Source organism: Artemia franciscana, chromosome 10, assembly GCF_032884065.1.
Source record: "Artemia franciscana chromosome 10, ASM3288406v1, whole genome shotgun sequence".
Classification (NCBI taxonomy): domain Eukaryota; kingdom Metazoa; phylum Arthropoda; class Branchiopoda; order Anostraca; family Artemiidae; genus Artemia; species Artemia franciscana.
In genome coordinates this window covers 13,542,917-13,831,274 of record NC_088872.1, presented here as the reverse complement: position 1 = coordinate 13,831,274, position 288,358 = coordinate 13,542,917, and the positions used below count along the sequence as shown (strand labels likewise).

The window sequence follows — 288,358 nt, the reverse complement described above, 5'->3', positions numbered from 1 at the left end:
CTAAGTGCCCTCCAATTTTTTTGGTCACTTAAAAAGGGCACTAGAACTTTTCATTTCCGTTAGAATGAGCCCTCTTGCAACATTCTAGGACCACTTGGTCGATACAATCACCCCTGGGGAAAAAAACAAAAAAAAAACAAATAAACACTCACCCGTGATTTGTCTTCTGGCAAAAAAAATACGAAATTCCACATTTTTGTAGATAGGAGCTTGAAAATTTTGCTATAGGGTTCTCTTATACGCTGAATGCGATGGTGTGATTTTCGTTAAGATTATGTGACTTTTAGGGGGTGTTTTCCCTTATTTTATAAAATAGGACAAATTTTCTCAGGCTCGTAACTTTTGATGACAAAGACCAAATTTGATGAAACTTATATATTTAAAATCAGCATGAAAAGCCGATTCTTTTGATGTATATTTTAGCATCAAAATTCCGTTATTTAGAGTTTCGTTTACTATTGAGCCGAGTCGCTCCTTACTACAGTTCGTTACCACGAACTGTTTGACTACCAAGGTAACTGAAGCTCCCAACCTGATCAATCTTTTCGTTACCTAATGTCACCGGTTCATATTCACTTATTCCTAGCCTTAGTGACTTAGTCTTCTTAACATTAATTTTCGAGCCTATTTTAGCACCCTGAACTCGTAAAACCTCTAAAACTTCATTCATTTTGCTCACACTTTCATCTAATATGCTTAAATCACCAGCATAATCTAAGTCCAGGAGCGTTCTTCCTCCCCATTTGATTCCATGGCCTCCAATCGCCTTTCCTGTGCTCCTTAAGACGAAGTCCATCAAAATGATCCATATAAAGGGGGATAGAACACAACCCTGCTTAACTCCTGATTTAATACAAAACCAGTTGCTAACCTCATTTTCTACCTTGACGGCAGCAGCATTATTCTCGTACATAGCGCAAATCACTTTAATGTATTCTTCAGGTATATACCGAAAGCGAAAGCTTATACCGAAAGCTTGCTCATAATCGATAAAATTGAGGACCAAAGGTGTTAGACAACGAAGGGACTTCTCAATTATTAACCTAAGAGTGAAAACATGGTCGACACATCCTCTACCTTTTCTAAAACCGCATTGTTCTTCCCTTAAAACTTTGTCTACAGCATGTCTCAGTCTAAAAAGTATCATATTACTCAGTAATTTGCTACCTACAGAGACCAGACTAATACCTCGTTAATTACGACACTCACTCGTGTCACCTTTCTTATACAGTGGTTTAATTAAGGTTTTCCTAAAATCATTGGGTACTTCCCCTTTTTCAAAAATCATGTTCATAATCTTCAGTAGCTTATTCCTAACCACAGAGCCACCATATTTAAGAAACTCATTAATCATACTATCAGCACCTGGGGCCTTGTTATTTTTTAATCCTTTTAGTACTGTCGCTAATTCATCCTCACTAAACAAATCTTCCTTCACATCCAAGATATCACAAACTTTTTCATTTTCATCTATATTTTTTCCTGTAACTGTATCTCGGTTTAGCACATTCTCAAAATGTTCCACCCATCTTTCTTTAAATTTTTCCTTATCACTAATTGTGGCCCCATTTCTATCTTTAACTGGAACCAGTCCGGATTGGCTACTCCCTTTCAATTTATTAACATGCCAATATAATATTTTACTATTATGCCGTCTAGCCGCATCTTCCAGATCCTCAGCAATTTTATCCATCGCCTCCACTTCACATCTCCTTAGTTCATATTTTAACGCTTTCTCCACTTTCTTTACATTCCTTTTGTTTTCATGCAACCTATCACTCAGATAATTCTTATACAAACCCCTTCTACTCTCTATTAAACCTAAAGCTTTTTAACTAATATTCCTAGTTGCAGTCTTAGCACTCTTTCCTAGGACACCATCAGCAACTTCACAAATTGTTTTTCTGAAATTATTCCATCCATCTTCCACATTGTCAAATTTTAAACTCTCAAGTTTGGTACTCAACCTTTCCTGGAATTTTTTTTCTCAAATTCTCATCCTGAAGTCTACCAACATCATAACTTTCCGGGAGGGAGTTACCCTTCCGAAATTTCGGCTTTAAATTAACCTTAGACACTACTAGATGGTGATATTTACTTTTAACATCAATAACGGCACTCCTATACACCCTAGTATCTTTAATTGATCCTGCTAGTCTTCTGTTTACAATAACATAATCAATAAGGTTTGCTGTCTTACCATCACGTGAATACCATGCCAACTTATGGGCCATTCTGTGACCAAACACCGTATTGGTTATAACTAGGTTGTTATACCTACAAAATTGCAAAAGCCTATAGCCATTACTGTTTTCTTTTCCTACACCAAATTTACCTAGGCCAGGATACCATCTATCCCTATTTCTACCAACCTGGGCATTAAAATCTCCTAGCAAAAACACCATATTTCTACCTGGTACCCTGTCTATTTGCTCCTGTAACTGTAAGTAAAATTAATCTGAGTCACTAGTATCTCCATCAGGTGGTTCAATGGGGGTATATACTACTATAACTGATACCCTAAACTTTTTAGTCATAAAATGAGCAATTAGTATTCTATTGTTAATACCTTCCCAGCCTAAACAAGACTTAGCAGCCTCCTTATTCATCATGAGCCCTACTCCCTGTCTATGTACCCCATCCTTCCTGCCTGAGTAAACAGATTCTATGTCACCTAATTTCATGCTTCCTACCCCTGGGATATGAGTTTCTGAAACTCCTAATAAATCCAGTTCAAACCGTCTGAATTCGTCAGTCAAAAAAACAAGTTAACAAAAAAAAAAATAACAAAACAAGTTAACAAGCAAACATTGGTAAAAAAAAAGAAACAGTTATGAAATGGCGTTAAATTGCGTAAAGAGCAAAAAACTAGTAGTTGCAAAAATATTTATATACATTTTAACAAGGGATTACAACAACTCAAAAACCTTAAAAAAGAAAACTAACAGTTTGAAGCTTAAATGATATCATTGTTGGAAATCGGACCTGCTTTCATATTCAAATATCTTTGAAAAGATTTAGTATGAAAAAACAGCAAATTGTCTGCGGTTAGAAGACAAGCGACAGTGAGAATCAATATGTAGAAGACTACCGCGTACTCAGTGCCAGGGCCCGGTGGCTAGTAACTACAAATATATTTCAAAAACTTAAGTATGAAAAGATATTAAATTGCATAAAGAGCAAAAAACTGTTAGTTGAAAAATATTTATATATATTTTAACAAGGAATTACAACAATTCAATAATCTTAAAAAAGAAACCTAAAAGTCTGAATCGTAGTAGATATCGTTTTTATAGATCACAAGATGCTTTAATAATCCAATATCTTTGAGAAGACTTTAGTATGAAATGACAGTAAACAATCTGCGGTTAGAAGACAAGCGACATTGAGATCCATACATTCAGCCTGCTGCGTGCCAAGTGGCGGGGAATGGCGGCTGGTAATTGCAAATACCTGTGAAAAGAGACAGTATGAAGAGAACTTAAATTGCGTAAAGAGCAAAAAGCTAGTAGTTGCAAGAATTTTTTTTTGTATTTTAACAAGGGATTACAACAAATTCAGAAACTATAAAAAAGAAAATTAAAAGTTTGAAGCTTAGTAAATATTGTTGTTATAAATCGGACTTGCTTTAATACTCAAATATCTTTGAAAAGGCTTTAGTATGAAAAGACAGCAAATTGTCTAAGGTTAGAAGGCAAGTGACAATGAGAATCCATATATAGAAGCCTGCCGCATGCCAAGTGCTGGGGCACGGCGGTTGGTAATAACCAAAATATATGTATATATATTAACAAGGGATTACAACAATTCAAAAACTTTAAAAAGGAAAACCAAAAGTTTGAAGGTTAGTAGATATCGTTGTTAGAAATAAGACTTGCTTTATTAATCAAATATCTTTGAAAAGACATCATTACGAAAAGACATCAAATTGTCTGCGGTTAGAATACAAGCGACAATGAGAATCCTACCTTTTTGGTAGATAGCGCTGTTGCGCTAGCAAAGCTGCAGAGCCCATCTACCAAGTTTAGCTCAATAGTGCCCAATATATGTGTGCTGGTTCGTCAATGGTGTCACCAGTTAAAGCAGTGACTATCCTGACAGTTTTCTGTGCCATCAATATGCAAATTAAGTACAGGAAAGATACTTTATTTGACCTTTCTTCACCCCTGTATACGGTGGCGCCATCTACTTTTTCGAACTTAGTGACTTTTAATCTTCTGACGAAGCCACCAGATGCTGCTACCGTCCCTTTTTTTAGATGTCAGCACTGTTCACAGTAGAGCTACTTCTACGCACGAACCGCCACGCAAGCCGAGTGATATTTTCTTCTGTTTTTTTGTGGTAGTTTGTTATTTAGCATAGTGAAGCAACGCAAATTAGCTGTTAGCTACGATGTTGTTTAAATAAACCTACCTCTCTCTCTCTCTCTCTCTCTCTCTCTCTCTCTCTCTCTCTCTCTCTCTCTCTCTCTCTCTCTCTCTCTCTCTCTCTCTCATCCATATATGGAAGCCTGCCACGTTCCGAGTGCAATGGCCCAACAGTAAAGCTGCTGGGCTCCCGTTACTATATATATATATATATATATATATATATATATATATATATATATATATATATATATATATATATATATATATATATAATGAAAAGAGAAATCATCAATGCAACAGCACAGACACATTATTAAAAAAAGAAAGGAGATACAAGGAGAAAGGGAAAACTGTTTTCCTAAATTAGTGATTAATACAGACCAGCACTTGAATGAGGCCTTAACCCTACTCATTCATACAACCACATAGGTCAAACAACATAGCAATACATAATCAACCATAAAGAATAATCCATGGACAGGCTGTCATGTCATCAATAAGTATAAGTCGTCATTTACCAAACAATAGAAACAATAAAGACAAATAATTCAGAGGTAACAACTCAACACAAGGGCTCATCAGGAGAATACACTTGCCTATAGGGTTTCGTCACTTTAAATTCTCTACCCAGTCAAGTGTTTTGCCTACCACAGAATATCCATGGCATCCCCGTGTAAGGTATCACCCCCAAAACACATGCCTATGAAAAAAAAACAGCAAATATAGAACAACCTAGCAACACCAAAACAAACTTATCCTGTTAATATATTCCTCTTTTTAGCAACAATAGGTAAACTAATATGATAAATTTTACCAAATCACAAATATTAACACTTTGCAAAAATCCTGAATGAACTGAACAATTAACCTTGTGACTATTATATATATATACATATATATATATATATATATATATATATATATATATATATATATATATATATATATATATATATATATATATATATATATATATATATATATATATATATATATATATATACATATATTAATAAGTTGTCTGTGTGTGTGTGTGTCTGTCGAGTGACGTCATGTCTGTGTGTTGACTGACGTCATGTTTTCGACTGACGAAATTACAGACCGGGACATCGGGACACAAATGACGACCGGGACACCGGCACATCTATATATATAAAAATAAGTTGTCTGTGTGTGTGTGTCTGTCGAGTGACGTCATGTTTGTGTGTCGACTGACGTCATTTTTTCGACTGACGAAATTACAGAAGGGGACATCGGGACACAAATGACGACCGGGACACCGGCACATCTATCTATCTATATATATATATATATAAGTTGTCTGTGTGTTTGTGTGTGTGTCTGTTAGTGACGTCATGTTTGTGTGTCGACTGACGTCATGTTTTCGACTGACGAAATTACAGACCGGGACATCGGGACACAAATGACGACCGGGACACCGGCACATCTATATATATAAAAATAAGTTGTCTGTATGTGTGTGGGTCTGTCGGGTGACGTCATGTTTGTGTGTTGACTGACGTGCCCGTGTCTTCCGGCAAAAGTTGAAATCACTGATAAACTACATAGTAAAACTTGAAGTGTTTGGGTCAGTGCGATGCTGGATGTACTCAGTGGAATGGCAAAAACGAGGTTTGCCACACGCACATATACTAATCTGGCTACATAAAAAAATTACTTCGAACGAAATTGATGATGTGATTTCCGCTGAAATACCTGATGAAAATGTCGATAAGGGGTTACATGATATTATTGTAAAAAATATGATACATGGACCTTGCGGTGCACTGAACGAAAATTCACCATGCATGGCCAAAGGAAGGTGCACAAAGCAATATCCTCGACTTTTAGTATCCAACACAATTACTGGCAATGATGGTTACCCACAATATAGAAGAAGATCTACTGAAGATGGCGGTAAAACAGCAATAATAAAGAAGCGTAACGGTACCACCATCGAAGTAGATAACCAGTGGGTTGTTCCATATTCCCCATTATTGTCAAAAACATTTAATGCACACATAAACGTTGAATACTGTAACTCCGTAAAGGCAATCAAATACATATGTAAATACGTCAACAAAGGCAGTGACATGGCAGTTTTTGGCTTGCAGCCCGAAATCAAAGATATCGACGAAATCGTACAATATCAGGCTGGAAGATACATAAGCAGTAATGAAGCTGTTTGGCGAATTCTTTCATTTCCGATACATAAACGTAGTCCAGCTGTTGTTCACTTAGCGGTACATTTACAGAATGGTCAACGTGTTTATTTCTCGGAAACCAACGTGCAACAAAGAGCCCTGAATCCACCGGATACAAAGTTAACCGCTTTCTTTTCGCTATGCAAAAGTGATTCTTTTGCAAAAAAAACTGCTGTATACTGAAGTGCCTTCGTATTACAAGTGGAATACTAAATTAAAGTATTTGAACGTCGAAAACAGGGTAAGTCAGTCGACGGCCAACCTACCATCTTCAAAGATACCACAATGGGAAGACTCTACACCGTTCACCCCAATCAACATGAATGCTTCTTTCTACGCCTGCTTTTGGTGAATGTACTCGGTCCGACATCCTTTGAGTATTTGAGAACTGTAAACGGTACTATACATGACACTTACCGTAGTGCATGCCAAGCTCTGAATTTATTGGAGAATGACCAACACTGGGATAACTGCATCAATGACGCGTGCGAAACGTTAACTCCAAGTCAAATTCGTGCATTGTGTGGCATCATTTTAACAACTTGCTCTCCATCAGCTCCTACAGAGTTATGGGAAAAATATAAGTCAAAAATGTCCGAAGATATACTCCATCGAAAACAGTTAGAGACGTCAGATATAACTTTTGATTTTACATCAGAAATTTATAACTACACTTTACTCTGGTCAAACATTTTCAGATCAATTGCTGGCAATTGGAAACGGGAAGCTCCCAGTAGACTCAATTTCAGGACGTATACAACTACCTGCTGATTTCTGTAATTTAGTGACGTCCAAAAATGAATTGATTGAAAAAGTATTTCCGAATATTCTAAACAATTATAAAAATAATAAATGGCTAAGTGAAAGAGCGATTCTTGCACCCAAAAATATAGACGTTCACAAAATCAACAATATTGTTTTGACCAAGATTCGAGACCAGGCAGTCCTTTACAAGTCAGTCGACACAGTTTTGGAACCAAATGAAGCGGTTAATTATCCACCTGAATTTTTAAATACCGTGGATCTTTCAGGGTTTCCACCACACGTGCTACAACTAAAAATAGGCGTACCAATAATACTTTTAAGAAATATCAACCCACTAAAGCTTTGCAATGGCACGCGACTTGCCGTAAAAAAAAAAAACAATGGAAAACCTAATAGAGGCCACAATCTTGACAGGGCCTTTTGAGGGTGAGGCTGCTCTTATTCCTCGCATTCCCATGATTCCAACGGATCTGCCTTTTCAATTTAAAGATTGCAATTCCCAATTCGATTAGCATTTGCAATCACCATTAACAAAGCTCAAGGTCAATCATTAGAAAAATGTGGTATAGATCTTAATACTGATTGTTTTTCCCATGGACAATTGTACGTTGCATGTTCGAGGGTCGGTAAACCTGACAATCTATTTATATGCAGCGACAATTGGACAGCGAAGAATGTTGTCTATTCGCAAGTTTTACGCAGTTAATTTGTATTGTATCTATCTATCTATCTATCTATATAAAAACGAGTTGTGTGTATGCATGTTTGTTTGTTTGTAAAAAGAGCGTTTGCATATGACGTCATTATTAGTACATAAGGCTTTGTATATGCACAGACAATGGGAAAGCCAAGAATGTTGTATATTCGCAAGTTTTACGTAGTTTAAAACACATATATAAATCTATCTATATTCATAGGTGGTACACAGGGACACAACTACAATGGCGCGTAACTAATATGGCGCGTAACGACTTACGCGCGCGGGGGGAGCTTGGGGGGGGGGGGGGGTGAAGCGCCCCCACCAACTAGGTCTTGGGGTGGCGCGAAGCGCCACCCCAACAGCTAGTATATATATATATATATATATATATATATATATATATATATATATATATATATATATATATATATATATATATATATATGCACCGAGCATGTGAGCAAGTCAAAACTAAAAATGAAGAGCAAGACAGACGTGGCTAGAAGACATGTGACACCGAGCATTTGAGGGAACCCGTAGATATTCCGATTGAACTTATAAAAGCATTTCCTGACAAATTGACTAAGCCACTAACACAAATTTTTAATTACATTTCAGCTTCTTCAGTTCACCCATAGACATGGAAAACGGGGTATGTTACTCCAATCCGTAAAATAATTACTGAACTCTATATCGATGGCGTGAGACCAATCACTTTGACCCCCTTGTTCAGCAAAATGTATGAAAGCTTTGTAGCAAATTGGCTAAAAGCTGATGTTGAACCCCCTCCTTGATCCTCATCAGTACGGTAACAGAAAGATTACATCAACGTCCCATTATCTAGTCAGTCTTTTACATTTTATCTTTAAGCATGTTGATGAGCCTGGTAAATGGCTAAACTTAATAACAATTGATTTTAAAAGAGGTTTCGATCTGATGGATCATAATATTTCAATTTCTAAGTTCTTAATTGATTTTAGAGTGAACCCTGCTGTTGTGAAAAATCATTCAGAGTTTCTGAAGAAATAGGTTCCAAATTACAAAATATAAAGAGTCTTTCTCTTAACCTGAGCCAGTTTCCTTTGATGTACCTCAAGGACCATCCTGGGTCCTGTTCTTATTCTAATTATGATTAATGATATTGCTAATGATTCTGAAGACCGTTGGAAATATCTTGATAACATTACCCTTGAAGAAATCTGTGAAGCAAATGAATGTACCCAAGCTCAAATTTTAGTTTAAAACATGAAACCTATGGCTTATGTTTCAAATATGACAGTAAATCTTCTATTTTAACTATTTCATTTTTAAATTCTTCTGAACCAAATTTCCTACCAACTACCTCTGATTCTCTTAAAGTGAGGAAGATTAAACTCTTAGGAGTTATTATTACCAGTGATTTAAAATGGGAAGTAAACACAACTAGTCTAGTAAAAAGGGATAATGCTGGGCTGCAGATGCTCAAGCTTATATTGAAGCTAAGCTGTCCCCCCAGGTCACCTCTTCCGTATATTTATATCTTTTATTCACCCAATTCTGGAATATGCAGCTCCTGTATGTCATTTTGGAATGACGGCTAAGCAAAGCACCAGGCTCGAAAGAGTCTAGAGTAAAGCTCTAATGATAGTTTCGAAACAGACAGAAATACTTATGAATAGCTGCTGACAAAATTTAAAATGCAAACTCTGGAAAAAAGAAAAGAGAAACTCTGCATGGATTTCACAAGAAAATCTCCGATCCACCCAATCTACAAAACCCTTTTCCCCCCTCAATCCACAACAAAACGACTCCCACGCAGGGTTGCAATGTCTGTTGAGAAACTTCAGCCGGTACGCTGTGCCCACCAGCGGTTAGCGAAGAGTTTTATACCGATTTTTGTAAGAATGTATAAGAAAAATCAGGATGATTAATTAGTGTTTTGTTTTCTTTGTTCTTTTTTTGCGTCGCTTATTAATGTGATTATACCAAAGAAATTTGGAAGTGCCTTGAAAACGATGGTAAAAATAAAAGTTTATCTATCTATATATCATCTATCTAATTCTCTCCTTGTCTTGCATAATTCTTGAAGCTTGCATAAGTCTTGAAGCTGAATAGACTGAAATAAACCAAATTGGTTAATGGGCTCTATAGATAGATAATAGCGTATTCTTGTTTAAATGTATTGGTTGTTAAAGACAAGCTCTGTGTCTGATCAATTTTAATTATCTTTTAGAAAAATCGCTTCGACGCCAATAAGGTAAAATTATTGTGTGAATAAGAGAAACTTAATACCGCTGTGAGAACCCGGCATAATCGGGCAAAAGGCTCTATAAATCATTTATAGATGGCCTAAACTATTTTATATCGCCTTTTGTCAATGTATGAAGAAAACTATAACTTTGGGACTTCAAATTGACAAATATACAGAAGTAAGTTTTTCATCGCATTACATCAGATTTTAGATATACAAAATTCGGATATACTGTTATGAAGATTATTATGTGTATGTTGCTCTAATTCTCAGCAATTCCTGAAACCAAATAATATGTTTCTTAATGCAACAAAGTGAAATACTTTCACTAACCAGCATCAATATTGTTCCATCAGTCACTAGTAATAGGATATTCTTCACTGTATTTAAAGGCAGAAATCCACTTCAATTGGGATAAATTTTCTCATTAATGGAATGCTAAGGTAGCTAAGAAATGAATTTTTCCTAAGAATCATAGGGTCTAAGGTGTTTTCTCAAACCCAATGCCTTGTTACATGATCTTGAGGCTACTTTGAATAAATTGGTCATTCCAAAGTTTCTATTGGATGCATTTGGGCAAAAGGGGACACAGGAAGAGGCCTAGCTCACATCCAATCACTCTTTACTTATAAATACCATTAGAACTTCTGATTTTCAATCCAGTGAGACCCCTCCAAAATTTAAATGACCACCCTTTCAATAAAAACTATATGGTACCAGGGCACAAGTCACAACCCTTGCCTTCAGGGCTGTTGAGGGAGGTTTCATCCTCAAAGACATAATTATTATACTGTTCAACTATCCTGAACAAATTGCAGAACTGCTGACAAGAGATCAGATCTGGTCTGGTTATGTCAATCATGCATCTGGAACTTGTGCTTATTCTCAAGCTTGCCAAACCACTGGAATTCCTCCCAACTCCCTCAGATCTGGACCAGTTATGTCAATCATGTATCTAGAACTTGTGCTTATTCTTCTCATCAAGTTTCATCTCAATCTCTCCACTCCAAGTATTTTCTTTCCCCCTCCACTGCCTAATGTCCCTGGATCTGATCCAATTTGAAAATGAAGCATCTGAGACATGATATCTTTCTATATATCAAGTTTCATTAAACCCATTCATGAGATAAACATATTTCAATTTTAACAGTTTCTCATCCCTCCAGCCCTCCCCCAGATGGTCAAATCAGAAAATGATTGTTATCAAGTCAATTTGTTCAGGTCCCAGACTTGCCTACCAATTTTCATTGTCCTAGCACATCTAGAAGCACTGAACTTGTCAAAGCACTATAAATCCCCCTCCCCCTAAACTCACCCAAAGAGGGGATCTGATCCACCTAAGTCAATTGTGTATTTAGGACTTCTGCTTATTAGGCCCACCAAGTTTCATCCTAATCTCCACTCTAAGCATTTCTCAAATTTCCAGTTCCCCCCTACAACTCCCCAATGTCACCAGATCCAATCAGGATTTGAAATGAGAGCTCTGAGACACAAAGTCCATCTAAATATCAAATTTCATTAAGATCCAATCCCATTTGTAAGTTAAAAATACCAAGTTTTTTCCTGAATTAACTGTCCTTCTGCTCCCCCCTCCCTAGATGGTTGAATAAGGGAAGCAACTATTTCTAATTTGATCTGGTCTGGTCCCTGATATGCCTGCCAACTTTCAGCAATTGCTATACTGATCATGTATCTAGTTTTTGATTTTATTCATGTAAAAATTGGGGTGGTCCAGGATTTGAACCTAAGACCTCTCACATCCTAAGCAAGAATTATGCCACTAAACAAACAAGCCACACTTAAGAACAATATTATTTGTTTATTGGTAAATAAAATTCTTCTCAACTATTTCATTCACTGGCTACCCCCCCCCCCCCAGATGGTTGAATTGGTGAAGCAACTATTTCTATTTTAATCTGGTCTGGTCCCTGATATGCCTGCCAACTTTCATTGTCCTAGCTTATCTGGAAGTGCCTAAACTAGCAAAACCAGGACTGACAGACAGACAGAAATTACAACTGGTGTATGTCACTTGGTAAATACCATGTTCCATAAAAAACAAGAAGAATATGTGCACCAGTGATAAAAACACCAACTGCCACTTTGTTTCCAGAGACTGTTTCTGAGGTGTACATATTGTTAATTTTAGGTTTATAAAAAGTGCAATCTTTATGAAGTTCATATTTTTGTGGTCTAAAGTTTTATATTTTTCATACAAAAATTTAGCAGGAGGCCTGAAAATGGCTCGAAAATATTGATTGGATTGGTGTGGGGGAGAGGGTTAGTTGCTATCAAATCATTCCTGACTATAAAAAGGGCATTCCAATTTACAATTAAATGAGCCCCTTTCAAAGAGTATATGCCCCCAGGGTATAACTTTCAATTTCCAATGAAAAGATCCTCATCTAAAGTTTATCCAACCACACTTCCATAAAAACCTTATATGCTCAATGACACTAAAAGTTTATATGACCACTCTTTCTATAAAAACCTTACATGCCCCAGAACTAGAACCTCCTCTAAATTTTATATAACCACCATTCTAAAAAAAAACTTTATTTTCCCCTGGGGTACAACTTTCTTTACTATTAATTAAAAATGGCACTAGTACCTCCAATGTCCAATTGAATGAGCCACTTTAAAGTTCACATGACCAGCATTTCTCTAAAGACCTTATATGCCCCCAGAACTAGAACTTTCATTTTTCAATTAAAAGAGCCTCTTCTATTCTTTCATAAAAGCCTAAGTAAAGCAATCTGGGGGCAATACCTCTTCTAAAGTATATATTTTTTTTAGACCAGGGCACTTCATACAGAAGGAGTTCTATAATCATATCTGTAAATTCCATTTTGAGCCCTTATTAGTGTCTTAAAAGGCAAAACAGTTCATAGTAACCCAAAAGTTCAGAATTATGTTCAAAAAAAAACTAGTGAGAATGGGAAAGCACATATTTAGAAATTTTTTTTAAAAAGATCCTGAAACCCTTAAAGAATGATCTTACAGCAAAACTAGTCATTTTTGAGGGGTTCATGACTTTTAAAATTGCTGCAATCCTGTTCTTAGAGTAACGTACAACTATTAAGACTATTGTAAAATAGTAATTGCCACTCCTTTGTCATCTGTAAATGACAATTTCTTCTCTTTTTTTTACTTGTCATTCTTCTTACGAAATTTGTCTCTAAACTCTTATTTATTATGTGCTGTTATTGCCCTTTAAGGGGCCATGGCATAATTTACCCTTGTAGCAAACATTGAATTATGAAAGAGCATAAAAAGACATCAAGCAATATATTCAATTTCATGCTTGCTAAATTATGTAATTATCTTTATTATAAATAAAGGTAATTAATTATAAAGGTAATAATCAAAATTTACCTTTGACTTGATGTATTCCTCAGTGATAAATATCACAAGTTTTATTGTTACTTTGCAGACTATGCTCTCCTCTGGTGCAATGATTGTTCTATGTTCTGGTGCAATGATTGGTTTTTTCTCTTGATTGCACCAAAAACCCTAGCTTGCAATGAAACCTTTGTTTCATCTTAAGATGAAACCTTTGTTCATCATCAAAGTTTCATCAACTTCAAAACTCTGGCCCCCTATTGGTCTTTAGCTTCCTAGCTAAGCAATTATATCTTCAGAGCAGAAATACCTCGATACCATAATTGCTTGGCTTCCTAATTGGAGCTCCTCAACCACATGTTTAAGACCTCAAAGCTCTGACACAAAATGGTTAATGAAAAGTAGAATTTTTAAGATGTAATTCTTTCCTCGTGCTAAAACTCCCCTTCCTGTCCAACTCTTTGCAGAAATAAAATCTTCTTTTCTTTATAAAATCTTCTCTGTGTTGGGATGATATAGCTCTTTGTACATTTTCAGTAACCTTCAGCTGAACAGAAAATTCATAGGGCACATGATTGATGATGATATCACCCCTTGAGTCCTGTAAAAGTTATTGCTGGTTTCAACGTAGCTTAGGATTTTGCTGATTTCTATAAAGTATGCAATTTCACACAGCTAGCATGTAGACATCATTCAATAAGTAGTACAGAAAGTTGGTCAGTAGAAAACAGATGTCTATAAGCTCACATGTAAATTTAAATTTTGTGCAGTCAGTGTGCCTTGAGTACCATTCTATTTTAAAGTATACCAATTAGCTAATTAATAACACAAAAACGGCATTTAAAAAAAATTATATTTTTTTTAATATCATCACTCAGCAACCTATTTTTTGCTAATTTTTTACCCTTTATTTTTAATATTGTGTTTGTGACAATTTCCCCCCCCCCCCATTGATGGTTCTATGGTTCCTTATTATATAGAGGCAATCAAACTAAAGAACAACTACACAAAAACAATCAAATTCTACTTTAAAATATACAGTATATTTATATTAATCAGATTGTCAAGTTTCCTTCTACCATTGAAAATTCTTTTGATTCTTTGAAATTCTTAAGCGTAATATTTTCAACAGTGGAAAGAAAAAAAACATACCATTAGGCTATATATATATATATATATATATATATATATATATATATATATATATATATATATATATATATATATATATATATATATATATATATAAAAAGCAAGTTTTTTAACGAAAAGTAAGGAGCGACATTAAAACTTAAAACGAACAGAAATTACTTTGTATATGAAAGGGGCTGCTTCCTCATCAACGCCCTGCTCTTTACGCTAAAGTTTGACTCTTTCTCTTACCTCTACTTTTTAAAACAGTAAAAAACTTTAGCGTAAAGAGCGGGGTGTTGATGAGGAAATTTAAGTTATAAAATTCCTTTTATAACTATGCTGAACAACTATGCCTTTCAACTATGCTGAACAAAATAGCTGTTTCAAAATTTTGATTGGACGATTTTGGGAAATAAGTGGTGTGGGAGGGGGCCTAGTTGCCTCCCAATTTTTTTGGTCACTTAAAAAGCACACTGTAACTTTTTCTTTCCATTATAATAAACCCTCTCCCGACGTTGCAGGCCCACTGGGTCGATACAATCACCCCTGTGGAAAAAAAAAACAAGCATCTGTTATTTTTCTTCCAGCAAAAATTACAAAATTTCACCTTTTTGTAGATATGAGCTTGAAACCTCTACACTAGGGTTGTTTGATATGCTGAATCTGATGGTGTGATTTTCATTAAAATTCTGTGACTTCTAGACTTCTAACTAAAATATAGTTATTGATACTTTTAATTAATTAGCTTCTCAGACTTTTAAATTTATTGAAAATTCGTCTGCATTATTCTGATGGGTCACGGGCAGAACAATCATCCTTAGACTGACTATACTTTAGAGCATTAATTTAGAAAAAAAAAAAAAAACATTTTTCATATGGATGACACTATATTCAAAAGCATTTAAAGTGCAAAAAAGATACTTCGTAGTGTTGCAATCACATTATAGGCCTACATTGTATAAAAGGTGCTTGCTTGTCCAAAGTTGAAGTACTGAAATTAAGTTTACAAAAGCGTGTTTATCTGATAAACAGGGCTAAGGACCCCTTTATATGTATCTATGTGTATGTATATATATTTACAAAGTATCTGTGGGTATACATCATTCATATTTTTTAACAGATATTTTCTTTTTATGCAGATTATGCTTGACCTATAACAACCAGATGCAAGGATGTGCTGCCATTTTAACATTATAAAGACTTGAAGCACATCTTCAGGAATGCAATTTCAATCCTAAGAGACTTGTTTCTTTCAATTCAGGATGTGAAATTAAAATACATTTGGAAGAGTTCCAAAATCATATTTGTGTGCAAAGCATAAAGACTGAAATGGAATTGAAACATGAATACTGTCAGGTCAGAATCAGATCTGCTCAAAGCAGAAAATACCGCATTTAAAAGTGCATATTGTTGATCAGGGATGCAGATTAAACAAACGAAAAATGTCAAAGATGTAGTCAGAATTAGCTCTGCTTAAAGTGAAAGTTGCATAAAAAGAGCAAACTCAGAGGAGGAGTCTCTGAAGACAAGACTCAAAAGACCAAAAATCCAGGATTAATGACAAAAATTTCTTGGTCCATGTGAGCGTTATCTGATGCCATTATAATATATATACAAATACAGTCATTCATTAAACAACGATGCCAACAGCAATAGGCCCTTAATCGATCCTGGTTTGCTATTCAAGCTTCTCTGGAACGTAGGCCATCCATTTTCGTTTGAATTCTCAATTAGAGTGTTAACCATCTCCAAAGGACATCCAGACTTTGGATGCAGTCAGAATTAGTATTGCTTAAAGCGGATGTTGCTTCATTAAAAAGGACAAACTCAGAGCAGTCAACACTTCTGATTCACAACAAGCATCAGCAGCTGAACAGAATCAGAAGGTAAACCCAATAATTCTTTATATCTCAGTTTTGCAAATAAGTGAAAATTAGGGTGGGAGAGGAGGAGGGTCTAAATGCATTTTCATTTCTCATTTTAATTATTTTAATTTTTATACGAAAAATTTAAGAAATAATCAAAAGTTTATTTTCAAAATTTTAGGGGTGGCAGAATATAGAATTGCAAAAATCCTCCCCTCCTTCTCTTCAATTGGTGCCACTTATACTGTTTGCCCTTGGATACTAAATAACTCATTACTATGCCACAAGAATATTTTTAAGTAATTTTGTCCATATTTATTGTAAGAAATTGAAGAAAGTAATACATAAACGAAAATTTCAACTTGGTGTTGGAATTATCCATCATTGAATATATATGATTCAAGAATTACTTTTGTTGCTTTATTATTAAATAAAGTAATAATATGTTACTATCTTATTAAATAAATATATTGCTAAAGTGAAGCCAAGACGCTGGTGTGGGGACACATCCGAAGGCCTCACCTAGCTGACTAGCTATTTTCAAAATAAAACTTTGAAACAACACAAAGAAAATAGCCTCAATTTGTCATTCAAAAGAGGTTAAACACAAAAAAAGAGCAGAAGAAAGTTTTAAATGTGCAATGAATGTGTTTTTGTTTGTAGTAGTTTCTGTTGGTTATAAATTTTTATGAGTTATTCACCTTATTTCTCGTAACCTTATGTTTAATACATTTTCTAATATTTATTAAGATTCATTTGTTTATCCATTTTACTTTCTGTTTTTTTTTAAGTTGTTTTTTTTTTCATTTCTAACAATTTCTATTCCTTTTAACTTTGACTTATTGTATGGCTTTATTTCTGCTTGTAAAGTTAACAAGAAACTATGAGAGTGAAGTCATCCTTAAACGAAAAATTTTAACAATTACTATTATTTGAAATAAAAAAAATGTGAAAATAAATACTACATTATTTTTCAATATCTATTAAGTTGCATGTGTTTATCTATTTTACTTTTTGTTTGTTTTAAGTTTTATTTTTTCATTTATAGCCAGTTCTATTTCATTTGACTTCGTAGTTATAGACTTTAATACAGATATATACATTTATTAAGAAAAGAAAACTAACACTATTCGCCATTCGCCTGCCAAGAAAGGCAATAAGCTTGTAAGGGCAAGCGAGGTTATCACCCTCAGCTAATTAAAAACACATTCATATCATGCTACTCAATACAAAAGAAACTCAACTGATGAAGGAAGAAAGGAAAAAAAGAGAAAGAGGAAAAAGACAAGAAGAAGACAGAGAAAAAAAAATTAACAGAAAAAAATTAACAGCAAGTAAATCAGGGAAATGCCTTGAATAGAATGACGACCTGGAACGGGGCTTACATCAAAATTATTCACGAGATAAAAGAAACTTCTTTACCCGTGACTTGAAAGCCGGAAGACTAGGCACATTTTTCACACCCTCGGGTAAAATATTCCAAACATGGGGACCATAATGGCGAATCACAAAAGATGCCCGAGTAGTACTCCTAAACTCATGAGTTAAGTTATCAGCTTTTCTTTTATTATGATCATGATGGTCTCTATTAAAAGTAAAAAGATTTTCAAAAGCAGGGGTGAGCAGGCGATTCAAATATTTATACGAGAAAATCGCAACTTGGTAATCATGAATTTGGGATACATCCATTAACTTATTCTTTTTAAAATGCTCATGAGCAGGAACATCATCAGAATCATAAAATTCCGATAATAATTTTACATTTTAATACGGCCCTCCATAAAGAGATGTTTATTTTCAAAATATTCATTATCAGCTTCATGGTCCAGTTTTGGGTACCATATATAAATTCATTTCCATTCTGGCTATGCATAATGGTCAACTTGGTTCGGGAGAGATTGTAGACATAATTTTTAATACAATTATAGACATAAAATGTATCTTTCAGTTTTTGGGTGTCACAATTCTTTTAGTCTGAAATTTTAAGGAAAGTCAAAGAGTCCAGGAACCTCTTTGGTCTGGGTATGAGTTCTGGTAAACCAGGGACAAGCTATGGATGATATAGAACTATTGAAAATTGAATTGAATTTTTGATAGATGAAAATTGAGAAATTACAGTTATGAGTTCGACTGAACAGAAAAAAAGTTTTGGCCAAAACAAAATTGTTTTTCAAGTCGCTTTTGTGCATTTGGGTCTCCAGTATATATATTCAACATTATATATATAATAAACACAGTGTATATATAGCATTATTTATTATTACATTCCATATGAAAGTTGGCAGGCTATACAAATAATTTTTTGTTGATTGATTTAAAAAGAACTAATAAGGTATATAGGAATTAATGTGAGATTGGAGGTAAGATTATTAAGATAGAAGCAATGATTTTTTGCGAAGAAGCAATGGAGCAAAATTGCAAAATGTTTGTAGAGGAAAACGATAGTGGGGATGTGAACACAAACGGGTTAAATATTTAATGCACCAATGTCTTGTTTCTTTTATTATCTTTGAACAATAGTAATCTTTTAATAGTTTTATTTCCTAGTATATTGCTAGCTATGTACGTGGATCAGCTGTCTATCAGCAAATGAGTAAATATCAGCTGACATCTAAAGTGTTGTTTTATTAGCATAGTATTATGCTTTTTTCTCCTTAATTTTTGTCCCAAAATAATTGATTAAGAGGAAAATGACTAAATAAAAAAATCTACTTTCTAAGCTGAGTTGGGAATGATGTAACATGGTAGTACTTTCCTCCCTTTTTTGAAATGTGAGTCTAAAGTAAATTCAATTGATAATTAAAGAATTTATTCATTTATTTAGACTCAGTCCACTTCTCAATGGTAAAAAAGTTTTAAATAATTTTTGAGACCACTCTGGCTAATCATGACAAAACGTAAAGAAGAGAGAAACGAGGATAATAACAACCAATGAAAAACGTAGATTACAATGAAAATATTTTGGTCAAGACCTCCGCTTGACCGTTCTCAGTGCAAGATTATAAAATAAAAATACCGACAAAAATCCAAATGATAATATAAAAACCAAACCTTAAAACAAAACTAAAATTCATTTTCATCAGTATTTTATTTTATTATTTTGATCTGAGGACAGTCAAGCGGAGGTCTTGACCAAAATATCACTGGCTGCTATTATCCTCGTTTCTCTCTTCTTCACGATTTTTTTTTTGTTTTGTTAAAAAAAAATTTAATGGAAAAAGGATCAGCCTTTGTAAAAGGCATCTTTATCATTTTATTTTGTAGCAGCTGAGGTCAAAATGACACAATCTCGTATCTGTTTCAAATATAATCTGATATCATGATAATATTGGCGTGTCGCCCAGCTCTATAATGCAATTGCTTTATTTGTATTGTCAGTAGTTAGCACCATTTCAAGAAAATAGTTGGAACCCAAAATAGGGAAAGTGGGAAAGCAACTAGGGAAATATAGGAAAAGCAAATAGGGAAAGTGGGAAAGCGAAATAGTTGCAGTGGGAAAGCAACTTTGTTGATAGTAGGCCTCCATTTGTCTTGCTGTATGCCAATTTTGATAGATCAAACTGCAGTTCGGACTTATAGATGAATTAAAGCCTATTAATATTCTAGGCTGACCAAATACGTTTACGTTTTGCTGAAAGTAAATTCTTGCTGCAAACATACGCGCGCTTGTGAACGCATGTTAGTGAATAAAAAAAAAATGAATATCTATCATTTCGAGACGCAGTTTTTAAAGATGATAGATTAGATTTTTAGTGCATTAAATTTCATAACTGTTGTGTGACCCGTTTAAAAGCATCAATTTTTGGTTTTACCAAGTAAGGGAACAAAAAACAAAATAATTTTATGGAGGTTGTAAGAAACAGCTGTAGGAAAGCTAGTTTATTGGTTGCAGCCCTCCATCAAACTGTATCCCAATTTGTATTGGCATAAACTGCAGTTTGGCCTTATAGATATTTTTTAACCTGTAAACATACTAGATTGATCAAATACATATAAGTTTGATGAAGACTAAGTTCTTCCTAAAAAGATTCATGAACTCGAAAACAAATGCAACTAATTAATTAACTCATGAACGAATGTTACCAAATAAGCAGCTAACGGATCTTTTTATATTTTCAGGGTACAGTATTTACAGATAGTAGATGGTTAGCAAACCTTGAAGTCTATCCTTTGTGAATTGTCCTCGATCAACAGTTGGTTTCCCTTGATCAGTCATGCGAAAACCTGCTTTTATGTTCTTAGAGGTAATTTTGTTCCTTGAATATATCATGTTCTAAATTTTCTATCATTTCTTTCTCAGAAACCTCACATGCAATACACACACATTCATTCCTGGCAGCAAACACAAACCAAGTTTTTATTAACTGAAAGTAAGGAGCTAAAATAAAACTCAAAACGGACAGAGATTATTCCATATATGAAGGGTTGCCCCCTCCTCAATACCTTGTTCTTTACGCTAAAGCTGTCCGCACTTTCAAAAAAGTCCCTTTTTCTAATTAAATGGTCCCTGTGTTTCAGCAGCCGTTCTTAAAAATTTGGGACAAACAGTCAAACTTTAGCGTAAAGAGCAATGTATTGAGGTGGGACAACCCTTCATATACGGAATAATTTCTGTTCATTTTAAGGTTTGGTGCGGCTCTTTACTTTCAGTTCAAAAAAAACTTTTAAAATTTAATTTCTGTTCGTTTTTCAAACAATGCTGGTAAATCTGGCTCGCCCTCCATGAAATATACCTCCCTCACGGGAAACTCCTTTGTGAAAATTTTATTCAGCTTATAGTACACCCCCCTCCCCTGTAAAATTTATTATGGACGATTCAGCCTGAAAATTACCTTTAGTTTACTTTGAAACTGAAAAAGACTTCAATCTCTTATCGGTTTCTTGATCGCTTCGGAAATGCCCCCTTAATTTAATTAAATTAGTATAACCTGTATTAATCAGAGGAAAAAAATAGATTTTCTTTTGGTATATAATTCAATTGTTTTCAGTTGAATTAATGTACTAGTAATAATTATGGTTTTCAATTATGAGCTGGAAAAATTGTGACAATTGGAGATTGAACAAAATATTAAAAGAGAAGAAAAATCGACCACTCGCCGTACCAAACCTTACAAGCCGTATTTTATGGTCGTATATATTTCGCTGTTGTGTAATTGTTTCTGTCATTATTGATAACATATGTTGACTTTAATTTTCTGTTCAGGTACTAGGAATAGGAAAATAAAAAATGATGGTACCAAATAGCTCACCAACGTGCAACTTCCCTTCGAAGTATAGATGTCTTTGGGAAATGTTTTATTCACTTTAAACTGCAAAAAAATACTAACCCCCAATAGAGAGTAGATGTCATAAAGCTAAATAGTAGAACATCATAGGTAGCGAAAGAGTGCTGCCTAAGTAAAGTATTATTTTTGTTGTTGCTTTTTTTTTTTTTTAGAGGGCACATCGTATAGCAGGAGTTGTTGTAGAAACTTTGAAAGGGGCTCATTTGATAGGGAATTTAAAGGACTAGTGCTCTTTTTAACAGTCAAAAGTGATTGAGGGGCAACCAGTCCCCTCCCACGCCCATCCTTTCCCCGAATATATTCAATCAAAATTTTGAGATAGCCATCTTGTTCAGCGTAGTTGAAAATTCCCGAAATTATATCTTTGACGAAGACAACCCCCTCCCCCCACAGCCTTCAGGGCAAGAGTTATAAGTACAAGTACAAGAGTCTGCTACGAGCAGAAATTACATCTAAAAAACTTTCCAAAGGTTTTCCAAAAAAATAAAGTAGAGCTCCAATAAGCCAAGAATGAGCAAATAGTGAGTCAAATAATCATCCAAGCATAAAATTACCACAAATCATGTGCACGCTATTACCAATACAACCATCACTACCTTTACTATCACTATATTTACTACCACTGGTTCTTTTGAAACTATTTGTAAGAGTAAGAGCATTGAGATGAAAATTTCAAGAAACATATGAACATACAGGTTATCAAAAGGATATATCAGTACTATTATTACTACTACTAGTGATAATAACACATCTACTGTGACTACTATTACAACTATGGTTGTAGGTGAAATTTCCTAGGGATTTTGATTGGGGATTGTGAACTGAATCACAATACGCCATCTGATACAGGTTGTCAAAAGGGCGTAGCAGCAATATTTTAGGAGTAGTTTTGTGTGTGAAGTTGGAAACTAACAGGGCTTGTTCTCGGAGATGTTGCACAGACCAAAAAGAAATATTTTCATCCTAACGCTTCTGCTTCCACTCGTACTGCTTCTATTATTACTACTTCTTCTGCTACTACTGACACTAAAGCTGAGGCTGCTATTTAAAATTCTGCTGCTATCATGCTAAAGGTATTAATGCGAAAAATTTTGAATGTATTGAAACTGTATGGAACTAAATCGAAATACACTATGCCCACACAGGTTGTCAAGAAGACATACAAATGCTTCAGGAACGGTTGATGGTATTAAGTTGAAAATTTTAGCGTTTGTTGAAGGGAATGTTTAGGAAATCAAAGGCGCTATGCGTATAATTCTAGTATTGCTTCTACATTTATTGCTTCTATGCAAGCTAAAATTGTTAAGGTGAAGCTTTAATGGGTTGTTTAGGCGGATGTCGGACAAAATCAAAACAAACTATGAGTAAGTGGACTTTTAAAAAGGTGACAAAGTAATATCGTAAGAAAGGCTTATATCATTGAGTTGGACCTTTAAGTGTAACTTGTGGTGGGTTTTGAACTAGCCAGAAGGCACTATGTGTATACTGTTTATACTACCACCACAGTTATTGTAACTCATGAAGCTAAAGGTATTAAGTCGAAACTTTTAGGAAGAGCTTAAATTAAACAAAAAAATTACATGCATGTAGGTTTTTGAAAGGGCATATAAGCAACATCATAAGCAGCGCCGCTCTATAATAGCTAGAAATGTCATTGAAACTTTTAAAGGAGCCACTTTGATTCAAAACTAAGAGTTCTAGTGCTTCTTTTAAGAGTGAAAGGGGAGTGGAGGACAAGCAGCGCTTCTTCCGATCCCATTCACTTTCCAAACACATCCAGTTTAAATTTTGAGACATTTTATTCAGGATAGTAGAACGGTTTAGCAACTATGTGCCTAGGGATATTGGGTGTCTTAATCCCCAACATTTATGTAATTGGCTCATTATGCTTTAAAACTAAATGTTGCTTTAAAGCTAATTCAAAAGGTACTGTGTATGGTTGCTATTAAGACACCTCATCAATATTTATAGAACGGCTGGGGGTAATACTATTTGTGTCAGTATTAAAGAGTTGTTGAAAAAGTTTCTCCAACATACAAATAGCAAGCAAAACTATAGATTCTTATAAAAAAGATATAAAATATTATATTTTTTCTAAGAAAAAGACTATGTCAGCAAAAAACGAACAAAAATTAATCTAAAAAGTGTTTCCCACTAAGAAGTTTTTCAAAGAAAATCAGCGAGCTCCGTTAAGCCAAAAAAAGACCAGGAATAAATTACTATTATCTTCTAATCGTAAAACTGCCACAAATTAACATCAATAAATAGATGAAACCCAAAACGAAGAAAGCATTTTAAATGTTTTTACTTTTTTACTTTTATAATTAAAAAATTATCAAAACTTTAAGGAATAAATATGAGTTTATGCATATTAAACTAACATTGCACAGTCTCTTTTCAGTGAAATGCAAATTTTATTCTAGTCTTGAAGGCACTGGGGCTGTCAGCCCTACTCATGTTAATTTCTGGTCGTTTTGGGTTTCATTTGTTTATTGATGGTAATTTGTGGTAGTTCATACGCTAGGAAGAATATTTGAATTTGTTGCTGCTCATTTTTAGCTTAATGGAGCTCTACTTTTCTTTAAATAACTTGTTTTATGGAAAAAGTCTTTTTTAATTAATATAAATAAAAAAAAAACAAGTTTTTTCAACTGAAAGTAAGGAGCGACATTAAAACTTAAAACGAACAGAAATTACTTCGTATATAAAAGGGGCTGCTTCCTCATCAACGCCCCGCTCTTTACGCTAAAGTTTGACTCTTTCTCTCAACTCTTCTTTTTAAAACAGTAAAAAACTTTAGCGTAAAGAGCGGGGCGTTGATGAGGAAGCAGCCCCTTTTATATACGAAGTAATTTCTGTTCGTTTTAAGTTTTAATGTCGCTCCTTACTTTCAGTTGAAAAAACTTGTTTTTTTAATTAATTTCTGAACGTTTTTGAATCAATGCATGTTTTGATTTTGGCTCTCCGCAGAGAAATAATTGAAACGAAATTTGCAATTTTTTTTTTTTTTTTGGCTAAATGGCTTTCTCATAATTTTGATCGAATGATTTTGAGAAAAAAGAGCGGGGGAGGAAGCCTAGTTGCCCTCCAATTTTTTGGTTAATAAAAAAGGCAACTAGAACTTTTAATTTTTTACGAATCTTTTTATTAGTTAAAGATATACGTAACTTATAAACTAGCTTACGTAAAGAATTTTTTATTCTCATGTTTTTATTACACATATGAGAGGGTTCGCCCCCTCGTCAGAACCTCTCTCTTTACACTAAATCTTAAATTTTGGCCCAATTCATTAAGAATGACCCCTGAATCACAAAAGCCGTAGAATAAATAGTTGACATTACTAAAAATACTTTAGCGTAAAGAGCGAGGTATTAGGAGGAGGTGAGCCCCTCATATGGGTAATAATTTCTGTTCGTTTTAAGTTTTAATGCTGCTCCTTACTTCCAGCTGAAAAAAAACTTTTTCATATTTATTTTTTCATTGTTTTGTTTTTAATAATGCTAGTAAATCCTACGCTCCCTTCATGGAAATTTTCTTCCCCCATGACAAATTCCTCGATGGAAAGTTCCCGCAGTATATCCACCTCTTTTCAACCCCTCCCCCCAACCAAAAAATCCTCCTGAAAACACCTGTACACTTCCCAATAACCATTACTATATGTAAGCACTGGTCAAAGTTTGTAACTTGTAGCCCCTCCCACGGGGACCGTGGAGGAGTAAGTCGTCCCCAAAGACATAGTTATAAGGTTTTTCGACTACGCTGAATAAAATGGCTATCTCAGAATTTTGATCTGTGGACGTTGGGAAAATAATTAGCGTGGGAGGGGGCCTAGGTGCCCTCCAATTTTTTTGGTCACTTAAAAAGGGCACTAGAACTTTTCATTTCCGTTAGAATGAGCCCTCTCGCAACGTTCTAGGACAACTGGGTCGATACGATCACCCCTGGGGAAAAAAAAAACAAATAAACACGCATCCGTGATCTGCCTTCTGGCAAAAAAAAATACAAAATTCCACATTTTTTTAGATAGGAGCTTGAAACTTCTACAGTAGGGTTCCCTGATACGCTGAATCTGATGGTGTGATTTTCGTTAAGATTCTATGACTTTTAGGGGGTGTTTCCCCCTATACTTCTACATCAAGGTTCTCTGATACGCTCAATCTGATGGTGTGATTTTCGTTAAGATCACATGACTTTTAGGGGGTGTTTCCCCCTATTTTCTAAAATGAGGAAAAAAAATTCAGGCTCTTAACTTTTGATGCGTAAGACTAAACTTGATGAAACTTATATATTTAAAATCAGCATTAAAATGCGATTCTTTTGATGTAGCTATTGGTATCAAAATTCCATTTTTTAGAGTTTTGGTTTCTATTGAGCCGGGTCGCTCCTTACTACAGTTCGTTACCATGAACTGTTTGATAAAAGATATAGTAATATGTCTCGTTATTGTTAAATAAGTGTGAGAAATCGATAATTCATTTGTTACGGAAGAAGCTCCCCAGTTTACATACTGTATTCTATCAGTCGATTCTGTGGTCAATTTTAAAAATTAAGAACGTGTTTATAAACAGTGAAAAAAAATGAGCAAAAAAAAATCAGCATATAACCTTAGAAATTGCTGTTTTCTTGATTGTTCTGGTAAAAAAGAAATCGGAACCTAGTTCAATAACAAAGCTCTTTTTTTGAAAATAATTTTAAGCAATGCTTTTTGAAAAGAGCTTGGCTAGGCCTAGTCTTGATGTTACTAGAATTTTTGGCATCCAGGATCTGTTAACCATGAAGTAGTTAAAGGTAAACATTAATGGCTCTAAAAGAAAGTATCAAGATGTACCCTATTGGTACTTTTGCAGACTCATTGACTTCTAATGATATATTATGTAGGCTAAAGTAAGAAAGACTACCTCTTAGGTTGTGTGATTTTCTTAAATATTTTAATATAAATATACCTCATAGTTGTTGTATAATAGTAGCATACCTTTTGTGCTTTTTTATATTAGAAATACAAATTACTTTGACAAACAGCATCAATTACTGTCTTGCCGTAACATAACAAATTACGTTCAGAGCTGTTCAGTGGGGACAGTGCAACCAGATCCACTGCTTTGGGTGATAAGGCAGAGGGGCTACCTGTTTAGGTGGCAAGGCAGAAGGGCTGTCTGTTTTGATCCAATTTTTCACTTTGATTTGGCGTTCGTTGCTTATGTTTGAGTCAGGAGGGGTGTAATATAATTATATTTTTCCCCAGCACTACTAACCCTAGGTCATTCTGGGCCATTTCAGAAGAGATGTCTACTTGTTTGAATAATGAACAGGTTTGACTCACAATAAAGCAAGAAGACAGTAATTCCAGTTCCAGCAATTCCTGACAAGAAATATTTCAAAAGTATAATAGTTCAGTATCCAAACTTACTCTTGTACTATGAGGTAGTTTAAATTAGCATAAGAATTCTAGGTTGATGCTATGTAAATATTATTTTACATCAAGTAGTTCTTAGTAGAAAACTGCGAGTAAGGAGTTAGAAACTTTTAAAACACTAAAAAAGGATTTTGAATAGAAACTAATGCATAAAAAATTGCCTTTCGATGCTGATTCAAAAATATATCGGGCATTCAAAATTCATCAAGTTTAATGGTGCCCATAAAAAGCTGTAAGCTTGAGAAAATTTGACTGATTTTCAAAGAAGAACAGATACCCACATGAAATCTAGCAATCTTAATGAAAATCATACCATCAGATTCAGCATATAATCTTTTTTTTTCTTCTTTTTTTAGCAGAAAAATTATGGATGCGTTTTTTTTTATATTTGGGTTTTTCTTGTGTTTTCTCCATAAATGATTGCATCAGACTAGCGGTTCTTGAATATTGTGCTAGGTTTCATTTAAATGGAAACTGAATTTTTAGTGATTAAAAAGATTGTGGAATCACCCAACTGGTTGTTTCCCAAAGAGAGGCCATGTTTGCCATTAATTGTCAACTCAAAGAAAGCACAACAATTTATGAGCTTTGATAAATACATATTGATCTTCTCAGTTGTAAAAAATGTACAGCTGCTCTGTGAGGCATTTGTGCTTGAAAAGTAATGTAGTTTAGTCCATATAAGAGAAACACTAAACATTGGCAATTATTACCTTAACTAAGTTGATTTACAAAACTTTTCATGAAATTCTGTGCAGTGACAGATGATTATGCATCAGCTATTATAAAAGATGGTTGATAGGCATTTTGTAGGGGGGAAGGTTATCACAAGCCTGAAAGAATATGTTTCAATGCCTAAATTGTCCAACTCTCCATGGGCCATCACCAAAGTATAGGCAAGAGTATGTGTGCATGGGGGGGGGTGAGAATCATTCTTTCATCTCCCTTCATTTGAAATAAGCCTGAATAAGGTTGTCTTGCTAATAGAAGTCAGTTTCTACCTCTATGGGAATGCTGATATTTGGTTTGATAGACAAAATAGGTTGTCTAATATGTATGCTTAAACTCGGAAGACCCACTGAAATCTTTCTCTGAACTCTGGTTAAACAAGCATTGACTAAACTCAAGTTAAATCATAAATCATCCTTTAGTATATCAATGCTCTTTATCAGGAAGTAATATTTGGTAAATTTGCAGTTTACAGCACAATTCAGCTTGGTAGGATGAAGGGGAATATTCACTTGATGTTTTTTATGGTCTTTTTAATCCAATAATCACTAATAACTTTACCAAATTTGCCATTGATTGTCAATTCTAAGATAGCAGATCAATTTATAAGCATTGTAATACATATTATCTTCCCAGTTCCAAAGATTCAGCACAAGTGGGTTATATTTGTTTAGTGAGGAGCCTGAATAAAACACTCTTACTTAGTTACTTCACAATCAATAGAATTATTGTAGTTAATAGACTTTGAAGTTGATTCCATAATAATATACCCCCCTCATCCTCAATATGGGAATATATAGCCCAAGTCAGCTTAAATTAATAACCAGCTACAAATGAGAAATTTTTCTCACTAGCCAGCTATTTAAAAAACCATATTTTTAAGCTTTGGGTTACTAGTTTACTATGTGTTGTATTTAGTACTTTTAGCCCGTTTAAGGGCTCAAAATGAATAGTTCTCATCAAGTGATTATTGAATTATGGAAGAGCATGAAAAATACTTATCATTTAATTGTGCTGAATAGCTAAGTTTTGCTGAAAACATAGGCTATGTACCAAAAATCTAGTGTAGATTCATCATTCAGGCTTTATGTTGGACATTATGGAGGGAGGGGGTCTTGATAAACTTAGCTATATTTGGATTCGCAATGGAATTCTGACCAAATGTGTGTCTATTTCTTAGCCATGCCCATCTTAATAATAAGTTAGGCTCATCAGGAAATCTACCTCTTTTGAAGTAGTCTTAAGAATTTTATAGTGTTTCTTTATGGAGGGTGATGGCACCGAACTAACACAAAGGCGTCCCAACTGTAGTCCTTCCGTTGTAAGCTAATGAACACAATTGTGAAATAGGCTACCTGCTTTTCTATATTCTATGCCTAATTTACCTGAAATAAGCATTATTTATTTTATTGCTTATCATGATGATGAATCTTCAAATGAACTTCTAGGTTCCTCGGGAATCTTGTTATCATCTTGGATAGCAACAGATGCTACTTGGGTGTGACAAAGAGTCTGGAGCAAGTATCCTGAAATGGTGTCTTGCATACCATCTAGTGCTTGGTCACCATCACCTACATTTTCTGACAAATCAGAAAAGTCACTTTTGGTACTTGATGATGTCATATTTATTCATAGAACGTAATTTCACTAGTTTAGCAATCAACAGATTTTGTAAATTTGAATTTTCATGAATGAAAAGAAAAACAGGAAATAGTTTCTACTAAATTTTTTTACTTCCATGGTTTATCATCGGCAACATTGTACTGCTGATTCTAACTAAAAAACACTTATAGTAACTAAAAGAAAACTCGCCGCATACCAGGATTTTTAGGTATGAACAGAACTAAGATAGCTAATTATGTTTTCATTTCGGTATCCTTGGTACTTTAATTTTCCATAAATTTAAAGAAAAATAGTTGAAAATTGGGGATTTCAATTGTGAATAGATTGAAGGTATGGGGTTCTAAGATATTTTTAGTTGCCTGTCCTTCGTACTTTTATACTTGCCTTAGTGTTCAAATTTTTATTATGACTGAATTCTACGGTGCTGAAATTTATTTTCGATATATTATTCCATAGGAGCAATAAACAGGCAAATGTAGGACTACAGAATTGGCTATTTAGATATTTCAGCTAACACCAGGAGAAACTTAAGGTTATAATTTGCAACATTGTTTTTACAAGATGTGAGAAAGAGCTATAATATAGTGTGCCGCGAAAGTTTAGAAGAAAAAATCGATGTGAATTTTGTTGCTGTCGTACCTTTCGTGTTTTAACTGGCCATACATTTTTTTCAAGGAACGTGGGTTCCAATTTTTCGCTATCCACAAGGATTAACACCTCCAACGACCTTTTCATATATACGGTTTTATAACGAATTGTGTCTAGGATTTGCTTCAAACAAACTTTATTTTATTAAATATTGTTCTCGCTGTCTTAACAGATTTTTCTTTTTACAGGGAGCAAAACATTGCTATGAGTCTGGATGTTCATTGGAGATGGTTAACACTCTTATTGAGAACTCAAATGAAAATGGATTGCCTGCGTTCTAGAGAAGCTAGAATAGCAAACCAGGATCAATTAAGAGCCTATTGCTGTCGTCGTCGTTGTTTAATGAATGACTAATTTTATATATGTTATAGTGGCATCAGACAACACTCACATAAACCAAGAAATTTATGTTATTAATTCTGGATTTTTTGTCTTTCGAGTCTTCGGAGACCCCTCCTCTGAGTTTGCTCTTTTTAGTGAAGCAATTTCCGCTTTAAGCAGAGCTAATTTTGACTGCATCTTTGACTGTTATCGTCTTTTTTGTTTAATATACATCTCTGATCTACAAGATGCCCTTTTTAAACGGAGGGTTTCTGCTTTAAGCAGATTTAGTTCTGCCTTAAGAATAGGAATTTTTAACTCTGTTTCAGCCCTTAAACTTTGCACACAATTATGATTTTGGAACTCTTCACAAATGTATTGTAATTCCACATCCTGAATTGCAAGCAACAAGTCTCTTAGGGTTGAAATTGCATTCTAGAACATGTGTCGCAAGTCTTTCCAATGTTAAAATGGCAACACATGGTTGTTACAGGTCAAGCAAAATCCACAAAAAAAAAATTATATGTTAAAAATTTGAATGATTCACACCAGAAGATATTTTGCATATATATTTATTAAATATGCAAATATCCTTTTATATCCTCCTAAATTAGTGATTATTTGTTTCCAAAATTTACTATTTTCCTAAATTTAAATGTTTTCTCCTCTAAAAATTATTAAATTTCCTTAATATTTATTATTGTTTTCCATTTTTCATTATTCCTGAATTTAAATATATGTAAAGAAACTTTTTTGGGTATGCTCAATAGAGATTTTGAAATCGCCCTTTCCACTATGGAGTTGACTCCACTGTCCTACTATTTGTACAAATTCCTTGAAAATTTTCTCTGTGAAGCAATGTACTAGTATTCTATATTGTTGTAGTTAAATAGTAATAACCATTTTGTGTTGGTGTCGTTCCATATTTCTATTGGATAATGTTTCATATATGGATAATAAAATTGATCTGTTCAAGTGCTTACTTTTGATTTTAAAGTATAGAAACAGACTTTAGAGCATGTTTTAATTTCAGTGCATTTTAGTGCCTGGACTAGTAAAAACATAAGTAAAAACCTGGCGCAAATGCTTTTGTGTTTCTCTAATTAGTTTCATTAAATATTAATTTTTATTTCTATAGTATATAAAAACTTCATGCAGAAAGGTATATGCACCCCCTCCCGCTGGATATTTGTTAGTTGGGTGCCCTAGCTCTAACGTTACTAACACCCACATTAATGTGCAGCAACAAAAATGAAAGGAAAGTCAATTCCCAAAAACGAAAAACGGTAGGAGCACTGGAATAAAAAAATTAATTGACTCAAAATATTATTACCCGTCCCTCAATCTGTCTTCCACCGGAATTCATTATACCTATTGACAATTTGAATAAAAGAAACATAAAATGAGCTAAAATATTAATTTCAAAAGATTAACAGTTGGGAAAACTTCAAGACTTCAGCAACGCTTTTTCAAAGTAGGTACTTGCGTATTATACGCCACTTACTCAAGTCTACGCTGGCAAAAACTCAAGAACAAACCGGTTTCTTCATTAGTTTCTTAAAGTTTAGCATCAGACAAGACAAGTGAAAGAATAGATGGGAAATATATAATTTGAGTCATATTTGCACAATTCTTACTTCATAATATGCAGAACAATTGTACCTAACAAATCTTGCATGTGGACCCACTATACTTTACCTCCACCCCCTAATGTGCAAATATGCACGCCAAATTCATTTCTTAAGTATTATATTTTTGTGATTGAGATTGAGCGTGATTTGGCTTGAGCGTCAAAGAAACGGATTCTAATGAAGCACTTGAGTAAGTGTGTATAATGCATAAGTACTCAAAGTATCCTTCAGATTGCAGTAATTCAATTGTTGTAGGAAGAGTATCAGTGGGGGGACAAGAAAAGCAATATGGTAAACACTTCAATAACAGAACTGGGCCCATATTATGAATAAAATAAAGGAAAGAAACCTGAGCAATGCTGTCATTCTTCAAGGACCATTTGTTGTAAACAATTCTAGGGTCAAGGTTACTTGATTCCTGCCAAAATTTTGATTTTCTTTTGGTTAACGAATGAAGTTTACATTGGACGCTTATTTTCATTGATAATCAGGGCAGGAGTTACTTTTTTTCTTTTCTTTTTTTTGCCGTTTACGGGGTGAAGACAAATATTAGGGCAAATTTGGAAACATTTTACGTAATGAACGCTCCAGTTTTAAACTTTTGCAGCTTAAATTAAAAAAAAAACAAGAAAGTGGTTTTAATTATTTTTAGCTTGATAGATTTGGAGTTTGAAGATCCACTCTACAATCTATGCTTAAATTACAGAGACGAAGAAAATTTAATTGACAATTTGGAAGATGACAAAAGTAGCAAAACAATGTGAGCCCTAAATGAATCAGCATGTTTTGCAAGAGCCAAGCTTTTTACCATATCAATCAATTTGTTTAAAGAAAACAGAAAAAATTACCAAAGCATTAGACCCTCCCCCCCCCTTAAAGGCTCTTCAGTCTGTGAGAGGGAAACATGAGCTGTCGAGTTCAAATATCTTGCCAGAAACTCTTTTTAGATATCTAACAACGAAGAATTCTGAATAGTAGTTTCGCAGTCAACTTTTTAGTTAACTAGAAATCCGATATTCGAAAAGAACGTTCAATGTTAACTAAGAGTTAGAAAAAAAAACCGGCAAAATCTACTTAATAGCTAACTAATAAAGTAAATCGAACGAGGCTCAGATCTTTCGGATTCTAATTCATCATAGTCAGGAGAGGCAGTGAATTGTATCGGATGTAATACAAATAAAAACGATTGGCTTCATAAGGCGGAATATACATTTGTGAAATAAATATAAAATTTAAGTTAAGTAATTCGAACTTTTAATGAAGTGTTTGAATTTTGAGTTTGATATTTGATTAGATTCTTTATATTATAATAATTAGTTTCAAGGTTTGTTTAGTATTTTTATGTTTATATATTAGGTAAGATTTGAATGTAATCGAATATTTTGAAAGTATGGGGTTTAAGATTGAATATATTTTTACAGAATGTAGAAATAGTACAGGATTTTGCATGAATTCTTAGGTTATACAGTTTAGATTTGAAGTCACCTTTTGATGACTGTTAGGAATTTAATCTAAATTAGTGGAATTTATTTTATATGTTGAGGGGGATGCGATTTGCCTGAATTGTGAAATATTTTTTTTTTTGGATTTTTTTTTATGATTGTGGTAGCTACCCCATAACGCAAAGCCCAGCGACAGTAGAATGTGTTGAAATGTGATGTATTAAAAAATAGTGTTATATTTTTTTATTCATGTAAATGTAGTTAAAAGTGTTTTAAAGTACTTTAAGAAAAGTGAAAGTATTTTAAAGTACAAAATGTATATGTGTTCTTTATTTCCATTTTAATGTTATATGTTACAGGCCTAATGAACGGGAGCAGCCCCTTGCCGCCATGGGTAGCTAGAATGATAATTTTGAAATTGTTGCATGGTAAATTAATAGATGGACAATCGTATGAATGGGGAAATTGTTAAAAAAAGAAGTGTTTTTAAGAAAAAGGTAGATAAAATGTATTAGAAGAAAAAAAAATTATGTATGGGAAGAATTAGAAAAGTGAAAAGCTATGGAATGTCGAGTGAGTGGTAAGATAGATAGTAAAGTGAAGGAAATGATAGGGAAATAGGGATAAATTAGATTACAAGTTAGCTGGGAGTCTTAGAGAAAAAAAAAGAAGAAAGAAACAGGATTGTTTTTTTTTTCAGGAGCACGAAAAAAAAATAATAACCAAATTTGATTCTATCCATTACAGGAAGTATCACCAACCCATCATCAAGAAACAGAAAAAGAAGAGGAAACGAGGAAAGAAGGACCAAATACCGCTGGATAAAAGAAAGAAAAGAAGAAAAAATTTTAAATATGCATTAGGAAAGAATTTTGTCTATTTTTGAATAAAAAAAAAGAAAAAAAGATTCTTCCGTAATTTAAAACCGACCCAGAGGGAAAATTAAACTGTCTAATTTGTGAAATATTCTAGTTTTTGAAAGAGATATACTCAACAGCCATGTGAATAATCGTCAATTATACTTTTCCAAATGACAAATAATAGGTGACTTGAATCTAGTGAAAAAACTGAGTCAGGTAAAATAGTTGAATTTGAGTAAAAAAAAAAACATTAATAGTTATGCATACCTTATAAAATCTATACATAGTATTGCAAATTTGGCCCTGAATTAAAATTTGCAGAAATACATAGGGCTAATTTTGGATTATCTGCCATTTCATCTGTCCATGCTCCGGGTGTACATGTAAACTTGAAAAATTTTAGTTTTAAAACTTTTCTACCTAAAGAAAAATTTGACAAAAAAAAATGCTGATCAGAGGGATGTTTCGAATGTTAACTGTTGTAAATGTTTTGTATGTCTAAAATGCAAGAATAAACAAAATATTCCTTTTTAAGTAAATTGGATGGTTTTGGGATTTTTTTTTTCAGGGAAAAGATGGCATTTTTTGCATCAGTAAAAACAGAGTCTTAGAAAAACTATACTTTAGAAACTATAAATTAGCAAAAATTCACTAGTTAGAGCATATTAAGAGATTTTAGTCAACTAAAAAAGCAAGGGAGCATTAGAAGCTACTTTGTTTTTTGTTTATGAGGTTTATTTATTTGATTTATATTTGATATGTTTCATAGTTTCGCCCTAAAAGAGGGTAAATACTAAATAATCGGTTATATCTCATCATAAAAAAATTAATTTAAGGGGGGGGGGGGAAACAAAGTTTATGACGCTCTAAAGTCTTGAAATAAGTAATATTTTATTGGTTGTTAAACTTGAAAATAAGCTGGTTAAATAAGAAGCCCCATCTACTAATCTGCTAGAAGCTGGTCTATCTTCATTTTTTGTGGTTTATGTTCCTCGTTTATGTACTTTTTTTTCAAACAAGCTGATTAACTTGACAATTATTCGCAAATTTTATTATCCCGAAGTAAAATAAAAACCACAGTTTTTACACAATTGAAGAACACGACAAAATTTGAAATGAGTGAACATTCATTGTCTTGTAAAACGTTTGAAGTTGCTCTAATTTTCCTTTTTTATCATTGCTTTGTTAAAGTAGTTCTTTATTTTACTTTTATCTTAGTTTAGCCGAAAAATCGGATAAACTTAGCAAATATTGTTTTATCTTCTTATCACAAAATAAAAAGACGAAATTTTAGGAAAAATCAAATTGAAACAGAACTATAAATCGAAAAAAAATCTTAAATTTTCTAACAATTCCCTCAAAATCATATATCAAGAAGTTGCTCACACAGAAAGCTCAACTGGCAAATTTGTTTCACAGTTTTCTCTGTTTCTGTTTATTTAACTTCATTTGATTTATTGATGAGCTCCAGAAATGTTCCATAATAATGACAATTGAAAGTGGATGTTGAAGACTGTAAGTTTAAGGCCACTAGGCCGGCCGGTAACAATACGGCTCTTCCTACTCATTCCCGCTCTCTTCTGCACAATCAAAAACTATGGATAAATCACGTCCTTTCGAAAATTAACTTCTTCAAGCATTAATCATTATTAAACAATATTTCTCTTCGTTAAGATAAGTTCCGTGTCTGTTTAATTTAAATTATTTGCTAGAAAAACCGCTTTGATGTCAGAAATGCAAGATTATTGTGTGGACAGAAGAAACTTAATGGCACTGTGGGAACCCTGCATAATTGAGCAAAAGGCCTTGTATAATTTATCTATGGTCTACGTTTTATATCGCCGTTGACCATGCAACAAGAAATCCATTCTCTTGTAAACTTCAGATGGGTAATATCTAGTGGTAAGTTATTTATCGTTTTACATCAGGTCCTAGGTAATAACAAATTGAACTAATTGTTATGGAGACTATTAAATGTATTTTGCTTCAACCCTTAGCAAGTTGCTGTTACTAAGAAACAAAACTAATTTTCTCAATGCAGTTAAGAGTAATGTCCTTGCTAACCAGCCTAAGTATTGTCTGATCAATCACCAGTAATGGTCTTTGTGTATGAAGAAAGAATTTCCACTCAAAATCTACTTCAATTAACTCCATAAAATTTCTTATGAATGGAGTAGGCCATTAAGAAAGCCAAGATGTAAGCTCACCCTTGGATCAGAATTTCATTCTTAACTCAAACATAACATTTCCATCACATATTCTTTTAATCAGGTATGAAAACTCATGTCTTGGTGTTGTTTCTTAAGCTGTCATTATATTTGTTGATTGGGAAATTCATAGGCCCGGAGATTGAAGTCTTAAAAGTGCCTCTAGACCTTGAAATCTCCAGTGAAAAGAGCATAAATTTTTTATTTCAGGTAATAGCCTAGGCTAGTTCCTGTTAGTTACAGCTTATGTAAGTTAATAGTACTGTACCTGTTTTGTAGTCATTGTTGCTCTTCATAAAACTTGTGTGTTTGGACTCTAGGGGCTGGCGTGGCCTATAGCCTATTCAGCCCAGGGGATGGCCTATAGTTTAAAGCATGAAGGGATGAAGCCTTCAGAAATGCAGAACTTTAAATGTACTACTTCATGCAGGCTAGACTACAAGGGCTTTATATCTGTTACTTTGGAGTACTTGTAAGAACTTTTGTTAAGGGCCTAATGCTACAGGAAATCTAGGGGTAAAACTACAGACAAGCTACATGCTAGTCATTTTGAGTCATTCCAGTAATTTTGCTTTCTAAATAATATTTTACTATTACAATTGAAGAAAAGTAATAATTATAATTCCTATATCAGCTGAAAATGGCAATTTTTCACCAGCCTCTTTGTTTAAAAACATATTTTTGAACTTTAGTTTACCATGGGCTGTCTTGGCCCTTTAAGGGCTCAGCATGTAACTTACAATAACATTCTAGTTTAGCTGCTTTTTGTTATATTAGAATGGAGTTTGTTTAGGAAAATGAAACTTTCAGGGATAGGTCTACAGACTAAAGTATGTCATGGGAAGCTATTTGAAGTACCAAGCATCACCCCCTTCTCCCTCCAGAGAACCCTGGCCTTTGATGACCTTCAAAACTCTGTGTTACAAAAGTGCAACCTTTCCTTTCTTCACCATCAAAGTTTCATCTGCTCAAACACCTTGGCCTCCTATAGATTTTTTGGCTTCCTAGCCAAGCAATCAAAACTTCAGAGCAGAAAGACCTCCAAACCATATTTGCCTGGCTTTCTAATTAGAACTCCTCAATAATAGTTTTAAGAACTCAAAAATCTGACAATGGTTTATGAAAATTTTATAAGATACAATTCCTGCCTACTCCCTTTCCTGTTGGATACCTTACAGTAGCAAAATCTTCTCTTCTCTTTATAATAGGCCTATCTTCTCAGCTTTGGGATAATATAGATGTTTTTACTCTTCCAATAACCTTCAGCCAAACAGAAAATTCATGGGTCTTGTATCTAGGGCACATGGTTGATGATTGTATGACCCCATGAGTACTGAAAAAGATATTGCTGGTTTCATCATTGCCTAGGAATTTGCTGATTTCTTTGTAATATGAGACTCCACAGAACTAGCATTTAGATGTATTCCAATAAATGGCAGTACACTAAGCAGGTGAGTAGAAAATGAAAGTATAAGCTCACTAAAATATTTAGTCTAGTAAATGTTTAGTTTCATCACAATCTGTCTAAACCAGAAACTAAGCTGCAAAGCAGCCTAGTTTCTATACTATAGTACTTAGAAATGGTAATTATAGGAATGCATCCATTTCTGGTTGACCCTCCTCCTCCATGAGGAAAACTAAAAATGCATAAAGTGGGCTTGCTCACAGGTAACATTACCTACAGAATTCAAGTGTATTAGTCCATGAGCCCTGTGGGCAGCAGAATAAGGTCTGTATTCTATATTTATTTAATAAACCTTGTTTGATTTTTCTTTTATTGCTCTTTGTTGAATACATATGTATACAATACAGACCTCGCCCCACTGCCTGCAGGGCTCATGGACTAATACACTTAACTCTATAGGAAATGTTACCTGTAAACAAGTCCACTTATGGATTTTTAGTCTCATTGGAGGGGGATTTTAGAAAGCTAAAAAATCGATGCGCTTCTCTAATAATGACAAAGAAACAATATGCAATCATCAGAATCTTGCTATATGCAGTAATATGCACTTTAGAGACAGCTTGTGAAAAAACTAAAATTTTACCAAATATTTGAAGGAATTGCAGTCAGCATGCCTTATGTAAGTTACTATTCTACTTTGTGGCGTACCAATTTGCTAATAAATAACAACAAAATGGCATTTATAGAAGAAATTTCTTGTAAATTGATCAAGAATTTGCTGCAGAAATAACGATTTCATTCAAATTCTTATTAGAAGTCTATCTGAACCCAGGATGAAATTTTTATGAGAAGGGGAAGTTTATTTACCATCACTTAATAACCTATTTGTTGCTAATTCTATATTCTTTTTATTTTTAATGTTGTGCTGTTGACAATTCCCCATCCCCCCTAATTGTAAAAAAATGAACAGACCAAGGTCATTGACTTCTGAATTAAAATCAACTTGGTGAAAGTAATGAAAAACTTGAGTCATGGCCAATTAGAGTAAAGCCAAGACAGATAGTTGTAGTGAAAGGGTGGCATAACCTTTTGTCAGAATTGAAAAAAAAAATTAATTTCACTTGTTTTTAGTCTATCATCCATTCTAGGGCAGAAACCTTTCATGTTTCTAGTCAATATTCATTTTAAATTTTGAGTATATACCAGCAAACCAGTTTTATAACAGATCAAACAATGGGAAGAACAACGTACTGTTAAGTTATATGTACATCTATAATTGGGTTAAAGTGTATTTTTAGGGTAGCAACTATTATGTTGAAAAGGAGCATAAAATAATGAATCTGGTGGTGCCATTTCTATTGTGCTTAGTGTGTACATATGCTAGGGCTATTTATAGGACATACATAGGGGGCAGTGTGAGTTGTCAAAAATGCAACTCAACCATGAAATGAGTCATTTCTCCATCTTGTTCTATTCTTGTCTCAAGGAAGGGTTGAATTAGAGCTCAAATGAGAGGATAGAAGGAAAAACATACATTCATTGAGCAAATCCAGCACCAGAACACTAGCTCGTGTGGATATAGCATTTTCATCCAGCTCTCATCCTTGTGAAATTGGGCCTTATGTTTTTGATTTCATTTTCCTCTCATCCATCTGTTCTTGAACTTGATAGTATATCTTTAAACCATTATAGAATTGGAGGGAGAAATCCATCCTTTGGCTTAACAAAATAGTTATTGTTACAAGGATGGGAGGTGAACCAATGTCCAAATCAGATCCTCATGCCTATACCAGATCCCATTACTCATATAGGGAATAAGGAACACACCCATTCAGGTGTTTTTTTTTGTTTTTTTTTTTGTTCATTGGATGTGGAGATAGCCAAAATAAAATGAGAGATATACACAGACAGAGATGCACATAAAGAGATAAGAGAGGGAAACTCATAGAGATACATAGAAAGATACAGAGAGAGAGAGAGAAGCAGAGATTTAAATTTGCAGCATATAACTTCAGAGTTCAGCTTCTGGTTTTAAGGCCTATTATTAATCAATACAATTAAATTATTGGATGTTGCTTCTTGTTCTATTTTTGGGAAAACAAAGTTTGGTGAAAAATAATCAAACTATGTAAGTGTGAATATTTTCATTATTCAAAAATTGATATGCTAACCCACTACTTTGCTGCATAAACCCCTTTGGCTTATGTAGTTATACACATGGGTAAAAGTGAAATTTCAACAGACATAGATCATGGAACATAATTTGTGATCCATGGGTTTGCTGAAATACATTCAGAAATTGATAAAAACTTGTGGCAATTGAGTTCTTTTTTACTTTCATAGGAGGAAGGAATTTTGGTACTTCTGTATTATGCATCACTCACTTAAGTTTACACTGTCTAAAACTCGAGAACAAACTGATTTTTTCTTTATTTTCTTTGTTACTTAAACAAATTTGGGCTGTAGATTCGCACATAAGGGGGGGGGGTAAAGTATAGTGGGTTTGCATGCAATATGTTTTAGGTACAATTATTCTGCATATTAGAGAGATAGATAAGTGTATGTTAAAGCCAAATATATGTCCGTGAACACAGTAAAATAACATAGGCATAAATAACATAAACTTTGATCAATGATCATCATGGAACATTTCCAAAATACTAAAATGAAACATTACATTTTCTTTATATTGAGGGCTTTTTTTGGTTAACATAATTTCCACATACCTTGCTATTCTACAAATAAACTGAGGCAATGTACTATTTAAGAAACCTAGAAGCATCAACTCATTTTCTTCCAAATATACCTTACCTTATCATAGAGAGCTCTCCTCACTCCATTTTGGATCATTTAATTCTTTAGTACTGTCTTAATTTCATTCTCCCAATTTGCATTTATATCCATTGGTCCTCTACCTTCATTCAAAGCAAACAAAAACTCTGTTTTCTTCAAAATTTACTTCATTTTCCTTCTATCCTCTCATTTGAGCTCTAATTCAACCCTTCCTTGAGACAAGAATAGAACTGGATGGAGAAATTCACCTATTTAATGGACAAATGGTTGTTTCAAAGAGCATTGGAGGTGGACTTGAGTTGAAGAAAAAGAGCCCAAAGTGACAATGAAAAAAATCAATGCAAAATATAGATTCACATAGATGCATATCAAGCTCTTCATTTCATCAAGAGTAAATCTTTATAAGCTGCCTTAAGCAGCCTCTCACTTGGTAACTGGACAACTCTCAACCAAAACTTAATCATTGAGACTAGTCTGTAATTTTTTAGTGGCCATATACCTAGAAAGAATGGTTTTCTGACTTCAAACTGACCAAATACTTCCCCCCCCCCTTATGTGCAAATATATAGCCAAAATTAAATATTTCCGATATATTCTGTCACTTGTCTTATTCTTGTCTCGTGCTAAGCTGAAAAAAACTAACAAAGAAACCATTTCGTTCTCGAATTTTACACAGCGCAAACTTAAGTGGGTGTTCCATAATATAAAAGTGCCGAAATTCCTTCCCCCTACGGAAATAAAAAACAAAACACAATAAAATTCTCAAATTTGGAAAGCCTTATTTTCCATGGAGGGGTAAATGCCTAGAACCTTTTTATACAGATGTTTTTTCTGAAGTAATACTGTCTACTAAACATGATTACCTTAATGTATTTATTATGACAAAAAGTTGCTACAAATGTAGTATGCCACCTCACTCCTCGAATAAAAAAAAGTGCTAATGTCCAAATATCCCGCTTTGCCCAAGGTGTGTATCATTTTTGCACAATCTTCTAAAAAAGTGGGTAGAATAAAATTAGCCAAGCTAGCTTGCCAGAACTTATGTGTCTGTCAACGTTGGATAGACTAATTACATAAATACTTGCAAATGGTCTAAATTTCTTCAATACTTTTCTAAGAAGCATGGATATAGTTATACCATATGATAGATCTTCTACACAATCATATCTGTGGTGATTGCATAGTGAATTGGGTTGCCAAAGCTTGTGTTGTTTATTGATTGAAGTGTAGATAAAAGCTTTTGGACTTCTACAAGCTTTTATTTTATTCTGTCTGTTGAAAGGATTTTGCTTCTTATTTCCTACCTGGGATGCAATCCCATCAAGCTTTTAAGATTACTATTTAAACATTATTTCTTTATGAAAACTCTGACAGAGTGCAGAATTGAGTGACGAACTCCCGTGTTTGCAATACATTTTTGAAAGTTGTTCTGATTTGCTTCTAGTGCCATGTATCTGTACAACCTAACTCTGCAGCGTCCAACTGCCATTACTCATGCAGTACATGGAGCATTTAGTGGAACACGGCAGCAGGAGATAGTCATATCAAGAGGTAATGTCCTGGAACTGCTCAAACCTGATGTCAATACTGGAAAAGTGCATGTGGCTATCAGTGTTGAGATTTTTGGAGTTGTTCGCTCTCTTATGGCATTTAGACTGACAGGTGGCAATAAAGGTATGTTCTGCACCTCCTTATCAAAAAGAATGAACAGCCTCCTTTTGCCTTCAATAAAATTTTTAATCATTATAATTATTTTTATTTTGTGGTTAAAGATCTGGTTTTGTAGGGTTTTGGAATTTAAGAACAAAATTAACAATTCGGATCTCTTTTCAACCATGCTCCTTTCTGAGTAGCAATGACTTGCTTTGAATTCTAAGCTAGATTACGTTTTTTTCAACTGATAGAAAAATGAGTACCAGATTTGGTTAATTCTTGTTGTGAATTCTTCTCTGAATTGTCGTGAGAGTTTTTGGTTTTGCTATGGGGTCAACATAGGTATCTACTGTTTCATTATACATACCATCTGGCAACATGTCGTTTTATTAGTATTTCCATGATTGCAGTCATTTTGAGTAAACTTTAAACCAGTAAGTGTTTACACCAAGTACTGCAAGTAATCCAAAGAAAAAAGGAAATAAACAAGAAAAATTATCGACAATACCTATACTAAGATCTTTTCACTGTATGTCCACCTTCTTTGTAAACTTGTACGTTGATCTGAAACTAAATCGGGAGTTGAGAAGAAGAGTGACGATTCTTCATTAAATTTGTTTTGAATTAACTGCATTTAAAAATTATCAAGATTTATTATTATTTTTAATTAACACACAGAAAAGGTTTTTTTCAAAATTAAGGGTGATGGGGCTGTTTTTGTTCTTTTTTTTATTTTTCTAATGGTAGTGTCAAAAAAAGCTGTTTTTGAAAGTCTAGGGGGCAGTAAAAACAAGGAAGGAAATTCTGATTCAAATTCAACAGCCCTTGTGTTTCAAGAGTCATTCTCAAAGAATTGGGATAAAAATTCAAACTTCATTATAAAGATTGGTGGGTGGATAAGGGTAGCCCCACCCATAGATGGAATTATTTCTGTTCTTTTTTAGTTTTAACGTTGGTCCTTACTTTCAGTTGAAAAATTGTTTAATTAATTTTCGACCGTTTTTCAAATGATCCCAAGAAATCCTCCTCCCCTGTTTCAAATTTTCCCAGGAGAATCCTCCTTACCCTGGAAATTTCTTCCCATAGAAAATTAATCTCATTGCTGACCCCCCCCCCCCCCCCCCCCCCTCCAAGAAAAAAATGTGCACTCTATAATAGCAAATACTTTTTGTAAAAACCTTGCAGAATATATTTAGAATTAGCACACAAAGCTAATTGTATTGATGCATTAATTCTTCTCAAATTCCTTTTCATAGTTTTGGTTGCTATTGGCCTGAGGCACTCTTTACCACTTTCGACACCACAAATTGTCTAACTAGCTTGCCGATGATTTGTGTCTCTTAGTATAGGTCTTAAATCCGTGTCATCTGTCTTATGATCTACTAATACTGTAGACAAATATAAGAGAATTGATATGTATGAAAGTTAAAACCTTGTTTTCCTCAGTTTCATTTTTGATTTTTGAATACTTAGGCAATTGCCGCATTAGGAATTATTTGCGCTTTCCTCTCCCTTCCTCCAATATATGGTTCGGATTTTTGTAAAGCCTTTTCAATTATAATTTTAAAGGTATTGTGGTTCCATACACTGGGAAAAAGGGGTAAAAGTTTTCCCTTGATTAACTACCTTTTCATGTATTAGTTTAGGTAAGAGATGAAGCTCATAATAATTAACTACCTTTATGACAAAGTTAATGACAATAGCTTAAATAGCTTATGACAATTGCTTAGATTTAACCAAGATGTTTGACCAACAACGATTTCAGTTTTGGATCATTTTCACCCACAATGTTGATTATTAAAAGCTTTGCTGGTCGCTTGAACACGATTGTTGATAAAGAAAAAAAGTCTCGTTAAATCAGATCATTGACCAACAATGTCTTAAGAAAAGGCCTATAGCTTAAGTGATTCAGTGGAGATTAAATGCATATTAGAAACCTGTTTAAAATAGTAATTTTAGCTAAGTGTCCATCATGTTTTCAAGATTGTATTATCATTTGAAACTCATTAATTTGGAAGTATTCTTATTTTGCTGCTTCGATATCACATATTATATCAAAGAACATGGCACCGTCCATGGACAGAAAATTTTCACCTAATAGCTTGATTATCTCGTAATTTTTACTATGCTAAATGTTTTGGTAGATTGCATGTATAAATGCAACATTTAACTGCAATTAGACTCAAATTATTTTCAGTGGGTACTGTGAGTCTTGAATCTTAAGAAGTTATTTTTATTTTAAAGCTTTCAATGATGTTTCACACAAGTTAGACTTTCGATCCTTTTGGAAATGAAAACAAGTTTGACCTGAGAATATTGAATTATATCCTAATGGTCTTTGTATTGCTAGGAGTATCGTATTGAGTTAATTTTTATGTTTCAGATTTTGTTGTTGTTGGTTCTGACTCGGGGAGGATTGTTATCCTGGAATACAACCCACAGAAGAATGTATTTGAAAAAGTGCATCAAGAGACGTTTGGCAAAAGTGGGTGCAGAAGGATTGTTCCTGGCCAGTATTTAGCAATTGATCCCAAAGGCAGGGCAGTCATGATTGGTAAGATTTATATGTTATAAGATATTCAACTACGCCAGATTATTGACAAATAAAATGGTTTTAAGATTTTATCCATGGATAATAAGGCAAACTTGGGGTTGAACTATCTTAACATTTGCATCTGGAACCATTTGAGAATTTGAAGAACAATCTGTTGCTTAGCTTTTATTTATTAATAAATAACCTTTTAATCTCCCAAGAAGGTCCGAATCCTATTATGTGAATTTATTGGACATTATTTTTCTAATTTTCTGGTGGGAGATATCTATCCAGTAAATTTTTTGGGCCTCTTATTAGCATGCCCGCTTACAATCATTAGGGACTGAGGCTGATACTACTACTAACAATTCACTGTAGCACTAAGCTGCCTGAAGCCAACACAGCTACGCGTGCTCCTCCTCCATACCAATCTATTCAAAGCAACTGAAAAAAACACCTTGAGCCTATTCTACTTTTAACATCTTCACTGCTCACTAATAATACTACCAAGGTAAGTGAAGTTGCCCACCTTCTTTTCGTTACCCAACGTTCCCTTTTCATCTTTACCTATTCCTAGCCTTAGCTGAAGCTGATGTTATTTTTACTACTATTGCTGCGTTAATCTAGTTCATAGTCCTTGGTTCGAGACCAATCAAACATTGAGACCCATTCACAATGACATTTTACTAATACTGAGATTTAACTGGTTTTGATCTGAACCAATCACAATTTTTCATAGTAGATATCAATAAGAAACTATCTGGGAAGACCATATTAGCTTAAGTTACTGCTAACTTAATCTCAGCAATAGTAAAATCTGATTTTGAATGTCCCATCAAGAATTGCTTAAATAGTGATCCTCGATTGAAACGAAGTCACACATTGTGTAGAATATCTTAAGTAATTGCTTTGTTTTTATATTGTTTAGAAAATTTAAAAATCATTCTAGTGAAAGTCACTGCATATGTTCTTGGTTGATGAATTAAGTGTAAAATTGTAGATTTAGGAATAGCTGCAGTAATTTTTCCAATTAAACTGTTTTAAATAAACATAAAAGGCCATCTGAATATCTGTGTGAGATTTCTGCTATTCTAAGTTTCAAGGAGGCAATGGAAACAATCAAAAGATATTCAAGGGACTTGAATGAGATTAAATTATATGAAATGTTGTAAAATAATGTCTCATTTTGCAGTGAAAATCAAGTTGACGGTAAAAATTCAATTCTATTTGAGGCTATTGGTTGCCTGAGATGGTGCAAATTTTATAAATGAAAATTTTTAGATTTATAAATGAGCCTTTAAATTATTTGTTTTTCTTAGTGTCATAGTAAGAATTTTTATTACAACATAAACTGCGATTTGTGATAACCATATTTCAAACGTTTACCATGAAACAGTTCAGCACCGCTGGTAGATGCTGGATTCTCTATCTTTCTTTACCTTTACTTTGTTACTGAAGAGTATTGACCCAATATGCGTTTTCTTAATTTTCAGCATAAATGCCAGAATTCAACAATCAAGGGGCATGACCAGGTATGAAGTCTGAAAATGTAAATAGTAACTTTCTTCTATTAAAGGCGTTCTAGTCGCGAATAAAAATAATCTGATCATCCTTGACGATGACTGGTAAAGATCAAACTATACCTCGGCTCTAAGAGCAAATTCTTCTTCTTAGCATCTGAAGGGTTTCCGATTTCCAGAAAGCACATACTCCAGGGGGTGCGTGCCAAGTATGGTGAAAGTTTTCTAAAAGATGCAGGGACTGCCGTGGGCGACGGAACTGTTGTACATGGGGCCCTTCAAAATGCACCCAATGTGACGGAGAAGGATGATCTCTCGGTAACACCTCCATTAGTTTGCTGTTTTTATGATTTGAAGGAATTCAACGTTGTGTTTCTTTAAATAGTTTTGCTTATTGCATTTTCTTTTAGTTTTAACTTCTCCCTATAAACTAAATTTCAATTCGATTTTCTTTCGGAGATGTTCTTAGTTTTGAATGGAAAGTAATTCATGATTTTCTTTACATTTCATAATTTTACATTACATTTACATGATTCACATTTCAATGATTTCTTCATTGTGTCAAATGTCATTTTTTCATTATGTCAATATGTCTTGGGAATGTGGATGCAGCGAACGTGTTGTTTATTTACTTTATTTTTAAATGAGGAAAATTCAAATATCTGAATCAAACTGATGTTTAACTCTCTCACTGATATTTATTATTAACTGAGGGCTAGTTTCTCGCTATTCACCATGTCCTAAGCTCTATTTCTTTTTCCAGGTGCTGTTGAGAAGCAGAAGCTGGTTTATATTTTGAATCGTGATGCACAGGCTCGTCTAACCATTTCGTCCCCATTAGAAGCACACAAGTCAAATACGCTTGTTTACCATATGGTTGGTGTTGACATTGGCTTCGAAAATCCATTATTTGCCTGTTTGGAAATTGATTATGAGGTAACGTTGTTATTATAGATTGATTCACCGTAAATTATTTAAAAGAATTATGGGTGGGAGACTTAATAGGTCTCTGAGGTGTGAATGGGTGATCTGTTTAAGGAATTTGTGGGGTAAAAGTTTTCAAGCGTTGATAACTTAAATTCACTTTTTTTCTATAAAACACATTGAATTAGCAGGTTGCAGTTGACCAGCCTGTTTAACTTGCCTAACATTCAAGGCAGACGAGCCCTTTGAGGCTTTTGACACTTATTCCCCCTGCAATTACGGTCAATTTTTTGGTCAACTAACGTTAAATTAACTTTTTATTAGTGCAAATGATTAAGTTTATAAATTGAATCAGTCGCTTTGCCTGACAATCATTGCAGAATGGCCCAATTTTGACTTTAGACGCTTGTTTGCTTGTCATTGCCCGCAAATTAAAGATCCTGTTTATTCTAAATTCTTAGTTCAACCTGCCTTAGATCATAGGTAGGCGTGTCTTGTTTACCTCTCATTCGAGGCAATCTAACGGTCCTATATCAATTTTAAATTCTTGGTCAACCTGCCTGAGACTAGGCGAGGGTGCCTTGCTAAAAGATAACAAAGAAGTATTGGTCCAGTAAGAGAGGCATACTTACTCCCGCCCTTTACCCGTGCCATTTTACCAAACACTTGGAAAACTATAGATTCTATGACTATCTTAGCTCTACGACTATCTTAGCTCTACGACTAACTACCTTAGTTCTTCAGCCCTAGGAATGACGCATGGACAGATCATAAATAGACTTATCTATTAACAGATGAACTAACATCATTTTCATACAATCCTAATAAGGGGGATTAATGCCAGATTTGCCTCTCACTCAATCGGACGATCTGTCTTGGCTTTTTCTACAATTAACCACGACTTGATGCCCACTTCTATTTGATTTTAATTCAATGCTTGCTATGGAAATAAAATCATGTGTGTTGTTTATTTAGAGGTTTGAGTTTCAGATCGGTTAGAGATTGAGAGAATAGTGCTATTTAATATTTAATAGCAGCGCTTTATTATAAAGGCACCTGTTGTTTGTAAAGGATCAGCCTTTTCCATGTTGCATGAAGTATCTTCGGAGGGCAGTGGGGGGGGGGTATCGATCATTCTGGGTTCCAGAAAGCAGCAGTTAAGTCATTTTTTTTCTTATTTTTTGCTTTTATTCAGTCTAATCTTGAGGTGAACCTGAGAAAGAACTTAAAACTTAAAGAGGATTCCTCCTCTCCTTTGCTTTCCGCGCCTGTATCCTTCTGAGAACAGGAGAAGCCTCATACGATCTTGGAAAAAAAACTTTTTCCCTTGTGTCCCCTCCACTTTGTGTCGGAACTATTCTTTTAATTGCGAACAAATACGACTTGTCTCTAAAATAAGCCACCTGAACCCCATGTTTCATAGTTTTTTACAATTATGCAGTTGAAGTTTTTAATGAAATACCTACATGTTGTCCCATTCTTATGCTATGTTTCAATCAGAACCTCTTAGTTTCCATGAGTTATTTGTACCCATATACAGGGTATTCATTTGTAAGATAATTAACTTTTTTAGGAAGCTGATAACGACCCTAGTGGCGAAGCAGCTATGGCAACAAAGCCAAGTTTAACTTATTACGAGCTTGACTTAGGACTGAATCATGTGGTTCGTAAATATACCGAACCTCTTGAAGAGCATGCCAATTTCTTAATCACTGTACCAGGTGGTAATGATGGCCCATCTGGTGTGCTCATTTGCTCTGAAAATTATATTACTTACAAAAACGTTGGTGATCAACCGGATATTAGATGCCCTATCCCTCGTCGAAGGGTAAGTTGCCTGTTCAGCTATTTGTTAAATCTAACGTCCATCTGATTTTATTAAAAATCTTGTTTTATTCTATTCTTAATGTTATTCTATTCTTAATTAGGGCTTAGTATTACTTATTAAATTGTCTCTGAAGATACGGGTACGTTCGGTCGCGCAAGGACAAGGTAGTCACGTGCGTAAACGATTTTTAGATATTAACTGAAGTCTGTTCAATCCAGAACTTATCTGCAGGTCACGTGTTTCCTATTCACAGATACCGTAACACATTGGAAATTTATTTATATATGGGTAGCAAGGGAGTAGGTTATATGTATTTATGACTGGCACTCTGTTTATCACGTATTTAAATCTGAATTCCTAGTTTTAGAAATTGGATTTTGTTTTAACCTTTGCATTCACGGTGTTATCATAATACCAAAAGCTGTCACAACCTCATTAAGATAAGTGTATATTGAAGGATCTGTACTCATTATAATAATATGATAGCCATTGATTTTATTAGAGCTAACAGCGGACAAATCTTAGTTAATGCCTCTAAAGAGTGCTTCTCAGCTGTCTCTTGAATTTTATTTATTGAGTATTATTTTATGGAAAATATTTAAAACGTAGGACAGGTTTGCTTGTATCTCTCAAGCATACTTTCTGGCGCATGTATCTCTGGTCCGATTCCAATTATCCGATCGGTCGAAATGTTGCCTATATAAACGCCAGCTCTTGCATCGTTGGTCAATACTCAGTCATTCACTATTGACCTGGTATTAAACTGGTACATTATTCATAGTGGTACAAATTATTTCTAGTTAAAATTTAGTCCCACTTCAATGATATGTAATTCAGATTTACAGTCCCACTTCAATGATATGTAATTCAGATTTACAGTCCCACTTCAATGAGTATAGGTTGATTATAAGAGTTGAAAGGAGGGGGCGATGCCCAAAATATTTAGTGCCATCTATCATTTGGCATTTCTTTTTTCACATTGTGTTGTTTTGTTGTTGTTTTTTTGAAACTTGTATCCGATTTACTTCTACACTAATTTTACCTTAATATCAGAATAAAGAAATACCAAGAAGCTGCAAATACTACAGCGTCAGTAATTTGTTTGCCACTAGTGGCAGTTTCTCCTCTTACAAGTAACCCAAATTCTTTGTTCCAGTCGTTTTCCAAATTTCCACCCTTTTGGGTTTCGTAACAGAACCTTGTGTATATGGGTCACACACCGATAAAAATATATTATGGTGTAATTTTCAGTTATATTTCGGGGTTGGGGTCTTGGAGATATCTTGGGAATTGTCTGTCCCCTATGTTTCGGTGTTGTACAAGAATTTCACAAACAACGTTTAAATACACACACTCGCCAATATTAGAAACTAACAGAATTTCACAAACGACGGATGTATAAAATACTTGTAAAAGCACTCCCAAAATTACATCGATGTTTCTGAACTACTTTTTTTTTAACAAAACTTGTTGCTCTAAGTTGCTTAGTATCAAATGCGAATGTAATTTTCTTTGTGCGATTTGTTACTTGTAGATACATCCAAGTAAAATCAATTTGAAAATTGGACATACGTTAAGAATATAATTAATGAGAAATAAAGAATATAGATTTGGTATTTGATTTAAGCTATTTAATAGCAATTAAAACCGCACAAGCTATTGTTCATGTGCATATAATTTTTCGTTGCTTTTATGATTAAAGGTTAATTTCAGTTAAAAATGGTTTTGGAACTAATCGTAATAGTCTTGCATCCGTGTTTGGAATGGTTACAGGTTTATCCCTGCCAAACTACTAGATAAATTTACCATATGAAGTAGCTACAATTTTAGCTGTTTTGTTTAATTTACTTAAAGCTACCAAATATATTAACCCTCAACACAGAGCAGGCTCGTAGATCTGGGTATAATCATTACAGAAAATATACCAGTATATTTTGTCATAATAATAATAATAACAAAAAATAATTTAGCTACACCAAAACTATAAAAAAAACAACAACAAAGAAACGCTGAGAAAGTGGGTTGGGGAAGTCGATTCTACGCGAGTACAATAAAATCTACAAAAAACTAATATATTTAATATTCCATCATGTGAGATCAATAGACAATCTATGGTATTTTCCTTCTTTAAGTTTAGCTGAGATATCTTAATTTTATGCAAAAATCCATTTACCTTTGTGTTGTAGGTTCAACTCAAGAATAGGACTTTGCCCCCTTCTTGTCTTTTTGAACAAACAAAAAGTGAGTGTTATTGATAATTTCCTTTTTAAGCTATAAATCATATCCGATTAAAAATGCTGCTATGATAATGCCGCCTTTCTGTACCTATTAGCTGACTATTTCTTAAAATGGTATGGATTTATGTCTAATATCAATGTTGTTCTTGCTTTGTTCATGTCTCGATGTTTTTCAAGGACTTTTTGGTTGTGAAAACATTATAATTATTGTTTCAAAAATTTATCAAAGTTTCTTTTAAAAAGGAGATTCTTGTATGCCCCCCCTCCTTTCGCCTCAAAAGCAAGCATAAAAAATGTTATTTGTCCACAAGAGTTATTTAATTTTGAAAATGCATCCTTTTAATCGTCGGACAAAAAGGTGGAAAATATGTCGTAGCATTTTTTTCTACCGTTATTTTTTCTGGGCTGATAACTTCAAACTTTTGCATCTAAGTTTTCAGTCTCTTCCGGTTTGAGACTGATTCTCCATGCCATCCTCTTTCCCGTCTGTATGTATAGTTCTTGTGAAAAGATGTTCTCCCGCTTTGTTGATTACATTTAATATGTTTTTATGTTTTTTCTGTGGTTGGAAGAGGGGACACACCTGAGAAGTTTTAAGGCTAGGGTTTTTTCTTGGTTTCAGCGTGAGATCCTTTCGATTACTATGTTTTTTTCCTTTTATTATACATTGACTGTGCCTTTTTGCATTTCTAATTCAACAACAAATTTTTCATCTTCTAGAATGATTTGGATGACCCAGAAAGAGGGATGATCCTTGTATGCTCAGCCTCTCATAGAACCAAGTCTATGTTTTTCTTTTTGGTTCAAACGGAGCAAGGGGATATTTTCAAAGTGACGCTGGAAACTGAAGAAGATATGGTCACAGAAATAAAAATGAAATATTTCGACACAGTTCCTGTTGCTATTTCTATGTGTGTCCTCAAAACTGGCTTCCTATTTGTTGCCTCCGAGTTTGGGAATCAGTAAGTCACCTATTCAATCTTTTGTTTTCTTTTTTATCCGGATTCCAATCAAAAGCTTTAGGTAACTCCTAGTGAGAGCTGTTTTCGATGTTGCCAACAAGGTGTTAACCGTTTTAGTTTTATAAAGAGTACTAAAAGTCCCGATCACAGTTAAAGTCGCAGACGACAGTCCAATCTTGGAATGTTAAACTACTTCAATGGTAGAACTAAATACATTGTAAGTTAAGAGTTTATTTGACTATAAATTTACAACGAAAACAGATTTAACGTTGTCTTCCCCGTAACGAATAGGGGACATAGCATACGAATACAACTGAATCACATCTTCCCCCTATAAAAAGATCCATGATTCACTTTTTATTCTAAATGTTGGACTTGATGAATTTGACTGCTGAAAAAGAATGGGAAGGTCTCTTATGTGTTACCCTTCAACCGTTCAGTCTAACAACCTACATCTCTTCAGTTTTCCATCTATTTACATTGCTTTCGACTATCAATTATTTACATTTGTATTTATCTAGAATTCCTATTTTGTGCCATAGCCAAAAACCCTAGAATTACAAGGAAGGTTTCTATCTGGTGAAAAAAAAGACAGCTATAATTTTGTCAAATACATGTTAAAATTTCAACAGTTTGTTCATTTGAGAAAGGTTTTTTTTACCTTATTTCTTAGAAAAATTTAACGTAATTCCTTTAACGAGTCTATTTTTGTCTGAACTTGTAGAAATTATTTCTTGTTAAACAGTAGTTCTGGACGTGGTGCGTTTAAGTCAGTCAGCACGTCCATTGCTGGCCACCGTAACAGTCTTAATTATATGAAATCTTTTAACCAGGAGCACCATCTGTCGGACAAGAAGCATAAGAAAAATTATATCGTATATGCAAGCCTGAGTTTAAGATAAAAATTGCTCTGCCTCCAACAAAAATCCTTCCCTGTTTAACAACGAATACAACTTTAACTCAAAATCACGTGTATTAGCAAGGTTTTCTTTTATGGACGACGTAAAGTCCCAAGATCGCACGGTATAATTTCATATCGTACCTAATGAAATTGCCGAGCTTGTATGGGTTTGTTAACCTAACGGGTTTTCTCTAAAGATAAAGAAATTTACCATTGTAATGGGCAGAAAGGATCTCTGGAAAATACTCCCCAGACACATTAATAAAATAAATTTAATATTTTTCTTAAAAGAAGGTAGGCAAATTATCTTTTAGGGCATTAGAGTATTACAGTATCTTTTAGAGTTACTGTAATAGCAATGCTGTAACAGCAGAGTTTAGCAATGCTGAAACTGAAAATATTTGGATTTTTTTCCAATGCGGGGGGTAGCCTCGGCCTAATTTCTGTTTTCTTCTCTCTCTAAGGATTTATCCCAACATTAAAAATGGTAAATATTTTAGAAGAGGATCGACAATTTTAACTCGTGATTTTATAAAATTATAAGCTAATAATGTAACAGTAATTGGGTTTAAATTGTAAGTTTCAAGCTAAAATTTTGCCTGAAAATTTTAGTTATAATTTATAAATGTAACGTTCTTGACTACAACTGAAATGATGTACTGTCCGTCCGTGTTTCACCTGATTGTATGATTATATTTTTTGGACCTGATCGAGCACCAATTTTTAAGACACAAATGCAACAACGCTATAAAAAAACTTCTTTTATACAATATTCTTTTTTTCAGTTTTCTTTACCAAATTGCTCATCTTGGTGATGATGATGACGAACCTGAATTCAGCTCAGCTATGCCTTTGGAAGAAGGAGAGACGTTTTTCTTCGCCCCTAGAGCCCTTAAGAACTTAGTCCTGGTGGATGAAATTGAATCGTTGTCACCCATATTATCTTGTCATATATCTGATTTGGGTAATTTTTTTTTTTTTTATTTTGTAGTTTCTTGCTGAGTCTGCGAGTAACTGAATCACCAAGTCACCTTGGGGAATCTTTGCTAACCCTATTGAAAAACATAATTTCTGCTAAATATAAGTTAGCTATTAAAGTTAAAGAATTTTCTTTAAGAAAGAAAATTAGGTTTAGTATAGTTTGGTTTGCTAGCTGTCTAGTGATGATACGTTATATTTCTACCTGGCTTTGGAAATTATAGGTTTCATCGTTCGCATGCGAGTCCAGGGGACTTGCTGGTTATGTGTGAATCCTGTGACACGGTATTCTACCTTTAGACTACAAGCAGTCAGCCCTATCAGGTTTAGGTTTAGTTTATTGACTATCTACCTTAGTTCTGCCCTATAAATGACTTAATGGATGATAGATAGACTTACTTGTCAACAAATGAAATGACATAATTTTTATACAATACTAAAAAGGGCTTATCCCAGGTTTGCCCCTCACTTGCTTGGACTATGTGTCTTGGCTTTTCTACAATTAAAGTCATGGCTTGATGCATGCCCACAACTGCTTAATTTTAATTCATTTTTTAATTTTGGTAAATATAAGCTTTTAATTAGTTTTAGTATAGTTCGATTTGTTAGCTGTCTAGTGATGATACGTCATATTTCTACCTGGCTTTAGCGAATAGTGGGCTGTATTTCTTTCTAACCTTCTGGGCATGAATATTTTTTTAGTCCTCCTTTTAATGATGTTGTACGTGTCCTTATTTTTCCTTTTTATAGAAAAAAATGTTAAAGCAGTAACGAGCATTTTTAACGAAAATGTATATAATCAATGGTTTTGACATTTTTTTTCTCTAACCCTTCGTAAGATTGAAGAATTTCTTAAACTATTCATAAAGGAGGATTAACACTCCGTACATAGGCATGGAGTAGGGCTTATGATAAATAAAGAAGCTTTTAAGTCTTTCTGATCACAGGTAGAAATATGGTATTTCTATGCCTAAGTAGAAATATGATGGTATTCCTCCCAGATGCACCAGCATTGGCGGTTAATTTGCATTTAAAAGGAGAAATGAATTTCAAATTGATCTGAAACATAAAACTCGAAACTTGAGAGTAGAAAGCAAAGTATATTTTAGTGATTTGTCCATTAAAAGTGATATGAAGAGATTGCATTATTAACGTGGCTTGATGTTCATATTTCTAGTAAAAGATTGCATCTAATGATATCCGTACCGAGTAGGCAATCAGGATTTAGCATGATCCATGACGGAGATAGCGTTCTTAGAAGAAGGCTTTTGATACAACGGTATAGGTTTTTCCCATTATTTCCTGCTGTTTAGTATTGTGGATAATTTCTTTGCAAAACACAGTGAAAATCATGTCAAAAGTTACCCTTGTGAGTTTTTTGTAGAGAAGGCCCGTTTCTTTGAACAAAAACTAGACCTCCCATTTTGAAAGGCGCACATTAGAACCATAAAAACATATTTTCCTGTTTTGTAGGAGAGTAAAGAGACTAGAAAAAATAGAGATCAAAGTCAATGTCTTCGGAAGTGAAAAGGGAATAAGTACTTAAAAAGATTTTAATTTTGGTTATATTTTGTGTATGCGTTCTTGTATCAGATATGCGTCAAGTAGCTTCGATATTTTGGAAACGAGGATTTCGGACCCCTTAAATAATATCTAACCCTACTTATCACTTATGAAACGAAAAGTTTGCTTTAAATGTATATTGTAAAATTGTTATTATAGCGAAAGTAAATTTAAAATATTTTTGTAATTCTTATGTCAGGTTCATAAGATAGGTTTAAAATTGTTCCGCATTGGAATCTCATGATGACTATTAAAAATATGTCTTCTTTTCCCGACTGAAATCCTATGAATTTGACAACATCTTTTTCTGAAGTTTTAAAAAGTATCTCTTCCAATCAATTGTATTATTCTAGTTTTAAAAATATTTGTCCTTTCTAGCCAACGAAGACACCCCCCAGTTATACACCTTGTGCGGAAGGGGACCCCGTTCCTCACTAAGGGTTTTGCGTCATGGTTTAGAAGTGTCTGAGATGGCTGTGTCTGAATTGCCTGGTAATCCTAATGCTGTTTGGACAGTTAAAAGACGTGCTGATGGTAAATATAAATAATACTGTGAATTTGTTGTAGAAAATATTTACATGTCTGTTGGCTTTTTTTATCTGTTAATTTAGTTTTTTGAATGATGGGTTTCTATTCTTTTTTGTAGAGAAGGGAAATTTAAAAGGATGAAATATTTTATAAGTTGTTGTGTAGGCACTGACTATCCAGATATATTTCTAGTTGTTCGATAGAGATACTCCTAGTTTCGATCTTACTATCAAAATAAGCCCCAAACCTTCTTATAGCGCTTGGAACCATTTTCTGACTTCTCTTAGCGTATTGCCATTACACTTTGGTAGGTTTTTTTTCGGAAATAGGCTGTGTGCATCTTTGGTAATGGTGATGCATAAACACCATGTTCAGATTTGCCTAAGGGAAGTGTTTCCCCTTGAATTAAAGGTAGAAAATATTCTTCGTGTTCTATCTTGGCCGTGTGCACCTAGTAATGGTGATAATAATTTTGTGGGATTTAGAATTAAGATGCAATATAATACAATCAAATTTTAAGGGGATAATATGCAAATATTTTTAAATTTTTATTCGTGTGAAGTCAGAATATTGTTTATCTCGTGGGTAATGTTTTCTCAGTAATTTTCATATGGGAATGAGTTGACAATTATATATCAGTCAATAACTTGATCCATTATAATGAATGTGATCTATTAATTCTTGCCTGATCTCCCATTGTACATGGTCGTGCTGTGTTCTCTTCGTAATATCGAAGAAAATTCGATATTTTACGATTTGAGGAGTATCTCTGGGGTTTTGATGCTTTTAGTTTTTTCCCTAGTTGTCTTAAACAAACTGTGCTAAACGGTTTTTCAATTGAGTTCCATTTCTACAGTTCATTCAGAGTATAGGCTGCTTACACGAGGAGGCCAGTGTTGACAGAAAAAAAAATCACCAATGCTATCTAACGATTGACGCTCAAGCGTAGTAATTTTTTTCCTTAGAAACTGAACTTTTTTTTTCCTGTGGTGGCGCAGTGGGTTTAACCTTAGCTTGGTAATGCGGGAACAGAGATCGAGTCAGGCTGTAGCAACATTACAGAGCGGACACAGGGACCTTATTAGTCAAGAAGTGTGTTTAATCCGATTACTTTTTTCTTAGAAACTTGAGATCTGGCGCGCATTACCATACTAATTTTGGCAATTACTACATGGAAGAAACGTAAAGGGCAAGATGACGTTGGTAGTTCTTTTCGTAAACACTGTTGCCTGTTACCCTCTTTTAAGTTATGCTAACTCTTAACAGTGTTTTTTTCTTGACAAAGCTAAGTTATTTAACAAAGCCAATAAGAATTAAACAATTGTTGGAGACTACAGTCCAGCTCCTAGACTATGAAGTTCATTTTCGTTTCAAAGCCAAATTTACTTCTAAGATTGAATACTTTTAAAAGAAGTACTTGAACAAAAACAAAATGAAATCGAATTCTTTTTCATGGGTAAATACAAATTGCTATTTGTAATGTCTTAAAAATACAAGACATCATTAATAATTAAGGAAGTGCCCCAAACCCCTCCTACTACCCTTCTAGCTATGCTCATTAGAAATAACCATTTTAGAGACTATTTAATTTTTGTTTTTCATTTGTTATGTAACGGTCTGATAAAAAAAAAACAATACAAGTACATGAAGGCATTTTTCTGGAAGAAAATTCGTTGATTGTTGTTATTATGGAAAAAAAAAATTCTGTTGTAATAGATTGTAATTCTTCTAAGCTTTACCTTTTATGACTTGTTTTAGTTCGTTGATAGTAATACCATCATGTCCTATTTAAAATAAAGTGTTCGAAAGTGATTCCCGAGAACCTTCTCGTTTTTCTCTGCTCAAAAAAATATTCATAAGATGTGTGTTCCCTGTTTAAGTATTATTATGTTATTTTTTCCGCTCCTGTACTTTTAATTTATCAATAAATGACGAACACTTCGCTATCATTTGATAGTTGAAATTTGTTCTTCCATCGAATTTGAATCGTCCATTCGACCTTACAATCGGATTCTTAATATTTGGTATACAAGGTTTTTTGAGCTGAGGATACGTTGAATTTTGGTTGAAAGTCGTGAGAAAAAGACTATTTTCATAAAGCAAAATATCAGTTCTGACGCGGCGAGTGGATAGATCAGAGGCTAAAAAATAGAATATTATTTCTTTTGATGCGAGTTGCATTTGTATGCTTGTCGGAAAATTATTTGTTTCAGGATTTCCTATTTAAAGTCGTTTATTTTTGAATTCTCAAAAATGCCTTTGTTTTCTTTTAATTAACTCGGGCAACAAAGCTTGATGGGTATATTTTCCTAGGCTATTTATTTCGATGTATTTAATAAAATTTAAATCAAAACATAGCTTGTGACCTTATGCCTAGATAGATTTCTTTAAAAACAAATAGTAATAGGCTGGTTGTTTGATGGATTTACAAACACCAGTCTTTTCCCTTTCAGATATCAGTGAAGTCAAATTGGGTAGGCATCCATGAAGGCCTATCCCTCAGTCAACTGGACAGACTCAGGTAAAATTACTTTCTTTCTGTTTGTTTTCAATAACCATTGGCAAGTATTCTTCCTTTTATCAATTTTTAGTGATTTTAACCCTCTATAGGCTTCAAATTTTTGATGTTGGAGATTGTTCAAAATAAGGTTATAAAGAAAATATTAAAACAATTTATTGTTGAAATAAAAAGGAATCAAGTAATAAAATGAACACTGGAACAATTATTTTTGGAAAAACTATATAGCTAAATACACATGTCTTAACTAGCCGTTAAATTTGACAATGCAATTCTAAACTCGTTCTTTTTCTAGTGATTCTAACTGGGACTATATGGACGAAGGTCTTTTTTTCGTTTCTTTTTTAAATAAGATCAAAATACAGTTTCAAGTTTCTTTTGAAATGTTTATCTAATAACTTTTCTCGTCTTATAAATTCGGGGTCTGGCGATGATTTGCCTTAACCTATGACGATTGTTTTTTTCTAGACGAATTTGATGCTTACATTATTGTATCTTTTGTGAATGCCACTCTTGTACTTTCAATTGGAGAGACAGTTGAAGAAGTTACAGATTCTGGATTTCTTGGCACAACTCCAACTCTTTCATGTTCATCACTTGGCGATGATGCTCTTGTTCAGGTAGGAGCCTTCTTCCACAGTCTTAATAATATGGTCTAAGGTGGGAGCAGAACTCTGTTCGATAGATACACGTTAAAATAAGTGAAATTGAAGCCTAAGTAACGGTTTAATCCTCTGGCTCCGTGACTGGGAAGGAGCCTTTGAATGAGTTTTCTTAGCCAAGGTCCTGAAGTGGGAGCATTAATTCAAATATTTTAGTTGCGTTTTAACTTAGAGTTGTTTGAACGGCACTATGTGTCATTTTCTAGTTGTTCCTGCTCCTTGGAAATGAAAGGGACAAGAGAAGAAACAAATTAGGTATTTAATGGCACTTTGCCAATACTAATTATTTGAGTTTGAGTTAGTTCTTTCCCGTTTTTCTTCTTTTAGCAGGTATTGAAAAATATGTCTACCTTTCCAGCGAATTTCCAGCTAATTAGAATGAAAAATAAACTTAAAGTCGGAATAAAACTACTAATAACAAGATTAATCAAATCAAACATTATTTGTCCATTTTGCGAATTTAGTTTTTATGGTCAGATATTTTTGACCTAATTTTGACAGCGGAGTTTTTGAGCATTTATGGTCTCCTCTTTTTCCTGCAGTATCGAAATTCAGTTACTAGGTTAGTTGATTCTTCAATCAACCACTTGGTATTTTGTCATAGCTGGTTGTCTTATTTGATCATAATGTTTCTAAATTTTAGTTTTGTATTTACATAATACGAATTTTTATGCTCTGAATCATAATTTTAAGAACCATGTAGAGCCATGGATAAGAATATTGTAGTGGGAATTTTATTTCTTTTTCTGGTTTCTAAAAAAAAATCCAGACTGGTAAGCCCTTGATTAAAAAAGCCAATTGATCGATTTATTATTAATGAATCCATGCCTTTTTACTTGTTTTAATGAATAGTTTTTTTTCCATCAGGCAAAGCATTTTGTCCTTTTTTATATTTATCTTTGTTTCGCTTCGTTAGGTTCATTTATTCGGATAAGAATGATTGATATGGCAGTGTTCATTTTATTTTCTTCAGGATGTATTTTTTTTTATTATTATTTTTTTGGCTCGATTTTTAATTAAACAATTTGACAAATTGTCCATTTGAGGGTTTTTGCGCATTATCTGCATTTAAAATTTAAAGAGTTCGCTATTTTTGCAGTTTATTTGACACAAAGATGAGATTCTGCTTGTTATAAAGTTGTGTTTCTAAGTTCATGAAATATTCGTATTCAAATTAGGTTTATCCCGACGGAATTCGTCACATTCGGGCCGATAAGCGTGTGAATGAATGGAAAGCTCCTGGGAAACGAACAATTATCAAATGTGCTGTCAATCAACGCCAGGTTGTTGTCGCCTTAGCTGGTGGCGAGCTTGTCTACTTTGAAATGGATCCTACTGGTCAGCTAAACGAATATACAGAAAGGAAAGAAATGTCTGCTGACGTCATTTGCATGGCTTTGGCAACCGTGCCTAGTGGAGAGCAAAGATCACGTTTTTTAGCTGTTGGATTGTCTGACAGCACTGTCAGGATTATTTCTTTGGACCCCTCCGTAAGTTTTCTTTTGCTCTCACGTCATTTTCATTTCATCTCCTTTTTTGTCTCTTGTTAAAGGAAAAGGAAACTGTTTATTGCGACACTTGCATAAAATTCAGAAGCGTACAATGTTTCCATTATTTTCGATATGGCTTTTGACGTGATGGCTGTAGAACATGTTAGGTAGGTAGGCAAAGGGGTCGAAAAATTCAGTATAATTTCTGGTTTGGAAAAATACACACAGGTGATTGCCAGTCTTTACATCTGATAATATCCTCATCTTTAGAAGAAGTATCACATTGAGACATTATGAATCGTGTTAACAAAAAAGTTTTAAAATGTGTTTTTAAGTTTCGGTTGCTATGGGCTGTTGTTTGTTCGAACATAATTTTGGACGGTTTGCAGCTGTTCGCTACAACCATTGTTGATTCATTACAACAATGTTATAACGTAAATTTCTTAATGATATATCACAAAGGAAAAATCCTTCGGCTTTTTTTTAGTTGGAATACAGTAAATAACAAACCAAAGATAGTTAGGGAGCGGAATCATTCAAACATGACACAATACCCCAGAATAGTAATTTTCGGAAGATGCGTGTGTTCTATTGTCAAAACATACATCTTGTATACGAAAATGTAGTATTTTGTCAAAAATTTATTATATTTTAAAATTATGTCCTGTTAGTTACAAAAGGCACTAGATATAGTAATTTGCTTTTAAATGAGCTCTTAAATGGCTCTATGATGTTCCTGTGATTTGCTAGCAGCGGAGAAAAAAAGAGGACACACAGTGCTATCCATACCAAAAAAAAAAAATTTTCCTTTTTGATCAAAGCCAGAGGACCAAGTCATCTGTATAGGGTTCTCGTTAAAGGTGATACCATTGATGCACTTTTTTGTTTTTTCCCTTTTTTAGGGGTTTCGGGCTATTTTGTGAAATTCCTATAAATTTGTTTTTGTAACAAACTTACTATTAAGACTAACCGAGATAGAAGATGCTATTCTTGAATCAGCTACAATTTATTTTTTTTTCACCACAGTCTTCATTTTTATGTTTTGGTTAGGCTGCTATGAATTGTGGTTTGTTTGCTTAATTGCAGCTACTGCTGCAACCATGATAGTGTTAGGCTGGTACATAATTATTAATATATTGCTTGAAGATGGCATCGTAGGTCACACTTATTCCGGATATGGTTCTGCCGTTTTTTGCTCAGGGTTGAACTTTATTTTGGTTATTTATATCTAATGGTAATAAATGTATGTTATTATAAATGGAATTGGTATAATGAAGAACAGTGATTCCATAATTAGGACTATAAATTACCATTTTCAGACTTGGTCCTTAAAATAGTTGGGAGTTAAGGACTCGAATTAAAAAGGTTATTTTGTGAATTGAGGGTCATTGGAATTAAAACCAAGTTGCTATCAAGTCATTGGCCAATTGGAGACAAAGCTAAGACAGATAGTCTGAGTGAGAGGCGAAGCTGGCATAAGCCTTTTTTCAGGATTGTTTAAAAATGATGTCACTTTCACTTGTTGATAGGTAGTCTAGCTTCCATCCATCTTAGGGTATAACTAAGGTAGGTAGTCATAGAACTAAGGAGTGATCCAGGATTTCGGTTTGAGTCACGACGTACAAAGTCGACTGGACTTGTATGCAAGGGGGGGGGCTGAGTTTGCTTGGACTCGCAGGGAAACAAGTGACCTAAGTCTAATACGCTTGTCCGGTTAGGATTGTCTCAGGCGGACTAATGTGTTTTAGGATTGTCAGGGATGAACGAGGGGTTGGGTGCAAGATTGTTGGTAGCATTTTATAGTCTAAATGGGCTAAATTTTACCGTTACAATTATAATGGGAACAGGTTTATGCAGATTATAGACAGAACCGACTCTTACATCCTTAGAACTCAGCGAAAGTTTGCCTGTGTTTCAATACAAAAAATACCTTTAATTATCTTAGGAGTTAGATGTAAACAGTGTGAAACGTGTTTCAGATGTTCTATAAGTGCGGATTTGCTCAGTTCCTTAGGATGTTTTTGTCCTTGCTCAAATTGTAGAATCGAAAGCATTGTTACATTTATGGCAGTCTCTTCTACTAAAAGATATATTTTGTTGTTTAAAATCAGCATTTAAACTTCACCAGTAGCTGTTCATAGAACAACTTGCTTTGTATTACACCATCACTGAATTGACTTCTATTAACCAGTTGAGGTTTTTTCTCTGCATGTAGAGCATACATGTAAATTCATAGTAGATCTGAGTGGGTAAAGGTCTGCTCATGGGGAGGTTTGACTAATGTCGAAATTTAGCTTCCGGCAATTGGAAACAGAAGAATTTTTCATTATTTTATTTTGCTGGCATCAGCACATCTGATTGGCTCCAATTTAGCACTAGGTATATCTTGTAATTTAACTACTTCGTAAATCTCGATATCAGTAAAATCCCTTTATGAATATGCCTTAAATAATCGCATATTGGTTGACAAAAATCGAGCTTCGGAACTACTAAGTATTGAATTGCAGTGTCCAGGAAATATCGACTTTCAAATAAAGGTACATGGACAGTCCCATAGCCTCTCGTATCGCGCATACAAACGGTAAAATTCTCAAAAGAGTAACTGCAAATAGGGATGGGAATCAAATTGCGAAATACATTGGAATAACCTGTTACTGTAGGCTGGAAGAACTACCTTTCTTTAATGCCTTGATATGTCTGTTAATGGGGATTCACTTGCTAATTCAGTTAGATTGACAAATTTTGCTTGGTAAATGGATACCCAGCAAGGACCTGGATGTTCTTATTAAAAAAGGCCAAATGTCCGTGATTTAGATATCATTGGTTGTGTTTTCAGGCACCGGGTTTGAAGCGTGTTTTTAGCGGGTTAGACAAAAATCGTTTTTTAGATTCTACGTGTTCAATCCAGCAAAAAGTTTATTGCGTTTTCATCTTACGGGTTCTAAGCCTGTCAGGGCTCAGGTTCGTCAAAATTTTAACGTGCCAGAATAGCGTGGTTGAGCACAGTTTCTGAGAAGACATTCGCCCGTGTTGTACACGGCACTCAAAACAATAATCTGCGCAACCTGTGTAGAACCCGTCTTGCATGTGAGTGGCCTGAAAATAAGGCTCTTGTTGCCCTGAAACGTGTTTCCGAACTCTTCATACAGAAAATAAAGCGCATTGTAGAAAACAAATGTAATTTTTACTCAAAGGCGTATGCTGGATTTTTGTTCGGGTTGTTAACAAAAAAAACAAACTTATCATCAAACATTTCTTTAAGTGTTTTATGTTACGGTTTCAAGAGTCGGGATTTTTTTCTCTTTTTTGGGTGGGTGGGGGGCGTCAAACCCCGTATCCCCTTTTCCTGGATAAGAGCTTGCCTTGACTTGTCAGTTCCAAACTAGCTGGTGCTACTTTATGCCAACACAAGAGAGAAAGAAGTGTCAGGCAATAAAATAACTAGTAAAAGTCTTGGCAAAAATTAGATATTAATTTTTCATTGACTAAGTGGAATTTTGTTCAAGTCGGCATAAAGCGTATGTGTCTACTTTTATCACCAGTGCTGCAAGTATTGGAGAAAGAGCAGACTATTTTTAAAGTAGGTTTTTGAGTATTTTCATTATGATGTTTACAGTGTCTTCTTTTCCCGACAGATTTATATCCTGTTGATAATTTTTCTACCTGATAATTGGTCAATTTTAGTATGAATGATTTTATTCTTTTACATTAAGTACATTTATTTTCTTTACTTTTTAGGATTGTCTCTCACCGCTGAGTATGCAAGCTCTTCCAGCCCTCCCAGAGTCGCTTTGTATTGTAGAAATGGGCGGGGCCGAGAGTGAAGAGGGTGTTGGAGTTGCAATGGGCTCACTTTACTTGAGTATTGGCTTACAGAATGGTGTCCTTTTGAGAACTGTACTGGACAACGTAAGCGGTGATTTGTCTGATACACGTACGAGATATCTTGGTTCGAGACCGGTGAAGCTGTTCAGTGTCAAAATGCAAGGAGCCGAGTCAGTAAGTAATTAACATAGTAAGTAGTAATAAACATAGTAATTATAACATAGTAATTATATAGTAAGACATTAGTAATTACATAGTAATTATTACTAAACATAGTAATTAAGTCAGTAAAAAACATAGAATTGATAGGTTTGAAAGTTGATCGCATATATATTATTCATATAGTGTATTGCTTTATACTATATAGTATTACGTTATTGTGCGTAGCCGAAAGTTGTATCGTTGCGCCAAGTGAAAATACCGAAATTTATTTGAAAATTCGAAACAAGTTCATCAATAAACATAGTTGACTTAAGTATTCAAAATTGTGTTTAAAATTCTTATTTCTAAGTATTTTTCAAGTGATCTTTCTTTTTCTATAGTCTCAAAAAAAAATAGAATACTTGTCTTCTAATGAAATTATCAAAGTAAGATACAAATACAATACTTTAGAAACAAATTTGGGCTATATATTTTCACATTAGGGGGGGGGGATAGGGTATAGCGGGTCTGCATGCCTAATGCCTTAGGTACAAATATTTTGCATGTTTTGTAGTAAGAATTATTTCTAACTTCACACTGTCCAAATACTTTACAACCCCTCCCACCCCCCTAATGTGCGAATATATTGCTCAAATTAAATATTTTCCATCTATTCTGTAACTTATCATTGCCTTGTCTCATGCTAAGCTGAAAGAAAGTACCAAAAAAATACGGTTCTATAATGCGTCAAAGAATTAACAACTTGAGCGTTAGGGAGTTTATCATACGAGTACCAAAAATAGATATAACGTTGGAATTTAGGGATTGTCATTCTTGGAACTCCAATGCAAAGAATACCGGATAATTTTTATCTCTGATTCTGAAGACCTGCATACCAAGAGAAACATACAAATGAAAATGATCCAAGTAAAACACAATCAGTCGGTAGAGAATAATTTTACCATATTGGAGCGTTTTTCTTTTTAGATATAGCTATTATAGCCTTAAAATGCCACTTCAAACCTTGTAGGTTACGATTATTCACTCACATAATAAAAATAATATGCTCATATTTGTTTCCGTTTATACCATTTCTAAAGACTGACCCCTATACAGAAATGATCAAATGATCTACTTTGCGAAGATAGTGAATTTAGATTTTATTTTTTTTTTATTGATTGCTTTTACCTGATGATCTTGAAACATCCAAGCTTTCATTCGAAGCACTTCGATTCCCTCGAAACAATTGGGAATAAAGTTCAAGGAAAACTCAAATATATCTTATTTATTAATTGAATATTCAATATTTTAAGATTCATTTATATTCAGTCTTCACAATAATTTATTAACATGATAAAAACTCCTTAAATTTTCTACATTATAATTTTATGTCCTTATAAAACAATCCTTAAATATATTCACCTATCAACAAATCAGCTGTTCTTTAAAGTTTTATTTTGTAACACTTTATTAGGGTGGAGTATGAATGAAAACATTGTATTTGGTTGACCTTTATAGAAAAAACAGCGCAGGATTGTGAGTCATTTGCTTCGAATTTTCCATAAGTGCTCTTTGAAGAGATTATTACCTAGTTGTTACTTAATTTCAAGCATGTGAGTCATGTAAAGTGATTTTTAGTGCGTTGTTTGCAGAATTTTAATATTTCTTACAGATACAATGTCAGTATTTTTGTTTCTATGATAGGCTAGATTTTATTAAATATTTGAATTATGTGGAAATATTTGAAATTGCAGGAAAGATCGTAAAAATCTAGAGATCCTCACACCTCGCCTCCGTATTGTTACATAAGTGGTTTTGTACATTTCATGGCTACGTACTTAATTCTTCTGGAAAGTGCTGTTTTTAAATAGTTCTTTATATATGCCGAACAAGCGACCAGGATCATGCATTTCCGTCTGTATTTCATGAAACTTAAGTATTGTAATGAGCCAATTTATTACAATGTGCTCATAAAGTTTCCCCATTCCTACAAATTGGACAAAGTCAGGGTAAACCCATTATCCAAATACACCTTGTTCACTTTTTTGATTTCGTCTCCCATTAAGTGAAACTCTTAGCCCAAACAACCGCTAGCAGCGCTTGTTAAGAAATTTTGTATTATGGGTAAAATGATCAATTGATGATCAATTATCCTCTAATCACTGAAAGTTACAATTTTCATTTATTTTGAATTATTGGCTCCACTGATGGACATTATCCACCGCTAGTGTCTTAATTGGAGCGTTTTAACGAAAATTTGTGTAATAGCCTTTTTGAATCTTCTGTATATGAGATCATTATATAGGATAATGATTACAGTGGCTATTTAAGTAATTATACGGTTGTTAATGAATAGTCGTTTATATCCTCTGAGTTAGAGTAATTATTATATCGAGTAAATATCAAACTGAGAAACCGTTCTCTGTAAGTAATTAAGAGCTATTTGCTTCAATGATGAACAAATATCCAACGCTGATGTCTTTGATGTCTTAATTAGAGCTTTTTAACCCTGAGAACCTCTTTTTAAATTTACCCCAATCTCTCCTTTTTACAATTTTCTGAATTTGAGTGTTTCAATTCCAGGTTTTGGCAGTTTCAAGTCGGTCGTGGCTCAACTACTATCATCAGAATCGTTTTCACTTGACACCTTTGTCTTACGAGATGCTTGAATACGCCTCCGGTTTTGCCTCGGAACAATGTCCAGAAGGTATTGTTGCAATTGCAGCGAACACGCTGAGGATTCTGGCACTTGAGAAACTTGGTGCTGTATTTAATCAGGTACTTTTGGCAACTAAATACCATACTAGGGTATTTTTGGCAACTAAATACCATACTAGGGTACTTTTGGCAACTAAATACCATACTAGTCTAACTAGAAAGAACAAGAGTACGGTTTAGTTCAAAAACTATTTCATTTTGGTAATAGAAGTTTTTGTAGATCCTTGGTGCAATATTTTATTCGTCAGTTCAACTAATAGTTTTATTAGATATAACAATAGTAAAAGTAGTTTATAATTCCAATTGAACCCATGCTAAGCGTCAAATCCTCTTTAACTGGTTTCCTAGTGAGGCAGTGTTTGATATCTACATCAATGCAATAAGGATATTAACTGTTTTTAGAGGATCCTCAACTTATTAACAACCTACTGATAAAAAAAACATCAGTGATGGAAATTGTTCCGAATACAGATTCAGTTGAGAACCTTGGTGCCGTATTATCAAGTTACTTAGATTATATTTAATTATACAATTTTAAAGTATAATTGTATTAAATTATATAATTTTAAGTTACTAACAATTTCAAAAATACGTAGGAAAACGTTCCATTATAGAGCTTTTAATTCTTGTAAATGCTTGATTAGATTTACAATTAAACTCGGTTATGATCGACTCTTAGTTTTTTCCTACGTTTCGTACTTCTCTCTTTCTCTCTTTTGAATTCCTTTTCTCTTCAATCGATCTGTGTTTCCTCGTGTTCTCCTTTCCGTTCTTATTCTTTTTAATTTCATAGAATGGATGGTTTATTAATGGTGCTCAAGGGGTTCCCCTATGTGATAAAATAGAAACATTTAAAAGTATTTACTTTGCTTATTAAACTTCAATCTTGGATTTGAGACAATTAATTATCCATTTTGATTTTGGGGGTTTGATTCGATTTGATGCATGCAATGATGATATAATTTATCTGTCAATCCACTGATATTAAGTGATTATACCTTTAAACTGATGATCAATGAATTTAATAGCGTTTAGAGCTGCTTAGTTTATTTCCCATTTTTAATTGAGATTTTCTGGTAGGTTTCTCACCCGTTGGAATTGACACCAAGGCGGTCGGTGATTCATGATTCTGGCCGAATAATAATTCTAGAAACGGACCATAACGCATACACTGATGATATCAAGAGGGAGAGAAAGAAGGCCATGGCTGAAGAAATGCGTGAAGCTGCCGGTATGCCACTATTTTATTCCTTTCTTGATTTTTTTGAAGAATAGGAATTTTTGTCGTGGACTCTTGCTTTGGTGAATAATGATAATTTATGACTAAATGGAAAAAAAAAATTAGGATCTTGCTACGAAAGAATAAAAAATATGAAACTAAGTCTGATGTCACTTGTTTCCTCCTTTTTCTTTATTTATAAATTTTTGTAATACTCAAAATGAGATAGAACTAAAATCACTAAGGAAAAAATGGAAGTATTTGCTTGTTCAGAAACTTATGGGTTTACATTACGATTTTTCCTCCAAGTTCTGTGAGTCCAAGAATTCGGTTTGTCTTGGCACTAAGGTATTCTTTTTTTTTAGTTTTCAGTACAAAGGAGAAGTATTTTTAGTTCTCCTGCATGGTCTATTCTCTCGTATCTTAATTTGTAACTTTTATCGCCAACTAACGGTACGTATCACTGATTTGGGCGCAATAGACAAAAACTAATAAATGGTAAGTATCATGAGTCATATTTATTTGAGTTAAAACAAAAAGATGCAAGAGTGGAATTCGCGCAACGCACCTAATTTTCTGTGCTAAATGGTTATTTATGTGGCTAAGTGTGATAAGTGGTATAGTTACGTTCATTTACAATCGTTCACATTTCAAGTCTCCGCCGCGAAAACCATCATTATCAGCTTAAGCAAAATTAATTTGAAAATGGAGATGGATATTTAAGGTCTGATTAGGTGATAAAACCTTTCTAGGGAAAGTTCATCCTATAGTTGCATTTCGTTGCTGTTATGTTTACTGCTACATAATGAAGCACTTATGTGGAGCTCGAGTCTACTTAAAATTATACTAGTGTAGGAGGCTTTGGTAGTGTAGAAGCACTTGAAGTAGAATTATCTACTGTTACGTTCATTGTACGTTCTGGATAACCCTGGAAAGTTCTTGATGTAGGATTGATCAAGCTCTATGTCATTGATTGATCTTTTTTTTTTCGGTGTTTCATGGTTTTCGTAAGTAAGGGCCTCATGTTAGTTTTATTTTTCAGGTGAAGGAGAAGTAGAAATTGCGACACAGATGGCGGAAGCCTTTTTAAATGAAAACCTACCTGAAGATGTATTTGGCGCCCCAAAAGCGGGCACCGGTATGTGGGCTTCCATCATCAGAATAATTGACCCCGTGAACGGCACAACGCTTGAGACTCTTAGGCTACCTCAAAATGAAGCAGCTGTCAGGTAAAAACACAAAATCTTACATGTTCTTTATAATTTGTCTTCTTTTTTCTGATGGAATTCATCGCCACAGATAAAATGGAATATTCTTTCATGTATGATATACGAAAAGAAAAGGTTGACCAACATTAATGTCGATTTATGCCTGAATAATTTATTAATAGATTTCCAAGTTATTCTCAACACGAATGATCTGTCGAACGTTGAAGGTGTGTAACGAGGATTGTTTAAACTTCTTTAGTATTTTCACTTGGTAACCTGGATTTCTTCGGAAGTAGAAATAGCTGACAGTGGTTTTGCAAAGAAAATAAAACTGCTTTTTTTGTTATTGGGCAAGTAATGAAATTCTAGCAAAAATCGATTTTTTTTTTTTTTTTTTTTTTTTTTTTTTTTTTTTTTTTTTTTTTTTTTTTTTTTTTTTATTTTTTTGTACTGGCTCGAATTTAATTTAGAAGCACATAAACAAGCCAAAAGAGAGGTTGTTTGGCTTTTCTTAGGTATATGCTTAAAGAATGACGTGGTTTGTTAAAAAAAAACGATTGCCGTCACCAAAGTAAATCCGTTCCACTAAAGTATGCTGATTAACAAGGAAGTTTAAGATCGTAATTTTTTCACATTTACGCTATGCTCGTGCACAGTAGTAAAGAGCAGCATTAAATTTTAAAGACGAAAACGGATTATCCTTATTGATATAATGTGATGAATGTACTTGTCTTCTCATGTTAAATAACAGTGTATAATATATTCAACTTGGTTCCTTTCAATAGTTCTGAGAAATCAAAAACCGAATGTGGGTAACGAATACGGTAATCTTTCTTTCTTCTGTTTAGTAACGGACATTAGTCAGAGACACTTCAGAGGAATCGCATGTAGTATTCGGGTAAAAGATAAATTATCCGAATAAATTTCAAATATCATTCTGCCTTCGAAAAATTGCCTTCTTGGCAAATGCACCACTTTATTGATGGGATAGACCTATTGATCTGCATTTATATGATACACTCAGCGTGATATATGTCGTTGTGAATTACAAATATGGCCTTTCATTTCAGTTTAGCAATAGTGAAATTTGCTAGTGTCACCTCAGAGGAATCCCATCTCGTTGTCGGCGTTGTCAAGGACTACAAATTGTCACCAAAATCTATAGGTGGTGCATTTTTGGATGCATACAAGTAAGTTTTTTTGGCAAATGATCAATACAACAATATTCTTTAACTACCAGTGACTATATTGGTCTGTTCATTCCTGAAAATCGGGAGTCAATGATTTTTTGGCTTTTCTAGCAACGAGGAATGTTACAATTTCTAGAGCTACATTTTTTTTCTTAGAGTTAACTATAATCAAAGTTATCATAAAAAAAGATAGGAATATATTTTTTAAACGCTTAAGTAAGACCCCCCCCCCCCCACCCCCCGATATGTCTACATGTGGAAAATTACCCCTAATGCATATTATCCGCCGGAAAATTATCATCTCCTATGGAAAAATTTCTTCCCCCCTCCCTAATAATTCGCCTCCATTGGTGAATCGAGTCCATCAAAACACGTTGATACACAGAATCAATAAACGCTAACATCGGTTTTTTCTTCAAATTTCATGCTTTCCACATTATCGTTAGGCTCAGACTGAAAAAAAAAATTTTCCTTATCCTACAATTTATACAAGTTACCTAATGAATTTATTCTGATTACATATACAAAGAGTCGTAAAAAGATTTACAAACAAAATTCATTTTAATATGCAAAACTCTCCTCTCCTCCCTTCCAACATTTACCTATCGTGCATTGCTGCAATTTTAGAAAAAAGTAAGTCAAGGAAAAAATTCTTAATTACAACTAAAATTTGGGAGCATTCTGATAATCGCTTGTTTCAGAGGTTGGTGAGAAACTATCTGAAAGATAAATATCTAGGGAATAGCTACAACTTGTTTTTAATAAGTTAGTTAAAGTTGCTTTCGTTTTCGTTTGTAGCACTCGTGTATGCCATTAGATATGTGGACTGTTTGAAGATTATATATTGGCTTTTCTAGCAACGAAGAATGTTACAATTTCTAGAGCTACATTTTATATATATATATATATACACATATATATATATATATATATATATGTGTGTGTGTGTGGTTAAATAAAAATTCCCCCCAAAAATGAAAGTTTCATCAGTTTTTCCAATATCTTTCCCTAGTATGCTTAAGACAGGTTTACTGCTTTTTTAAGCATATTATTCTTAGAAATAGTTATCAATGAAATATTCAATTCATAGTAATTGTGTTTATTGATAAAAATTACATTAGTAAAAAAATGATCAAAGCTAAAGCTTTTGTCTAAAAAGGATTAAAAAAAAACATGAACAAAGAAATATTTTATTTAAATGTGGACAAAGAAGAGAAAAAAAGACCAAAGTAGTTTGACTTACTGAGCGTTGAACACCCTAATTAAAAAACAGAAATACAAACAAATCCATTGGACGCCCCCTAAAAAAACAACAAAATAATTAACAACTGAGTCGGAAGAGTGGTTTGTTATTTTATATAATTTTTTTTTTTTTATGTCAAAGCTCTTCGTTACTATAATGATGAAAATTTGCACATCCTGAATTCTGATGCTCCAAAATGTGTTCTGCAGTACTGATATTTCTTTGTAGAAATTCAAAAGAAGCCCTGTATGTTGCACTCGTATCCTCACATTTCATTATTTTCTTTTAGGATCTCGAAAGACGGTTCTTCAATTCAATTGCTCCATCGGACAGCTGTTGAGGAAATTCCTGGGGCAATAGCGTCGTTTAGTGGACGTGCTCTAATTGGTGTTGGACGCCTTCTTAGACTATATGACCTTGGCAAAAAGAAAATGCTAAGGAAGTGTGAAAATAAGGTACTTTTTTAACTGTAGAAATTCAATCAACTTAAAACTAAATTTGCCACACTTAAATGCTTACCATTAAAATTTATGGGGAAAGCAGTGGCGTTTAGGTGCCGGGCTCTAGTTTTTTTTTATGGTTATCTTCTCAGGCTCTTTGATTCAGGTAATAAGTACTGATAAGTAACTTCTGCTTATATATATATATATATATATATATATATATATATATATATATATATATATATATATATATATATATATATATATATATATAAATATATATATATATATAAATATATATATATATATAAATATATATATATAGATATATATATAGTGGCGCAGGCTAATGAAGAGGGTTGTCTTCCCAGTTGACAGTAGCATGGTCTTAAAAGTAAAGAATTATGGATTAAGTTTCTGAAATTGTCTGACGAAAACAAAGAGAGAGAAATTTTACGATGAAATAAAACGAATATGTAATTAATTGTCCTGTTGCGAAATAATCCTTTTGCTTGATTATATTGTTTTGTTGTCTCATTTTAGTTTGTTTGCAAAGATGATGTCTGTAGCATAGCTTGTTCTATGAGGAAGAATTCATACAGATTACATCTTTAACAGTACTTGAAATCGGTGTACCTTTTTTAAATACATCGTAGATACATTCGTAGATTGTATTTAATGAGGCTCGTATCCAAAGCCAAAGAAGGGAAAGAGTGAAGATGTGCCTTCCGTTCAATAGTATACTTCCTCCGTTGCTCCGTACCTTCCGTTTAAAGTCCTTAATATTTGCTAAATATCCTAATTTTATATCCTGCTCTTTTAACCACTGTTTAATTTACGACTACTATGCAAATAATTTAGTCCCTATTTGGAGTTAAATGACCGTAATACGTACTTTCATTGAAATCAGGTTGTCATTTTACCAATGTCACCAAAAAAGCAATTCTTACATTATTCCTAGTTGGTGACTTTTGCTGGTAAAATGAGGTCTTATCTGAAATCGTAGATTCGTCGGGTTCGAATAGATAAAAAAAAGGAAAAAAATATTGGCCATAGTTATGAACTACTTAACTTTCTATGTGGCAGCCAGGTTGATGAACAGTGTTTGCTAGATTCTATTACTTTATTTTTTACATCTTGTTATGTGTTTTATCGTTTCTTTTTAGCATCTTCCAAATTTTATAAATTATATTCACACAATTGGCTCTCGGATTTACGTTGGAGATGTGGAAGAGAGTGTTCACTTCGTTAAGTACAAAAGGAGAGAGAATCAGTTGGTAATTTTTGCGGATGATACGTATCCAAGATGGGTGACCTGTATCTGCGTTTTGGATTACAATACTGTGGCAGTTGCTGATAAATTCTGTAATATTTCAATTGTAAGTTTCCTTTTGCACTTCTAATTTCCCCCTTTTTTTGAAATTTTTCTTCTTGTTTTTCATCTCCTGGGAAAATAATCAATAATCTATCCACTTTTTCTATTGTTTGGTTCCTATGAATGTCCCTAGTCTATTAGCTCCTTGGGAATTTTGTATTCTCCTATGACCATTTTGTCGAGTAGTGGTAAATCTTCGATTTTTGTTTCAGTGGGTATTTCCGTATTGATATTGAAACCCGTAATTGTTGATTACTCTATTCCAATTCGATTCGTTGTATCTATTTGATTGTTTTTCAATGGTTACTAAAATGATTGTAATAAAAAAAAACAAAAAAACAAGGGAAATGAACGAATCACAGAAAATAAATGAATCTTCGAGATTCATGGAGGATACCAACTAGAGCTGGCTTTACGTACGTAAAAGTATTTGACTTGATATTTTTTTTATTAGTGATACCTTGATTCATTACTTGACGCGATATTTATCGATATTAATGTCTGTGTCACAGATGTGTCCTTTGAATAGACATTTTCAAAGGAAGGGGTTGTAAGATATTTAAAAAAAATAAAGGCTTAAATTAAAATTTAATTGAATTCATACTAATCTAATCATAAAATTCTGATTAGACGTACTAAGAGAAAGGACATGTATGCGTGGATTTGGGTGACTTCGATCCCGTGATTTGATATAATTATCTTGATACGATTGAAAAGAATTCTGATATGAAAATCGTTGATATTAGGGTTTTTCCAACCCGGTCTTCCCTTTTCCCAACAAAAAACTTCTTATATATGGTGATAATAAAAAATAGTTATACACAGATAGATACAAAAACAGTGTAATTTAAGACAATGCAAAACCTGGATTTTTTAGGTATATTGTACTGCATGCTTCTCACTTACTGAGTCGGCTACTGCCATAAGATGTGGCATTTTGTATTGCTGGCACGATCTTTGCTCATATAAAATTCAGTATTACCTTTTCATTAAATAGTTACTGTAGATTAGCTTGAACTTACATCTTAAATTTCTGAAGCAGAGTATCTTCGCCACTGTTCTGTTGTAACTCTTAACTGGAGATGTTTCTTTCTATTTCTCCATTTTCAGTTACGTTTGCCGCCAGGTACAACAGACGATATTGAAGAAGATCCATCAGGAACAAAGGCTTTTTGGGACAGAGGACTTCTGAATGGAGCTTCGCAAAAGTGTGACACCATCTCTCATTTTCATATCGGGGAAATGATCCTTTCACTTCAGGTAATATCCTACTTCTTTGAAACAGCGCTATAACGTAAAGATTGCGTCCCGGGCCTGTTATTTTAAATGTAATTTTAAATTCTGCCCAATTGCCTGTAAGTTCTGTGGACATGCTCAGTTACAAATTTAAGAAAACGCTTGACTTGGGGTCGGTTTTAAATTGGCTTCAGATGACTCAGAAGCCATGACTTAGAACTGATTGACTGAATTACCCTTCATTCGTACCTATCAACCTTAGTTCTGCCCTAGGATGGATGGATGATAGACTATCTATCGACAAGTGAAATGATATCATTTTTTACAATTCTGAAAAGGCTTATGCCACCTTTGCCTCTCACTCAGACTCTCTGCCTTCGCTTTTCTTCTTTTTTTACAATTACCCATGACTCAACTTTTTCATCACAGTCCACCAACTTGCTTTTAATTCCAGACAGTGATTTTAGCTTCTTTTTTTTTTGATTTATTACTGATATATCAGGACGTAACTTGAGTATTCTTTTAATGCAATATGTTGCGTATGGTTATTAATATGTCCTTTAAAAGCCCTTTGAACTTTTGTAAACAGTTGATTTTATTTTCCCTCCTATTTGAGTAAAAACTTTTTTTCGGTAAAGCATAGTATAAAATTGTCAATAAACTTAAGATATATTGTAATTGAGTTGGAAAGGGAGAGTATGCGTGTTAAAGGACGAGTGGGCCTTAAGAGGCTAAGACAAAACAACAGCAATCAAAGTACTAATATTCAAAATAAGCTGCTCTCGCTTAGTATAATTTTAAACTTTCGTGGAAATGAGACCCTATAGCTTCCTTAGCTATAGTAGTTTTAAACGGCTCTTTTTTCTTTCTTTTTTTAAAGCACAAGTCCTATAAAGTTAAAGCATATAGCCTAAATTTTGGGCTATCTTCCATCTTCTATAGTATTTTAAGTAAAAATCGTGTATATTTTATAATGTTAATTATAAGGGGTCTCGGCTAGTAAAGTGATTTGGTATGTTTGGAATGATTTCAAACCAGATATTTTTCTGGCAAATCTTATAAAAATTAAAACCAGTCATTAAGCAGCTTTATTTGCCTTATAATTTTGTTATGTTTTAATTAGTGATTTAAACATGTTGCTTTTTGTATGTTTTCACAAATAACCCTCTAATAAAAACATTTGATTTGTGCCACTACTAACGACTCGCTGCAGCGACAAGCCTTCTTCAGCCAGTGGAGTTACCCACAGTCCTACCACCTAATATGTTGAAAGCTTCGCTATTTATCCCCTACCACTAGGTCCACATTGCTTTCAATCCTGTCTTATGGTCTCTTTTCACTCCAGCTCAGATCGACCTATTCCTTATTTGGTCTCAGGCAGATGACCAAAAAGCATTATCTTTCGCAATCTGCCATCTTTCGACCATTTAAGGTCTTGATCAGTCTTTCATTAAAACCCTTTGATAATGTGGGTAATACTAACCTTAAACATTCTGTTGGAAAACATTTAACAAATCCTCCCTAGTCTTTAAAGACACCCACGAACCAGAGAAATAGTTGACTGATCTCATTGCCGTGGCTGAGCTATGGAGAGAATTTAGTCAGAAAGATATGTATTTTAAAACAAAATTTTTAAGCTCTTAGTCAAGATATTTAATGAGTAATTGAACATAATGAAAAAAGAACCGTTAAATTAATAAACAATGAGAAAAAAGATGATATTCAAGAGAAAAAAAGTTAATGATATAGACAAAACTCGACCAGAAAATGTTCGCTATACTGTATCGAATTGAAATCCAGGTCTTCTTACTAAATTTAGTGGCAAGTTTATTGGATTTATTTAAGCAAACATAAACTTAAAGCTCTAATCCAAGGTAGTGAATTATCACTTCAAAAAAACAGGTATTTTGTAAATTAATTAATCATATTTAAGAAGGTAACTGAGTAATTGGCAAAACTTGAGAAGCTCAATAAGACATCCAGAGTAGACTATTTTCAAAGCAGGACATCCTAGGCCGATTTTAAATTTGTATCAGATGTCTTGTGAATTTTAATATTTATATGATGACTAGTTAATCAAGGCAGACGCTGATACCTATTGATGTGATTTGATTCCTGAACGTATCTTCTGTATTAATTTAATAATAGTTGGGTTTTCATCAGAGCTAATAGTTGGGTTTTTTTCTTTTCAGAAATCCACGTTAATTCCAGGGGGTAGTGAGTCTCTAGTCTATACAACTGTGGCAGGAAGGATTGGAGTGCTTGTACCTTTCACTTCGAGAGAGGACTATGAATTTTTTCAGCACCTGGAGATGCATATGAGGTCAGAAAACCCGCCTCTCTGTGGACGAGATCATCTTTCGTATAGGTCTTATTATACCCCAGTGAAGGTATGTTCTTTTTTTTCTGTCAATGTGCATTCAAGTTCTCATTTATGTAAGGATGAGTATTGGTTCCTAGTGGACTTTAAGCCATGCCTTGCCTAGGAATTTCTAAAATCCTGACACTCTCCCTCATGATTCTTAAATTTTGTTTTTCGAAATTATCCATGTATTCGCCCGAAAGAAGTTCTAAAGGCCAATAACTTCTTTTTTTTCAGATTATCCTCTAGGCATGTTTTGTACTAATGATAAGTTTAGTATAAAAGACTTGTCATTTAATGCGACACTATCATGTTTCTTGCTCTTAAAACGCATATGTATGGGATGTCATTTACATGAAAAATGTTTTTTTTTTCAAAATTAAGGCGCTAAATTATAGTTAGCTGCAGGCCACACATCCTGTCTTTAACCCACCGAAATATTGCCATACTCCATTGGTGTTGTCTGCACCCGACCTAAGGAATCCTGAGTGCAGATATACCTTCGGAAATGCGACGGATAGGATAAAACTTATATATTGTAGCAATTATCTCAAGTCTTGGAACGTCCTCAAGGGGACTGGGATCCCTCTCGAAAACATTTTTGGAATTGCTAGGCATTTCTTATTCAAAAATAAAAAAAATTGTCATTATGCCCATCTCGCCCTCCCCACCAAGAAAAAAAAAAAAATCTCTGTGTTTGTCCCTGCCAAAGTCTATTTTATAGTAAGAATTAAAAAAAAAAGTCGGCCAATTTTTTCAAAAATGTTTCTAATATAAAGGGAGTTTGCTGTAGTCCGCCCAAGATTGACATTGCAGGACGCCGACTTGCTGGAGCGAGTTCATTATTGATTACTGAACAATACGCATTGGACCAGGTATGTGCAGGTTTGTACAACCTTGAATTGTATGGAATACCAAGAGGCGATTGACTCCTTGGTGGAAAAGCTTTAGTGAGTCTAGTTCTTGTATCGGGTAAAAAGTGATTGGTGAAATCCATAGGAGCGCAGTGTAAAGTATAGGAGAAAATGGTGATAAATTAAAACGTAAAACTAACCTAGGCTTAAATGATGTCGGTGATTTGCGTGTTCTAGATGAAAATATAACGACATGACTGAATTTCTAGGAGCTTCGAAGGATCAGTGTGCGATGTATTGTCTGAAAATGTTTTTTAAGATGATTAAATGCTGAAACTAAGAATAAATGAGGAGTAGAAGAAAATGTCAGCTAACGAGAAAGTAGATTAAATGGATGCATTTACTTATGTAGCAGTATTATTGAGAATTGTTGATGCCGTGAGGATATAGAGCGTAGAAAAGCAAAGGCTCAGAGTATAGTTTCTACAGTTGAAGTCCTGAATTGTAGGAAGTATTAGAACCCTTAAGATGACAAAGAAACGACAAGTATGGCTCGAACTGCTTGTGCTTCGAAATCTGACAAAAAAGATTTTTTTGGAAGAATTAAGCTAAGATAATGTTTTTTTTCAAAATGGCTATTGAAAGCGTTGAGAAAGCCAAACTAGCCTAATGATTATTTATAAAACTTGTATGTGCATCAAAGAATAAGCTGGAAATTTTGGTTTGGCAACATTTTCCTAGGCTGTAATGGAGGAATGACTGATTGTGGTGGTTAGACTTGACTGATGAAAAATGATATTTTGGCAGAACGTTGTTTTTGATAACCCATATAGGCAAAATGAAAATTAGGTATACATGAATGGGTTTAAAAGAGATGAAAGGTAATCAAATAAATTAGGGAATTAACATCAAGCTCTGAACAATGGGGTGGAACAAAAGTGTGAGCAGCTGCGTTCTAGTCAAGTTGTTTGGTACCGCGGGTAATTTTTCGGTTAATTATTGGCTTGTATGTAAATATAAAGGATGATAAACAGCAATATTGATGTCATTCGAAATAGTGACAGTGGAACAGTCAGAACGCATTCTCGTGATATATTCAACTGAACATCATACCAGTCCATTCTTTTTTGATGTGCTGTTCGGGTTTTTTTGGCTAGCAAAATTTTTTGGGTTAAAACCTGCTTATTGATTTCGTTCGTAAAAGGTAATATCCATCGCATTAAACGCTTATCTATGATATTTATTTGTTTGGCCTTTGTTGAACTAATCCCTGTCAACATTTTCACGTTTACAAACTAGTGTTTAAAGTAAGTTCTTCCGTGTTCAAAATTGTAGACAAAAATTTCGATAATAAAATCTGATATAAGCTTGTAATATGATAGATTCTGCTCAGTCATATTTGACCCGAAGAGGCAGATACAACAATTTCGCTGTGGGACAAGTTCAGAAAAAAAAATGCTCTTATAAAATGAATACTTGATGTGTAAACACAGTAGCGAACACGGCTTAAACATTCACGATGATAAATGACTACAAATTTTACATAAGAATTAAAAAATCTGAATACAGTATTTTTTATATGGATAATAACTTGTATTTAAAATAAAATCTGTCTGAACTAAAAGGTGTTCTCACGTCTCATAAAGAACTGCAAAAATTCTGTAGCAGCGTGTTTTTCAGATAAGGATCCAGATGACTTGCCTTCCGCTTTCTTAAAATCATCTGTGAATTCCAAGGAATTGCGCTTCAAATCAAACCCACCTATTGTAATTCAAGTAGCGACATCGAATTTTCGTTTTTACATGTAATTTTTTATTTTGTGCAAACTAAACCCATTTACTAAACATTGTTGTTTGTAAATTGAAACGATTTGATCCTTTTTTATGTTGCAGAATATGCTTGATGGTGACTTGTGTGAACAGTTTAATATGCTTGAACGAGCGAGGCAAAAAGGAATTGCCGAAGAGATGGACAGAACTCCCAATGAAGTGTCGAAAAAACTTGAAGATATCCGAACAAGATACGCATTTTAATTTTTCTTTTTGTTTTTTATTTCGTGATCTTTTTCTATATTTTATTTAACAGAGCTTCAGTAAATCGTTTTTGTAAATTTGTTTCTATAATTTACGTGTTTTTTTTTCAAAATCTTATGAAGGCAATTGGAGTAATTGCTTTTTGACAATTTCAAACAGATGTTTTCATTTTGCAACATTCTGATTAGGACCGTCGTGCAGGTTAATACTTCGTAGTTGCCCATTTTTCACAATCATCAACGCTTTAAAGTACGAGACAATAAACGTTCAGATGGGGATAAGTCTATTTATTAGACAGTGAAAACAGATATAAAGATAGAAAACAGAATAAAGGTCTAGATATTTCGACCACATATACAGCGGTCATCATCAGCAGAAACACTAGAGTATTAATATTAAAAACTAGCATATTTATACATCACAAAATAATAACTTCCGGTTCGTTCACTAGATTTGTCTGACCAAGTCTTGGGTTGTAAATTTCTTCTTTGGTATTGCCTAAATATAATTTGAATTTCTATTGAAGGGGGCAAATCATCTGTCTCCTAATTGTAAAAGAAAATATTTTTGAATTTAAAGTTTTATACTTGATTGGTCACATCTCCCCATGTATACAACATTCCTAATTGAAGGTATTTATTAATTGAAACAGTCATAACTACTTTCAGCATAACTGCGAGTCTCTTGAAGAGTTGGCTTAAATAAGAAGTTGGAGATAAGGCCTGTAAAAAGTCTGCTCTGTTCGATTGGTTTGATACAGCAACCAACTCGAATAGTAGGCTTGTACTTAGGAATTTTTTTGTGGTGGTGGGGCTTAACTTCGAAAAGGCTCAGAAAGGTTGAAAAAGGACAATTTCACGAACCATTGCGCACGTGTCCGTCTACATCTAAATGCTTAAATCTTCTGATAAAACCCCGAATAAGCTCTGCTAGAATTTTGGCTACAAAAGTATCTCGTTGGAGTCTTCATCATGCTGAGTCCTTGTCAAAGGGCTCCATTCGACTATCAGTTGAGACGTAGATTAACTCAAACTATAAGTAATTCATTAGAAGCCATCTTCCAGCTGCTTAAAGAGGACCTCCAATCGTCTTAAACATAGTAGTGGAGCAAATTGGTGATTCTTAAGGTTAGTCATTGGCATACGTAGAAAAATTTTTTAGTCTGTTGCTAGATTCAGCCATTTCAGCAGCTTTCAAATTAATATTTCGTCACTCATTCCTTTTAAGTTGTAATGAAATTTCATCACATCAAACAATTTGACTCATGGCCAAAAAAGGCGACATACTTAGATTTCAGTCTATAATTTTAGTGTCAAGAAGATCATGGAGTAGGAATCCTGCAAACGTAATACGCATTTGCTATATCTACGTCAGAATTTTGTTTTTACTCTTATAAATATATAAACAGCAAGACATTACCCACAGCCCTGTACTCTACGTGGCAATACAGACGTCTATGTGATACCGTCATAAAAACTTCATAATGTTGAAATAACCAAAAGGAAAATTATGTAAAATCTTGATTTTCAGGTATTAATAGTCCCAAGATGGATCCTTGGAGAAAAAAAATTATTTGATCTCCTTTGTATTTAGAGGATGAAGCATAAAAGAAAGTAAAATTGACCAGTAAAGCTGTCACTAACCGTTTACCAATAATAAGAAATTATTATTTCAAGAGTTGAACAGTCACAGGTAAGCTTGTAATAAATGTGTTTACTCAGAATAAATGTGTCGCAAGCTAACATCTAAGAATTTAAAATGATCTACCCTAAGTTGGTATTCCTGAAATTTAATCTGGGATAATATTCCTATTACCTTGTATCAATAAATCACTGGATGAAGCATGACAGGTTGTCAAAGATTGTCCTGTCCGGCCATCCATTGAGGGCCAAAAAAGACAGGACGTCCCTGTATGGGTGGAAAGAAAGCATTATTTAAAGAAATCGGAACTTCCCGGGAGGGGGTATAGAGAGGGATGCTTTGGGTAAATTGGGATGGAGAAGCTTGTGTAGGCTTCAGGTGGCTCGACGTCCCAGGGAGTTCTTAGTAGCAGAATTGATGATAAATCGTTAAGTTTTTTCCTAGTTCTACAGTCATTTATTTACTCAGAGTTGTAAGTGCTACAAATTCTGAGCAGCGAGTCAATTCAGGAATTACAGCTGAGGCTTAGTTATAGTTTCTACAATGTCTTTTGCGTTATTTTGTTGGTGGAAAAACTACTTCGTGAGATCCATGCAGTATAGGCTTAGGTTCAACCAGGGCCGGATTTAAAGGCTTGACGCTTCTATTCTCAAGAGTTTTTGCAAGATTTTTGGGGAAATCCCCGAAAATTCTTGAATAGTGGAAGCACTGAACAGAACGCAACTGATGAGCCAAAAGTAATGAAAGAGAGAGGGGGTACCGAACTTCAACTGCCATTCTTAGGAGACATATGACAGATTTTAAGTGGTCATGGAATTCCTGTGTTGTCTTAAAATCACTTCTGTGAATAGGCAGCGCAGCGGCGGAGTGCACCTGGCACTTTGACGATAAATCACGTCAGTCCAGTTTTTGTTAAGAAAAAAATCACAGTGATAATTTATTGCGCCCCTATGCCCGGGCCCATTAGTACATCCTGTCCTGGGTTTAGCCTTGCTGAAGTCAGTAGCTTAGGCACAGTTTCTACAATGCCCTTTGTGTTGTTATGTTGGTAAAAAAAATTACTTTGTGAGATCCATTCAGCTTCTTGTGAGCCACGTAATACGAATATAAACCAATTCAGAGCTTTTCCACTAATACTTGCAACCAAGATAAATTTTAGGATTACCTAACGAATTCGGGGGTGAATCAAGCACAAGGACATCTGAAGCCAGAATATCCGGCCAAGAAAACAACCAAGGCAAGATACCCGTTGCCAGACAGTGATGCTGCAAAATCGTTCTTCCAGATATTGCCCATTTGCTTGTCCGACATTTTTGGAGTCCGGCCAAAGCTTTTAAGGCTACCAACTGCATTATGCAATCTAACTAAAATTATTTGTATGGCGTAAACTCTCCAAGTGACTTCTGTAACGAACTGAAGATTGTCAAGCAGTATGAAGCATGAAAAACAAAGGCACAGTCTGTACTGACAAGTAGTCATTTTGTCGAGCCTTGCAAAAAAGAGTAAGTATCTCAAGGAAACCGATTATAAGTAGCATTTTGCCACACGATATACCCGGCGGTATCTTGTTGTTCAATTTGTTGCTGCTTTCAAATTAATGTCTAACCAAGGTCATACCCAGGGGGGAGGATATCTGGTTTGACCCCACCCTCCCCGAAATTTTTGTCAGAATAGTACAGAAGTAACATAAATGAATTTAAAAAAATTGTAAACAGTAACCTTGATAATCACTAATCTATTGCAGTCAATGGGCCATACATTGTGGAACTTGTAATTGTGATAAAAGAAACACAAAGGGATCGCATGACAGTTTGTTTCGTCATTTTTTTTTTCAGACTCTGAAAATAATTGAAGAGCCATTTGAAAAATGAAAAGGAAATGTGATATAACATCGTTTGTACCCAAGCGAACAAGGTTAGTTATTTCTAATAGTTACGTTGGCGGGTCGTCTACGAATTGTTCATCTGTCCCCTTAGGCTTAAATACCACGGAAGCGACAGCTGATGCTCAGGCTAAAGTTTGAGGACGTTAAACTATAATCACATTCCAGTCTACTCGATACAATCACTTGGCAGCACGCTATTACCCAATCTTATTTGGTTCCCAATAACATGGGACGGTTTGTTCACAAATCGTCGTCACTCAACACAGCGTTCAAATTTCGTCCACTAAAGAGTCCTTGGACTCCAGATATTGCATATAGTTTTTCATTACCTGGGAATAGAAAGTTGAAGTTTCAGTTGGGTTGGCTAATCCGTTTCAGCTGGTTGTCCTATTCGCCATCTGTGGACGGTGCTTTTTGTCGATTCTGTCTTCTTTTTTGTCCAAAACAGCTGGCAAAGGCAGCCACCAGCGCTTAGGTAACCCTGTCACAAAACTCTTCAGGAATTGGAAAGATGCAATTTAATACCACACAAGTCACCAACAAACAGAGTAGTTTTACAAAAAAAATATACTTTAACTTCAGACAACCCTGTTTCTGTTGCGGAGAAAAGGCAGGGTAACATCATCAGCCAAATAGACTAAGCAAAGGCAGCACAGGTTCAGAAAAATCGTCAGAAACTGAGACCAATTGTTGAAACTGTAATATATTGCGGAAGGCAACAGCTTGCCCTTCGGAGTATGGACGGTTCCCGTCCCATTTCACTCACGAATCCAGAACTATATCAAAATGGTGGCAATTTCCGAGCTCTTTTGCGACTAAGGGAAAGGGTTGGTGAAGAAAGTGGAGAAACATCTTCTTTACTCAGTAGCAAATGACATGTATGTTCCTCCAAATGTTCAGAATGGTCTGATTGCCGCTTGGTGAGAAATTCTTCGACAGTCCATTGTCGAAAAAGTAAACGTAAGTCCTTGCTTATCGGTGCTTGCCGACAAAACGGCGGACGTTCCTAATATAGAGCAGCAATGTGTTTGCGTCCGCTATACATTTGCTGGAAATCTTCATGAGGATTTTCTTGGTTTTGTCCCAGTTACGGATCTATCTGGACAAGGTCTCACTTCGGCAATTCTGCATTTTTTTTTTTGGAAAGCCTTGGGCTTGACCTAAACAAGATGGTTGGCCAGGGGTATGATGGTGCAGCAGCGATGAGCGGCCATCTAAGGGTGGTTCAGGCCGTTACACGACAACAGTATCCAAAGGCATTTTACGTCTACTGTAGCGCACAGAGTCTCAACCTTGTCGTTTCACCTGTCCGCTCTATTCCAGCTTTTAAGCATTTCCTTGGAACCTTGTCGTAAATTTGCAATTTTTATAGTGCTTCGCCACTCAAAACCCAAAATCTGAAAGAAAAGATCAACGAACTCTTGCCGGATTCGTGAAAACAGAGCCTGACCGAACTCTGCGAAACAAGATGGGTCGAGCGCCATGATTCAGTTATGCGTTTTCTTTAGCTCTACCAATCGATTCTGTGTTCTCTTGAAGCTCTCGAGGAGAACAGCAACGCAGAAACGTCTGTGAAAGTGTCGCAAATGCTGGACGTCATAAACCTGTCACAGTTCGTTACGTGTCTCCATGTCGTAAAGGAACTTTTCTGTTTGACGCTGCCTTTGTGCAAGACTTTTCAGTCGGCTGACTGCGACTTGGCTGCCGCTTGCAGACACGTAAAAACTGTTCTTTCTAGAACAATGACAATGCGACAAGATTCTGTCGCTACCTTTGCTCTTCTTTTCGACAAAGCTCTGTATTTCGCAACTACTTTAGGGCTTGAGATGACTTACCCAAGAACAAGAGGTGGAAGGAAATCTCATCTTGACGATCCTGATCTTCTCACTCACTATAGAACCTCACTGTTTATTTCTTTCACTGTTAGATCTGAATACGGATTGTTTTCCCATGGACCATTATATGTTGCATGTTCAAGAGTCGGCAAGTTTTACGTAGTTAAAAACATATATATATATATATATATATATATATATATATATATATATATATATATATATATATATATATATATATATATATATATATATATATATATATATATATATATATATATATATATATATATATATATATATATATATATATATATATATATATATATATATATATATATATATATATATATATATATCTATATTCACAGGTGGGACATAGGGACACAACTACAATGGCGCGAAGCGCCGCCACCAACTAGGTGTTGGGGGGGCGCGAAGCGCCGCCCCAACAGCTAGTTTTTATATATATATAGATTAACGGATTAGGGGAACCATATTATTCTAAGTGATTGAAAATGTCCATAAGATTTTGCTTTTTGTATGGCTTAAGCTATCCTGGCCTCCCTCCTGTTACAACTTTGAATATAAACGAATAAGAATCGACTGTTTTATTATAAGAACCTTATTGAATTATATTTTGTTTTAAATTCACGTCTAATATAACAATACATATTGACCTCATTTATTAAAACCAGTCCTGTTTTGTTGTTCGAAAATAACCATAAAATAGGATATCAATAATCGATACAAATAGATTTATTTTTTTTCTGATTGAGGTTGCCTTGGTTCTTCATATATATGCTTCATATATAGAAGCATATATGATATGCTTCCGTAGATAGCCAATTAATTAGTATTGGGATAATTTTAGACTTAGAGATGCTCTACACAAAGTTTTAAGAGGAGAACAGTGTGGTCTTAAAAATATTAGAGGATATATCGGTGAAATTTTCACTCTTATGTTAATATTTGAGAAGTGCCTGAGTCATCGAACACCTTTAGTCCTCAATATTATAGGAGCAAGCGTTCGATTCAGCTGATAGAAGAGCATTAGCGAAGATCTTATCCTTGTATGGTATTAAAAAAAAAAAACAAGTTTTTTTGAGTGAAAGTAAGGAGCGACATTAAAACTTATTAGTAAGGTTTGACTCTTTCTCTTAACTCTATTCTTAAAACAGTAAGAAACTTTAGCGTAAAGAGCGGGGCGTTGAGGAGGAAAAGCCCCTTTCATATACGGAGTAATTTCTGTTCGTTTTAAGTTTTAATGTCGCTCCTTACTTTCCGTTAAAAAAACTTGTTTTTTTTATTTAATTAATATGACAAAACCAATGTCAATGTCAATTAGCCAGATGGTGGAATGGAAAAAACAAAAAACATTATAAAATGAGACAACAGGAAACGGTTCAAAAAGCTTGATCGGAAGGTTTAATAAATGTTTATAATACAAATTTGCAGTTCAATGCTATGCAGAATCTGACGAAAATATTGAAAAAACTGAGTTCTATTCAAAATCTTCATCCTAAAGAACGTCAAGTGAGTGGAAACTTGACGTTTCTCTCGTTGTCAATTAGTCTCGAAAGAGCTAGAAATTCTAGTTAAATACTAATAAAAATTTAGCTACCAATCTTTTTATGGAGTACAGTTGTCACTTGGAAGTGGTATTTCAGTACTTGGCAGCCAATAAATTTAAAAAGCCTATAAATTTAAATTTTAAAAAAGAAGAGTTCCGCTTCTATTTGATTCAAAAATTTTGCATAAGACCTCTTCCAGGATCCTTGCATAAGTCAGTTTATTTATTCTGTTTTTATTATTCCATCTCTTTTCATTATTTTCTTGTCTGTATTTTTATCTCGATTCTCAGCTTACTTATGATCCATCGCAAACCAAAGACAGCATGTTTTTTCGCGAATTCTTGGCTCTTTTTCTCACACCACCAGAAAAGGTTTCCTAAAGTATTTGAAACAGGCAAAACTGTTTATTTAGGGCTGTTTTTTATTACCACTATTTTACTAGATGCACGCTGTTTGCTCATCTGTTCGCGTTTAACAGAATTCTTTTCTGTGTTATCTGGTATTTATTCAAGTGATATATCTTGAAATTATGTGTCCGTGTGGACAGAGGTTCGAGTCCTCGTGTCAAAGGGTTGGAACGGAGGTCAGTGGCGTGACTAAAAGCTCGGCCAGAGTCTACCCAGATCTAAATAGGTATCTGGAGAAGACAAACAGGAAAGGTTTGTGAAGCACAGGTTGACTGGCTTCTAACCATCCAACGATGGGTGATGAAACGGAGATCACCGCTGCCGGTTTGGACTTTAGATTCTAGTGGCGTGGCCTTTCTTTTGTTCCACTATATCTGCAGTCATATTGCGAAAAAGAAATTTAGTTTTATTTTCTGTGGCCCATTCAATCCAAAAATGAACTATGGCATCCAAGATTGAACAATGAAACTCGTTTGAAAATGGTCTTAGATAAAAAAAATAAAAGCAAGTTTTTTTTAACTCTTCTCATATCATGATCAATTCGAAAAAAAAGTTTGTCACGTTTTTACATCATCAATCTTTCAGTTCAAAATAGCATCTTGTTTACTTTTTTAGCATTTTTTTTTTTTTTTTTTTTTTTTTTTACAAGGGTACTTTTTTAGGCAGTCAACACTTATCTAACAGATGCATTTTAAGCTGCCAGATCCTAAAAATAAGTTAATGAATGTATGCGTCATTTCATGAGAAAGTTGATATGTTTCTTTACTTTCTTGTTCGATTTAATAAAGAGCCTACAAAAATATTCTACAATAATCGACACTGGAGTTATACATGAAATAAAAACAATTACTACTAAGGAAGAAATCGAAGAACAACCTAGTATTATTACATTTTCACCATTATATTATTTTATAATTACATCATTATTATGTCTTATTTTTCATTATATATTCGTGTACAACGATCGAACATTAGACATTTGGCGAAAAAAAAAAAACTGCAAGCATATGTAGATGTACGTTTAATCTTGATGAATTCGTGTGTATATTTCATGAGAAAGTTGATATACTTATTTACTTTCTAGATTGATTCAATACATAGAACCTAAAATATTCAACGATTAACACTGGAAATATACATGAAACTAAAAAAATATAGCTTATTAAAATTCAGGCTGAAAATCGAAGAACAATTTGCTATTGCAACATTTTCACCCTTTTTATGTCATTATTTGTACCATTCTTGTCTTATTAAATGTTCAATTTCGCGTCGTCTTATCTACAACCGTCAAATATTACAAATTTGACCAAGAAAAAATTGCCATTATAAAACAACTTAAAACGTAATGATTTTTCATACTATAAGTAATGCAATATTCTTGCCTTGGCTTAATATCCCACACATTGCAGGCGTCCAAACGTAAAATTACGTAGATGTGCGTTTCGTCATTCGTAGATGTAACTACTCAGGACCAAAACCAATTAACGACTGTTTTTCGTCCATCGTTTTATACAGATCGTACAGCGTTGCACAGATGCACAAATCGCAGCGTTAGCTGCGACAGCTGTCACTTTGCTCTGCGTGCTAGGATTAATTACGATTGGTGATATCGCCCGTTACGCAAGTTTCATTCTTGACATTTGCATTACCTTTAAACCGATATTCATCTTCAGAAATTCCAGAAAGGTAGAATAAACCAACGATGAATATCAAACTGTTCATGGAAACAGATTCTGTAATGCTTTCAGGAAAGCCTTAGTCAAACATCAGCATAAACAGCCATGATGTATCCCCTTATGTATGATATTCATAGTAATAATATAGAATTTTACAAGTAATATAATATCATAATGTATATAATAAATCTATGTTCATTTCCCTGTGTCCCGGTCTGTATATACATTCGTTTTTGAATTGGTATATGATGAAATATTTTTTTTTTGTTTTTTTCCTTTCTTTCTTTTTAGTTTTTTTTTGGTTTTTACCTTTTTTTTCTTTTTTAGTTTTTAGTTTTTTACCTTTTTTTTAGTTTTTTAGCTTTTTTAGTTTTTTTAGTAGTTTTTACCTGTTTTTTAGTATTTTTTAGTTTTTTTTCTTTTTTTAGTTTTTTTTTTTCTTCTTTTGTATTAATGCTAAAGCTAAGGTTCGAACCTGGAACCTCTCGGACCTAGAACCTGGAACATAACGCTTTACCAACTCAGCTACTTCGGCTTGAATACATTTACCTTTTTTAGTTTTTTATTTTTATTTTTAGTTTTTTTTAGTTTTCTTTTCTCCTTTATTTGTCAGTTTTTTCCCTTTTTTTAGTTCTTTTTCAGTTTTTAGTTTTTTTATTTTTCTTCTTTTGTATCAATGCTAAAGCCAAGGTTCGATACCTAGAATCTGGAACATAACGCTTTACCAACTGAGCTACTGTATTTGTATCGGATTAACGACGCTTCTTGACTACTAAGGTCCCTGCGTCGGCCTTGTAGTGCATTCCTGCATCATGGTTCGATCTCTGGGTCCCGTATTACCACGCTAAGGTCAAACCCACTGCGCCAACACAGGTAGTTATATAACTGAGCTACTTCGGCTTGAATACATTCGTTTTTGAATTGGTATGTGATGAAATAATTCAGACGTCATATGCGGACAGTGACGTCACTCGACACACAGACAACTTATCTATATATATATACTAGCTGTTGGGGTGGCGCTTCGCGCCACCCCAACACCTAGCTGGTGGGGCGCTTCGCGCCCCCCCAAGCCCCCCCGCGCGCGTAAGTCGTTACGCGCCATTGTAGTTGTGTCCCTGTGTCCCATCTGCGAATATAGATAGATTTATATATGTGTTTCAAACTACGTAAAAATTGCGAATATACAACATTCTTGGCTTTCCCATTGTCTGTGCATATACAAAGCCGTATGTACTAATAATGACGTCATATGCAAACGCTCTTTTTACAAACAAACAAACATGCATACACACAACTCGTTTTTATATAGATAGATAGATAAATAGATACAATACAAATTAACTGCGTAAAACTTGCGAATATACAACATTCTTCGTTGTCCAATTGTCGCTGCATATAAATAGATTGTCAGGTTTACCGACCCTCGAACATGCAACGTACAATTGTCCATGGAAAAAACAATCAGTATTAAGATCTATACCACATTTTTCTAATGATTGACCTTGAGCTTTGTTAATGGTGATTGCAAATGCTAATCGAATTGGGAATTGCAATCTTTTAAATTGAAAAGGCAGATCCTTGGAATCATGGGAATGCGAGGAATAAGAACAGCCTCACCCTCAAAAGGCCCTGTCAAGATTGTGGCCTCTATTAGGTTTTCCATTGTTTTTTTTACGGCAAGTGGCGTGCCATTGCAAAGCTTTGGTGGGTTGATATTTCTTAAAAGTATTATTGGTACGCCTATTTTTAATTGTAGCACGTGTGGTGGAAACCCTGAAGGATCTATGGAATTTAAAAATTCAGATGGATAATTAACCGCTTCATTTGGTTCAAAAACTGTGTCGACTGACTTGTAAAGGACTGCCTGGTCTCGAATCTTGGTCAAAACAATATTGTTGATTTCGTGGACGTCTATATTTTTGGGTGCGAGAATCGCTCTTTCACTTAGCCATTTATTATTTTTATAATTTTTTAGAATATTCGGAAATACTTTTTCAATCAATTCATTTTTGGACGTCACTAAATTACAGAAATCAGCAGGTAGTTGTATACGTCCTGAAATTGAGTCTACTGGGAGCTTTCCGTTTCCAATTGCCAGCAATTGATCTGAAAATGTTTTGACCAGAGTCATCGTTTTGAAATCGGACACGCATATTTGTAGTTAATTTTAATATTTTTACGTGTGCCCATAAATTAGAATTTTTCAGGCAAGCATTCATTTCGTGTGCAGGAGTTAAACTACGTAAAAATTGCGAATATACAACATTCTTGGCTTTCCCATTGTCTGTGCATATACAAAGCCGTATGTACTGATAATGACGTCATATGCAAACGCTCTTTTTACAAACAAACAAACATGCATACACACAACTCGTTTTTATATAGATAGATAGATAGATAGATAGATACAATACAAATTAACTGCGTAAAACTTGCGAATATACAACATTCTTCGCTGTCCAATTGTCGCTGCATATAAATAGATAGTCAGGTTTACCGACCCTCGAACATGCAACGTACAATTGTCCATGGGAAAAACAATCAGTATTAAGATCTATACCACATTTTTCTAATGATTGACCTTGAGCTTTGTTAATGGTGATTGCAAATGCTAATCGAATTGGGAATTGCAATCTTTTAAATTGAAAAGGCAGATCCGTTGGAATCATGGGAATGCGAGGAATAAGAACAGCCTCACCCTCAAAAGGCCCTGTCAAGATTGTGGCCTCTATTAGGTTTTCCATTGTTTTTTTTTACGGCAAGTCGCGTGCCATTGCAAAGCTTTGGTGGGTTGACATTTCTTAAAAGTATTATTGGTACGCCTATTTTTAGTTGTAGCACGTGTGGTGGAAACCCTGAAAGATCTATGGAATTTAAAAATTCAGATGGATAATTAACCGCTTCATTTGGTTCCAAAACTGTGTCGACTGACTTGTAAAGGACTGCCTGGTCTCGAATCTTGGTCAAAACAATATTGTTGATTTCGTGGACGTCTATATTTTTGGGTGCGAGAATCGCTCTTTCACTTAGCCATTTATTATTTTTATAATTTTTTAGAATATTCGGAAATACTTTTTCAATCAATTCATTTTTGGACGTCACTAAATTACAGAAATCAGCAGGTAGTTGTATTCGTCCTGAAATTGAGTGTACTGGGAGCTTTCCGTTTCCAATTGCCAGTAATTGATCTGAAAATGTTTGACCAGAGTCATCGTTTTGCAATCGGACACGCATATTTGTAGTTAATTTTAATATTTTTACGTGTGCCCATAAATTAGAATTTTTCAGGCAAGCATTCATTTCGTCTGCAGAAGTTAATCTAGGCATTATAGGTAATGTTTAAACTTAAACATTAATAGATTTCTACGTGAACATATATATCTTAAATATCTTTAATGACGTCACCGTCATAGCAAAAATGACGACAACTAACTTCATGATTAAATATCTTTAATGACGTCACCGTCATAGCAAAAATGACGACAACTAACTTCATGACGTCAGTCGACACAGAAACATGACGTCACCTGATCCACAGACAGACACACAGACAGACAACTTATTTTTATATATATAGATATAAAAACTAGCTGTTGGGGTGGCGCGAGTACGGAGCGACCCAGCTCTGAGGGAGTAGGGTTGTTGAGTTTTTTTTTCTTTTGAGGGGATATTTTGAAGGAGATTGATCTTTTTTTTGTGGTATGTCTTCTTTTATTTTTGTTGGCCATTTATTACTTTATTTTTTGGCGTGTTTAGAAAATGGTTACTTTTTACTATTGCACGCCAACAAAAGCGCATGTTTTCCCATCAGTGCAGTAGATGTGTAATGTAAAGAGTTATAATTGTGTTTATTAATAAAGTATCGTATCGTATCGTCCAAGGAGGGATGGAAAGAAGTGGTCTCTGGATTTTTATATGTGGTGGGGGACAGAGTACTGCCAAACAACGGTTTTGATAGTAGGAACATTTCAACTCTAAACTTTTTTATTTTGATCTCACAGTATTTTCCGAGTTTTGGAGCTTTTTGGAAATTCCCATAAATTCGTTTTTATCATTGCTTTTTGCTTTTAAGTTTAACAAGGATAATAGCTACCATTTCCGAGTAAGTGTTATTACATTAGAAAATTTCTTTTCTTTAATTTCAGTTACCCTAATACCTAACCCTAATAGACTTGCCTACTTAGAGTCTCAGGTGGACTAACATGATTTAAGATTAACACCTGACCGACAAGTCCTCTGAACTCGCAGGCGAGTGGGGAGATCTATAGCTTTCCAAGTGTTTGGTTAACGGCACAGGAAAAAAGGGTGGGAATAGCTATGACTCTTATTGGACAATTTTTAAAAATAAAATTAAGTTGGTATCAATCCATGGCTAATTGGAGATAAAGCAAAAAAAAATTATAAGTACATAAGGATCAATCTCACTTCCCTGGCAGTGACTGGGATAGAAACTCGCATCCAGTGCTTGGAAGGTGCGAACATATCCACATGACCACTCCCAGGGTATGATATAACATTATTCTAAGACGTTTTGCTAATTATCTGATATAGTGCTAAATCAGAAGAAGGGCTAAATCAATAAATTTGCATGAATACTGATTTGGCACATATTGGGAGGTGTAATGGACCACTATTTACCATTTTTTTTTTTTTTTTTACTAGTCCGCTTGCTTTATGATTTATTTGATTGAATAATGAATATATGCGCTATATCGTGAAAAATCACTGGATTTAGAATAAAACCTAGGAATTCCTTAAAGAATCCAGAAGACTGTAAAATTCCCCAAATCCCTAAATAAAAAGTTTGCTTAGAGGCTGATATGCTTGTAAAAAATAATATTCTTTTCTGCTTCAAAGAAATTTACAGGATTTTGTGCTTTAAAGTTCTAATTTTAAATTCCGACCAGATCCTGTGACGTTGGGGGGAGTTGGAGGGGGAAACCGGAATTCTTGGAAAATGTGAAAATTGGGGTATTTTTATCTTACAAATTGATGATCGGATCATAATGAAATTTGATTTTTAGAAAGAATTCATGTCTCAGAGCTCTTATTTCAAATCCCGACCAGATGGTTTGATCTTGTTTGACTTGGTGGATAGAATAAACAAATGTCCTTGATACGTGATTGACAGAATCGTACTGGATTCGCTCTCTTTGGGGGATTTGGGGGGAGGGGTTGAGTTATTTGGCGAGTTTGGTGCTTCTGGACGTGCTAGGACGATGAAAATTGATAGGCGTGTCAGGGAGCTGCGCAATTTGCCTTGATAAAGTCGTTTTCCCAGATTCGACCATCTGGGGGCTAAAGGGTTGAGGAAAATTAGAAACAATTAAGGATTTGTAACTTACGAGTGGGCGATCGGATCTTAATGAATTTTGATATTTAGAAGGACTTTGTGACTCAGAGCTCTTATTTTAAATCCTAACCGGCATTAAGCCTCTTATTTTCCTTTTTAAATCAATCTATTAATTCATAGGATTTTGTTAGAGCTCATACCATAAAATCTCTTGGCTCTTAGCTCTTCTCGCCTCGTCACAAGTGCCATATGAGCTCTTAGCTCTTGTTTAATTTTCTTTTAGTTTTTTTTCAGTTTTTTCCTTTTTTTATAGAAGATTGTTTTTAGTTTTTTCTTTTTTTTTCTTTTCTTTTTTTTTAGTTTTGTCTTTTTTCTTTTAGTTTTTATTTTTTTTTTCTTTTTTTTCTTTTTGAGTTTTCTTTTGATTTATTTTTTAATTTTCTAGTTGTTCTTTTTTTCTAGTTTTTCTTTTTTTTTAGTTTTTTCTCTTTTTATTTTTTTATTTTTTTAGTTTTCTTTTTCTTCATTATTTTTGGTTTTTTCCCTTTTTTTATTGTAAATAGTGTAACAGACGGACGGACAGTACATTTTATTTAGATAGATAAAATAACTGATTATACAATAATGATATAATAAATAATAATAGTTTGTATAGAATACTAATATAACTAATGTACAATTATATTTGGTAATAAACCTCAATGTAAAAAAATTCAGGTCTTCTTTTTGTCTTTTAGGGCAAAGTTTAAGTCTTGCATTATCAGCCGAATGTAAAGAAAATTAAATAGAACATATAATTTTGACTGATGAAAACAGATGAGAGAAAAAGATTCGAACATAAAAAAATAAAAAAATTATAGCTTGCAGATAGATCTAACAAGGGAAGTTCCTTGCGACACAAGGGATTTGATCTTGGAAACTTTTAATCAGGAATCTCAGCCATATTCACCACGCTTTCACAAGGTGTTCGAATATGTGATTTTTAAGGTGCTATTCACAATTTTTTTATGGAAAAATCTTAATTATTGCTTTTGTTTTTCTGTGGAGAGTTAGGGAGGCTTTAAAGCAGTGGTTGTGAATACATAAGAAACTCCATAACTGACATAGGGACAAGATGGTCACAGTGCTTGACTCCTTTCTTTAGAGCACACTGACGTTTCAGTCACAAATAAAATGAAAGTTATAAATATCAATTAAAATTCACAAGTTTAGACAGTAAGTTTAAAAGTTCCTCAACGGTCGTTATTTCGACAGATTTGGGAACTGAAGTCTCTTCGAATGGTATCCTTGTATACCGTAGTTTTATCATATATTATATTATTTATCTTAGTACTGCGTATTGTATAATTTATCTAATAGTAGATTTTTTTTTAATTTTCCGCTCTTTCATATTAATTTAGTGCCAGTTAGCTTATTATATGTCTGATGGAATTTTAATACACACGCCATGTAGCTAGTTTTGGTTCTTTTTTTTTATCTGGCAAGTACCAGTTGCGATGTATGTAAAAGTTTCAAGAAAAACTGTTATATTGCGTTGGTCCATTACACCTCCCAATATGTGCCAAATCAGTATTCATGCAAATTTACTGATTTAGCACTTCTTCTGATTTAGCACTATATCAGATAATTAGCAAAACGTCTTAGAATAATGTTATATCATACCCTGGGAGTGGTCATGTGGATATGTTCGCTCCTTCCAAGCACTGGATGTGAGATTCAATCCCAGTCACTGCCAGGGAAGTGAGGTGGATCCCTATGTAGTTATAATTTTTTTTGCTTTATCTCCAATTAGCCATGGATTGATACCAACTTAATTTTATTTTTAAAAATTGTCCAATAAGAGTCATAGCTATTCCCACCCTTTTTACCTGTGCCGTTAACCAAACACTTGGAAAGCTATAGATCTCCCCACTCGCCTGCGAGTTCAGAGGACTTGTCGGTCAGGTGTTAATCTTAAATCACGTTAGTCCACCTGAGACTCTAAGTAGGCAAGTCTATTAGGGTAACTGAAATTAAAGAAAAGAAATTTTCTAATGTAATAACACTTACTCGGAAATGGTAGCTATTATCCTTGTTAAACTTAAAAGCAAAAAGCAATGATAAAAACGAATTTATGGGAATTTCCAAAAAGCTCCAAAACTCGGAAAATACTGTGATATCAAAATAAAAAAGTTTAGAGTTGAAATGTTCCTACTATCAAAACCGTTGTTTGGCAGTACTCTGTCCCCCACCACATATAAAAATCCAGAGACCACTTCTTTCCATCCCTCCTTGGACGATACGATACGATACTTTATTAATAAACACAATTATAACTCTTTACATTACACATCTACTGCACTGATGGGAAAACATGCGCTTTCGTTGGCGTGCAATAGTAAAAAGTAACCATTTTCTAAACACGCCAAAAAATAAAGTAATAAATGGCCAACAAAAATAAAAGAAGACATACCATAAAAAAAAGATCAATCTCCTTCACAATATCCCCTCAAAAGAAAAAAAAACTCAACAACCCTACTCCCTCAGAGCCGGGTGGCTCCGTACTCGCGCCACCCCAACAGCTAGTTTTTATATCTATCTATATATATAAAAATAAGTTGTCTGTCTGTGTGTCTGTCTGTGGATCAGGTGACGTCATGTTTCTGTGTCGACTGACGTCATGAAGTTAGTTGTCGTTATTTTTGCTATGACGGTGACGTCATTAAAGATATTTAAGACATATATGTTCACGTAGAAATCTATTAATGTTTAAGTTTAAACATTACCTATAATACCTAGATTAACTTCTGCAGACGAAATGAATGCTTGCCTGAAAAATTCTAATTTATGGGCACACGTAAAAATATTAAAATTAACTACAAATATGCGTGTCCGATTGCAAAACGATGACTCTGGTCAAACATTTTCAGATCAATTGCTGGCAATTGGAAACGGAAAGCTCCCAGTACACTCAATTTCAGGACGAATACAACTACCTGCTGATTTCTGTAATTTAGTGACGTCCAAAAATGAATTGATTGAAAAAGTATTTCCGAATATTCTAAAAAATTATAAAAATAATAAATGGCTAAGTGAAAGAGCGATTCTCGCACCCAAAAATATAGACGTCCACGAAATCAACAATATTGTTATGACCAAGATTCGAGACCAGGCAGTCCTTTACAAGTCAGTCGACACAGTTTTGGAACCAAATGAAGCGGTTAATTATCCATCTGAATTTTTAAATTCCATAGATCTTTCAGGGTTTCCACCACACGTGCTACAACTAAAAATAGGCGTACCAATAATACTTTTAAGAAATGTCAACCCACCAAAGCTTTGCAATGGCACGCGACTTGCCGTAAAAAAAAACAATGGAAAACCTAATAGAGGCCACAATCTTGACAGGGCCTTTTGAGGGTGAGGCTGTTCTTATTCCTCGCATTCCCATGATTCCAACGGATCTGCCTTTTCAATTTAAAAGATTGCAATTCCCAATTCGATTAGCATTTGCAATCACCATTAACAAAGCTCAAGGTCAATCATTAGAAAAATGTGGTATAGATCTTAATACTGATTGTTTTTCCCATGGACAATTGTACGTTACATGTTCGAGGGTCGGTAAACCTGACAATCTATTTATATGCAGCGACAATTGGACAGCGAAGAATGTTGTATATTCGCAAGTTTTACGCAGTTAATTTGTATTGTATCTATCTATCTATCTATCTATCTATATAAAAACGAGTTGTGTGTATGCATGTTTGTTTGTTTGTAAAAAGAGCGTTTGCATATGACGTCATTATTAGTACATACGGCTTTGTATATGCACAGACAATGGGAAAGCCAAGAATGTTGTATATTCGCAATTTTTACGTAGTTTAACTCCTGCACACGAAATGAATGCTTGCCTGAAAAATTCTAATTTATGGGCACACGTAAAAATATTAAAATTAACTACAAATATGCGTGTCCGATTTCAAAACGATGACTCTGGTCAAAACATTTTCAGATCAATTGCTGGCAATTGGAAACGGAAAGCTCCCAGTAGACTCAATTTCAGGACGTATACAACTACCTGCTGATTTCTGTAATTTAGTGACGTCCAAAAATGAATTGATTGAAAAAGTATTTCCGAATATTCTAAAAAATTATAAAAATAATAAATGGCTAAGTGAAAGAGCGATTCTCGCACCCAAAAATATAGACGTCCACGAAATCAACAATATTGTTTTGACCAAGATTCGAGACCAGGCAGTCCTTTACAAGTCAGTCGACACAGTTTTTGAACCAAATGAAGCGGTTAATTATCCATCTGAATTTTTAAATTCCATAGATCTTTCAGGGTTTCCACCACACGTGCTACAACTAAAAATAGGCGTACCAATAATACTTTTAAGAAATGTCAACCCACCAAAGCTTTGCAATGGCACGCGACTTGCCGTAAAAAAAAACAATGGAAAACCTAATAGAGGCCACAATCTTGACAGGGCCTTTTGAGGGTGAGGCTGTTCTTATTCCTCGCATTCCCATGATTCCAACGGATCTGCCTTTTCAATTTAAAAGATTGCAATTCCCAATTCGATTAGCATTTGCAATCACCATTAACAAAGCTCAAGGTCAATCATTAGAAAAATGTGGTATAGATCTTAATACTGATTGTTTTTCCCATGGACAATTGTACGTTGCATGTTCGAGGGTCGGTAAACCTGACAATCTATTTATATGCAGCGACAATTGGACAGCGAAGAATGTTGTATATTCGCAAGTTTTACGCAGTTAATTTGTATTGTATCTATCTATCTATCTATCTATCTATATAAAAACGAGTTGTGTGTATGCATGTTTGTTTGTTTGTAAAAAGAGCGTTTGCATATGACGTCATTATTAGTACATACGGCTTTGTATATGCACAGACAATGGGAAAGCCAAGTTTACTTTTTACTATTGCACGCCAACAAAAGCGCAGGTTTTCCCATCAGTGCAGTAGATGTGTAATGTAAAGAGTTATAATTGTGTTTATTAATAAAGTATCGTATCGTATCGTCCAAGGAGGGATGGAAAGAAGTGGTCTCTGGATTTTTATATGTGGTGGGGGACAGAGTACTGCCAAACAACGGTTTTGATAGTAGGAACATTTCAACTCAAAACTTTTTTATTTTGATCTCACAGTATTTTCCGAGTTTTGGAGCTTTTTGGAAATTCCCATAAATTCGTTTTTATCATTGCTTTTTGCTTTTAAGTTTAACAAGGATAATAGCTACCATTTCCGAGTAAGTGTTATTACATTAGAAAATTTCTTTTCTTTAATTTCAGTTACCCTAATACCTAACCCTAATAGACTTGCCTACTTAGAGTCTCAGGTGGACTAACGTGATTTAAGATTAACACCTGACCGACAAGTCCTCTGAACTCGCAGGCGAGTGGGGAGATCTATAGCTTTCCAAGTGTTTGGTTAACGGCACAGGTAAAAAGGGTGGGAATAGCTATGACTCTTACTGGACAATTTTTTAAAATAAAATTAAGTTGGTATCAATCCATGGCTAATTGGAGATAAAGCAAAAAAAATTATAAGTACATAGGGATCAATCTCACTTCCCTGGCAGTGACTGGGATTGAAAATTGAAATACTGTGTAAATTAAAGCATACTGTGAGATCAAAATAAAAAAGTTTAGAGTTGAAATGTTCCTACTATCAAAACCGTTGTTTGGCAGTACTCTGTCCCCCACCACATATAAAAATCCAGAGACCACTTCTTTCCATCCCTCCTTGGACGATACGATACGATACTTTATTAATAAACACAATTATAACTCTTTACATTACACATCTACTGCACTGATGGGAAAACATGCGCTTTCGTTGGCGTGCAATAGTAAAAAGTAACCATTTTCTAAACACGCCAAAAAATAAAGTAATAAATGGCCAACAAAAATAAAAGAAGACATACCACAAAAAAAAGATCAATCTCCTTCACAATATCCCCTCAAAAGAAAAAAAAACTCAACAACCCTACTCCCTCAGAGCCGGGTGGCTCCGTACTCGCGCCACCCCAACAGCTAGTTTTTATATCTATCTATATATATAAAAATAAGTTGTCTGTCTGTGTGTCTGTCTGTGGATCAGGTGACGTCATGTTTCTGTGTCGACTGACGTCATGAAGTTAGTTGTCGTCATTTTTGCTATGACGGTGACGTCATTAAAGATATTTAATCATGAAGTTAGTTGTCGTCATTTTTGCTATGACGGTGACGTCATTAAAGATATTTAAGACATATATGTTCACGTAGAAATCTATTAATGTTTAAGTTTAAACATTACCTATAATACCTAGATTAACTTCTGCAGACGAAATGAATGCTTGCCTGAAAAATTCTAATTTATGGGCACACGTAAAAATATTAAAATTAACTACAAATATGCGTGTCCGATTGCAAAACGATGACTCTGGTCAAACATTTTCAGATCAATTGCTGGCAATTGGAAACGGAAAGCTCCCAGTACACTCAATTTCAGGACGAATACAACTACCTGCTGATTTCTGTAATTTAGTGACGTCCAAAAATGAATTGATTGAAAAAGTATTTCCGAATATTCTAAAAAATTATAAAAATAATAAATGGCTAAGTGAAAGAGCGATTCTCGTACCCAAAAATATAGACGTCCACGAAATCAACAATATTGTTTTGACCAAGATTCGAGACCAGGCAGTCCTTTACAAGTCAGTCGACACAGTTTTGGAACCAAATGAAGCGGTTAATTATCCATCTGAATTTTTAAATTCCATAGATCTTTCAGGGTTTCCACCACACGTGCTACAACTAAAAATAGGCGTACCAATAATACTTTTAAGAAATGTCAACCCACCAAAGCTTTGCAATGGCACGCGACTTGCCGTAAAAAAAAACAATGGAAAACCTAATAGAGGCCACAATCTTGACAGGGCCTTTTGAGGGTGAGGCTGTTCTTATTCCTCGCATTCCCATGATTCCAACGGATCTGCCTTTTCAATTTAAAAGATTGCAATTCCCAATTCGATTAGCATTTGCAATCACCATTAACAAAGCTCAAGGTCAATCATTAGAAAAATGTGGTATAGATCTTAATACTGATTGTTTTTCCCATGGACAATTGTACGTTGCATGTTCGAGGGTCGGTAAACCTGACAATCTATTTATATGCAGCGACAATTGGACAGCGAAGAATGTTGTATATTCGCAAGTTTTACGCAGTTAATTTGTATTGTATCTATCTATCTATCTATCTATCTATATAAAAACGAGTTGTGTGTATGCATGTTTGTTTGTTTGTAAAAAGAGCGTTTGCATATGACGTCATTATTAGTACATACGGCTTTGTATATGCACAGACAATGGGAAAGCCAAGAATGTTGTATATTCGCAATTTTTACGTAGTTTAACTCCTGCACACGAAATGAATGCTTGCCTGAAAAATTCTAATTTATGGGCACACGTAAAAATATTAAAATTAACTACAAATATGCGTGTCCGATTTCAAAACGATGACTCTGGTCAAAACATTTTCAGATCAATTGCTGGCAATTGGAAACGGAAAGCTCCAAGTAGACTCAATTTCAGGACGTATACAACTACCTGCTGATTTCTGTAACACCCCAACACCTAGTTGGTGGGGGCGCTTCGCGCCCCCCCCCCAAGCCCCCCCGCGCGCGTAAGTCGTTACGCGCCATAATAGTTACGCGCCATTGTAGTTGTGTCCCTATATCCCACCTGTGAATATAGATAGATATATATATATATATATATATATATATATATATATATATATATATATATATATATATATATGTATATATATATATATATATATATATATATATATATATATATATATATATATATATATATATATATATATATATATATATATATATATATATATATATATATATATATATATATATATGGTTTTAACTACGTAAAACTTGCGAATATACAATATTCTTTGCTGTCCCATTGTCTTTGCATATAAATAGATTGTCAGGTTTACCGACTCTTGAACATGCAACATATAATGGTCCATGGGAAAACAATCTGTATTCAGATCTATACCTCATGATTCTAATGATTGCCCTTGAGCTTTGTTGATGGTGATTGCTAATCGACCATTCCCTGTCCCGGTGTCCCGGTCGTCATTTATATCCCCCTGTTTCCCCCGGTGTCCCCGTTGTAGTTGTGTCCCTGTGTCCCGGTCGTCATTTATATTCCCTGTGTCCCGGTCGTCATTTGTATCCCGGTGTCCCGGTCTGTATATACATTCGTTTTTTAGTTTTGTTTTTCTCCTTTATTTTTTTCCTTTTTTTTTCTTTTTTAGCTTATTTAGATTTTTAGATTTTTTAGTTTTTTTATTAGTTTTTAGTTTTTTTTTCTTTTTAGTTTTTTTGTCCCGGTCGTCATTTATATCCCCCTGTTTCCCCCGGTGTCCCCGTTGTAGTTGTGTCCCTGTGTCCCGGTCGTCATTTATATTCCCTGTGTCCCGGTCGTCATTTGTATCCCGGTGTACCGGTCTGTATATACATTCGTTTTTTAGTTTTGTTTTTCTCCTTTATTTTTTTCCTTTTTTTTTTCTTTTTTAGTTTATTTAGATTTTTAGATTTTTTAGTTTTTTTATTAGTTTTTAGTTTTTTTTTCTTTTTAGTTTTTTTGTAGTTTTTACCTTCTTTTTAGTTTTGTTAGTTTTTTTTTTACTTATGTCCTGGTCGTCATTTATACTCCCTGTGTCCCGGTGCTTTGTTGATTGCTAATCGAACATTCCTTTTGTCCTGGTCGCTTTCTCTTTGAGTGTCGTCATTTATTTTTTTCTTTTTTAGTTCTTTTAGTTTTTACCTTTTTTAGTTTTTTTTAGTTTTTTAGATGAAAATTTTTTTTAGTTTTTTCCTTTTTTTCTTTTTAGTTTTTTATTGGTTTTTACCTTTATTTTAGCTTATTTTTCAGTTTTTTCCTTTTTTTTAGTTTTTTTTTTATTTTTTATTTTTTTTAGTTTTTTACCTTTTTTTAGTTTTTTTAGTTTTTTTAGTTTTTTTAGTTTTTTAGCTTTTTTACTTTTTTTATTAGTTTTTAGTTTTTTTGTAGTTTTTGCCTTTTTTTTAGTTTTTTCAGTTTTTTTTTTAGTTTTTTATTGGTTTTTACCTTTATTTTAGCTTATTTTTCAGTTTTTTTCCTTTTTTTTAGTTTTTTTTAGTTTTTAGTTTTTTTTAGTTTTTTACCTTTTTTTAGTTTTTTTAGTTTTTTTAGTTTTTTTAGCTTTTTTATTTTTTTTATTAGTTTTTAGTTTTTTTTGTAGTTTTTGCCTTTTTTTTAGTTTTTTTAGTTTTTTAGCTTTTTTATTAGTTTTTAGTTTTTTTTGTAGTTTTTGCCTTTTTTTAGTTTTTTTAGTTTTTTAGCTTTTTTATTTTTTTTATTAGTTTTTAGTTTTTTTTGTAGTTTTTGCCTTTTTTTAGTTTTTTCAGTTTTGACGTCACCTGATCCAGTTTTTTCAGGTGACGTCACCTGATCCACGATCCACAGATCCACAGACAACTTATTTTTATATATATAGATAGTTTTTTTTTTTTACTTATGTCCTGGTCGTCATTTATACTCCCTGTGTCCCGGTGCTTTGTTGATTGCTAATCGAACATTCCTTTTGTCCTGGTCGCTTTCTCTTTGAGTGTCGTCATTTATTTTTTTATTTTTTAGTTCTTTTAGTTTTTACCTTTTTTAGTTTTTTTTAGTTTTTTAGATGAAAATTTTTTTTAGTTTTTTCCTTTTTTTCTTTTTAGTTTTTTATTGGTTTTTACCTTTATTTTAGCTTATTTTTCAGTTTTTTCCTTTTTTTTAGTTTTTTTTTATTTTTTATTTTTTTTAGTTTTTTACCTTTTTTTAGTTTTTTTAGTTTTTTTAGTTTTTTTAGTTTTTTAGCTTTTTTACTTTTTTTATTAGTTTTTAGTTTTTTTGTAGTTTTTGCCTTTTTTTAGTTTTTTCAGTTTTTTTTTTAGTTTTTTATTGGTTTTTACCTTTATTTTAGCTTATTTTTCAGTTTTTTCCTTTTTTTTAGTTTTTTTTAGTTTTTAGTTTTTTTAGTTTTTTACCTTTTTTTAGTTTTTTTAGTTTTTTTAGTTTTTTAGCTTTTTTATTTTTTTTTTTAGTTTTTAGTTTTTTTTGTAGTTTTTGCCTTTTTTTAGTTTTTTTAGTTTTTTAGCTTTTTTATTAGTTTTTAGTTTTTTTTGTAGTTTTTGCCTTTTTTTAGTTTTTTTAGTTTTTTAGCTTTTTTATTTTTTTTATTAGTTTTTAGTTTTTTTTGTAGTTTTTGCCTTTTTTTAGTTTTTTCAGTTTTGACGTCACCTGATCCAGTTTTTTCAGGTGACGTCACCTGATCCACGATCCACAGATCCACAGACAACTTATTTTTATATATATAGATAGTTTTTTTTTTTTACTTATGTCCTGGTCGTCATTTATACTCCCTGTGTCCCGGTGCTTTGTTGATTGCTAATCGAACATTCCTTTTGTCCTGGTCGCTTTCTCTTTGAGTGTCGTCATTTATTTTTTTATTTTTTAGTTCTTTTAGTTTTTACCTTTTTTAGTTTTTTTTAGTTTTTTAGATGAAAATTTTTTTTAGTTTTTTCCTTTTTTTCTTTTTAGTTTTTTATTGGTTTTTACCTTTATTTTAGCTTATTTTTCAGTTTTTTCCTTTTTTTTAGTTTTTTTTTATTTTTTATTTTTTTTTAGTTTTTTACCTTTTTTTAGTTTTTTTAGTTTTTTAGTTTTTTAGCTTTTTTACTTTTTTTATTAGTTTTTAGTTTTTTTTGTAGTTTTTGCCTTTTTTTAGTTTTTTCAGTTTTTTTTTTAGTTTTTTATTGGTTTTTACCTTTATTTTAGCTTATTTTTCAGTTTTTTCCTTTTTTTTAGTTTTTTTTAGTTTTTAGTTTTTTTTAGTTTTTTACCTTTTTTTTAGTTTTTTTAGTTTTTTTAGTTTTTTAGCTTTTTTATTTTTTTTATTAGTTTTTAGTTTTTTTTGTAGTTGTTGCCTTTTTTTTAGTTTTTTTAGTTTTTTAGCTTTTTTATTAGTTTTTAGTTTTTTTTGTAGTTTTTGCCTTTTTTTAGTTTTTTTAGTTTTTTAGCTTTTTTATTTTTTTATTAGTTTTTAGTTTTTTTTGTAGTTTTTGCCTTTTTTTAGTTTTTTCAGTTTTGACGTCACCTGATCCAGTTTTTTCAGGTGACGTCACCTGATCCATCCACAGATCCACACACAGACAACTTATTTTTATATATATAGATATAATCTGGCGTAACGGACAGACAACTTATTTATATATATATATATATATATATATATATATATATATATATATATATATATATATATATATATATATATATATATATATATATATATATATATATATATATATATATATATATATATATATATATATATATATATATATATATATATATATATATATATATATATATATATCTTTATATATATGTTATATATATATATATTTATAAATTTATATATATATAAATATATATATATATAAATTTATAAATATATAAATATATATATATATATATATATATATATATATATATATATATATATATATATATATATATATATATATATATATATATATATATATATTATATATATATATATTTATAAAGATATATATATATATATATATATATATATATATATATATATATATATATATATATATATATATATATATATATATATATATATATATATATATATATATTTATATATATATTTGTTGATGGTGATTGCTAATCAAACATTTGATTAGCAATCACCATCAACAAAGCTCAAGGGCAATCATTAGAATCATGAGGTATAACTAAAAAAACTAAAAAAAGGTAAAAAACTAAAAACTAAAAAAAATACCAATTCAAAAACGAATGTATATACAGACCGGGACACCGGGACACGAATGACGACCGGGACACCGGGACACAGGGAATATAATTGACGACCCGGACACTCAAAAAGAAATTACAGACTGGGATACCGGGACACAAATGACGACCGGGACACAGGGAATATAAATGACGACCGGGACACAACGGGGACGCCGGGGGGCACAGGGGGATATATAAATGATGACGGCAACAAAGGGAATGGTCGATTAGCAATCACCATCAACAAAGCTCAAGGGCAATCATTAGAATCATGAGGTATCACTTCATATCGGAGCTGAAGCAGCGCTTTGAACTCCACCAAAATCTGTTTTCTTATCTCAGCATCCTTGTCCCTTCGAAGGTTGTATCAGTTGATCCCAAAACCATAAAGTTGGAGTCTTTGCTTGAGTCATGTGGCGATATTCTTCCCGACCCAGACTGCCTGAAGCAAGAGGTTGAGCTTTGGCGCAGCAAATGTGAAAAAGCTATTTATCACAGAAAGGCCTTCTTGTGCCGTATCTTTTCTTCATGAATGCGATTCCACTTTTTTTCAAAATATATATCTTCTATTGACTGTCCTTGCAGCGTTGCCTATCAGTACTGCTACTCCGGAAAGAAGCTTCTCTACACTTAGAAGGTTAAAAACCTGGCTAAGAAATTTAACGGGACAAGAAAGGCTGGGTGGTTTAGCCTTACTCGCCATCCATAGAGACATTAATGTCTGCCACAAAAAAGTCGTAGACGTTTTTTGCCGGGAAGAAAAGTCGTCGATTAGATTTCGTTTCGTAGGTAGTTAGTTTACTTGATAAAAACTTTTGGTCGACTCTGTAGATAGGCCTATATTATGTATACAAATACTTTAATACTTGGTTTGCTAATGCGATACTGTAACGAAAAAAAAAGTCCCTTAAAGATACAAAAGTATGCCTAGTTGACGCGTCTTCGTTCACAAGGGGCGAACTGACGGTCTTCACGGTTGAACATTAGACCAAATCCACGGGAATAATTTATTTGTAACATCTCCCCCCCCCTCCCGAACGAAAATCCTGGGTACGGCCCTACGTCTAACGTTTTTTTTGCTTATAGTGTCATCTTTTTACTGTCTTGTACCAATAAAAATTCGCAAAAATAAAAACAAAGCTGGAATTGATCAAAATAGGCTGTCATCAGGATTGCCAACCCTAGTGATTTATGACTATTTCTTGTGATTTTTTATGTGGTTTAAAGTAAAGATCATTAAATCAGCTCATAAATCACTAAACTATTGAAGAAAATCGCTAAATGAACTTCAAAATCCCCAAAAGCTAGTGATTTTTTTTTACTGGACGGTAACTCTGGCTGCCACTAAACAAAGGCAGTTAGAATTCCATCACTACCGCGTTTTTCGTGAAATAACTGGTGTAAAGGTAAATATTTGTGTTTTCCCTCTCTTGTATTTCCTCTCAAAATTACGCCCCTGCTGGCCCGTGTGCCGGAATTTATTCAGGGGGGTTAAATTATTGAAACATTGATAAACAAGTTGCAACTTGGTAGCAAAATTATCCTACTGGTAGAAAACTTATTCAAAGAAAATTGCGATTATAAATTTTGATCACTGTATAGTTGAGCTAAGAGAATTGTATCAGCTTAGTTTTTTCTTTGATTGCTAATGATAGCAAAAAAGCATCATAGAGTAATTTCGCTTCTTGGAAAAGGGCTGATGTGTTGATTAAGCTAAAACTAGATTGTCTGTTCCTAATTAACATAGGATTTTGTAGAGTGCGCATAAAGCATTCGACAAGAGTGGAAAAAATTATACGACAAGCCCATTCATATTGAGATTTTGCTTATACTAAGATTTGGCTAGCGCTGATCTAAGCCAGCCAGAATATTCTGAGAAAAATCTGATTAGCTCAAATCAGTACTACCTAACTCTCAGTATTAGTAAAATCTCATTGTGAATGTACCATAGATCTGCAAAATTTTGGTCTCTTATAGAATAGTTTAATGTCACTTTCAGCTCGTGAGGTGTTTAAGTGAAAATTATAATAAAATAGCAAAAATTATGTATCCAAAGGAGCTGGGGCCTAAGCCTATTTTATATACATAATTCCAAAAATGTTTACATTCTTGATCTAGAAACTCTTGTTCAAACGGACTAGCAGAAAAAAAGTTAAATGCGTCAATATTTTTGGCTGGACTTAGGGAGATAGGAACATTTGAAGGAAACCATAAAAACTTCAAAAAGCGGCTTTAAACAGTCACAAATGCTTAGTTATTTCCTTCTTAAGGATACTTTGCTTCCAGTACTCCCCCCCCCCCCTAAAGGAGAAACATGTAGCACAGTGCATATATTGTCAGCATATTTTTCAAATGGCCTATATATAGTTCGTATAAAGTTGGCTATATATTTCTCCATTAAGGGGAAGGAGGGAGTAGAAGGAAGCAAAGCGCCTTTAGGTGTGAGATGTTTAAGTTTGTATTGTTTGCTATGAGTTACTAGACTTCGCTAGATGTAAGGAGATGGGAACACTTGAAGGAAACCATGCAAGTTCTAGAAACTGCTTTAAAACAATCACAAATACTTGTTTCATTCCTAAAGCTGTTTTGATTTTATTTTCCCTCTCCCCCCCCCTGTCACTTTAACAGATCAATAAACAGTCCAGTTCATGTATTGTCAGTACATTTTTAAGAATTGTCAATATATTGCCCGTATAAACAAGGCTGTATGTTTCTCCATTGGGGGTGAGGGTAAATTGAAGTGCCTTTAGGAATGAGATAAATAGGTATTTGTTATTTGTTACGAGTGTACTTATATATTATACCGCCAACACTCAAGAAGTGAAGTTAGGTTAATCCTAGTGAAAAATACCAAAACATTAAAAAAATATGATACTTTATAAATGAATTTGGGCTATATATTTGCACATTGGGGAAGGCGTAATCCATCCCCTCCCCTGTTGTGAAAATATATAGCTTAAATTACATAAGTCCAATACATTCTATGACCCACCGCTCGTTTTCCACTAAGCGTAAGCTAATTGTTTCTTAATACAGATATATAAAGTTGGTTTGTTCTCGAGTTTTACGCAGCGTAAACTTGAGTGTTGGCAGTATAATACGTAAATAGCGTTATGAGTTTTAAGATTGCTTTTTGAATTTTTATGGTTTCTTTTGCTAGTCTTATATCCTTAAGTGTTACCATATTCTCCTCCAGTCCATCTTTGCATTGAATTCCGTATTAATGGAATATTATTGACTGCATTTATTTAGAGATTTAACTTTTTTTTTAATACAGCCAGTATGGAAAATGATATGACGTAACAGACAGGATTCAAATATCCGCAATGCAGACAAATATTCAGCCAATCAGCGGCCAGCTTTCAGAAATGCGAAAAAGACCAAAAGAGAAAAAACCAGTCCGGTCAGTGACGTCAATCAAATTGGTTGGCAATTAAATAGTATTTAGTGGTGATTTATCATTTTCAATTGCAATGGTAAGTTCGTGCTTCAATGGTTGCGTTCAAAGGTTATTATACTCTGTATGGGGTGCCAATTGTGGGGGAGGGGGATAAACTCAGAATACAGAAAAGAAGGGGGGCTGTTGATGCCCCTCTAGATTTTGAAACAAATACCTATTTTGGTAGTTTTATAGAAACAGAAAATTGTCCCCCATCTCTGCATTTTGAAAAATGCCTTTTTTAGTTTTTTTTTAAATACCTTTTTAAAAATCTATTCCCTCTGAATTCTTGTGGGCTGATAACCTTGGGTCTACATTGCTTAAAGCTAAATATTCTTATGTTAATTTCAAGCCAGTAGGCTATTTTAAACTTTTAAGCAACTTAATGTTAAGTAATTATTTAAAACTTTGACAGTTTTTAGGCTAAATAGTACACTAGGGTAAGTATATACTTTTTTCAGTAGGAAAGGCAGACTGTATTGTAGCATAAATGTGTCATGGCCCATTTGGTAAATTTATGTTGTAAGACGTAAATCGGATACAAGAAAAATAAATATACCATTCGATTCTGTATTTTATGGTCTTTCCAATTACAAAATAACTGCCAATGCTACCAAGGCTTGGATGCACTAGCAATGGTAGCAATTTGTGAGACTTCGACTCCAATCTTCCCTTAATGGAGCTGGATATAGTCTAGACTATAGAGTTTCTTTACTTGCGTATTATAACGACCGTACCCAGGAAATGAAGCTTGGTTGATCATAATGAAATATACCAAACCCCGCAAATATTCGGTCATATAATATATATGTTACGTATATACGTATCGATACGTATATACGTATAATGTATCGATACGTATATACGTATCGGTAGAAATACCGATACGTATAAATACGTATCGGTCATATAATAAAGCACTCGGGAAGTGAAGTTCGATTAATACTAATGAAATCAAACAAAATATGATGAAAATACAACAGTTTAGAAACATTTGGGGTATATATTTGCACATTAAGGGGGGGGGGGGTAAAGCATAGTATATATTAAATACGTAACCTAATCTAACCAAAACAAAATACCAACTAAATACTTAAATAAACTATAGCTACACTTTATTTTTCAACCAAGCCATAGCTAATTGTTTGGTATAAAGAAGTTGCCTGACCAGTTACTTGTGTCATGTTCCCATAATTTGCGATCGAAATTCTCGAGTGTTTATTATATAACCGACAAGTACTCATATTCGATCCAATCCAAATAAGAACTAATTTCCAATCAATGAAACAAGTAAGTTCAAATTGATCCATGATTCTATAAATATAAAATTGCTACTAACCACAACCTCCTTCTATTAAAAATAAATTATTACACAGTTTAAGTTAAAATATGGACATCCAATAGTTAAGCATGTCACACAATTTTGTCGACCCAGAAACCAGGGCATCTACTCACAAGTAGAGATAATGTGGCGTTCCGCAAAGTAGAAGAATAAACGACACTAAGGTACAGCCTGCCGTCATTTAAAATCACATCTAGCGGAGTACATGGGGCAGGCGGCAGAAGGCAGAGCTCCCTTCACCGCGATGCTAACTGACATCCATGTTTTCTGGGTGGCCTGCTTTTCATTGTTTTCTTTTGTAGTTTTCATAATTTTGGTAATAAAGTATTATGTTTTCATTATATTTTGGTGTATTTCATTATAATTAATCTAACTTCGCTTTTTGGGTGTGGTCAATAGGGTGCATAAGTACCATTCTTTTTTTATATTGGCTCTATTTGGCGTTGTGGATGAACTTTAGGTGAGAAATAAGTGCAAGAAATGATGCCAGCCCATAAAATCAGAGAATATTTGTATATAGTATAGGGCAGTAACCAGCCCCATTAGGGGCGGGGGTCTTGTACGCAATTGCGACGGGAGTTATTGTCATATTTGGAAAAAGCATTGAATGGGATATCGAATCGTGTTTAGTTTTTTCTCATGAGCATGTCATGAAACAAAAAGACCTAAAACAAATAAACAGCAACATAAAAAAAATTAAGGCAGCAAGTGCTGCTTCAAGGTCAGTAAGTAAAAATGAGTTGTAAAAAAATTATAATAAGTCAAGAATCTATTTTCACGATTAAAATAGCGACCGTTTATATAGAATATTTCAGAATAACTAAATACATAAATGGTTGGTATATTCAAAAACACTCACGGGCAAATACCTGAAATAAACTGCATCGAACATTGAATATTCGTCAAGGTAATATTATTAAATACCGAATAAAATCAGGGACAAACGATTTGCAATATCTCTCGGTACTAGAGGCTGGGTAAGTCATTAACTGTGGACAATTATTTTTTTTTGTCGGAATCTAGTGACTGGTCCTTAAGTAGGGTGGCTCTCAAGGTCGGGTAGTAGGCCATGATGAGCTGGGGAATTCAAACAATTTAGTCTAAAGTGGTAAGTCAACTCATGTCTACGATTAAATAAAAAAAACAAGTTTTTTTAACGGAAAGTAAGGAGCGACATTAAAACTTAAAACGAACAGAAATTACTTCGTGTATGAAAGGGGCTGCTTCCTCATCAACGCCCCGCTCTTTATGCTAAAGTTAGACTATTTCTCTTAACTCTACTTTTTAAAACAGTAAAAAGCTTTAGCGTAAAGAGCGGGGCGTTGATGAGGAAGCAGCTCCTTTCATATACGAAGTAATTTCTGTTCGTTTTAAGTTTTAATGTCGCTCCTTACTTTCCGTTAAACTAACTTGTTTTTTTTTAAATTTATTTTCTGAACATTTTTGAATCAATGCATGTTTTAATTTTGGCTCTCCGCAGATGAATAGTTAAAGCGAAATTTGCATATTTATTTTTTCGGCTAATTGGCTATCTCGTGGTTTTGACCGAATGATTATGAGAAAAAAAGGAGCGGGGGAGGAGGCCTAGTTGCCCTCCGATTTTTTGGTTACTTAAAAAGGCAACTAGAACTTTTAGTTTTTTACCAATGTTTTTATTAGTAAAAGATATACGTAACTTACAAATTAGCTTACGTAACGAGCTTCTTTTTCTCATGTTTTTATTACGTATATGAAGGGGTTCAACCCCTCGTCAGTACCTCGCTCTTTATTTATTTATTTTATTTCTAACCCGTCATACAATACAAAGTAAACAGAGACGGAGTATACAGACAAAACGACAAAAAAAAGGAATATGAGAACTAACACTAAAGCTTAAACTTTGTCCCAATTTCTTAAGAATAACCCCTGAATCACCAAAGCCGTAGAATAAATAGTTGAAATTACTAAAAATGCTTTTGCGTAAAGAGCGAGGTATTAGGAGGAGGTGAGCCCATCATATGCGTAATAATTTCTGTTCGTTTTAAGTTTTTAATGCTTCTCCTTACTTTCAGTTGAAAAAACGTTTTCATATTTATTTTTTCATTGTTTTTTTTTAAATTGTGCTAGAAAATCCTGCGCTCCCTTCATGAAAATTTTCTTCCCCCATGATAAATTCCTCCAAGGAAAGTTCCCCCAACATATCCCCACCTTCTCAACCCCCCCCCCCCCGACCTAAAAATCCCCCAGAAAACGTCTGTACGCTTCCAAATAACCATTACTATATGTAAGCACTGCTCAAAGTTGGTAACTTGTGGCCCCTCCCACGGGGACTGCGGGGCAGTAAGTCGTCCCCAAAGACATAGTAACAAGGTTTTTGACTACGCTGAATAAAATGGCTATCTCAGAATTTTGATCCGGTGACTTTGGGAAAATAATTAGCGTGGGAGGGGGTCTAGGTGCCCTCCAATTTTTTTGGTCACTTAAAAAGGGGACTAGAACTTTTCATTTCCGTTAGAATTAGCCCTCTTGCAAGATTCTAGGACCACTGGGTCGATACGATCACCCCTGGGAAAAAAAAACAAACAACAAATAAACACGCATCCGTGATCTGCCTTCTGGCAAAAAATACAAAGTTCCACATTTTTGTAGATAGGAGCTTGAAACTTCTACAATAGTGTTCTCTGATACGCTGAATCTGATGGTGTGATTTTCGTTAAGATTCTATGACTTTTAGGGGTTGTTTCCCCCTATTTTCTAAAATAAGGCAAATTTTCTCAGGCTCGTAACTTTTGATGGGTAAGATTAGACTTGATGAAACTTATATATTTAAAATCAGCATCAAAATGCGATTCTTTTGATGTAGCTATTGGTATCAAAATTCCATTCTTTAGAGTTTTGGTTACTATTGAGCCGGATCGCTCCTTACTACAGTTCGTTACCACGAACTGTTTGACTATCAAGTGAATTCAAGTTGAGTCGTTTTTAGTGCATCAACATATGTTGAGTAGTTATGTGCAAGTATAGTTTTTACAGCTCTTTCTTGTACCATCTCAAGTCTATCCGATTGATCTTTCGTCAAATCGGGATGCCAAGCTGGATACGCTTACTCAAGAGAAGGTCCAACATCCCTGCAGTATACAGATTTCAAAACCTCAGTTGGCATACCAAATCTCTTCAGGTTGGAAAACGATTGTAAAAGTGAGGCGCCTTTTTTAGTCAGATAGTCAACGTGTGAGTTCCATCTTAAATCTTCGTCCAAAAATACTCCAAGTATTTTAACAGTTTTCTTTATCGGCAGTTGGGAAATAGAAGAGTGGTTGTCAACCTTTAGGAAGGAAAAAGTCATATAAGAGCTCTTAATTTCGCTGACCGTCAGTTTTACCTTTCCTAATTCAGCTTTTAGGTCATTCAAAAATCTCGTCAAGTCAGACTGTTCGGTAGTCAGAGGGATTAGTTGCAGTGATAAAACAGTCGGATTATCAGATATTTTGCTTATTATTTTTGAAAAATATTGCTTACGTGAACATTTATTTTATACACAATTGTATTTCTCAACCTTTGAAATCTTCCTCAGGTCCAGTTAAATGCAATTCATTCCTCAATTTTATCAGATCCCGAATATCTTGAGTAATCCATGATTTTTCATTCGATTTCACATGTTTAGTTTTTTGTGGGAAAATTTCAGAGTTTTTTTCGAACAGTTCCCTACAAAATAAACGTGCCATTTCGTCACCATCAGACAATGAGAGGATATCACACCAGTGACGATTTTTGAGCAAATTATTGTAGAGATTTACTAGCTCAGGTGTGTAGGGCCTGTACACCCCACTATTTTTTTTGTCTATTTGGGATAAAATGATTAGGTACCCAAGCAACACACAGGTGGTTACTCATACGTAGTGGGGGTAATGTAACTGCGGTATTGTAGTATTCCTTGCAGTTGCTAAAGACGGGATCTAACAATCTGCTTAAGTGACAGCGAATTGTTTATCAATGTGGGATCCAAGTCTTTAAAGTTGCCAGTGATTATGATACTATGATACAAGGATCGTACATTGTCAGTGCAATTCAGTGAGTAATTCACAAGATCTTTACGATAAGGGCCACGGGACGGATAGTAAACAACACATATCACCAGTGATGCCACTTCCTTAGGTAGTCTCTTATGCCTGCACCACAACTATTAGACTTCGAAACCGTGTTTATTTGGTATAATATTGAAATTGAGAACTAAATAATAAAATATAAGCTATAGAAAATTATTGAGATTTTTTAGAAGGGTGAACGAACTGGATCCGAATCACCCAGTGTACTTGTCTGTCCCTACCCTCCATCAGTGATGCCTCTGACTATTAACAATCAGGTAGTAAAAATCCCTATGTAATCCAAAAGATGACGAATATAATACTTATTTCATCCTACCTTTGTAAGAGCTGTACTTATAGCGAAACTATTTAATGCTTTCGAACTTGTGTGTTATATTTCAGGTTTTAACCACTATGTATAAGAACTTTCATACCTTTTTCTTAGAGAGATAGAAGCACGGGTCATTGTTATTTAAATCCCTGCCGTGTTAACTTTATTTATGCGTAAGAAGGGCTTGTTTGTGAAAACACTAACTTGACAGAACTCACTTTTCTCGCGGAATGAAGATGTTTTAAACATCCAAAATCAAGGTGCGTCTCTTAGGGACTGACGCCCAACACTGGTGTATTTAGCAAAGTTATTGATGCACTTGAAATCCTTAGGACAGGGGGGCTCGAATTCTGGTGTCGCTGGTTATTTGGTTTGGAACGGAGGTCAGTGGTGCGACTCTATAAGCTTAGCCAGAGTCGACCCAGCTCTAAATTAGTGCCTTTACAATTTGGGGGGGGGGGTGGAGCACGGGAAGCGTCAGATGATTTGCCCCCAACCGTGCATGGCACTCCCGGCCAAAGGCAGAGAATCAAGAGATTGGTACCTGTGCTGCGCAGGCCATTGGCCAGCACTCAAAAAAGTTTTTTGGAGTTTGACGCATTTCTGTGAAATTAAGGCAATTCAATTCTTAACTATAGGTACCTATATCTCTTGCATGTCAAATCCTTAGACGGATGGAATAATTTTCCTCCAGGAGAAAGTGTTATTTGGACCTATTCCAGGAATGAAAGAGGAATTTTTCAAGGGAATATTGACTTTTATTACTCTATTTCTATTTCTAATGCTGTACCCGTTACTCCGGTGGGAATTATTTTGAAAGTCAAGCATAGAGGTGCGTGAATTTTGAACCATTTGAGGGGTTGCATATTTCCTCCGCCTGGTGTACAAGTCAGAGTGCCACGGGGTTCCATCATGCGTGGCACAGTTTCTACGCGTGCGACAGATTCCGTGCAATGCTTGATACAACTCTGTCACACTTTTGCCACGTTTGGCACGCGCCACCTGGGGTGCATGATTTCTGGAAGTCTGCGCCCCCTCAAAAGCCACTAACAGACTTTGACCCTTTGTTTTAAAGTATATATCACAGTATCGTCCTATGGACAAATTTCATTTCAGGCTAACCAGTTCACTGACGAAGAAATGATTAGATTGAAAAGCACGTTTGATATATTCGACACAGATGGTAATGGCCAAATCACTGCTTCTGAATTAATGTCAGTCCTGAAATCTCTCGGACACAATCCTACGGCTGTTGAAATCCTTGATTTAATCAAAAAAGTCGATACCAACGGTAGGCATTTTTTCTCATTTTTAGGTTTATCTTTTTTTTTGTAATGCCTGTTTTTTATTACCAGTCATTTTAAATAAGGTAGTTTCCTTTTTTTTACTGTAACTTCACTTTACCGACGAATAGTTCAGTTCGCATAACATATAGCGGTGCCGCATATAGGGTAAGGACTGTGGAGGGGACAATAAATCTAGAAACCAGGTAACTGAATGTGGCAGCATAATTTTATATTTATTAGTTTATAATAAAAAAATTGCATAAAAAATCCGAAACAGTCTTTACAATTTACACCTCAATTAAACATGAAATTAAAGAAATTGCTCCCCAAAATGTAGAATTTAGATGATAAAAATAGCAAGAAAATGTAGTTAGCAATATTTTATAGACGAGGAGGTGCACATTTGCACCTCGAAAAAGAATGCCAACCAATGATCTCGTAATTGTAGTTATCTTTTCAACCTGAATTTAGTCTATTTTTCTTTGCAACTTTTGGGGAGGGTTGGGGATTAATGATGTTTGGGGCTCTGATTGTTGCCCTCCTCCAAAGAATCATTTTAGTTGATCCACTAATAATATTGTTTTTATATAAACGAAGGGGCGCTTTTTCGTTTCTTTTAAACTGAGTTAGAAACAGACAATGATTGCATTTATGGATATATATCCACTGGTTGCATTTGCATATACGTGGTTACTGTATAGGAGTTAGGGAAGGTCAGCCATGATTAGGACCCAAAAGGGTTTTGGAATCTCTACCTCAAAGAATACAAAGCATAACTAGTGTAATTAAACAAGTACTAAAATAAAGCCATATTTTTCAATTACTAACTGTTATTCCTGCAGATTTTGAAACAAGTGTGGTAAAGTTTTAGGGGTGAAAATTGGCGCTAGTGTCGAAAAGAAAGATAAACAACGCCACGTAGCGTTTGGCGAATTTATTTACAAAACGAATTGGTCCTCATACATTTAAAATGTAGAGAAGGGTAATGAAAGCAGAATTCTCTCATAAATTAGTATTGATGCATAATCCAAAGCTGAGATTTATTGAGGGTAAGTGCTTACGAGGTAGGTGTGAAGTTAACTGACTTCAGCATGAGAGTTTCACTAGAACATTCCAAAGACTGTTAGGGGAGTTTCATAGGACAAGACCGGAGAATTTATAATTGTAAAATGAAAAAATGTGCTGCCAAAACTTGATAGTTTGCAAAGCAGAAGAAGATGTTTTTTATGGAGGAAAGGTAGTTAAGCAGCTAGAAGCATTAGCAAAACTTCCATAAGCTTTGTAGAAGAGATAAAGAGTTTTTTATATGAAATTTCTGAGTAATATGTCTTACTAGAATAAGGGGAAATTGAAAAGGCACAAAAGTATAGATTAAGGAGATACGAAGAAGAAGAGATTAAGGAGATACTCCTTATGGATGAAGGAGATACCAAGAGGAGGGGATTAAGGAGATACACTAATGGACTAATGGGATGATGAGATATGAGGGCACAAATTACATAATTGAAGATCCGTTATTCTTTACTCGATTTATATTCTACCGTTTTATATGCTGTATCATATATATACCGTTTTATATATTCTACCTTTTGTATTATTTGCTCTTTTTATATACTATCGGTCGTAATGAGAAGTTATTTATAACTTTCGCCTTTGCTCCTTAGCTGAACTGGTCACGCTACATTTATATATACTTTTTTATATTTGAACTTTTTGATTAATTTGGCTGTCTTGAAATTTTCATGTGGCGACATGTATGGCCGCTTTTTTCTCAAGGAGTGGAAAACAGCACGAGAAGTGGCCTAGTTCACCTCCGATTATTTCAGTTCGTAATAAGGGTATTAGTAAATTGTATATGCTAATAGTTTTCAGTGAGCACCTTTAAACTTAATAAATATGAGGTATTAATTCCCTATTGATATTGTTTCTAAAATTTCATTTTTAAAATTTCGTCTATTATACGCGTGTATCGCTCTCTATTTATAGTTTATTTCCACAAACTGTTGTAAAACTGCCTCAAAGCCAAGTTTAGTTAGTATTACTTTTAATTTCCCCTTGATAATAACATAAGATTTCTCCCGAAATTAACTATCGCTAGCTAATGCGGGTCGAATTTGCAATTTTAGATCTAAAACAAGACAAAAGAACTAAAAAAATGGCACAAAATTTGATAACGTCAAGGAAAGTGGCACAAGGTCAACGGTGATATAAAGTGAAAAATCACAAAACATTGGTAGAAATAGGGAGACGAAACACAAAAAACGAAAAATTTATTACAAGCCCTGACTGGCCAAAATCGTATTTCGAAGTATAAAACAAACAAGAAACTAAAAAAACGTAACAAAGTTGAAAGTCAATTGAGTGTCATGTTTGATAAAAACCTTTTAAAACATATTTCATAAAAATCGAATTAAAAAAAAAAATCAAAATAGACACATAAATAAGGAAAATAAGGGGGAAAATCTGAAGACTTTGGTTGTTTTTTATTTATTTTATTTTTCACACACATGATACATAAAGTAAATATGGCGGAGTAAGAATAAATAAAAAAAAACAATAGAAAAACAAATACACACACAAAATCAACGAAAGAAACGGATAAGACGGTGGTGAAGGGATAGGCGTGCAAAAGTACCGGAGAGTTATCTGTGAGAGTTACCTCCAACTTCAAAGTTATATTAGGAACTGAAAATTTTCTAACAAGAATCCGGTTTTTTGTCCAAGGTGGAAAATACAGAACAAACTTGCAAAATTTGAAATAATTTATCCGAATTCTTTTTAAATTACCATTATTAAGAAGGGGGAAAAGACCTGGAGCAGAAAGGACAGAATGATCACAGAAAGTAGAATGAAGTTTGGCCAGCGCATGTCTATTATACTTCCCTCTGTTTGCAACAATCTTGGAAGAATTATCTGCCAGTAAAGACGACAAAATCTTATGCCCATGCTGACAGTTACTTATTTCAGTTAATTATGGAACGAATTTTGTTTCGTGCTTTGAGTTAAAGCAATCAATGGGTGATACAGCAAGAGTAGGGTATAGTAGAGAGGAGTAGGGAACAACACGAGGGGGGATTCTGGATTTGCTTCTCTATTCATCAAGCACATAAAGCTATAAGAGAATGATACACGATATCATGTCAATTTTGTGATAAAAATGAACTTTTTATAGGAAATGGCACAATTGAGTTCTCTGAATTTGTGGCTGCTGTGGCTAAAAAATTCAAGAAAACTAGCACTGAACCTATAGTCATAAAGGCCTCCTGCCTGTTTGAAAAAGAATGCATTGAAATTGAATGTCCACCTCCGGTTCGACGCGCTGCAGAGGAAGACCCCTCATTTTGGAAAGTGCTTGTTCCCATTCCCAAAGTAAGTTTAATAAGCTTACATCCTGCTTCAATTATCGTACGCATGGAAAAGAACGTTTCCAATACTCTTGTAGCTTTAAACAACACAGAAAATAATGTCTTTATAGTTTTTCTGCCGAGTAGTACCTTAAGGGTTGGAACAAAGAGTATGGGTAACTTACAAGAGTGGAAACTAGCGCTAGTGTTGACAAAAAGCATATAAAGCATATAAACACTGGATGGCGTTCATAGTTTTTTTTTTCTGACACTAGTGCTAGTTTCCAGTCTAAGAATTTACACATACCCTTCGGCTTGGAAAACGGTAATTCCACAACGTTGTTTCCAGTCGGAAGTAACAAGTAAAAACCTATTAGTAGCACAGCATTAATAGCTCCTGGGTATACGTCCTTATTTGGGCATTTGGGTCATTGACCTACTTACACGACCATACTATCAGAGATATACATAATTAGCATAATTTAGCTGGCATCTCATTTTCACATACCTGTCTGAACAGTATTAACAAAAGAAAGTAAACCATTTCATTTGGTTTCAAATTGGACTAATAGAATTTATGATATAGTATTGAACTTTACATGACAGTATTTATAAAATTCTTTTGTGTAAGTGCTTGTATCATCATATTCATCGGAATGAGTGCTTATACCAACAGTTCTTTTAGAGGGGACTTATGGTCATCCATGCCCCAATTCCAAGGGCCCTAATACCCCTCCTCCAACTTCTGATAAAGAAAAATAACGAAAAATGAAAACAAATTTACAAAAAAACAACGAATAATAAAAAACAAATTTAAAAATGAAAAAAAACGAAAAATTAAAACAAATTTAAGAATGAAAAGAAAATAACTAAAAATTAAAAAATTTTAAAATGAAAAAAATAAAGAAAAATAAAAACAAATTTGAAAAGTATTGCTTCTTATTAGAGTATGCATAAAGTGGCAACTAATAAAGTTTTACATATTTAAACGATGATACAACAGCCCTATGAGGGAAATGATAGAATAAAGCCCTCGAAAAGTATTTCTTAGTATTGTGGATGCGCGAAAAGTCGAAATTAATGAAGCCATATATATTTTAAGTGATGATACGACAGCCCTATGAGGGAAATGATACAATAAAGCCTTTTGAAGAGTATTGTTTAGTATTGGGGTATGGATAAATTCGAAATTAATAAAGTTGCATATATTTTAAGCAATGATACAACATCCCTATGAGAGAAGTGATAGAATAAAGCATTTTGAAAAGTATTGTAAAGCATAAGGATATGAATAAAGTCCAAAATAATAAAGGCATATATGTTTTAAGCGATGATACGACAGCCCTATGAGGGACATGACACAATAAAGCCTTTTGAAGAGTATTGTTTAGTATTGGGCTATGTATAAAATAGAAATTAATAAAGTCGTATATATTTTAAGTGATGATACGAGAACTCTTCGTGGGAAATGATATAGTAAAGCCTTATGGAAAGTATTGTTCAATATTGGGGTATGCATAAAGTCAATGCTAATAAAGTCGTGTGTATTTTAAGCGTTGATACGACAGCCCTATGAGGGAAATGACACAATAGACCCTTTTGAAAAGTATTGTTTAGTATTTTGGCATCCTTGGAGTCGAAATTTAAAGTCGAAAAGTTGAAATTTGACATGGTTTATTCCTTAAATTTTCCTAAGGATCAAAAAGGTTTTACTCTGTTAAGTATAAAGTTTGAAGTGAAGAATTAAATCTAAGGTGGTTTTTCAGTAAATTTTCCCCAAATTTGAATAGCTTTAACTCTGTTGTGTATAAATTTTGACTAGACGGATTAGATTTGGCATTATTTATTCCTTGAATTTTCCTGAGGAATAAAAGGTTTAACCCTGTTGATTAAAAGTTTTAAACAGATGAATTACATTTGACATAATATATTCATTGAATTTTCCTAAGAACTGAAAGGTTTAACTCTGTTGTGTATAAATGCTGAACTGATGAATTAAATTTTACATAGCTATTGCTTGAATTTTCCTAATGACTAAAAGGTTTAACTCTGTTGAGCCTAAAGTTTGAACTAATGAAATAAATTCGGCGTAGTATATTCAGTTAATTTTTCCAGGACTGACTAGCTTTAATTCTGTTGATTACAAATTTTATGCAGAATAATTAAATTTGACACGGTTTATCCCTTGAAATTTCCTAAGAACTAAAAAGTAAAACTCCGTTGAATATGAAGTTTGATCTCATGAATTAAGTTTTGTCATGGTTTATTCAGTGAGGTTTCCCAAGAATGAAGAGCTTTAACTCTTTGATTACAAAGTTTGAACAGCTGAACTAAATTCGACACGGTTTATTTCTTTATATTTCCTAAGAACTAAAAGGTTTAACTCTGTCGAGTTTAAAGGTTGAACAGATGAACTAATTTGACGTTATTTATTCAGTGGATTTTCCCAAGGATGAGTAGCTTTAACTCTGTCTTTTGTAAAGTTTGAGGAGATGAATTATTTTTCTCACAGTTTATTCCTTGAATTTTGCCAAGGACTAAAAGGTTTATTTCTGTTGATTATAAAGTTTGAACAGATGAATTAAATTTGACGTGGTTTATTCAGCGAATTTTCCCCAAGAATAAATAGCTGTAACTCTCTTGATTACAAAGTCTGAAGAGATGAATTAAACTTGACACGGTTTACTCCTGGAATTTTCCTAAGGACAAAAAGGTATAATTCTGTTAAGCATAAAGTTAGAACTGATGAGTAGAATATGACGTGGTTTATTCAATGAATTTGCCCCAAGATTGAATAGCTTTACCCCTCTTGATCATAAAGTTTAAACATATTAATTAAATACTACCTTTGAGCCCGGTAAGAGTGTTCATGTCCAAAAACTCCTGTTCTTGCATATCTGAGTTTTGAACAAGCATTCTAAACGTTTGAGTTCCTAGCGTACCCTAAGAAAATAATAGAAACATAACAAAGTAATGCAATGAGATTTGTTTTACTGAAATAATGACATATACAATGATATATGTTATTAATATTAGATAATAACAACTTGAATGTCTTGAATTCGTTCCAGAAAATGCTTCATCATGTTTTCTCTTGTCATTCGACTTTGCTGCCACACACGGCTTTTGACATAGTTTTCGCTACAAGTCCAATATCAGTTTTGTCATTGGTATTATTTGATTTATTGACTGTATCTCTTGATAAGCTCTCGATGATGGTAGTAACGTTTGCTGGCGCTTTGTTTTTTATTTATTCGTCTTTATATTCCTTAGTGATATTTTCTGCCAATGCCTTTTTTATTTTGCCTGTGATGTCACAGTCTATTACCACATTACCACAAAGGTAACAGTTCCGGCATATAGACAAGATATGGTTTATGATACTGGTAGAGGAGTACTCATATCTTCTTTTGACCTTTCGTTGAATCCTAATACCTAAAAGCTGGCGATAGGGTCGTCAAATTCAACAGCGATCGTCAGCGATATCGTCAACAACTAAGACACTCTAAGTTTACCTATGGGCTGTCGTATCATCGCTTAAAATATGTACGACTTTATTAATTTTCACTTAATGTATACCCCTATACTAAGAAGTACTTTTCAAAAGGCTTTAATTGTGTCGTTTGTCTCATAGGACTTCCGTATCATCGCTAAAATTATATACGACTTTAATATTTTCGACTTTATGCATACCACGTACTAAGTAATACTTTTCAAAAGGCGTTATTGTATCATTTCCCTCATAGGGCTGTCGCATCATCACTTAAAGTATATACAATTTTATCAGTTTTTGCCTTATGCATACCCCTATTCTAATCAATACTTTTCAATAGGTTTATTATATCATTTCTTTCTTAGAGTTGTCGTATCATCGCTTAAAATATATACGGCTTTACTAATTTCAACTTTATGCATATCCCCAATACTAAGCAATACTTTTCAAAGGAGCTATTCTATCATTCCCCTCTTAGGGCTGTCGTATCATCGCTTAAAATATATATGACTTTATTAATTTCGACTTTATTCATATCTCCAATACTAAGTAATACTTTTCAAAAGGCTTTATTGTATCATTTCTCTCGTAGGGCAGTCGCATCATCGCTTAAAATGTATATGACTTTGTTTAATTTCGACTTTATGCATATTTCCTATACTAAGCAATACTTTTCAGTACCATCGCTTAACATCTTTATGACTTCATTAATTTCGACTTTGTGTATATACCCAATACTCAGCAATACTTTTTAGAGGGCTTTATTCCATCAGTTATCTCACAGGGCTGTTGTATCATCGCTTAAAATATATGCGGCTTTATTAATTTCGATTTTATGCATACCTCAATACTTACCAATACTTTTCAATAGGCTTTACTCTGTCATTTACCTCATAGGGCTGTCGTATCATCACTTAAAATATAGACAACTTTTTTAATTTCGAATTTATTTTAATTTTTCATTTTTTCGTTTTTAAATTTGCTTTTATTTTGCGTTATTTTTTCATTTTGAAATTTTCTATTTATTTTTGGTTATTTTTTTATTTAAAATTTTTTTAGTTTTGTTATTTTTTCCCATTTTAAAATCTCCTTTCGATATTTTTTTTGGAGGGTGTGATCATAAAATGAAGCAGAGTTAATGATATAAGGTAAGAATGTGGTTATTTTTAAGTACCAAAAGCATCAAAATAAAAGCGTAGTTGGCAAAAACCACCTTCAACAATGAATATAAATTAAGGATTGATGTACATAAATAAGATAGAACGAATCAAATGTCTTTTCTACATAAATAAAAAGAATAAACAGATGAAGAAAAGATGAACAAATAAACTTTCAGATTGGGATAAGTCCATTTATTAGACAGTGAAAAGAGATGCGAAAGTCTGGATAAATATCCAGACTTTATATCCAGATTATAAAGACTATATTTAATATCCAGATTAAATATAATCCGACCCACTTATAAAGCGATCGTCATCAGCAGGTATACTAAAGCATTAAAATCAAAACTATTATATTTATTAAGAACCATTTAAATACTTCCGGTTCATCTAGTAGAATTGCCTGAGAGAGTTCGATAACTTGGTTCATCGAAAGTCTTGAGCTGTAATTTTCTTCTTTATTATTGCCTAAATCTAAGTTTATTTTTAATGAAGGTGGCAAAATCTTCTTCGTTTTGTAATTGCAAAATAATTTTTTTGACTTTATAGTTATGTACTTGATTGATCATATCTCCCCATGTATACGACGTATTTTTGACGTAATACCTTAAGTCATTTTCCAAGACCACATACTTTAGACCATATCCTTAAACCAAGACCATATCCTTTTCCAGGACCACATTGCCTTTCTATGACAAATAAATAATCGTTCAAAAATTGCGATACGTCTTCTGGTTTTAAGCCTGACGACAAGGTCATCTAACAAAATGAGTTATGTTTCACTCTTCTCGTATGTTCCTTACTTTATGTTCCTCTGCCTTTCTTTAGTAAGTTTATAACGGCAGAACGGTTTAACGGTACACAAGGGTTACAACGGTATAACGGTTTGTGCTTTTGAACCAAAAGATTTAATGTTATCTGTTTGAATTTCCTTTAGTAGAAATAGGCTATGTTTAGCAAGGTTTACCACATACGAATTGTATTTTGTAAGTGAGGCACATGTGCCTCCAAGGAGCCCGATGCAAGACTGTATTTGTGATCAGATTTTTCTTTACAAATCTAAAAAAAATTTATTCATTTCATAATCTAATTGAAGTACTTCCTGTTTCATACCTAAGTTTTTACTTTGGAGCAAACTAAGGCTCAAAAGGATTTGTAATCCTCTCTTGTTGACAATCAGTCTTTAGTTGGTAACAGAACATAAAGTAATGAAATAAAGTTGAAATACTGAGTAAAATAATGAAAAACATTAAATCAAATAGATATGCTTTCAAAAATCTTTAGAACATTTGCACTCTTGTATACTAGTATGCAAAATATGATTAGGGATATAGCATGTCGGAGCAGTATGTAATCTTCCAAAAAATGATCCAAGGAGGGGGAAGAGCGAAGTCTTTGAAAACTCTTTGGTTTTGCGAGAAAAATTGCATAATTTTGTGAGTAACATTCTTCCCGTTGGGTGGAATTTTGTTTGTATATCTGCGACTGCCTCTGGACCAGGGCATAGTCTGTTTTTTTTCAGTAAACTTCCTTGATCTATTGATACGGGATCAAGTTTGAAGGTATAATTACGTTTCATTCTGAACATGCTAAAAATTCTAAGGTGTAAGCCTTGCAACTCGTATTGGGAGATTGTGTATTTTTTCCTTGTCCCCTCCCCTTCGTCTCTCTCTGCCATGTTTGAAACCACCTTGAAATAAACCTAATTGGTATCCAAGAAAAAAACTTAAGGCTTGAATTTTGTACCAACAACAACAGAGAAGCACCCGGGTAGCATAACCTTTGGATTAAAAGCCCCTAATTTATTGTGCAACACCCTAATTTATGTGCAATAATTGTGCAACACCCTAAAAAAACACCCTAATCTATTGCGTATTTTTTTTTATTTGCACCAACTTCATCAGAGTTTAAAATCAAACTGAAAATGAAACTCGCATGTGGCTGAGGTTATTTTGGAAATATTATTCTTGTTCCCTATGATGCATGCAGATTTTTGTTTAGTCCTGTCTGTATTTTTGCGCTATTGTTTTGTATTTTGTAGCTCCTTAAATTTTGTGTGATATTTTTTTTTCTACTATTTAATTTCTATGTTTATTTTCAACTTTGACTTTTATTCATGTGCTTTTTTTTACATTAAAGTCGTTGGTGTATATAGTAGCCCACTGAAAAGTCTGTAAGTACATTTATTCAATAAAGAAATTTCCTATTTCCTCTTCCTTTTGTTTAAATTTTGCTAAATATTTCACGAACCATTTAAGGAGTATTCTGTCAAAATGTGCTTCTTCTGTTGTTTCTTAATTTGATAAAATAGTGTCCAATATGCAAGAGTGTCTCCAAGAGGGGTCAAGATTTGCCCCCCCCCCCAAAAAAAAATGTCGAGGGCGTAAAAACGTAAGAAAAATGCTTATAAAAGAATTTTTTATGCTTTTTTAAAAAAAATTGTGGCAAGTCCCCCTCCGAAAGAAAATCGTGGTTGCGTCCTTGCCAACACGCTTGGGATCTGAGAGACATAAACCTGCCGCATAACTTTCTATTCTGCTTTACCTGTTATAAATTAAGGATTTTAAAACGCAAGGACTTAATCTGTACACATCCGCAAAAATTCTCTCTTGGGCCACGTATTGCACCACTGAGAAGCCCAGGGTGTGGCCTTGCCTCTGGCTGAGGATCTAAAAAGTTTGAAATGACTCGAAATTATCGTTACCTATCGGATAAATTTGATTTTACAATCCCAAGTTCTATCTGAAAAAAACCTGTATCCATGCTTCACAATTCTTTGTGTAGGCGTTTACTGACATTTTCTATCTCAATCCTGAGGAAGTATTTAGTTTTTTTTTTCTTTAAATTCGCTTTAAAAAAAAATTGAATTATATATCTGTTTAGTATCTGCTCGCAGAATTTTTTTGGCCGCAAATAAACTATTAACTCTGCATGGCGTACCAGTGCATTTATACAACACTTAAACGTAGAAAAAATGTAATTCAACATCTTAGATGATTTCCCTTGTTTTTATTGTTCTTTTGCAGTACTTCATTGAGCCTCTCACAGGAGAATAATTTAAGACTTTACGTTACGATGTAAAATCTCACGGAGCAAATTTTGTTCGTAACTTAGACAGTGCCAAGCAGGGTTACCAACCCCAGTGATTTCTAACTGTATCTAGTGATTGTTTTATTGCCAAAACAAAAAAAAAAATCAATAAATCGTCTCATAAATCACTAGATTATTGAAGAAAAGCACTAAATCACCCAAAAATCACTGAAATCTAGTGATTTTTTCTAATAAGGTGAAAGCCCTGGTGCCAAGTAGGCTCACACTGTACTTGGAATGTTACATTAATCAAGTTTACGTTACGCCATGGAAAAGTCCAAGTAGTAGCAACAAAATAGAATTTCTAGGTGAGCAATTAATAAAAAAAAAATTAATAAACTTCTTTCAGAAAGCATTTCACACTTGACTAGAGCTCGAAGCCTCAACTCTGTTTTTAGTTTTTGAATGGTTTACTTGTGATGATTGTAGACGATGATTGTGGTGGTTTCATGGATTGCTGTGTTCACCTAATGTGAAAGAACTTATCTAAGTGTGAAAGGTTATACGTAACGTAGCGTAAATTAGCTAATTAGTATAGAAAATTATGTACATAGCGTGAAATCCACTTTACCCTAGATTTTGCCATGAGTCCTGGAGCATAAACTGATTTAAATTCCGCGACACCAGTGGCCACCGCGACTTAATAAAATATTATGCCATACTGTGAGGCATAATGCACACTTTGGGCCAATGAATATACATTTTTAGCGATGATATGAGCGAATTCTCGCAGACTTTGAAGATTCATATTTAGTTTTCAGGGATTGTCACTCTAGTTTACGACAAATTAGGACGTTTTCTTAAATTATGTGAATTGTATCTTGGACATGGGCCTACATGAGTGAAAACAAAAAGAAAAAAGAAAGGAAAGGAGGGCAATGGTCTGACGTGTCGCAACCTTGATTAAATCCTTCTAAAAATCGTCAGTGGACTGCACAGGGGTAGCCTAAAAATGATTTATGCCGAACTGTCTCAAATCAACTTTATGCTTAACACCTTAAAACGAGGCTTGGTATCTTCCTTCCTGAACACAGACTGGTCGAAAATTTTTGTACCAATTGGTAGGTTTCTGTTCGGAAATTAAGTTGCTTATGTATATTTTTTTCTTCAATATCGATCAGATATTCAAAAAAAAAATCATAATTTTTTCAATTGTTTCTTCCATATTGATGATAGAAAGTGAATAATAAACAAATAATAGAAATCAAGTCAAATTGTAAATGATATCTTTGGGCTCAATTGTGTTTGCCTGTTGTGCAGTGTTGGTTCTTGATATTTTTGTATATAGTTTTCTCTTTGTCAGTAATAAAAATCCTGTCAATTGGATTTAAACCTGAACTTTAAAGCTGAACTTGTTTCATTATACATTTTTCTTTCGCTGTTATTTCTTTTTATTTCTGTTTTTTCGCTTCTCTTTAATTGTTGTATAAGCTATTTTCGGTAGCATTTATTTACTGAATTTTTTATCAGTTGCGCTAAAAATTTAAATCATTTTAGCCAAAACAATTCACTGAAGAAGAAATGGATGATTTAAAAGAGTCATTTGCCATTTTCGACAAAGATGGAAACGGTCGAATCTCTACGAGTGAATTGACAGCAGTTATGAAATCTCTGGGACAAAACCCTACAGATACCGAAATCCTGGACATTATAAAAGAAGTAGACGCTGATGGTAGGAACAATTTTATTCCTTTTCAGGCTCCCTATTCTACTAATTCTCTCTCTCTGTTCTCTTTTGACGCCAATTGACAGTAGTTATCATATCTCTGGGAGAAAACTCTACGGACACCAAAATCCTGGACACTATAAAAGGATTAGACGCCGATATCAAGAACATTATGTTGTCCTTTTTAAACTCTCTATTCTTCTAATTCTGTCTCTCTTTTCCCTTTTGACGCCAATTGGCAGTTGTTATTACATCTGTGGGAGAAAAGCCCACGGATGCCGAAATCCTGGTCACTATAAAAGGAGTAGACGCTGATGGTAGGATCATTTATGCTATCCTGTTTTAGGCTCCCTGTTCTTTTAGTTTTCCTATTCTCTCTATTCTCCTTATTTATCTTTTGGCGCATCTTTAAAATAATGTCCATTAAAATCAAATTTGATCATCTTTGGAAAAGCCATGGAGCCAATTGCCACATACATTCTGGCTCAGACTATTATATATAATTTTCATACTAAAGGGTGACCTCAAAGGGGGCTTCTTGTTGAATAGTATTCGGGTCATCGTTTATATATTTTAATTCATATATTTCTTGTATTTTCCCTAAGACCAACCACGAAGTATCCTCTTAATAAGCTGCAGGCAGGTCAGATCGCTCAGGTGGAGGGGGTCAGACCATTATTCTTACGGGGTGGAAAACACGGAATAGGCGCGCTTTACGGTCTAACTCTTGTTGGGGATGTCCCTTCACTATCTTCTGTGTGTCCCAGGGCATTCATTAAAAGAAAATTTTATTTTTATATTTTACTTGCTTTTTTCTGCTGCGAATGAAAGAAGAATAAATGAGATTTTCAGAGATCTAGCAGATCTTTTGGAATTACATGTAGATTATCAATTTTTAGAATTTTTAGAATGGCTAGGCTTGCTGTATTATTTGAAAAATTTCTCCATGGGCATAGCAATTTTTTTTTGGTGGGGGGGGGGGCAGCTGATCAGCCGCCTTAACCTTTCGGTTGATTTTGATTTGATGCTAATGAAGATTTCGGCTTCGAAAATTTGGAACTTCTTATCCATATCGAACGCACATGACAGTTCGGGAATACTAGAGTTCAAGCTCTCTCGCTCTTTTTATGGCACTTGGTATTAACCATGTGACATATAGCAATCGCAAATTCTGTCGGTCTGTCGGTCCCGGTATTGCTACTTTAGGCACTTCCAGGTAAGCTAGGACGATAAAATTTGGCAGGCGTATCAGGGACCAGACCAGATTAAATTAGAAATAGTCGTTTTCCCGATTTGACGATCTGGAGTGGGGGGGCCCGTTAATTCTGAAAAAAATAGAAAAACTGAAGTATTTTTAACTTTCGAACGGTTGATCAGATCTTAATGAAATTTGATGTTTGGAAAAATATCGTGTCTCAGAGCTGCTATTTTAAATCCCAACCGGATCTGGTGATATTGGGGGGGGGGGAGTTGGGAAGGGGAAACCTAAAATCTTGGAAAATACTTAGAGTGGAGGGATCGGGATGAAACTTGGTGGGAAAAATAAGCACAAGTCCTAGATACATGATTGACATAACCGGAATGGATCCGCTCTCTTTGGGGTAGTTGTGGGGGGGGGGGGTAATTCTGAAAAAATTAAGAAAATGAGGTATTTTTAACTTGCGAACGGGTGATCGGATCTCAATGAAATTTGATATTTAGAAGAATATCGTATCTCAGAGCTCTTATTTTAAATCCCGACCAGATCTGGTGACATTGGGGGGGTCGGGGAGGGGGAACCTAAAACTCGGAAAACACTTAGAGTGGAGGGATCGGGATGAAACTTGGTGCGAAAAATAAGCACAAGTCCTAGATACATGATTGACATAACCGGAACGGATCCGCTCTCTTCGGGGTAGTTGGGGGGGGGGGGGTAATTCTGAAAAAATTTTTTTAACTTACGAACGGGTGATCGGATCTCAATGAAATTTTATATTTAGAAGGATATCGTGTCTCAAAGCTCTTATTTTAAGTCCCGACCGGATCTGGTGATACAGGGGGGAGTTTGGGGAGGGGGAACCTAAAATGATGGAAAACGCTTAGATTGGAGGGATATGGATGAAACTTGGTGGGAAAAATAAGCGGAAGTCTTAGATACGTGATTTACATAATTGGAACGGATCCGCTCTATTGGGGAGGGGGGGTAATTCTAAAAAATTAGAAAAAATTATGTATTTTTAACTTACAAAGGAGTGCTAAGATCTTCTCAGATCTCTTATTTTAAATCTCAAACGGATCCAGCGTAATTGGGGGGGGGGGCAGTTGGGGGGGGGGACCGGAAATCTTAGAAAATACTTAAAGCGGTGAGATCAGGATGAAACTGGATGGGAAGAATAAAAACTTGTCTAAGATACGTGATTGACATAACCGGACCGGATCCGCTCTCTTTGGGGTAGTTGGGGGGGGGGGGTTAATTGTGAAAAATTAAAAAAAACAGGTATTTTTAACTTACGAACGGGTGGTCAGATCTCAATGAAATTTGATATTTAGAAGGATATCGTTTCTCAAAGCTCTTATTTTAAGTCACGACCGGATCTTGTGACATTGGGGGAAGTTTGGGGTGGGGAACCTAAAATGATGGAAAACGCTCAGATTGGAGGAATCGGGATGAAACTTGGTGGGAAAAATAAGCAGAAGTCTTAGATACGTGATTTACACTTTAGTAAAAGTCAACTTAAAAATTCAAATTACATCGTAATGCCGAGATTTTGAATGCATAGGAATTAGAATCTCTGGGGGTCTGAATTTTTAAAGAAGCTTTAATAGAGTATACGTTAGCGCATTCTACAGATACATTAGTGTCTAGGCTAAGCAGGGACGTTAGCCAGTTTCATAGCTTTGCCGACGTGGATCCCCTTATGAGAGTAAACGACCAGATTATACCTAGAGATCCATAGTAGGAAGTAGTTCAAGTGGGGTTATAGGGCGGGGAAGATGGAGAACCATTCAGATATAAAGATGAGAATTGATTAATCAAAGGCTGCATGATTATATACAAAGAGATTGAAAAAATTGTAGCGCAGAGTTTAAAATCATCTTTGACACTAAAAAAACAAAATTCTAGGAAATGGCACGATTGAGTTCACTGAATTTGTGACTGTTATGGCTAGAACAATCAGGGACTATAATTGTGACGTGGAAATCAAAGACACCTTCAACCTGTTTGACAGTGATGGCAACGGAGTTGTAAATGCAATTGATCTTCGACACGTCAGTGTGAATTTGGGCGAAAACTTAACAGATGAAGAAATTGCTGAGATGATTAAGCAAGCTGATTTTGACGGGGATGGTGTAGTGAATTTTAAAGGTATTATTCTCTTAAGTTAAAAAAAATTTTAAATCATTTTATGCTGATATGTTTGTTCAGCTATTACTGATAGTTGACAATATATTGAGTAGTCTTTCATCATAAATTTCTTTGACTTCAAATGTAAGCTATAAAAGTGCAACACGGGCTACAGTTTGAAGAGAAAAGTTGATGCTCCTGGTGTGTGTTGTTTGCTATGGCGAAAGTTGGGGCGGATGGCCCAAAATTGGGACCCATAAATTGGGAGGAATCATAGCCCTTTTTCATTATTATTATGGCATATATTGGTGATACATATTTTTTGCTTTGTCTATTTTTTATGGCCAATCATTCGTTTAACAGTTGGGTGTTATCCCTGAGCAGTTACCCTGCTACAAGCAGAACCTCGTATGGGACAGGGGGAACGCCCCTCCCATTTTTCGGCTACTAGGTAAAAAATAAGTCAGTGACATCGTAACTTGAAGCACCGCAATTTTTTCCGACACCACCAGATTTTTATTTAGTTAAATAAAGACCACGAAAATACTGGCATGTCATCAACAGAAATCTCGAGCTTGATCGGTAAACACAGCAGTTTTACCGACTCCTACCGTGATCTAATGGATGGTGCCGCGATTTTTCGTTTAGTTAAGTAAAGAATATGAAAATTACTCAAATGACACATACTGAAATCTCAATCTCGTTCCGTAAATGCAGTAGTTTTACTTGCACCACACTTTTCTATCTGTTTATATTACTTTTCTATCTAGGTCGGTCAATACTGTGGTTTTACTGACTTGTGCCGTGACTTTATAAATGGTACCAAATTTTATCATTTGGTTGAATAAAGAACCTGAAAATGCTGACATTGCTTATACCGGTCGGTAAATGTAGCGGTTGTACCAACCCGTGCAGTGATTTTAAGGATTGCACTACACTTTTTTATTCGGTTATATTACTTTTCTATCTAGGTCGGTAAATACAGTGGTTTTACTGACTTGTGCCGTGACTTTGTAAATGGTGCCAAATTTTGTCATTCGGTTAAATAAAGAACCTGAAAATGCTGACATTACGTATACCGTTCGGTCGGTAAATGTAGCGGTTGTACCAATCCGTGCAGTGATTTTAAGGATTGCACCACACTTTTTTATTCGGTTATATTACTTTTCTATCTAGGTCGGTAAATACAGTGGTTTTACTGACTTGTGCCGTGACTTTGTGAATGGTGCCAAATTTTGTCATTCGGTTAAATAAAGAACCTGAAAACACTGACATTACGTATACCGTTCGGTCGGTGAATATAGCGGTTTGACTAACCCATGCAGTGATTTTAAGGATTGCACCACACTTTTCTATTCGGTTATATTACTTTTCTATCTAGGTCGGTAAATACAGTGGTTTTACTGACTTGTTCCGTGACTTTGTAAATGGTGCCAAATTTTGTCATTCGGTTAAATAGAGAACCTGAAAATACTGACATTACGTATACCGTTCGGTCGGTGAATGTAGAGGTTTGACTAACCCATGCAGTGATTTTAAGGATTGCACCACACTTTTCTATTCGGTTATATTACTTTTCTATCTAGGTCGGTAAATACAGTGGTTTTACTGACTTGTTCCGTGACTTTGTAAATGGTGCCAAATTTTGTCATTCGGTTAAATAGAGAACCTGAAAATACTGACATTACGTATACCGTTCGGTCGGTGAATATAGCGGTTTGACTAACCCATGCAGTGATTTTAAGGATTGCACCACACTTTTCTATTCGGTTATATTACTTTTCTATCTAGGTCGGTAAATACAGTGGTTTTACTGACTTGTTCCGTGACTTTGTAAATGGTGCCAAATTTTGTCATTCGGTTAAATAGAGAACCTGAAAATACTGACATTACGTATACCGTTCGGTCGGTGAATGTAGTGGTTTGACTAACCCATGCAGTGATTTTAAGGATTGCACCACACTTTTCTATTCGTTTATATTACTTTTCTATCTAGGTCGGTAAATACAGTGGTTTTACTGACTTGTTCCGTGACTTTGTAAATGGTACCAAATTTTGTCATTCGGTTAAATAGAGAACCTGAAAATACTGACATTACGTATACCGTTCGGTCGGTGAATGTAGCGGTTTGACTAACCCATGCAGTGATTTTAAGGATTGCACCACACTTTTCTATTCGGTTATATTACTTTTCTATCTAGGTCGGTAAATACAGTGGTTTTACTGACTTGTTCCGTGACTTTGTAAATAGTGCCAAATTTTGTCATTCGGTTAAATAGAGAACCTGAAAATACTGACATTACGTATACCGTTCGGTTGGTGAATGTAGCGGTTTGACTAACCCATGCAGTGATTTTAAGGATTGCACCACACTTTTCTATTCGGTTATATTACTTTTCTATCTAGGTCGGTAAATACAGTGGTTTTACTGACTTGTTCCGTGACTTTGTAAATGGTGCCAAATTTTGTCATTCGGTTAAATAGAGAACCTGAAAATACTGACATTACCTATACCGTTCGGTCGGTGAATGTAGCGGTTTGACTAACCCATGCAGTGATTTTAAGGATTGCACCACACTTTTCTATTCGGTTATATTACTTTTCTATCTAGGTCGGTAAATACAGTGGTTTTACTGACTTGTTCCGTGACTTTGTAAATGGTGCCAAATTTTGTCATTCGGTTAAATAGAGAACCTGAAAATACTGACATTACGTATACCGTTCGGTCGGTGAATGTAGCGGTTTGACTAACCCATGCAGTGATTTTAAGGATTGCACCACACTTTTCTATTCGGTTATATTACTTTTCTATCTAGGTCGGTAAATACAGTGGTTTTACTGACTTGTTCCGTGACTTTGTAAATGGTGCCAAATTTTGTCATTCGGTTAAATAGAGAACCTGAAAATACTGACATTACGTATACCGTTCGGTCGGTGAATGTAGCGGTTTGACTAACCCATGCAGTGATTTTAAGGATTGCACCACACTTTTCTATTCGGTTATATTACTTTTCTCTCTAGGTCGGCAAATACAGTGGTTTTAGTGACTTGTTCCGTGACTTTGTAAATGGTGCCAAATTTTGTCATTCGGTTAAATAGAGAACCTGAAAATACTGACATTACGTATACCGTTCGGTCGGTGAATGTAGCGGTTTGACTAACCCATGCAGTGATTTTAAGGATTGCACCACCCTTGTCTATTCGGTTATATTACTTTTCTATCTAGGTCGGTAAATGCAGTGGTTTTACTGACTTGTTCCGTGACTTTGTAAATGGTGCCAAATTTTGTCATTCGGTTAAATAAAGAACCTGAAAATACTGACATTACGTTTACCGTTCGGTCGGTGAATATAGCGGTTTGACTAACCCATGCAGTGATTTTAAGGATTGCACGACACTTTTCTATTCGGTTATATTACTTTTCTATCTAGGTCGGTAAATACAGTGGTTTTACTGACTTGTTCCGTGACTTTGTAAATGGTGCCAAATTTTGTCATTCGGTTAAATAGAGAACCTGAAAATACTGACATTACGTATACCGTTCTGTCGGTGAATGTAGCGGTTTGACTAACCCATGCAGTGATTTTAAGGATTGCGCCACACTTTTCTATTCGGTTATATTACTTTTCTATCTAGGTCGGTAAATACAGTGGTTTTACTGACTTGTTCCGTGACTTTGTGAATGGTGCCAAATTTTGTCATTCGGTTAAATAAAGAACCTGAAAATGCTGACATTACGTATACCGTTCGGTCGGTGAATGTAGCGGTTTGACTAACCCATGCAGTGATTTTAAGGATTGCACCACACTTTTCTATTCGGTTATATTACTTTTCTATCTAGGTCGGTAAATGCAGTGGTTTTACTGACTTGTTCCGTGACTTTGTAAATGGTGCCAAATTTTGTCATTCGGTTAAATAAAGAACCTGAAAATACTGACATTACGTATACCGTTCGGTCGGTGAATATAGCGGTTTGACTAACCCATGCAGTGATTTTAAGGATTGCACCACACTTTTCTATTCGGTTATATTACTTTTCTATCTAGGTCGGTAAATACAGTGGTTTTACTGACTTGTTCCGTGACTTTGTAAATGGTGCCAAATTTTGTCATTCGGTTAAATAGAGAACCTGAAAATACTGACATTACGTATACCGTTCGGTCGGTGAATGTAGCGGTTTGACTAACCCATGCAGTGATTTTAAGGATTGCACCACACTTTTCTATTCGGTTATATTACTTTTCTATCTAGGTCGGTAAATACAGTGGTTTTACTGACTTGTTCCGTGACTTTGTAAATGGTGCCAAATTTTGTCATTCGGTTAAATAGAGAACCTGAAAATACTGACACTACGTATACCGTTCGGTCGGTAAATGTAGCGGTTTGACTAACCCATGCAGTGATTTTAAGGATTGCACCACACTTTTCAATTCAGTTATATTATTTTTCTATCTAGGTCGGTAAATACAGTGGTTTTACTGACTTGTGCCGTGACTTTGTGAATGCTGCCAAATTTTGTCTTTCGGTTAATTAAAGAACCTGAAAATGCTGACATTACGTATACCGTTCGGTTGGTAAATTTAGCGGTTGTACCAATCCGTGCTGTGATTTTAAGGATTACACCACACTTTTCTATTCGTTTATATTACTTTTCCATCTAGGTCGGTAAATGCAGTGGTTTTACTGACTTGTGCCGTGACTTTGTGAATGGTGCCAAATTTTGTCATTCGGTTAAATAATGAACCTGAAAATGCTGACATTACGTATACCGTTCGGTCGGTAAATGTAGCGGTTTTGCCAACCCGTGCAGTGATTTTACGGGTGGCACCACTCTTTTCTATTCGGTTAAATAAAGAGCATGAAAATACTGATATGACATCTAACGAAAGTCCATTGTAGGTCGGTAAATGCAGTGGCTTTACTGAATTGTCTATCCACCACACTTTTCTATTCGGTTATAAAAAAAAAAAACATGAAAGTAATAACATGACAACCAGCAAAATTTCACTCTTGGTCGGTAAATGCAGCAATTTTATGAGCACATACCCTGATTTTGCGGAAGTTGCCACTATTTTTCATTCGGCTAAATGAAGAAAATGGAAATACTGACATGAACTGGCATGACACAACTACCAGTTTTTCTAACTGAGAAGAATGGGCAAGAACCTAATTCGGTGAAACTAGTACCAAATAACGCAAGGCGTTAAGGTTGCAGTCACGATACATGACAGGCTAGGTGGTTAGTAGATTAAGAGCTGTGGGTGGTAAAAGAGCTACCACAATCCAATGGAACCACATGTCAGTTTCAAATTCACAAATAACGTGGGTTGGAGGATTGATCTCAAGTGCAAAGGAATAGGTTAATGTAAGGCATTAGATATGTCGAGTATAAGGACAAAGCGAGTAAAAATAATGTTAGGGTACATGAATATATTCGAAAAAGTCTGTGGTAAACGGATCACTGCTGTTTTTAACAAAAAAAAATCGAGTCTAACTTGATTTTAGCTGCTGAGCAGGTTGTTTGCAACTCGCTTGCCACGTATGCAACCAAAAGAATTAAATTGGCCATACAGTACTGTCGAAAAATTCTAGAAGTCTTCAAAAAGGAAGGCGTAACCAGAGAGGTACATATGCTTCAAAGCTGTGATAATGCAAGTAATATGTCTGGTATTCAACAGGATGTCCAAGAACTCATCTGAGCAAAACTGGGAAGACAAGTACGCTAACTTCGATCCACGGCTCATAAAGAGCCTCATTGTGGAACCTCCACAATGCAGCAATACCTCCATAGTCCGAAAAATGTTTGAAATCTTAAAGTAACTGTACATCTTCTTTACGAGTCGAACAAAAGAAGTCATTGCTTAGAACCGATCAGTTGAGAGTTCTGAATGGACATTGAACCTCAACCAATCTGTCACTGACGAGATGAGTGTCCAGGTCATAAAGTTTGATAGTGTTGTGGACCAGCTTTGACACTATTGTTGAAGTTCTCAAAGAGCTAATATAACAGAACAAGGACAAGATAATATAAAAATTTGAACTTCTGCATTGCCACATTATCTACCTTGATTTTTATTCTAATTCCTATGGTCATACGCCAAGTCCTGTTTAGAACAACGATTCTTGCAGAAAAGCTTCAGACTGAACAGCTTGATATGGTGATTGCAAACACAATACTCAGGATGACACTTGACATCTTATATGCTCTGTTCTGAGACTGATCAGATAGAGAGAAAAATCGAGACGTCAAAAGCATCAGTGGAACAAAGTTAGTTCACCAGCCAAAGACAAGTTCCAACTTAAACAACATCCTAGGCGTCTACTTGCTTGTTATTAAAAGGTAATTCCTAATCCTGGAGACGATCCACTGGATGACTGGAAATTTTTCTATGCCATGGAACTTACTTTATTACGGATTATGTCCAAGACTTGGACGATGCAATACGTGACAACTCTTCTTTTCTGGAGCCAGTTTGCTGGAAGTTTACTGGGGGAAATGGACGAGAGCTATGAAAGCCTTTTCGAAGCTACGAAGAAGTTATCTGGAAAATATCTAGATCTCGTGGAACTCATGCTAGAGCCGTTAGCCAGGACTGAGGTCAAAAGCTATAAATTAATTGATCGCACCATCTTTGAGGCCCTGTTCCGTGAAGTTTATGCAGTTAAATTGATAACTCCGACTCTCTGGTCAGTTTACCAGTGGATTGTGACAACATCACCAGTGGTAATGTTGCATACATCATGTGACAACATCATGGTCAATTTTGACCATGGTGAAAAGAAGTTTCAGCAAACTGAAATTGGTCATGACACGCTCATGTAACACGATGGGTGATGACTGTTTTGATCGTCATGATGTGTTTTGAGACTGCCGAACCAAGACGCTTGACTTTTTAACTGATATTTTGTAGTTGTATTTTCTTCATTCTGTATTTAATCCGTATACTTTAATTGAAATTGTTAATTTCTCTCTTCTGAGTTCGGTTTGTTTATAAATCTTACGATCGCTTTATCCTTTTTTATTGCTCCTTCCTCTACTAGATCACTAACTAGTTGTACGTATGCTTCTTACGAGAAACTAAACTAATAGGCTAATCTTCTTCCGGCTATATGATTCTTTGGGCTGAACTGTACTCTCAAGTTTTGTATTCGAAACGGATATTATGCTAATTATTCATAAAAAAAACAGTTGGTAAAAATGACCAGCCAGTCGGTAAGATCGCTCACTCCCCGCCCCGCCAACATTTTGGCTAGTAACGCCCCTGGCTGCAGGTACCTTATTAGCTTTAGATACAAACTGTTTCTTCATGAAACTAAATCGGTAAAAGCGTATTATTACTGAATGACACTAATTTAATACATGATTTAACTGAATGATAGATGACACATATTAATATTGAGAGTTATTATTGCCATATTAAGGTGCAAAACCACGTTTCTCGAAGTGTTAAAATCACAGCATAAATATTATATACACACATAAGTATAAAGAACACAGCATAAATATTATACATGGTGTGGTTAAGTCGTAAAACAAAATTTTGTTGTTCCACAAAAAATAGTCTCTAATGGTTGCTTAATTTTACAATCAATTAAAAATTTCGTAGATGGTTTTTTTCTGTATGATTATATAAATGATTTATCCATAGATATTTATCTATATCAAACTTCGTGATAACGAACTATAAGCAAGGAGCGACCCGGCTCAATAGTGACCGAAACTCTTAAAAACGGAATTTTGATACCAATAGATACGCTATATCAAAAGAATGGAATTTTTATGCCGATTTTAAATATACAAGTTTCATCAAGTTTAGTCTCACTCATCAAAGTTACGGGCCTGATAGAATTTGCCTTCTTTTCAAAAAAAGGGAGAAACATCCCCTAAAAATCATAGAATCTTAATGATAGTCACAACATTAGGTTCAGCGTATGAGAGAACACTACTGTAGACGTTTCAAGCTCCTGTCTGAAAAATTTATAATTTCAAATTTTTTGCCAGAAGAAAGATCACGGATGCGTTTTTTTCCAGGGGTGATCGTAACCGAGTGGTCCTAGAATGTCACGAGAGGGCTCATTCGAACAGAAATTAAAAATTCTAGCTTCCTTTTTAAGTGACCGAAAAACTGGAGGGCAACTAGGCCTCCTTCAATGCTCTTTTTTTCCCAAAATCACCGGATCAGAATTTTGAGATGACCATTTTGTTCAATTTAGTCAAAAAATCTAGTAACTATGTCTTTGAGGAAGACTTAATCACCCACAGTCCTCGGGGGAAGGGCTGCAAGTTATGAACTTTGCTCATTGTTTACATATAGTATTGGTTATTGGGAAGCATACAGACGTTTTCAGGGGGGATTTTTTCTGGTAGGTGGGGGGTCAGGGGAAAGGGTTACGTGAGAGGATCTTTCCATGGAGGAATTTTTCATGGGGAAGCGAATTTTCCATAAAAGGGGTGCCGGATTTCCCAGCATTATTTAAAAAACGATCAGAAACTAAATAAAAAAAAAACAAATTTTTTCAAAGAAAGTAAGGAGCAACATTAAAACTTAAATTGAACAGAAATTATTTCGTATATGAGGGGGTGCGCACCCTGGTCAATACCTCGCTCTTCACGCTAAAGTATTTTAAGCACTTTCAGAAGAGCTATTTATTCTAATTAAACGGCCTTTGCGGTTGGAACAAAATTCGAACAAAATTTGAACTTTAGCGTAAAGAGCGAGGTATTGCCGAGGGGGCGCACACCCTCGTATACGTAATAATTTCTGTTCGTTTTTAGTTTTAATTTTGCTCCTTACTTTCAGTTGACACAAAAAACTTGTTTTTATTTTATTTAATAAAGAATACATTCTACAAAATATTGCCATCAGATTTCGCCGTTAACCTGAAGTCAGGCTAGATTTTAGAAAGTATTTCTGTAGTTAAAGAAGTTGTAAATTTTTCCTCTTTAATATTGCCTAAATGTAAGTTGAATTTCTTATGAAGCTGCCACATTCTTCTTCTTCCAACTGCAAAAGAATTATTGTTGAAAAACAACATTGCAAACATTTCTTTTGCAATTGGAAGACTTTTGATGAACTTAAGACTTTGAATGAACCCTTTTAATGGACACTCTCAGACATATCTAGTGAATGACCCCGAAACTATTTGTGACCCGAAAGTAATTATTTTGTTCTTTATAGATACGTTTTTTTTAATTGTAATGCTTTATTTTTTCTGCCGATGACGACTACAGGTGCAAGTTGTCGAAATATCCAGATTGTTTGCATCTCTTTTCACTGTCTAATAAAAGAACTTATCCCCATTTGAACTTTTATTTGTTCGTCATTTTAGTTGTTTCTACAATTGTAATACTGAGAGTGACTATTTTTTTTCAGTGTTTTTACGTAAAATTATAACGTGTTAATTAACGACAACTGTCCTCTGCAAAACAGCCTGAGCTCTTAGAGATTTTAACGTGAAAGTACGTGTGCGGCTTCTATCTTTTTCAGCTTTTCCAGAAATTCTCTTAAAGTAAAGATTAAAGCTAAAAATTGACAACCAATAGATTCTAAATAGTTGTCATGGAAACCAGCTTGGTCAAGTACTCTTAAATGTATTTAAATACATTTTACGAACATAAACACAAAAAGAAATACCTAAAAATCTTAAGTGTTGTTTCTGTCAGACAATTGATGCATAAATATGCAAATTATCCATGTATCTTCTTTAAATTTATATGTTTTATTTTGCTTTCATAGACTTAATCAATTCAAAAAATTGATTTGGAAAGCTGTTTTCAACTTTTGACGGACCACAGAAAACCGTCTGAGTCGTCTGGGCCAATCAAGCTCTAATCCCTAAATTAGCCCTAATGATCAAAAGTTGTAACATATGCAACCTATATTTTCTTACGGATCTGACTGGGAGGGGAGAATTGTAAAAGGGTTTAAGCCACAAGGTTCTGCAACTATAAGGACCACAGTTTGTACATGACTTCAATTTCAAAATTATAACACACCCATAATTCTACTATAGTTTACTCATAAGGCCCTTGTTTTAAATGAGCTATCTGTATAATGTGGGATCCTCATCCAAGGGGCTACAGGCAATGATAGCGCTAAAATAACAATTCTAGGCCGATACTTGTAATTACTAGGGGAAGTCAATCATCATTTGGTATATACTTACCATATTAGGATTTGAGACAGCAATGGGATCTTTTAAGACCACCGCCTAAATTATAGTGAAAAAATTACGAATCCATGTTAGTTTAAAATGTCTTTCTTTATGACAGCCAGAAAGGGGGGTTGTGAGGGAATTGATCTTACGGTACCCGATGTTAGCCATCTAATTATCTTCCTAATATGACCCGTAAACGATTTTGCGTCATAAAACGTCCTTGACTTGCTTATTTAGGTCTTAAATAATTCCTGACGGGCATTGCTCGGTGTAGTGAGTGACGTCTGCCTCCTCCATCCGCATCGGTCATTGGCAAGTGTTTGCAATTGGTTTGATGTTTGCCATCACCAGGAACTCGGACAGGCTCTCAGACTGTTGTTTCTTCGGTCGGCCGCGAGGTCGGTTCCAACCGGCTTTCTTAGGGTCAATTTCAAAGATCATCTTTGCGGGTAAATGCAGGGGCATTCAAGCAGGTTTCCAAACCATCATAAGGTACGTTTGGCTCCTTAGGCTGAAAACTGATACTGCTTGGTGAGCTGTTGCAGCGTCTCATTACTCACGACGTCAAGACACCGCAGACCTTCGATCCTTCTCAGGCTCTTTGACTGGAATATATCGATGGCCTTTAGGGTTGTAGCTGATCCATGCCATGTCTCAGCTTCGGAAAGCATTGCAGAACCGACAAGGGTGTTAAAAATCCGCAGTTTAGTTGAAAGACTGATATTCAGTTTTCGCCAAAAATCCTAAAAAATATGAATGTTGCAAAATGTACAACACTAAATTACAAAGTAGACCAGAGGGCCGAATAAACCTGATTTAGGTGCTCCAGTTATGCAGATCAAATTACCCTTTGATTCTTTGATTTACATTTAAGCACTGTATTTTGATTTTGGATAGTCATCTGATAAATTCAGTGCCATCATCTGTCTGATTTTTGAAGATTCTCGAGTTATGAGAGATCGGACACATCTGTGCTTGTACAGATTACATAAAAAAAACTAGTTTTTTTTTAACTGAAAGTAAGGAGCGACATTAAAACTTAAAACGAACAGAAATTACTCCGTATATGAAATGGGTTGTCCCCTTCGCAATCCCTTGCTCTTTACGCTAAAGTTTTTAATTGTTTTAAAAAGTAGAATTGTGGCAAAGAGTCAAACTTTAGCGTAAAGAGCAAGGGATTGCGGAGGGGACAACCCATTTCATATACGGAGTAATTTCTATTCGTTTTAAGTTTTAATGTCGCTCCTTACTTTCAGTTAAAAAAAACTAGTTTTTTTTATGTAATTCCTGAACGTTTTTGAATTAATGCATGTTTGATTTTGGCTCTCCACACATAAATTATTAAAATGAAATTTGCATATTAATTCCTTTTTTGGCTAAATGGCTTTCTCTTAGTTTTGATCAGACGATTTTGAGAAAAAAGGGGTGGGGAAAGCCTAGTTGCCCTGCAATTATTCGGTTACATAAAAATGCAACTATAAATTTTAATTTTTAACGAATCTTTTTATCTTTTTATTGGTAAAAAATATACGTAACTTAAGAATTAGCTTACGTAACAAACTTTTATGTTCTTAAATTTTTATTATGTATATGAGGGGGTTTGTACCCTCGTTAATACCTCGCTCTTTGCACTAAATCGTAAGTTTTGTCCCAATTCTTTAAGAATGACCCCTGAACCCGAAAGGCCGTAGAATAAATTGTTGAAATTACTAAAAATACTATGGCATAAAGAGCGAGGTATTTATCTCCTCCTAAATACCTCGCTCTTTATGCTATAGTATTTTTTGAACCCCTCATATGCGTAATAATCTCTGTTCGTTTTAAGTTTCAATGCTACTCCTTACTTTAAATTGAAAAAACTTTTCCATGTTTATTTTTTCATTGTTTTTTTTTTATAGTAATTGTAGAAAATCCTGCGCCCTTTTCATTGAATTTCTGTTCCCCCATGACATATTTCTCCAAGGAAAGATCATCCCACACAGCTCCCTCCCCTTAACCCCACCCCCAAAACGAAAAAAAATTCCCTGAAAATGCTGTACACTTCCCAGTACCCATTATTATATGTAAGCACTGGCCGAAGTTTGTAACTTGCAGCCCCTCCCCCAGGGACTGTGAGGGAGTAAGTCATTCCCAAAGACATAGTTATTATGGTTTTTGACTACGCGGAACAAAATGGCTATCTCAAAATTTTGATCGGTTGACTTTGGAGAAAAAATGAGTGTGGGAGGGGGCCTAGGTGCCCTCCAATTTTTCGGTCACTTAAAAAGGGCACTAGAACTTTTCATTTCCGTTAGAATGAGCCCTCTTGCGACATTCTAGGACCACTTGGTCGATACGATGACCCCTGGAAAAAAAAACACGCACCCGTGATTTGTCTTCTGGCAAAAAATACGAAATTCCACATTTTTGTAGATAGGAGCTTGAAACGTCTACAGCAGGGTTCTCTGATACGCTGAATCTGATGGTGTGATTTTCGTTAAGATTCTATGATTTTAGGGGTTGTTTCCCCCTATTTTTTAAAATAAGGCAAATTTTCTCAGGCTTGTAACTTTTGATGGGTAAGACTAAACTTGATTAAACTTATATATTTAAAATCCATTAAAATGCGATTCTTTTGATGTAGCTATTGATATCAAGACCCCATTTTTTAGAGTTTTGGTTGCTATTGAGCCGGGTCGCTCCTTACTACAGTTCGTTACCACGAACTGTTTGATAAGAGGAAAGTGAGATCCCTAGGCCCAGTAATTATACAGGCGAATATATGCATATGATACTGACTTCAGGAGAATATAACATGTCCACCGTTAGCCTTAAATTGATATCTGCATTTGATTAATCTATTCTAGTATAAGCTATTTTATTATATTCTCATCTTATTTTATTATATTTTATAAGCTACTTTATTATATTCTCATCTTATTTTATTATATTTTATAAGCTATTTTATTATATTCTGGGAACTTAGAATGTCCATTTTAAGTAAGTATGAGAATGATCAAGAAAGATGTTACGCATAAAATTATTTCATTGATGCTAATGGTGTGGGTGGGGGAATTAAAAATTGACTTGATTCTCTGAAAGTGTAAAAGTGCACTAAGTGAAAAATTGTGTAATATTCTACTAACAATACTATGCTTTTCTAGGTACGAATGCAGAAATATACATTTTTTTTCGGGGGGGGGGGGCGAAAATCAAAGAAACTAAACGCAAAAATAATTATTTTTATAAAGGATACATAGTACATAGATTAAATGAAATCGTGGAAAACTGTAAAATAAAGAGTATCATGGATCTGAAAGCCACTTCTCTGTGCATGTGTCTTTAATTTTCTGGACCGAAAACAACATTTCCTCTACCTTTCTTTAAAAAAAAATAATCATTGGGGTATTTTTACAGGCTTTTCCTTCCACCAAAATCTTTAATGCAGCCACCTATTTTCTTTTTATTTTTTTTTTTTTGGCTAAAACAACACATGTCAAAGGCTCTTATATTCAATAACCAAGATAGTGCTATTCAGTATTGTCCCCTAAATGGCATTTCTGTGTTTGCCTGTGAACTTTCAGGCAGGACGCCATTTCTAAATGGTTACTCTTTATCCTATTTGCTTAAATGACCAGAAATGTCTGGTTTTCTTGTTAGTGTCTTGGTTTTAACATAAACTTTTTATTTTTTTTTCAGATTTTGTGAAAATGATGTGTTCAAAGTAGAGTTTTATTGACAAGCTGGATTTGATGAAGGTCTTGATGTAACTCTCGGCAAGCTTTTTGACATTTAAATTTTGAAATTTTTAATTAAAGGAACCATAATTACTTTTTGGATTAGTTTTCCTCTTTGATTTTATCTTAAAATCGAAGTCTAAGCCTTTACCAGAGGTTCTCAACCGGGGTCTATATAGACTATTGAGGTTTGTATAATGCTCCAGGAGTCCGAAAAGCAAAATCTAACAAATTGTGATTCCATCAAGATATTTTGATTGTTCATGAAGGGACACCAACTCGAAATGGTTTTCTTATCGAAAATCACAATTTTGCTACAATTTAAACTATATTGAAATATCTTTCTTTACTTCTTTTATGCTAGCAAAACTTACACACTCTCACATCAGTTTGTGGCAAGAAAAAACACAGTGCTGCTATGTTGGCTTATTTTACGCCAAACTGACTTATTTTGAATACGACTGGTGTAAAATTTTTGAAAATTTCCTGTGGCTTAAAACTTTACTATTTCTATTTTCATCTGTTTTTATTTGTGACTGGCTTTTCCGGGACAAAAGCGGCCAACACGTCATTAGAATGCCAAATTTTTCACACCATAAAACGAAGCTGTAATCTGTATGTGTACGAAATGTCGATATCACAGCAATCTTATCGTCCAAATTCTATGGTAAAATACTGAATCAAGTGCAGCAGTGTTCAAAATTTTCAGTGTTCAAAATCAGTGTTCAATTTTATCGTCCAGATTCTACAGTAAAATACTGAATCAAGTGCAGCAGTGTTAAAAATTTTCAGTGTTCAAAAATCAGTGTTCAATCTTATCGTCCAAATTCTACGGTAAAATACTGAATCAAGTGCAGCAGTGTTCAAAATCAGTGTTCAATCTTATCTTCCAAATTCTACGGTAAAATACTGAATCAAGTGCAGCAGTGTTCAAAATTTTCAGTGTTCAAAATCAGTGTTCAATCTTATCGTCCAAATTATACGGTAAAATACTGAATCAAGTGCAGCAGTGTTCAAAATTTTCAGTGTTCAAAATCAGTGTTCAATCTTATCCTCCAAATTCTACGGTAAAATACTGAATCAAGTGCAGCAGTGTTCAAAATCAGTGTTCAATCTTATCGTCCAAATTCTACGGTAAAATACTGAATCAAGTGCAGCAGTGTTCAAAATTTTCAGTATTCAAAATCAGTGTTCAATCTTATCGTTCAAATTCTACGGTAAAATACTGAATCAAGTGCAGCAGTGTTCAAAATTTTCAGTGTTCAATATTATCGTCCAAATTCTACGGTAAAATACTGAATCAAGTGCAGCAGTGTTCAAAATTTTAAGTGTTCAAAATCAATGTTCAATCTTATCGTCCAAATTCTACGGTAAAGTACTGAATCAAGTGCAGCAGTGTTCAAAATTTTCAGTGTTCAATCTTATCGTCCAAATTCTACGGTAAAATACTGAATCAAGTGCAGCATTGTTCAAAATCAGTGTTCAATCTTATCGTCCAAATTCTATGGTAAAATACTGAATCAAGTGCAGCAGTGTTCAAAATTTTCAGAGGTATCTAATTTGACATTACAATATTTCAATATTTCAGTGAGAAATTCAGTGATGAACTGCATTATGTTGTTATAACAGAAGGTACAGTATATTACTAGTGTTACAGAGTTAGGAATCAAGAGTTGTCTGTAATATATTTATTTTCTCCATCCTGGTTTTAATTAAGCTGAAGCTTGCAACAATTGACTAGAATTATTGTAAATCTTTACAATATCGAAGATAAATATTCTCAACCAATTTCATAGACAGAAGACTTGCACGACTTGGCTATTTCTAATTTCATTTTTTTTTTTTTTTGTGACTGGCTTTTTCGGGATGAAATTCTAGTGCCATTATGAAATAGCTAATAAATAATCATACCATTCTAAACATCATTCAACCCTTTACATGAATCGATGAATCACTTGTTCTCACATTAGCAGGGCCACAGCTTAGGAGTAGGGAGACCCCTCCCCCCAAACACACACACTTCTAAAGTGTCGTTCCACAGCGCCGATACCTTGGAATTTAGCTTATGCTTTAGCTTATGTTCTTAGTTTAATTTAGCATATTTGTCGGCACACTGGACTATTTCATCGGGACATTCTTTATATCCCCCCTAAATTCAAAACTCTGGCCTTACCCCTGCCGACTACTGCGTAAAGGTAAGTACCCAAGGTAATATTTGTGTTGTATTTGGGGCAAAAGATTGTCTGGCTTATTTTTCCTTTGTTTTTCAAAGGCTCTGGACTACTTTTATTTACAATCTGGCAACACTGCTTTCAAGGTAAGTTACCCCTGCCTGGCAGATTTATGAATTATTTTTATTTTTTTATTTTACATCATTTTTGTAGTACAGAAACAGAAAATTGCGTTGGTTTGAGAAGCTTGCAGCAGCACGAACTCGCTCCCAATTGTTGGCTATTGATGCTCTGTCTTTGTATTTTTGCCATATTCACCTTGTAAAAGAGGAAATTTCTATTAAAAAAGAAGAAGAAGAAATGACAATGCACAACATGGCTGGAATAATTTTAGGAACACAGTGTACAAAGTAGCTGGCGGTGTCTTAGAGATGAAAGTTAGAAACTGCTAGGACTAATACTGAAGTCGCTTTAAGGTCGCTTTAAAGTAAGGAGAAGGTTGTTTTCTAGAAGTTTCTAATTGATAGATCATAAAAGGAAAGCAAGAAAGTAGAGGAGGTCAGTAAGGAGCGACCCGGCTCTATAGTAACCAAAACTCTAAAAAATGGAATTTTGGTACCAATAGTGACGTAAAAATAGTCGCATTTTTACGCTGATTCAATATATAGTTTTGTTACATCAAGTTTAGTTTTGCCCATCAAAAGTTATGAGCCTGAGAAAATTTGCCTTATTTTAGAAAATAGGCGGAAAAGCCCCCTAAAAGTCAAAGTCTTAACAAAAAGTCCTAAAAAAGTCTTAATGAAAATTACACCATCAGGTTCAGCGTATCAGAAAACCCTACTGTAGAAGTTTCAAGTTCCTATCTACAAAAATGTGGAATTTTGTAAAGAAAATTCCAGGGGTGATCGTATCGACCCAGTGGTCCTAGGGTGCCGCGAGAGGGATCATTTTAACGGAAATTAAAATTTCTAGTGCCCTTTTTAAGTGACCAAAAAAATTGGAGGGCACTGAGGCCCCCTCCCACGCTCATTTTTTTCCAAAGTCACTGGATCAAAATTTTGAAATAGTCATTTTGTTCAGCATAGTCGAAAAACCTAATAATTATGTCTTTCAGGACGATTTAACCCCCAACAGTCCCCGGGGGGGGGCTGCAAGTTACAAACTTTGACCATTGTTTACATATAGTAATGGTTACAAATACAAACTAATCACATATAGTAATTGTTATTTCTATACAAATATAGTTCGTTATATTAAATATAAGTTCGTTAGGAATGTTAATTCGTTAATTTCGTATATTTATTACTAATAAAAACGTTCGTAAAAAATAAAAAGTTCTAGTTGCAATTTTAAGTAACCAAAAATTGGAGTGCAACTAGGCCTCCTCTCCCCCTTTTTTTTTATCAAGATCGTCTGATCAAAACTATGAGAAAGCCATTTAGCCAAAAACATTAATATGCAAATTTCGTTTTAATTTTTCACGTGCGGTGAGCCAAAATCAAAACATGCATTAATTAAAAAACGTTCAGAAATTAAATTAAAAAAACAAGTTTATTAACTGCAAATAAGGAGCGACATTAAAACTTAAAACGAACAGAAATTAATTCGTATATGAAAGGGGTAGTCCCCAACGCCTTGCTCTTTACGCTAAAGTTTTTTATTGTTTTAAAAAGTAGATTTGTGAGAAAGAGTCAAACTATAGCGTAAAGAGCGAAGTGTTGAGGAGGGGACAACCCCTTTCATATATGGAATAATTTCTGTTCGTTTTAAGTTTTAATGTCGCTCCTTACTTGCAGTTTTTTTAATTTAATATACAATAGGATATCATATTTCTCGACAATTTGGAAGTGAAACTGAATTTATTTTGATTGGAGAAATTAGACACAGGGCTAGAAGGGTAAAAAACGATGAGGCTTCAGAAACCGATAGCGTGGTAAGTGAGTTTTTGAAACATTATGGTTGCAAAATTATAGATAAATCACTACTACTACTACCAACAACTCACTGCAGAACTGCAGAAGTTCCCTGAGACAAAAACAGCTGTGCTCGCTCCTCCTCTCCAAATCTATGCAAAGTCTCCTTACCCTCACATTAAGTTCTCATTTCCCTTAAATCTTTCCTTACGGCATCCTCCCCCCTTCCATTCAGGGATTATCTGCTTTCTGTTTGACCCTAGACGGCTGGCCGACAAAGACAATCTTTGGGAATCTTATAAAAACCTTTACCATCAATATTAATCGAAATCATATTTGCTATTCCTGAATCAGCTTTTAATTGCTATTTTTTCTCACTTGACAGTATTTTTCCAGAAGCTGTTTTAATGTCTGGTTACTATGAGCAGCGGTTCAGCTTGTTTATCTCTTTTTCGAATTTTAGAGTTCAATATCTGTATTTTTGTTGTAGCGCTGTTTTCTTAATACATGTGGTGAATCATCTTGGTTGCAACCTCGCAAGGGATCATTCAGTTTTGCCGAAAATTGCATTTTATTTTAATATTTCGGTTATTATAGGCAAGAGTCCGTTGTTTACTGTAACCAAGGATCAATAAAGCTAAAAAAAAATCACGAGAGAAGCACCCAATGCATTAGAGACACTAAAAAAAGAACAGCCAGAGACCCAACACATGACCCCTTAATTTTAATTTTTTTTTTCAAGAGGTTGTTCTGCAGTGGCGTCGTTTTGTCAAAATCTTTGGAGCCAGTTTTCCCAAATTAAGTGATAATGCCTGAGAAAATAGAGAAATGAGCCATATAGTACCATAAAGGTAAATATATACTAAAGAAAACTGTCCCGTTTCTGTGGATGATTTATTTATGCAGGCTTGTCTTAGTTTTGGAAAGATTTTAGAAGAAGCTAAATTTCAGTTGGGAGGGGGGGGAGGACTGTAGTATAGGTTATTTGTTTAATCATTTAACCCCTGTGGTTAATCATACCCAAGAAACATCCAGAACTTTGTCGAATATGTCTAATACGCACTGGAAGAAGAAGCCCGGGGGACAAAAAAAGACATGGTTATTGACAGTTAGAGCCAACCTCAAGCCATTGGGAGGTTTCAAGAACCACGAGTGTCACTGGAATAGACAATGGATTCAGTTGATCGAGCCAGTCGACTTGAAAGACAACGATGGAGGGACGCTTGTCGACAAATTCTGAATGCCACGATGGGCCTGGACAAGGCTCGAACGTGACCCAAGTACAAGTAAGAAAGGGCAAACTGAGGTCTGGGAAGGGCATTTGTCCTCCCTGCCTTATAAAAAATTACGCCCCTGTTGTTCGATATCAGTATCTATAGTTTGCCCAAGATTCATAAAAGTAACGTTTCCTTTCGTTCTATTGTATCAATTATTTATTCACCAGTTTCTAAATTAGTAAAACCATTCTGACCACTGCTATGGCCTGATACGAAATCTTTAAGCGTTCTTTAAATATTTTTTAGAACTATTCTAAATTTTGAAGCTCCTTGCCAGGAGAAAAATGATAAGTAAATGAAAGATATGCATTCTTTCTTACTTGTATGGCTGTATCCCCTGTAAGTACTAGTAACAGAGAATTTACTCAAACTGCTGAAACAAAACAAAATTGTTGCACCAAATGTGTTTATTCTTAAAAATGTTTTTAAGTTTACAAAGTATTCTCAAACTATTCTCAGAAACATAATACATAGAGTTTGTAATGGATTAGTGGCTGCTCCCTCTGGAGCCCCACTATTGTCCCTAAATTCTTATATTGTGTTTTACATCGTAAGGTTATGTTGGAGTATTCATTATTAAAAAAATTGAGGTAAAAAGTACAAAATCTAGCCTAATGAGTGGGGGTCAGAAGGGGGCTGCCGCTAAACTACAAAAAGTTTGTAGTGATTTAAAATTACTTTGTATTTCATACAAACAGCCTTCTTGTTTGAGCGGTAGTTCTTGAAGAGCTGAGACACACAGTCAAACTTTAGCGGGAAGTGCAGGGGATTGACCAGGCACCTTCACGTACAGAATAATTTCTGTTCCTTTTAGTTTTTCAATATTGCCCCTTCCTTGTTTTTTTAAATAAGTTAAAAAAAAACATATTTATACTTTAATATCCGATCGATTTTCGAAACATGCCCATGCCTTTCCAAGACATAATGGAGGCTACCGCCCTCTAACCCCCTCCATGCTATTAAATTGTATAGATCCATGCTTTTATTTTGATTGGAAGAATCCCATTTTGTTAGAGTAATCATTTCATGAGAATTAACACAGTTTCTCTGGCACTTAAATTCTTTTATATAGGAACAAGTGACAAAAGAGACCGTGTGCATTAACAAAAAGGGGCAAAATTGCAGAAAATTAGCTAGGATGAATTTGAATATAAAGTTCAGTTCACCAATGAAAGTAAAACTGTGCTCCTTCTTCCGTAAAACTTAGAGAACCAAGGGCTTCTTTCAAGTTATAGACAAGCTATAATCAAGATCAAAACGGAAACAGAAAAAACAGAAAAAGTCTTGTACACTTTAAAATGTGTTAGGTACATTTTTAAAGATCTTTACATCCTTTATATACAAATTATTGCAGATACACCATATTATTCGTCTGTAGACGCAATGATGACTTGAGCTGAAATTAATACCAGTACAACGATGGCAATTGCTTTGTCGTTTCTAAGGTGCACCACTTACTTAATAGAGTTAAGTTGATATGTCTCATCATTATCATACTTGCTTTTAACTGTTGCTGAAACAGATATGATAGTAGAACTCTGAAACTTGTCGTCGTTGGTATGTCTTTTTAAAACATGAAGTAGGAGCAGTCACCTTTTCATCTTGTTTGCGTTTGTTTTTTTCCGCTAACTTTGACAAAATCGTCGTCGTTTTTCTCGTAGTGCTCTTTTTGTCTCTCAGCTACTTTTTTTGCCCGACTTTCGTATCTTGGCGTCACTCTAAGCTTCTTCCTTCGATTTTGTGAAAACAAGACGCGTGAATCTTCGTAAGCCAAAGGCTATTTTGACCTTGTTGCTCATTGCTCGGATACCGACAGCCGCAACCTAGTAAAGAACAAACCACGGCCATTTTTCTGAGCAAAAATGTCAAATGAGGATAAATTACCGATTGAAGTTGATTTAAGAGTAATAATAATAATAATAATCTTTATTCTTTCCCTTTATCATAATGCAATAGCATGGGTATCGTCAAACAAAAAAAAGAGAAAAACGCAAAAAGACGCAACAGAAAGAACACACATGATGAGCTATCACTTCGATTTGAGGATATTGTCGTTGTATTGCTTCAAGTAGTATGGAACAAAGGAGTTTAAAAATCTTGTCTTTGAGTGTGTAGGCGGGCATTCTAACAGTTCTTTTCCCTCTTTAAAAGTTGCCAGACTCGTCTTGTGTGCGTGGGTTACTGAAGTAAACTGAGGCAGGATATCTCGGTGCGTTGGGGACTTCAGGATGTCAGCTCCAAACTTCATCAGCGTTCGTGCCTCCTTTCATCCAGAGTTGAGAGCCTGAGTTCGCTCAAGCTTTCTTCGTAGTTTTTGTAATTTTATCCAAAAATTATTTTGCAGGCTCTTGTCTGAATTGTTTCAAGCTGACTTCTGTGTTTCTCTGTGAGCGATGAGTGCCAGACAAGACAGCCGTACATGACTATTGGCATTACATAAGTTTTGTAGCACGAAAGAAGGAGTTGTTCTGTTATTCCAAACCTTCTGAGATTTGCGAAGGATTAGAAGACCAGCTGCTTTTGCTGTGATCTGGTTGATGTGATCTCTGAACATAAGATTGCCGAGTATTTTGACTGATTTCTTTGTTTGGAGAGGTGCAGATTCGTCAATGCTCTTCTTCTTCAGCACGCAACACACAACTTTTCTCGAGGCTTAGCCGGAGCTTCACTTGATCAGCTTGATCCCGAAGCTCTGCAACCAGGGGCTTGAGTTGCCCGTTTGTTTGTGACAGGAATCGTAGTAGACTTATTGAATAATCATCTGCGAACTTGTACCTTTGTTTATGTTGTCTCATCAGTCGGTTGATTACTATGAGAAATAAGATGGGACCTAGCTTGCTTCCCTGGGCTGCTCCACATGTGATGTCTTGGAAGTTGGATGCTTCCCCGTTTTCAAGTTGTACGTGCTGTTGACGACCAGAAAGGAAACTTGCGATGATGCACAGCAGAAACTGCGAGACCTCCAGGGCACGAGCTTCATTGATAACAGTTTCGTGGTCAAGGAGATCGAAAGCTTTCACGAAATCAGAAATTATTATATCAGCAAGGGCCTCCGAAATTTCTAGGTGGTCTAGTAGATCATGAAGTAATCTGACCAGATAATGTGTTGTGCTGTGCCCTCGACGAAAACCGAAATCCATAGGGTCGATTTTATGTTCTACTTCTGCTAGTAGCCACTGTAGAATAAAGTCTTCAAAGACTTTCGAGACGATGGGCGTCTTCGAAATTGGCCTAAGGTCTGATTGTGAGGTCGGTGATATTTTCTTAGGAATAGGTGTGATAAATGCCTTTTTAAACTTATCTGGAAAACGCCTTCCAGTACACACTGGCTATGTGTCATAGGCAATGGCGTGGCCAGGAAGGACGAGCATGCGTGTATCAGCCTTATAGGAATTTCGCCGGGGTAAGATGCTTTCCTAATATTTAGGTGTTCGAGTTTTTCTTGGACCTGGGAAACTGTGATGACAGGGATGGTTTCTATCGGACCATTCTGTGGTAAAGTCCTGAGGGGAGGCTGTTGGCGGCAAATATTTGAGAAGTGGGCATTAATTATTTCTGCGGTTAAATTCTTTCCTTACTCGTCCCTCAGAATGGATTTTGACTTCTGCTGTCCCATGAACTTCCGTACATTTGTGTGGAACTTCCTTGGATCACTGGCTGACAACTTAGCGAATATTTGGTGTCCATACAGACGCCTAGCTTGCTTTAGTAGTCTCACTACTATATTTCTCTTCCATTTATATTCATCAGAGTAGGGCTTTGTCTCGTAAAGCATGTCTCGCTCTCTCATTGCAGCTTTCATGTTCGGAGTAACTCATGGTTTGCTCAGCACCTTAATTGTAACTCACTTCTCAGGAAAGAATCGTTCGTACTCTCGAGTCGTTTTCTCATAGAAGAGTTTGGTCATGCTGTTTGCATTTTTGTTTTTGAAAAGGCGGAACCAGCATACCGAGTTGAGCCATTCTCTGTAGCCAATTATGCCTTCCTTTTTACCTAAGGCATCATAACAAGGGACGAAGTTTTGTGAATTAGGGGTAATTATTGATTTTCAATAGGTTAGGATTATGTGCTTGAACCTCTGTTACTACAGTTATATCAATTTTATGCATATTTACACGAGGCATCACTCAGCTCTCTGTATTTTGGAATCGTCAAGCTCTTATATTTGTTTCTTTTACGAAAAAATAGGCTTGGTTTGGCGTGAAAAAGATGTCATTTGGACAACCTGGATGCACATAATGTCTTTTGATTGAGTCCAATATCCATATCAAAATCCCTGAAGGTTTTAGCTTAATATCGCTCAAAAAGCTAATAGAGACCAGAATACGCGACCTTCTCTTAACTTCTTACGATGTGTTCAACGTGATGTAGTTAGAAATTGAGTTCTTGACTCCTCCCCATTAATCAACGGCCCTAGCAGAAAATTTCTCCATTCCCCTTTAGTGCCATACTCCCCTCGCTGTCATTAAGTCCAATGATGTTAGATCCAAGTTGTGAGATACTCATTTTGATTGAATGAATCACAATTTTTAATAAGTGTCCCTCTGGGATCAATAAAATCCCCATTATGATCATGAATTATATAATTTAGCCATTGTTAACATATTAGTTTTGGTACAAAAACTCTTTTAAGTATTGTTTGCTACGCCTAGATTCTCAGAGTTTCAAAAGTGAATAATCTGGAAACGGCATGAGTACCTGAGTAATAAAAAGTGTTCTTATTTTGTTAAATATCCATCTCAGTGTTCCCTGAAAGCTTCAACTAATACTTTTAGCCATTCCTTAAGTATTGCAGATACGTCCTTTTGAAAACATGAATGAACGTAGTGTGTATCCCTTAGCTGTTCTTGAGATATTGCAGACACACCCTCTTCACAACCTGGATTCAAATCGTGTCTTTTGAATCGGTTTAACTTCCCTCAAAAAGTCTCAACTTGATACACTTAGCACAAAGCTCCTTATCTGCGTTTTGGATTACAACACTGTGGCAGTTGCTGATAAATTCTGTAATATTTCAATTGTAAGTTTCCTTTTGCACTTCTAATTTCCCCCTTTTTCTGAAATTTTTCTTCTTGTTTTTCATCTCCTGGAAGGGGGAAATCAATAATATATCCACATTTTCTACTGTTTGGTTCGTATGAATGTCCCTAGTCTATTAGTTCATTTGGAATGGTCGTATTTTCCTATGACTATTTTGTCAAATAGTGGTAAATCTTCGATTTTTGTATCATCGGGTATTTCCGTGTTGATATTGTAACGCGTAATTGTTGATTACTTTATTCCATGCTTATTTGATTCATTGTATCTATTCAATCGTTTTTCAGTGGTTACTAAATGATTTTGTTAAAAAAAACTAATTGATCACAGAAAATAGACGAATTTTCGATATTCATGGAAGATACCAACTAGAGGCTGGCTTTACGTACCTTATATGAATTTGACTTGATATTTATTTTATTTGTGATACCTTGATTCATTACTTGACACGATATTTATCGATATTTTATGTCTGTAACACAGATGTGTCCTGTTGAAATAAAAAAAAAAAAAAATTCAAAAGAAGGAGTTGCAAGATATAAAAAAATTAAAGGCTTAAATTAAAATTTAATTGAATTAATACTAATCTAATCAGAAAATTCTGATTAAACGTACTAAGAGTAAGGACATGTATGCGTGGACTCGGGTGACTTCGGTCCCATGATTTGATATAATTATCTTGATACGATTGAAATGAATTGTGATATAGAAATCGTTGATATTAGGGTTTTTCCAACCCCAACAAAACAACTCCAACAACAAAAATACCTGGTGATAGTATAAAATAGTTACACATAGATGATAAAATAGACAAATGTACAGATACAAAAAAACAGCTTATTTTAAGACAATGCAAAACCTGGCGTTTCTAGGTATTTCGTACTACATACCTCTCACTTACTGAATCTGCTCCTGCCAAAATTTGTGACATTTTGTATTGAAAACTGGATCTTTGCTCATATAAAATGCAATATTACATTTTCATTAAATAGTTAATGCAGATTAGCTTAAACTTATATCTTAAATTTCTGAAGCAGAGTATCTTCGCCACTGTTCTGCTGTAACTCTTAACTGGAGATGTTTCTTTCAATTTCTCCATTTTCAGTTACGTTTGCCGCCAGGTACAAACGACGACATTGAAGAAGATCCATCAGGAACAAAGGCTTTTTGGGACAGAGGACTTCTGAATGGAGCTTCGCAAAAGTGTGACACCATCTCTCATTTTCATATCGGGGAAATGATCCTTTCACTACAGGTAATATCTTACTTCTTTGAAACAGTGCTATAACGTAAAGATTGCATCCCGTGCCTGTTCGTAATTTTAAAGTTGCCCAGTTGCCTGTAGGTCCTGTGGACACGTTCAGTCATAAATTTTAGAAAACATTTTATTTGGGGTCGGTCTTAAATTTGCTTCAGATGACTCGTAGAACTGACAGACTTTGAATTACTCCGCGCCTATCAACTTCAGTTCTGTCCTAGGATGAACAGATGATAGACTATCTATCGACAAGTGAAATTACCTCATTTTTATACAATTATGAAAAGGCCTATGCCAGCTTCGCCTCCCACTCAGACTATGTATCTTTGCTTCTTTTTTATCAATTAGCCATGACTAACTTGATGGGATCCCGGCTTATAATACACAGCGTCGTTAGATCATAGCACCGTGTAAGACACAGCGGCCTGATCAAACCTTATGCACATACTTATAACAAGAAAATTTGCCAGTTCTTACTATTCATTATTCTTTTAATGCAATTATATTATGTTTGGTTATTTTATATGCCCTTTAAAAGTCCTTTGAACTTTTGCAAACAATCAATTTTATTTTCCCTTCTATTTGTGTAAAAAAACTTCTTTTTTTGTAAAGCATAGCATAAAATTGAAAAACGAACTTGAGATATTATGTAACTGCGTTAGAAAAGGGAGAGTATGTATGTTAAAGGACGAGTGGGCCTTAAGAAGTTAAGCCAAAGCAACAACAATTAAAGTACTAATATTCAAAATAAGCTGTTCATAGTATAATTTTAAACTTTTGTGGAAATGAGACCTTATGGCTTCCATAGTTCTAGTAGTTTGAAACGGCACTTTCTTTCTTTCATTTTTTTAAAGCACAAGTCCTGTAAGGTTAAAGCAAGCATATGACCTAAATTTTGGGCCACCTTCCATATTTTGTAGTATTTTAATTAAAATCGCATATATTTTATAATGTGAACTATAATGAATCTCGACTAGTAAATTGATTTGTTACGCTTGCTCAATAATTAACCATGTTGTAATTTTGTTGTTTTAATGGAGTAAGTTAAACATGTTGATTTTTGTACGTATCTCCACAAATAACCCTCTAATAAAAACAGTTGATTTATGCTGCTACTAACGACTCGCTGCAGCAACAAGCCTTCTTGAGTCAACGGAGTTGCCTACAGTCCTACCACCTAATCTGTTGAAAGCTTGGCCATTTATCCCCTACAACTAGGTCCACATTGCTTTAAATCCTGTCTTACGGTCTCTTTCCACTCCAACTGAGATCGACCTTTTCCTTATTTGGTCTCAGGCAGATGACCAAAAAGCATCATCTTTCGCAATCCGCCATCCTTCAACCATTTAAGGTCTTGATCACTCTTTCATTAAAACCCTTGATAGTATGAGTAATACTAACCTTAAACATTTCTGTTGGAAAACATTTAACAAATCCTCCCTAGTCTTTAAAGAGGCCCTCGAACCACAGAAATAGTTGACTGTTGTCATTGCCGTGGCTTAGCTATGGAAAAAAATTTACTCAGGAAGATATGAATTTTAAAACAAAATCGTTAAGGTCTTGGTCAAGATATTTAATGAGTAATTGAACACAATGAAAAAAGAACCGTTAAATTAATAATAAACAATGAAAAAAAGATAATATTCAAGAAAAAAACTAATGATATAGACAAAACTCAACCAGAACGTGTTCGCTATATTGTATCGAATTGAAATCCAGGTCTACTTGCTAAATTTAGTTGCAAATTTTTTGGGTTTATTTAAACAAACATAAACTTCAAGCTCTCATCCAGGGAAGTGTATTATCACTTCAAAAGAAACAGGTATTTTCAAATTAATCAATCATATTCAAGAAGGTAACTGAGTAATTGGCAAAACTTGAGAAGCTCAATAAGACATACAAAGTAGATTATTTTCAAAGCAGGACATTTTAGGCCGATATTAAATTTGTAGCAGATTTTTTGCGAATTTTAATATTTGTATGATGACTAGTTAATCAAGGCAGACGCTGATACCTATTGATATGATTTGATTCCTAAACGTATCTTCTATATTAATCTAATAATAGTTGGCTTTGCATCATTGCTAATAGTTTTTTTTTCAGAAATCCACGTTAATTCCAGGGGGTAGTGAGTCTCTAGTCTATACAACTGTGGCAGGAAGGATCGGAGTGTTTGTACCTTTTACTTCGAGAGAGGACTATGAATTTTTTCAGCACTTGGAGATGCATATGAGGTCAGAAAACCGCCTTTCTGTGGACGAGATCATCTTTCATATAGATCTTATTATACTCCAGTGAAGGTATGTTCTTTCTTTTCTGTCAATTTGCATTCAAGTTCTCATTTGTGTAAGGATGAGTAGTGGTTCCTAGTAGACTTTTTTTAGATCCTATACGCATGTTTTGTGCTAATGACAAATTTAGTATAAAAAACTTGTCATATAATGCGACACCATCATGTTTCTTGCTCTTAAAACGCATATGCATGGGATGCCATCCACATGAAAAATGTTTTTTTTTGAAAATTAAGGCTCTAAATTAGTCAGCTGCAGGCTGCACATCCTGTCCATAACCCACCAAAATATTGCCATGCTCCATTGGTGGTGCATGCTCCCGACTTAGGAATCCCGAGTGTACAGATACCTTTGGAAATGATACGGATAGGATAAGACCTATATTTTGTAGCATAGCTGACTTAAGTCTTGGAACGTACTCAAGGGGACTGTGGTCCCTCTCGAAAACATTTTAGGAATCACTAGGCATTTCTTATTCAAAAATTTAAAATAAATTGTTATTGTTCCCATCTCCCCCTCCCCACCAGAAAAAAATAAATCTGTTTGTCCCTGTCTAAGTCTATATTATATTAAAAATTAAAAAAAAAATAAGTCGACCAATTTTTTTCAAAAATATCTCTCAACTCTTGTAATTTAGTACTCTCATTGCTAGTTTAAGACCTATTTGTTTTTCTCACGAAAGTACGCTCGTTGAGTTTAATAAAAATTCACTCATCTCCAAAGATTCGACCTAAAAGAGGGCTTAGAATCATTCACAGTATTTACTTTCCCTCCACATACTCATTTATCATTCACATGGGAAACAAATATAAAGGGAGTTAGAGGTAGTCCGCCCAAGATTGACATTGCAGGACGCCAACTTGCTGGAACGAGTTCATTGTTGATTACTGAACATTACGCATTGGACCAGGTGTGCGCATACTTGTACAACCTTGAGTTGTATGGATTACCAAAAGGCGATTGACTCCTTTTTGGAAAAGCTTTAGTGAGTCTAGTCCTTGGTAAAGAAAAAAAGTGTTTGGTGAAATCCATAGGAGCGCACTGTAAAGTATAGGAGAAAATGGTGATAAATTAAAAGGTAAAATTAATCTAGACCTAAATGACGTCGGTGATTTGCGTGTTCTAGATGAAAATATAACGACATGACTGAATTTCTAGAAACTTCGAGGGTTCAATGTGCGGTGTATTGCCTGGAAATGTTTTTTAAGATGATTAAATGCTGAACCTAAGAATAAATAAGGATTAAAAGAAAATGTTGGGTAACGAGAAAGTTGATTGAATGGATGTATTCACTTACGTAGCGGCATTATTGGGGATGATTGATGCCGTGAGGATACAGAGCGTAGAAAAGCAAAGGCCCAGAATGTAGTTTCTACAGTTGAAAACAAGTCCTGAATGGTAGGAAGTGTTAGAACCCTTAAGATGACAAAGAAACGGCAAGTATGGCTCGAACTGCCTGTGCTTAAAAAAATCTTGCAAAATAAAGGTTGATTTTTTTTTGAAGAGTTAAGCTAAGATAATATGTTGTTTTTTTTTTTTCAAAATGCTATTGAAAGCGTCTAGAGAGCCGAACTACCCTAGTGATGATTTATAAACTTGTTTGAGCATCAAATAATAAGCTATGGAAAATGTGGTTTGACAACATTTTCCAAAGCTGTAATGAAGGAATGGCTGATTGTGATGGCTAGACTGATGAAAAATGATATTTTGGCAGATCGTTGTTTTTGATAAACCATAAAGGCTAAATGAAAATTAGGTATACATGAATGGGTTTGAAAGAGATGAGAGGTAATTAAAGAAAGTAGGGAATTCACATCAAGCTCTGAACAGTGGGTTGGAACAAAAGTGTGAGCAGTTGCGTTTTAGTCAAGTTATTTGGTGACGCGGTTGATTTTTTGTTTAATTATTGACTTGTATGTAAATATAAAGGATGATAAACAACAAAATTGATGTTACTTCGAATAGTGATATTGGAACAGTCAGAACGCATTCTCGTTATCAAACAGTTCGTGGTAACGAACTGTGGTAAGGAGCGACCCGGCTCGATAGAAACCAAAACTCTAAAAAATGGAATTTTGATACCAATAGCTACATCAAAAGAATCGCATTTTAATGCTGATTTTAAATATATAAGTTTCATCAAGTTTAGTCTTACGCACCAAAAGTTACGAGCCTGAGAAAATTTGTGTTATTTTAGAAAATAGGGGGAAACACCCCCTAAAAGTAATAGAATCTTAACGAAAATTACACCATCAAATTCAGCGTATCAGAGAACCCTACTGTAGAAGTTTCAAGCTCCTATCTACAAAAATGTGGAATTTTGTATTTTTTGCCAGAAGGCAGATCACGGATGCGTGTTTATTTGTTTTTTTTTTTTTTTCTTTTTCTTTTTCCCAGGGGTGATCGTATCGACCCAGTTGTCCTAGAACGTTGCAAGAGGGTTCATTCTAACGGAAATGAAAAGTTCTAGTTCCCTTTTTAAGTGACCGAAAAAATTGGAGGGCACCTAGGCCCCCTCCCACGCTAATTATTTTCCCAAAGTCAACGGATCAAAATTCTGAGATAGCCATTTTATTCAACGTATTTGAAAAACCTTATAACTATGTCTTTGGAAACGACTTACTCCTCCACAGTCCCCGCGGGAGGGGCTACAATTTACAAACTTTTGCGTTAACAAAAATTTGCGTTATTTTAGAAAATAGGAGAAAACACCCCCTAAAAGTCATAGAATCTTAACGAAAATTACACCATCAGATTCAGCGTATCAGAGAACCCTACTGTAGAAGTTTCAAGCTCCTATCTACAAAAATGTGGAATTTTGTTTTTTTTGCCAGAAGGCAGATCACGGATTCGTGTTGATTTTTTTTTTTTTTTCTTTTTCCCAGGGGTGATCGTATCGACCCAGTTGTCCTAGAATGTTGTGAGAGGGCTCATTCTAACGGAAATGATGCCCTTTTTAAGTGACCAAAAAAATTGGAGGGCACCTAGGCCCCCTCCCACGCTAATTATTTTCCCCTAGTCAACGGATCAAAATTCTGAGATAGCCATTTTATTCAGCGTAGTCGAAAAACCTTATAACTATGTCTTTGGGGACGACTTACTCCTCCACAGTCCCCGTGGGAGGGGCTACAAGTTACAAACTTTGACCAGTGCTTACATATAGTAATGGTTATTGGGAAGTGTACAGGTGTTTTCAGGAGGATTTTTTGGTTGGGGAAGGGGTTGAAAAGAGGGGGATATACTGGGGGAACTTTCCATCGAGGAATTTGTCATGGGGGAAGAAAATTTCCATGAAGGGAGTGCAGGATTTACTAGCATTATTAAAAAAAAAACAATGAAGAAATAAATATGAAAAAGTTTTTTTCAGCTGGAAGTAAGGAGCAGCATTAAAACTTAAAACGAACAGAAATTATTACCCATATGAGGGGCTCACCTCCTCCTAATACCTCGCTCTTTACGCTAAAGTATTTTTAAAAATGTCAACTATTTATTCTACGGCTTTTGTGATTCAGGGGTCATTCTTAATGAATTGGGCCAAAATTTAAGATTTAGTGTAAAGAGAGAGGTACTGACGAGGGGGCGAACCCTCTCATATGTGTAATAAAAACATGAGAATAAAAAATTCTTTACGTAAGCTCGTTTATAAGTTACGTATATCTTTTACTAATAAAAAGATTCGTAAAAAATTAAAAGTTCTAGTTGCCTTTCTTATTAACCAAAAAATTGGAGGACAACTAGGCTTCCTCCCCCGCTCTTTTTTCTCAAAATCTTTCGATCTAAATTATGAGAAAGCCATTTAGCCAAAAAAAAAAAAAAAAAAAAAATGCAAATTTTGTTTCAATTATTTCTCTGCGGAGAGCCAAAATCAAAACATGCATTGATTCAAAAACGTTCAGAAATTAAATAAAAAAACAAGTTTTTTCAACTGAAAGTAAGGAGCGACATTAAAACTTAGAACGAACAGAAATTACTTCGTATATAAAAGGGGCTGCTTCCTCATCAACGCCCCGCTCTTTACGCTAAAGTTTTTTACTGTTTTAAAAAGAAGAGTTGAGAGAAAGAGTCAAACTTTAGCGTAAAGAGCGGGGCGCTGATGAGGAAGCAGCCCCTTTTATATACGAAGTAATATCTGTTCGTTTTAAGTTTTAATGTCGCTCCTTACTTTCAGTTGAAAAAACTTGTTTTTTTTATTTAATTTATTCAACTGAACCAGTCCAGTCTTTTCTGATGTGCAGTTCGTTTTTTTTTTGGCTAGCAAAATTTTTTCGGGTTAAAATCTGATTATTGATTTCGTTCATGAAAGGTAATATCTACTGTATTAAACGCTTATCTGATATTTATTTGTTTGGGCTTTGTTAAATTTGTCATCCCTGTCAACATTTTCATGTTTACAAACTAGTGTCTAAAAAATAGTGTTTAAAATAAGTCCTTCCGTGTTCAAAATTGTTGACAAGAATTTTGATAACAAAATCTGATACAAGCATGTAATATGATAGATTCTGCTCAATCCATATTTTACCCGAAGAGGTAAATACAACAATTTCGCTGTGGGACAAGTTCAGAAAAGAAATTGCACTATTAAAATGAATACTTGATGTGTAAACACAGTAGCGAATCACGGCTTAAACATTCACGATAAATGACTATAAATTTTATATAAGAATTGAAAAAATCTGAATACAGTATTTTGTGTGAATAATAACTTGTATTTAAAAATAAAATCTATCTTATTTAAAAGGTGTTCTCACGTCTCATAAAGAATGGCAAACATTTTGTAGCAGCATGTTTTCCAGATAAGCATCCAAATGACTTGCCTTCCGCTTTCTTAAAAACATCTGTCAATTCCAAGGAATTACGCTTCAAATCAAACCCACCTGTTGTAATTCAAGTAGCGACATCGAATATCCGTTTTTCCCTGTAATTTTGTATTTTGTGCAAACTATACCCATTTACTAAACATTGTTGTTTGCAAATTGAACCGATTTGATCCTTTTTTGTGTTGTAGAATATGGTTGATGGTGACTTGTGTGAACAGTTTAACATGCTCGAACGAACAAGGCAAAAAGGAATCGCCGAAGAGATGAACAGAACTCCCAATGAAGTGTCGAAAAAACTTGAAGATATTCGAACAAGATACGCATTTTAATTTTCCTTTCTGTTTTTTATTTCGTGATCTTTTTCTATATTTTATTTAATAGAGCAACAAAACAAATCGTTTTTGTAAGTTTGTTTCTATAATTTACGTTTTTTTTTCAAAATCTGGGGAGGGCAATTGGAGTAATTGCATTGTGACAATTACAAACAGTTGTTCCCATTTATCAACATTCTGATTAAGACCGTCGTGCAGGTTTATACTTATTAGTTGCCCATTTTTCACAATCATCAACGCTTAAAAGTACGAGACAAATAAACGTTCAGATGGGGATAAGTCTATTTATTAAACAGTGAAAACAGATATAAAGGTCTAGATATTTCGACCACATATACAGCGGTCATCATCAACAGAAACACTTGAGTATTAATATTAAAACTAGCATATTTAATAACTTCCGTTTCGTTCACTAGATTTGTCTGATTAAGTCTTGGGTTGTAAATTTCTTGTTTGATATTGCCTAAATATAATTTGAATTTCTAATGAAGGGGGCAAGATATTCTAATTGCAAAAGAAATGCTTTTGAATTTATAGTTTTATACTTGATTGGTCACATCTCCCCATGTATACAATATACCTAATTGAAGGTACTTATTTATTGAAACAGTCCTTTGATACTACTCTCAACATAAGTGCCAGTTTCTGAAGAGTTGGCTTGAATAAGAAGTTGTGGAGTAGGCCGTAATGCTGTAAAAATTCTGCTCTGTTCGATTGGTTTGATACTCCAAATAACTCGAAAGACTAGTAGGCTTGTACTTGTTTTTTTTTTTTTTTTTTTCGGTGGTGGGGCTCAACTTCGAAAAAGCTCAGAAAGGATGAAAAAGGACAATTCCACGAACCATCACGCGCGTGTCCATCTACATTTAAATACTTCAATCTTTTGATGAAATCCAGATTAAGCTCTGTCAGAATTTTGGCTACAAAAGTATCCTGTTGGAGCCTTCATCATGTTGAGTCCTTGTCAAAGGGCTCCATTTGACCATCAGTTGATAAATGGATTAACTCCAAAAAGTAATTCTTAAGAAGTCATCTTCCAGCTGCTTAAAGGGTACCTCCAATCGTCTTAAACAGTAATGGAGCAAATTGATGATTCTTAAGGTTAGTCATGGGCATACGTAGAAGAATTTTTCTGTCTGTTGCTAAATTCAACCATTTGAGCAGCTTACAAATTAATATTTCATCAATTTCCTTTTAAGTTGTGACGAAATTTCATCACATCATACAGTTTGACTCATTGCCAAAAAAGCGACGTACTTAGATTTCAGTCTGTATTTATAGTGTCATGGAGTAGGAATCCTGCAAACGTAATGCGTATTTGCTGTATCTATGTCAGAATTTTGTTTTTTAGTCTCATAATACATAAACAGCGAGACATTGCCCACAGCCCTGTACTCACCCGAATCCTTTAAACCAAGTTTATTTGGCAACATCATTTATTTCTTATCCTCTTCCACTATCAGATCCTTACATAAGTACGCCCTTGGGTGTATAAATTACTTTGGTCAGACCCACTTCTGAGTCTCTTGAAAGACGCTCACAAACTTACTCGAAACCGTTTGATAAAGTCCATTGGAATATTCTCTTTTTAGTGTTCCCCTCCACCCACACAAAAAAATCTTGGACGTAATGGTCCTGACCGCATTAACGTTTTCTCCTGTTCCTGTGGCTCTGTTTCAATATTGGAATTGCACTTGAAGTAATAAAGGCAGGGGAAATAAAATCTGATTAATCGAAATGGTTAAGAGGAAATTTAAAAAACAACATGCATCTTTCAAAATCAGATTCAATTTTTCATTAAAAAAGTTCGCCAAGCGCAGGTTGGTAGCTGGGTTGCCATATTGGAAGGAAAGGACTATGCTTTCTTAGAGCCCAAAATCATACCTTTTTGGACTGAATTATGCTACGCTTTTTGTTTTTGAATACCACAGGAACATAACTAAAGAAATTCAGACGGCCTGTAGACTGCTGGTGCGCCAAAATTTACTTAATTATGATCGGATGATTTTATTATGCTCTCGGATGCTTTGATTATGCTTGGATGCTTTTGTTTCCCAATTATGCTATGTCTAGCGACATTGATTGGTAGTAACAGGTTTCGAATCAAAGATGTGGGATAGAGATAAGCTAAGAAAAAATGTCACTATACGGCTTAAGAATGTGCTTTTTTCCTTGAAGGTGTAGTTCTCTTTGGGAATCAACAGATTATTAATGTTTAATTTTTCACGGACGAAAACTTGTCAAATGTAACTGGTTTATTTTTACGGTTCGACGTGGCAATGCAGACGACTATGTGATAATTTCATAAAAACTGCATAATGTTGAAATAACCAAAAAAAAAATTGTGTAAAAATCTTGATTTTCAGGTATTAATAGTCTCAAGATGGATCCTGGGAGAATAAAAAATGTTTTTATTTCATCTCCTTTGTATTTAAAGGATGAAGCGTAAAAGAAAGCAAAATTGACCCTGTACGGCTGTCACTAAGAGTTTACCAATGAAATGTAAGAAAACACTTATGTCAAGAGTTTAACAGTCACAGGTAATCTTGTAATAAATGTGTTTACTCCGAATAAATGAGTGGCAAGCTAACATCTAATAATTCAAAATGATCTACCCCAACTTGGGATATTCCTGAAAATTTAATCTGGGATAATGTATTCCTTTTACCTTGTATCGATAAATCACTGTGGATGAAGCATGACAGGTTACCAAAGAATGTCCTGTCTGGTCATCCATTGAGGGCCAAAAAAGGTAGGTCGTTTAGTATGGGTGGAAAGAAGGTATTATTTAAAGAAATGGGAACTTCTCGGGATGGGGTATAGAGAGATGCTTTGGGTAGATTGGGATGGAGGAGCTTGTGCAGGCTTCAGGCGGCTCGACGTCTCAGTGAGTTCTTAGTAGCAGAATTGATGATAAATCGTTAAGTTTTTTCCTAGTTGTACAGTAATTTATTTATTCAGAGTTGTAAGTCCTACAAATTCTGAGCAGTGAGTCAATCCAGGAATTACAGCTGAGGCTTAGTTATAGAGTTTCTACAATGTCTTTTGCGTTATTTTGTTGGGGGAAAAACTACTTCGTGAGATCCATGCAGTATTGGCTTAGGTTACATTTTTTAACCACAAGTAAGGAGCAAGATTAAAACTTAAATCGAACAGAAATTATTCCGTATATGAAAGAGGTTTTCCCCTCCTCAACGCCTCGTTTTTAAGGCATTTTGTATTAATCAAGTGACATATAGCAATCGCTAATTCTGTCGGTCTGTCCCGGTTTTGCTTTTTAGGAACTTACAGGTAAGCTAGGACGATGAAATTTGGCAGACGTATCAGACACCGGACCAGATTAAATTAGAAATAGTCGTTTTTGCGATTTGACCACCTTGGGGGGGGGGGGGGGGTCGGTTGTTCGGAAAAAATAAAAAAAATAAAGTATTTTTAACTTACGAACGCGTGTTGGGATCTTAATGAAATATGATATTTGAAAGGATATCGTGTCTCAGAGCTCTTATTTTAAATCCCGACTAGTTCTGCTGAAATTGGGGGAGTTGGGGGCGGGATACCTAAAATCTTGGAAAACACTTAGAATGGAGGGATCGGGATGAAACTTGGTAGGAAAAATAAGCACAAGTCCTAGATACGGGATTGACATAACCAGAACGGATCTGCTCTCTTTGATACAAATACGTGATTGACGTAACCAGATTGGATCCGCTCTCTTTGGTGGAATTAGGTGGTGCTAGGACGATGAAAATTGGTAGGCGTGTCAGGGAGCAGCACAAATTGACTTGATAAAGTCGTTTTCCCCGATTCGAGCATCTGAGGGGCTGAAGGGAAAGGAAAAATTAGAAAAATTGAGGTATTTTTAACTTACGAGTGGGTGATCGGTTCTTAATGAATTTTGATATTTAGAAGGACTTTGTGACTCAGAGCTCTTATTTTAAATCTTGATCGGCATTAAGCCTCTGATTTCCTTTTTAAAGCAATCTATTGATTCTTAGAATTTTGCTAGAGCTCAAACCATATGAGCTCTTGGCTCTTGGCTCTTTCGACCTCGTCACAAGTGCCATATGAACTCTTTGCTCTTGTTTACGCTAAAAAATTGACTCTTTGTCACAGTTGTATTTTTAAAACAATAAAAAACTTTAGAGTAAAGAGCAAGGCGTTGAGGATGGACAACCCCTTTCATATACGGAATAATTCCTGTCCGTTTTAAGTTTTAATGTTGCCCCTTACTTGAAGTTAAGAAACTTGTTTTTTTATTTAATTTCTGAACGTTTTTGAATTAATACATGTTTTAATTTTCGCTCACAGCACATGAACAACTAAAACAAGATTTGCACATAATTTTTTTTGGCTAAATGGCTTTTTATAATTCTGATCGGACGATTTTCATAAAAATGAGGTGGGGGAAGAGGCCTATGTACCCTCCCATATTTGGTTACTTGCAATGCAAACAGAACGTTTTATTTTTTTACAAACTTTTTATTCGTAAAAAAATATACGTAACTCACGAATTAACTTACGTAACGAACTTTTATATTTGTAATTCATATACTTATATGTGTGGGTTCGGCCCCACATCAATACCTCGCCCTTTACACTAAAGCTTGAATTCCATCCCAATTCTTTAACAATTACCCCTGAATCACAAAGGCAGTAGAATCAATATTTGAAATTACTAAAAATACCTTAGCATTAAGATCAAGGTATTGTGGAGGAGACGAACCCCCTTATATACATAATATTTTCTGTTCGTTCAAAGTTTTAATACTGCTCCTTACTTCCAGTTGAAAAAAACTCCTTTTCTGTTTATGTTCTCATTGTTTTTTTAAACAATCCTAGAAAGTTCTACGCCCCCTTAGATACTCCCCCGTAGCCCTCTCCCCTCACCCCACCCCCACTCTAACTCGAAAAAGTCCCCCCTGAAAACGTATGTACACTTATCAATAACTATTACTATATGTAGACAATGGTCAAAGTTTGTAACTTGCAGCCCCTCCCCCGGGGACTGTGGGGGATTAAGTCTTCCCCAAAGACATAGTTATTAGATTTTTCGACCATGCTGAACAAAATGGCTATGTCAAAATTTTGATCCGGAGACTTTGGGTAAAAATGAGCGTGGGAGGGGGCCTAGGTGCCCTCTAATTTTTTGGTCACTTAAAAAAGGCAATAGAACTTTTAATTGCTGTTAGAGTGAGCCCTTTTGTGACATTCTAGGACCACTGGGTCAATACAATCACCCCTGAAAAAAAAAGACACATCCTTGATCTGTCTCCTGGCAAAAAATACAAAATTCTATATTTTTCTAGAAAGGAGCTTGAAACATCTACTGTAGCGAAAATGTTCCTTTTTTCAACGGTCTTGACGGGGATGGGAGGAAGGAGCAGCAACCAAACTCCTGTTTGTAGTACTTTCTGTTTGTTTGAAGTTTGATTTAATTATTCATTTTAATTTTTACTCGTTTCAGGATCTATTTATTTGTCTAAGTCAGTATCTTCAATCTTAACATTTAAAGTGATTATTAATTTTAATTTATGTTCATTTTGTGTTTCATCGTTTTCAATGACGTTAACTTATGGCCTTTTTAAGTTTGCATTATTTAGGGTTCGACTCATATAGATTTTTGGGGTCCGATACCGATATATCGGTATCGCACTGATAAGATTTTGCTATAATTTGACGAAAAAATTCCCCTCCGAAAAAAAACCATACCTTAAGCTTACAACCCCCTTTTTCTGCCTATAGTCGTACTCAAATGTTTATCCCTGGCCTAATACACACCAAAGAACAGCCTCAGTAATTCACTCTGGATCCCAAAACTTAGGCCATTTACAAGAATTGTTTGATTTTATTTACTCTTTCTTATTGGCAGCTTCTGAGCAAACAAAAGAAACGGCATATATTTGCGGAAGTGACAAATAGGAAAGAATTTAGTCAAAGAATATGGTTTAGCTACATAAACACAAATATGTGAAAATCTGATTAAAGGAATTATAGGCTATTAATTGAAATACTAAAATTCAAATTTCAGTGACGGGATTTTTTTTCTTAATTTGCATATTGACATTTTTGGCCATTAAAATGAGTTAAGAAGGTCTCAACTTTAAGTAGGAATTTCTGTTTTTCCCATGGTGGTTATATCGAACCTATTGGTGATGCCATGACTTCAAGAAGAGGCTCACATTGTCTGCGGTTATAAGATAAGTGACAATAAAAGTCCATTTAGACAAGCCTGTCATGTAGCAATGACAGGGCCTTGCCTCGAAATCGCAGTTTGCAGAATTACTAAATAAGAAACTATTTGATCAAAGAAGCCGGTTTAGTTACATAAACACAAATACATGAACCGCTGACTGAAAGAAGTGTAGGATATTTATTGAAATTGATTCTTCAAATCAAAATTTCAATAGCGGAACTTTGAATTTTAATCATTCACATATTATTGTGAAAACTTCACTTTACATTTATATGATATGGTCTCTTACTAACTTGTCCAGTATGCTGACAAATGCGGACACATAAGCAAAATTTCCAAGGTATATAGGCAAATTTTCCAAGTTGTTGGCACGCAGCGGTGACAACTTCACGCACACGCAAGTGAATATTCATTAAACATGAACCGTATGGTTTATTGTATTCTTTTTTAGTTGTTTTGTAAGAAGATGTACGATCTTGAGGTCACTTTACACTTAGAACATTGCTGCACCAGGTGTGAATTGACAGACAAGTATTGACAACAAATATACTTTGACTCATTTCTGCTGCTCTCTCCGCCATGGTCAGACTCAGCTGGTGGTTCCATCCCCAATGTCTGAATAAGCCAAATTTTCTGGGGGAATCCGGTACCATCATCTGGACAAGTTACGCATAATATATGATACAGAAAAAATTACAAAAGAAAGATGATTGACAAGAAAAATCATGATTGACTCATATTAATGAGTTCCTACCAAGAGAATAAATTACATCATTTCCATCCCCCAGGAGTGAAAGTATCGTTTGTATATGTATAACACATGCGATATTACAAAAGGATCACAGTTAAGTATAAAATACCAAGCGTAGTTAATCTATTAAAAAAAAGGCGTCTCAAGTAGTTCCATTGTGCCTAGAGAACAATTTAGCAAGCTAGACCATAAACAGTACAAGAGTAATCTGGGCAGACAAGGTAAAGGGTATTTTTAAGAAATTCTTAAGTAATGATAAACTAAAATGAAGAAAAAATATATACAGTCAGAAGACATCCACCAGTAACAATTACAACGAGTCAAAAACAAAAGTGAAGAACAACGAACTACACGGCTAGAAGATATGACGTCATGTGCCAACATAATTTTGAATTGAACTTTTTTGATTGAAATTTTTTACTGAAACTAGAAAATACTTGAAAATTATAATTTTCATTTAAGGTTTATTTTCTATTGGGTTAAACCCTCTTATAGAAAAAGAGAGATTCGAGGGAATAAACAATAGTAAACTCACAGTTTTGAACGCAACCAGTATTTTAATTCCTGTAGGAAGACCCAAAAAAACAAAAATTTGTATTTGTTGCAAATGATGATTCTATAGAACCACCTGAACTATCAATCGTGCAAGGACCAAGAGAATAGCCTGAACAAATGAGATTCCCAAAGAATGAAAATCAACAACCTCAACCATCAAATGACATGAGATCAATACGGGTGGTTAAAGAAAAGGACATTGACAATTTGTCTCAAATAATCAAAATCCAAACTGAAGAAGAAAGAAAAAAGGTTTGAAGATAAGTGACAGAAAGAATGTCGAATGAAAATGTCGAAATTGTGTCAAAATTGAAAATGTGTCGAAATTGAAAATGAAGAGCAAAGATAAGTTCGGGTTAGAATAAATGGGAAAAACAGAATTAAAGTGTGTCAAAAATGAAAAAGAAAGGAAAATTACGTTAAAAGAACAACACCATCACAATCTTCGACGTCGATAAAATGTGGCCCAATATCCAGTACAAACTGTCAAAGATGCCATAAAAAACGAAACTGTTTATTACAAGTATTGGTGTTGAACGTTCTATGTGTTCCCTGGAGAGCTCTCCATGTGCCCGAGGAAAGAATCACAAACCAAGCTGACTCATTTGGAGTTTCCTACTTTAAAAGTAAATGTTAAGTGGCAAGTGGAGTATTTTTAAATGCAAAATTATTTGAATTATTCTGTTTCCTAATTCTTGTGTTTTTCAAGGTAAAATTATGGTTGTTAAGAAAAATAAATAGATTATTATTTAGTAGAGAGTCCGAAAAAATTGTGAGAACTGAGGCTTGCGACTTAGTAATATGTTATTTATTATAGTAATAGCAATATGGACTTTCAAGATTGTGCTCTTACTTGTAAAAAGGAATTCCATTGCGGCATATGTAAGCGAGGTTTTAGTAGGAACGGTGACCTCACTAGACACATGAAGATCCACACGGGTGAAAAGCCATTTAAGTGTGACGTATGTAAGCGAAGTTTTAGTAGGAACGGTGACCTCACTATACACATGAGGATCCACACCGGTGAAAAATTATTCAAGTGTGACATATGTAAACAAGGTTTCATTACTATTGGCAACCTCACTACACATATGAGGATCCACACCGGTGAAAAGCCATTCAAGTGTGACGTATGTAAGCGAAGTTTTAGTAGGAACGATAACCTCACTATACACATGAGGATCCACACCGGTGAAAAGCCATTCAAGTGTGACATATGTAAAAAAGGTTTCATTACTAACAGCAACCTCACTACACATATGAGGATCCACATCGGTGAAATGCCATTCAAGTGTGACGTGTGTAAGCGAAGTTTTACTAGGAGCGGTGACCTCACTAGACACATGAGGATCCACACCGGTGAAAAGCCATTCAAGTGTGACGTGTGTAAGCAAAGTTTTAGTAGGAACGGTGTCCTCAATGGACACATGAGGATCCACACCGGTGAAAAGCCATTCAAGTGTGACGTATGTAAGCGAAGTTTTAGTAGGAACGGTAACCTCACTATACACATGAGGATCCACACCGGTGAAAAGCCATTCAAGTGTGACATATGTAAACAAGGTTTCATTACTAACAGCAACCTCACTACACATATGAGGATCCACACCGGTGAAAAGTCATTCAAGTGTGACGTGTGTAAGCGAAGTTTTACTAGGAACGGTGACCTCACTAGACACATGAGGATCCACACCGGTGAAAAGCCATTCAAGTGTGGCGTATGTAACCGAAGTTTTAGTCTTAATAGCAACCTCACTACACACATTAAGATCCATATCGGTGAAAATCCATTCAAGTGTGACATATGAGATCGACATTTTAGTAGGAATCACAACCTCACTAGACAAATAAGGATCCACACCGGTGAAAAGTCATTCAAGTGTGACATATGTAAACAAGGTTTCATTACTAACGGCGACCTCACTACACGCATGAGTATCCACACCGATGAGTGAGGTTTTAGTAATAAAGGAACCTCACTACACACATGGGGATCCACACCGGTGAAAAACCATTCAAGTGTGGAATATGTGAGTGAGGTCTTAGTCAGAATGTTTGCCACACTAGACACATAAGGATTTACACTGGTGAGAAGATATGCAAGCAGGATTTTATTCAGGACTAGGACCTCACTCATCACGTGATTATCCATGCTGGTGAAAAGCCATTCGAGTGTGATAAATGAAAAAAAAGTTTTCACTGAAATGTTATCTCACAAGACACCAAAGGAATATGAAATGTATGGTAAACTGAAAAAGCTGAAATGTTATTGAACATTAGAAGGGAATTTAATTTTATTAAACAACACAGGAAAAGACATTAAGTTTGATAGATATAACGAGAGTTTCAGTCAAAACGCCCAAGACATTAAATCTCTAGAAGTGTTACAGGCGTTTAACACCCTTTTTAGCTGGAATTTATCAAAAGCTTCAACTCTGTGTAATTTGAGTTCATTCAATAGTTCATTCAATGCTCTCGTCAGAGTAAGACGCATTTAAGACCTCTGTGTGGATTTATGTCAAAAATATTATCTCATGATCTTTTGGATACTCATTCAATGCTGAAAACATTATTTCAAAAACTGTTGGATATTTAGTAATACGTATTAATATTTGGATATTAGTACAATTTTAATGTACAATGGGACGTAAAAGGAAAAATCCGAAACGAGAAGGTATGAATATTTCACTAGACACCTCAGATGATAGCTCTAGCTCGAAACCGGAAATAGCAATACTAGCTGCAGATTTTATGCAAATTCTTGAAATCGGAAAAGAAAATGGCAATAAGTTAGACAGCTTATGCAATCAATTAGGTACTCTTACTACAAGGGTCGATAATCTGGATAAAGAACATTCGGTTCTTAAAAACAAGATGGTTAATAGTGAATCAAAAATTGGAAAAATTGAAAATGATACGTCCTGCATCGATTTGCAATTAAAAATTTGTACCGATGAATTAATCAAATTAAAAAGAAAAAATGATGATTCAATGTGTCGGATTGTGAAATTGGAAGCCGCCAAGTTAGAAAATAATATCATTATATGGAATGCAGTTTGTGAGGATATTGATAACGCTAAAGCCTTATTTACAGAAGTTGTTCGCCATGGTTTAGAATTGCCTGAAGTAAATTCTACAATCTCGCAATATGACAGAAATCCTAAATTCTTAAAGGTGACACTAAATAAAAAAGACGACAAGTTTTCTATTATAAAAAATGCCAGCAAGCTGAAGGACAAGACATTTCATGGAAATAATAGCAACTTGTTTATTAGTGATGATGTGTCAGCCGAAATTCGTAAAATACGTAAGCTGATTTTAGCGAAACGGGATAAATTGCGGAAGATTCCTAGATATGAGGCATGGATACCAAAGGGGATTCAGAAAAACTTGTTTGTGAAAAGACCTGACGGAGGTTGACGACTTTCCAAACGCCCAAGGACACGTACATCATAGTTTTCCAAGTGATGTTTTAGTGAAATAAAATCATGTCATCTAATAGTAATGTGCCCTGTTAGTATGTTTTAAAATATACAAGTAGGAAGCGTTTAGTGATGTTTTGTCTCGTATTTATTTGTTTTTTAGTTATCTTCTCACTAATTTTTGTTGCTCTATATATTTATTACGATTCTTTCTCTTTAGTTATCTAATTTTTTATGTTTTTTTACTGGTTGTTCTGAAGCACACAGAGGTCCTTATGAATAGCGGTAGAATATTGAAAGAATTTGTCTTAGAATCAAGACATTTCTCTTTTCTTTTCTTAGTTGTTTCTGTGTGAGTTACCTTTTATTTTTGTTTGTTGGGTGCATGGGTCGTGGTGTGGCTATTCTTGACATGGTGGTAATATTTGATAATGGATAGAGATAGTGATGGAATTCCGTCATCAAGGCTAAAAGAATTTGAACGAGATTCTCTTTTGTTTCATTCAGTTTTCCAAAATATTGTAGCTAGTGATAATGAGGATAATAACATCATATTAGATATATCAAAAAATCAATATTTATTTTTTAATGGATTGGCAAAGAAAAATTCTAGAACAAGGAGGATATCGTTTGGAATTGCCGGGGCTGGAGGACTGCAAGGGATACAATTGACACTTTTCTATCGACATCAGATACGGACATATTCGGTTTATGCGAAACTTTTTTAGATGAGTTTTCAATTGAAAGTATTCATGTTGATGGTTATCAATTGTTTCATGTTGGAAGGAGTATGCAAAAGAAAGGTGGTCTTGGTGTTTAATTAAAAGTTGCGTACCAGCCCGTGCAAGACTAGACTTTTTGCCGATGAATATTGAAATGTTATTTGAATCTTGTGTTGTTGAATTTTTTTTTTCAAATAATGAGAAGATTCTAATCGCAGTTATTTACCGTAGTCCGTCAGCTGGTCAGATGGAGTTTAGGAATTGTTTTGAAAAATTCATGGATAAATTAGCTAGTCTTAAAACTTCTTATCTAGATATGGGAGATTTTAATATTGACTTAATAAACCTTGTTTCTGCTAATCAGAACAGACTGGATAGTAACACTTTAAAGTTTTTAGAATGTCCGCTATCTCATGGATTATATCCTGTATGTCTTGTACCATCCAGAATAACTGATACGTCATATTCACTAATTGATAATATTTTTTCACCTGAAAGTGCTGTTAGTACATATGTCATTCCTGATGATTCATCTGATCACTGCATACTTATGGCTGATTTTTTGCGATATTTCCCGTATACGGAAAAGAAGTCAACAAAGCGAAGAGACTTTGGGGGAAAAAAATTGTTAAAATTAAAAGAAGAACTTGGTGATGTAGGATGGAGTTCAGTAATTGATGAAATGGATCCAGGTCAATCCTTAGGTAACTTTTATAATATATTGACTGAGAAGCTTGATAAATTTTGCTCGTATAGAAATCTGAAAGGAAAGAGGCATACACCAAGAAATCCATTGGTAAATGCATCGCTTTTAAGGTCTATTAATGAAAAAAATCGCTTATATAAATTAAAATGAAGTATCCCACTGAAGTAAATAAAATACGTTTTAAAAACTATAAGAATCTGTTTGTAAGGATTCTTAGAGAAAATGATAAGGATTATTACGAAAATTCATTTAAAAATTCTGATTCTCCTCGAAAAAATTGGAATTTAATTAAGGAGAAAATTGGAAAAAATAAAAAGCTATCACATCCTGAGGTATTAATTAATACAAATGGTGTAGAAGTTAGAGAACCGCAAAATGTTGCTAATATGTTTAGTGATTATTTTGCTGGTGTTGGTCAAGCGATTGTTTCAGCAGGAATAGACTTGTCCCCTTACAGGTCACATAAAGAATATTTACCCCCCAATGAATGTACGAGTATATTTCTGGTCCCTGTTAGTTTTTCTGAATTCCATAAGACTATCAAAAATATAAAAAATGGCAACTCAGTGGGACATGATGAATTATCAACAAATTTGTTAAAGAGTATTGCCGGAGTTATTCTTGAACCACTTATCCACGTTTTCAATTTGAGTATCAACTCAGGTATATTTCCTAGTAGATGGAAAATTGCTCGAGTAATTCCGTTGTATAACAAGGCGATAAATCTGATGTAAGTAATTATCTTCCAATTGCAATTTTATCACCATTATCTAAAGTGTTTGAAAAAATTTTTAAAGTAAGAATTTCTGGCTATTTAGATAAAATAAATTTTTTTTACCAAATATCAATTTGGATTTAGGGCAAACCGTTCGACAGAACAAGCAGTTGCAGCTCTTTTATTCGAAATAAATGATTGTTTAGATGATGATTTCTATGTGGCTACTGTTTTCTATGATATAAAAAAAGCATTTGACACTTTAAATCATGAAATTCTTCTTGACAAAATGATAAATTTCGGCATAAGAGGGAAAGGATTGCAAATTATTAAATCATACCTATGCGGACGCAAAATCATAGTAAATGTCGGTGGAAAAATGACTGATATAAAAAGTCTTATTGATATTGGTGACCCCCAAGGCTCAGTATAAGGTCCACTTTTATTTTTGATCTATATTAATGATCTTCCCCGAGGTTTGCACGAGAATATTAGCCATGCAGTTCTATTTGCAGATGATACAGCTATAACAGTTAAAGCTAGGGATTCATCGACCTTGATTGAAAATCTGACTTTAAGTGTTACCTCAGTTAATCGATGGTTTGTTTCTAATAATCTAGTACCGAATTTTAAGAAAACTAATTTTATGGTTTTTGGTCGTTCAAAACGTTCCACTCGAGAGATTTCTTGTGAGGAGCTACAGGTTGGTGATCAAAAAATTTGTAGGGTCCAATCTCGTTATTTAAGAGTTTTTCTTGATCCCCTTTTGTCATTTCATAATCATATTGAGTATTTAAGATTAAAACTTGCTCAAAATATTGGGTCGATATACCGTGTGAAGAATATTTTTCCTTTTACCATTTTAAAAATAATTTACCACTCTCTAATTACTTCTTATTTGAATTATTGCTCAGTTGTATATCTTAGTTGTAGTTTTGCTCAGTTGTATATCTTCAGTTGTATACATTTTGGAAGCATATAAAACCCTTACATGTGCTACAAAATAGGGCTATAAGAATACTTGGAAATTTCTTACATCGACCTTCAAAACTTGAAAATGTTTCGGAAACTAAAACATTATTCATCTTCTTAAATTTGTTGGATTTAAATGATATACGAATATTAAATACTTCCATATGGCATTTTCAAATCCAAAATTCTAAAATTATTTCTATGACAAATCTCTGTTAATTTTACTTCCTCGTTCGAATTGTCAGAGGTCTAGGATGTATCGAATTCCTTTTTAAGTTCTGAAAGGTCAAGGTTTTCGATTAGATACCAAATACCCTTCATTGCTAACAATTATAAGATGAATGATAAAATTCTGTTTGATACATCCCAAAAATCTCAGTTAAACTAAAAAAAGCAAATATTGAAGATTGTTTGCTAAAATTTTGACTATTCACCATTGATGATGGAAAATTAAATTATTTGATCTTCTTATTTGTGTGTTTGTTTTTGTGTCCCTGTGTCTGGGATGGCCTTCCACGCCCCTCCTGCCCGATATTTATATATTTACTTATCTTTTATGAGTATTTTGTCTATTTTGTTGGTCTTTTACCGTATTATATTTTGAAATCATTATTACGATGAGATGTTGATGTTTTTTCTTATGTTTTTGCACTGTCCCAGCCTTAGGAGCTCTGCTCTCTGTTGGGGCATAATATTGTTTGTGTATTTTTTGAGTTGAATAAAGAAAAAGTTGAGTTAAGTTGAGTTGAGTTAACGCTTTTTTTTTACTTATGGTGTCTTCTTTGTATTGTCTTGTAGCAATAAAAATTTGCAAAAATAAAAACAAAGCTGGAATTGATCGAAGTATGCTGTCATCAGGATTGCCACCCCTAGTGATTTATCACTATTTCTAGTGTCTTTTTTGTTGTTGCTTAAAGTAAAAGATCACTAAATCAGCAAATAAATTACCAGATTATCGAAGAAAATCCCTAAATCAACTGCCCCTAAAATCCCTAAAATCTAGTGATTTTTTTTCACTGGACGGTAACTCTGGCTACCACTAAACAAATGTAGTTGGAATTCCATCACTACCGCGGTTTTTTCATGAAATGACGACCGTAAAGTTAAATATTTGTGTTTTCCCTCTTGTATTTCCTCTCAAAATTACGCCCCTGCTGGCCCGTGTACCAAAATTTATTTGGGGGGGGGGGGTAAATTCTCGTAACATTAATAAACAAGCCGCAACTTGATAGCAAAATTATCATACTGCTAGAAAACTTATTCAAAGAAAAATGCAATTATAAACTTTGATCAATATAGTCCAGTTAAGAGAATTGTATCAGCTTAATTTTTTCTTCGGTTGTTAGTGATAGCAAAAAAAGCAGCATAGAGTAATTTCGCTCTCTGGAAAAGCGCTGATGAGTTGATTAAGCTAAAACTAGTTTGAAGCTAAAACCTAATTAATATAGGATTTTGTAGAGTGTGCATAAACCACTCGACAAGAGTGGAAAAAATAATACTACAAGCCCATTCATATTGAGATTTTACTTATACCAAGATTTGGCTAGAGCAGATCTAAGCTAACCAGAATATTCTGTGAAAAATCTGATTGGCTCAAATAAGCTCTACCTAATTCTCGGTATTAGTAAATTCTCAGTGTGAGTGGACCTTAAATGGCAATAGATCTGCAAAATTTTGCTCTCTTACAGAATAGGTTAATGTCACTTTCAGGTCTTGAGGTGTTTAAGTGAAAATTATAATAAAATCGCAAAAATTATGTACCCAAAGGAGCTGGGGCCTAAGTCCCCTTTATATACATAATTCTAAAAATGTTTTACATTCCTGATCTAGATGCTCTTGCTCGAGTGGACTAGCAGAAAAAGAATTAAATGCGTCAATATTTTTGGCTGGACTTAGGGAGATGGGAAGATTTGAAGGAAACCATAAAAAGTTCTAAAAGTGGCTTTAAACAATCACAAATGCTTAGTTATTTCATTCGTAAGGATGCTTTGCTTCAAGTACTCCCCCCTCCCTAACGGAGAAGCATGTAGCACAGTGTATATATTGTCAGTATATTTTTCAAATGGCCAATATATAGTTCGTATAAACTGGGCTATATATTTCTCCATTAAGGGGAAGGAGGGAGTAAGTCGAAGCAAAGCGCCTTTAGGTGTGAGATGTGTAAGTTTGTATTGTTCGTTATGAGTTACTGGACTTCGCTAGATGTAAGACAATGTGAAAAATTTGAAGGAAACCATGAAAGTTCTGGAAACTGATTTAAAACAATCACAAATACTTATTTCATTCCTTAAGCTGCTTTGATTTTATTAGAGGGGTAATCTAACCCCTCTCCTTTAATGCGAAAATATATAGCTAAAATTATATAGTTCCAATACATTCTATCAGCCACCACTTGTTTTCCGCTGAGCGTCAGCTAATTGTTTGGTTTGTTCTCGAGTTTTACAGAGCGTGAACTTGAGTGTTGGCAGTATCAAACTTAAATACCGTTACGAGTTCTAAGGTAGTTTTTTTAATTTTACAGTTTCTTTTGCTAGTCTCGTTTCCTTAAGTGTTACCATATTCTTTTCCAATCCGTCTTCGCATTGAATTCCGTATTAATGGAATATTATTGACTGCATTTATTTAGAGGTTGAATTTTTTTGAAATAAATAAAAAAAACAAGTTTTTTCAACTGAAAGTAAGGAGCGACATTAAAACTTAAAACGAACAGAAATTACTTCGTATATGAAGGGGGCTGCTTCCTCATCAACGCCCAGCTCTTTACGCTAAAGTTTGACTCTCTCTCTCTCAACTCCTCTTTTTAAAACAGTAAAAAACTTTAGCGTGAAGAGCGGGGCGTTGATGAGGAAGCAGCCCCTTTCATATACGAAGTAGTTTCTGTTCGTTTTAAGTTTTAATGTTGCTCCTTACTTTCAGTTGAAAAAACTTGTTTTTTTTTATTTAATTTCTGAAGGTTTTTGAATCAATGCATGTTTTGATTTTGGCTCTCCGCAGAGGAATAATTCAAACGAAATTTGCATATTTTTTTTCTTTTTTTTTTGGCTAAGTGGCTTTTTCATAATTTTGATCGAATGATTTGAGAAAAAAAGAGCGGGGGAGGAAGCCTAGTTGCCCTCCAATTTTTTGGTTAATTAAAAAGGCAACTAGAACTTTTAATTTTTAATAAATATTTGCCATTACTAAAAATACTTTAGCGTAAAGAGCGAGGTATTAGGATGAGGTGAGCCCCTCATATGGTAATAATTTCTGTTCGTTTTAAGTTTTAATGCTGCTCCTTACTTCCAGGTGAAAAAAACTTTTTCATATTTATTTTTTCATTGTTTTTTTTTTAAATAATGCTAGTAAATCCAGGGCTTCCTTCATGAAAATTTTCTTCCCCCTTGACAATTTCCTCAATGGAAAGTTCCCCCAGTATATCCCCCTCTTCTCAACCCCTCCCCCAAACCAAAAAATCCTCCTGAAAACGCCTGTACACTTCCCAATAACCATTACTATATGTAAGCACTGGTCAAAGTTTTTAGCTTGTAGCCCCTCCCACGGGGACTGTGGAGGAGTAAGTCGTCTCCAAAGACATAGTTATTAGGTTTTTCGACTACGCTGAATAAAATGGCCATCTCAGAATTTTGATCCGTTAACTATGAGAAAATAATTTGCGTGGGAGGGGGCCTAGGTACCATCCAATTCTTTGGTCACTTAAAAAAGGCACTAGAACTTTTTATTTCCGTTAGAATGAGCCCTCTCGCAACATTCTAGGACAACTGGGTCGATACGATCACCCCTGGGAAAAACAAAAACAAACAAACAAATAAACACGCATCCGTGATCTGCCTTCTGGCAAAAATACAAAATTCCACATTTTTGTAGATAGGAGCTTGAAACTTCTACAGTAGGGTTCTCTGATACGCTGAATCTGACGGTGTAATTTTCGTTAAGATTCTATGACTTTTAGGGGGTGTTTTCCCCTATTTTCTAAAATAACGCAAATTTTCTCAGGCTCGTAACTTTTGATGCGTAAGAATAAACTTGATGAAACTTATATATTTAAAATCAGCCTTAAAATGCGATTCTTTTTATGTAGCTATTGGTATCAAAATTCCATTTTTTAGAGTTTTGGTTTCTATTGAGATGGGTCGCTCCTTACTACAGTTCGTTACCACGAACTGTTTGATATATGGAATAATTTATGTTCGTTTTAAGTTTTAACGTCGCTCATTACTTGTAGTTGAAGAAAAAAGTATTTAGTTTCTGAACGTTTTTGAAATAATGCATGTTTTGATTTTGACTCATCGCACATCAATATTTAAAACGAAATTTGCATAATAATTTTTTTTTTGGCCAAATGGCTTTTTCATAGATTTGATCGGATAACTTTGATAAAAAAAAGAACTGGGGGAGGAGGCCTAGCTGCCCTTCAATACTTGGTATCTTTAAAATGCAACTAGAACTTTTTTTTAGGAACGTTTTTATTAGTAACACATATACGTAACTTACGCATTAACTTACGCAATGAACTTCTATATTTATATATTTTTATTATGTATGTTAGGGGTTCACCCCATCGTCAATACCTAGTTCTTTACATTAGAGCATGAATTTTGTCCCAATTATTTAATAATGACCCCTCAATTTAAAAGGCTGTAGAATAAATAGTTTTAAATACTAAAAATACTTTAACGTAAAGAGCAAGGTATTGCGGAGAAGACGAACCACCTTATATACATAATATTTTTTGTTCGTTTTAAGGTTTTAATGCTGCTCCTAACTTCCAATTGCAAAGAAATTTGTTATATGTTTTTTCATTTTTTTTTCAAATAATGCTAGAAAATCCTGCGCCTTCTTCATGAAGAATCTCTTCCCTTATACTAAATTCCTCCATGGAAAGATCTTACCACGTAACCCCTAACACACCCTGTTCCGAGTACCAAAAAGTTCCCCTGAAAACGTCTGTACACTTCTCAATAACCATTACTATATGTAGACAATGGTCAAAGTTTGTAACTTGCGGCCCCTCCCCCGGGGACTGTGGGGGAGTAAGTCGTCCCCAAAGACAAAGTTATAAGATTTTTCGACTACGCTATAAAATGGCTATCTCAGAATTTTGATTCATTGACTTTGGGAAAACAATTAGCGTGGGAGGGGGTCTAGGTGCCCTCCAATTTTTTTGGTCACTTAAACATGGCACTAGAACTTTTCATTTCCGTTAGAATGATCCCTCTTGCAACATTCTAGGACAACTGGGTCGATACGATCACCCCTGGGAAAAAAACAAACAAAAAAAGCAAACAAAAAAACAAACAAACAAATAAACACGCATCCCTGATCTGCATTGTGGCAAAAAATACAAAATTCCACAAGTTTGGAGATAGGAGCTTGAAACTGCTACAGTATGTTTCTCTGATACGCTGAATCTGATGGTGTAATTTTCGTTAAGATTCTGTGACTTTTAGGGGGTGTTTTCCCCTATTTTTTAAAATAACGCAAATTTTCTCAGGCTTGTAACTTTTGATTGGTAAGACTAAAATTGAGGAAACTTATATGTTTAAAATTAGCTTTAAAATGCGATTCTTCTGATGTAGCTATTGGCATCAAAATTCCATTTTTTAGAGTTTTGGTTACTATTGAGCCGGGTCGCTCCTTACTACAGTTCGTTACCACGAACTGTTTGATACAACCAGTATGGAAAATGATATGACGTAACAGACAGGATCCAAATATCCGCAATGCAGACAAATATTCAGCCAATCAGCGGCCAGCTTTCAAAAATACTAAAAAGACCAAAGGAAAAAAAAAACCAGTCCGGTCAGTAATGTCAATCAAATTGGTTGGCAATTAAATAGCATTTACTGGTGATTTATCATTTTCAATTGTAATGGTAAGTTCTTGCTTCAATGGTTGCGTTCAAAGGTTACTATACTCTGTATAGGGTGCTCATTGTGGGGGAGGGGGATAAACTCAGAATACAGAAAAAGGAGGACTGTTGATGCCCCTCTAGATTCTGAAAAAAGCACCTTTTTTGGTACTTTTATAGAAACAGAAAATTGTCCCCCCTCTGCATTTTGAAAAATATCTTTTTTAGGTATTTTTGTAAATACCTTTTTAAAAATCCATTCCCTCTGAATTCTTGTGGGCTGGTACGCTTGGGTCTATATTGTTTAAAGCTAAATATTCTTATGTTAATGAAAAGCCAGTATTTTAAACTTTTAAGTAACGTAATGTTAAGTAGTTATTTAAAATTTTTAGGTAAACTTTGACAGTTTTTAAGCTAAATAGTACACGAGTGTAAGTATATACTTTTTTCAGTAGGAAAGACAGACATATTTATTGTAGCATAAATGTGTCATGGCCCATTCGGTAAATTTATGTTGTAACACATAAATCGGATACAAGAAAAACAAATATATCATTCGATTCTGTATTTTATTGTCTTTCCAAATATAAAAATAACTGCCTTTGCGTCCAAGGCTAGGACGCACTAGCAATGGTAGTTATTTGTGAGGCTTGGACTTCAATCCTCCATTAATGGAGCCGGATATAGCCTAGACTATAGACGTTTTTTTACTTACGTATTATACCGACCGTACCTAGGATATGAAGTCAGGTTAATCGTGATGAAATATTTCAAACCCCACAAATATTCGAGTACGTATCGGTTATATAATAAAACACTCGGGAAGTGAAGTTCGATAAATGCTAATGAAATCAAACTAAATAGGATGAAAAGAACAATACTTAGAAACATTTGGGCTATATATTTGCACATTAGGGGGGGGGGGTATCGAAATTCTCGGGTGTTTATTATATAACCGATAAGTACTCGGATTCGATCCGATCCAAATAAGAACTAACTTTCAATCAATAAAACAAGTAAGCTCAAATTCATCTATAATTCTATAAAAGACCTAAAACAAATACACAGCAACACAAAAGATTAAAATAACGACCGTTTAAATAACAAATAAACACCAACACAAAATAATAAAAAAATAAGGTAGCAAGTGCTGCTTCAAGGTCAATAAATAAAAATGAGTCGTAAAAAAATTATAATAAGTCAAGAATCTATTTTCACGATTAAAATAGCGACCGTTTAAATAACAAATAAACAGCAACACAAAATAAAAAAAATAAGGTAGCAAGTGCTGCTTCAAGGTCAATAAATAAAAATGGGTCGTAAAAAAATTATAATAAGTCAAGAATCTATTTTCACGATTAAAATAGCGACCGTTTAAATAACAAATAAACAGCAACACAAAATAAAAAAAGATAAGGTAGCAAGTGCTGCTTCAAGGTCAATAAATAAAAATGAGTCGTAAAAAAATTATAATAGGTCAAGAATTTATTTTCACGATTAAAATAGCGACCGTTTATATAGACTATTTCAGAATAATTAAGTATATAAATGGTTGGCATATTCAAAAACACTCAAGGGCAAATATCTGAAAATGAATTGCATCGAACATTAAATATTTGTCAAGGTAGTATTATTAAAATACCGAATAAAATAAGGGACCAACGATTTGCAATATATCTCGTACTAGAGGCTGGGTGAGTCTTAACTGTGGACAATTATTTTTCTTTTGTCGGAGTCTAGTGACTGGCTCTTAAGTAGGGTGGCTCTCAATTTCGGGTAGTAGGCCACGATGAGCTGAGGAATTCAAACAATGTAGTCCAAAGCGATAAGTCAACTCATCATATGTTGAGTAGTTATGTCCAAGTATAAATTTTACAGCTCTTTTTTGTATCATCTCAAGTCTATCTGATTGATCTTTCGTCAAACCCGGATGCCAAGCTGGACACGAAGACTCACGAGAAGGTCTAACATAGCTGCAGTATACAGATTTCAAAACCTCAGTTGGCATACCAAATCTCTTCAGGTTGGAAAACAATTGTAAAAGTGAGGCGTCATTTTTAGTCAGATAGTCAACATGTTCCATCTTAAATCTTCGTCCAAAAATACTCCAAGTATTTTAACAGTTTTCTTTATCGGCAGTAGGAAAATAAAAGAGTGATTGTCAACCTTTAGGAAGGAAAAAGTCGTATGAGAGCTATTAGTTTCGCTGACCAAAAAGCTGATTCAGCTTTTAGGTCATTAAAAATTCTCGTCAAGTCAGACTGTTCGGTAGTCGGAGGGAATAGTTGCAGTGATAAAACAGTTAAATTATCAGCAAACTTAAAACGCTCTCGAACTGTTGCTAAAATACGATTTAAAAACAATTAGAAAAAAATGGTCCTAATTTAGTCCCTTGTGGCGAACCGCAAAAAATATCTAAAAATCCAGAAGGCTCATGATAAGGGAGTTGGACATACTGGGATCTTTAAAAAGAAAACTAGCAAGCATACGTACAACAAATGGACGGGCACGCATGACCATAGCTTCTGACTAAATTGTTTGAATTCCTCAGCTCATCGTGGCCTACTACCCGAAATTGAGAGCCACCCTACTTAAGAGCCAGTCACTAGACTCCGACAAAAAAAAAAATAATTGTCCACAGTTAAGACTTACCCAGCCTCTAGTACGAGATATATTGCAAATCGTTTGTCCCTTATTTTATTCGGTATTTTAATAATACTACCTTGACAAATATTTAATGTTCGATGCAATTCATTTTCAGGTATTTGCCCTTGAGTGTTTTTGAATATACCAACCATTTATATACTTAATTATTCTGAAATAGTCTATATAAACGGTCGCTATTTTAATCGTGAAAATAGATTCTTGACTTATTATAATTTTTTTACGACCCATTTTTATTTATTGACCTTGAAGCAGCACTTGCTACCTTATTTTTTTAATTTTGTGTTGCTGTGTATTTGTTTTAGGTCTTTTATAGAATTATAGATGAATTTGAGCTTACTTGTTTTATTGATTGAAAGTCAGTTCTTATTTGGATCGGATCGAATACGAGTACTTATCGGTTATATAATAAACACCCGAGAATTTCGATACCCCTAATGTGCAAATATATAGCCCAAATGTTTCTAAGTATTGTTCTTTTCATCCTATTTAGTTTGATTTCATTAGCATTTATCGAACTTCACTTCCCGAGTGTTTTATTATATAACCGATACGTACTCGAATATTTGTGGGGTTTGAAATATTTCATCACGATTAACCTGACTTCATATCCTAGGTACCGACCGTACCTATATACGTAATTTATAATACGTTATAATATGTAAGTAAAAAAACGTCTATAGTCTAGGCTATATCCGGCTCCATTAATGGAGGATTGAAGTCCAAGCCTCACAAATAACTACCATTGCTAGTGCGTCCTAGCCTTGGACGCAAAGGCAGTTATTTTTATATTTGGAAAGACAATAAAATACAGAATCGAATGATATATTTGTTTTTCTTGTATCCGATTTATGTGTTACAACATAAATTTACCGAATGGGCCATGACACATTTATGCTACAATAAATATGTCTGTCTTTCCTACTGAAAAAAGTATATACTTACACTCGTGTACTATTTAGCTTAAAAACTGTCAAAGTTTACCTAAAAATTTTTAAATAACTACTTAACATTACGTTACTTAAAAGTTTAAAATACTGGCTTTTCATTAACATAAGAATATTTAGCTTTAAACAATATAGACCCAAGCGTACCAGCCCACTAGAATTCAGAGGGAATGGATTTTTAAAAAGGTATTTACAAAAATACCTAAAAAAGATATTTTTCAAAATGCAGAGGGGGGACAATTTTCTGTTTCTATAAAAGTACCAAAAAAGGTGTTTTTTTTCAGAATCTAGAGGAGCATCAACAGTCCCCCTTTTTCTGTATTCTGAGTTTATCCCCCTCCCCCACAATGAGCACCCTATACAGAGTATAGTAACCTTTGAACGCAACCATTGAAGCAAGAACTTACCATTACAATTGAAAATGATAAATCACCAGTAAATGCTATTTAATTGCCAACCAATTTGATTGACATTACTGACCGGACTGTTTTTTTTTTCCTTTGGTCTTTTTAGTATTTTTGAAAGCTGGCCGCTGATTGGCTGAATATTTGTCTGCATTGCGGATATTTGGATCCTGTCTGTTACGTCATATCATTTTCCATACTGGTTGTATCAAACAGTTCGTGGTAACGAACTGTAGTAAGGAGCGACCCGGCTCAATAGTAACCAAAACTCTAAAAAATGGAATTTTGATTCCAATAGCTACATCAGAAGAATCGCGTTTTAAAGCTAATTTTAAACATATAAGTTTCCTCAATTTTAGTCTTACCAATCAAAAGTTACAAGCCTGAGAAAATTTGCGTTATTTTAAAAATAGGGGAAAACACCCCCTAAAAGTCATAGAATCTTAACGAAAATTACACCATCAGATTCAGCGTATCAGAAAAACATATTGTAGCAGTTTCAAGCTCCTATCTGCAAAAATGTGGAATTTTGTATTTTTTGCCACAATGCAGATCACGGATGCGTGTTTATTTGTTTTTTTGTTTACTTTTTTTGTTTGTTTTTTTCCCAGGGGTGATCGTATCCACCCAGTTGTCCTAGAATGTTGCAAGAGGGATCATTCTAACGGAAATGAAAAGTTCTAGTGCCCTATTTAAGTGACCAAAAAAATTGGAGGGCACCTAGAGCCCCTCCCACGCTAATTGTTTTCCCAAAGTCAATGAATCAAAATTCTGAGATAGCCATTTTATTTAGCGTCGTCGAAAAACCTTATAACTTTGTCTTTGGGGACGACTTACTCCCCCACAGTCCCTGGGGGAGGGGCTGCAAGTTAAAAACTTTTACCATTGTCTACATATAGTAATGGTTATTGAGAAGTGTACAGACGTTTTCAGGGGGACTTTTTGGTACTCGGAACAGGGTGTGTTAGGGGTTACGTGGTAAGATCTTTCCATGGAGGAATTTAGTATAAGGGAAGAGGTTCTTCATGAAGAGGGCGCAGGATATTCTAGCATTTTTTGAAAAAAAAAATGAAAAAACATATAACAAATTTCTTCGCAATTGGAAGTTAGGAGCAGCATTAAAACCTTAAAACGAACAAAAAATATTATGTATATAAGGTGGTTCGTCTTCTCCGCAATACCTTGCTCTTTGCGCTAAAGTATTTTTAGTATTTAAAACTATTTATTCTACAGCCTTTTAAATTGAGGGGTCATTATTAAATAATTGGGACAAAATTCATGCTCTAATGTAAAGAACTAGGTATTGACGATGGGGTGAACCCCTCACATACATAATAAGAACATATAAATATAGAAGTTCATTGCATAAGTTAATGCGTAAGTTACGTATATGTGTTACTAATAAAAACGTTCCTAAAAAAAAGTTCTAGTTGCATTTTAAAGTTACCAAGTATTGAAGGGCAGCTAGGTCTCCTCCCCCAGTTCTTTTTTTTATCAAAGTTATCCGATCAAATCTATGAAAAAGCCACTTAGCCAAAAAAAAAATTATTATACAAATTTCGTTTTAAATATTGATGTGCGATGAGTCAAAATCAAAACATGCATTATTTCAAAAACGTTTAGAAACTAAATACTTTTTTCTTTATCTACAAGTAATGAGCGATGTTAAAACTTAAAACGAACATAAATTATTCCATATATCAAACAGTTCGTGGTAACCAACTGTAGTAAGGAGCGACCCGTCTCAATAGAAACCAAAACTCTAAAAAATGGAATTTTGATACCAATAGCTACATAAAAAGAATCGCATTTTAAGGCTGATTTTAAATATATAAGTTTCATCAAGTTTATTCTTACGCATCAAAAGTTACGAGCCTGAGAAAATTTGTGTTATTTTAGAAAATAGGGGAAAACACCCCCTAAAAGTCATAGAATCTTAACGAAAATTACACCGTCAAATTCAGCGTATCAGAGAACCCTACTGTAGAAGTTTCAAGCTCCTATCTACAAAAATGTGGAATTTTGTATTTTTGCCAGAAGGTAGATCACGGATGCGTGTTTATTTGTTTTTTTTGTTTTTTTGTTTTTTTTTTTTTGTTTTTCCCAGGGGTGATCGTATCGACCCAGTTGTCCTAGAATGTTGCGAGAGGGCTCATTCTAACGGAAATAAAAAGTTCTAGTGCCTTTTTTAAGTGACCAAAAAATTGGATGGTACCTAGGCCCCCTCCCACGCCAATTCATTTTCCCATAATTAACGGATCAAAATTCTGAGATGGCCATTTTATTCAGCGTAGTCGAAAAACCTAATAACTATGTCTTTGGAGACGACTTACTCCTCCACAGTCCCCGTGGGAGGGGCTACAAGCTAAAAACTTTGACCAGTGCTTACATATAGTAATGGTTATTGGGAAGTGTACAGGCGTTTTCAGGAGGATTTTTTGGTTTGGGGGAGGGGTTGAGAAGAGGGGGATATACTGGGGGAACTTTCCATTGAGGAAATTGTCATGGGGGAAGAAAATTTCCATGAAGGGAGCCCAGGATTTACTAGCATTATTTAAAAAAAAACAATGAAAAAATAAATATGAAAAAGTTTTTTTCAGCTGGAAGTAAGGAGCAGCATTAAAACTTAAAACGAACAGAAATTATTACCCATATGAGGGGCTCACCTCATCCTAATACCTCGCTCTTTACGCTAAGTATCTTCATGGGAGGCAGCAGATACTTATATATAATGATGTTAGATCTGATTCTTTACAGCAGTCGGATAAGGTTGGTGTTCCCTAGGGATCCGTATTAGGACCTCTGATTTTCCTAGTTTACATTAATGATTTGTGCTCAGCTACTGGAGTTTCTTCTATAGACACTCAGTTTGCTGACGACACTGCAGCAACCATTTCTGGTAAATCTCGTGAAGAGCTAGTGGTCAATTTAACATCTACATATAATAGATTGTCTACTTGGCTCTCTGATAATAGACTACTCCTGAACAGAAAGAAGACGAAGTTTATTATTTACAGCAGAATGGATCACAAGTTTCCAGATATAGAATCAGTTTCCCTTTCTGCGAATGAACCTGAGTCTGTTATTGAAAGGGTTGTATCGATAAGATATTTGGGAGTTGTGTTTGATGAGAATTTGTCATAGAAAGAGCAAATTAATCAGGTTAGAGCAAAGTCTGCCCGTGGAGTTGGTATAATGTGCAGACTGAAAAACCTTTTTCCATATTGCGCTCTTAAATCCCTTTACTTTTCCCATGTGCAATCCCATTTTGATTATGCATCTATTATTTTTTTGAACACTTTTAAAAGTAATGTTACCCCTTTACAGATTATCCATAATAAAGCAGTTCGTATCCTTAAACCTTTTCTGCCATCGCCATCAAACTTCCCCTTAAAATCTACAACAGAGACCCTTTTTTCACTTCATAATATTCTTCCTGTTCGGCAAAGTATCCAATTTTTAAGTGTTATGTTTAAGATTAAGCTTGAACGAGAAAAGCTCCCCAGATATTTTGCATCGATGGGTCTTATTTCTTCTCCTTCATCTTCACAAGTTGAAACCCGTGGTAAATATAATCTGCGGACTCCTAAGGTAGTTACAGAGAGGTCGCGTTTTTGCCTGAGGTATTTGATTCCTCTACATTGGGAAAGATTGAAAAATGAGATTGATTTTAATTTAAGCATAGATGCTATAAGACGGAAGTTGAAAAGAGTACTGATTGAAAGTTGTAAATCTAAATAATATAAAAAAATGTTTTTTTTAAATTATGTTTATTATTTTTTTAAGTTATTGGGTTGGTCTCTGGGGTTCGCCCATGAGGCCTCCAGATGTCTTATGACTCACTTGGTTTTAAGTTGTAAATTTAATTTTGTCTCAAAATGGTGCGCGGAGGATGGAAATGGTATCGTACGGCACGGGATTTGTTTTTTGTTTTTTATTTATTTCTGCCAAGATTGGATAGAGAACTATTTATTTTTAATTTTTGTGCAGATTTGGTGTTGCTTAAAGGTAGCTCAATTGCATTCGAGCTATACTCTCAGCCTTGAGTTACCTAATATTTTGTATATATTGGTTATATTAAAAGAACCTTGAACCTTGAACCGCCTAAATTATGGTGAAAAAAAAAATCCATGTTAGTTTAAATTGCCTTTCTTTATGACAGCCAGGAAGGGGGGTTTTGAGGGAATTGATCTTACGGTACCCGATCTTAGCCATCTAATTATCTTCCTAATATGACCCATGAACGATTGTGCGTCATAAAACGTCTTTTACTTATTTATTTAGGTCTCCTGTCGGGCGTTGCTCGGCGTAGAGAGTAACGTCTGCCTCCTCCATCCGCTTTGGTCCATGGCAAGCGTTTTCAATTCGCTCGGCCTGATGTTTGCAATCACCAGGAACTCGGACAGGCTGTCAGACTCTTGTTTCTTCGGTCGGCCGCGAGGTCGATTCCAACCGGCTTTCTTAGGGTCAATTTCAAAGATCATCTTTGCGGGTAAATGCAGGGGCATTCAAGCAGGTTTCCAAACCATCATAAGGTACGTTTAGCTCTTAGGCTGAACACTGATACCGCTTGGTGAGCTGCTGCAGCATCTCGTTACTCACGACGTCAAACCACCGTCATCTGTCTGATTTTTGAAGATTCTCGAGTTATGAGAGATCGGACACATCTGTGCTTGTATAGATAAGAGGAAAGAGAGATCCCTGGGCCCAGTAATTATACAGGTGAATATATGCATATGATACTGATTACAGGAGAATATAACATGTCCACCGTTAGCCTTAAATTGCTATCTGCATTTGATTTATCTATTCTAATATAAGCTATTTTATTATATTCTGGGAACTTAGAATGTCCATTTTAAGTAAGTATGAGAATAATCAAGAAATATTTTACGCATAAAATTATTTCATTGATGCTAATGGTATGGGTGGGGGAATTAAAAATTGACTTGATTCTCTTAAAGTGTAAAAGTGCACTAAGTGAAAAATTGTGTAATATTCTACTAACAATATTATACTTTTCTAGGTACGAATGCAGAAATATATATGTTTTTTTGGAAGGGGGGTCTAAGAAACTAAACGCAAAATAATTATTTTTTTTAAAAAGGATACATAGTACATAGATTAAAAGAAATTGTGGAAAACCGTAAAATGAGAGTATCATGGACCTGAAAGCCACTTTTCTGTGCATGAGTCTTTAATTTTCTGAACCGAAAACAACACTTCTTCTACCTTTCTTTTTAAACAAAATAATCATTGGGGTATTTTTACAGGCTTTTCCTTCCACCGAAATCTTTAATTTTCTTTTTTTTTTTACTTTTTTTTTGGCTAAAACAACACATGTCAAAGGCTCTTATATTCAATAACCAAGATAGTGCTGTTCAGTATTGTCCCATAAATGGCATTTCTGTGTTTGTTTGCCTGTGAACTTTAAGGCAGAACTCCATTTCTAAATGGCTACTCTTTATCCTATTTGCTTAAATGACCAGAAATGTCTGGTTTTCTTGCTAGTGTCTTGGTTTTAACATAAACTTTTTAATTTTTTTTTCAGATTTTGTGAAAATGATGTGTTCAAAGTAGAGTTTTATTGACAAGCTGGATTTGATGAAGGTTTCGATGTAACTCTCGGCAAACGTTTTGGCATTTAAATTTTGAAATTTTTAATTAAAGGAACCATAATTACTCTTTGGATTAGTTTTTCTCTTTGATTTTATCTTAAAATCGAAGTCTAAGCCTTTACCAGAGGTTCTCAACCGGGGTCTATATAGACTATTGAGGTTTGTATAACGCTCCAGGAGTCCGAAAGGCAAAACCTAACAAATTGTGAGTCCATCAAGATATTTAGGCTGTTCATGAAGGGAACCAACTCGAAATGGTTTTCTTATCGAAAATCACATTTTTGCTACAATTTAAACTATATTGAAATATCTTTCTTTATTTCTTTTATGCCAGCAAAACTTACACACTCTCACATCAGTTTGTGGCAAGAAAAAACAAAAACAGCGTTGCCGTATTGACTTATTTTACGAAAAACTGGGTTATTTTGAATACGACTGGTGTAAACGTTTTTGCAAATTGCCTGTGGCTAAAACTTGATTATTTCTACTTTCATCTATTTTTTTGTGACTGGCTTTTCAGGACGAAAGCAACCCATACATGATGAGAATGCCATATTTTTCACACCCTAAAACGAAGCTGTAATCTATACGTCTACGAAATATCGATACCACAGCAATCTTATCGTCCAAATTCTACGGTAAAATACTGAATCAAGTGCAGCAGTGTTCAAAATTTTCAGAGGTATCTAATTTGACATTACAATATTTCAGTGAGAAATTCAGTCATGAACTGCAATATGTTGCTATAACAGAAGGTACAGTATATTACTATTGTTACAGAGTTAGGAATCAAGAGTTGTCTGTAATATATTTGTTTTCTCTTATCCTGGTTCAAATTAAGCTGAAGCTTGCAACAATTGACTAGAATTGTTGTAAATCTTTACAATATTGAAGATAAAATATTCTCAACCAATTTCATAGACAGAAGACTTGCACGACTTGACTATTTCTATTTTCATTTTTTTGTGACTGGCTTTTTCGGGATGAAATTCTAGTGCCATTATGAAATAGCTAATAAATAATCATACCATTCTAAACATCATTCAACCCTTTACATGAATCGATGAATCACTTTTTCTCACATTAGCAGGGCCACAGCTTAGGAGTAGGGAACCCCCCCCCCCAAACACACACATTTCCAAGGTGTCGTTCCGCAGCGTCGATACCTTGGAATTTAGCTTATGCTTTAGCTTATGTTTTTAGTTTAATTTAGCATATTTGTCGGCACACTGGACTATTTCATCGGGACATTCTTTATATCCCCCCCCCTAAGTTCAAAACTCTGGCCTTACCCCTGCCGACTACTGCGTAAAGGTAAGTACTCAGGGTAATATTTGTGTTGTATTTGGGGCAAAAGATTGTCTGGCTTATTTTTTCTTTGTTTTTCAAAGGCTCTGGACTACTTTTATTTACAATCTGGCAACACTGCTTTCAAGGTAAGTTGCCCCTGCCTGGCAGATTTATGAATTATTTGTATTTTTTTTATTTTACATCATTTTTGTAGTACAGAAACAGAAAATTGCGTTGGTTTGAGAAGCTTGTAGCAGCACGAACTCGCTCCCAATTGTTGGCTATTGATACTCTGTCTTTGTATTTTTTGCCATATTCATCTTGTAAATGAAGAAACTTCCATTAAAAAAAGAAGAAGAAGAAATGACAATGCAAGACATGGCTGGAAAAATTTTAGGAACATAGTGTACAAAGTAGCTGGCGGTGTCTTAGAGATGAAAGTTAGAAACTGCTAGGACTAATAGCGAAGTCGCTTTAAAGTAAGGAGAAGGTTTTTTACTAGAAGTTTTTAGTTGGTAGATCATAAAAGGAAAGCAAGAAAGTAGAGGAGGTCAGTAAGGAGCGACCCGGCTCAATAGTAACCGAAACTCTACAAAATGGAATTTTGATACCAATAGTTACATAAAAATAATCGCATTTTTACGCTGATTCAGTACATATTTTTGTTTCATCAAGTTTCGTCTTGCCCATCAAAAGTTATGAGTCTGAGAGAATTTGCCTTATTTTAGAAAACAGGGGGAAACGCCCCCTAAAAGTCAAAGAATCTTAACGAAAATCACACCATCAGGTTCAATGTATCAGAAAACCCTACTGTAGAAGTTTCAAGTTCCTATCTACAAAAATGTGGAATTTTGTAAAAAAAAAAATTCCAGGGGTGATCGTATCGACCCAGTGGTCCTTGAGTGTCGCGAGAGGGACCCTTAACGGAAATTAAAATTTTTAGTGCCCTTTTTAAGTGACAAAAAAATTGGAGGGCACTGAGGCCCCCTCCCACGCTCATTTTTTCCAAAGTCGCTGGATCAAAATTTTGAAATAGTCATTTTGTTCAGCATAGTCGAAAAACCTAATAATTATGTCTTTCAGGACGACTTAATCCCCCACAGTCCCCGGGGGAGGGGCTGCAAGTTACAAACTTTGACCATTGTTTACATATAGTAATGGTTACAAATACAAACTAATTACATATAGTAATTGTTACTTCTATACAAATATATAAGTTCGTTAGGAAAGTTAATTCGTTAATTTCGTATATTTATTACTAATAAAAACGTTCGTAAAAAAATGAAAAGTTTTAGTTGCATTTTTAAGTAACCAAAAATTGGAGTGCAACTAAGCCTCTTTTTTTATCAATATCGTCCGATCAAAACTATGAGAAAGCCATTTAGCCAAAAAAATTAATATGCAAATTTCGTTTTAATTTTTCACGTGCGGTGAGCCAAAATCAAAACATGCATTAATTAAAAAACGTTCAGAAATTAAATTAAAAAGAACAAGTTTTTTAACTGCAAGTAAGGAGCGACATCAAAGCTTAAAACGAACAGAAATTATTTCATATATGAAAGGGGTAGTCCCCTCCTCAACGCCTTGCTCTTTACACTAAAGTTTTTTTATTGTTTTAAAAAGTAGATTTGTGAGAGTAGAGTCAAACTTTAGCGTAAAGAGCGAAGCGTTGAGGAGGGGACAACCCCTTTCATATATGGAATAATTTCTGTTCCTTTTAAGTTTTAATGTCGCTCCTTACTTGCAGTTTTTTAATTTAGTATACAATAGGATATCAAATTTCTCGACAATTTGGAAGTGAAACTGAATTTATTTTGAAAGGAGAAATTAGACACAGGGCTAGGAGGGTAAAAAATAATGAGGCTTCAGAAACCGATAGCGTGGTAAGTGAGTTTTTGAAACATTATGGTTGCAAAATTAGAGATAAATTAATACTACTACTACTACTAACAACTCACTGCAGAACTGCAGAAGTTCCCAGAGACAAAAACAGCTGTGTTCGCTCCTTCTCTCCAAATCTATGCGAAGTCTCGTTACCCTCACATGAAGTTCTCATTTCCCTTAAATATTTCCTTACGATATCCCTCCCCTCCATTCAGGGATGATCTGCTTTCTGTTTGACCCTAGACGGCTGGCCGACAAAGACAATCTTTGGGAATCTTATAAAAACCTTTACCATCAAGATTAATCGAAATCATATTTGCTATTCCTGAATCAGCTTTTAATTGCTATTTTTTCTCACTTGACAGTATTTTTTTCCAGAAGCTGTTTTAATGTCTGGTTACTATGAGCAGCGGTTCAGCTTGTTTATCTCTTTTTCGAATTTTAGAGTTCAATATCTGTATTTTTGTCGTATCGCTGTTTTCTTAATACGTGTGGTGAATCATCTTGGTTGCAACCTCGCAAGGGATCATTCAGTTTTGTCGAAAATTGCATTTTATTTTAATATTTCGGTTATTATAGGCAAGAGTCCGTTGTTTACTGTAACCAAAGATCAATAAAGCTAAAAAAAAAAAATCACGAAAGAAGCACCCAATGCATTAGAAACACTAAAAAGAACAGCCAGAGACCCAACACATGACACCTTAATTTTAAATTGTTTTTTTTTTCCAAGAGGTCGTTCTGCAGTGGCGTCGTTTTGTCAAAATCTTTGGAGCCAGTTTTCCCAAACTAAGTGAAAATGCCTGAGAAAATTGAGAAATGAGCCATATAGTACGATAAAGGTAAATATATACTAAAGAAAACTGTCCCGTTTCTGTGGATGATTTATTTATGCAGGCTAGTCTTAGTTTTGGAAATATTTTAGAAGAGACTAAATTTCAGTTGGGGGGGGGGACTGTAGTCTAGGTTATTTGTTTAATCATTAGCCCCTGTGGTAAATCATACCCAAGAAACATCCAGAACTTTGTCGAATATGTCTAATACGCACTGGAAGAAGAAGCCCGGAGGACAGAAAAAGACATGGTTATTGACAGTTAGAGCCGACCTCGAGCCATTGGGAGGTTTCAAGAACCACGAGTGTCACTGGAATAGACAATGGATTCAGTTGATCAAGCCAGTCACACTTTGTCAAGCCAGTCACACTTTGTCACATCGTTGTCAAGAAAGACAACGATGGGAGGACGCTTGTCGACGAATTCTGAATGCCACGATGGGCCTGGACAAGGCTCAAACGTGACCCAAGTACAAGTAAGAAAGGGCAAACTGAGGTCTGGGAAGGGCATTTGTCCTCCCTGCCCAATAGAAAATTACGCCTCTGTTGTTCGATATTGGTATCTATAGTTTGCCCAAGATTCATAAAAGTAATGTTTCCTTTCGTTCTATTGTATCAATTATTTATTCACCAGTGTCTAAATTAGTAAAACCATTCTAACCACTGCTATGGCCTGATACGAAATCTTTAAGTGTTCATTAAATATTTTTGAGAACTATATTCTAAATACTTGTATGGCTGTACCCCCTGTAAATACTAGTAACAGAGAATTTACTCAAACTGCTGAAAAAGAACAAAATTGTTGCACCAAATGTGTTTATTCTTAAAAATGTTTGAAGTTTACAAAATATTCTTAAACTATTCTCAGAAACAAAATACATAGAGTTTGTAATGGATTAGTGGCTGCTCCCTCTGGAGCCCCACTATTGTCCCTAAATTCTTATATTGTGTTTTACATCGTAAGATTATGTTGGAGTATTCATTATTAAAAAATTGAGGTAAAAAGTACAAAATTTAGCCTAATGAGTGGGGGTCAGAAGGGGGCTGCCGCTAAACTACAAAAACTTTGTAGTGATTTAAAATTACTTTATATTTCATACAAACAGCCTTCTTGTTTGAGCGGTAGTTCTTGAAGAGCTGAGACCCACAGTCAAACTTTAGCGGGAAGTGCAGGGGATTGACCAGGCACCTTCACGTACAGAATAATTTCTGTTCCTTTTAGTTTTTCAATATTGCTCCTTCCTTGTTTTTTTCAAATAAGTTAAAAAAAAACATATTTATACTTTAATATCCTATCGCTTTTCGAATCATGCCCATGCCTTTCCAAGACATAATGGAGGCTACCACCCTCTAACCCCCTCCATGCTATTAAATTGTATAGATCCATGCTTTTAATTTGATTGGAAGCATCCCATTTTGTTAGAGTAATCATTTCATGAGAATTAACACAGTTTCTCTGGCACTTAAGTTCTTTTATATAGGAACAAGTGACAAAATCGACCGTGTGCATTAAAAAAAAGGGACAGAACTGCAGAAAAGTAGCTAGGATGAATTTGAATATAAAGTTCAGTTCACCAATGAAAGTAAAACTGTGCTCCTTCTTCCGTAAAACTTTGAGAACCAAGGACTTCTTTCAAGTTATAGACAAGCTATAATTAAGATCAAAACGGAAACAGAAAAAAAAACAGAAAAAGTCTTGTACACTTTAAAATGTGTTAGGTACATTTTTAAAGATCTTTACATCCTTTACGTACAAATTACTGCAGATACACCATATTATTCGTCTGTAGACGCAATGATGACTTGAGCTGGAATTAATACCAGTACAACGATGGCAATTGCTTTGTCGTTTCCAAGGTGCACCACTTACTTAATAGACTTAGTTGATATGTCTCATCATTATCATACTTGCGTTTAACTGTTGCTCAAACAGATATGATAGTAGAACTCTGAAACTTGTCGTCGTTGGTATGTCTTTTTAAAACCTGACGTAGGAGCAATCACCTTTTCATCTTGTTTGCGTTTGTTTTTTTCCGCTAACTTTGACTAAATCGTCGTTGTTTTTCTCGTAGTGCTCTTTTTGTCTCTCAGCTACTGTTTTTGCCTGACTTTCGTATCTTGGCGTCTCTCTAAGCTTCTTCCCTCGATTTTGTGAAAACAAAACGCTTGAATCTTCGTAGGCCAAAGGCTATTTTGACCTTGGTGCTCATTGCTCGGATACCGACAGCTGCAACCTAGTAAAGAACAAACCACGGCCATTTTTCTGAGCAAAAATGTCAAATGAGGAGAAATTACCAATTGAAGTTGATTTAAGAATAATAATAATAGTAATAATAATCTTTATTCTTTCCCTTTATCATAATGCAATAGCATGGGTATCGTCAAACAAACAAAAAAGAGAAAAACGCAAAAAGACGCAACAGAAAGAACACACATGATAAGCTATCACTTTGATTTGAGGATATTGTTGTTGTATTGTTTCACGTAGTATGGAACAAAGGAGTTTAAAAATCTTGTCTTTGAGTGTGTAGGCGGGCATTCTAACAGTTCTTTTCCCTCTTTAAAAGTTGCCAGCCTCGTCTTGTGTGCGTGTGTTACTGAAGTAAACTGAGGCAGGATATCTCGGTGCGTTGGGGACTTCAGGATGTCAGCTCCAAACTTCATCAGCGTTTCGTGCCTCCTTTCATCCAGGGTTGAGAGCCTGAGTTCGCTCAAGCTTTCTTCGTAGTTTTTGTAATTTTATCCAAAAATTATTTTTCAGGCTCTTGTCTGAATTGTTTCAGGCTGACTTCTGTGTTTCTCTGTGAGCGATGGGTGCCAGACAAGACAGCCCTACATGACTATGGGCATTACATAAGTTTTGTAGCACCAAAGAAGGAGTTGTTCTGTCATTCCAAACCTTCTGAGATTTGCGAAGGATTTTAGAAGACCAGCTGCTTTTGCTGTGATCTGGTTGATGTGATCTCTGAACGTAAGATTGTCACTTAGTGTGATGCCGAGTATTTTGACTGATTTCTTTGTTTGGAGAGGTGCAGATTCGTCAATGCTCTTCTTCTTCAGCACGCCATACACAGCTTTTCTCGAGGCTTAGCTGGAGCTTCGCTTGATCAGCTTGATCCCGAAGCTCTGCAACTAGGGGCTTGAGTTGCCCGTTTGTTTGTGACAGGAATCGTAGCAGACTTATTGAATAATCATCTGCGAACTTTTACCTTTGTTTATGTTGTCTCATCAGTCTGTTGGGTACTATGAGAAATAAGATGGGACCTAGCTTGCTTTCTTGGGCTGCTCCACATGTGATGTCTTGGAAGTTGGATGCTTCCTAGTTTTCAAGTTGTACGTACTGTTGACGACAAGAAAGGAAACTTACGATGATGCACAGCAGAAACTGCGAGACCTCCAGGATACGGGCTTCATTGATAACAGTCTCGTGGTCAAGGAGATCGAAAGCTTTCACGAAATCAGAAATTATTATATCAGCAAGGGCCTCCGAAATTTCTAGGTGCTCTAGTAGATCATGAAGTAATCTGACCAGATAATGTGTTGTGCTGTGCCCTCGACGAAAACCGAAATACATAGGGTCGATTTTATGTTCTACTTCTGCTAGTAGCCACTGTAGAATAAAGTATTCAAAGACTTTCGAGACGATGGGCGTCTTCGAAATCGGCCTAAGGTCTGATGGTGAGGTCGGTGATGTTTTCTTCGGAATAGGTGTGATAAATGCCTTTTTAAACTTATCTGGAAAAACGTCTTCCAGTACACACTGGTTATGCGTCATAGCCAATGGCGTGGCCAGGAAGGACCAGCATGCGTGTATCAGCCTTATAGGAATTTCGCCGGGGTAAGAGGCTTTCCTAATATTTAGGTGTTCGAGGTTTTCTTGGACCTGGGAAACTGTGATGACAGGGATGGTTTCGATCGGGCCATTCTGTGGTAAAGTCTTGAGGGGAGGCTGTTGGCGACAAATATTTGAGAAGTGGGCATTAATTATTTCTGCGGTTAAATTCTTTCCTTGCTCGTCCCTCAGAATGGATTTTGACTTCTGCTGTCCCATCAACTTCCGTACATTTGTGTGGAACTTCCTTGGATTACTGGCTGACAACTTAGCGAATATTTGGTGTCCATACAGACGCCTAGCTTGCTTTAGTAGTCTCACTACTATATTTCTCTTCCATTTATATTCATCAGAGTAGGGCTTTGTCTCGTAAAGCATGTCTCGCTCTCTCATTGCAGCTTTCATGTTCGGAGTAACCCATGGTTTGCTCAGCGCCTTAATTGTAACTCACTTCTCAGGGAAGAATCGTTCGTACTCTCGAGTCGTTTTCTCATAGAAGAGTTCGGTCATGCTGTTTACATTTTTGTCTTTGAAAAGGCAGAACCAGCATACCGAGTTGAGCCATTCTCTGTAGCCAATTATGCCTTCCTTTTTACCTAAGGCATGATCACAAGGGACGAAGTTTTGTGAATTAGGGGTAATTATTGATTTTCAATAGGTTAGGATTATGTGCTTGAACCTCTGTTACTACATTTATATCAATTTTATGGATATTTACACGAGGCATCACTCAGCTCTCTGTATTTTGGAATCGTCAAGCTCTTATATTTGTTTCTTTTACGAAAAAAAAGGCTTGGTTTGGCGTGAAAAAGATGTCATTTGGACAACCTGGATGCACATAATGTCTTTTGATTGAGTCCAATATCCATATCAATATCCCTGAAAGTTTTAGCTTAATATTGCTCAAAAAGCTAATAGAGCCCAGAATACGCGACCGTCTCTTAACTTCTTACGATGTGTTCAACGTGATGTAGTTAGAAAAAATTGAGTTCTTGACTCCTCCCCATTAATCAACGGCCCTAGCAGAAAATTTCTCCATTGCCCTTTAGTGCCATACTCCCCCTCGCTGTCATTAAGTCCAATGATGTTAGATCCAAGTTGTGAGATACTCATTTTGATTAAATGAATCACAAGGTTTAATAAGTGTCCCTCTGGGATCAATAAAATCCCCATTATGATCATGAATTATATAATTTAGCCATTGTTAACATATCAGTTTTGGTACAAAAACTCTTTTAAGTATTGTTTGCTACGCCTAGATTCTCAGAGTTTCAAAAGTGAATAATCTGGAAACGGCACGAGTACCTGAGTAATAAAAAGTGTTCTTATTTTGTTAAATATCCATCTCAGTGTTCCCTGAAAGCTTCAACTAATACTTTTAGCCATTCCTGAAGTATTGCAGATACGTCCTTTTGAAAACATGAATGAACGTAGTGTGTATCCCTTAGCTGTTCTTGAGATATTGCAGACACGCCCTCTTCACAACCTGGATTCAAATCGTGTCTTTTGAATCGGTTTAACTTCCCTCAAAAAGTCTCAACTTGATACACTTAGCACAAAGCTCCTTCTGAGTTAATTCATTATGCCCAACAAAACACCCTTAAAATTTCGGCATGAAGCCCCTTAGCTGTTCCTAAGATTTTTCAAATACTCCCTTCTGAAAGTAAGGATACACATAGATGTATTTCGATTTGATTTTGACATCCCCTGAACATCCCTGAAAGTTTTAACTTAACATCCTCAGCACTTCTTAAGGTATTGCAGACAAGCCATTTTTAACTCGTTTCTTATAATCTGAATGTATATGGTGCCTTTTTAATTGGTTTAACCTTCCCTGAAAGTTTTCTCTAACATACTTAGCCTTTTCAGACACCCAGGATCAAACTTACCTTTAATTTCCAATAAGAAAACCTATATGTAACGGATATTGCCTTGTCCAAAAACCCTATATATGAAAATTAGCGTGTCCTGGCTTGAACAACAAGGGAAATATATTGGCTTAAAAATCAAGAAAAGTGGCTGCAACCACAATATTCTGCATATCAGGCATCTTTTTTCTTTTCTTTTTTTCCTCCTCAGATAGCTTGGCTCTGAAAAATCGTAGACAGTTGTTAAATTGGCTCATTTTAAAGGAAATTGATGTAGTTAAAAACTTTTGTAATTAAAATATGTTTTTAAAATAAAATCAATTTTTTACGAAAAACTGCATTTTTCTATAACACTGTAGTAGATTATGTTATTAACATCAGGAATTTGTTGCATCTAAGGGCTTTTGTAATTAACCAGAATATTTTAAAAATAAAATCAATATTTTTGTAAAGAACTTCTTTTCCATATTATAGATAATAAATGTCGTCATAGTTTCATTAGAACAATATGTGACATAAATAGAAATCATATTAAAAGATGGTAATTAGAAGAACGAACCATATTGGACATAGTTGGCTGCCTGATTCTCTGAGGTTTGTCTCCTACTATTTTCAAATAAAAAAAAGCTGTAGGCTTTTTCCTGTCTGTAATCAGGGTTATGTAAATGAGAGTACCAAAGATCAATTTGTAAATATTGCTTCAATCCGGGTTTCAGTGGTAGCTTACAACCTAGTAAGACACTATCACGTTCCATACTAAGAAATACAATAGCCCATAATTACTAATCCGGGTTGCAGCAGTAGCTTTCAAACCGGGCTGCGGCGGTAGCTAGCAGCCTTCTAATCCGAGTTGTAGTGGCAGCTAGCAACCTAGTGAGACGATCACATCCAATGTTAAGAAATATAATAACCCATAACTCTCCATTAAAAAATTCAGATAAAAACAGGCAGCACACCATTTGAACCTTCTTGTCTGAAAACATATTGACTTGAAAATCAAGAAAATTGGCTGCAACTACGATATTCTGCATATCTGGCATCTTTTTTTTCCTTTTTTTCCTCCTTAGATAGCTTGGCACAGGATAATCGTAGAGAGTTTTTTAATGGCTAATTTTAAAGTAACCTGATGAAGTTAAAAACCATTTGTAATTAGAAAAATGTTTTTAAAATAAAACCAATTTTATACGAAAAACTGCATTTTTCTATAACACTGTTGTAGCTTATGTTATTAACACCAGAAATTTGTCAATTCTACGGGCTTTTGTAATTAACAAAAATATATTTAAAGTAAAATAAATAATTTTACAAAGAACTTTATTTTTATATACTAGATAATAAATGTCGTCATAGTTTTATTAGAATAATATATGATGCAAATAGAAATGATATTAAAAGACGATCATCGGAGGAACAAACCATATTGGACTTAGTTGGCTGCCTGATGTCGCTTTCGCCATTTTCTTTTTCCATTTCCTTATCACCATTACTGCCTTTCAAGTCTGATTGATATTTCACTAAGTCCTGTCCCCTTTTTTTAATTTTTTGAATTGCCCTTGTTTTTCTCAATACCGAGCTGGCTATATCCACAGAATTAGTCACATCCTTTCTTATTGGCTCCTTTTGCTTTTTCTTAGTTTTTTTTTATTTTCTTTTTCCACTTTTTCTTTTTCTTTTCTGATTTCATCAAAAAATATTGGTGCTTTTTAATTACCTTAGATAAAAAACTAAAAACTAATAAAAAACTAAAAAAGCTAAAAAGCTAAAAAAAACTAAAAAAGAAAATAAAATGAACAAGGAAAAAAAATGAAAAATAAAGGAGAAAAACAAAACGATTTTTTTTTTTAAAGTTTTATATGACAAGGAACAGACGCGAGTTCGTGCAATGTTTATTAATAGTAGTAATCTTAACTTTATTGGCAGTATTGTCATCGGTAAGCTTTTATGGGGTAAGGTGCGAGATTTGACTTGCTTAGCTGCTAGATTCACTCAGGTTTGTCTCTTACTATTCAAACTAAGAAAAGACCGTAGGTTTTTTCTGTTTGTAATTTATGTGACATGGCGAAGACATTTTAGAGACATAATTTTAGAGACATGGCGAAGGAGAGGTATAAAAAGACCTTTGATAAAGATTGTAGCGGTAGCTAGCAACCTAGTAAGAGACGATCATGTCCCTTAATAAGACATTTTTGTTAATTTCAAAAGCCAACTTATAAAACCATTTATAAGAGATTGTTGGAGGGGGGGTTAATAAAAAATTTGATTTGCGAATTGAAACTATTGCAATCCCTGAAAATCTTGAATAAAATTAATTTACTTCATCTCTCAGTTAAAAGTTATTATTGTCTCCTGGAACCAAAATTTTTTGGTTTACCTCCTAAAGTGCCCATCTCTATAACGTTTTGCTATATTTCCATAGAAAAAATCAAAGTAAACTTTATTTTATTATAGGTTTCAGTAAAATATCGTTAAAGTTTGTATGTGAACTATTAAATATTTATGGCGTCCAAGCAGTAATTTTAAATTTTTAACTCAGACTAGAAAAACACCTGAAGATTTATAAATTAGTTTTGTTTTTTATTCGATTTAATGAACTAATACGTCTAAGGATCCTTTGTATATTTTCGTATAAAATTAATTCTATTTTTAAAATCATTTTTTTTTAATTACAAAAGGATTTTAAATACATCAATGTCCTTTCAAATGAGCCATTAAACAGCTCTCTATGATTTTCCAGTGCCGAGCTAGCTGAGGCAAAATAAAAACGAAAAAAAAGATGCCTTCGATGCAGAATATCGTGGTTGCAACCACGTTTCTTGATTTTCAAACCAATATATTTTCCTTGTCATTCAAGCCAAGAGACATTTAGTTTTCCATATAGGGGTATTGGACAAGGTGGTTCTAATTGCGCATTTCTTTTTTTCATCTGAATCTAGTTTAAGGAGTTACGGGCTATTTTGTTTTTTACTATGGGACGTGATCGCCTCGTACTAGGTTGCAAGCTGCCACTAAAACTCCGAAAAGAAAAAAGGTACCTTATATGCAGAATATTGTACTTCAACCAATTTATTTTGTTTTTCAAGCCAATAGATTTTTCTCGTTATTCAAACCAAGGGACGAAATGTTTCTTGTATAGGGGCTTCAGGCAAGGTGTTTCTAATAGTGTACTTCTTCTTTTGATATAACACTATTTTCAGAAATTACGGGTTATTATTTTTCTTAGCATTGGACGTGATCGTTTATTACTAGGTTGCTAGCTACCACTGCATCCCGGATAAGTAGTTATGGGTTTTTGTATTCCTTAGCATGGGACGTGGTCGTCTCTTACTAGGTTGTTACTTGCCGTTGAGACCCGGATTGAAACGATATTTATTAATCTGTCTTTTGAACTACCCTTTACGTAACCCTGATTCCAGACAGGAAAAAGCCTACGGGTTTTTCTTATTTGGAATAGTAGGAGACAAACTTCAGAAAATCAGGCAGCCAACTAAATCCAAAATGGTTGGTTCTTCCAATGATCGTCTTTTAATATAATTTCTAGTATTAAATTTAGACCTAGTATTGTTTAGACCTGTCCTGTCCGATATAAAGGGCGTTATTTTTTTATCTGCTAAGCAAAGCCAACTTGGGTTTTCATTTTATTTTCATGGCTAGTTCAAAGCTACTAGACAGATATTTGTGAGAGGGCAAAAGCTGGCTACAATTGAAAAACAATTCCAGCCTGATAGTGAAAGATATTTTGTGCTAGTAGTTTTTCGAATTGAATTCTAATTATTACACCGATGGCTTAAAATAACATGTAATTTTGATTGTTTCCGTTACTTTTTAACCAATAACTTCAAGGAATGAAAAGTATTTTCGGAAACATGGGAGAATCATAACTGGGACTGGCTATCATCGCTATTTTATTGAGAGGAATTGATTAAGGAATTAATTAAACAGATGCATAGTCAGTTTTCAATTCCACTGGATATTCACGACTAGCACTTTTTCTGGTAAGAGATAGCTTGCTCCGAGTAACCCCCTTAAATGGGGTTACGTCCCCAAGAGTAATTGTTAAAGTACAACAAACTATTAGACATTTAAAAGTTTTATTTTTAAAATGTTAGTGAAGCGTGAATAATAATTACCATGATATTCTAAATTAAATTTCGAGGACAATCGCGAATAAAAAGGTGTTCCAAAAATAATGAAAAGCAGCCGAACGAGTTTTGGGCCTAATTTCAGCAATTTCTTGCGAACTTGATTACGAACTTGATAAGGACACGATTAAAGTTGTAATGTATGCAAAGAACGACATCTATATGGGATGCAACTGGCAGATCCATTGACTAGATAAATACAATCTGTCAAAGCTTATTTATCAGGTTAGCACTTCTGGTTGGATACTGGTCATTATTACAGCTGGGTTATACCATCATGATGTGGGGTAAAATGCTGGGTTCCTGGTGGAGCTCTATAGGATGGAAAACTCTTTGGATTTGCATTCTGTGAAAAAAAAGAACCATAGTCTCGATTTACCCTTTTCGGACGCATTAAGGGTGACATGCTTACTTCTGGATTTTTAGATGCAGACTCTTTGACAGGTGGCCATACCTGAAAATCAATATCATGATTAGTTTTGTGCATTGATCTTAAAACCCTTCTTTCAGAATATGTTTAAAAACGGTTGCTTATTTTAGGATAGGTAAAGAATTATATGTCGATGAGGATATGGTTAGGGGCTGGATCTCACAAACTCCATTGTAATTTTGATTCCCTGTTATCTTGACCTACACCAAACTCAAGTCATAGAAACCAAGCCACAAAATTCAAACTGGTGATAACTCAACCCAGCAAAGTCCAACTCGCATAAACCAACGGAAAACTCAACCACAAAAGATTCAACTCATATATGTTTCGGCTGAAGTGATATAAAAGTATAGTGATGCAAAAATTAAGTTACCAATCATTGCATCACGGGGCAAGTGGCTAAGGGGACACGAGGTTATTGTACACATTCTTGTGAGGACATATCGATATGAAAGATGGATAGAGGACGTACCAGAAGAACTTTGTGGGTTTGTGTGGCTAACAATTTGGATTTTTGGGAAGGGGTGTCAATTGGTGATGGAGATGACAGCAGTAGTCTAGATGAAAACATCAAGGAAGTTAAAAGTACGATGTTTAAGATTACGATCAAGATAAATCTAATAGATGGCGTCGGAAGCAAGAACGATTGCTCTTAACTTCACCGTCTTGTTACCGTCAATACCAAAACCCTCATTACTTCGTTTACCCAAATTGCTATGAAATGCCCAAACCACATTTCAATTTGTTGGCTTCTGCTGTGGAAGAGAAACAGAGGAATTTTCTTATCAAAAGATGTACAAATACAGATAAAATCAAATATAGTGATATTAAAGCCTGATATTAATTGCAGAGGGAAAGGTCTAAACCAGTGGTCTCCAACCGATTTCGGGCAGTTTTCTCTTAACTTAAGCGCTAGAATTGTCTTTTAACGTATATTTAGTTTATGAAGCACTTGAAGCGAAAAAAAAACTTGTTAACTTGAAATTTTAACTTAAAAGGAAACCAAAATATATGTGATATATTAAATTAAAATAATAGGATAATGTTTTTTTTATGAAAGATAGTGTTACGTTACTATGAGCAATAATCCAGAGTTTCTTTTAATATTCTTCAGGCAACTGCGACATGGTTTTCTAGTATTCTATTTATTTCGTCATTGTTGCTTATTGAAATATTTTGACGCCAAGTAAAATTCCTTTGACAAGACGCTGGAAAATAAATTTCTTGAAATTTGAAACACAAAATCCTAGTTTATAATTAAAGAATGAAAGAAGCTCACATATAGCTTTCTTAGGGTTCTTGGAAGCAGTGGATTTAAAAATTCGTTTAAAATTTGGGGTACATTGGTTGTTTTTTTTTTTGTTTTTTTTTAATAGAGACAAAAGAAGTATAAAAACTTCAAATTAGGTGAACAAAATGTTTATGGGGGAGGAGTGTGGTTAGCATTGTCAGCCCTGTTCGTATGACAGGGACCGTGTAATTATCACACCATTTATGGATTATTGAAACTGTGTCATATTTCTTTTTAGGATAAGCTATTATTGTTATTTAAAACAAACGTGAAAATATTGATAAGAAATTGAATATTGTACATCCTTCTGACTTCCTTTAATTTCGTTGAAATTGCTTTAGCCCCTTTCTGCTTTATTCGTCTTTTTGGCTTTATTTATTCCATTTGGACTTTCTTAAATATGTTCTGAGTTCCTTTAGCCGCTTCTGATTTGCTTAGCCCTTCTTGCGAGGTTCTTGATGTCCTGCAAACAGCTTTAATCCCCATCCTACTTTCTTTAGCCCATTCCAATTTTCACCTTCTTACTTTATTTTCTTCGTTTGGACTTGCTTTAGTGCTTTTTTACTCTTTCAACTTTGTTTGCTTCCTTTGTTCTTCATTTACCCCATGAGGCTTTTTTGCTCCCTTTTGACTTTTTTTTAGCCCCTTCGACTTCCTTTCCTCCTTTCTGACTCTTCGAGCTGTATTTGGTCTCTTTGAGCTTTCTTTTGTGCCTTCTAACATTCTTAGTCCTTTCCAAATTCCTTAGTGCTTCCTTTTGTACCTTCCGTTATCCATAGTTTACACGGATTTACTATAGTTTCTTCCATGTATCTTAGTCTCTTCTGTTTTTATTAGTCCCTTCCTATTTCTTTTAACCCCCTTTGACTTTATTTTCTGCATTTTAACTTGCTTTATTGCTTTTTTGCCCCTCACAACTTTGTTTGGTCGCTTTGAGCTTCGTTTCATGCCTCCCCACATTCTCTATCCCTTCCAAACTCCTTTTTTCCCTTTGACTTCCTTTCTTTTATTTCGATATTATAGTTTTGACCAAAGTTTTGGGTCTGTGCTCACCTTCTTTTAGTCTCCTCTGAGGCTCTGACTTTCTTTAGCCCCCTCTGACTTTAATCACTCCGTTTGGACTTCCTTACGTCTTTTGATCCTCTCAACTTTGTTCGGTCCTTTTGATCTCTCTTCAGCCCCTCCCGACATTGCTAAACCATTCCAAATTCCTTTAGTCCCGTTGACTTCCTTGTAGCTTCCGACATTCTAATTTATATAATGCCTAAAATTTTGTATCTCAACCACCAAGCATTAAATTTATTTTTGGAAATGACTCTTCTAAGAAAATAATAAGTTTTTTCTAACACCTGTAATTTCACAATTACATAAATGCAACATGTTAGTATCCCTTATCCTACTCTCATTATTACAATTAAATAGAGATAAGGCAAAAAGAAGAATTTCAGACTAAATGAAAAATGGGGTGAGGGAATTTTTTTGGGCAAGGGAATATAATTATAGGTGAATAAATATAAAAGGAAATTAAAATACAAGTTTTTTGGCCTGCAATTTTCTAAGCTTTTGTCCAGCGACATACAGCGTATGGGACTAATTATTGTGTAGAGTTAAAAGAGAGCTTCAAAGTCTCAGTGACAGATTTTCTTTTTAAATAAATTTAGATTCCTAGTCAAACAACTTATTTTTGCCTAGAAATTTGCTAACAAAGGTGGACCGGAACAAAATATTATTTAGTATTATGCTTTGTCACACAATTTAATCTGACCTTGTGGCTAAGAAATCAACGGAAATGATTTAAGATAATTTTTGTTTTCCGGTGTCTTGTCAAAGGAATTAGATTTGGCGTCAAGATATTTCGCTAAGAAAAATGACATAGTATATAGAATACTACAAAACCTTATGAAAGCAGCCTGAAGAATTTTACTAGAATGCAAGGCCGTATCCAGGGGGGAGGGGTCTGTGGGGAAATTTCTGTGGAGAGAGAAGTTTCCATGAGTGACCTTTCTAGGGAAAATTTTATATTGGGGGACTTGACAGAATTCCTATACGAAATTCTTTTTATTTGTCTTACTTTCTTTTTGTCGACTCAATTGTGCATTTGGAGATGTCCTGGGGAGACTGTCGTGAGAAATTTTTCGTGGAAGCAACTTCCTACTGGAGGGGGAAGTTACTCTAGGAAAAAATTCAACAGAAGGAGAATTTCCGGAGTGATTGGAAACATGATTTGAAATTAGTCTTTTTCAGATGAAAGCATGATAAGACGAGGAGAGTTTTTCAGGCTGGATTGTCCACAAGAAATTTTATGGAGCGGGGAAATTTCAGTGGTGATGGCATTGTCTGAGGAATTTGGCAGGGGGAGAGTATTTTACGTGGGAGAAACTTTCCATAGACAAGCTTCCAGTGAGGGGAGTAAACTTTTCATGGAGAGGGAGCCGGATTTACGTAATTATTTGATAAACGATCAAAAACCAAATAAAAACTGTTGTGAAAAGTTTCTTCAAGTGAAAGTAAGGAGCAACATTAAAACTCAAAACAAACAGAAATCATTCTGCATATGAAGAAGTTGTCCCCTCTGCGACACCTTGCTCTTTACGCTAAAGTTTGACTGTTTGTTAGTTTTTTCAAGAACAATTCCTGAAACTCAAGGACCATTTAATTAGAATAAGAAGCTTTTTCAAAAGTGCTAAAAAAATTATAGCGGGAAGAGAGAGATACCGAGGAGGGGACAACCCCCTCATCTACGAATCAATTTATGTTCGTTAGTAGTTTAATGTTGATTTTCTAGCAATGACTGGTCGTGGATTATCTTCGTAACTTGCCTATTTAAATACCTAGCATTTCCTGCCTATTTCAATTTGGAAAGCAGTAGCATCAATTCAAGCAAATGTAGAGGGCGAAAATTTTTTTTGATTGTTCAATAAAAATAAAAATAAAAAGTTAGATACAAAAAAAGATACAAAAAGTCAGCCAAATTGACGCCCCTGTAGAAAAACTGTTTTTAGTCTAACATTTTGGGTATATTTCTTAGAATTTATGCTCTATTTGAAATTTCTACCACTCAGCCAAAGATTGCCTCTAAGCAACAATCAATCAATCAATTGTATCTATCAATATTCATAATACAAGATAAAGGAAATAAACACGGAGAGGAAAAAAATAACAAAAAAGAAAAACAGAAAAATGCAAATAGTTATATCAAACCTTTTTTTTATTGTTTGCCCTCAATTGAACTGGCAAATATATATTAGCAATGTTACATACATACATACACACACACATATATATATATCTATATATATAAAAATAAGTTGTCTGTGTGTGGATCTGTGGATGGATCAGGTGACGTCACCTGAAAAAACTGGATCAGGTGACAAAACTGAAAACTGAAAAAACTAAAAAAAAGGCAAAAACTACAAAAAAAACTAAAAACTAATAAAAAAAAATAAAAAAGCTAAAAAACTAAAAAAACTAAAAAAAGGCAAAAACTACAAAAAAAACTAAAAACTAATAAAAAAGCTAAAAACCTAAAAAAACTAAAAAAAGGCAAAAACTACAAAAAAAACTAAAAACTAATAAAAAAAATAAAAAAGCTAAAAAACTAAAAAAACTAAAAAAACTAAAAAAAGGTAAAAAACTAAAAAAACTAAAAACTAAAAAAAACTAAAAAAAAAGGAAAAAACTGAAAAATAAGCTAAAATAAAGGTAAAAACCAATAAAAAACTAAAAAAAAAAACTGAAAAAACTAAAAAACGGCAAAAACTACAAAAAAAACTAAAAACTAATAAAAAAAGTAAAAAAGCTAAAAAACTAAAAAAAACTAAAAAAACTAAAAAAAGGTAAAAAACTAAAAAAAATAAAAAATAAAAAAAACTAAAAAAAAGGAAAAAACTGAAAAATAAGCTAAAATAAAGGTAAAAACCAATAAAAAACTAAAAAGAAAAAAAGGAAAAAACTAAAAAAAATTTTCATCTAAAAAACTAAAAAAAACTAAAAAAGGTAAAAACTAAAAGAACTAAAAAAGAAAAAAATAAATGACGACACTCAAAGAGAAAGCGACCAGGACAAAAGGAATGTTCGATTAGCAATCAACAAAGCACCGGGACACAGGGAGTATAAATGACGACCAGGACATAAGTAAAAAAAAAACTAACAAAACTAAAAAGAAGGTAAAAACTACAAAAAAACTAAAAAGAAAAAAACTAAAAAAAGGCAAAAACTACAAAAAAAACTAAAAACTAATAAAAAAGCTAAAAAACTAAAAAAACTAAAAAAAGGCAAAAACTACAAAAAAAACTAAAAACTAATAAAAAAAATAAAAAAGCTAAAAAACTAAAAAAACTAAAAAAACTAAAAAAAGGTAAAAAACTAAAAAAACTAAAAACTAAAAAAAACTAAAAAAAAGGAAAAAACTGAAAAATAAGCTAAAATAAAGGCAAAAACCAATAAAAAACTAAAAAAAAACTGAAAAAACTAAAAAAAGGCAAAAACTACAAAAAAAACTAAAAACTAATAAAAAAAGTAAAAAAGCTAAAAAACTAAAAAAACTAAAAAAACTAAAAAAAGGTAAAAAACTAAAAAAAAATAAACAATAAAAAAAACTAAAAAAAAGGAAAAAACTGAAAAATAAGCTAAAATAAAGGTAAAAACCAATAAAAAACTAAAAAGAAAAAAAGGAAAAAACTAAAAAAAAATTTCATCTAAAAAACTAAAAAAAACTAAAAAAGGTAAAAACTAAAAGAACTAAAAAATAAAAAAATAAATGACACTCAAAGAGAAAGCGACCAGGACAAAAGGAATGTTCGATTAGCAATCAACAAAGCACCGGGACACAGGGAGTATAAATGACGACCAGGACATAAGTAAAAAAAAAAACTAACAAAACTAAAAAGAAGGTAAAAACTACAAAAAAAACTAAAAAGAAAAAAAAACTAAAAACTAATAAAAAAACTAAAAAATCAAAAAATCTAAATAAACTAAAAAAGAAAAAAAAAAGGAAAAAAATAAAGGAGAAAAACAAAACTAAAAAACGAATGTATATACAGACCGGGACACCGGGATACAAATGACGACCGGGACACAGGGAATATAAATGACGACCGGGACACAGGGACACAACTACAACGGGGACACCGGGGGAAACAGGGGGATATAAATGACGACCGGGACACCGGGACAGGGAATGGTCGATTAGCAATCACCATCAACAAAGCCCAAGGGCAATCATTAGAATCATGAGGTATAGATCTGAATACAGATTGTTTTCCCATGGACCATTATATGTTGCATGTTCAAGAGTCGGTAAACCTGACAATCTATTTATATGCAAAGACAATGGGACAGCAAAGAATGTTGTATATTCGCAAGTTTTACGTAGTTAAAACCATATATATATATATATATATATATATATATATATATATATATATATATATATATATATATATATATATATATATATCTATATTCACAGGTGGGACATAGGGACACAACTACAATGGCGCGTAACTATTATGGCGCGTAACGACTTACGCGCGCGGGGGGGCTTGGGGGGGGGGGGCGCGAAGCGCCCCCACCAACTAGGTGTTGGGGTGGCGCTCCCAACAGCTAGTATATATATATATATATATATATATATATATATATATATATATATATATATATATATATATATATATATATATATATATATATATATATATATATATATATATATATATATAAGAAGAAGAAAAATTAACCCAAATGACTTTCCATTAATCTTTTGAAGACCCCGATTGAGTGGCAATCTCTGATAATTTTTGGCTGGGAGTTCCAAACCCAAATCTTCTACCATTAATCCAAAGTATTGGAGCAATTTTCGCTGCAAGACAAATAAAAAAAAAGTATCCTGTCCCTTCAAACAAGTCAAACTGGAAATGTTTCCCTTCTCTTTTTGTGTTGGCCAATCCTGCGAATTTCATAAATGAAGTTGAGGCATTTCATTAATTAAAAGGAAAGAAATGATTTACTATAAAATTAAACTTCCTTATTTCTTGTATATTTTCGTAATTAAAAATACCCGACTTCTAATTACATTGAATTTTGAAAAACTAAACAAGACTTTAAAAAAGTGCTACCAAACCTGATCTCCAGTTTTTCGTGAGATGTTGACGGTTTTGACAACCGGATGTGACGGAACAACAGGGGATGGTGATTGGTTTAAAGGAGCTTCATCTCGAAGTGGATGTGATATGAGCTGAGGTGGCACGGGACTTTCAGTAGCTGAACCACGGTCGTTCGAATATTCGATATTATTACCATCCTAAAATTAATGAATTACATTTTCTCCATTAACTTCAGTCATTCCAACATTCGACACTTTTTCTTACAAATGACACTTTATGGGCCAAAAACTGGACTTTTTTTCCGACTTATTAAAGTTACCAGTGTTTCTGGGTAAATCAAGTTTGTATGTAGTAATCTGTATACAGGGCAATTGAATGATAAGAAAATAATCCTTATGGGTTGCTTAGTAGTAGTTAGCAGTAGAAGTAGCAGTAAAGCATAAAAATTTGCATGGTGTCCATTTATAAACAGTTTCAGATCACAACGTAAAATATCAAAACTTGATAAGAAGAAAATACAATTCAAATTTCCTACATAATTCTTCCCCGACAATTCTTAACACAATTTTACTTCCCAATAATTCTTATAAGCTTTGACTCCCTAATAATTCACTCAAATAATCCCAGGGCGCGCTAACACACACGCATAACGCGTAGTTGACAATACCACAATGGACTACACATTAATGAGGTACTAGTGACCACAGAAAATGTTCTAGCTGGGATTTCTAAGGAGTCATTAAGAAAAACTTCGACTTTATTGAACTTTGTGTTGAAAAATATCTTTCACTACTTATAGTTTTCGTTACGTAGTTATCTAAAACGCCTTCAGTACTCTTCTGTAATTTTTGTTTTCTGCCATTCTTCGTGTTTTTACCACATTATGATAATTTTTTGTAGGATCTATCACGCTTTGTCGTCTTCGTTATTAACTGTGCCGGCCTGACATAGCACAAAGAGAAATCAAAGTAAAACAAAAAAGATACTTCACGCCATTGGGTGATATGACTATTAGCACAGCTGATTTTCCGATTCCTTTAAAATTGATTGGCACTAGACAGCTGTAAGTTCATCTCCATTTGATTTGTAACCACAATTTGGTTTTCAGCGATTTTGAAAAGCAGATTTTGAAAAACGTCATTTGATTTTCTTTTTCAGTGAAGAAAATTTGGTGACGATAGTCGGCCAATACGTGAAGTATCTATTGTCTTGTAACAGTGAAGTTCCAAAAATAAAACTTAGTCGTTAACGACTCAGTACCTGAGCGAACCTAAAATGTTTGTTCTACTATACTAGAAAGCGTACAAAAATGATCAGTTTTGTCATCTTCTTAACATTTTTTTTCTGTCATATAAGTGCATACAGACGTCATAATTGATAAAAATGGAATCAAATGGTTTGTCCTACACTTTCTAGTACCTTTGATTGTTCTCAAAATACAAAGGGGCTTCTTTTCCCTCTATATTGTGCAATACTATCTTTATTTGCTTGTAACAATAATTGAAAATTTGAATTTTGTTCAGAATTATTTTTCTTGTGCCCAAAGAAAAACAAATCGAAAAAATGAAAGATTCAGTTTGCTGGGGGGTTTTTTCTCGCACATATAAAAACTGAATGTCCTAATAAATACAAATTACAAGAACTCATGTAAGCCAGCAGTATATTTATTATGATCCTATTTGATAGGACTTTTGGCAGTACTTGTTAATTAAACAAAACGCACTCAAGAATTGTGCTTAGGTTAGAACTAAAAAAAACTGGTTTCATTGCCACAAAGACAAGTAATAGGTGATAGAAAACACTGAACTTGTATAACTTGGGCTATATATGGGGGGAAGGGCGAGGGTTAGGTTGTTTTAGGCTAAGGGCGCTGTTCGAATACTTTACCCCCAGTAGCGAATCTCCAGCATTTTTACTGGGGGGTGGAAGAGAGATTCATATGCGGATAGTCAAGGGGCAGCGGATATATTGAAAATTGTTTCTCTAAATTATTGGGGGAAACTTCCCATTGCCCCCCCCCCCCAAAAAAAAACGCCTCTGTTTACACCCACCCCAGTCCCTAATGTGTATATATATAGCTCGAATTATATCATTATATAAATAAAGGTATGAAGGTCGTGTTTTATTAGGAATAACCTAATTCTCTTCTTGGATGTGTTTCCCTTAATTAACAAGCGTCATTTTGGCCTATTTAATAATTTGTTTTTATTTTCTTGGATTAATAATATATATGTTATCGTGAATGTCCGGAATCTGGTTAATGTCGACATTCATCGGTGAATATTCGAAATCCCCTTTCCTCTGATTGGTTTTAATTAGCTTTGCGAGTCAGCTTTTTCAGTCACAATGATGGTAAAAGTTAAAGTTGGCTTAGGTTAGATTATGTTAATTTACGTTAGATTAGGGTAGGTTAGGTTGGATTTGGTTTTAAATATTAGAAATGGGTAAAAAACCTAACCCAACCGGACTTCATTAACCAAATCTAACCTAACCTGGCATCATCAACCTTGCATTAAATCGAAAAAGTTGACTGGCACGCTGACTAAATCCAAGGAGGAAAAGATATTTATCACCGGTGATTGTTGACATTCACCGATTTGCGGCCATTCACGGTAACATATACACTTCTTAACTGCTCATATGTTTGTTTTATATCTTAATCATATTTCAATTATATATAAAATTCTCTCATTTGAGATGTTATATTCATATTCATAATTATTGTATTCACAGTATTTTGTTTCCCCTAATCAAAATTTCTCCCTTCATCTATACTATTATATAGATATTGTGTTGGGTGTTTTGCTATTTTACACGGTATTGACCCAATGTTTTTTCAGAATTCTTCTGGGCTATTAAAATTGTTTAACAGTTTTTATATTCTATAAAAAACAATGTCATTTATGTTGTCTTTTTGATAAATGGCTTCTATTGTCGTCTGAAATACAGCTCTTGAGCTTCTAAAGTTTCTACGGTATGTTTTTTTTTCTTCTCTTTTTTATAACAGCACCTTCGGCTGCCTTCTGGCAAAGGCTAGCACATTCATCTTCTAGTGTTCGAGAAACTGTTTCACTTATGTTATGGAACTGAAGAAATAGATTTCAAAACCAAAATAGGTAGAAAAATTCTTACTTCCATAAATTATACTGGCTTCCATAAAGCAGGTTTCAAATCTGACTTCCAAAAATTAGACTGACCATGTCAAGATTAAGGAAGGTCCATCCTTAATCAGAATCAAATTTTGAAGCCATGTTTTAGCATAGTACCTGCCATTCTAACAACAATACAGTTGCACAACAAAAGTTGTTTGTCCCAAAAAAGGCAAGACACCCACCCAATAATAAACTGTAATTTTCAAAGCACAAATCAACAGATTTAGAAATTTTGAAGCAAATGCATACCAAGTATGGTAACGCTAAATGACAACACCCATGAGACACAGCTATACAATTGATTTTCATACCTTTTCACAGTGACGGAATTTGATTGTTTTAAATTGTAATTTGCATTTGAACAATTGCATCTTAAATGAGAATCAACAGCCCAGAAGCAGTTTTAGCATATGGGCGCAGTTGAGCCATTTCATTGCGATTAAATTCATCACATCAACGCATTCTTTAAAGCAATTATTTTTTGGAGAATTGTGCTTTAGGCGTGAATTTGGAAAGGATGTTTTTGGAACATGTTCGCATTTATGACTCTGCTATCTTATATTATACCAGGAACGGACGACATTATTCAAAAACAATGTTTGACCTTCAGTTTTGCAGAAATATATATATATATATATATATATATATATATATTATATATATATATATATATATATATATATACTAGCTGTTGGGGTGGCGCTTCGCGCCACCCCAACACCTAGTTGGTGGGGGCGCTTCGCGCCCCCCCCCCCCCCAAGCCCCCCCGCGCGCGTAAGTCGTTACGCGCCATAATAGTTACGCGCCATTGTAGTTGTGTCCCTATGTCCCACCTGTGAATATAGATAGATATATATATATATGGTTTTAACTACGTAAAACTTGCGAATATACAACATTCTTTGCTGTCCCATTGTCTTTGCATATAAATAGATTGTCAGGTTTACCGACTCTTGAACATGCAACATATAATGGTCCATGGAAAACAATCTGTATTCAGATCTATACCTCATGATTCTAATGATTGCCCTTGAGCTTTGTTGATGGTGATTGCTAATCGACCATTCCCTGTCCCGGTGTCCCGGTCGTCATTTACATCCCCCTGTTTCCTCCGGTGTCCCCGTTGTAGTTGTGTCCCTGTGTCCCGGTCGTCATTTATATTCCCTGTGTCCCGGTCGTCATTTGTATCCCGGTGTCCCGGTCTGTATATACATTCGTTTTTTAGTTTTGTTTTTCTCCTTTATTTTTTTCCTTTTTTTTTCTTTTTTAGCTTATTTAGATTTTTAGATTTTTTAGTTTTTTTATTAGTTTTTAGTTTTTTTTTCTTTTTAGTTTTTTTGTCCCGGTCGTCATTTATATCCCCCTGTTTCCCCCGGTGTCCCCGTTGTAGTTGTGTCCCTGTGTCCCGGTCGTCATTTATATTCCCTGTGTCCCGGTCGTCATTTGTATCCCGGTGTACCGGTCTGTATATACATTCGTTTTTTAGTTTTGTTTTTCTCCTTTATTTTTTTCCTTTTTTTTTCTTTTTTAGTTTATTTAGATTTTTAGATTTTTTAGTTTTTTTATTAGTTTTTCTTTTTTTTTTCTTTTTAGTTTTTTTGTAGTTTTTACCTTCTTTTTAGTTTTGTTAATTTTTTTTTACTTATGTCCTGGTCGTCATTTATACTCCCTATGTCCCGGTGCTTTGTTGATTGCTAATCGAACATTCCTTTTGTCCTGGTCGCTTTCTCTTTGAGTGTCGTCATTTATTTTTTTCTTTTTTAGTTCTTTTAGTTTTTACCTTTTTTAGTTTTTTTTAGTTTTTTAGATGAAAATTTTTTTTAGTTTTTTCCTTTTTTTCTTTTTAGTTTTTATTGGTTTTTACCTTTATGTTAGCTTATTTTTCAGTTTTTTCCTTTTTTTTAGTTTTTTTTTTTATTTTTTATTTTTTTTAGTTTTTTACCTTTTTTTAGTTTTTTTAGTTTTTTTAGTTTTTTTAGTTTTTTAGCTTTTTTACTTTTTTTATTAGTTTTTAGTTTTTTTGTAGTTTTTGCCTTTTTTTAGTTTTTTCAGTTTTTTTTTAGTTTTTTATTGGTTTTTACCTTTATTTTAGCTTATTTTTCAGTTTTTTCCTTTTTTTTAGTTTTTTTTAGTTTTTAGTTTTTTTAGTTTTTTTAGTTTTTTTACCTTTTTTTAGTTTTTTTAGTTTTTTTAGTTTTTTAGCTTTTTTATTTTTTTTATTAGTTTTTAGTTTTTTTTGTAGTTTTTGCCTTTTTTTTAGTTTTTTTAGTTTTTTAGCTTTTTTATTAGTTTTTAGTTTTTTTTGTAGTTTTTGCCTTTTTTTAGTTTGACAACTTATTTTTATATATATAGATAGTTTTTTTTTTACTTATGTCCTGGTCGTCATTTATACTCCCTGTGTCCCGGTGCTTTGTTGATTGCTAATCGAACATTCCTTTTGTCCTGGTCGCTTTCTCTTTGAGTGTCGTCATTTATTAGTTTTTTCCTTTTTTTCTTTTTAGTTTTTTATTGGTTTTTACCTTTATTTTAGCTTATTTTTCAGTTTTTTCCTTTTTTTTAGTTTTTTTTTTATTTTTTATTTTTTTTAGTTTTTTACCTTTTTTTAGTTTTTTTAGTTTTTTTAGTTTTTTAGCTTTTTTACTTTTTTTATTAGTTTTTAGTTTTTTTTTGTAGTTTTTGCCTTTTTTTAGTTTTTTCAGTTTTTTTTTAGTTTTTTATTGGTTTTTACCTTTATAGTTTTTTTAGTTTTTAGCTTTTTTATTTTTTTTATTAGTTTTTAGTTTTTTTTGTAGTTTTTGCCTTTTTTTAGTTTTTTCAGTTTTGACGTCACCTGATCCAGTTTTTTCAGGTGACGTCACCTGACACATCCATCCATCCATCCACAGACAACTTATTTTTATATATATAGATATATTTCTTTTTACAGTAAATATAAAGATAAACAAGAATATTTACCGCATCTAAGTTTCAACATTGAGGTCACAACACCAACTGTTGTAATTATGCGCTAAAGCACGAAAAGACGTTTAGTTTTTCATGTCAATAGATTTCATTCAAACATGCATACAAATGTTGCATAGATCTACAGCTAACAAGACTAATAGCTCTATTGATAAAACAAATAGCTACATTTAATCTATTTCCCATGGTTGCAGTTACTTATAAGGTATCGTAAAAATTTCTTTATTTTTATCTCTTGAGGGGGGGGGGCAGGCAAGGGAACCAAAGTTGAGTTTTTCTCCTTATGAACCAGGTTTGCTGTTTATATTTTTGACAAAATCTTGCAATAAATTTTAACAGTAATTGCACTGTAGCGCATTGAGTCGATGAACGCAGGTATGATCATTTCAATAAACGGATTGAAAACATGCATAATCTTCTGCCTTGTATAGGGCTGAAGAAATTCTGACGTCCATCAATTTACTACCTTGAGTGTTTTCAAATATTATACCGGCCCCTCTCAACGTGCCCTGGCAGTCTCAACTTCTATGATCTGTCGCAAGTGTGCCTTTTTGGCGAAATTTGATGCATATAGGGTGTTTTCGTTTATTTCAACATTCCCAACAACATGCCTTGAATCCTCCACTGGGATTCAGCAAAGATACCCTTTTGGCTGCCCAGAGTGTCTATTAATTTAATTTAACATCCCCCTTCAACTTTCATTGAAATTTCAAATTAATACTCTATTTCGTTCCTGAGATACTGCATCTATGTCATTTTGCCAAACTGGATGTACTTAAACCCTTTGGTTTAGTTAAAAAGCAGTAGTACTAGCAGCAGTGGACCTAATAGCAGCAGTCACAGACGTTGTAGTAGTAGCAGTCACGATTAGTTATGCTCACAGTTACAAGTAGTCACAGTTGCAGTCGCAAGTAGTGGTAACTGCAAGCAGTTGCAGTTGCAGTTGCAAGAACTGAAAGTCACAATTAGCTGCAGCAATAAGTACTCGCAGTCGCAGTTGCAAGTAGTCACAGTCACAAATAGACGTAGTCCCAGTCGTAAGCATTCAGAGTCGCAAGTAGTCATAGACGCAGTCGCAAGTAGTAGCAGTTGCAAGTAGACGTAGTCATAAGCAGTTGCAGTAGCAGCAATAGTAGTATTTAGTAGAAGTAGTACCAGTAGATGTAGCAATCGTAGAAGTATTAGTCGAGGTAGTAGCAGCAGTAGCAGAAGCAGTAGCAGCAGTAGCAGTATTGCAGTATTAGTAATAACAGCAGTAGTAGCAGTGGTAGTAGTAGCGGTAGCAGTCGCGTAAAATTAGTAGTAGTAGTAGCAACAGTAGCCTACTGGTAGCAGTAGTAGTAGTAGTAGAGTGCATAGGCAGGGAGTAAGGCTCATGATAAATGAGGGAAAGTTGCCATTTAAGGTTACTCAGAAAGAGTAAGTATTTTTTTTAATCTCAAGTTCAAATCTATTTTACAAAAAAAAAAAAAAAAAAAAAAAAAAAAAAAAAAAAAAAAACGGCGTCGGTCATATCCAAACATTATATAACGTAAAATATGCTAAAACATACTTAATTACCAGTTACTACAGTGGAGTGGCTCTGGAGCCAATGAGTAAGTATTTTTTTTAATCTCAAGTTCAAATCTATTCTACAATAAGATACAATAAAAAAAAAAACGGCGTCGGTCATATCCAAACATTATAGAACGTTAAATATGTTAAAACAAACTTAATTACGAGTTACTACAGTAGAGTGGCTCTGGAGCCCAAGAGTAACTATTTTGTTTTATATGAAGTTCAAATCTATCTTACAATAAAAAAAACGGCGTCGGTCATATCCAAACATTATATAACGTTAAATATGTTAAAACATACTTAATTACGAGTTACTACAGTAGAGTGGCTCTGGAGCCCAAGAGTAAGTATTTTGTTTTATATGAAGTTCAAATCTATCTTACAATAAGATACAATAAAAAAACGGCGTCGGTCATATCCAAACATTATAGAACGTTAAATATGTTAAAACATACTTAATTACGAGTTACTACAGTAGAGTGGCTCTGGAGCCCAAGAGTAAGTATTTTGTTTTATATGAAGTTCAAATTTTTTTTACAATAAGATACAATAAAATAAAACGGCGTTGGTCATATCCAAACATTATATAACGCTAAATATGCTAACACATACTTAATTACGAGTTACTACAGTAGAGTGGCTCTGGGGCACTCCTCTCGAAAAGGAGGATCGAAGTTTAGGTCACTTTGCAGTAAAGATCCCAACTCAACCAAACGATGTCAATCAGATTACGAACAGTCATATTTATGATTGCTTTAAAGTAAATATTTCATTTTCGCTCCTAATTTTGGAATTGAATTTTATATTTGAGGACTCAACTGCCTGATTTCTTTTGGTTATTCCTTATTAAATAATAATCCTGTGTTCAATGTGGGACAAATGTGGTCTTTGAAAATGCTGCAATTCTACTATAAATAGACTTTAGAAGCCAGGCTTAAGAAGCTTTCTTGTTCATCATTAATTCCTACCGATTTTTTGAGACATTGCACCTGCCGCTGCAACCACGATTTCCAATTAATGCAGATAACGTGTATTACATAAATGGAAAAATTATTCGGCTTTTACTTATCAGGACTTGTAAAAAATAATCTTCCTTGTCAGTTACCAAGAATACCCTTTAAAGAGTTTAAAGTATTTTACAATAACGTCATTTATGGTTGTGACCTACGGTTATGACATCATTCGTCATCTTGTATACAAAAATGCAGTTTTTTGAAAGAATGATTTTATTGCAAGAAATGTGTTTGTTAATTACAAAAGATACTAGAGGTATCAAATCCCTTTAAAATGAACCCCTAAACGGCTCTCTATGACATGCCAGTGCCACATTAGCAACAGAGGAAAAACAGAAAAAAAAGATGTTTCCAGTGTAAAAAAAGGATTTTTCTTGTTGTTCAAACCAATGTTTTCTTGCCTATTCAAGCCAATGGATTGCAAGTTTTCTGATTAAGGTTTTCAGCTAAGATAATTTTAATGGCGTACTTTTTGTTTCTACATAACACCTCTTTTAAGGTCTTCAATAGATGTTTTGGGTACTATTGGCCGTGTTCGTCTTTTACTAGATTGGAATTACCGCCGCAACTATGATAAGGAAGCTGCTAAGTCTTGCTTAAGTTGGTAAGGTATAAATAATAGAATCCTAGCTGGTCATAGTACAACTAAAAAGTGCAAAGTATCAGTCATAGTAGCATATCTCCCGTGTAGTACCAACTGACGGAGATAGTATTGACTCGGATGAATTTTACTTACAGGAACGAATCGATAGGGTCCCAGGTAGAAAAATGGTATTTTTACTAGATTTCAATGCCCTGATTGGTAAAATGGGGATTGATGGTATCCTAGTCTAGGAAATTCGGTGTAGGAAAAGAAAATAGTATCGGTTACAGACTGCTGTAACTTTGTAGGTACAACAATTTAGGGATAACAAAAACAGTATTTTGTCATAAAACGACCTATAAGTTAACATGTTATTCACACGATGGTAAGACAGTAAACCTTATTGATTATGTTATAATAAGCCGAAGACTGACGGGATCGATAGAAGATACTAGGGTATATAAGAGTTCTGTTTATGATGTTAAAAGTAAAAATCACCATACAGTAGTGTCGAAGTTTAATCTAACGCTGAAATTTAGGAAAAATAACTAACTTCTGGAAGTTTATGATGTTGGTACACTCTGTGATGATATTTTAAGGTAAATTTTCCAGGAGCAGTGGAATACTAAACTAGAGAGTCTAAAATTTGACAATGTTGAAGATGCATGGAATAAATTTAGGAATACAGTTTGCGAGGTAGCAGTTTGCGAAGTAGTGGAGAAGCTTTTCATTTAAGCAGCGCTATTACATAACCTAAGAATCAAATGAAGAAAATACTAAGAAATTAGTTTCAAATTTATCTGAATTTATGTAGCCATTTTCCTTTTTTGTCTAGCAGATGTAAACACTGAGCTAGTCCAATTGGTTCCAAGAAAAAGACTCATTACTAGAAAATTTTCTGGAAAACATACAAAGTTATGTATCAATCGAGGTTTTTGACGCTAAAACCTACAAAATAATTATTCTAATCGATTCATCTAAGAGGCCACTGACTTTTAGAAATCACGTGCACCTGCTGGTGAGTGCGAACCGTGGCAAAAGCGTGCCATGCGGGGCAAAACTATGCACATATGTGGCACCCTGAGGTGTAAACTGGGTGGCGAAAGGTTGGCAAATCTTCTTAATGGCTAAAATATAAACAGTGTTTATGAAATAATGAACCCCTCTTATTTGCAAGGGATGAGGAAAGCAATTTCTGCGCGAAATACACGAAATTTAGGATATAACAAATGACTCTCTTCACAAGTAATCGTAAAAGTAATATCCGCAGCAACAATAACACAGGCATGTATCCAGATATTTGGAATGTGCACCATAGGGGGCCAAAATCAGAAACACAATAAAAAGCCCCCCACAAAAAAAAATTAAAACCACCAAAATCCTGACCACTGAGGTAAGGATACGGGACAGAGGCCACCTATTTTGCACGTGCCCAGTTTACAGGTACTCATTCTTTTGGTGGGGGGGGGATGTATGAAGACGTGTAGTAGGTTTTTCAAACCTGTTCATCGTCGCTATTCTTATCATATTCTAAACAGTCTTTATCAGATGTTTCAACTGCCACTTCCTGGGGAATTTCTTCCATCCGTTCTATAATGTTTTCTTCATTGCTGGCTTCCTCTTCTTCTTGAATAGGTTCCTCATCGGTAACAACTTCCTCGCTATCTGAATAGCCATCGCTGGAGAATCTCTGTTTTTCCTCAACACCATTGTTTTTAAAATCACTTATATTTTCCATCACAAATTCAGACCTAAACTAAATCTGGTATATCTAGACTCTCTATCCAATCATTGAGGCATCTCGGCATATTATCCATGGCATAAAATCTGCCAGACGTGAATTTCCTCGTGTCACCCACGCGAAGAACCTTTTTGGTGATTGACGAGATACTTGAAAGAGCAAATATTAATTTTTAGATCGTGGCAAAACTCCATAAGGTTGACAGCTATGAAAGTGTAGCAGCATGTTTTTAAAAGAAAGAAATAGAAAAACATTAAAATACCGCATTAATTATTTCTAGACACATTAGCTATTATAAAGAACAATTTTCGTTGATAATAACCAAAATTATAAGAAACTTGAAATTTTGCTAACAGTGTATACATCACACCAATATGATATAGGTGACGATTTGGTCAAACCGTTGTTAGCAGAAGTTTCTTAACAAAACTTTTTACCAGAAGAAAATGCGGATAATTTTTGAAAAAAGAAAAATGCACCAAAAATCGAGGTTCGAAAGGGGGGGGGGATATTTGGATACAGCCTTGAGTAAGAGAATGAGATCCATCAGGGAAGAGTAACGGGTTACTGTAACCTTGGGAAAAAGGAAGACAATATAAGACTTCTCTTTCAAAGCCATGTTAAATCACCCATCTTTGTCCTGAAAGCTCCTTGAAACTAAGTTGTTTTCATGTTAATGGATATATTACTTCCTATCAACACATCTAAAGGGCTTCAATTCACGCCCATTCAACTTGCCTCCTTCCTTACAAATTTCTCGGTGGCGTCGTTGGGTAGCAACCTTCACATCTAAGGCAATTTCTGTTCTTTCTAAGCTATAACTTTCCTCTTTATATCTACCTGGAAACACTTTATTACTTTAAAATGTAATTTGAATCAGGAGCATCCCTTCTTGACCACCAAGGTTAAGGTAAAGGACATACACTGCTCTGAAATAGGTTTGTTTTGAATCGAAGATTTTAAAAATTATCATAGGAAAGGAAGTTCGTAAATGTTTGTTGAAAAGTAAATTAAACAGCAAAATACTCCTGTTTGTTCCACCCAGAGGCGTCATTTTGACATTCTAAGTTGAGGCATTGTATATACCACGACCCCCAAAATCGTAAATTTGTAGAAGTAAAAACAGAAAGATACCATGAACAAAACTCATTTCGAAAAAATGTTAAAAAATAAATAAGCAGATCATTTCGAAAAAAGGTCAAAAAATAAATAAGCAGATCATTTCGAAAAAAAGGTGAGCATAAACAAAAAAATAAATTAGCAGATAATCCTTTATTGAAACAATGATTACATAGTGGTTTACTCGTGACATATGTTTAAGGGTCAATAAGTCCTGTATAAACAAGAGTTAAGAGCTCATATGGCACTTGTGACGAGGCCAGAAGAGCTAAGAGCCAAGAGCTCATATGGTATGAGCTCTAACCAAATTCTAAGAATCTATAGATTGATTTAAAAGGAAAATCACAGGCTTAATGCCGCCGGTCGGGATTTAAAATATGAGCTCTGAGTCACAATGTCCTTCTAAATATCAAAATTCATTAAGATCCGATCACCCACTCGTAAGTTATAAATACCTTATTTTTATAATTTTTCCTCTCCCTTTAGTCCCCCAGATGGTCGAATCTGAGAAAACGACTTCATCAAGTCAATTTGTGCAGCTTCCTGGAACGCCTACCAATTTTCATCGTCCTAGCACGTCCAGAAGCACCAAACTCGCCAAAGCACTGAACCCCTCCCCCCAACTCTCCCAAAAAGATTGAATCCAGTACGGTTACCTCAATCATGTATCTACAACATTTACTTATTCTATCCACCAAGCTTCATCCCGGTTCCTCCACTCTAAGCGTTTTCCAAGATTTCCGATTTCCTTCTTCCAATTCCCCCAGTGTCAACAGACCTGTTCGGGATTTGAAATAAGATCTCTGAGACATGAAATCCTTCTAAATATCAAATTTCATTAAGATGCGGTCACCCGTTCTTAAGTTAAAATACCTCAATTTATCTAATTTTTCCAAATTAACACCCCCCAGCTCCTCCAAAGAGAACTGATCCGTTCCAATTATGTCAATCACATATCTAGAACTTGTGCTTATTCTTCCCATCAAGTTTCATCCCGATCTCTTCACTCCAAGCGTTTTCCAAGATTTCTGTTTCCCTCCTCCAACCCCCTATGTCCCCGGATCCAATTCGAGTCGAAAATGGAGCATCTGAGACATAAGATCTTTCTATATATCAAGTTTCATTAAGATCCGATCACCTATTCGTAAGATAAAAATGCCCCAATTTTCACGTTTTCCAAGAATTCCGGTTTCCCCCTCAAACTCCCCCCAGTGTCAAAGGATCTGGTTGGAATTTAAAATAAGAGCTTTAAAGCGCAAGATCCTTCTAAATATCAAATTTCATTAAGATCTGATCACCCGTTCGTAAGTTAAAAATACCTCATTTTTCCGAATTACCCACTCCCCCCCCCCCAACTCCACCAAAGAGAGCGTATCCGGTCCGGTTATCTCAGTCACGTATCTTAGACTTGTTTTTATTCTTCCCATCCAGTTTCATCCTGATCTCTCCGCTTTAAGTATTTTCTAAGATTTCTGCCACCCCCACCCCCCAAATGACGCCGGATCCGGTTGAGATTTAAAATAAGAGATCTGAGTTACGAGTTCCTTCTAAATATGAAGTTTCATGAAGATCCGATCACTCCTTTGTAAGTTAAAAATACGTCATTTTTTGTAATTTTTCAGAATTAACCCTCCCCCCCCCCGATTCCCCCACATAGACCGGATCCGTTACAATTATGTCAATCACGTATCTAAGACTTTTGGTGTTTTTTCCCACCAAGTTTCATCCCGATCCCTCCACTCTAAGCGTTTTCCATGATTTTAGGCCCCCCAAACTCCCCCCAATGTCGCTAGATCCGGTCGGGATTTAAAATAAGAGCTTTGAGACACAATATTCTTCTAGATATTAAATTTCATAGAGATCCGATCACCTGTTCGTAAGTTAAACATAACCTCATTTTTTCTAATTTTCAGAATTAACCCTCCCCCCTCCAGCTACCCCAAGAAGAGTGAATCCTTTCCGGTTATGTCAATCATGTATCTAGGACTTGTGCTTATTTTTCCCACCAAGTTTCAGATCCTTATTTTAAGATTCGGTCGGGATTTAAAATAAGAGCTCTGAGACACGATATCCTTCCAAACATCAAATTTCGTTAAGATCTGATCAACCGTCCGTAAGTTAAAAATAATTCATTTTTTCTGTTTTTTCCGAATTAACCAGCCCCCACTCCCCCCCCCAGATGGTCAAATCGGGAAAACGACTATTTCTAATTTAATCTGGTCCTGTCCCTAATACACCTGCCAAATTTTATCGTCCTAGCTTACCTGGAAGTGCCTAAAGTGGCAAAACCGGGACCGACAGACAGACCGACAGAATTTGCGATTGCTATATGTCACTTGGCTTAATACCAAGTGCCATAAAAATCTGAAGTAACTACTAAAACTAAAATATTGAAGTCGATCACGATGCTAAACATAAGATCACACATGATATTAAGTTAATAGTGTTATTATAACACTAGCGAACTCACCAAACTGAGTCAAAGCTAAGGCCACAAGGGCTCATTGCTTCAAATTTAAAACTAAAGAAGACACAATTAAATTTTCTTCATAAGTCAGGTCAGTCAACCTTCTTCCCTCAGACCCTCTTCGGCCTTTATCTAAAAGAACTGTTAACCCTGAATGTTTTAGACGTAATAGCTTTCCTGCTCAAACACTTTTACGATTAATTAGTCATCAGTCCGTCAAAACTTAGCTACTTGAATAACCAGCGAATAATTAGCAAAACGTTTATTTATGGTCATGAGGTAACCCACAGAAGGATAAACTTTTTTGTAGTTTTCGAGAATTCTCCCTTTCTTTAGATAAATATTATTACGCAATACACGAATCTTCTTAATCAGTGGCTTGGTGTCAATGCTCTCAGTAATAGAAATCTATAGCGGAACCAAGTTCCTCCACTCGTTACAACCCCATAACCCACAAAGAAATAAAGAAAGAGAAATAAACTAAAAAGAAGGAGAGCCAATCACTAATTTCAAAACAATCATGTGATGCCATACAACGGGTAACTTTCTCCGGAGTACTTTTACAATTAAGGTCTGGGTGGGTCACATGAAAGCATACTTTCCCTTTTTTCGTAGTTTACTCAGTATGCCCTGTTTCGTCTCATGACTGGGAATCGAGTTGAAGCTCTCAGGAAGCTCCTTTTGGAGTTATTTGGACTTGAAGTTTGTATTCAGGGGAGGGGGTGAACTTTTTATTCTCTGGTCCTCCAAAAAAATATGGGTTATATTTTTCTTTTTTTTTTTTTTTTTTTTTTTTTTTTTTTCTTTTTTTTTCATGCCAGTCCTCTTGCTAGTTGATAAAAAAAAATTTGAGGTCGAAAAAGGGATATTCTACTTAATACACCACATATTTCTAGTTCTCCTCTTCTGTGTAAGGCTTTTTCTATATGCCTCGTAGATTCTTTCCAGTGGCTAAGTATTTCTATTATTAACAGTATCCCAAGCTTGCGCCAGCACACAGTGACAAATAATAAAAAGTCATATTAGCATATGCTAACAGAGAGAAGTATAACAGACGTGCGTTAGCCAAGCTCTACTCAGCTTTTTGGCGACCACTCTATCCTTGTCACCTTTGGAACTTTCTCTTTCCTAAGAAAAAAGAACTTAAAATGGATCCGGAGTAATTATTTTAGATTTTGTAAATTTTTGTTGTTCCTTCCTCCTTGGTCGGAAAATCAGGTTCTTATTAAAAATTTCCTGTTTCCTGATGTTGCTGAGAAACTAGAATTACTGCACAGAAAGTTCTAAATACAGCTTGCATCCGTATTTCTCCACATCAACGGTTAATTAGGTTATTTCAGCTTTGAGTCTTTTCCCCTCTTTTTTTTTGTATCTGTTGCTCTATTAGTGCGTTCTTACCAGTGTTTGCTATTTTTGTCTCCATGCATTTTCTAAGTGTTACTTCACCTTTTATACTCGTGTATAGATAGATAGATAGCTGTATTTTAAAGTCAAATATACAGCCATGAACACAGTACAATAACATAAACGAAAGACACAAATAACATAAACTTTGAGACCGATCATCATAAAACACTTAAATGAAACACTACGTTAACATAATAATAGCACTTAGTACTTGAAAAAAATATAGTGGATGAAATAAATAATAATAATAATGTACGTTAGCTAATCTTGTAAATTAAGGTGAAATCCATTGCAACAACAAAAACCTCTGCCAGGCAGTCCAGCCAGCGCCAAGAGAAACAATCTTTGTGACATATAGAATAAAATATTAAGCATACGTGCCAAGAAAATTTAATTAAGAAAGTCATACATTTAGGAACCCTGTAAAGACATGAAAGTGTCTTTTTGCGGCTGACTTTGACAGGTACCTTATTGTGTCACATTTTCCTCCGGAGTCCAGCTGTTTCTGCAGTCATCCTCCCTTCCTTAGAAAAAGCAATAAATTGGTCGGATTTTAAGAGAGGTTATAATATCCACCCACCTAACAAAATTCTTATTGACTCACGCATTGCAGAAACTCAAACGCAATTGTTCGAACTCGAATAGTTTGAGATTCAAAACAATAGAATGGAAATGCAGTCACGACAACAAACAATAGGCTTTTTTGCCAGGGATGATAAGTTCTACAAGTTGGGCCTACGAAGTTCTAATATGGCTACCGAGTGTTTTAAAAAATATAAAAGAATGAAACGTCGTTTCATACTTCGTATAGTGCTAGGCATTCAAGATTAGGAAAATTATATTGCAGATTTGCTCCACAGTTAGTTAAAAATCAGTTTCATAAATTGGAGGGCGGAGGACAGACTTTTTTGCCACCATAGGTTTTTAAAATGCTTTTTTTTTGGGGGGGAGGGTATTTTCATTGAAGCATTTCTTTTTCTTTTTTTAATTTAATTGTAAAAATTGAAAAAATGCGTCTTGCCCCCCTTCCATATTCCTCAAATGCCTCAAAAACGAGTGGTCTACACAATCTCTCCTTCTACGCACCTTGAAAACTCTTTAGTCTTAGCCAAACCACAAAGAAAAATAAATTGTCTCTGGTCAACGTCATATATAATATACAATCTACGCCTATAGTTGTGAAAAAGAATAGTACCTGGATTTTTCCTGGCTTTCGTGGCACTGGTGGAGGGACTTTCACTGCTTGGACTGGAGACATGCTTCGTCTCACCAAAGATTCACCATGATCAAAACTAGTGTGGGGTGACTTTGGAGGCCATGCAACTTTCCTTGCTATATAAAATAAGGGGCTTTTAACTTGACAAGAAGTAAACCAATCATTCGCACTTTGAGAGAGCTAATGGAAACCACAAGATATACAGTATTAAAATCTTTTAAGTACCATTAAATTAAGTAAACCTAAACGTGCTGTAAAGAACGGTGTATTGTCATCAATAGAATATAAGTTACCGGCGTTATAAGTTACAGGCGTTTTTGCTTAGCTCTCCCCACTCTTGGGTTTTGGCTATTTTGAACCACTAGGGCTTCCTTTTAGACATAGAGATTGCACCCTCCCCCCTAATATTTTGTAAATTTAGGCAACTGATTCTAAAAAAAACTTTTGTTTCAATGAAAATTAAAGAATTTGCAGCTTCAAGGGATCTACTGGGATTCTACAGGGATCTACTTTAAGGGTTCCTTATATTGACACGAAACTTTAGAGAGGTATAGGAGGGTTTATTTTTATACGAGGAGCACTATATAGGTAAACATGAAAATCTTAGCCAATAGGAACTACTTAACCATCCCATTTATATATGCACATATTAATAAGTTCGTTAAAGCCCTTCTTTTATGATAAAATGAGAGTACTTGATATTTTCAACCGTTGCGGTGTTAAAGTATCAAGGATGTCAAATAAAAACATTGCTTGCCCTCTGAACCCATCTTAGATCTATTCATATCCGGAAACCCCGATTTACTAAGATTGTTCCCGAATTTTTGGAGTTTTTGGGGTAGCATCAAATTTTCAACAGTTTTGCTACGCTGAGCCTCAAGAACAAACACGCGAATCGAAAGAACTCGAATATCGAACTCGAGTATTCGAATTAAATCGAATAGTTGAATATTCGAATAGCAATGTGGCGATTTCAAAAGACAGTAACACCTTCAAAGGGAAGCTACAAAAGCCAAAGGTGCTTAATGCCATTGTTTTATCTTATATTTTGCTGATTTCTCACTAGAGTATCTGTTTTTTAATTTGATATCCACTATTTTCAGAAACTGCATAATGAAGCTTTTTAAATTAAAACATGAATTCCCATTTTTATTCTAATTTTTAAGACATCATGAGTATGTAAGGTTTCGTTTGACCAAACCAAGCAACCCAATGTCATTTTCACTGTTCTTAGTACTCTAAGAAAATGCAAGAGACACAAGCAAAAAGGTTTAGGATCTGATATGGATGGAACCAATCATGCGCACTGTAAGGAAACTGGACCAGAGACACGAAATGAATGATTAACTTAATCAAGTATTCATGATAATCAGAATCTGTAGTCGTAACTTAATCAAGTTAAATTGTTAGCAAAAAAACAACAGACAGAAGGAAGTAAGATTATGATAGTTCCATCGATGTCCAGCAAAAACTATACATTTGACTTTTTGTAATTGCTTTAAGAGAAGGATAAAGCCAAGGATATGGCTCCTAGAGGGTTTAAGACTACTTATACCTTTCGTATTAAATATACAACGTTGAGTTGTAATCTCACAGACATCTCATCTCGATCAATTTCGATACTGGTAATTCAGAAAAGGTTATCACTTGTTTTTACAATCTGAAATTAATTTCCTATCACCTTAAAACAAGCCTGCAGATCGAAAGATCCAAAATTTCATAGTGTTCGATATTAAATATATTATCTTAAAGACAATCAAATAAAAAAAAAACTAGTTTTTTTAACTGAAAGTAAGGAGCGACATTAAAACTTAAAACGAACAGAAATTACTACGCGTATGAAAGGGGCTGTTCCCTTCTCAACGCCCCGCTCTTTACGCTAAAGTTTGAATTTTTCTCTCAATTCTACTTTAATAAAAAGTACAAACTTTAGCGTAAAGAGCGGGGCGTTGAGAAGGGAACAGCCCCTTTTATACACATAGTAATTTCTGTTCGTTTTAAGTTTTAATGTCACTCCTTACTTTCAGTTAAAAAAACTAGTTTTTTTATTTAATTTCTGAGCGTTTTTGAATTTATGCATGTTTGATTTTGGCTCTCCACAGATAAATTATTAAATGAAATTTGCATATTAATTTTTTTTTTTTTTTGTTGAATAGCTTTCTCTTAGTTTTGATCAGACGATTTTGAAAAAAAGGGGTGGAGGAGGAGGCCTAGTTGCCCACCAATTTTCCGGTTACTTAAAAAGGCAACTAGAACTTTTAATTTTTAACGAACGTTGTTATTAGTAAAAAATATACGTAACTTAAGAACTAACTTACGTAACGAACTTCTGTGTTCTTATATTTTTATTATGTATATGAGGAGGTTTGTCCCCTCGCTAATACCTTGCTTTTTACACTAAGCTTAATTTTGGTCCCAATTCCTTAAAAAAAATTCATTGAATTTCTCTGCCCCCATGACATATTCCTCCAAGGAGAGATCCTCCCACATAGAACCCTCCCCTCAACCCCCCTAAACAAAAAAAAAACAACCTGAAAACGTCTGTACACTTCCCAATAACCATTACTGTATGTAAACACTGGTCAAATTTTGTAACTTACAGCCCCTCCCCCGGGAACTGTGGGGGAGTAAGTTATCCCCAAAGACATAGTTATTATGGTTTTCGACTATGCGGAACAAAATGGTTATCTCAAAATTTTGATCCGTTGAGTTTGGGAAAAAAAGAGCCTGGGAGGGGGCCTAGGCACCCTCCAATTTTTTTGGTTACTTAAAAAGGACACTAGAACTTTTCAATTCTTTTAAAATGAGCCCTCTTGCGACATTCTAGGACCACTTGGTCGATGCAATGACCCCTGGGGAAAATAAAAAAAAAACAACAAACAAACAAATAAACACGCACCCGTGATCTTTCTTCTGGCAAAAAATACGAAATTCCACATTTTTGTAGATAGGAGCTTGCAATTTTCGCTGTAGAGTTTTCTGATACGCTGAATGCGATGGTGTGATTTTTGTTAAGATTCTATGACTTTTAGGAGGTGTTTCCCCCTATTTTCCAAAATAAGGCAAATTTTCTCAGGCTCGTAACTTTTGATGACAAAGCCAAAATTTGATGAAACTTATACATTTAGAATCAGCATAAAAATCCGATTCTTTTGATGTATCTTTTAGCATCAAAATTCCATTTTTTAGAGTTTTGTTTACTATTGAGCCGGGTCGCTCCTTACTACAGTTCGTTACCACGAACTGTTTGATAAAGCTGAAGTCCGTCAGTTAGCTTTTCATTGTTTTAACTTGTCGAAGTTTGATTCCTATGTTTTCTTCACTGTTGGGTCTTCCACATCTTGTTTTCAAAGTTGTCCAAAAATTTAATGAACTATTTTCTTCATGTAACAATGCATACTTTATTAAATCTAAAAAACGTTCAAATTTGTTTAACTTTTCTAAGAAAGTTCAACCAATAAAAAAAGATTTCTCTGACTGAATAAAATGTTTAATTTGAGACAGATGTACAAAAACAAAAGATAGTAAGTTGCAAGATAATTCTCCATATCAAAGTAAATTATTTAACTGATTTACTTCAAAACTCCACATTTGAACGGTTTAAATTGTCCGTTTAAAAAATGGCTTTAAGTCGATAAGGTGCAATTTGTTGCTGAACGAGACGGGCTTTGAGGTATATAGGCTACTTTGTGGAAAAATGTACTAACTTTATTGACACCCGAGGCCGTATCCAGGAATTCTTTCGGGGGGGGGGGGTTAAAAAAATCTTAAACTCATCAAAATTTGTTTATATTCATTTTTATTACGTTTTTACCAGTTGTTGGGTGGGCGGTTGTTCCAACCCACTAGTCCCCCTAGATACAGACTTGTTTACACCCTAGGATTTTTGCATTAAGATACTTAGAAGATTAAATCAAGGCAGAAAAACAGACCTGTCTTCAGCTTAAGCCCTTATAAACAAAATACGTAAACTACGTTTCATTTCTTTTGGAATTAATCAAACCTTTTTTTTTTTGTGGGTAACATGGAGACTGAGCACCGATGGAAGAGGTTACTCATAGAGAAATTTTGCCCGGGGAGGTAGAGAAATTTTATACAGCTTAATTGTCTTATTGCCACCAAAAGGGGATGAGTGGACTTCCAAGAGCAATGGATGGTGGCAATCTCCAATAGATACAATATTTCTGGAGATCTTAAGAATTTCTCCAAGTTTAAAGAGCTTTCCTAGAGCACCTGCAAATCCAAACACTAATCCATTAACGTCGGTAACTTTCTTAAAAAGTTCTGTATTATTATTTATAATAATTTATGTTCGTTTAAATCCGTGACGTATGTAAAACGATTTTGTTAAATCTGTTAAACTTTAAATCCGGCAAACTTTGGGATACAGAATTCAAGAGTTCTATATTAACAAATTGGCCCTAAAATTTTAAAATAAAATTGACTTGCAAAATGACCATTTGATCTAAAAACAGGGTTATTTTTTATAGAAAAGGTTATTCACTAAATAATAAATATAGCTAACTGCATATACATTTTCAAATACCCTAAGGAGGGAAGCCACCCCTCCTGTTATCTTTCTACGAACACCTATACCACCAGACTGATATAATTTTTAAGCTATAACACTCTAAAAGCTGCTAAAATAATGGGTAATTTCAAAGTGATTTGAAATGAATTAACATGTACAAAGAAGACGAAACAACCAAGATACTTTCACACAGAGGTAAAAAAAAAAAGGGTATATCATATCACCCTTGGCACAAAACATGCACACAGATGGAAATCATAGGGTTCATTCAATCATGTGTCAAGCATGTCACGAACTCATTAAACATAAGACAGACTTCATGTCAATCCAGTGTCAAGGCGTGATATTTTGGTTTCCAAGATACCTTGAGTGTATGCATGCGAACTGTGTAGAGCTCCCATGTTTACAACGGTAGCGCCAACTAGCGCATTATATTCTGGTGGCCATGAAATTTGTACATCACCACAAGTCCCAATAGGCCTCTCTCTAGACGAACTACGACCTACTCTATCAACTGAGATGGGTCTTGGTACCTTGGGTATTTCGCGATCTCTGCTTGAATTTCGGGGTTTGTCTCTTGAGGATGACCGACCTGGAGGCCAAAGATTATCTGAATTTCTTCTTCTCAAAATTGACCTCGAGGATCCTGCGCATGGGTAATTTGTTAATCTTATATGCAATTTTAGCAAAAATTTGGCTATATTGGCACAGAGTTCAACATATATATATATATATATATATATATATATATATATATATATATATATATATATATATATATATATATATATATATATATATATATATATATATATATATATATATATATATCAAGCAACATCGAATTATTTAACTGTCTGTATTTTTCTAAGCATCGATATTTTTCAAAATATTGATCAAGATAATAAGAAATCTGGCAATTTTCGAGTGTCTGGCAAAAAGAAAGACAGTGACTATTCTCCTGACCTAAGTTGTCGTTTAACGAGACCCATGCAGTCCCTTATTTTTCAACAAACAGTAGAATGTCTTAATAAAGTGCTGTTAAAAAAAAAAAAAAAAAAAAAAAAAGGCTAGGCTATAGCATTTGTCTCTATCTTTGTAAAGTAGTAAAATAGTACGCGTCACTCTTTATGCTAAAGTTTGACTCTTTGTCACAACTCTACTTTCAAAACAATTAACTTTAGCTTTAAGCTTTAAAACTTTAGCATAAAGAGCGGGGTGTTGAGGAGGGGACAGCCTCTTTCACATACGGAATAATTTCTGTTTGTTTTAAGTTTTAATATTGCTCCTTACTTTCAATTAAAGAAAAATGTTTTTTTTATTTAATTACGAAAGAAACAAAGATCAAATTTCGGGATTGCTGCTTTTGCCATATTTTTTAATGACTCACTTGCAATTTTCGGCAATTTATTTTAAACAACCGAAATCGACTAGTTTTAAGTCCTAAAACGGCACTTTCCTGCAATATTTATGATATATTTTTTAATATCCTTGGATTCTGAGGGAGGGGGTCAGACTCATAAGCTCACCGTTTTTATGTCCCTGCTATAATTTTAAACTGTTTTAAGTTTTAATGTCGCTCCTTACATTCAGTTAAAAAAACTCGTTTTTTTATTTAATTTCTGTATATTTTTCAACTAATTCAGGTTCAAATTTGGTTCACCCTACATGAAAAATTAAAACAAAATGTATATTTATTTTGGCAGATTTCTTCCGTATATGAAGGGTTGCCTCTCTTCAATACCTTGCTCTTTACGCTAAAGCTGTTAGCACTTTTAGAAAAAATTCATATTCTAATTAAATGACCCCGTGTTTCAGTAGACGATCTTAAAAAATTGGGACAAACAGCCAAACTTCAGCGCAAGGTATTGAGGAGGAAGGAACCCCTCATTTATGGAATAATTTTTGTTCGTTTTTTAAAAATAATTCCGGTAAATCTGGCTTATCCTCTATGAAATATACCCCTCTCCCTTACGAAAGAATCCTCCATGGAAAATTCATACAATGTGAAGGGCACCCCCCCCAGTCAAATAGCCTCCAGACAGTTCCGTCCTCGCTGAGAATTTTTCTCCTTGTAAAATTGCTCGCGGACAATTCCGCCTGGAAAATTCTCCTTAGCATTCTTTCATTTGAATAAGACTTTAATTTCTAACCGGTTTCTCGATTATTCCGTGAAAATTATTTCCTGTAAATCAAAACACACGGAAGAAACCCCTGGATACTTCCACCGGAACATCTCCATATGAAAAATTTGGCTAGACAATGAAAAAGAAATTTCGTATAGTAATTCTGTCAAATCACCCCAGTGTAACATTCTCCCCCCCCCCCCAAAAAAAAAATATCTGTATACTTTCCAATAACAAATAAGATGCTTAAACAATGGGCAAATTTCATAACTTACAGACCTCTCCTCACGGACTGCGGGGGTTATTTTAAACCTAAAGACCTAGTTATTTGATTTTTCAAATATACCAAACAAAATAGTTATCTCAAAATTTTGGTCGAATAATTTTGGGGAAAAATGGGCGTGGGAGGGGGCCCACTTGCCCTCCAATATTTTTGGTCACTTAAAAAGGGCACTAGAACTTTTAATTTCTGTTCCAATTCACCCTCTCTGGATCTTCTAGGACCATTATTTCGATACAGTCACCCCTTGGAGAAATTAAATAAAAAAAACTAATTTTTTTGGCTGAAAGTAAGGAGCGACATTAAAACTTAAAACGAAGAAAAAATTACTCCGTATATAAAATGGGTTGTCCCCTTCGTAATCCCTTGCTCTTTACGCTAAAGCTTTTAATTGTTTTAAAAAGTAGAATTGTGGCAAAGAGTCAAACTTTAGCGTAAAGAGCGAGGGATTACGGAGGGGACAACCCATTTTATATACGGAGTAATTTCTGTTCGTTTTAAGTTTTAATGTCGCTCCTTACTTTCAGCCAAAAGAATTGGTTTTTTTTTATTTAATTTCTGAACGTTTTTGAATTAATGCATGTTTGGTTTTGGCTCTCCGCACATAAATAATTAAAATGAAATTTGTATATTAATTCTTTTTTTGGCTAAATGGCTTTCTCTTAGTTTTAATCAGACGATTTTGAGAAATAAGGGGTGGAGAAGGAGGCCTAGTTGCCCTCCAATTTTTCGGTTGCTTAAAAAGGCAACTAGAACTTTTAATTTTTAACGAACGTTTTTATTAGTAAAAAATATACGTAACTTATAAATTAGTAACTTACGTAACAAACTTTCATAATCTTATATTTTTATTATGTATACAAGGGGGTTTGTATCCTCGTTAATACCTCGCTCTTTACACTAAATCTCAAGTTTTGTCCCAATTCTTTAAGAATGACCCCTGAATCAGAAAGGCCGTAGAATAAATAGTTGAAATTACTAAAAATACTTTAGCATAAAGAGCGAGGTATTTATCTCCTCCTAAATACCTCGTTCTTTATGCTAAAGTATTTTCAGAACCCCTCATATGCGTAATAATCTCTGTTCGTTTTAAGTTTCAATGCTACTCCTTCCTTTCATTTAAAAAAAAGTTTTCATGTTTATTTTTCATTGTTTTCTTATAGTAATGCTAGAAAATCATGCGCCCTTTTCCTTGAATTTTTCTTCCCCCATGACAGATTCCTCCAAGGAAAGATCCTCCAACATAGCCCCCTCCCCTCAGCCCCACCCCCTAAACAAAATAAACTCCCCCTGAAAACGTCTGTACACTTCCCAATAACCATTACTATATGTAAACACTGGTCAAAGTTTGTAACTTGCAGCCCCTCCCCCAGGGATTTTGGGGGAGTAAATTATCCCCAAATACATAGTTATTATAGTTTTCGACTATGCTGAACAAAATGGCTATCTCAAAATTTTGATCTGTTGACTTTGGGAAAAAAATGAGCGTGGGAGGGGGCCTAGATGCCCTCCAATTTTTTTGGTCACTTAAAAAGGGCACTGGAACTTTTCATTTCCGTTAGAATGAGCCCTCTTGCGACATTCTAGGACCACTTGGTCAATACGACGACCCCTGGGAAAAAAAAAACAAAAAACAAACAAACAAACAAACAAAGACGGGAAAAAACCCGTCTTCTGGCAAAAAATACAAATTCCATATTTTTGTAGATAGGAGCTTGAAACTTCTACAGTAGGGTTCTCTGATACGCTCAATCTGATGGTGTGATTTTCGTTAAGATTCTATGACTTTTAGGGGGTGTTTCTCCCTATTTTCTTAAATAAGGCAAATTTTCTCAGGCTCGTAACTTTTGATGGGTAAGACTAAACTTGATGAAACTTATATATTTAAAATCAACATTAAAATGCGATTCTTTTGATGTAGCTATTGATGTTAAAATTCAATTTTTTAGAGTTTTGGTTACTATTGAGCCGGGTCGCTCCTTACTACAGTTCGCTACCACGAACTGTTTGAAAAAACAAAAACAAAACTAATGAACACGCATTCGTGATCTGTCTTCTAGCAGAAATAGCAAAATTCCACATTTTTGCAGATAGGAGCTTAAAACTTCTGCAGTAGGGTTCTCTGGTGCGCTAAATCTGATTGTGTGATTTCCATTAAGATTCCTTTAATTCTAGGGGGTGTTTTCCTTCTATTTCAGAAATCCGGGAAATTTTCTTATGGTCGGACCTTTTGATGCGTAACACAAAAACTTGATGAATTTTATATATTTGGAATCAGCATAATAAGCTGATTCTTTTGATGTATCTATTGATATCAAAGTTCCGTTGTTTAAAATTTCGGTTACTATTGAGCCGAGTCGCTCCTTACTTACAGTTCGTTACTACGAACTGTTTTGTATTTTTCACAAGCTAGCAGAACATAATCAAAACACTCGAAATTTTTTTCCGAGCCATATGGGTCATTTTACTTTTATGAAGCGGAGTATTATCTATTAGCCTATATTTGGTTCTTATGAAGACATCACGATTTATCTATAAGCCCGTATGATCAAATATTAAAAGAAGTAATTTTTATGGTGCAATTTTTTTTTAAAAAATAAACTTTTTATAAAAATGTTAAAGTATAAATTATTATAAGAATCCCGGATGCAATTCTAAATGGTCAGGTTTGACACAGTAGCGTCAATGGGAGAAAGGGAGGCAAAAATGACTATTCTGAATTTTCATTTTGGTTCCTTTAATAATATTTCTGAAGAAAGAGCAGAAAATGATCAACCCATTAGAAATTTATTTTGGTTCTGTTTGGTTATTTACGTTTTATATCTCTTATTATTTTTATTTTGTCAAGTGAAACATACTTTTTTTATTTGGTTCTTATAGTTGTCATAATTCATGTATCTCGTAATTACACTTGTTACTGATATTCGCGTTTGTAGTGATGATGTTGGGCATGTGTGACGTGTGTAGCCATATAGGGCCCCGTGCCCCCAGGGCCCCAATTTCTAGTGAAGCCATAACCCAAAAATACAAGGATGGTTTGATACTCTGCCATCTCTGTAAAGTATGTAAATACTGTACAGAAGAACCATTCATTTAAGACCACAAAGACACCTACACAATAAGATTAAATTGAAAGAATGACACAGATTGGATTCCATGATTTGCAGCAATGGTCATCATTGTCCAGCAGATTGATATTGCATATAGCCTAGAAAAATCTAGCACCACCACTGCCTTCGGGGGAGGGGTTATCAAGACATGTAGAAAACACCCTTCTAGGTCACGATTTTTCGGAGTAGAGGACAATTCATGAAACTGTTTGGGCATAAATTTGTGCAAGAATTTAAAATGCAGTTTTAAATTAACAGTCTTAACACATGAGCATCATTGGCCGGGGGGCGTAAATAGCTACTTTGACTTTATTATTTATTTTTAATAATAGTTCTGAAGAATGATGAGAATATAATCAATGCATTAGAGATAAATTATGGTACCGCATTGTCAATTAATTTTTGTAATGGACTATAAATTTGCAAAGGAATGTCAAATGCAATTCAAAATCGACAGGTTTAACACACGAATACTCCTAGACGGGGAGGAGGGGAAAAAGCACACTCCCTTAATATAAAAAAATCGTAAGATACATCATCAAGGGAGTAAAATACCTAAAAAATTAGATTCTCTTTAGTTTTGAGGTCTTTGAGTTTGACGAAATAAATTGATCTAAATAAGAGCTCAACATTTTTCAAGACATCTTAGTTATAACAAAACATATACTAATGGCACTGCAAAATGCCAGAAGTTGAAGTTTGACATGAACATGCTGGACTGTAATTTATTTTAACTGTTTTTCCTTGATATTGCACAACCACGTGCGGGTACGCCTTCATTTAAAAACATTTTTATAGCTGTAACACAATTAAAGTAGACAGTTATCTCTTTCTGGATGTTTCTCTTTTGCTCGTTTTTTTTCTTTTTGGTCTATCCCCAATTTAATTTTACTATTTGATTCTGGTGGGAAAAAATGGTCAAATCGATTTTTGACTTTTTTTTCACAGCAATTTATGTTATTTTACAGATCATTAAAGAGAGATTATTTTCTGGGACGCTTTTAGCACATTTTAAAAATAAAATTTATAATAATTCCTTAAAAATAATTTGGGTACAACTCTTCATCAAAGAAATGGAAATCGAAATTGCCTCCTCTTTTGAGAATGGTTATATTTCATCTCCTATTTGCGTGAATTTCCAACTGTTGTGTAAATAATATGATTCTTTTGTCCTTTCTTTTTTTTAAAATAAAACTGGCGACGCTACGTTGGATGGCTTATGTGACAAGCTATTTAAGTTTGATAAAATAGTAAATTTGTATACTTATCAATTGTAATAAACAAGTGTGACCCGACAGCTAAATGTTATTTGAAAAAAGAAAATTTAGTGGACTTCTAAAACCATCTGGAAGTAGGTCGTTCAGACAATGCTAATAAATAAAATGACATAAAGGATAGGCAAAACATGTTTTAGAAGTATTACATCGCTTTTCATAATTCACGTTGTAATTTTTTGCATTATTAAGCTTCTTTGCTATGATTTCTTAATTTGGTTTACCAGCAATCACTATATCAACACTATAACAGCATAACACTTATACACTATACTATACGCTATATTAACACTATATCACTATAATCACTATAACAGCAATCAGAACTCACTATTGCACTTGGCAAGTAATGTCAATTGAGAGGGAGAGCAGGAGAGTCTCTACCTACTGGATTTTTTTGCCTCCCCCATATATTTTGAAAATATCTTTTAGGTGTTTCCATTGAAAAATGACTTTTTTGTACTTTCATTGAATAAAATGAATGGAACACAAAATTGCCCCTCCCCTAGATTTTGAAAAATAACATTTTTGCCGCCCCCCTCATCTCTGTGAATTTACGCCACAGCTCTCGACAGTCTTATTGAAACATTCGCACGGATGCAGCTGTTAGTCCAAATTAAAAAATAGTAAATGACTCATAATGAAAACTTACTGGGATTTCCAGATGGTGGGATCGTTTCCATATCCATATTCACTTGTTCTAGTTTCTTTGTATCGGATTCTCCGGCCTTTCTAGCGTCTATTCTAAAAAAAACAAATAATCGATTAGATCTTTCCCTCTAGACCCATGATTCCCAACGTGGGGCACATGGCCCACCGATGGGGCATGACAATATTTTTTGTGGGATAAAGCACAGGACGTTCAACCTTCAACTGACTCTACCCTAGAGCAGGGGTGGCCAACCCAAATTATCTTGCGGGCCACTTTGGAAATGCATCACGACCACGCTGGCCAGCAACTAAAATTGCTCAAACTGGCAACTATATTGCGGCGATGGCGTAACTCTGGGTTCACACAGGAGCAAAAATCGCCCATCACCGCAATTTAGTTCCCAGTTTGAGCAATTTTAGTTGCTCCGTTGAGCAACTTCGCAGAGTTGAAAAAATTCAACTTTAATCGGGCGACGAAGCAATTTTTACAGCAATTTTCTGTGTGCAACAGCAACATAATGCAAGATACTGATAGTATTATTGAGAATTTCTTCTGGTAACTGATAAAATGGCTTTAAACATCTTCCATGACTTAACTATTTGACTCGACTGAAGTACACAACGTCACCGTATTCAGAATCTAATTCTTTCAGAAAATCCTTAAATTGTCGATGCGCAAGTGCATGTGATCGAATGTAGTTCACTGTTTTTATAACTCGAATTGCATGAGATGATGCATCGATAATACTTGGGCTATACAACATAATAATATAATACTTGGGCTATATACATCTAAAAACAACATTGTTAAGAGTGAAACATCAAATCATTGATGTTCCAAGATGTGCGCGCATCATGAGGGCGCAGAATATAAAAGTGTGATGAATCTCGAAGGCCGCAATAATGTTTACAGTGGGCCGCATGTGGCCCGCAAGTTGGCCACTCCTGCTTTAGAGCCTTAATTTTGAAAAAAAAAATCATGTGAATGGCGCCACATACAAATGTATTTAAAGAGATTGCAATCACGTTATGCATTGTATAAAAGGTGTTGTATTCAGACAATATTTTTCATTAGTATAAAATATGACATTTAAACCTGACCTGACATTTAAAGACTTTCACATTTTTAAGCTTCTTTTCTATTTCGATATTTTTTTTCCTTTTTTACCAAGCAAATTTTTATTTCTCCACTATCTAGGCCCGTGATTTCCAACTTGGGGTGCAGGCCTCACTGGCGGGACACGGCAATTTTTCAGGTGGTGCACCTTTTGGGTGACTGTACTTTGAAGCCTTAATTTTGAAAAAAATGTGAATGACGTCACATTCATATGTATTTAAAGAGCAAAAAGACACACGGTAGTTTTGCAATAACGTTATGCATTGTAAAAAAAAATTATGCAGACAATAATTTTCATATAAAATATGCTTAGAGGGCGACCCCAAAAAATACTAAGTTAATGGTTTTTTAAGCTTTCTTCAGGTAAATGCATGTAAAATATTTAATAAAAAATTTTATACATCATTGGGGGGGCATCAGGATTAAATAAACTGCTTGGTTGGGCATGGCCCAAAATCGGTTGGGAGCCACTGATCTAGGCTTATTGTGTATCGTGAGCTTGAAAGGATCAAAACTACTAGCGTTGCAAGCTATTAAGTTGCATGGATGATAAATATTGAATTTTGAATAAAGAAAAATTAGCGGCCTTGTCAAATTCACAAACCAAGACATTAGGGAAGAGTACAATAACTGCATTCTTTGAAAACTGGACTGTAAGGCTTCTGCTCTCTAGTAGGGGAAAACATAGTTGTTGTTTTTTTAGTAAATATTGCCAATTGAACTCTGACCAAACGAAAAACAAGACAGGTGGGAACACCGTAACAAGGGAAGAAATTGTAATAGAATATTGAAACGGAGTAGGATCTCTATGGGAGGGAATAAGGAGTAAAACGTTGGTTTTAGGGGGGTTGGAACGTAAACAGCTTTGTTTTACAAATGCTACACTGTTAGTCAGTTAATGCTGCACTGAGTTATTAGAAGTATTGTATACACTACATTTAACAACTTCTAACAACTATTGTTATATTACAGCCGCATAGTTATTCTAACAACTATCGTTGACAACTTCTGACAAATACTGTATAACAACTAGTTGTTAGAAATTAGAATAGCTAAATGCAGTACTGAGTTGTCAGAAGTATCTAGTTAATCACTATGGGAAGAAGACTTTGGAACTTTTCCGTTAACATACTAGTACTATTTTTTTTTTATTTAGTTTTGTTTATTCACTACCAACAAAAACTATTCCATTCTAGGGTAATGAATACGATAGGATAGGTTAGGCTAGTCCTGCATTCAGTTCGTTTTTAAAACCTTTCAAATTAAAAATCCTCAGGTAAGTTAGGTGTTTTTTGGGAAGGGGAGCATGTCTATTTATTAATTAAATAGCTTAACTAAATTTAACAAATAAAAACTCGAAGCAGAATTAATTCTGCATTGAGTTTTTTTTTTACTTCTTTTAAGTTTTTTCTTTGGTACGTCTAGTTGTTTTGGTACTTGTGTCTTATAGCCACCACACTCAAGTTCTGTCGAGAAGTGAAGTTTGGTTAATTAACCATGAAAACTTGTTATTGTCTCATCTTCGCGATCCAAGACCTTGAGTGTGGTGGCTATAAGACAAAAGTACCGGTGTTTTTTTTTTGTGTTTATGCCAAATTTATTAACTATTTCCAGAACTAGAACGTTAATTGTGGTGAGTTAACGGACGTACAATCTAAAAAAAAAAGTTCTGATAGCCCGTCATCGGAAAAGTTCCAACAGAAGTCATTTTAACCTACGGCAGTGCTATAGCGTTAGTAGTTCACGCACGTCCAAAGAAGGCACTATATATCCAACCTAAAGCCGTGAAAAATTATATGGCAGTTTTTATTTAGCCATACTAGATATATCTTACAGTCCATTATTTTACACCACACAAAGGCTTCAAACTATTAGAAGCTTCTCCAGGTTGCGAAATCAATTACAAACCAGCAGGCAACATGCAAGCTGTGAGCAGTTTTATTCTAAACTATAGAGTGATTAACCTTAGCAGAGAACATGAAAAAAAAACTCACTGAAACTATATTAACGCCTAGCTTTTATGGCAAACTAGTCTTATTGCTCCTGACAAGTAGTCGTATTCTTCACCTTATTGGGTAGACAATACCGCTAGTACATCTTTCGGGTAGTAGAGCCTATTTTGGAATCACAAGCTTCCAATAGATTTCTGGCACTTTATGAAAACGTACGTGTCGACCTATATTGTCAAGAAACCTGAAGCAACATTATATCTTTGCTCTGAGAGTCTATGAACGAACATAATAGTGAGACAATGGTTCATTTCATTTTCACTGATGATCCCTTCGCTCAAAATGACTCGACCCAACACATACACACTGGTTTTAGTTAAGCATTACTAGTATTTTGGGAGGATTCACTATGGAGCTACTTGGAGTCCGCAACAAAGTTCAATCCATTAGAAATTATTTTTATTTACTTATTTTTTTCTTCGGGCAAGTATAGCCAAGTATATCAAGGAAATAGGTAGCTTTGGCCAGTTTAAGTCTAATTTGCGTGTGGAGCTGCTCGGTAGGTATACTTTTGAAACAGATTAAGTAAAATAAATTTTACATAGGTTATTCATTTGTATATTTATGTATTTTTTTTGTTTGTTATTTTTGTTGTCTTGGGGTCTCACAAGGTAATGTATTGTTTATGTTTTTGTTTTCTATTGTTGTTGTTTTTGGTATAAGGTCTCATTCTGGATATTCCCTCATTCTCCATATTCTCTCTTTATTTTCCTTGAATTTAGCACAGCCCCACAAGCTTCGCTTATGTTGTGCTATTGACTAAGAAATGTTTATTTCTAGTAAAATTGTTCTACTTCTACTACTACTATAGAGCTTCATCCTCAATTCTTAGATGTCTTGAGAAAAAACAATGTATGAGAATTTAAGAACATACTTAAAGTTTTCTAGCTCAATTAGCTGAAAGTAGCCAATTGGATAAATCTTATTGTTAATGGATAGGCCTATATTTGGACCATTATGCCCACGACCCTAGTCTGAATCAAGCATTATTAGAACTTTAGGAGCACCAATAGGACATTTTCTTATTAGATTTTAGTGCAGCACCGACTTAATGATGAAAGCAAGGGATAATCCTTGTGGAAAGTTCTGCAAATTTAACGGGATTTCTGCAGAAAAAATTGAGGCCAGATTTGTGCAGATTTTTTGTTGTAATTAACAGGCCTTTTATTTATCAAATGAAAGCGCAAAAATGCCAAATAGAAAATATTTTATAGTAGAAATTCTAATTAAAATCAGTCTTCCCTTAATTTATTTAGAAATGATTTTTGTAATTGTAATTTGGAGATGAATTAAGAAGACCTCATAATTATAGTAATTAATTCTAAGTAGAAGTTGACTGTGGAATTTCCTTTTCGACATTTCAGCAATTTTTTGGTAATTTCTAAGGACTTCGCTTTAATAGTTAAGGAACTGCAGGCGCAACTCTAAATCTGTGTCGAAATCCCTTTGTAACACCAAGAATTAAAACAAATTTACTCCCTTGCTTGTTTAGACTTAGGTGTAGTTAGATTTTTAGGTCCCTGGGGCAAAGTCAGATTTTGTTCCCTCCCTTAACAACGTAAACAGGTGCATTATTCACGTTATCGTAAATATTCTCCAAATAGCACCCAACAGATGCTGTTTTAAGGAAAAATTTTGCCCCTAGCCCCTCTAGCTCACACTACTGTTTCATACTTAGTTTCTTAAAAATTGCTAAAGTCTCAATTAAAAAAAACTTTTTGCAAATGTCGCTAGTAAAATAGTTCAACGCAGGTACTTTTATTAAAACAAACTAAAAAAAAAAAAAAAATTCTAGTCAACATGAAGTTAGTCAAATAGAAAAAAGGAACTCATAAAATCCTATCTTAACAGCTTTACGGTTCAGCGTTTCAATAATGAGTTTATCTAAACGAACATAAATTCCACTCTAATTTGCTGCCATAAAAATTAACTTCATTTCAAAAAACATAACAGTGTTTCAGATATAAAAACCGGCTTAAATGAACGATTGAAGGGTCTTAATTTATTGATTTATTAGAATTTCAATTTCCCCTTCTTTTCTTTGCTTGCGATAAAGAAATATTAGAAAAATGCGTCCGAACCAATTTACTAAGCCAAGATTTTAATATGAATCAACTAAGTTCCAGAGGAAGAAAAGAGGGAGCTTCACAGGTGAATAATGTTACATATCATCAGACAGCTCGTGGTAACGAACTGTAGTAAGGAGCGACCCGGCTCATTAGTAACCGGGCTTTTCCCTCCTCAGCACCCCGCTCTTTACGCTAAAGTTTTATACTGTTTTAAAAGTAAGGTTGAGAGAAAGAGTCAAACTTAAGCGGAAAGAGCAGGGTGTTGAAGAGGGGAAAGCCCCTTTAGTATACGGAGTAATTTCTGTTCGTTTTAAGTTTTAATGTCGCTCCTTACTTCCAGTTAAAAAACTTGTTTTTTTTCATCTAATTACTTAAGAGATTCGCTGAAGGGTTGAGATTAATGCAAATATATGAAAAACGGCTGAAATTTGTATAGTTGGAATTCTCAAACAAACATTGCTCGGCAGCCAAAATCAGGCTCATTATTTACGCGTTGTGTGCTTTTTAAGTTAGGTGCATTATCTATTAGCTATGGGCCTACCTATATCGATTACTTAAGTCTGAGACATTTGTAGAAGTTTCTTTTTTTATTTGCTCCGATTCAGCTCATGATGAAACCCATCAGTTTCTTCCTAGCCTTAGAGATATAGGTGTGTCATTACTCAAAACTTTTTTTTGAGGGCTTGTGTCTAAATTTTGGACTTAAGAGTAGGCATTTCTGCATAACTGTGATACTTTTCGTAGCTTTTATTTTGGAGTTGCTTTACTTCTTTGATTAGTGACGTTTCTCTCATTGCTCTTTAAAGTTATTAAATAAAAAAAACTAGTTTTTTTTAACTGAAAGTAAGGAGCGACATTAAAACTTAAAACGAACAGAAATTACTCCGTATATGAAATGGGTTGTCCCCTCCGCAGTCCCTCGCTCTTTACGCTAAAGTTTTTAATTGTTTTAAAAAGTAGAATTGTGGCAAAGAGTCAAACTTTAGCGTAAAGAGCGAGGGACTGCGGAGGGGACAACCCATTTCATATACGGAGTAATTTCTGTTCGTTTTAAGTTTTAATGTCGCTCCTTACTTTCAGTTAAAAAAACTAGTTTTTTTTATTTAATTTCTGAACGTTTTTGAATTAATGCATGTTTGATTTTGGCTCTCCGCACATAAATTATTGAAATGAAATTAGTATATTAATTTTTTTTTTGGCTAAAACGTCTGTACACTTCCCAATAACCATTACTATATGTAAACACTGGTCAAAGTTTGTAACTTGCAGCCCCTCCCCCAGGAATTGTGGGGGAGTAGGCTAAGTCATTCCCAAAGACATAGTTATTATGGTTTTCGACTATGCGGAACAAAATGGCTATCTTAAAATTTTAATCTGTTGACTTTTGGAAAAAAATTAGCGTGGGAGGGGGCCTATTTGCCCTCCAATTTTTTTATCACTGAAAAGGGCACTAGAACTTTTCATTTACGTAAGAATGAGCCCTCTTGCGACACTCTAAGACCACCTGGTCGATATGATGACCCCTGGGGAAAAGAAAAAAACAACAACAAACAAACAAATAAACACACACCCGTGATTTGTCTTCTGGCAAAAAATATGAAATTCCACATTTTTTTAGATAGGAGCTTGAAATTTTTGCTATAGAGTTCTCTGATATGCCGAATGCGATAGTGTGATTTTCGTTAAGATTCTATGACTTTTAGGGGATGTTTCCCCCTTTTTTCCAAAATAGGGCAAATTTTCTCAGGCGCGTAACTTTTGATGACAAAGACTAAATTAATTGGAACTTATATATTTAGAATCAGCGTGAAAATTCGATTCTTTTGATGTATCTTTTAGCATCAAAATTCCGTTTTTTAGAGTTCCGTTTACTATTGAGCCGGGTTGCCCCTTACTACAGTTCTTTACCACGAACTGTTTGAAAAGAAAATAATTCGGTATTTCGGGGCTTCTGACATTATTAATCCTTTGCGGAAGTTAGGCTCAAAATTGAAAAATGATTATATTTTTTCTCTGGGCCCCTTCCACCTCTTAGTTCGTTTATTTTCCCGTTAGTTTTCACCTGTTTTCGCTTTATAGTTGTGTTATCTCTTAGCAGTTCTTTCGTTAGTTGAGTTATGGTTGTGGTATATATGTTTTATCGCTCGTATAGTTGTGTTATTTTCAAATTATACTCCATAATAGAGAGGCTCCGAACACCCAGCATTGTATATTAAGCTCTGAATTTGACGTTTTTTCTAACGTGACCAGATTCGTCCTGCGCCCTTTTCATTGAATTTTTCCCCCATGGCACATTTCTCCAAGGAAAGATCCTCCCATATAGCCCCCTCCCTCAAGCCTACCCCCAAAACCAAAAAAATCCCCCTGAAAACGTTTGTACACTTCCCAATAACCATTATTATATGTAAAAACTGGTTGAAGTTTGTGACTTGCAGCCCCTCCCCTAGGAACTGTGGGGGAGTAAGTCACCCCCAAATACAAAGTTATTATGATTTTTGACTGTGCTGAACAAAATGGCTATCTCAAAATTTTGATCCGTTGACTTTGGGAAAAAAATGAGCGTGGGTGGGGGCCTAGGTGCCTTCCGATTTTTTTGGTCCCTTAAAAAGGGCACTAGAACTTTTCATTCCCGTTAGAATGAGCTCTCTTGCGACATTCTAGGACCACTTGGTCGATACGATGACCCCTGGGAAAAAAAAAAAAAAAAAAAAAAAAAAAAAAAAAAAAAAAAACAAATAAACACGCACCCGTGATTTGTCTTCTGGCAAAAAATGCAAAATTCCACATTTTTGTAGATAGGAGCTTGAAACTTCTACAGTAGGGTTCTCTGATACGCTGAATCTGATGGTGTCATTTTCGTTAAGATCCTACGACTTTTAGGGGGTGTTTCCCCCTATTTTCCTAAATAAGGCAAATTTTCCCAGGCTCGTAACTTTTGATGGGTAAGACTAAACTTGATGAAACTTATATATTTAAAATCAGCATTAAAATGCGATTCTTTTGATGTAGCTATTGATATCAAAATTCAATTTTTTAGAGTTTTGGTTACTATTGAGCCGGATCGCTCCTTACTACAGTTCGTTACCACGAACTGTTTGATAGAATTATTATACTGGACTTTGTAAATTGGTGAATTATAAATATTTTATATAAGACTCCCTGCTTTTACAATTTTTCTTGAAACCATGGTTCAGATTAGTCATACTATACTAGTGTGAGTTTGTCACACCGTTTTCTGCCTGAGACCAAAACACTAGCGATCATTTCTCATTTGCCCCGCCATGTTCAAAGTTTCTGTGTTCGCCACCTTCCAAGCGACACTCAAAAGCACCAATTCCCGAAAATGTAGGTGTGAAGGGGTCAAGCACTTTTTTTCAATTTTTCATTTTAATGAAGCCCCTTCATAAGAAAGGTAATTAGAGGGAATGTAGTAATTATAGAGGCATTAACTTCATTTCTGTAAAAATCAAAGTACTTAGTATGATGATACTTTTTAGACACAGAGAAGATGTAGACGCAGTTTTAAGAGTACGGTGTGGTTTTAGGAAAGGGAGAGGGTGCATCGACCAAATCGTCACTGTCAGATTTATAATGAAAAAGTGCTTGAGTCATCAGACCCCTTTAGTCCTCAGTCCTATAAACTTATAAGCAAACGTTTAATTCAGTACATAGAAGAGCTTTAGTAAATGTCCTATCCTTTTATGGTATACCAGATAAATAAATTAAAGTGATTAGTGATATGTATAGAACAATATTCCACGGTTAACGCAGGTTTGCAGCGGTAAATGAGGTTAGCAGCTGACTTCGTATGGAATCATGAGCTAAGCAGGGTTTCATTATGTTCCCATTTTGTATGGATCATTTTGACAAACTTTGACCTAAGGAACAACGCAAAGGCTATGGGGGAGCATGGAATTAAATGGGAAGTTAAAACTCTCTTAGACCTACCATATCGTGATGATTTGAGAGTCTTAAATGAAAATATTAGCACAGTTAATGATTTTTTTTTTTTAAGTTTTGAGGATTCAGGGCGCAAGACTGGGTTTGAAAATTAATGTTAAGAAGACTAAGTCGCTTATACTGGGAATATATAAAGATGAAGATGTGATGTTGGGAACGAGAAATTCAATCAAGTGGATGGCTTCACTTACATGGCTAGTATTATTAGTATTATATATAAAAAATAAAGTTTTTTTTTTAAATGAAAGTAAGGAGCGACATTAAAACGTAAAACGAACAGAAATTACTCCATATATGAAAGGGGCTTTTCCTCCTCAACGCCCCGCTCTTTACGATAAAGTTTGACTCTTTCTCTTAACTCTACTTCTTAAAACAGTAAAAACAGTAAATTTTCAAATTTTCTGGGCACCTCTTATTCAGATTATCATTTTTATTATTATTATTATTATTATTATTATTATTATTATTATTATTATTATTATTATTATTATTATTATTATTATTATTATTATTCGCCCACTCTAATAAATTTTTCTTTCGGGCCTGATATGTTCTACTACACAGAATAGAATTTTTTATGGAAAACTTGCCTTTATTTCACTCATCCCACAAATTTAAAACGTTAAATATGTTTTGTAACCCTCTTAATGCTACCACAAGTCACAGTAGGCTACTTGGCTTTGCATGCACTAAATAATTTTGACAGGGAATAACTGAAGAAGGTGATTCAGAGAAATGACAGATTTATACTAATGTTAGCTATGAAATAATAGTAAAGCTTACCTAAAACTTTCCAAATACAAATACAATTCCTATTAATTTCACTATGCTCGTTAGTCGCCGCCTCACAGAATCCTTTTAGAAAATAGAAAGTAAACCGAACCAACGAAAATAGAAGAGACCAGGCGTGCCACATCACCGCAAAAACATGCCATAGAGCAAGTATCGGAATCCAAATTAACACGCCCACAAAGAAATCGAGTACTTTCGCAGTTCCCTTATGACAAGTGTCAAATTCCCTCTATTGATATAATTAATCTTAAAAAACGAAGTTTTTTTTTAGGGAACTAAAGAGCGAAGTTGAAACTTAAAACGAACAAAAATTACTGCTTCACAGTCTAACATATATCAATAAGACTAGTACCAACAACCAACTAATTATATTTCCCTATGTTTGTATGATTATAGAGAGCTAGCGCTTTACTGAAAACACAAAAACTAAGTATAAAAAACCAGAATGTGGATTTACTAGTTAAAATGAGTACGTAGCCTGACAACAACAAACTAATCTATAGAACTTTTCATAGTCTTACACCAGCTGTCATATCAGCAACTTTCAGCATACAATCAAAATTATCTTAAAAACATAAGCATAAAAATAAGTACTTTTTTAATAACCACAAAGTCATTTAACAGCATACAGAAATATTGGATTGATTTATCAGGTAGCATTTTGATCTCACCAGGTATAATACCATTAGTGAGTAATAAACAATCTTAAATTGTAGGAAATGCGCTTTAGTATTACCCAAAATGAAGATTAAATAAGCCATAATATGAACACTGAAAATCCCGTATTTTCTCTCTAAACAACAGAGAATTTCACGGTATAATAAAATTTTAAAGCTAGTCTACAGTCATACGTTGAAATCACCAAGATGATTTCACATCGATCTTGTCTACAAACTAATCATGACACGTCCTTTTCCAGACCAAAACGAGAGCCAATCATTGGACTGAATCATTGTGCAGAAATGTTATCAAATTAAACGAAAAGAAAAACTAAGCAGCAATCCTAAAATGCTTTATTTTTATACTATAAAAAGTGTCCTTAATCGGTCTGAATTTACTGTACCAAAAATCCAATATTGCATTGTGTTTTCAGTAAAACGCTAGTTTTCTATAATCCAGCAAACATAGAGAAATATAATTAGTTGGTTTATTTGTACTAGTTTCATTGATATATGTTAGATAGACTGTGAAGCAGTATTTTTGTCCGTTTTCAGTTTCAAATTCGCTCTTTACTTCCCTAAAAAAACTTTGTTTCTTCAAATTAATCCTTGCCCGTTTTTGATTTAAATTTAATGTAGAAGCAACACTACAATGGCCTTTTTAATTTTGTCGGGGGGGGGGAGTAGACCCTTCATATACGGAATAATTTCTGTTTGGCTTAAGTCTGTTCGGAACATACGAAAGAAATTGTAATGCGAACATGAGACAATAACCGGTTTTCATGGGCTTTATACAAGACAATTAGCTTCGGCTCGATGGGAGAATACACTGTAGCTATATTTTAATCAATTATTTGGTTGGTATTCTGGTTAGGTGAGGTTAGAATAGAATAGGTTTGTATAGGTTACGTATTTATTACATGCTATGCTTTATCCCCCCCCCCTAATGTGGAAATATATAACCCGAATTTGTTTCTAAACTATTATATGAACTTACGAACTTTTAATTTCCGTTAGAATGAGCCCTTTCTAAACATTTTAGGAGCACTGAGTCGATACGATTACCCCTGGGGAAACAAAAAAAAAAAAAAAAAAAATAAACACGCTGCCGTGATCGGTCTTCTGGCAAAAAATACAAAATTCCACATTTTTCTAGGTAGGAGCTTGAAACTTCTACAGTATGCTTCTCTGATACGCTTAATGTGATGGTGTGATTTTCGTTAAGATACTGTGACGTTTAGGGGATGTCCCCCTATTTTCCAAAATGAGGCAAATTTTCTCAGGCTCTTAACTTTTGATAGGTACGACTAAATTTGATGAGACTTGTATATAAAATCAGCATAAAAATTCCGTTTTTTAGAGTTTTGGTTACTATTGAGCAAGGTCGCTCCTTACTACAGTTCGTTACCACGAGCTGTTTGACAACTTTGAGTGGTTCCAGAATGATATGCCTACACTTCTCCAGCCCCTATGTGGGAAGGGGTTGGGGTGCAGGGCGTATTTTGTTCCAAAAATAGCGTATGGAACATTTCACAATTGGCAGAAAAATATATAAGGAACAAAACCATAATAGGAAAAAAAAAAAATACCCGATTCAGGATTTGATCCTTTGTCATTCTGATTCTAGGTTTAACACGCTATTAACTGAGACTACGGCGGCTGATCATCGAATTACCATCTATTGGTTTTTATAGGATCATAATTGTGTAACAGTACATATGCATTATACTGCCAACACTCAAGTTCTTCATCCGTTGACGCACTGTGAAACCGGTTTCTTTCGTTAATTTCTTTCAGTTTAGCGTGAAACAAGACAACAGCAAGTGACAATTTGTACATTAGAGGGGAAGTAAAGTATTTGGACAGTGTGAAGTTAGAAAAAAATTCTTGCTTCATTATAAGCAGAATAATTGTATATAAAATATTTTCCATGCAGACTCGCTATACTTTACCCCCATGCCCCCTAATGTTAAATATATAGCCCAAATTTGTCTCTAAAGTGTTATATTTTCATCATACTTAGTTATATTTATATACCTAATATAGGAACATAAAGGAACATATAGTTATGTCGTCACCAAAAGCTTAGTTATTTGACCTTATTCAAAATTAAATAAAAAAACAAGTTTTTTTAAATGAAAGTAAGGAGCGACACTAAAACTTAAAACGGACAGAAATTACTCCGTATATGAAAGGGGCTTTTCCTCTTCAATGCCCCGCTCTTTACGCTAAAGTTTGACTCTTTCTCTTAACTCTACTTCTTAAAACAGTAAAAAACTTTTATACACAGAAACAGTAAAATATCTTGTAACAGTAAAATACAGTAACAGTAAATTATAAACAGTAAAAATCTTAAATCAGTGTCAGATGAAAATTTTCTTCACTAGGTTTTCACTAGGTTTTTCACTACAGTTTTTTTCTAAACGTATTTTTTAACTTTTGGCTACTATGGGCTGTTGTTCGCTCTTTACTAGGTTACAACTGCCGCTGCAGCCATGATATATATTTTGGGCTATATAATTGCACATAAGGGGGGGGGAATTACTTGGACAGTTTGAAGTCAGAAAACAATTTTTTCTTCATAAAATGCAGAATAATTCTACCTAACACATGTTGCATCCAGACCCACTATATGTTACCCCCCCCCCTTAATGTGCAAATCAATAGCCCAAATTTGTTTCTAAAGTAACGAAAAAACCGGTTTGTTCTTGAGTTTTACACAGCGTAAACAAGTTCTAAAATTCCTTCCCCCTACGGAGATTCAAAAAACAAAACTCAAATTCGGAAAGCCTGCGGGCGGGGTATTTTCCGGGGGGTATTTTGCAAGGGGATGGGGTATTTCCAAGGGGTATTTTCAGCAGGGGGATGTTTTCCTCGGGGGAGGGGGTGTTTTTCGGGGGGCACTATCCGTGTGGGTATTTTACCGGGGGGGGGGGTATTTTTCGGGGGATATTTCCCATATAGTTATATATGGGGTTAACCATATAGTATGGGGTTAACCCATATAGGGGGTTAACCGCCAGGGGGGGGGGTAAGTGCCTGCCATCGATAAATAAGGGTCCCAGATGGAAGCCTGGTTGGATTTTTTTTTCTTAGCTCGAAATTCGTAGATTTTTTTATGTTATAATAATGAAAAATGACACTAAAGTCAATATTAGGATTACCTAATATCTATATATCCAATATTTAATTGAAATGTACCTGCATAGTCATTTATCTTAGTGGTTTTACTCAGGCTAAGCCAATTATCTCCTAGTGAGCACAGAGACACCGGTGTTAAACTGATCAAGAGCAACAGTGTGGTCGGTATAGTACACAGGTGCCAATTTTATCTCTAAGAAAGTAGGCCTGGAGTAATATTAAAAATAAAATTTGAATAATCGACAAGGGAATAAGACCCTTGGACCCCCCCTCCGCCCCACCTGAAAACTTTTGATTGTCTTTTTCTCCTGTTAAATCTTGGATTTTTTAAATATTCCAATTGATAAATATTGAATAATTCACCTAAATGACCTACGATTAAAGTGAACATACCACTCGATGCCTATCTTTTTTATCTTTTTCCGAATATAATAATTGCTTTTCGCGCAAATTCAATTTAAACCCTTAACGCCGAGAAAGTATTTTAATGTCCCAATCTCCACTCCTCCTCCTCTATATAATCGGGTTATTGCGCATTTTAGCTTATTTTCTGTGCATCTTTGATCCTATATTACTGTTAAAAGTATAAATATGTGCCTACCTTCAAAAGTTTCAACTTCTTCAAGGAACAAATACTATTTTCACCAAATACAATTATGTTAGATCTCGTCCTTATGTTTATAGCCTAGGCATAAACTGTGATAAACTGTATCCAAGATTCCATATCAGATTTTTTTTTTCTCCTTTGACTCAAGAGACCAGTGCCTTCATTTCTTATGACGTCTTGGATAAATTTGTAGTCAAATATCGGGAAACCATAGAAAACGTTGGAAATATTGGAACCATGATCGAAAAAAAAAACCCAGTATTGATATGCCCGATCCTGATACCTGCCCAATACCAATACACCCAATAACAATACGGTCATACCGATACCCGTGATATCGATACGTCCGATACCAATACAGCGCAGAGCCCTTTCCCAAGAGACTATGGAGGGCCCATCATAAAAACCATAGATATCGGACCTTTTAACTATATTAAACAAAATGACTATTTCAAAATTTTGATTGGATGACCTGTAGAGGGCCTGTAGGGAGGGAAGGGGGCTATTTGCCCTCCAATCTTTTTGGTAACTTACAAAGGGCACTAGCAAATTAATTTCCGTTCGAATGAGCTATTGCACATCTCTCTACGATGTTCTGGTCACCCCTTAGCTCTGCTAAAAAAAACAAAAAAAAAACAAAAAAAAACAGAAGACAGATCAGTGCTACCCATGCAAAAAAAGTGATTTTCCTTGTTGTTCAAGGAGGGGGACTGTAATTTCCCTATACATGGTTTTCGACCATGCTCATTCCAATGGTACAAGATTCTCATTCCAATGGTACAATGCTACAATCCAATGGTACAATTCGCCCGCGGAAAATAAGGCTTTCCAAATTTGAGAATTTTATTTGAGTTTTGTTTTGATCTGGCTCTTCAGGCTCTTTTTGAAGTCACCATAAATTTCTTTCCGAAATAAACTTTTGCCTTTAAGACGAACCGAAATAATAGCTACCATTCGTGAGTCAGTGTCAGATGGCAATTTTCTTCACTAGGTTTTCCGTCTAGGTGCCTAAAGTAACTAGGGTGGTAATTTGCCTCATTTTCCTAGATTGACAAGGGGTTCAATCCTTGAAATGGACATTTTCCTTTACTCAGGACCTCATTGCCACCCGATGATTTGAACTAGAGTCCGTTCCCCGCCAAAAAAGCCGATTCCAGACAGTATACAGTAATAGAGACCCAAGACGTTAAAGGGTCATAATCGTGTCTTCCATGCAAGTCGAGTTTTCTGCATTTCCTTTTTTAAGTATTAATTTTCGAGGGTATGACGTATATGTTCTAATGAATAATTTCAAGGATTGTTATTTTTTTTATCAGGTGATGCCTATCCAAATAACTGTTGCTTACTCAGAGTTTCCTCCCCCAAACAATGTTTAGAACCCCTTCGAATGGGAATCCTTTCCAAACCCATATACTAGAAGACGTTTTGTCAATTCCGCTTCTGATTCTTCAGTTCGAGAACCGCAATTCATGATTTCTCGATGACAGTTTCATTCTGATGGCTCAAGGCCAACCAAGGCTGGGACAAAAAAAAAATCTTTCAATTTGTTAAGGCCCATTAGAAGAGGACGAGATCCAAATGGTTCTCTTTGTGTTTCTATGAATAGCAGGAAAGCCCTTGTCTTAACAGGAACAGGACAATTTCAGGCCACAATAAAGTCCTTGGCCCCTCGCTCCAGACAATTCTGAAATTGCACTCCTTCTTACACTGTGCATCATCACAGACGAAAATTTGGCTTAAAAGAAAAAGAAGAACGTGAAAATCTTCGCGTAGCGACTGCACTTGAATTTCAAGTTTACATCATATTGTCATCACATATTTATTTGCCAAGGCAACGCTGCTAATACGTTTAACAGCGATATATATATATATATATATACATATATATATATATATATATATATATATATATATATATATATATATATATATATATATATATATATATATATATATATATATATATATATATATATCACTAATTTAGGAAAACAGTCTTCCTTTTCTCCTTCTGTCTTCCTTTTTTTTTAATGTGTTTGTGCTGTTGCATTGGTGATGTCTTTTGTGTGTGTGTGTACAGTACACATCACGTGGTCCTGTCCGCCTTGAGTTTCAAATTGGGTTCCTTAAAAATCCTATAGATAATTTCTAAATTGTACCTTACCGCTTCTAACAATATCTTAAATACTTCTTGTATTTGATTAGCAGATTAATAGCACTTAGAAATGCTAACTCTAGAAGCGCATCCATTTCTGGTTGACCTTCCTCCTCCATGGGGCAAACAAAAAATGCGTAAAGTGGGCAGGTTTTGAAGCCGAGGGAAAAGTTGGGGTTGTACAATATGAATGAAATTATATTTTAAATACTAATTCCAGTTATCACTGGTAATTTCTGTATAGTAGGATGTCGAAAGATAATTAAAAAACTCACGCATCCATTAATGTTAATATCCAAGATAGTTCACTTTCACTTTCGAGTTTAAACTAGCCAGTTGTTTCTGAACAAAACAAACGTCCGATTTTGCTTACATGTAACATTACCTATAGAGTGAAGCGTATTAGTCCATGAGGCCTGCGGGCAGCAGGGCGAGGTCTGTATTCTATATTTAATAAATAAACATATAATTCAGACCTCGTTCAGCTGTTCGCGGGGCTGATAGACTAATACGCTTCGCTCTATAGGTAAAGTTACCTTTAAGCAAGCCCACTTTACGCATTTTTTGTTTGCTCCATGTTGGAGGAGGGTCAACCAGAAATGGATGCACTTCTAGAGTTAGCATTTCTAAGTGCTATTAATTAAGCTGGTATTAATTAATTAAGCTGGTATTATTAATTAATATTAAATTAATTAAGCTGCTATTAATTAAGTGCTAAGTGCTATTAATTAAGCTGGAAACTATGCTGCTCCGCAGCATAGTTTCCAGTTTAGACAGCTTGGGACGAAACTAAACAATTACCAAAATGGGGATCAAATGGTACTCCTTTTTTGGTTTTATAAAGTTTCGTTCAGATAAGCGGTAACTCTAAAGTATTATATGCAATTGCCCTATCCTGTCCCCCTCCCCCCTGGCGTCCCTGATCAGCAAACCTAGCCATTTGCTACACACTAAGTTTGAGAAAACCAGCTTAGAAGCTCAAAACATATCCTAGGTCGCTTCGGGGTCTGGGGCTAAAAGCTTGGTGATCATTTTCATCAATTATAAATATTATAAGGGTAGGATATTATAAATAAAATTTTCACACAAATCTATGCAGACTAAGAAAACTTTGTACCTCAAGAATCAGCTGGTGGATGCTCCTAATTAGCAGATTTATCAAAAAAAAAAATTAAACTAAAATCTCGGTTTCACACTGTCGAGTATATTTGACTAAACAATAATAAACTTTCAACCTATAGTTGAAACCTGTCACTTGTTGGACGGGTAGCTTATTTTGTACGGTCTCTGGAAGAAACCCAACTTTGCAAATATAGTAGGAGATATCGCTTTAAAAGAGCCAAAAAGCACATATGATCTCATCACTTGCAAGAATATTTTCGAGATAAATTTGCTAAAATAGGTTGTATAAGAAACTTCACCTATATGTCTAAGGCGATCCACCGTTAGCTGTTTTCTTCCTTGTAATATATTTTTTGTTTTAGTGCAGTATATGGAAGCTGGCAAAAATTATCAACCCTTGATGAAATTAAATAAAAAAAACTAGTTTTTTTTAACTGAAAGTAAGGAGCGACATTAAAACTTAAAACGAACAGAAATTACTCCATGTATGAAAGGAGCTGTTCCCTTTTCAACACCCCGCTCTTTACGCTAAAGTTTGACTCTTTCTCTCAATTCTACTTTATTAAAGTAAAAAACTGGTGTATTGATATATGTTAGATAGGCTGTGAAGCAATAATTTTTGTTCGTTTAAGGTTTCAACCTCGCTCTTTCCTTCCTTCAGAAAAACTTCGTTTCTTTAAATTAATAAACATTAAAAGCAAATTATTTTGATCCACGCAGTAGTTTCAGAATTTCAGTTTTTAAAGCTTTAGTTAGGACTGACGAGGACCGTTCTTATCATCCAAAGTCTGATTTCTGAATTCTTTTATGTTTTCTTTCCGTCAAAATTTCAACTTAGGATAAATCCACGAGATGATGAATTGACTTTGAAAAAACAAGTCAATAGACAGCTTGAATTCAAGCATTATCTCAGTAGGTGATGCAAACGGATATTGTACAAAATACAATAAAAAAACAAACACGATGATCTCATAGAATCCATCAAATAGTGACTCATTGAAACTTAGTCTTGAGGCCAAGTGAATTGTTGAACCAATTTAAAATGTGCTAATTGCTGAAGCGGGAGAGTACCTAAGACGCAGGGCTGCCAATGAATGCAATAGAATTTCTTCTTCTCTCCCTGCCCTTGGAAAAATGTGTTTTATTTAATATATGCAGATCTTAGCCCTTTGGACACAAATCCATGACATTTTCTCCCTTTCACAGGCAGAGAAACAGTGCTGTATAAGAAAAGGGCAATATGGTTTCCATGTATTTTTTTATCCAAGCCATTTTTTATGGAAGAAGTGATCGCAGAAACTTCAGAGGGACTGATCTCAAAAGCTACTCCCCTCCTTAGCCCCCAAAGATATCAGGTCAAAAATTTTGAGATAGCCAGTTTGCCCACTATAATCGAAGGTACAAAAACAAGAGCTAAGAGCTCATATGGCACTTATGACGAGGCAAGAAGAGCTAAGAAGCAAGAGCTCATGTGGTATGAGCTCTAAAAAATTCTAAGAATCAATAGATTGATTTAAAAGGAAAATCAGAGGCTTAATGCCGGTCAGGATTTAAAATAAGAACTCTGAGTCATGATGTCCTTCTAAATATCAAAATTCATTAAGATCCGATCACCCACTCGTAAGTTATAAATACCTAATTTTTTCTAATTTTTCCTCTCCCTTTAGCCACCCAGATGGTCGAATTTGGGAAAACGACTTTATCAAGTCAATTTGTGCAGCTCCCTGACACGCCTACCAATTTTCATCGTCCTAGCATGTCCAGAAGCACCAAACTCGCTAAATCACTGAACCCCTCCCCCCAAATCCCCCAAAGAGAGCGAATCCAGTACGGTTACGTCAATCATGTATCAAGGACATTTGCTTAATCTATCCACCAAGCTTCATCCCGATTCCTCACTCCAAGTGGTCGGGATTTGAAATAAGAGCTCTGAGACATGAATTAGAGCTTTAAAGCACAAGATCCTTCTAAATATCAAATTTCATTAAGATCGTGTGACCCGTTCGTAAGTTATAAATGCCTCATTTTTCCGAATACCCCCCCCCCCAACTGCACCAAAGAGAGCAGATCCGGTCCGGTTATGTCAGTCACGTATCTTAGACAGGTTTTTATTCTTCCCATCCAGTTTCATCCTCTTTAAGTATTTTCGAAGATTTCTGGTCCCCCCCAAAATGCCCCCCCAATGACGCTGGATCCAGTTGAGACTCAAAATGAGATATCTGAGTTACGAGGTCCTTCTAAATATGAAGTTTCATGAAGATCCGATCACTCCTTCGTAAGTTAAAAATACGTCATTTTTTCTAGTTTTTCAGAATTACCCCCCCCCCCATAGAGCGGATCCGTTCAAATTATGTCAATCACGTATCTAAGACTTCTGCTTATTTTTCCCACCAAGTTTCATCCCGATCCCTCCAATCTAAGCGTTTTCCATGATTTTGGGCTCCCCCCAATGTCACCAGATCTGGTCGGGATTTAAGATAAGAGCTTTGAGACACGATATCCTTCTACATATCAAATTTCATTGAGATCCGATCACCCGTTCGTAAGTTAAAAATACATCATTTTTTCTAATTTTCAAAATTAACCCCCTCCACCAACTACCCCAAAGAGAGCGGATCCTTTCCGGTTAGGTCAATCATGTATCTAGGACTTGTGCTTATGTTTACCACCAAGTTTCATCCCGATCCCTTCACTCTAAGTGTTTTCCAAGATTTTAGGTTTCCCCCTCCCAACTCCCCCCCCCAATATCACAAGATCCGGTCGGGATTTAAAATAATAGCTCTGAGACACGATATCCTTGCAAACATCAAATTTCATTAAGGTCTGATCAACCGTTCGTAAGTTAAAAATACTTCATTTTTTCTATTTTTTCCGGGACATGCGTACCCGATAAATCAAAACATGCTATGTGCACTTGATTTTTCTTGTTATTTACAATATCTGGAAAATGGCTTAAGGGATCAAGTTGAAACCTCAAGGGAATAATGGAGAGGGGGGTTGAAGATGTGAGTGGAACTTGAATTTTGACTTAGGTAGGGAGTGGAGGGCAGTTAAAAGACACTTTAATTATCCAGTTCTTCTTGATACCATGTGTTGCAACATCTTGGGAACGGCTTGGAGGATGGGGTTGAAGCTTTAACGCACTTTCAGTCAAAGAAAAGAGAAGGACGAAGCAGGTAAAATCAAAATTTAATGTTGGAATGAGGGGAAAGGGCCAAACAGTTTTGCCTCTAATTCAAACAAAATAAAAGTTTTGTAGTATAAGCTCCTATAAGACTCCTATAATTTACGCACGGTTAAGCAGCAAGTTAAACTAAATGACGCTGTATGCTACCATGCTGTCATATTAGCGTAGATGCAATATCAGGAACAGCTAAGGGTCGCTCCTGAAAGTTATAACTTTCAGGGAATGTTCATTGGGCAGCCGAACCAAATCAAATGACAGTATGGGCATCCAGGCTCGCAAAATACTGTATCTGCAATTATTCGGGAACGGAAATTGAGGGCTTAAAGGACAAAGTTGAAACTTTGAGGGTGTATTGGAGGGATGGTCAAGTGGATTTTAAATTTTGATTTGGTGGGGTGGACAGAAATAAATAAAAAACATTACGCATGTCCACTTAATTGGAATAGCATGTCTTCAATTTCTTGGGTATGGCTTGGGGAATGGAGCTAAAAATTCCAGGTGCTATAAGGTAGAAGGAGTAGAAAGTGATCATAGGGTAAGTGGCCCTCTTTCCACATCATGTTTTCCTAGCCTCCTTTTATAACCACAAAGACATTCGACCGAAACTTTCCGATTTTTCCAAATAATGGAAAGCTTCAACAAATATTCCTCCAGGGATGATAGGTCCCTAGAAGCCCCTGGGACAAGAGATATAAATTATGTAACTTGATCATTGCTTATTTACAGATTTTATAATGAAAAAAGGTGCATCTTAATCCTTGGTGTTCGATTAGTTTAACACTGTCGAAGATCATTCCCTGGAATAGGCAAATCATATATTTCGAGAGAGTGGGAGGAGGGGGACCTCAAAATGAGCCATGTGCTTATTGTTCCGATTAGTTGTATTTTGAGGGGACCTTAGGGATCGTTTGCTAAAACAAGATTTCCAGAATTTTCCAAGAGTGTACTCTGGGGACGACACATGTAGCTGAGTAAATCAAAAGACGCTACTTGCAACAGATTTTTCGACGGATTCTAGCTTAAGGAATCGAGATGGAACGCCAAGGGAATATTGGAGTGTATGAAGGTCAAGTAGATTTAACATTTTGTCTTGGCAAAGTAGGTAAATCAAAAGAAACTGTGCTAATTCAGGCACTCGAAATAACATGTCTGTAATATCTTCGGAACAGATTGGGGATAAAGTAGAAACTTTTTAGCAGTGTTTGATCAATGAAGTGGGGAGGGTTGGGAAAGATAAGTTAGTTTTGGGAGGAAAGGATGGATTGTCTGAGTGGCTTCAGCCCTATTAGAGACAAAAACTTATACAGATTTTCAGAACCTTCGAAAGACATTCCCCATTATTCCTAAATTCGGTATTAAAAATACTGATAAAAATGCGGCTGAAATTTTGTCATTTGCAAAAACTGAAAAAAGAAACCTAACAAATATTTCCTCTATCAACCAATAAATAGAATAATTTAAGTTAAAAATAAAAGAATTTTCTTTTTAATTGTGCTCCAAAAAGAAGTTTCTCAGGGAAAAGTAAAGAGCCGTATTAAACCAAAAAAGGGCAAAAACGAAAGCAAAAATAAAGTCATGTAAGTTCAAATTTGAAAGGAACATACACTGCTATCAACAAGTAAATAGAGACAAAACAAAAACAGAAACTACATAATCAAATAATCGAGTCAAATTTAAAGTAAACAGGAATTACCACCAACATGATTAGGGATGTCGTTTATAAGCCTTCCAAAGGTCTAAGTGTCACCAAAGACTTCTCCTTTTGATCTGGGCTAATCTAAAAAGGTCACTAATTAGCTGAAGGGCATCAGTTTGTTAGAAAACAGAGGTCTTTAAACGTCATTGGTAGACTGGGGTAAGGGTGTAATCTTGGCTTTCCTTTCATGTAAGAAGTTAGAAATGTGTTGCTTTTTCTTTGTGTGTTTTTTAAACACGAATATTTTCGTAGGTGGAAATGTTCCCTTTTTGTGATAACCGAAAACGGTAATAGGTGATCAAAACAAAAGTATAGGAAAACATCATTTTGGGAAATGAATTGTCATTTATGCATAGATGCTGCACAAACAACAAGGCTGTATCCGGAGGGAGTAGGGGACTTGAACGCCCACCCCACCCCCGAAATATTCGTCAGACTCATAAAAACGTAACAAATATGCTTACAAACAAATTTCAGAGGTGTTCTTTAAAGTTTTTATATGTACCCTCTAAACAAAATCCTCGATACGGCACTGCAGAAAAGGAAAAGTTTCTAAAGTTTTTATTTGTACCCTCCAAACGAAAATCCTCGATACGGCACTGCAGAAAAGGAAAAGAAATGTGTGTTTATTTATTTATGTGCCAGGACATTCTGCGGCTAATGTAGTTTTTAATTAAACGTTGCGGTCGCGATTGCACTGGATGATTTCTATTCGTTCAAGGTCGAATACAGGAAAAATTGAACTGAGGAAGGGGGATCTTCCACCACACGCTCTTTTGCCGTGAAAAACTTCAGTTTTTTACAAGTATTAAATTTTTTTCACTTTCTATATAATCTTGGCTTTCTAGAGAGGGGGGTGCAATGGATTTTGCAGGGGGTTTAAGGCCTTGGATTGGTTTCAGGGAACTTTTCTGTGGTTTTGACTTAAGTTTACCTGTTGATCTGTGGTCAATAATCTATACCTAATTGAAAATTCCAATTTAAAATTGCTTTTACTAATATGAGAGAAAAAAACACAACTTACGTTCTCTCAGAATTTGATACCATTGTTGTCTTTGCTATGACTTCAATAACATTTTCAGGTGAATAGAGTCGTATTGGAGAATTGTACTGTCGTTGTAGAGACATTTGACTTTTTCCGTACTTCTCAAGGGAGTAGGTCAACGTCTGAAATACCCTAAAATGCTGAATTGGTAAATACTTGCATAAATTGAAGGCTGAGTTCAGCCAAGCCTATACATACGCGTAATGATACAAGATATTCACCTTTAGGTATAGCCCAAGAGAAGAGAGGGACCACACTATTTCTCTTTGGGACAGGATAAAAAAGCAAAATAGTAGGGTTTTTAACCACAATTTTCGGTAATACGGATAAGGGGGCTTTTGACCAATCTCGGAGGGGGGGCTCGTTCCCCCTGTGTACAGGCATATTGTTAGGCGTCTTTTCTATAATGATACATTATAGAAAACATATCAGTTTGGGGTTCGGAAAATTAGTTGAGTTGTCCAATACTCGACTCAATACTCAAACCCTGTTGAAGTTAATTTTCATCTCCCTGAGCCCCCTTCCAAGATAGCCAACGATTTGAACCTGCATCTTGCGTCCATAGTTCAAAGTCTCCCCCCTTTCACTGGCTCAGGTCAAACTTTTCCTCCCTCCACCTCTTTCCCCCAAATTTCTCCCTCTGATATTATAAATAAAATCCAAAAGCTCAAAAAATCAAGTACTTGCCCATTAGACATCCCAATTGACTTGATTAAAGCCTTTTCAGACACAATTGCTGGACCTTTATCTGATATTTTTAACCAAATTACAAAATCTGGTAAATTCCCAAGTTGCTGGAAACTTGGTTTTATAACACCCATCCCAAAGAAATCTTCCAGTCTGACTATAACCAACATACGTCCTATTACACTCACTCCAGTTTTTTCTAAGCTTTACGAAGGGTTCCTTTGTGACTGGCTTAAAATTAAAATTATACCACGCATTGACATCCGACAGTTTGGTAATTTAAGAAAAACCTCCACCACCCATTACCTTGTACACTTGATTCACACGATCCTAAGTGAACTAGAGAAACCAAATGTTTGGCTAAACCTGGTTTTAGTCGATTTCCAAAAAGCGTTTGACTTAGTTGACCACACTATCCTAATTCGTTTACTACATGATAACTTTGAAATTGACCCACTCTTAGTAAATATTGTTATATCGTTCCTTTCAGACAGATCACAAGTTGTAAAATACAAAAATACCTTCTCTAACCCCCTCCCTAGGTACTGTGGAATACCTCAAGGAACCTTATTGGGACCACTATTATTTCTTGTCATGATTAACGAAATTGGCAAGGAGTTCCCCCAACGATGGAAATATGTTGATGACTTGTCGATCCTTGAAGTATGTCATAGGAATATTAAAAGTGACCCCGTTGAAATCCTAACCCAATGTTCGGATGAATCCAAGAATCTAAATATGACAGTAAATCCCACTAAATCACAGATAATGACAATAAACTTCTTGAAATCTACTCCTGCTTTTTGCGATCCGATCCCAAGCGAAATGCTAGTGAAACATGTTAAGCTTCTTGGTGTCACAATTTCTAATGATCTTAAGTGGGAAACACATGTATCCAACATTGTTAAACAAGCAAATGTTTCACTATCCATTTTTAAGCTACTAAACAAATTTAATTGTCCTAAGATACATTCCCTCCGTGTTTACTTATCCTTTATCAGACCGTTATTGGAATATGCATGTCCGGTCTGGCATTCGCAACTTTCAAATGAACTTAGTGACAAAATCGAGTCGGTCCAAAAGCGTTCGCTCAGGATCATTTACAAAGAAGGCAAAATTCCATACTCCTTCCTCCTTAAAGCTGCGCGCATTACCACCTTAAAAGAAAGGAGGGAAAAAATTTGCCTGCTTTTCGCTAAATCAGTCATTTCCAATCCCCGCACTGAGGACTTACTCCCTGATTTTCACAATCCCATTAGACTCCGACTCCCCCGGTCAGCCTCCTTAGCAATCCCAACTTACTCTCCGATTCATGCTGTTACAGAAAGGTTTCGCAAAAGTTTTATACCATTTATTCTGAAACACCTTAATAATAATTCGTGATCATGTAATTGCCAAATTCCCCTTTTTACTGCAATGTTTTTGTAATTTAATTGTTAAGTTTATCTTTGATGATTTTACTTTTTTAATTCCTTTTAATTTTAAGTGTTTGACTTAATGTACTATTTTGATTTTTTTCTTAGCTTTTAGTGACATATAAAGCGAATTCGGCTCTTTAGAGCTTGTGATAGTTCTTTTGCAAATAAATCTTATCTTATCTCTTATCTTATCTTATCAATCGCTAGTTAAACCAAAATTTTTCTCTGAAAGTTCATGTGAACAGCTGTAAATTAAATTCAATGACAAATTACTAACACATTGCTCACTTAAAAATTATCAATTAATAAATTAACATTAATTGCCTACTAAAAACGGTAAAGCGATCAGATTTTTACGTAAGTATTTAAAATAAAGAACGAGAACTTAAACAAACAAATACAATCTATACCACATAAATTACGTCTTTTTTATTTTGTGACAAAGTTAGATTTAACTTTGTTATTTTAGAACATTTTAAAAATGAACAATTTGGAGCTTGGCTTTCATTTCATCTTAATTCAGGTTTGAAATATACTGAACCTTAAAAAAAATATTTTAATATAGGACCAGTTTTTACAGCAACACAGAAGTAAACTAGATTTATCAGTTTACATTTTTATTATGCCACAAATTCTATCCAGGGGGTATATTGCTATGAAACGGGGGCAGTTGCCTCTCCTACACCATTTCCCCTTCCCTAGATAGTATTTTTGCCCGTCTGACCTTTGTTTGCCTAGTCAAGCCCTTTTAAGCCTAAATAATGGTATATAACCGTATGTATGAAATTTAGTTTACCTAATAGTGATGTATACTTTGTCGTTCATAGAAAAAATTTGCCTCCCCCTCCCCTTGATTGATGTCTATTTTACTCCATTGAGCTTCTTTTAAGCTATAGAGACTACCCCCCCCCCCCCAATAGTATCTTATGAATTTCACGATGCTAAGAAAATTTGTTTTGGTGTAAACTACAAAATGTCCACTTCGAGAATCTACTGAACACGACTTGAGCTGTTAAAGGGGTATGGGAGGACTTATTTTTATACGAGGAGGACTAGATAGGTAAATACAAAAATCTTAGCCAACAGGAGCTACCTAGCCATCCTATCTATATGTGCACATATGTATGAGTTCGTTAAAGAGCGTTTTTAATAATAAATTAAATGTACTTGATGGTTTCAACCACTGGGGTCTATAAGTGGAAAGGACATCAAAATGGAAACTATTTGCCTCCTTGGATTGATTCCTGAACTATTCATAGCTGAATACAGTTCTCTAAGATATTTGTGATGTTTGTTTCAAAATTGGGAAATTTATAAGACAAAATCACATTTTCATCTGTGCTACCACATTCAACTGTGGAAACAAATAAGCACAAGTATTTTAGCGAAATTTGACAGCACACCATAAGGATTAAAAGATCTTCTTTATATGAGTATGTTCTTATTATAAGTTATTATAAGTATGTTCTGTTATAAGTTATGTTCATTACCAAGGACAACTAGAGCTTCAAAAGAAAGCTAAACCTTCTTAAGCTTGTTAATCCCATTGTTACATTAATGCAAGGCATACATTAATTCCTTGTTAATGCCATTGTTACAGCTTCTTTCATGCTGTGTTTTTACTTATATTTCTTTTTTCATTTGTGTGGTGCCTAAAACCACCAAACTGCATGGGACCACCCTTTCTGTAAAAACCTTATATGCCCCCGAAGGATAACTTACAACCCTTGCCCTGAGGGCTATAGGGTGGTTGTCATCCTCAAAGACATAATTTCTGGACCCTTCAACTACGCTGAACAGAAATGCTATCTCAAAATTTTGATCGGATGTGTTTGGGAAAATGATGGGCGTGGATGAGGTGGGGTCTTGTAGCTCTCAAATCACTTTTTACTCTTAAAAGGGCACTTTAACTTCCGATTTCAAACCAAATGAGCCCCAGCTGAAGTTTATACGACCAATTGATTCCATAAAGATCTTACATGCCCCCAGGACATAACTTACGACCCTTGCCCAGGGCTCCGGGAGGGCAGGTTGCGCCAGCCCTAAAGGCATTGTTACATATTATTTCGACTGTTTTGAACAAAATGACTATCTCGCAATTTCAGTCAGATATGTTTGGTGAAAAGAGAGGTAGTCGGGGGAGGAGGCTAGTTGCCCTCCAATACTTTTGACTCTTGAAAAGGAACTAGAACTTCCAATTTTCAATCAAATGAGACTCCTCTAAAGTGTATATAACCATCCCTTCAATTAAAACATTAAATGCCCCCGAGGCACAACTCAGAACCCTTCCCCAGGCTCTGGGGGTTAGTTTCAGCCCCAAAGCCTTGCTATAGGATCTTTGAATTCTTTTGATTCTAAAAATTTTAATCAGATGCATTCTGGGACAATACGACGTGTTTGTGTGTATGTGTGTGGAGGGGGATAGCTGCTCTCCGATCACTGTTACTCTTAAAAAGAGCAGTAGAATTTCTAATTACCAATCCAATGAGCCACCTCCGAAGTTTTTGCCATCAACCTTTCTATAAAAACCTAATATGCCCTCAGGGCATAACTTACAACCCATGGCCAGAGGGATGTGGAGGGAGGGGGGGTCATCCTCAAAGAAATAATTTCATAAACTTTCAACTACGCTAAATAAAATAATTATTTCAAAATCATAATTGAATGTGGTAGGGGAAATAATAGGGGGAGGCTCGTTGCCTTTCAATCACTTTCGACAATTAAAAAGAGCACTAGTCCTTTCAATTTCCAATCGAATGAGTCCTTTTTGAAGTTTCTACGACAACTCCTTCTATACGAAGTGCCCTGGTCTAAAACAGAAAAAATAATAATAAATAAATAAATGATACATTGTCATAATACCGTTCTTTACTTAGGCAGCGCTTTTGCGCCGCCCATGATTACTTTACTTGCCATAATTTTGTCACTACTCTCTTGTTATTTTGTTTTCATCTCTTGTGTCTCTATGCATAAAAACCAGACAGATACAATTGAAATATAGACCTTTCTTCATATGTTGATAAAATTACTGTCTTCATGACATGGAGCACATTCTCTAAATTTAATAGGTTTCTGTGCTGCAGAATCATCTACAGAGGCTGTTTCATTTTTGGATTGCTGCAGGAACTTTTTAATTTCTTCAGTCCCTCAATACACAAATGGGCCATTGTAAAACAAAAGTGAACACTACAGTTACAAAATCTATCCAAGACTCGATGGTCTTCTCGTCACGATGCCTGTTGAGTTGTTAATGAAACAGAGAAGACATTTTGGAAAGCTTAAATGATATTGTTAATAGTGCTGCTTAGAGACCCTCAGCCAGAAATGAAGCCAGTGTGTTGAAGCAATAGTTGGGTTCCCTTGAGGCCACTGTCATGGCAATTTTGTGGGATATAATATTGGAAGCATAAACTGCAGCATAAACTGTATAACTGCAGCATAAAAGCACAGAATTAGGGCAGATTATTATGTATTTTAACTTTTTTTGTGTTTTTCTTGAGAAAATGAGGCAAAATTTTGGAGGGCTAGAAAGTGCAGCGAGAGAAAAATGTAAGCAGGATTATGTAGCAGACTCCCGAAGTAAAAGAATGATACCTACACAGTTTGACGAATATGGGGGACGCAGCAGCAGTGTTAAATTTATAGGGTCTGATAACTTTCGTGTAAACACTTTCAACTTTATATTATATAAAGATTATGCCAAACTCACAAGAAGAGAAAACAAATATACTCAGCTTATAACTGGTCGAGATTTTTCGAAGCTATTAGAAGACTGGAAGTCTCATAAATCATGAATCATGCAAGTCAGCTATTGAGTTTTTATCCCGGCACTCTTGAGCCTATGATTGTAGATGAATGTTTACATTTGAAACGCTTCTTGGTACAAAATACCGATTAAGGAAAAAAACATGACTCTGACTGACGTAAGCAAGGTTCTGCGTCATTTTGATACAGTTGGCATCTAGCCAAACATTGACTTTGCCTTAAGAATGATTCTTAGTGTGCCTGCCATAAATTGCACTGGAGAAAAATCTTTCTCCGCCCTTCGTCGGGTAAAGAACTACTTTAGATCTTCAATCAGCCACGACAGATTGACCTCATTATCCCTGCTCACTATTGAGGGAAGGCTGATTCAAGAGATGCCGCACGGTCACATCATAGACACCTTCGCACGAAAAAAAGCAATGAGGAAACTGTATCAGATGGCCTTGGATAATAATGCATAATGCGTTACATGTATTTATGTGTTGCTATCCACCAATGGATTAAACTTATTTCCAATACCTTGTTGGTTTATTTAATTTACTTAATACCTCACTGTACTCAACTAATTCAATTAATTCAATTTTCAGGTTTTATTTTCACTATCCTTGGTACTTCAAGAATTCGTAATCCGAAAATTTGATCTGATAACCTTACTCGGCTGCAACGATGTTGATTTGGGAGTTAGAAACAAAACAAAATTGTTTGGACTCTTAATGACACAGGCTTACAAAACTTAAAATCAGATTGCCCATAAAATGTAAATTGTCAATTTTAAAATCTTATTGATAAAAAAAATACGCTTTGAATTTTACATAAATCGATATTCATGTATCACTGCAACTTTGAAAGAGCGTAATGGCTCACCTAATAGCAGCTCTATTTTTATCAATTCCCTTTGTTTTATGACTCACAATGATTTTTAATCCACGACTAAGAGTGTCGGTCCCTTTTCTAAATTCTTATTTTTCTTTCTAGTGGATAGAAACCAAGGTCATTGGCTACATATGATGCTGACACCTAAGCTAATTTTATTGTTCCAAAATTCCAGTCGAAACACCGGCGCTGACTCACCTCTGTTTTGGGATTGGTGCCCAAGGGAATTTATAACATATTTCATGTCTCACTGACTGTTTCTTTGAAAAAGATCGAAACATCTATTCAAGCATATATATTTACATTCTTCAGTTTATTTTTTCGGGATGAAAGCCAAACTATTTGCCATCAGATGTGTGGTAATCTATTTCCCAGACAGCTGGAGAAATTTTGAAAGGGTTAGCATGGGGAAACTATTTTCCCTTTCATTTGACAGAGTGAGAATAATCTTCAATTAGTTGCAGGAAACATAAAAAAAAATCCTGTTCAAGTGTTTCTATGAACTACCCCAGTAAAATTTCCTCTATAACACGTGGCTTGCCAGCATCGCTTTTTAATCAAACTGTCCGCACAAAAGTGTATTACATTATGAAACAGCCGGGCCAGCTCACGCGTAGAACATTTGAGGGAGATTTACATTTTTTCTGTGGCCAGGTTAAAAAAAAATCCTTAAAAAGGCGAATCAGAAGCAAATTCGGACTCTGTCACGACAGGCAGCCTGCGTTTTGACGAGCCCTTTTGCTTCCTGACCTCGAGCAAAAGTTTCCTAAGGTATTGTAAAGGCCAAAGTTGGTTGTTTTTGTGTGCTTTTCTGTTACCGTCATTGTATACTAGCACTCTTGTAAGAAGTCACGTGGCAGTTTTCCTGCTTATATATATATATATATATATATATATATATATATATATATATATATATATATATATATAGCAAATTCATGCATTAGGTTAATGCTGAAGCCAGACCAGGTTTAACTTAAGCTTGTTAGAAGAGTCTGGATTTTGCAATTTGTTTTATTTTTTTTGGAGGGGGGAGGATGGGATTTTCTCCTCAATAGATTGTCTGATTAATAGATATTGGGTCTGAAAACAAACACACACAAAACTTTAAACAACAGTATTTTGCTAAAAAGTGGTTTTGATTTTGCTTATGTATTACAATGTCTTAATTAAGGTATGACAATGTCCCACAGCATTGCCATAAAATACAATTTCCCGAGACATACTTATTGGGCTTAGTAGCGAAACAAGCTTCTCTTGTTTTGCTGAATTAACTTCTGGTTCATTTTATTCATATTTATTCTTTAGAAGTGAAAAGAACACAATTTTTTCTTTTTCTTTATTTTTGCCTAAAATAACTTTTTGCTGCTTAAATACAAAAAATGAAACATGTTGTAGTTGTATTAAAATATTATGAAAAGTAAGTGTTTGAAAAGATAGTCTTACAACAAAAAAATTTTATAACGCCTATTTTAAAATCTTTTGAACAATTTTCAAGAGCCAGATTCATAAACTGTCAAAGTTTATTAAGGATAATGAAGGTAAAGTAAATTCAGCAGACTAATACGATGTTTGAATTAAATGTTCATAAAATATGAAACCTTTAATATTTCTCTGGTTTTTGCTTCAAGATAATTTTTAATATGAAAAAAAACTCATTTGAAAATAGAGTTATCCTTTTTCACCTTATCTGCGTCTTTCGAACACTGCGTGGTCCTCATGATCCAAATATAATAACATTGAAAAATGAAAAAAAATATAACAACAAATATCATGGACATTCCAGATGGGCATAAAACTCTGTATCTGCATCTTTTTTTCATAGAAATAACAGCAAAAATCAGTACTATCGCATATCAACGACATACTCGTACAATATCATAAATCAAAACTGTACCGTGTAATCAAGTGTAAAAAAAGTGAATTAAAGAATCGGAAAAAAGTATAAAAGTGAAGCAAAACATTGCAATGACGAAAAAGTTTAAGAAAATATAAATTTGTTTGTGTAAAATATTTTTTTGCTCATATTTCAGTGCTGCGTGATACGATAACCATTTGTGAAGTGATTACTTGATTCATTTTGATTTTGGGCGTTTATATCTCAATACCGTCCACAGATTTAAAGTCATCAAGCCTAGAAACCGCAACAAGTCAATTTTGGCAAAAATAAAACACCCTTTGTGCAGTAAGTACCTAATGTATTTTGATTCAGGACACCCATACTGCAATCAACTTTTATACCCTAAATAATGCTTGATGAAGTATAAGACGTCTATACTTTGGAAGCGGAGTGGTTTAGGGGTGCAAACTAAAGTTCTCCCCTTTTGACCCTAATCACAAAGATTGAAAATAGTTGTATGATTCTGGTTCTGAAAGATGTTACGTGTCTATATTTTTACTAAATTATATCGATAAAGAATTGATTTTGATTGGGCTATTTGCACCCCTGGGCCATTTGCATTCGGAGACCTTACCCCTGGTGCTGCACCTTTGGGGCGTATTTTTCGACTTTTTGATGTTCTGATTAACACAAATATATTGGTAATTTAACCCAATGACATGTGGGGCTAAGGGGTACATGGGGTACTTAAGGTGGGGCTGCTTCCCCCTCGGTCGTTTTGTTTTTAGTCCTTATAAAGTGAACTAAAAATTTTGATTTGCAATCTAATGAGCCTTCCCCGAGTTTATGCGATATATTCAAACGGTAATTGTTATTGCATTTCCCTCAATTTAGGTAGGGTCATCGCTACATAGCTTTCCCTCGCAGCAACCTTAAAACTAATCTTTTTATCCAGAACAACGTACATCAAATTCCACAAATAAACTCTATCAGCTAGTCGGTCTGACTAAATCTATAAAGGGGATATTTAACAGTGAATACCATTTATAACATGCTGTGGCCACATAAGCAAAGTGAGTTTTAAGTTGGCACCTCAAGCAAAATGCAGAATGTTTTGTGAAGTTCTCTATTAATTTTTAATTTTTCATATAATTTGTCTATGCCTTCCTTTTTTTTTATTTTGACTCCTCCAGAATGCCTGGCCTCTACCAAAATATATAAATATGCGTTTACTGTACCCGGTCTCTTTTGGGTTTTAATTTTAAAAATGTTTTCCAGGAAACAAGTTTTTTAAGAAAAATAAAGAGCTACATTAAACCAAAAATGAGCAAAAATAAAGTCAAATAATTTTCCAAGTGTAAAACCACCACTAATCACCATCAATAAGTAAATGAAACCCAAAACGAACAGAAATTAAAACAAATAGCCGAGTTAAACTCAAAACGAGCAGAAATTAACATGAGTAGAGCGGATAACCCCCATGCCTTCTCAGGACCAGAACATAATTTGCATTTTACTGAAAACAAAATAAATTTTAAGTATTATCACTTTTTACTTTTATAAATAAAAAACTATTAAGAATTTATGGAATAAATATGAGAATTTGTATATTAAACTGTCAATCTACATTCATTTTTTTTCCCATTAAAGAGCAGATTATGTTCTGGTTATCAGAGGTCGAGGTGGGCGTTAGTCCTATTATGTTATTTTCTGTTCGTTATGAGTTTAACTCGGTTATTTATTGTAATTTCTGTCCGTCTTTGTACTTCGTTTATTCATTGATAATTCATTGTGGTAGTTTCATGCCTGGAAAATTATTTGACTTCATTTTTGCTTATTTTTGGCTTAATGTAGCTCTTAACTTTTCATTGAAAAACTTATTTTTGGAAAAAGTTTTTAAACTAATATCAGTTTGTTTTTTTATGGATTTTTGTGTTTCTGTTCGTCTTTTCTGTAGAATTAAATACAAAAAAAGTTTTTTAACTAAAAGTAAGGAGCGACATTAAAACTTAAAACGAACAGAAATTATTCCGTATATGAAAAGGGCTTTTCCTCCTCAACGCCCCGCCTTTTAGGCTAAAGTCTGGCTCTTTCACTTAACTCTACTTTTTAAAATAGTAAAAAACTTTAGCGTAAAGAGCGGGGCATTGAGGAGAAAAAGCCCTTTTCATATACGGATTAATTTCTGTTCGTTTTAAATCTTAATGTCGCTCGTTACTTTTAGTTAAAAAAAACTGTTTTTTTTTATTTAATTTCTGGACGTTTTTGAATTAATGCCTGTTTTGATCTTGGCTTTCCGCACATAAATAATTAAAGCGAAATTTGTATATTATTTTTTTTGTTAAATGGCTTTCTCATAGTTTTAATCGGAAGATTTTGAGAAAAAAAGGAGCGAGGGAGTAGCCTAGTTGCCCTCCGATTTTTTGATTGCTTAAAAAGGCAACTAAAACTTTAATTTCTTACGAATGTTTTCATTAGTAAAAAATATACGTAACTTACGAATTAACTTACGTAACGAACTTCCATATTCGTATTTTTTATTGCGTATATGAGGGGGTTCACCCCCTCGTCAATACCTCGCTCTCTACACTGAAGCTTAAATATTGTCCCAATTCCTTAAGAATGGCACCTGAATCACAAAGGCCATAGAATAAATAGTTGAAATTACTAAAAATACTTTAGAGTATAGAGCGTGGTATTTCGAGCAGGTAAACCCCTCATATCCGTGATAATTTCGGTTCGTTCTAATTTTTAATGATACTCCTTACTTTCGGTTGAAAAAACTTTTCATATTTATTTTTTCATTGCTTTTTTTAAATAATGCTGGAAAGTCCTGTACCCCCTTCATTAAAATTTTCTTTTCCATGACAAATTCCTCCCTGGAAAGATCCTCTCACGTAACCCCCCCCCCCTCTATCAGCTTCTCCCCTCAACCAAAAAATACCCCCGAAAACGTCTGTACACTTCCCAATAGCCATTATTATATGTAATCACATGTCAAAGTTTGTAACTTGCAGCCCCTCCCACGGGGACTGTGGGGGAGTAAGTCGTCCCCAAAGACATAGTTATTAGGTTTTTTGGCTATGGTGAATAAAATGGCTATCTTAGAATTTTGATCTGGTGACTTCGGGGAAAAATGAGCGCGGGAGGGGGCCTAGGTGCCCTCGAAATTTTTGGTCACTTAAAAAGGGCACTAGAACTTTTCATTTCCGTTAGAATGAGCCCTCTCGCGACATTCTAGGACTACTGAGGCGATACGATCAGTCATGGGAAAAAAAAAAACAAAAAAACAAATAAACACGCATCTGTAATCTGTCTTCTGGCAAAAAATACAAAATTCCACATTTTTCCAAATAGGAGCTTGACACTTCTACAATAGGGTTCTCTGATACGCTGAATCTGATGGTGTGATTTTCGTTAAGATTTGGCAACTTTTAGGGGGTGTTTCCTACTATTTTCTAAAATGAGGCAAATTTTCTCACGCTTGTAACTTGTGATGGGTAAGATTAATCTTCATGAAACTTACATATTTAAAATCAGCATTAAAATGCAATTCTTTTGATGTAACTATTGGTAACAAAATTCTATTTTTTAGAGTTTCGGTTACTATTGAGCCTGGTCGCTTCTTGCTACAGTTCTTTACCACGAACTGTTTGAAAAGAAATATGTTAAATTTTTTCATTCTTTTTTCTTTAATAATCCGTAGTTTGGCTTGCCATTTGTATGTTGGAGAAAATTTATCAGATAATGTTGTTTAATTTAGCTCTTAAAGTTGACCTGAACATTAAAACTTGAAACCATTCCCAAAAAATTGTATCTATGTTCCTTAATAACATGGATACAATTGCACTCTTTCCACTTTTTTAAATTGTAAAAGCAGAAGTAATAACGGCAATAGCCCTCAAAGTGTCAACCTAATACCCTCAGTCGTTTTTGGGATATTGCTGAGACACCTTACTGACAACCAGCATACACACAGTGCCTTTTGATTAGTCCTGAAGCAACATTAATTTTAAAGTATAAAGGGCAAATTGCATAACTGTGGGGGGTAGATAAACCCAATATCCCTAGAGACATAGCTACTGGACCGTTCAACTATGGGGATGGCTTAAAGACATGCAACATCGAGCATGTGAGAAAGTCAAAAATGAAAAGTAAAGGCACACGGGGTTGCCAAAATGAAGAGCAAGTCAAAAATGAAAATGAAGAGCAAAGACACACGCAGTTAGAAGACATGCAACACCGAGCATGTGTTCAACTCTCTCACAACTCTACTTTTTAAACAATAAAAAATTTAGCGTAAAGAGCCAGGTGTGGAGGAAGGGACAACCCCTTTCACATACAGAATAATTTCTGTTTGTTTTAAGTTTTAATGTCACTCCTAAGAAAAAACTTGTTTTTTATTTAATTTCTGAACGTTTTTGAATTAATGCATATTTTGATTTTGACTCACCACACATGAAAAATTAAACCAAAATTTGCATAAAAATTTTTTGGGGGTAAAAGGCTTTCTCATTGTTTTGATCCGACAATTTTGATAAGCAAAAGGGGTGGGGGAGGAGCCCTAGTTGCCCTTACATTTTGTGTTGCTCAAAAAGGCAACTAGAACTTTCTTTTACGAACGCTTTTATTACTAATAAATATACGTAACTTACGAATTAACTTACGTAGCGAACTTCTATATTTTTATATTTTCATTAGGTATATAAGGGGGTTCTTCTCTTCGTTAATACCTCGCTCTTTACGCTAAAGCTTGAATTTTGTCCCAATTCTGTAAGAATGACCCCTGAATCACAAAGGCCGTAGAATAAATAGTTGAAGTTACAAAAAAATAGTTTTTTAAATTAAGAATGAGGTATTGTGGAGGAGACGAACCCCCTTATATCCGTAATAGTTTCTGCTCGTCTTAGGTTCTAATGCTGCTCCTTACTTCAACCTGAAAAACCTTTTTTTTTTATTTATTTTCTCATTGTTTTTTTTTCTGAATAATGCTAGAAAATCCTGCGACTCCTTCATGGAAATTTTCTTCCCTCATGATAAATTCCTCCATGGAAAGATCCTTCCATGTAACCTCCTTCCCCTGACCCCCCAACGCAAAAAAGTCCCCCGAAAACGTCTGTACACTTCCCAATAACAATTAATATGTGTAAACAAAGGTCAAAGTTTGTAACTTGCAGCCCCTCCCTCGGGGACTGTGGGGGATTAAGTCATCCCGAAGGACGTAATTATTAAGTTTTCCGACTATGGTGAACAAAATGGCTATCTCAAAACTTTGATCCGGTGAGTTTGGAAAAATCGTGTGCGTGGGAGGGGGCCTAGGTGCCCTCCAATTTTTTAGTCACTCAAAAGGGGCACTAGAACTTTTAATCTCCGTCAGAATAAGTCCTCTTGCGACATTTTAGGACCACTGGGTCGATACGATAACCCCTGGAAGAAAAAAAAAAAAACACGCATCCGTGATCTGTCTTCTCGCAAAAAATACAAAATTCCACATTTTTGTAGATAGGAGCTTGAAACTTCTATAGTAGGGTTCTCTGGTACGCTGAATCTGATGGTGTGATTCTATGACTTTGTATTCTATGTGAAACATGGCACAAATCTTTCATGTTTTGACAGTTTAGTCAATTTGAAATCTATGATCCACAATTATGACACTCGATCTTCAGGAGAGATTAATACTTCATTGATTGTTTCGACCCGGTCGACGTTTTCTATGCTTCATAAGGGGATCAGAAGTTGGAACTATCTAGATCAGAGTATTAATAATAATAGTGATATTTCTGTGTTTAAGAGTGTAATTAAAGAAATCGTTTTTAGTAAGTATGAATTCTAGTTCTTTTGTTGCCTTTTTTTGGGGGGGGGGGGCAGATAAATAATTGAGTAGCTTATTTTGGCCTCCTGGGGTATGATATTAATAGTAAAGTTGAATTTGTTTTGTTTTGTTATAAGGTTTGTGGTGCCGATTAGGATGTACGATTTGTCTTAGTTGTTTCATAATTTATTTTGTCCTGTATTATTTTTTTAATGTATTTTTACCATCCCCTCTGACAAGTTCTTCTACTTCCCGGGATGGCTGTTAATACTTAAGTTGTGTTTTTCGGTTTAATAAATATATATATCTCTCTACCACGTGCCAATATTTCCAGGCTTTTTGTTTTTTATGAATAATCGTGTACTCATTAATGATGAATTAAGTTATATCAGTGTCCTATTGCTGACACAGTAGAGCCCGTGTTATTTGAACATTCAATGTTTTTGGGTCCAAGGACAAATATAAGTTTAAATTTTAGTCATTATTGTTGCGATATCCTTTTGATTTAAAAATTATATGACGTAATTGAAACATCTATGATTTGCTTATGAATTTCATTTTTCAAATTAAGCGTTTTAGAATTTTAACTTTTTATTTAAATTTAGCTCATACAAGGCATTTTGATTTATTTTTACTTTCTTTTAGCGAAATGCTCCTTTTGTGAGCATGCAATACTCCAACTAGCTCGTTCATGGAATCTTCGCCAGCCTCTTGTGATCACCTATTCCAGGTGATCACAAAAGGTGTCACACAAAATACCACGATGTATCACAAAATATCAACATGATCACAAAATATCACCCTGTGGTCAACGTCAATTTTCATTTTGTGGGGCAGTGAATCTGTATTCAAGTATTGAATGTTGAATTCTCAATATTAAAAAAAAATCGCAATTATAAGAAAAAAACCGTTCTATTAAACTTGCATTCACTTGGAGATACGTCAGAAATGACCAAACACCGTTTTGGCAAGGAAGATACCGAGGCACAACTTTTTGTAACAAACTACTACGAAATAAAAGTAATTTGTTTTTCTCCAAGATGTATGTTATGTCGAGACAGAAGAAGGGCTTGAAAAATGCATGGAATGGGAATACGACCAAATTTATTATGGGAGTACAATCATTACAGAGGTAATCTTCCTAGGTAATAAATTTGGAAATTTTATCAAGGTCATGGAAGCAACTTATTTGAATCAAAATTTTATTAAAATATATTAATTATAAAAAAAAATATTAAAATACATTATCAGTCGGACTTTCAGGTGACCACAGCCTTTTGTGATCGCCTGTTCCAGGTGAAAACATCGGACTTTCATCTTGTTACCAAAATGACGACACTAATTTGTTATAGCTGAATCTCGAATTCAAAACGACCCAACATAACTTTGTGTACTATATTCTACTACATTCAGAGGATTTTTCTTGAGATATGGGTTGCCCTAAAGCCTCTAAAAATTTATTTTTAGTGGGAAAATATTCGTGATCGTCCTTCGACACCAATTATTCAGTCGCGTAAAGTTACTGCTACGGGGATTTTATCGCAGATTTTAGCAAGAGTTTTATAATATCTTAAGATACATTTCAAGCGAAGATTGTGGGGTGAATAAGCAATTAAAAGCTGCATTATTGAGCTACAAAATGAAAATTTACAGATACTTCACACCTATACTCTCAAGGAAACACCAACCCACGAAAAGCTTAGATCTATTACTTCGTAGTAGTTTTGTAGAATGGTCTAGTATTTTTACTGTACGCACATTTTTGTTTTCAATAAAACGACGGTTTTCTTTCTTTCATTTAGAGCCAAACAATCTCCTCTCAATTTAGTAATCCACATTAAAATATCTCCTTTCATACTGATCTTCTAAAGGGTCCTGGTTATAGAAAAAATCTTGAAGGAGTCCCAGATTTTTATATATGTTTAAGAGTAGAATTTCAGTGTTTACACTTGGTTGAAGAAAAAAGTCTTGAAATGTCACTAAACAGTAGTAGGAAATTGTTTCAGGACCCTCAAAATATTAAATTTATGAGACAGTATTAGCAAAATTTTTTGTCCATCCATAAAGTAAACATATGTTATTAACATTAAAAAAAAATGCACAATATGCGAGAATGTTGACATGACTAAAATTGACAGGGAAAATACAGCGCCATCTAGGATTCCGGCACGCAAAATTTGTTGTTTTTAAAAGCTTTATTTATCTCTTTGAAAACACTCTGATACTAAATGGGTGGTAATAACGTGAAACTATTACCTATAACGGATAAAAGTTAACTGATTGCTTAGACTAGACCATGACAAGGTAGGACAAGCTAACTATGGCCAGTGCAATACCGCTGCCTAAGAAAAAAGCAATATGGCTTCAATGACTTTTTTTAGAAGACCCGATGACTATGCATCCGGGGATGAATTAACCCCCCACAGCGTTTGGGACAAGGGTTGTAAGTTATACCAGTTGTCCATTATTTACACATAGGTTTTGTTATTGGGAAAAGAGAGCATGTTTGATCCTATGGTCTCTAAAAACACTTCGGGTAATAAGGCAAAACTTTGGGGAAATTCAAAAAAAACTGACACTAAGCCCATGTAGCTTGCTAGAAGGGTGAATCAGAAATATCTCAGGTACAACACATGATATTAAGGCAAAACTTTCAGGGCATTCTGAGGAAAATGTTCACCTAACTAAAAGACAGTAGTCTCATACTACTACTACTTCTTACTACTATCACTACTGATTCTACTACTACAACTACTACTGCTACTACTCTGGCTAATTCCATTAAGGTAAAATTTTCACGGAATGTTGAGAAAATGTTGAACAAAATCAAAACACACTAAGTGTATCCTAATCTCAAAAGTGTTTATTTGAAATATCTTGGTAAAAGCTAAATCTATTAGCTTGAAAAGGATTACTACTACTACTACTACTACTAATATTACTGCTATTACTACTACTACTGCTACTACTACTAGTACTACTAATACTAATACTACAACTACTACTACCACTATTGAATTAAACCAATAGAGTTTAAGGGCACAGAGATTCTCTTAAGGGCCTATTGCAAAATCAAAAAAATGGCTGAGGTTATTAGATTGGAAATTTCAGGGAATGAAAAGGGTGATGTCAAACTTAATGTAAAGACACTATATGTACCCTGGTG

General features: G+C 34.7%; 5 protein-coding genes, 2 long non-coding RNA genes and 1 other non-coding gene across 11 annotated transcripts; 6 read left to right on the top strand and 2 right to left on the bottom strand.

The window, feature by feature from the left end:
* The first annotated feature begins 10,310 nt into the window (after nt 1-10,310).
* Nucleotides 10,311-31,604, top strand: LOC136031814 (uncharacterized). Its single transcript, XR_010618587.1, has 4 exons — nt 10,311-10,447; nt 15,885-16,631; nt 20,730-20,854; nt 30,497-31,604. It is a non-coding gene; the product is annotated as an uncharacterized LOC136031814 (long non-coding RNA).
* Nucleotides 31,605-36,332: 4,728 nt separating this feature from the next.
* LOC136031813 (splicing factor 3B subunit 3-like) lies at nt 36,333-81,188 on the top strand. 2 transcript variants are annotated; one of them, XM_065711631.1, is made up of 21 exons: nt 36,333-36,464; nt 38,068-38,220; nt 42,412-42,641; nt 45,004-45,174; nt 47,437-47,609; nt 49,171-49,425; nt 52,383-52,624; nt 54,311-54,489; nt 56,445-56,600; nt 59,581-59,732; nt 60,953-61,264; nt 65,003-65,263; nt 67,814-68,008; nt 69,029-69,179; nt 70,210-70,396; nt 71,446-71,565; nt 73,098-73,263; nt 74,418-74,630; nt 75,737-75,886; nt 78,055-78,252; nt 80,971-81,188. In XM_065711631.1, exons 3-21 carry the CDS (start codon nt 42,416-42,418, stop codon nt 81,109-81,111), a joined length of 3,648 nt encoding a protein of 1,215 aa, XP_065567703.1. In that variant the 5' UTR covers nt 36,333-36,464; nt 38,068-38,220; nt 42,412-42,415; the 3' UTR covers nt 81,112-81,188. The 2 variants fall into 2 exon arrangements, with proteins under 2 accessions (XP_065567703.1, XP_065567704.1); XM_065711632.1 differs by lacking the exon at nt 38,068-38,220 and having other exon boundaries at nt 36,349-36,464.
* Nucleotides 67,677-67,748, top strand: LOC136032529 (small nucleolar RNA SNORD36). Its single transcript, XR_010618740.1, has one exon. It is a non-coding gene; the product is annotated as a small nucleolar RNA SNORD36 (small nucleolar RNA).
* Nucleotides 81,189-110,688: 29,500 nt separating the features above from the next.
* Nucleotides 110,689-196,447, top strand: LOC136031812 (uncharacterized). 2 transcript variants are annotated; one of them, XM_065711630.1, is made up of 6 exons: nt 110,689-110,832; nt 117,649-117,823; nt 120,991-121,187; nt 130,403-130,577; nt 133,675-133,917; nt 196,317-196,447. In XM_065711630.1, the coding sequence occupies exons 1-6, from the start codon at nt 110,830-110,832 to the stop codon at nt 196,343-196,345; spliced, it is 822 nt and encodes a 273-aa protein (XP_065567702.1). In that variant the 5' UTR covers nt 110,689-110,829; the 3' UTR covers nt 196,346-196,447. The 2 variants fall into 2 exon arrangements, with proteins under 2 accessions (XP_065567702.1, XP_065567701.1); XM_065711629.1 differs by lacking the exon at nt 196,317-196,447 and adding an exon at nt 147,733-147,863 and having other exon boundaries at nt 110,690-110,832.
* On the top strand, nt 158,086-173,675 carry LOC136032386 (uncharacterized). 2 transcript variants are annotated; one of them, XR_010618716.1, is made up of 4 exons: nt 158,086-158,151; nt 159,274-159,423; nt 161,530-161,726; nt 173,511-173,675. It is a non-coding gene; the product is annotated as an uncharacterized LOC136032386 (long non-coding RNA). The 2 variants fall into 2 exon arrangements; XR_010618715.1 differs by lacking the exon at nt 173,511-173,675 and adding an exon at nt 166,723-166,922.
* Nucleotides 175,023-180,806, top strand: LOC136031811 (zinc finger protein 271-like). Its single transcript, XM_065711628.1, has one exon. The coding sequence runs from the start codon at nt 175,193-175,195 to the stop codon at nt 176,171-176,173; it is 981 nt and encodes a 326-aa protein (XP_065567700.1). The 5' UTR covers nt 175,023-175,192; the 3' UTR covers nt 176,174-180,806.
* A 7,258-nt stretch (nt 196,448-203,705) lies between the features above and the next one.
* On the bottom strand, nt 203,706-204,623 carry LOC136032401 (uncharacterized). The gene has a single exon (XM_065712711.1). The coding sequence runs from the start codon at nt 204,621-204,623 to the stop codon at nt 203,706-203,708; it is 918 nt and encodes a 305-aa protein (XP_065568783.1).
* A 5,534-nt stretch (nt 204,624-210,157) lies between these two features.
* On the bottom strand, nt 210,158-277,613 carry LOC136031810 (uncharacterized). Its single transcript, XM_065711626.1, has 7 exons — nt 277,532-277,613; nt 270,777-270,929; nt 247,240-247,331; nt 240,162-240,443; nt 235,246-235,382; nt 218,068-218,247; nt 210,158-210,679 (listed from the first exon to the last, which is right to left on the bottom strand). The coding sequence occupies exons 2-7, from the start codon at nt 270,878-270,880 to the stop codon at nt 210,482-210,484; spliced, it is 993 nt and encodes a 330-aa protein (XP_065567698.1). The 5' UTR covers nt 270,881-270,929; nt 277,532-277,613; the 3' UTR covers nt 210,158-210,481.
* Nucleotides 277,614-288,358: the final 10,745 nt, after the last annotated feature.

Coding starts and splice junctions, on each gene's coding strand:
- LOC136031812 (XM_065711630.1), top strand. Junction 121,188..130,402: donor TGCTTGTTCCCATTCCCAAA/GTAAGTTTAATA, acceptor AAATCATTTTAG/CCAAAACAATTCACTGAAGA. Junction 130,578..133,674: donor AAAAGAAGTAGACGCTGATG/GTAGGAACAATT, acceptor ACAAAATTCTAG/GAAATGGCACGATTGAGTTC.
- LOC136032401 (XM_065712711.1), bottom strand. CDS start 204,623: ATGAAAGCTGCAATGAGAGAGCGAGACATGCTTTACGAGACAAAGCCC.
- LOC136031813 (XM_065711631.1), top strand. CDS start 42,416: ATGTATCTGTACAACCTAACTCTGCAGCGTCCAACTGCCATTACTCAT. Junction 54,490..56,444: donor TTGTCATATATCTGATTTGG/GTAATTTTTTTT, acceptor TGTCCTTTCTAG/CCAACGAAGACACCCCCCAG. Junction 75,887..78,054: donor AAATGATCCTTTCACTTCAG/GTAATATCCTAC, acceptor TTTTCTTTTCAG/AAATCCACGTTAATTCCAGG.
- LOC136031811 (XM_065711628.1), top strand. CDS start 175,193: ATGGACTTTCAAGATTGTGCTCTTACTTGTAAAAAGGAATTCCATTGC.
- LOC136031810 (XM_065711626.1), bottom strand. CDS start 270,880: ATGTCTCTACAACGACAGTACAATTCTCCAATACGACTCTATTCACCT. Junction 240,444..247,239: donor CCCACCATCTGGAAATCCCA/GTAAGTTTTCAT, acceptor ACCCATGCGCAG/GATCCTCGAGGTCAATTTTG. Junction 210,680..218,067: donor CACGAAAAACTGGAGATCAG/GTTTGGTAGCAC, acceptor ATTGATTTTCAG/GTATGGCCACCTGTCAAAGA.